Genomic DNA, 280,605 nt, shown 5'->3' on the forward strand with positions numbered 1-280,605 from the left:
GGAAATCTTAACAACAACTAAATGTAAATAATGGAAATGTCGGGAGAGATGAGATTTTTGAAAATATATCGCGAAACGTATCTCGTGAGAGACAATAGAGAAGTAATTAGAAACTAATCAAATAATCGTCTCGCGAGATTAAAATCACTCGTGAGACACGATATTCTTGTCTCGTCGTGGATCTGAAACTTTACAAACGCAACCAGGTAACTTTCTGCCAAGTAATATCAGAACACAGCCCACGGGAATTCAGAAACATCGACTTGAAATATCAGAAGACGAGGGAGGAGCGACGTGCTTCCATCCCTTTGAATTCCCAAAATCTCGTGGGTCAAATGGAGCCGTCAAAGCTACCCGTGGGATTAAATTGGAGCGAATGGAATGAGCGTATGAACGTCACCTCCTAAAACTATTAGCGAGCGAAAACCGATTTACCTCCGTCCTGCACGAATGGTCGAAAAAAAGGGTGCGCATGGCAAAAGACAGGGGCGCGTATAAAAATTCCTTGGCGTTCGTGCCGTTTGATTTCAGGAAACTCGAATATGAATTTCCCCGGCGCAATGGGACTCTACGCGAATACGAACGGAATAGGATAGCGGCTACATCAAAGTCGCGGTTGACTCCGGCCGTTATTCCTGCATCTACCGCTGCACGCACCGCTCCTCGACCAATTCTACGTTCGTAGAAGCAGTATCCCGTTTATCACGCAATAAAAAAAAGCAGGAAGGAAAGAGGAGAAACTGAATCACAGCGGAATACCGTAGCAGTAATAACAGCAACACGCGGCTTTGCTTATCGCGGAACGACGCTGGCCACGTTTCAAACGCGAAATTTCAGACGGCGCTGGGCATCATTGTTCCTCGCGGCCGCGGGAACACTGCTTTATCCACGCGCCTCGTAAAAAAGTCCGCCTTATCGAAATCTGCGCGAATGTCGCCGTGGTAAATGGAAAATTCGGCGGAGGATTTATGGCCCGGCTCGGGGTCATCATTTCCGCGGTCTGTTAGACACAACGAAACATTTAGGAGATGTTGCTGGCCGTCCTGCATCCGACGAGGATCGTCAACATTTGTTATACGTCCTGCTTTCCACCCCGTTAACGATGTAACGCGAGATTCGCCGCGATCCCCGCGAGCAGACAGGTCGACGGGAGTTTCGAAAATATTCGCGGGGCAAAGTGAGCGAACGTGGAACGAGCGGTACCGTTGTTTTCTGTTTTTCTAAGTGGAGAATTAAAAGTATTACAAGTTACGTTGGAAAATGAGAAAGACTAAATTGATAGTCCTGGGCAGAGTTGGGAAATAAATAAAGAAAAAAGTATTTAAATAACAGATCGAATAAAAGTTAGTTTAACTTTAGATTATTCGACAAATAAAATTATTTACTTCTTCGAGGAGAATTTATTATACTATTTATACCATAGCAATGATAATGGTAATCGCAATGGTAAAGTTAAAGTTAAAGGTGAAGTCGTAGTCGCAGTCGAGTCGAAGTTAAAGTTAAAGTTAAAGTTGCAGTTGAAAAATGTTTACTCAACGCTGAAGTTGAAACTCTCGAAGAATAAAAAGAATGAACTTTATTTGATTCATCACGAATCATTTTTTGTAACTTTTATTCGTTATTATAATTTTTATTTAAATAAAAACTTTGCCCCTCTCTGGTCCAAGGTGAAAAGAGACAGCTCCTTCTTTCCAAAATACTGTGATCTTTCTCTGGCATAATTTCTCTGGCGATCTTGTCAAAGCACCGATCTCTCAGCGCACGATGAATCGACGGGCCTTCAGTTAACGAAGTTTCGGAGTCACAAAGGAGCCCCAATTTTCCGCCACCGAGAACCCCACTTGCCTCACTGACTCCTTTTATTTATACGATCCAATTCAGCTGGCGAGTTCTAATCACAGGAATTAATTGCAAACAAAGTTATAAACACGAGTTTGGCAACCTTCGAGCTTTACGATCCTCCCCGGCTTTGTGCCGTTCCGCATTCACTATGAAGAAACCTTTCGGTCTTCCTCCTTTCAATGGCGAATCGCAACTCTATGCAACATCCCCTCCAACACTGTTTCAAGTGCACCAGTTGCTCACTTTCTTAAATGCAATGCTCGCTACTTCGCCTCGGGGTTACAAGACTTTAGTAAATTTATTTAAACGCTCTCCGCAAAGATTACATACGATCCTTGCTCCAACAACTTCGAGCAAAGGCCATTTATCCGTTATTAACCGGAAAATGGTATTTTCGATAACACCATACCGATCCAAGCGTGAACACACAAATGTTTAACCCTTCCCCCTGCAGTTCCAAGCAATGAGGCGTACCTAAGAGGACTTCCACTCGCGTAATAACATTGCGCAATTTTCTTACGTAATACTTATCGCGTAACCGCGTTCCACAAAAACTCCATAGAAATCCTCCGCTACGAAATAAAAACAGACGCAGGAATATTCTTCAATTTCAAGACGATCCAATTTGGTTTCCCTCCGCAGACCAATTTCCCTGGAACATCCATCAAACGAATTAAGTTGATTTGCATACTCCACATTAATGAATCCCGCTTTTAAAAGCCAAGGAAAAAAAAACGTTGTTAATATAACACGTAATTTCGTTTCTACGGCCCTACACCATAGTAAGCTCTTTTTTTTCTCCTCCTCCAATCTCTGCCTCGTCATCAATATTCATGGAAACCTGACGCAGGCACAGTGGAAAATCCATTAATCAACTCGTCGGAAAATTCGGCGGGACTGGCGAAAGTAATTGCGGAGGCCAAGTGGACTCATAATCGCGATGCTCGCGGTTAGCCCGCGAACGTCCGTTCCGCCGTGTTTCAATTAACGGTTAGATGAGGGGAATAATCTCGTTAAGGTGGGCCCACGCACGTAACAGATCGACGAGGGTGGTAATTTGTGACCTCTCAGCTGCGTTTGTAACATTATCACGTTATCGCCGCTTGGCCAGCTGGCACGCAACTGCCATGGGAACTCAACCGGCGTCCCATGCCTTGGAGTTGGGTTCCGCGATTAAGCTTGGAGGAAAAAGGAGGGATGGATAGCAACTGTCGGGAATACTGTTAATTCCCTGCTCACTCTGACAAATGCTGGCCCTGTTGCTGGAATTCGAGTAGGTAAGGGTGCTGATTTTATATTGCGCTGCAAAAATAGATTGGTGGAGGAAACAGGGTGTACCTTTCAAGCTTTGGATGCTAGTTTGTCGTTAAAATATAAAATAGGGTTATTTTTATGATATTTTTTTTAGTAGAAAAAATGTTATGTTTAAAAATCAAGACAACTTTTTGTGTGTAAATTAAACTGTATTCTCTTCGAAGAGAAATTTGATATTTTAAGAAATTTTTCCACAGCAGCCCTTTTACCAAAAGTATCTCAGAGATTTTTCTTCTTTGTTAACAAAAGAAGATGAAAACTTAGGGCGAAAATCACATGCTTGACTTTGAATATCAGCTTTGACAGGTATTTGATTATATATTTAAGAATACTTGTCGAGTAACCTCTCAGATATTTTTGGTATCTACTATAAATGATGTAACTATGAACAGGCCTTGGGAGAAGGGGCTGAAATGGCATCATTTCTTAAGATACCAAATTTCTTTTTGAAGAGAATATAGTTTTAATTTATGCACGAAAAGGCATGTATCTTGATTTTTATATATAACGTTTTTTATATGAAAATAAAATTCATAAAAATAACCCTATTTTCCGATCTTTCAAATGTACGTAACCCCTTAAAAAAAAAAGTAATTTACTTGGCTCCGGTGTTTTTTCCTAGGTTCATTAGTGGACATCTGAGCTATGGTCAAGAAGGAGACTGCCACAGTATGATATTCTATCGTCAATAAACTTCTTCAATTACCTTCGACACTTCTTGCGTCACAAACTATAATAATATGTGCACCATATCCTATTCTTAACCCAGCTTTACGATGTTAATTTAATATAACAGTGGCGCAACGCGCGAGGATCAATTTCAGCATCCATGCACCGCCATGTACCGCGATACAAATGTAAATACATAATTAAGAATTCAGTTATGTATGAACACGTGGTGAAATCTGTGCGTGCTGATTACTACATTCATGTATTATATTTGAATAAATTGGGTTTTTCATACCAAACGAGAGCACGGTTTTTCGAAGTTCCTTTAATCCGAATGTTTGCTATACCTGTTAAGGTACTATCAATCTGATATTAAGCAAGCTACTAGATTAATATTATAACCCTTTATCCGAACAGAGACGAACAGGAAAGGGTGTAGCAGCGAGCGATTCACTCTGCATTCGTTTCCGACTGCGCGTCGTAAAACTCCTCAACTTTGCTCGCAAACCGACTTCCCGTTTTCATGACAGCCAGTCCCCTCCTCCGGGGGGACAAACGCGTGAATTTCGCGACTTCCAAGCGGCTCGTAACACTCCATTACAACTTCCTTCCGCGTCCGCGTTACCAAATGGAAATTAAAATTAAATTAAAACAAGCCCCGTAGCCCGGGGTAATTGTGGCCGGAGTTCGAGCATCGGCCAGACCTTTTCTTCTCTTCTCTCTTTTTTTTTTGTTATTAATCCCTTGACGACGTAACGTGCCACTAAAAACCGCCGCTGCGTTGCCCCTTCTCGGCGAGTTTCGTTTGTAATTAATCTGTTTACGGGCCGCTCGCAAAGTTTCTGGAGCCGCGGGAACGTTGCGAATGCTACGAGCTCCGATTCGACCCTTGGGGCCGGTAATTTTTGCTGATTTATCGGGGTCGGAATTAAAAGCGCGCATTTCAATGGGAGTTTGCTTGTCCCCGAGCAATGTGGACTACTTAGCTGGGTGCATTTAATACACCGTAGGCTTCGCGGACGGTGGTATAGTATTGTTAGGGTGGGAACAATGGGGGATCGAATTAATCGAACGTGGTCGATTTTAATTGAAAAATGAAGCGCTATGAGGGTAATTGAAACTCGAGAAATTCACGGCGCGGCGTGCTCCTTCCCTTTGTTTCTATTCAACCGTGCCCGATATTTTCAGAGGGTGGATGAAAAACCTTAATTAATGTTTTAATTTGGATGAGGGAGTCGCTTCGAATATGTTCCTGTGCGCTCTGTTTGCCCAGTTCTAGGTGTATACGTTACGTCAAATGGACGGAATGAACGTCATAGAGATCGATGCTCTGCAATAATCACAGAATGACGGTAACAGTCGTCGATATTAATGTGCTTTGCTGACCATCAAACCGCTTAAATGGGACACCAAATGACCACCATTCGCTTAAATGGGACAAAGCTTGGTAAACTGTGTTTCAGGGGAGGTAAACGATGGATCTAACATCCAATATAGATTTTTGTTACGTGATTCTACAGCCACGATTTAGAATGGGACACGTTCAAAGGGCTATTGGCAATTAGAATTAAAGTTGAATGCAGATATTTCTACTTAGCGCTTTCTTGGGCTTCTTTTTATTTTATTAAATTAGAATTATATTTTGCAATACCTATCTTTCATTCCGTAGGATGGTGAAGAGGCTAGGCCTAGCTATAGCTATTTAATAACGTAATGTATTTGGGCATAATGCCTCGCCTCTGTATAATATGTCAGACCATGATATTAAAAAAGTAAAAGATAAAATAAACGAAAATCAAATAAAGACTAAACTAAACTAAAACTGATACTAAAAGTAAAACAAATTAAAATTAATAGTAATAGTAAAAGTAACAAAGTAATTTAGGTTGCAAAACTTCCTCGATTCGCAGCTACACGTATCTCAAGTCGATAGAAGATGTAATCGAACTCGAGGCAAGTGTTTCTTAAACAGTTTCCTCGATAATAGGTATTTTCTTTCGTGGAATCCTGTAAAGTGCCTCTCCAGTAATGCAGTATTCGATGAAATTGATCCACAAACCAAAAAATCACGAAATAAAGTGAATCCTAGCACACAAATCAACGCACACGTCTTATCACTTCCGCGGTTAAGAACTCGCTAAGCGAAGTCAATGTTCTCCGTTGTTTTGATATTGCTCGAGCTCGATTATTTCTCCACCAAGTGAAACATCATATTGCCACTAACTCAACCCACATTTTTTACGAGCATTTACTTACTTAACAGCACCTATTCACTGGCATATATTTTTAAGTAATCATTATTGCGAAAATTGGAACAATCATTTCAGAGTATACGTTCGTCACTCACACAACGATTACCAGGGTCCATAAAAAGCGTCTGGATCCCAGAGATCACGATCTAGAGGGAATCATTTTCCGCGGCTCAAGAAAGGGACCAGATGTCCGAAGATGGAAACTTCTTCAAGCACGAAGATGGATACTCTTCAGGCGAAGAGCTTTCCGCCTCGAATCTCTCGCAGCTAGACTCTGGGAATTCTTTTCAAGAGTTGCCGACCCACAAAAACGAGGATTTATCGCTTGTTTCTCTTGCGATCGAAGGGATCATTAAAAGGTGACCTCGCGAAGTGAGGAATCGCTGCGCAGAGACTGTCGAATAGTCGACTATAAATTCCTTTCTTGGGCGGAGAATCGGAAAGAGGGCAGCACAAAACTCGAGAGTCTTTCTTGCCGGGCTTTGTGATCTTTAAACGGGATAAGACGGATTGAAATGGAACGCGGGAGGTCCTTCATCTCTTAGTTCGTTAAACCTTTGATAGGATCAGTCAAACTAGACATAAACCTCCTAACCAAAAATCTACGCCATTCAATATATTCCCTAAAAATAATTATTAATCTGCTGCCAAATATACTCTAATTTATTTACCGATCTCTTCCTCAGTCAGTCGACTCGAAAACCTCTGAACTCACACTGCTCGACATTCAGTGGAACACGCGTAACGCGTTTCCCTCCCGTGACGTTTGATTCCCGTTTTTCAAGCCCTGGGACGCAACAAGAAAGTTAACTGGGGTAATAATAAGTTACGCGCAGGTGGTAAAGTTACGCCCGCGGGATAGAAGTGCTCAGCACTCGAGTACAGAATTGCTGGTACCGCGGGAACAGGCGCCATCGAGAACGACCTTCCTTTCCAATGTTTCGTTCGAAATTTCGCTAGGGTTGTCGTTGCGGATAGGTGCTTGAAACTTTTCTTGCATCCCTGAAACCTGTAACGAACCCCCTCACATGTCTCACGGAACACACCCGGTGCTTCAACCAATTTCTGCGCGCTCCTTCCTGACAAATTCCAGGGACGAACAAACTCTGAGCAGCTGTAGCTGAGCGAACAACAGGGATTGCGATTTTGTCTATTTTTTTAACCGCTTCTTTCGAGCCATTGAGGTAGTTTATGTACGTGATTATCTAGCGGTTTGTGTTTAGATAACAGTGGTAGCATAATTGACAATATATTACCATTCATCAAGCGAGATGGCAATGGCAATTAGAGGAACGCGTTCCTGAAGGCTGCGTTCTCGAATTTCAATCAGTGCAGGGTTTGTGAAACGTGCCGCGAAATCGAACGGCGCACGATCGACCTGCGCCCATAGGAGCTAGATATTTAATTCGCCGAGATCGATGATTAATACCCGTTGATCCATGATTCCGTCCCTGGCCTCGGTATAATGACACGCCGAGCGCTCTCGTCACCGATCGTTCGACCACCGAGCACAGCCACCGGTACCCAAGGGTGTCGCGTGACACGAATGCAGGAGGGTGGCTTCATTTTCCGTCCACGTATTTGGAGGACGCGGGGGACCTGTGCAGGGATCGCTTAAAAGTTAATGGCCGTCGTAAGGACCGCAAAAAGCGTTAATAAAACCACCCGCGTTTACGTCTGGTCACTGGGGACTTGGGTGCACGGAGACCCCGGTCCCTTTATTCTCCCGTCGAAGTCACTCGACGGTGAAAAATGTACCGAGATTGGGGGAATCGAGCTGTAGGAGCGTGGTGTTCGGAAATATTTAATATCCTAATAAACATGCACCCTGAAGAAATATATCATGGGTGGAATAAACAAAGAGTGTGAATTTCATCGATTTACTTTCACGGCACGTGTAATGGTAAAATGAAGATTGAGCTTTTTATGATTATGTCACACATTCCACTGGGATATTTATTTTCCTTTTTATTGCCAGATGAATAATGTTAGTTTCGTGGATTTCTAGACTTTTTAAGGTTTGAAGTTTTAGTTGTTTAATTTTTTAGAAAATATGGGGAGTACAGGTAGAGATTTTAGAGAAATATTAAAACGCTTTCTTTGTATTACTGAAGACAAGTGATGGGGTTTGGGTAAGAGATATTAAAGGGTGGTGTATTCGTGCAGATCCTATTGAAATTGGTTCATCGTTATGCTGCCCACGGTGGATCTGGAATTATTCAGCAGAGTGTAGATTCGTATCGTGTAGGTACATTTTATTGTCCAAAGGGTCCGCAAGTTTCTCAACATTTTGCAATTAAATTGCTTCGTTCTTGGAGCACTGGCGGGACGCCTCCACCCTTGAGTTATTTATTAGTTTTTAGTGTAAATTAGAAGAGAAACAATTCGGTCTGGAGGGGTCTACAATTTCCTGGTGCATTTTGGGAGAATATAAACAACAGCCAGGATAAATGCTTCAGGCTATTTCTACGAGATACCTTGAGAAAATGCTTAAAGTAGAACGCCTTGTCGTTTGGTTCGTGATGTTTGGCAGATCGTTGGCTGGCAACAGTTAATGCAGAGACATTAATTGTCTCAGGAACGAAAAAGCTTGGCCGTAGTTCAAATTGTTGACGGTTTACAAGTAAAACCCGTAATGGTGTGATTATTTCGCTGTCAGTTGTAGGAACAATGAGCGCTTAAATACCTTTCACTACTCTATCTCTGGCCCTTTTGGGAACAGCGTTCCTTGGGAACTAAAAGGCTCAAGATTAACACGTTTCCGCTTAGCAGCTCCCTTGAAGTAACATATTCTTCCCTCGTATATTTTCACCCTCCTTAAATATCTCACAAGTTAACACGTTTCCTCCCTGTGCTTACAAATATATTCTACGTCGGGCCAAGTGATACAGTAGAAAGACCTACGATTTTTCAGACAGACCTCCTGAAAATGTTTATTCGCAGCTATAAACAAAATCGTACTGTAGCACTAGTGTTCTATTATATATTATCTTAAATTATAAACTTGCAATAATTTCTATCCCTCAGTAAAGTATTACTTACTCAGTAAAGTACCGCTTAAAAACATTCAATTACTGTGAAAATGAGTTATTGACTAAAAATATTATACAAATGTAATATTAAGCACACAGTATTCTGACCCAATTTACCTTTACCATCTTCATTTTCTTAAATCATCCAGGATCCTGATACCTCAATCCGTTTCAGTGATACATGTCAACGAAAGGTGAAACGTATGCACACGCATTTAAATAAAGAAGAAAAAGAATGAATTGTTCGGTTGCTGAATCCGAAGTACCACTACAGTGTGAACGTGGAAAAATCCTTATCAACGCTCGTCACACAATTACTCACTGAATATTTTCAAAAATGTCACAAAGACATAGCTGTAGCTAGACAGTAAACCAGCAAGCAACTCGTTGCATCGTTATTCCAGTGTCCTCCATTCCCAGATGCACTGTTGCTTTTCGCAGAATTAGTTCCTCGCCAGAGGCAAAGTTAATGTGGCCGTGCATGGAAATGAGCGCTGCTTTAATCAAAACTTTCCGCTTATCGAAAAACGGGCGGATTTTGGGCGGCTGACACGCGGGCAGTAATTCTAGCAAATTCTCAGCTTCTCGTTGAACTGTGAGTTTTTCAACGATGTATATATATATACAGAACCGATTTCAAACACTCGTGAATCATTGTCAACCCCTGTGCTCCCCGTTACCCCCGAAAAAATTGCTGGAAATTAAATTCCCATGCAATTATACCTGCTAACTATAATTAATTAAGATTGTCGCGCGACGATTGTTCACAGAATCGCAGTTGAGCGATCTTTGAGACCGAAAAGAAAGGAGGCGGAGGGAGATTGGAAAATGAAATTAAAAGGGGATCGAGGAGAGAGTCGCGACGTGGAATTTCTTCGAAGACGGAATCTGGACGAATCGTCCCCTGTTTTGTCGAGGCAGCACAAAGGATTTTTTTCCCTATCCCTCTTGGCGAAACAACGAGATGCAAACTCGAAGTTGGAGGAAATTCTCTGCTCCCTCGGAATCCCTTCAAGAATTTTTATTTCCGGTTCGAAGATGCGTGCTCTAAATTGGAGCTGGGAGTTGGAACGAGGCAATTGTTTAAAATGCATAGAAGCTTCACGACCCCATTTGACGTTTCGTTGTTAAGGTTGTAATATCTTGTTGTGCCCTTCAAGTGCCCTTTCCTTGGTGATTCGAGCAGATTCCGTGTCCCTAAATTATTAACATTCTTATGCTACAAATTAGTGCGATGCTAGCTGGTTTACTTTTACCTAGTTATTAATTATCGGTACCCTGCAGATATTAAGGAACGCCTGGTAATTAAATAGTTGATAAATGTTCCAGGTTCATGTAATTAAACTCAGCGAAATTCTGCACGTCAGTTAATCAGCACTCATCTAAACAGAAATTTTTAAACCAATAAAGCAGACTGAACCGCGCATCGCGCTTCTCAGAGATGTTCTCAGAGCATACACATGTAATGATATAATTGCTGAACGGCAATGTGCACTGATCTCCTTCGCGCAAAAGGGGAAACTTCCTAACGAGCTGCTACTCCAAATTTAGCACGGCCGAGACGGGAGCATGTTTCATCCCTTCAAAGCAGTTAATACGCTTCCCTTTCCCGGTCCTCTCGCAACGTGCACGACGCTGTTATTTGGAAGGAATGAGGCGTGAATGGCAGGCGAAATTGAACAAGAAATTACGCGAAAATGTGGTGAACACCGAATACCAGAATTATGTATGTAACGGTGACGCTAAATATTTATAACATTTACCACCACAGCCTCTGGATGATGTGAATTGCAAGCTTTTAATGTAAAATTATATGTTCCATAATTAACACCACGATCCTTCATTGCAAAGTAAAATGTTACAAAAGAAAACGAGATCGCAAGTAGTGCAGCCGTGGATTTGGTCAGACAGCGTCCTTCAATATTGTCAGGAAAATTACTAAGGGAGGGTAAAAGCCCTTTCGTCCATCCAAATCGGCATATATGTTTTCGCTAATGAACGGTTTTAAGGGGTGTTCCACTCCACAAATTTCGCCTACCGAAGTTGCCAGAAGTTACTCCACCACAAATATTGATTTATGTTCGAATAAATCAACTAAAATTTTACCCTTACAAAATTCTTCACCAAAATATACGCCACTTAAAATTCAAAATGCTTCGTCCTCAGAATATTCCTTCCCACAAACAAAACCATACTTTCCCGCGAGAAAGCGCTGGTACCAAGCACCGCGTGATCGCGATTACTGCTTCAGTTCCAAAACCAATCGCGCAGCACTCCCCCCGAATTGAAATACTGGGTCGCGGAGCGCTAGCAACAGAATGAACGATAAGGGAAACAAATTCAAATCGAGAGAGCACCGCCTATAAATCCACCGCGGAATTTCCCCTGCGCTGGCGGAATTAAGTAGCTCGCATAAATTCCATCCCCGCCATTGCGCCGCGAAAAAAAAGCGAGCGGGGCGAGGGGAATGATGAAAATAAATCTGAAACACGAAGCCGTAGCTCTGTGATCGATTCCCCGTTTAATTATACGGAAAATTATGCCTCGTCTGCCTCGGAGTCGGGGTGGCAAGGGTAGAGGAAGGATTGTCGGGAGAGGGAGGAAAAATTGCACGTACCCCGAGCGGTCTGAATTAATGGCCGACCTGGCGGTGACTTCGCGGCTGTGCCCCGATAAAAACAATCAAGCGCCACCACGGAAGTGATTTTATTAGAAATTGATTTATCCGAGCGTTGCGTTCGAATTCCACGGCACGAGGTGGCGTACCCTGCAGGGGAAAATGTAAATCGAAATTCTCGTGACGGCGCAACCAGCCGGTCGTGGGATTTCCAAGTGCTCCGCGATTGGGGTGGCTGGGTTCGTGTGACTAGTGGCTGCAACGGGGGGTGTCGAACAAATCGAGGGACTACTGGAACGCACTTAGGGGAAGTTTGTTGCCTTGCGTGGGAGGGTTAATGAACCTAGTTGGAATGTTTGACGAGTGCGTTTGTGTGTGCGTGGGTGAAGTGTGTGCGATTGATTGCGAGCGAGATGTGGGAGTTTATGCAGTTTAGTGGTTGGATAGAGAGAGTTCTGACGGGGGTAAGGATTAGCGTCGAAGTCTTTGGATTACATTTTAAAATACTTACTATTTTTTTTGGAGACTTTAGATATTGAAACTGATACTGCTGTTCTTATTGCGTTTAAATGAGAAGATTTCTTTTTTGGGTTTGAAAGATGTATAGTGAAGGTGTGTGAGCTTTTGATGAGGAATGAGTGAGCATATCAATGTATGTTTGTGTCTGGAATTTTGACAGTTTTGAAGCTAACAAATAAAGAGTACCGCGTAAATAAATATCTGCTTCAGTTGTATTTATGTAGTATTTGAGAAATATCGTTCAAGTGCACCTGGACACTTTACTGTCTTCGACCAAGATGCTTGCTCGAGGGTCAAGTGTCTGCAGAATTCTACAGCAAGTGACTAACGACTGTTCTATTAACAGAGAACACCCTGGTCCAGCAGATACACTGTACTGTCCATATTTACCATCCACTTAATAACCATTTACATTAAAATCCTCCAAACCCTTCCCCCTTTCCTTACCCTAGTTCAAGATCGTTTACGTAAAAGACAAGTGCCTGTGAAGTTCCGAAGCTGGCAAGTGACCAGAATTTCGAGGACAATGAAGATTGCGTTGTAGAAAATGAATTATCCCATCTGCGTTTATTTATATTCAATGAATCTTCACGTCAAAATCTGCTAGAATTCTTCCATTACCCTTATCCAAAATCATTCCTCCCTCGACTATTAAGAATACACCAATTTCTGAATAATTTCCACCCCTGTGTGTCTTGGTGGAAGTAAACTGGCGATGCGATTTTCTACAAGGATTTAACGGAGCGTGGACAATCATTGAAATACGAAGTACATCAGGCGAAACGGTGGAAAAAATAATTACATCCAGGCGACTGTCCATGGCTGCGCGATCCGCGAGTCAAGTTCAATTTTCCCGCGTTCCAGCACGATCTTAACCTCGTTTCCGGCGGATTTACGACGAGTCGCGAAATTATTCCGCGAAGGCCGCTGCAGGGAACGGCTGGGGGCCAGTGTCTTCATTGTTTCGCCTGGTATTCATGCACAGACCGATTTACTCAGGAAATAATGCGCGCCAAGCAATTCGTGGAAACGGAGGCGCCGTTTCAGCGCTCTGGAAGGAACCACTCTGCGACCGTCAAGCTTCCGCTTGAAATATGAAGTGCCGTCGGCTTCGCGTGCATTTCAACATCGCTTTGAATATAAACGAACTAAGGCAAGCCAGACGAATAATAAAAACGATGCTTCAATTGAAGATTCAGGGCGGAAGCTTCGCGACCCTGAACTTCGAAGATCCCTGACACTGAGCTGTCAAAAGCAAAAGTTTCTTTGCACGGACGACTCCAAAATCGAAGCTGCCTATCCGCAAGCTTCTAAAGCCAAACTTCGTGGCCCTGAAATTTAAAAATTCCCGCCCCCCAGTTTTCAGAATTCACGACTTTAAGGAAGCAGAAATGTAGCTCGGAGACCTCAAGTCGGGGAAGCCTTATTACCCTGCGCGACACGTCGACGAGTAAAAAGGAAACGTAGCAAGTTTCAAAACAATTCAGAGAAAGAATAGCGCGTCGGCAAAGCATGAACCACACTCGCGTGGAATTTCACTCCAGACAAAATATCGCCTGCAACTTTGCTCCAAGCGAGTTACAACCAGCAAAAACGCGTCACTGTATTCTACGTAGACCCAAAGTCATTTGCATTTTAAGTGTCCGCGGATAATGGTGACAGGCATGGATTAAACATGTGTCCCTTAAAAAGCAACCCTCCCCCTGGCCGCGAAAAATCTACCGAGTCGAGTGCGTTCCCGTTTGCTGACGATGGCTGCCACAAGAAACAGGCGACTGGCCGCGATTCAACAAACCGCAGAGGGAACACGCGGAGGAGCATCGTTCTACCGAGTCCATATTTGCATAATGTCCCCTGCACGGCCTTCGCCTCCTCGCCCTTCGATTTTCCATGTACGACATTCGCCATCCGGAAACCCTAGGCTACGTGTACACGCCCAGCGGCGTTCTGCCGGCTTCGATGCAAACTTTTCCTTTCCTGTCGCGCCACTGTTCATCTGAAATTCTAATTCAACGCCGCTGCGATTTATTTCATGGACAGGTTGGCTCGTAAATGATCCGCCGTCTTTCCTGCTCACGCGTAACCGCGGTACTCCAAATTTCCTTAGCGGAGAGTGATCTTCTGATGGAAATTCTGCTTTGTATACGACGCCAGGCACTTGGTCATGGAATTTATTCACTTGCTTGTCACGCACGCGGTGCGAGTAATGTTCGCTTCTTTTTATGTTTACGCTGCTTTCCTCGGCGTTGAATATTTGCTGCGGTGTACTGTTTTCTACTTTGTCATAGTTTAGTGCAACTGGACTGGGATAAAAATAATTGGATTAATTGAATTAGTGGAGGGTAATTGAATTTGTAAAATTATGTTTAATAGGAATTGAGTATTATTTAATGGTTTGTTAAATATATTTTGATTAATTCATTTGTAAAATTGTAGTTAATTTGGGCAGTGGATCATTTGGAACAATCCACCAACCCACAAATGGTTCATCAAACTGAAGCTGCGTATGTATAAAGTAAGACGCCGTTTAATTTTTCTGCTTCAGATCACCTGGAAGATAAATATCGTGCACACCAGCGGACGACAATTTTTGCGCCGCATTATGATCACGCATAACTTTTACATTTATTATTGAAAATTAATAAGAAAAAAACTGCAACTTCTTCGCAGATGCATAAAAGCATGGTTCGAATTTCAGATGAATCGAATCGCTAGTTTGTTAAGAAATAAATCCCAAATTTTGCTATGTTTTTAGCCGAAAAAACAGGATTCCCCCTTAAAAGGCGGTGAGTTGCACAAGCTTTCCGCGGTATCGTAAGGACGTCTGGTTTTTCTATGCTGCTCTCGGTTTACTGAGGAAGCCAGTTGATTTATCTGATCATTCGCTTTGCGCTCGACGGCATCGCAATGAAGATCTTCCCTTGCTCCTCTTTCGGTCTTCATTTAGCTGCAATCGGCACACCCTTTTACCTTTTACCACCGTGGATTCTGATAATCAGCCACCGTGGTCACGTTCGAGATCCTTGGAAATGATTTTTCAAAAAGGGGTCTCTTGAATTTCGAACAGTTAACTTCGCAGTTCCCTCGACGAGGGCATTTGAATTTTATACAGCTGCGATAGAATGTCGTTCCACGGGCAAATATTTGTCATCGATGCGCCTCGATAAAAGGCGAAAGAAGATAAGGAAGGTTGAAAACCCCGAGGAATTCCAATGAATTTTTCCGATGCGTGAAGCAGATTGCCATTATTTATCCAAATCAAGTATCGTTTCTCGTTGCACCAGCGTCAACGTCTGCCACAATGGGGTGACCCTTATTCAGCATGGTTCCATTTCGTAAAAAAATAGTCCCTGAAAAAGTTTATTGCAATCGAATAAAAGGAAAGGTTGCCGACCAGCTCCTAAACTTTAGAATTCCTCAATGTTTTTCTACTATTTAAAGAATTTCTCAAAAATGGTAAACCCCATCGAAATTTTGTACAAATAATATTAAAAGATCATTCAATTTCCTACAATTCCTGCAGATATAATTTTTTCCTATTTCCAACCATTTTTTAGATAATAGCGTTTAAATATAGAGAGGTTCGCACTACGCGCTTAATAACAATAACGCCATAAAAATGTACAAACATCTTCGAATTCATTCTCCTCGAAATTTTGGCTCCACTATTTTAAATCGAGTGAATTACACGCCAGCTTCTATATAATTCCTCTTGATACTCGATTTTTGCCAACCCATTTTCACTGATCAAAGACTCCCATTCGAAATAAAATTCGATATCCGTGCCCCGGTCTTTCTGGCCCATCAATCCCAATTCCTCGCGATACGTCGAATAACCTGAGCGCCTCTGAATGACAGATTGTTAATTCCACCCACCCTCTGTTTGTCAACCACGCGGAAAGGTGGCGCGAATCCATGTGCAAAGCCTACGATAACGTAAACAATGAAAGCAGTAGCTACCCGTGTCGCTCTGATTATATTGCGGCACGTAATCGCGAAAGTTGCACGATACATCGCTTCCACTTTAAATAACAACGAATTTCCGGGTCAGCCAATTCGCGACGCGTCCCTTCATGCATCATTCATTGCTCTGGAATGAATCGATAAATTTCAGAGAACCGGGATTAAAGAGCAGCCATATAAATGCCCCACCGCATCGCGAATTCAATTCCTCGTTGATCGTTCCAGCGCAAAAAGACCAAAATGTTTCGGTCGGCAGCTCGGTACACCTTCGTTATACGGGGATCAGATGTGGCTCCGCTATGGATTATGTTTAACTTTAATCTCCGTGCGTCGCGCTCGCGCATCGATTCCACTAATGAAAATTCGTGTCACATACACGCGGCGATCTTTCATCCTTCCGTACGAAGCCGTCTGTTTGCGCAAACTTCCTGTTTGCTCGCGCATCAACGGGACGGATAGGTTCGATTAACCGTTGTTTAATTACGTCGGGTAGCAAGTGAACTGGAATTAAAACGGGAACTGTAAATCGATCGATATACAGGTTTTTCCACGGACATATCCAAACAAGCGCAGTTTGCCTAGCTTATCCCGCTTCAGCCTGCAGCCTTGAAGCGCTGTTGAATCTTCCGCGCGCATGCATTGCAACGTGCCATTTTTACTTCTATCGGATGCCTGCGCACGGAGACCACGCGAGCGGCCGCGCAAATTACTAATACAACTTCCATGGATACTTAACGGTGTTTCAAGAAATATTCATTACCCAATCGTAAGTGAAAGGATCGCGTGTCGTTCCGCTATGTCCCTCAGGTTGGCTGACCACTGCATTCGCACTGTTTGCTTGGGTGTTTAATTATTTAATAGGGAGCAGCGGCGGATTTCAGGGGAAAGGCCCAGGTGGCAAACGTTCTGGGACACTCTGTATACGTAACAGAATTGAAGTGTCCTTGTAGAAAACACAGTCAGTGCCAGAAATCCAATTTTCGAGGTGAGAGAAAGCACTTTCCTGATTTTAAATTATATACGAAATTTGATTTGTTCCGACTGCTAATATGCTTAAGTATACGGTAACACAACTCCCATCTTTTAGCACTGTTGGTAACTTATTTACAAAAGGAAATTGTAGTAAAATTCCTCGATCAATATTTTTTTTTTATTTTGGCACTCAGGGTGCTTTCTACAAGGACTCTTCAATTACAAATAAATTTACGCGCGTGTGGTATGGAAATTATGGGAAATAAAAAAGAATATAGTGTTTGGATGAAATCATAATTTTTTTTAGAAGATGTTAAATCCGCCACTGAGAAGGAGACTTTACCGAATGTTGACAGTAGAAATCCTTGAATTAAACTAACGTTCCGTGACTCCCACGATAGATACACTGAATATTTCCCGAGACTTCTCGAGTTCATAGTGTAGTTGCTAATACAAACAGGACCTAGAATTTCTCTAGTTACTACGATAGACACACTACCCTTTAAAGCTCACAGAGGACGTGGAACTTCTGTGTGAATAAAACATAGAGGATACAGGCATTTTCGGTAAGATACGAAGACACATTGAACTTGGAATAGTTCCGAGATGGATACAGAATATTATGCCACGAAAGTTTCGCGGCAGGCTTGTCAAGTAGATATCTAAAGTTCCCCTAATAAATCGTCGGCTGATGTTGAAAAGAGGCGCGGGATTTATTAGCCGCATCGAGAGCCCCATAAATCGTACTTTCCACCAATTAATGAACGCCGGGAGAACAAATCGCTCCATCATCGCCGATCCACGCGATAAACATTGAAATATCTCTGTCAATTAATCTCCGCGATGTGGATTCGAACGTCAGACACCGAAAATCATGGCAGTTCATTTTAAGGCTCAGTGGCCGCATCGATTTTCCGCTGTGTACACCGGTCCCGGTAAATCGCGCCCGCGGAAAAGTTGCGCTCAACAAATTCGAGGAGTTTACGATGCGAAGTGCGAGATAAACCGGCGCGCAGACGCTCCGCAGAAACTTTCAGCCCGAGGATGTGCATTATCGGCTACGCAGCTAACGTAACATCGCGGCTATCTGGATTATTTACAGTGCTTTAGTACCACCATAATGGCGGCGGCTTACGATAAAGGTTAATGTGTATCTATCCGCGCGGACAGCGCAAATAATTAATAAAGCACGACTGCCTGGAGAGTTAATTAGAATTTACGAGAACGTTTGCCTCGAGGAGCAGCCTGCTTATTGTTAGTATCGTTGTAAGATAAATTGGAGTGGTAGATGCTTGTTGAACTAGAAGGAATAAGAAGGAATAAATATAATTTTTTATAGTAATAATATAGTATAATATTCTTAGTAATAATATAGCAGTATATCATACTGTTTTCTATTCCTATTAGACATAATTTTTCCTTCTCTTTCTATGAACGTCAGAATTCCTTACAAGAGTAATTGTCTTCACATTTAAAATGCAATTCAGTTAATTGCAAAATAGAAAGGCAAACAGTGGAGATTCTCTTCTGAATGTTACACTGTGTTTCGAACGAGGGCAAGTTGGATAAAGTTTCATTTTCTCGACGTGAGAGCTGAAAACCTGCCACTGGGCATTTTTATACATTTTAGTAGTTTCATTAATACAGACAGTTTGCACAGCTTTATTACTGCTGTAATGCGCAGCTGTCCGACGAATTATATGAATGTTTGTTAAGCCAGAGGTTATTTCGGGTACTTCGTTCCGTTTCAGTGTATACTCACGTCTTTTGGAGAGAACATTCGAGAGCGAGCAATGATTCGCCAGAGCCGAGGGTAGATTACGTGGGAATCGTTCAATGGAATTATTAATGCAGCAGCGGCATTCTTTTCAGGGTAAAGGAAAAAAGCTACCGTAATTAACACCTACGATTAATGAGCCTGGTTAAAATTGCCAAAAGAACGTTCTACAGCTTGCTTTCCATACGCTTGGAGAATCAATAAAACGTAATCTTAATTAATTAGTACAGAAGAGTCTGGTCTAATTAACGAGAGGGGTCTGTTATTGATAATCTTGAATGCAAATTGGAAATAAATTACGGTTCAAGGATGTTCGTCTTTGACTTACACGTGATATGTAAATTTGGATTAGTAGCTGCTTTAATCTTGGATTAATGGAGTATTTGAATGTGGATCACTTGACATTCGTGAATTAGAGTCTCTAAATTATCATGGATCTTTAAATTTGTCTTGCAGAGTGCTTGTGAGTCCTGCAAATAATGCGTGTACATGTCGGGACATATATTGTTAAGTTGGAAGATGTAATTATTCTACCTTCGTTCTTTATGAGAATTACAATAACGCGCAGTTCTACGTGATAATTAATAGGATGAGAAACCGCCGATGTTGCGGCGTGTAAGATCTAATCGTGTCTAATCAACGACTGGTCTCACGATGCCACAGGTTGGAATCACAAGAGCTCACTTTGGTCAATTAATTCGACGCGTAAACTGTACATTTCCACAATATGAAAGGACATGCAACTTATACTTAAAACGTACATTTGCGAACTGGTAATCAAGTTCTAGAGCGGTGTTGGTTTGACGCTGTGGTGATCGCTTGCAAGAAAACGAAGAGTTTTCCGTTCCTGGAACGCGACTTAAAAGTGGTGTCTTAAAAGTTTGAATAGTCATCAAGGGAGTTGGCGAGGGTTGAATCAGAGCGAGAACAATCAAGTCCCTTCCGCTTGTCGGGATCCGGTTATAAACATAGGTACACGTGACGCGAAATTTGGGCCTTAACGTAGTGATCACGCTGGGGCAATGAAACGTGCATATGGTTGTTATCCTAATCCCTTGAAATTCTTCCAACTGGATGCGCTAATAGCCACCCTCCGTGCAGCGCCCGATCTACGTCATCCGCTGCTCTAGACAAAAATGATTTGTGCTGGCTTTTATATTTAATTATAATAAATAATGTCATTTTTCACAGCGAGTGATTTTTTTTAACGTATTTGTTGAATAAGAAAGCGTTTTGTTTTATAATAAATTTAGTAATTGTATGGGTGATTTAAAAACAATTTATAAGTTTGATACTAAATTAAAAAATGTATTGCCTACTTTTCAACCGCTTTTTTAAAAAGTTTTACTTTTTTATTGACTTTAATTTTCTCTGCCTACCAATTTTGCCACCCCCCAATTTGCTGCTCTAGACAGTTGCCCTGCTTGCGCCCCCTAGATCGGGCCCTGACTACGTGGGCTTACAATTGAGTTTTTGACAAAAGTCTAAAGTTTATGAACGAGGACCGGCAAACCATGTGTCCGCCAGATGACGAACGCTGTTTGTACAAGAAAAATCGTTTAAAAACACTGACAATCGATTGAGCAATAAACCTTGCTACTCTCAGCAGCCGATTAAAATCTCTGTAATGAGAGGCTTACGTCACAACTGGGTACATATGGAAACCACAGCTGTCTGCGTTTGTGAACGGAAATAGAGAGACCGAGGTATCTGATTACTGTAATTGCCCAATGTCATCGTTAATTTATAATAACTAGCTCCACCATGGTTGTTCAAACAACCATGATGGTGCTTTAATCTGAACGATGTAATAAGCTTAACGAAAGGCACGAACCAGTTTTGTTTGTGTAAATTTTTCACCAATGCTGCACGATCATTCTGTGGTTGATATAAATTATAAAAGGCGCTTTATTGTTTTGTATTAATCGTTTCGTTACAGAGATATTCACAATTATCGCGGGGAATGAATTTCAATCACGGATCTGTGCTGGACACGCAATCGTGAAATAAACAGTTATTCTCGCGGCATATAAATGAATAAATTGGAAACACGCGCGACCAATGCCTGCGGCTTCAGTCATTGAAAATGAACAGTCGTGACAGTGATAGCATTTTATCGCTATTACGACGCTCCCTATCACTGTCCTTCTATTTTACAACTGTGCCCGTTTTTTTTCCAGAACACTTTTATGTATTTGCAATTGCAACGATAGATAAAACGAAGTCGAGAGCCAGCGAAGCACATTGCACGAAGCAGTTGTACTATCAAATTCCTCTAACTCAAATACTTCGTCCTACGCTTAAAAATCTGTCTCCGATGGCTCCGAAGCTGACTGAAAACTCGAAACATGATTTAAGAAGGGGACCTTGTGTAATTTTTCCAATAAATCGAATTTTTTGGGGGGCTTAATTTATAGTATGTCATGTGGAAAACGCGTTCATAAAACGTCCGGCCGAAATTCAAACCCCGAAGGCCTTTACGGACTATTTTTGTGCGCGGCAAGAGAGAAAACATTGAACGCGTTTTTCTCGGAAACACTTTCCTCACATTGACAAAACACGGTGTAGACGATAGCTGAAAAACTATGCAACCACTTAAGCTGCGCTTGTGCACACATATAATTTATTTTTGCCAACTTTTTTCCATAAACAGAGTGAAAAATGCTTTTGAAATTCGCAATTTCTTGGGTACCACCGCTTAAGAGCTCATTATTTACTCAATTCTGCACTGTTTTCTTCTGCCAAAGCTACATCCACAGCGTAATTTCATACGCAGCAAGAAACTGCCTGGCTTTTTCGTTGCAGTTGAGTGCAACGGACGCCAGAAGCTAGACCGATTTGCAACTCCGGCGACGAGACCACCGTGGAATCTGCTAATTACTCCATAAACAGCTGCAATTAATCTCAAAACAAAAATTAATTTCATTTCTCAACACGTACACAAACATATCACAAAAGTTTTGAAAAATATTCGTTGCATTGGCTCTTTGAAAAAAAATTCCAAACTTGTCGCTTTTTTATGCGTTTTACACAAGGTTCCCTCCTTAAGATAATTACTACCAACTGTTCTCTAATTACATCCCCAAGAATGAGGACCGTTTCACAGAAGACTCTTCTGCAGATCGCCACTGGTATTTTAAAATATATTCCTTTAACAAAAACATAATCCAAAATACCAATCATGAGCCGTAGAATTATTTCCCGTGAGAAGGTCCCAAGAGAAGCACCAAAAAGGACAAATCCAACAAATTCAGTTGCTCCCATAATTCTACTTCTAACAGTAAACCCCAATTCGCAATTATTTTTCCAAATATTAACAAGATTCACAGGCTTTCTCCACGCTTTCACCCACAATGCAGTAGCTACTCGTTCGGTGGAAACAGCTCGTTGCGATTGATGTCGCTTTACAAAGGATAACATAAAGTACCTCGATCCCAATCCTCGACTGCACGCAATCCTCTTAAGAGCAGCTTCCGTTGTGCTCCGTGAAAAGGGCAGCTGAAATCGCGCACCCTGGGGTCAATATCGAGGTGTAACAATCGAACATGTCCTGGAATACCGGATAGCCGTTCTTCGGCTCGATAAGCATCGAAATCCCTACTCAAATGCCTGCATCCGATACATCGTGCAGTCGCCCGCTCGAACGAGAGAAAAGATGCTGGTGGGGCAGAATACGACGGTTTGACCGCGGGATTTCGTGTTCGATTCAGTGTTATTTCATTCGTCGCGCTCGTACAAACGATCCCGTCGATCGGCCACAGGGAGGAAAAGGATGGAACCTCGTATTCGGGCTGCAGCGTGAAAGTCTAGCATCTCGGATGCCCTCATCAAACGGAGGTGAGAACGAGATGGGGCGGAGATTTTCGAACAGAGACCACGTGTTCGCGTGTCAGCGTTTTTAGAGATTCTTTGCAGCGAAACGAGACGAAGATCGAGTGTTCTTGCTTAAAATTACTTGAGCTCCGATTGGGGCCTTTTCACGTGACACTTCTGTGGGCGAGGGTTGGTATTTTGGATATATGGTAGCTCAGGAATTATAGGAAATATGTGAAGATATCACGACTACCAGTTATCAGCGAGAAAAATGGCCTCAGGGATTTTAAACAATTACTACATCGCAGTAACTCGCATCTACTGTTTTCTAGGGCTTCGTGATACAGGGTGTAATTTGTCTCAAAGTGCAGGATTATTTATTGGAACCAACCAAGTGTGTGACATCTAGAGAGATTAAATAAAAGAATATCGATTAATATTCCATCAAATCCACCAAATGAATTTCCAACTATAAATTCCAATATTCTCTGATTATTCCGAGTGGAATGTTGAAATTGAAGCGGAGTTTGAGAATTTAGCAGAGTACTTCGAACTACCTGAACGTCCACATCTACCTGTCACGTGCATTCTTCCGATAAAACATTTAATATCGTGCTAATGCGTGGGACAATCACTTTGCTGTTTGCCTTTACATCTACCACCAAGTCACGTATGTATGAGACCGTGCCCACACGAAGCCAAACTATTATCTGTTATTACCTCAATTATCCTTCGATCGCGAGTCCTCAACGTTCCTTTACAACACTTGTCGTTAGAGTTTCCTCGTTACTCCACGATTGCGTGCTGATTAGAAGGCAGAATCGGTGTCAACTGTCTTCGAGCCTGCCTCACACTTGGAAACTGATACATGTTTCGATCGAGCAACGTTCTCGCGAACGTCCAGGCTCGTTCCTCGCCGCGATCCCGCTATGACGCTGGTTCTATTCTCCACGGGGAAATTATTGAAAAACTGGCATCGTTCAGAGTGAGATGAATTCGCCGCTCGGGAAATATTCTACCGAGGAAATTTCATCCGGACGGAGTACTGTCCCTGGGCCGACGTTTCGGTATTTGTTTGTAATTTTCCGATCGATCTACCCGCGCCGCTGGGAGCGCGCGGACAAAAATTGCCCCTCGTAAATTGCAGAATATCACGCAGCGGCCGCTCGAGGACGAGCTGCTCCAGCAATTATTGTTGCTGGGGAAGCTCCCCGGATAATTAACGGGTGTGAAGCAGGTCGAAGCGAAGGCAATTAACTGAACGATTCGTTGACTTCGCGTTTGAAAGTGGTCGATAGTCGTTGAGGAAGTAACGAGGAGAAATGAGAAATTTTGTTGGAAGGTGGTTGCGATAAATTACGCTGATCGCAAGAATTGGTCGCTGGGAATCCGAAACTGGGAATGATTAAGTTTTGAGGAATTCAGGACATTCCCGGTACGTAAATCTTCATTTGCTAGTGATTAAAATATACGAAATTCGAGAACTGTGCGGTTTTGAATTAAAACATAAATTTGACGCAGTTGCAATTGTGGATAAAACATGTTTCTGGAAAACCTGTTTAAATTAGTTTGAAAATGTTACGAGGTAGAGCCGTGTGTGGGTAGGAATATTATTGGGCTCGAAGCAAAGTGACTTTTAAGGATATCTGACTCGAGTTCGTGCGAATTTACACAGTGAAAATTATGCAATCTATCGTGAACTAGAATATTTCTATACCTCATTGGAAAATATGAAATATTATATCTTTGGGCTGTAAACTATTCTGAGAAAGAAGATCGCACAAATAATGAATGCTTAGACATTCCCAATAGAGCAAAATTTAAAACAGTGATCCCAAAACTTTTAATACAAGATATAAGCATATGTCAACACCTCAAAAGTTAAATAAAAATCTCAAAAACCGAAAAATTTGTTAAACGAAGATTGCATAGCTCTTACTAATTACGCCGACTGAAATAAAGCTTCAATAAAAGTTCGTATCCTACAATGTAGAAGAGCAAGTAGTTTCAGTCAACCACTTAGACCCTCCACAAAATCAATCACAATTTATTTACCTCTTACATGCAATAGAAACGCACGAAGTTAATTTTTCGTTGCAAGTACCAAGCAAAGATAGAATATACCACTGTCCCAGAGGAAATGACTAAAACTTCGAGTTCCTTCGTGTCTCTCATAACATTCTGTCCATATCGTCACCCTATCCTCGAAACTGTACCATCCACGCTGAAACAAGCACAATAGCTATGCAAATGCGTGAAAACGTAGCATGGAAATTGCATCACAGACGGTAATTTACGAAACTCTGGTGTGTACCTCCGGGAGGGTTCCTCCTCCAGAACGCAGGTTGTAATCGAATCATGGACAAAGTTTCCAATAAACGGCGAATAGCTCCTCTGTTTTCCCCGGGATACATATCAGGTTATGTTAATTCCTCCTGCTCCTCGCACCGCGCGTCTCTGCCCTCGTGAGTAGAATCGACCTGTCCATCGTCGCGCGCAATCAGATGCCCATTTTGCCCGCCTCCATATCTGAAACAGACCTCTAGATGTTGATAGTTAGACAAAGGTAATTAGACGAGCTCCTGTCAATGGTGATTTTCCAACGGCGCTTCTGACTCATCCGTGGAAGATTACCGAGCTTCGGGAGCTTGTTTCTTATATTTAAAACTGGTTGCACATTAGGCAAAGGGATCAATACGTCATGCGTCGAATAATGTTAACCGGAGTTAAAAGAAATAACTTTATTTGTCGAATAATCTAAAGTTACTTTTATTCGACCCGTTATTTAAATTACTTTTAGTTAGTTAATGCCCAACTCCGAGGTAGCGTTTGGTGTAGGCTGAACAAGTTACTTCGCTTCTATAAATTCTTAAACACGCAGAAGGCGTTTCTGGAGTAAACGACATAGTTACAAGGTTAAGCACCTCTGGCTTTCAATAAGTTATTAGAGCAGAAGCGTTCACTCATTCCTTGCATTAATTGATCAGCTTCTCAGCCTCTATAATTGCAGCACTCGTTCTCGGAGACTCTGAACTTACACCACATGGGTACTAATTTATTTAACAAACCAGTATAAAACAGTTCTGACACTCTGCAGTGGCAATCTTTTCCGATGAGGTCAGCACTTTTAATAATCCTTCCACATTTGTAGAAACAAACTACACCTGAATCAACGCCACTTTCGAAACCCCCTTTACGAGGCGAATCCTCTTTTTTACTGCCAAGTGCGATTAAGAAACAGTTGCATCACGGGGCAACGTTAAAGCACGCACCTGCAAATACATACAGCGAACTCGAGGAATTGTCAAGTGAAACGAGTTCCACGGATAAAGTGGAAGCACGTGAATCGAAGATCATCATCTTTTCCCGGCGCGTTTAAACGCTATTAGCGCTGTCTGGCGAACGCCTGGCTTACGCATACGATTCGCGGTAACCGGTTACGACACCTTAATTGCGCGATCGAGTGCCAGTCGGGCGGTGTTTCTTTTTTGCTTATCGCGGGGCGTGTGCTAGCGGAATTGAAAATGTATCGGGTTCGACCGGACCTCCGTGAAAGGAGCAAGGATACCAACCCTCAAGGACGACTTATTCGCGCGTGCTGGAACAATCGCGCTCCGCGATAACAATCGGACGCTGTCGATCCGATGATATATGCTCAGACCCGACGCGGATCGATATTATCTAACGCCAAACATTCGTTTCCTCTTAACGAGAAACTGCTCCGCGAAGGTCCCTTGCGTTCTCCATATTTGCTTCCTTCCATTCTGTAATTATATAATTCAGACATTACTCTGTACTTTAATGCCTCGATGTTTTAGTTTCACAGTTGGGAAGCTATTGGTAGAGGTTTAATTGAGAATGAGCAGTGATTTGTCCTGAGAAAACTACACGTTTTCATTCACTTCTGATTTATATTTATTCAATTTTGTTATTCGTATTTTATGGTAGTCGGTTAGTTATTAGATGGAACGGAGAGCTTTCAGTTTACTTAGTTGTATTGTAGAATTAGCTGATTACTTTTGGGTGCTGTATTTATTTCACTTGGGAATCAAGTGCAAGTAGAATGGGACAACTTTGGTCAGACGCGCCGCGCGACGTAGAATTAGTTACACTGCTGGCTTGAATTTGTATTAATCTGAATATTTAGTGACTGTAGAGGAAGACAGATTGTGTTGCACAACATCTAATAAATTTCAGACTGTTTTTGCGTTGGTTTGCCTTGAAATCGGCAGTCAAATCACGCGTAGTATTAGAAACGCTCAGGTATCGATATAAGCATACATATTCAAGAGCTTCGATGTCGTAATACCGTAACGCGTACATTCCTTTCTGTGATATTTATCTTGAAGTTTCCGCGTTGAGGAATAACAGAATTCGATGTCTTCTACAGTAGCTTTGCAATCAATGAATATTAAATTCCAAACGCACAGGAACACGGTCCTCTATAATTTTAGCAAACGCTAAAAACACTGTAACTCCCAAGGTGGCGCAAAATAATTTAGAAACTGCACTCAATAGTAATTGTAAAAATTACTCCTTGCTCGAGTTATTTCCGTGAGCAATTAATTTCAAGTTAATTCATTGGAAGCAACCGCGGGAAATGGGGCAACGAAGTTAAAAACCCAATAGACACTGTGCACATTAAAAATTACTTACAAAGTGCCTGCGGAGACCAGACACATACATTATTCTCCACCAAGTTAACGTAACTTCTCTCCGGCTGGCGGTTGTTTTACACGTTTCGCACTTCTTGCAAGAATCCTCGTTTCTCTTCTACCGGGCATCTTGCATTTTTCAATGTACACCAGCAGGATGTACTTTTAACATTCCTTTCGCGGCTCCCTTCATCAATCACCAAAGAAAAGGCAGTACTTAATCGAACCAATTACGCCCACAAATTGGATCCACGCAAACTTTCACGATCATTCCCACAAACATTGTCAAACAGGCTAATATTAATTTTCGACGATAGATCCGTGCACTGTACACAGTTTCACACGAGTTGTTTAATATCCCAGAACCCACTAATCAAAACACTCGCAAAACACAGTGAAAGACACTGTCAAACCAGACTGCCATGTGCTAGATTGCACTCGTTGGTAGGCAACACGCAACACGCGGCCATTCACCAATGATGAATTCGTTAGCTCGTCATTCCCAGCGGAAGTCCTCGAGTGTACTGACCTTCCTTCGGCGAACGAGGCTCGACCACGTTAGTCCCCATCGATGAAACGCAAATAGACCAGTTATCCGCAGGTTAAACCCGCCGTGCCGCGCGGCACCGTGTCATTATTGGTGCATAATGGGACGCTAAGAGAATTATTGGTCGTTAAAATTTACCTCGGTCAAAGCATTGGCGACGATTGAATCGCCTTGACGCGTATAAATCACTGCGACGTCAAACGCGAATTCACTGGCACCGCGTTATCGGATCATCCCCGATCACGCTGAACAGCTAATTACGAGTCATGATCGTTATCAGTGCCCACAGCCCTCTTCCACGCTGCTTGACAGTTTCATGAAAATTCGGGGACGCGCAGGCGCGGGCGATTTTAACGGGCAGCTGGAGTAATTAGGAATTTGAGGTGTCGAGTCTAAGCAACAGGTGTATATGAATCAAATGTGAATCATGTATTCAAAAGTATGCGACACGATTCGAAACAGGTGGTGATAGACTTTCTAGAGGCTCGCGTTTTGGGGACAGGGGATTCGGAAGATGAATATTGTTTCTTTAATCTGCGATGGATCTTAAGTACTTCGACTAAGAAAAGATTAGTATCTTCAGCTGTGGCACACTCAGTATTTAATCTTGGGGCAGCCGATTTGAACGGGTGAAAATATTATTAATGCAGAGTCAATAAAATTCATTGGGTGATTATAAAAATTCATTTAAAGAATGAAATCCAGTTTTCTTTTCTTTTTACAAAACCCCTTCTTTGGGGGTGCCTGGACCCCTTGGGCCTCTCTGAGTGCGCCACTGATCTTCAGCATAATTTGTATAGCCTGTGATATCTAATAAAGTTACAAAGTTAAAAAGAAAATATTATCTCTTAAAACGAGTAAGCTCTGCCAACACTACCTTAAGCATGCACTGCAGGATACTCAACGCAAGAATGGACACCAGTTCCGTCTAAATCACCAATTATGAAACCAGCTTCGCCTCACGAGTCGTCCCGATACTTGTTCCCAACTTTCCAAGGACCGTCGACGGATCGTTAACTTGTCGTTCTTCAAAGGCTGCTGGAGTAACTGCTGAAGGGCCATTTGCCAGGGGAAGTTTCCTGTACGAAGTGGTATCGCGGAAATATTTCAGTCGAGGGGCAGATAAGTTTCGTCATTTTCCTCTCCGCGCGGAGCCTCCTCTAAAGACCTGTGTTTCCACGTGTCGACGGTGTCAGTCAATACGCAGGAGTGCCTCGTGAATACCAGAGGGTCGACCGCCGTTGCCAGTTTAATTCGTGCGAAGACTCGCGAAGTCGGATAGATCATGACGGTGGAGAAAATGGACAAAACGGGACAATTCGTCAAAGTGCGAACAGAGGCGACCGGTTTCAAGTCGTCTGAACGATGGAGGATCACGAGGAACGTTCTGGTGATCGGTGTGGCGTTCATGGTGAATTTCACGGCGTTCATGGGCGCCACCAATCTGCAGAGCTCCATCAACGCGGACCAATCGCTGGGTACCTTTACACTGGCTTCGATTTATGGGAGCTTGATATTCAGCAACATCTTTTTCCCAACTTTGATCATAAGGTAAGTAGTCCTCTGAATATTGTGTCGTGGAGTTTTTCTTTTAATCGTTTTTCAATTTAATCTGAAAATTGGTAAAATTTTGCGCACAACTTGCTTCTCAAAAAATCAAAGAGATTTGGTATGCTTCTCTGTTCTTCATTGCGAAAGGAGCGCATTACAAATCTTCTCGAGTTAACGACGTTATTCCCCATAAAGACGAACGTGTCCGTCGGAAATACTGGCGGGAATATCTTGGAGGAGCCGGGGAATTTTATTATACGACGCTGGATCAACTAAATGCCAGCATTTCTTTATGAAACCAGCTACGGTCATACCCGTGGCAATAAACTTTATTATTGAAGCTTATTATCCGTGAAATTTTCACCTTGGCTCGAAAACGCTGTCTACTCCCAGCTCCATTCCCGGTAGACGTTCCGCGATGCGCGCCAAAACTGGGAATGTTACTACCCAGACGCCCCTTCTGTTGGGTAATTCGAACCTTTGCAGAGCAATCGTAAAAAGAGGTGAAAGTTTATACGTGTGCAAGAGACCTGGCAGAAATATCGTGACAAGTTATATTATATCTTTACTGCTATCTTTCTACAATTTACCTTTCACGTTTAATCGCTAAATTTAAAAAAAAAAAATCGTGATACATAAAATAAAATATGAAATTAAATTGCATTGTGCACGGTACTTGAATAAGACTACTTAGCACTACTTTTGACCAAAAGAAATTTTCTGCTAAGTGAAAACATAATGAAGAATTATATTATCAAATAAAGAGTTATTTAAGTAAAAATTTGCCACGAGAAACTTCGACCATGTGGTCGCGCGGAGAAAGAAGCAAACCTTCGTTACAGAAATAATTGGTATACTAATTACAAGTGCAGAGTGGCAACTGACAGAATTTTGATCGACGTCTGCTCTGCAGTTAATCACATCTGAAACTCACAAACAGGGATCTACTTTTATCACCGCCTAATAACGAGAAACTTTATATACTCCACGGCAGACATTTAAATATACCTATTCTGTTTTGCTGAATACAGTGTTTTGTACTACAATGGGCAATAGCGCTCGTTTCATTTCACGAAACGTTGCAACGTCATGAACACCGTGCAGTATGAATGAATAGGAACAGGTTGCACCGTGACCAAGCTACTACCAGAAGCCAACAGTAAAAGCGATCTTATCTGACGTTTTACCATTGCAGCTGGCTGGGTTGTAAATGGACGATATCCCTGTCCATCTTGACTTACGTGCCTTTTATGGCAGCTCAGTTCTACCCGAAATTCTACACGATGATACCCGCTGGCTTGATGGTTGGCATTGGCGCTGGGCCCCTCTGGTGCGCCAAGTGCACTTATTTAACAGTTGCAGCGGAAGCATACTCCACCCTCTCGGACGTAGCCGCGGATATCCTCGTGACGAGATTTTTCGGGGTCTTCTTCATGTTCTACCAGATGGCCCAGGTCTGGGGGAATCTCATATCCTCGGCAGGTGAGTGTATTCATGCTGCTCTTCGCTCGTAAAGAAGCGCTCCCCAAATCGAGCTCAGCCGAGTTCACCATTTGCATGTTTGAAAGTCCCCAAAGCGATGAGAAAAAAATCGCGCGATATCCAATTTGCGAAGGCGGCTTCTATTCAAGGATATCCGGAAACAAAGGAGTACTATCTGTTTCCAGAGTCGAGATTTTCAGGGAACGATCTCACCCTTAGTGTCTGAGTTCGAGTTTCTTTAATTAAAGTAAATACGAGACGCTTCTGTGTAAGTGGCTCGCGGTAATTTCATCCCCCGAGCACGTATCCGGGAAAATTGAAATTAAAACGAAATCCTAGAGCGTTGCTTCCCGCGGCGAGATAAAATTTCCTCGGCAGTGCCATCTGTAGCTGGACGTAACGACATTTCACCGAAGGAACTTCATTCGAATCGGAGGGGAATCACCGGTGACTCCAAAGCAGTCCATTCAATGTACTTTCCTTCAGTGCCCTGCTGCTATTCTTTTACAGAAAAACAAGTGCAAACAGCTCTGTTATTCCCTGTTTGCCTTTAAAGTCGTCGTAGCGCGTGCTTCCCGACACAGCCAACCTGACTCTCCATCTTCTACATAAAAGCTCTGATTACGATGCAATTTACAAAGAGATAGAAACAATGCCGGGAGAGTTTCGTTTCAGATTAAAAACGAAACCGTGGCTCGGGTTCTGTCATCGCAGGGGATGATTAAATTGCGTCAGGAATGACGGAGGGGAACGTAGCCGGTCGGCGCTTCGTTTTCTCAGAAATTGAAGAATCTGCAGCGCGACGTTTTAACGCGAAAATTAATTAATTAACCGAGACCGAGGCTCTCGATCTTATTTCGTCGCTGAATGAACGCGCGTACCAGGCTGCAAACCACGAAAGCGATACGCCACGCTCGTATTGCATAATTCCTACTTAGCTCGTGACATTTCTACGCGCGCGATAAAACCATTTATTCAAAGACGATTGAAACGCCGAGGAAAGCGAAGCAACGCTGGCTGTGGATTACCTCGGGCTTCCGTTCCAGCGATATGTGCAAATTAGCTCGCGTAAATTTTATTCAGTTCGTTGTTTAATTTGTGTAATTGAAAGGAACGCTTCCGAAAATTGTTTAAGTGGACAAATATTGCTCTTTGGGTTTTATTATTTATTTATTTATTTATTTTAGTGTTTTTTTGTTTATTTTTATTTTTTTATTATACTTCTTGAGAGTAAAATTGAAGGGGGTGGGAACTTGTCATTACTATATTATTTAGGTCAGTGTTTCCCAAGCTTCTTTGACACGCCACCCTCTTTTATAATATTTAAATAACCTGCGACACCCCCTCTCGTGTAAGGTAAGCTAAATATTTCCTTCCTTTCATTTATGAAAAGTCAGTGTTGCTTTATTAATAGAATATGGCAGTGTAACCGTATTAACCCTCGGTTGTCACACCTACTTTTTCGAGCGTCGTTGTCGCACTGGGTCAATTTGACCCTGTCAGTTTTCAACCAGTTGTTATTTAAAAACTATTTGTTAAATTAAGTCTCAAAAATTCTGAGATAAAGTTTGAACATTGCAGAATATATGACCATCGTAGAAAGTCGACTTTTAAAGTGTCATCATGCTTAAAAATAATTTGAAGCAATAAGAGTTCCGACAAAAAGTTTTTTTGCTTAAAAAAATTGCAGTGTCAATTTGACCTAGTGTGACAACCGAGGGTTAAAATGAATAAGCGTCAACTAAAAATAACTGCGACCCACAGGCTGGGAATCACTGATTTAGGTATTCTGTACAAGTCCCCAAAATTCCCGATATTTCCAACGACAAGAATCTCTCTGACTCGTGGAGCTATCAGATTAGATACTCTATAGTTCTCTACGTTCAATAAACTAGTTCGAGTAAACGCAATGCCATGCAGTATTGAATCATTCGAAGCCCGCTAATCTTTCATAGCCGAAAAAGGGAAGAAATAAATGATTGACCGCGTAAAGGTACCGGAATACATCGTATCCCACGGCGAGGAGTTTCTTTTAAAGATCCCGTATCGGTGTACTTCTGGTCTGGTCTCACGAGACGAGCCTCGAGTTTATTCATGAGACTTCCAGGTCAATCCCCAGGACTGGAGGATCGGAAACTTTTAACGTTTCCTCGATACAGTAGCACGCGAAATCGCGGGGCACTGGGCATTGTCATGCTAAGTAGAAAAGTAAAGACGGTGATTGGGGGACGAAATCACCAGCTACGGTTTATAAAGTTTCGAAGTTCCCGCGATTCCTGGCGAATCGTTACCTCGGGAACACAATAGAAATCGGATCGGTAATTTCTATTGTTGGGGAATTGAAGTTGCGGCGCGAAAAGCATCTGCTAGGCTCGTTTCAATCGAGATCCTACTCTGTCCGAACAATTACTTTAAACAATTTTACTACTGAAACCGTCGATGGATTCTCTTCGTTTAATTTTCACAGTTAAAATCTTAAGGTTATTTCCAAGCTACAGTTTGGAATTATTATAAAAAAAAAGGGTAGACACGCGGAGAATCATATTTTCAAATGGTGTAGAAGGAAAGGGATTGTCTTATTGGAATGCTCGATAACAGTTCTACAAATTGAGCTACTCGAATCGTTGATAGATCCTTTGCTCAAGATTCTATGATCCGAAAGTAGCTACTCCCAACTGAGAATTGAAGTAAGCTTGAAGGGAAGCACAAGGAAAAACGGAGAATTTAAAATCTGTGTGGTGAAAAGAACCAGTACAAAGAAGATTATTGAATTGGATTGCTGATCTTCAGCTTCCTCGATGGCGATCCTACCAGTAGAGTCAATCAAATCGTCAAATTCCTAGCCCCTAATCCTAACCTTTGAGAATTACAATGATCCACAAAATTTCACCCCTATTTTCACCAAAAGAGAAAATCTAGAAATTAAAGGCATCTAATATAAAACTAATGAGTTAGTTTTATAATATTACTTATTTTTAAAAATAATTTATTTAGTTTAATAATACAATTATTAATTAAAAAAATATATATTTTTTAAAAACTCCTTTGTTTCACGACACGTCTACTTATTACCCAAAATCCTCAGCTGTTAAAAATAAAGAACGAGTGGAATAGTAAAATTTGAGAAGTCTGATCTCTAGATCCATTCCTCAATCAGATCCACTAAACGAATTATGAAAGACAAACTGTTATTACTGTTCCCATTTCTCTGAAGCCGTCTGAAGATAATTTACTATAATTCGGGATACCTTCCCCGTTCACTTTTGCAGTTCTATCCTACGGGCTGGATGCAGTGCCAGCGAACACAACACTGAACAGTAGCGTGGTGGCGGAAGTGTGCGGTGCCAACTTCTGCGGGGCGACTTCCGGCGACGCTGAAAGCCCGAAATTAGAGCGACCGCCGGAGGAAAGGATTCATCTGATCTCCGGCATTTATTTGTGCTGCATGATAGTCGCCTCCTTAATTGTCGCGTTCGGGGTCGATTCACTTTCGAGGTAACGATCTAGTACTGGTTATTCCATGCGATAAGAATGATTGCCCAGCAATTTCCTTATACGTGCAAGTTCTAAAGCAGGACAAAATTCTAGCCAGCCGGAACCTTAACTGGACTCCTCTATTTACACAAGTTACGCAAACTCGTATTAATCTGATGTGAAATTATACCATATTTATTATTTTTTATTTTCGTCCCTATTTCTCCAATTTAACACACAGGGTGGTGAAAAGCCGAGGCCCAGCTAGATCTATTATTAGGCCTAACCTCCGTATAGTGAAGGAGTCTAAGCAGAATATTGAATATTAATCTCAAACTAAATACTAAAATTAAATCTAATAACTAAAACTAAAAGCTAGTGGCTGGAACTTATTGAAAGCTAAGCCACGACTACGTCTGCTATTCCCTCTATTTAAATTTTCCATTAAAAAAATTCATTTCATTTTCAACACACGTTAGATAGTATCGCGTGGAAGTTTTATTCGGAGTACCGCTGCGATCACAGGTAAATAGTTTGAGGCGAACGGATACGCGTGCGTCATTCGATATACGATTCCCTTGAAAATTCGCGTTATGAAAATCAGTCCCATCAGAGAAATATCGGAAACCGATAGCCGGCGTCGCGTATGAAATTTCAGTGTACCGAAACGCCTGGGTAAATACAATATGTCGGCTTTTCCGATCGGTGGAAAAAAAAAAGAAGAGAATGTTCAAACGGCTAAGTCGAGTTATATGAATGTCAGGGGAAGTCGGTGCGCTCTGCGATTGAATAGCAATTGGGGCGATACGCATGGTGCGTCATGAATCGCCAGCGTGCATAGATCACGAATTGAGAATTGATGGCACATCGGGACATGACAGGGATATACTATTGCGTCCGTTTAAATAATTGCTACCGATAAGCGGTGAGATTCGTCGAAGCAAATGCACGCTTAGGGAGACGTCTCTCTCAGTTGAAAATTCATGTTGGATTAATACGCGATTGCGCGTGGACGACAGCAGAAAGAAATGTTGTACGAATGCACATAATTCTGGGCTTATCTCTGGATGTACGGGTGATTAAGAAAAATGCGCGCAGTGCACGCTATTGCGTGTTCTGACCTGACCTGGTGATATTAATTTTCCGTCTCGCAAATTTCTGTATCGTCAGCAATGCATGAAACTATTAAGAATTCTGTAATAGAAGGGGGCTAATATTAGCTCGTGTTAATTTAATAGCGAACTAATGAAGAGGTGGAGAGTTTACGTAGGAAAATAGTGGTCGTGCACAAAACGGCACATCGATTGCACGCGGATTTCATGTAGCATTCTTTTTTCATTCGCGATACAGATTTATATCCAACAGTGATGGACATGCAATTGCAGATCAAGTTTCATTGTTCGAAGTATGCTGAGTCGGGAGAAATGCTGGAAATAATCTCTCTTCAAATGAAATATTTGATGCGTTCCGTCTAACTGTATAAAATTCGAGCAATAAAACCAACATACCTACCCTTAATTAATTAATTGAAATATGACGTGCTGGCTTTTCAATCTGCTCTGAATACACTCCAGGTACAACCAAGGTAGATCAGGCTCAGCGACAGGGCTGACCGGGTTGAAGTTGCTGGCTGTGACGTTGAAACTGTTGAAGGAGAAGAGCCAGCTGCTCATACTGCCGATAATAATGTTCATTGGCGGAGAGCAAGCCTTCTTGTTTGCCGACTACAATGCTGTAAGCGCGCTTCTCTTCACTTTTACGTCTGGCGTAGTTCGCTTCACAGGCCGATCGATTCCTTTCAGTCGTTCGTGTCCTGTGCATGGGGAATCAGCAACATCGGTTACGTGATGATCTGTTTCGGCGTCACGAACGCCATAGCAGCGTTAGGTGCAGGATCCATCATGAAGCTGACGGGGAGGAAGCCCCTAATGGCATTCGCCTTTTGCCTGCACATGGGTATCTTAATTTTCCTGCTGCGCTGGAAACCGACACCTGAGCAGAACTCCATGTTCTTCGTGATGTCTGGTTTATGGGGCCTCTGCGACGCTATGTGGCTGGTGCAAGTTAATGGTAAGTACTATGCAGCATCAGGGCTTTAAATCATCGATCATAATCCATCTTCGGAGAGTGTTGGCAGTCTGCAGTGTCTTCTTTGCATCTTTGTGTTGTTCAGAATATCTTGGTAATGTAAAATTTGAGAATTTAGCCGAAGTTTGTCGGATATTGAAGCTACTCTTCCCACAAAGTGTACCACTGGCAAGGTAAGCACGAGGAAACAGCGCCCGTGGCAAATTTCGTTGTTATTGTTTGCTAAACACGATGCGATGTTAATTTGCAGTGCAGGCGTCAAATTTAGAATTGCAAAGTGAATGCAATTTTGAATATTTTATTATCTGCCAGTACAGAGACTCCCTTGCTACCGCAGTATCACCAACCACAACCCTTGTATTGATCAGCAGATAGTAACATGACGAAGATTTCCACCCTGCCAACTGCAGGAACTTGTATTCCACATTGATTTCAAGGTTCATTCACGTGCGTTTGAATAACCACAGACGGTGGAATAACTCTTCCATGTGTTGTTCAGAACAGCATCGATAGTATCAGCCATGGGTAATCGGCAGCTGTCCAATTGTCATTTTCAAAATTTCCACCATTAATCAGATAGAATAACAATCCTTGTCATCTTAAGAAAGGGGTGGAAGATCCTTTGGTGCCTGATTACAAATTGGCATTTACAAACATATCCCTTAAAAGGATTATTGACTTTATCTTTAGCTTTTAAAATTTATAGATCATGGATAAAGATCATCAATTTAACTGAATGAAAGTTTCTTCCACTTCCGAGTGACCCAGTATGACTTAATTCAAGCAACTAAACGTCACAGAACTTAGAACTTGGATTTCGTTTGATGAGACACTTCAGAATAGATGAAAGTGATCGAATAAGACGTCTCGATAACTTGTATGCATTTAAGCGACCTTTCTCCTTCACCTAGCCACAACAGACCGACTAATTTTACCAAACCAGGCCTTATCATCCCCTCCTCAGGTGTGTTTACCTTCCAGCGTGCCCTCTGGTCGTCCGTATGGAGATTCGTCTACCTGCTTTCCAAACCTCCCTAACGACGCGTAATAAATCACCCCCAAAGTAATTCTGTCATCCACCAATATTATCACTGTCTGCACTTTCAGCTCTGTCAGGGATACTATTCCCAGGAAAAGAGGAGGCAGCGTTCTCCAACTTCCGGCTGTGGGAGTCCACGGGATCTGTGATCACGTACGCGTACAGCCCTTACCTCTGCACGCACACAAAGCTGTACGTTTTGATGGGGATCCTCTGCCTCGGAATGGTTGGCTATGGTCTCATCGAATGGTCTGGGAAAGCTGAGAGAAGGGTGCCAGATCCCAAGCCCGATTTCGAGCTGGTCGCGAACGGCGATGCGAATGATACTACGAAGCTTTGAGACGACGAGGACGAGAGTGTCGATCCTCTTGAATGCTCTTCGAGGAATATTACGATGAAGCAACTGTATGATCTCTTGTGACGACGCTGTTGTCGATAAATCTCGTTTACGTAAGACAGTGATTTGAATGTGGAAATATTTCTTTCAAGCTTCTGCGTTCATTTTAGTACAGGGAGTCCCAAAAAGCTGTGCAGATAGATATGACGAATCCTTTTTGCAGAAATTGAATACAGGTGTTCCCCATTGGTAAATCCTTTTCAAATTTTAACGCAATCCGCAGGATGTTAGTGATAACTTTCCTCGAAGCGAGATGAACCAAGAATAAAGTCGACTTCTCAATGACCGTTCTCGGAATCGAAGAACTTGATGTGGGATCGTGTAAATAATATATAATTGCGCTATACATTGAAATCATACATAAATTAGACGCATATAAAATCATATATGTACAGAGAATGAGCTTGGAGATCGCAGTCGGGACCTGAAGGTATGATCGTTTGTGATTTGTACCACAATATATGTTTTTATTTTATTCTTGTGGACACCTACTAGATTTTACACAGGTAGTTCGCTTAACCGCTAAGATTTCATCTCCGTTCTCCTTTTTAAATACGTAGTTTAATGTTACATCGTGTCGTCTAGGTGCTAACATTCAAGCTAAAAGCTACGGCTGCTTAATTTAATTGTATACTTATGTGCTTAATTGCCTTTGACTGGTACGTGTGTATGTCTCTGTGTACGTGTGTGATGCATGTACTTATGTACGTATAACGTTAACGCGCGCCCCACTCTCGGTACGTTTCTCGTACGCCGGTCGTTTCTTGTGCTGCCACGATCAATTGCCTCCCGTCAATCGAAGGCGCTGGTAAATCATCGATCATCGCGCTGGATGGTCACTCGCGCGCCCCGCCTCCCACAATCGATCCTTCGTGCATTCAAAGTGTTCATAAAAAAAAAAGAAGAAGAAGAAGAAGAAAAAGAAAACGATCAACGACGTGGAACCAATTGACCCTGCATCCCGATCGAGATTGCTCGGACTGTATTGTGATCGTGTGCTAGCTTAACCCTCGTTATTTACAATTCAAGTTTTCAGCAGTTCAGTTATATACTTTATAAAACGTAGTAGGAACTTTGGTTTCGCTGGGCAATGTTTCAGGAGCAGTTTCCTCTCGTTCGATCTCGAATTTCAGCCACGTGGTTCAACTTGTCTTCCATTATTTTTTTTAGCTTCGATTTTGTTTCGTTCGTGGTTTTCGTTTTCTAGAGACATCTCTCCCACGTCTCTCGTGGTTATTTTTCCCAACCCCACCTCGTTACTTTGGACAGCCTGGACTAGCAAATGGTTCGGCCGGAAACTGCTATAAAACATTCGCCCGTGGATCTATCTTCCTTAGAAATATGACACTCACGAATACAATTCACGTTTGGTTTTTTTTTTTTTTGTTTTAATACTCATGTTAATATTTCCGTAAATGGCCTATTTGAATATCAATTTCACGAAGAAAATACACATGATTCGTAAACTTCTCTCTATCGTTTTGCCCCCGTCATCCCCGCCGTGCCATTCCTCCCCGCCCCTCTCGTATAACAAAATTTAATAACCGGAATATCTCTGTACAAACGTGGTCGCTCTCTCTCCGTTCACTCTATCGCTCTATCAAAAAGGACAGCCTACCCAACCCCCCTTAATCAAAATTTTGAATTTTGAACCGTTCCCCGCTCAACCCCCAACCCCCGAACCCCCTCAACCGTATACCATTCCTCCGTTTTCGCCCCAGTATAATACAACAACGTTTCTATGCATCCTCCCTCTGTCTCACGCAGCCCTCCTCCCTTTCGTGTGTTTCGTTAGGAACAAGATCACTTTGCTCGTACCGTATCGTTACCTTAAAGAGTTAAAAGTACCTTAGCGTACGCGTTTACCCTTAGAAATTTATTTTTTCGTTAGCCATGTAAATCTTCCTCGCCCGCGTAATCCGTCGTCCAGCTACCTCGTAGCCATACGATATTAAAATTACCATCGGCTTCCCCCGTTTTAATAATATTACAGCCCCTAGGTGTCTCCTTAATGTATGTACACGCTAACCCTTGCCACTCCTAGCTACGCTTCGGTAAGGATGATCTGGTGGTTAATAATAATCGTGTAGTGAATAGCCCATTACAACGGGGAGGGTAGTATCGGAGTACATTCCTTTATGCACAATCATACGCGCTATAGTCGGGGCAAGGTTCGCTTGGCTGCCCGAGGCCGTTCGCAGAAGCTACCCCCGCCACAGCGCTCAGCTATCCCCACCGCGCGTCGCCGCGTCACGTGGCGCTGCTCGAGGGAGGGGGCGTCGTGCGCGCACACGACCGAGAACGAGCGGAGCGGCCAAGAGCAGTCGATGAACTTTGCCTGCGACCATGATCGTTAACTGGTGTCGAGATATTTTAAGAAACTGTCGTACCATTTATGTGATGGGTGTCGCCTAGAGTATCGTTTATTACAGAAGAAGGAAAAATCCGAGAGAATGTCGGTCGCGCCCTATTTAAACGACTATTTTAAACCTCCGGTTACATACGTGAAAGAAAGAAGCAGCTTCGTTCAAGCGGAACACATTCAAAGAAATGCCGTTATTCGCTATCGACGATTAGATCCCTTCGGGCCAGTACTATTCACCGACGAAGCATTCCTCTGGATGCGTGATGAACATGGAATTTGTCCGTGGAAATCGTGGAAACTCGTTCCTGGTCGCCTCGCGTTCCGTCCGCTCGCAGCTCCTTCGACCGCGTCCTCGAGAGCATCTGGTGTCAATCCATTTAACCAGTATCGCGCTGAACTAACATCGCCCAATGTTCCAGCAAACGGTGAATTTGCAATCGAACCAGTATCATTATCGTTGCGCGACCTCTCGCGGCCGTCGCATCGGGATGCGCGCACCAGCACGCATTCGTTACGCGGAATTTATATCGGCGATCTCTGCCTCGAGCCTCTACAAGTCGGTCTCCTCCGGAAGCGACGGCTACGAGGCAGATTTAAGAGAATTCTCTGCGGAATCGGCGCTGACCGTAGTCCAGTGCTTGGGACACCACGCTCCGAACAACCTGTCGATCTCCGAAGTACAGAAAAGATGATCCCGACACGTCTGAGTCGGCGAAACTCGGCGCTAGCTTCGAGTTCGTTCGTCTACTAGCTGGAAGAGCAATCGAATTTCTATGGACGATTCGGTTGCGCATTCCCTTGGACAGACGGAACGCGTCGCAGCTCGGCCATGATTCAATTACCAGCGGGCAAGTGGATCGAACATTTAGGAACAAAAGATGCGAAAAACGTTTAATACGTATACCTCGTTATATGGCAGATTATTTTACGGACTAGTGTTGCAGAAACTTCGAACCGCCATTTAACGTCCCTATCGTCCTGGTCCGGATAGAATTTTTGGATCGTCAGGAAGGATCGTTACGATCGATCGTAATATACTTTCAAACACGTTATTGCGTTAATTTACTCCCTATAGATTTAGCTTCTTTTCATTGTATACCTCTGATTTTTCATCGCCCCCTATGCCTGCCTTCTTTCCCTCGTTTCTCGTCGGTCTCTAAAATACACGCGTAATTTACAGAGCGAGCACACCCAGAGAACAATATGGTTGAAACAGTTTTAAACGAAGCCTCGCAAGAAGACTTTCGGCCTCGAGCTTCGAACAGAAATTAGGTGGACGATCGTTATAAACGATATCGGCGGTACTGTAAAATATCTCCGTTGCTATTTCGCGGACAACTGAATTGTATCGTTGTATGTGGTATTGTGACTGTGAAATGGTACTGTTGGTTGCTGTTGTTCTCGTTGCTTCAACTATGTTCTTTTCTGTGTGCAGACGGGACCACTGTCCCTCCTCTTTAATTCCTTAGTTCCGGATCGATTCTCGTTCGAGGAGCGTCACACCCTTCGGGACCGCGACGCTCCTCGACACGATCCTCGTTTTGTGCTTCGTCCAATCGCTCCTCGGACGATTCTCAGTAGCTGGAAGCTTTCTCAATTGTTTTACGAACTAGTGTTATCTGTGCGGTTACTTGCGGAATTACTTAGCCTACATAGTCGAGCCGGGCCGTCAGTTGATAATTCTCGTTTGATTAGTTGTCCCCGCGCACGCATTACAGCCGCGAGGATAATCCAATTCGAATGTTGAATCTCGTCATAAGTTCCTTCAAAAGCCCGCGAGAATTTTAAACTTCAGTTTTATCGTCAGCCGGCAATGCTTCGCGCACCATCCGTCGGGATGCGGTTACCGTTGTTTGGTATTCTATCGATCGCTGGCAAAGAACGAGGCCAGTGTTGACGACAGTCGATACAGCTTTCAAGCCTCGATTCCGAAGGCGATACGCGATTATCAACGCTGGACAGCTCGGCTCCTGTACATCACATATTCGTAGATTAAAATTATTTACAGATAGGTCTCGTATACGCCTGCAATCACAATGATCTTTACATCGACCGCCTGCTTTTAAAGATTCAAGCCGGCGAGAGGCCTGGATCTTTAGAGCGTCGATTAGTCGAAGTGTATCAATAACGCGACACTGAGATTCAGCTTTTCTTCCCCAGGGGGTGAATCCCGTCGACGTCGAATTCGTCGGTTCCACCCCTCTTTTTTTACAGCCAAGGAGAGATCGACGAAAGAACGTCATCCTACGCGAATGGAAATCTCGCGGGGTCCTTTCGCGCAGCGTAAGTTCGAGTCCTTAAAGCTTCTTTACTGGTCGAAGAAGGATGGTGGGAAAATGCTGTGCCTTTATACGATGCCCTTCGTCATCATTCTGGAAGTGTTCTTCAGAGCTTGCCTCTTGTTGCAGAACCAGATCCTTATCACCTCTCTGTCGTATCCGAGACGGTGCGCTAAAGCCGTGATGTCGTTACCTGAAAGCGAACAGAATTGTTGAGAACTACGAAGCTGGGAACAGAGTTCGGCATTATCTGAATAAAAAATTATTTAAATAACGTATCGAATAAAAGATACTTGATCTTTATCCGTCGTTGAATAAAGACAAGCCGGGTTATCTTCACTCGATGAGTAACGAATTAAATTTTTATCCTTTATTCGAACACAAATTTTTATTTAAAATAAATATCTATCCATTTCTGGCTGGGAACTACGAGCGCGGGGTGTAATATTTTTGCAAATGTAAAACGGTGGTTAAACGGATGAGAAATTTACCATTAGGGTGAGTGTTTCTACCGAAGTGAGCGTTCAGCAGCTCCAGAGCCTGCGGAGTGAACGAAGTTCGTCGTTTTCGCTTCTTGCTCGGCTCCACGCCGATGAAATCCGTCAGATGATTCACCCCGCTCTTGTACCTGCAATCAGACACACTGTTTTCGCTCAGGTTCACCCGAAACTCACCCGTCCCATAGTTATAGTGTTTTTAAAAAGTTTACAATTAATTTAGACAGTGGAGCAGAGGGTTTTCTTTTTCCAAATCTCATCACTTAACAGTATTAAACGCCGCTCCTTTGACACAAAAAGAGAAAGAAGAGAAGGAGAAAGGTGACAAAAATGACAGCATCTAACGACTTCATCGCGGCAACGAAGTTCCCATCTCACGCCGCGTGCAAATACGTCGATCGCGCTGTAATCAAATATTAACGCGAAACACGCCCGCTCGTCTGTTGGCTGGGCAAACTTTCTCCGCGTGGAAGCGCGGCGAGACCGGAAGGGGCATCGTAAACAGAAGAGTTGGAGGTCGCGTGGCATTCGTCTGGGCGAGCTAGCTGACCAATTGCACTCGTCTCACCCTCGACCGTACCGCGGAAAATGAGACACAGAAAGGGAGCACCGTTTACGAGGCGATTAATTCCCCTGACCGATCGACGCGTCTTTGTTCGGCGAACTTTCTCGAACGGCGACGCAGGAGCGCGGCGGTGTATCGCGAGCGTCGACGGGCGCAAATGAAATTAGCGATCGAAGCGTCGCGCGCCGCTTCGAAAAAACATCGCGACCGTAAACAGGAGAACTTCCGCCGGGGATCGCGGGTAAACGAGCCGGAGTGGCGTGGGGGTTGGAGGACCGCGGGGGTCTGGGCGGGCGCAGGGGGAGGGGTCGACGACGAGGGGGCGAGTTGGTAGATGCCGCTGTGGGATTTATGTTTTTAATTTAACTCCGTATGACCAACTGTCGAGCCCCGCCGAAAAAAGTGCAGGCCGAGCCATTAGCATCGCGCGGTGATATTTCGTCGAATCCGCGAAAACAATATGCTAATGGAGAACCCGGGCGAGCGCGAAGAACCGTTGCGTCTGTCCGAGCGGCGGGGGTTGAACCCGCGCGAGGATGGAAGAAGGGTGGGTGGAACGATCCGTTCTCGCGATCGAAGATTGGCGTCGGCGTTACTCCAAGTGTTCAACATTAACGGGAGGCTTGTTGAAGGGGTGGTTTCTTGTGGTTATTATTACATTTCTACGGGGATGTTGTTGTACGGCTTTTTTTTTGGTCTGTTCCTGTGTGTTGTTCGAAGGGAATTGATAATTGGGAACTTAATTAACTGTGGGGACGGTAGGGAGGAGGAAGCTGCGGGGGTAGTTTAGTGAATTGACAAAAGAAGCAGCCCTTTGATGCTGCTGTGCTGTGATTCGTTGCAATTATTTTTCTTCCTTGGGAATCCATTGAGTTTTAATAGTAAGAGTGAAGTGTGATTAATAGTGAAATGATAATAAATGGTATAATTGTTTCTGTGGAGCTATTAGAACACGAATTCAAGCTTCAAAGTTACAATGGATCAAAGGGAAGTGAATGAAACCACTGAAGCTGCGTCAGTGATGTCAAAGCGATTTGGAATATTATAAATTCTTCTTGCGAATCGATCGCGATGCAAATGCCGGGCATTTAAAGGGATCAAAGCCCAAGGAAAGGTGGCGGCCAGAGGTCTCCAGAGGGGATGAAGACACGAGTGAGGAAGGAAACGAAGTTATACGTGCGCCAGATGCTACGAAAGCGATTATAAATATCGTAATTGCTTCACTTGAGCCAATTTACCACGGGCTGCACTTTCAATAATCTTAATAAACCTCCCGGTGAAAAAGGAAACGCTATTATCGCGCGTAGGTCGCGTAGCAGGTGAGAAAAGCTGGAGGATGGGGGCGAAGAAAGGGGAGACGGGGCGAAACGCGTCGAGGGTTCGCTCGAGCACGTATTCAGGCATAGGTGAGAAGCCAAACGAAAGGAGAGAAGGGGACAGAAGCACGGCTAACGACGAATAAGGACGCCGCTAAACGTGTTCGTGAGGTTTAATCCGCGAGGTTTTGCGCGGCGAAAAGGCAATTCGAGAGATCGGGGGTAGAAGTGAAGAAGAGGGAAATTAAACGTCGCGGTGAAAAAGAAGAAGCCTGCCTCTGATGTTTCAGAGCACAATGCAACTTGCACTCTGTCAAAGAAACCTACATGCAGTCTATAAAACACGAGGGTCTCGATGATTCTATCACTCTGCAGGCATTGAATTGCTCTTCGATTAAAATTAGAGATATTTTGAAGAAACGATAATTTTAAGTATTTTAATCGAAAATAATTTCAAGTATTTTTTTGCGAATTAATTACATTCAGATGAATACAAATTGTGGCTATTACTTTTGGATAATGTTTATTAATACTATAAACCGTAAATTTTTTTTTTGATAATTTGATTTTTTGTGGTTTTGCCCTAATTGCGAGAAACCCGGAGTTTGGATCGACTTAAAATTTTTACAGGATATTAAAAATATATTTCTTTTTGGAATGTAGCTCAGCATAAAGTGTAAAAGCTCTAATTTCCGAAATATAAAAAAAACAGCTATCTGTTCACCCAGAAAATCGACAGTTATCTTATAAATCGCTTTCTCCTAGTCGCTATTTTAATAACTTCGGCTCAATTCTTCTTTCAGAGGTCCCCTCCAAAATTACAGAAACGTATTCCAAGGAAACCGTTTTATCATTATTTTAAAACTCAATATCCGGGCTAAACCAAAGACACTTTTTCTAAACCACTGTATAATCAACCTCATGTGGCACCATTCGTAAAATACATATATAGACAATAATAATAATTTTGTACTCCACGTGATAGTAATAAATATTTCGTAAAAGGTAAAGTCTGTGCTTGCTTTCATCTCCATGCAATTAATTCGCAGAAAATACTTGATTTTCGAGCGATTCGACTGCCTAGTCCCAATAAAACGTACAAAAATTATTCTTGCTGTTACGTTAATAAATTGACCCTCCTCTTACAAAGAGAGAGGTAGGTTAACTCGTGTAGAAAAATTAATAATTGCGCCGGTGCAAAATGAATAAATATAGCATTATGTCACGCACACTGCTTGCTGTGGGTGACACGTGTGAATTTCCCTTCAATCATACTTAAACAAGCAGGGTGCATTCCTGGGTGAGAAGTGACCCAGTTAGCAGGTTAAAAACGAATAGTTTAAATATCTGTAGCCGCTCCATTACACAATACCAGCGGCTTAGGCGTCATTGTGGTGTCCAAAGAGTCCTGCCACGCTTCTAACCCATGACTAATCGCAAGTTAAAAGGGACAGACGACTATCTCTATAATAGCGACGTGCGCGACATGCCAGAAGCCGGCGATAATGATTCATATGTAAATAATAATTCTCCCACTGACAGTGCAGCAATAGGCAAATCAATTTACTATGCAAGGGGCTAAGAACCGAACTGGACTAGCCACGCAGAAAGTGGGCTTAGTCACTGCACCAACTCGTTTCGTCACACCATTAGCAGCTATTTCCCTGCAGCCCCCCGAAGTCAGGGAAATAAATCAGCCGATCAAGCGGCTATCAAAACTCCAGTTACACGCGAGTGACTTTTACGCAAAGCCAGATAAAAACCCGTGGGAATTCTGGGGCGAGTGGGATCGGTGGAAAGTTGAAACTGTTGAAGGAGCTGCTGATGGGGTGACGAAGAGTCGGGCAAAGCGAAAACTAAAATACCAGAGGCAAGGAGGAGAAGAAGTCCGAGGAAGATTCAGACGAAGAAGAAGGGAGTAAAAGGGATGGACGGGGCAGCGAAGAGGAAGCAGAGGGATTCCTGGCATGGGTTTACGAGGGATTCACGAGTATTAGCGTCCGCGTGTGGGTGCGGGAGCGGAGGTAAGAAGAGGGGAACAGCAGAAGGAGGAGAAGAAACGACAGGAATCGTGGGCAAAGCAGCGAGCGGAGATGGCGGGTGGCTGGGGGCGAGCAGGTGGTAGGGGGGCAGAGCAGGCAGGAGGGGTACATCAGAAACCTGATTTTAATTAGTCCACAGTTTAATTACTCGGCAGATAAATCGTGCACGTGCACCGCATAAACTAGCCGCTTTCATTTTTCCCGGACACGGCCGGCACGGTCGCGCTTAGCTCTACGCCGCGAGAATGCGGGATGGGTCATTGTTGCCGGCTCCCCGCGCGCCCTTCAAAAGAGAAATGACCGTGCTCAACCGTCATCGAGTCGACTGGATAATAGTTAGCCAGGTTACGTGGCTGATCTGGCTTAGATCGCCTCGTAATAGTTCTATGCTCGACGCTTCTCAGGGCGCGGGGGCAATTGATGACGAATGGAGAGAGGGTGCGGTGGAATCGATCGGCGGTTCGCGTTTCGAAAATGCACTTTATCTTCAACTCGCTGACCGTCGATGGAAGGTGTTCGTGTTAAGTATCTCTTACGTGTGCACGTCGATTGGATTTCAACGCGACTGCTCCACATTTCCTACCTTACATTCAGATCTACTCGTTGTTTCGAATACTCTTCGCATTTTTTAATCTACGAACTTGCGCGCACACGAATACACCAATATATAAGTCATTGAGAGCAACAACGGGCTAACCCACATTGAAAAAAAAATAAAGTTTAATATTTTATGCGATTAGCATTTTTACTAACTCAATTCGGCAAAAAATCTGGGTTCCACATCGGAAGAATTCTAAAGTGAAGCGTACTATCCCAGTATTTATCAACCTTCTTCTAAGGTAAGGTGAATTTAATAGGGCAAAGAAAACACATTAAAAATAGGTATTTCAGAATGTAATTCTTAATCAATAATTAAAATAAATAAGTGCTGAAAATCGCTAACTAAAAATAACAGTGACGACCCCTTCGCGAAAACACTTAGCGACCCACAGGTTGGGAGTCACTGTACTACCCTACCGCACAAGTAATCTCATAAAATATTACCACGTACCATTTGAATTTAGTGACCCTTCAATTCCACTACTTTATCCGGAAACTCAGTTTTATTTGATAAAAAGAACGAGACCGCAAAAGGATGAAGACTCCCGCTGCCCCGACTGAACTCGTTATCAAGGCGCGAATCATTTAAACGCGAAAGTGCGGGGCGCAATAAAATCACCGCCGATGACGCGCGGCTCCGAAGGGAAGGTGTTAATGCAACAGTCAACAAATCATTTTGTTCGCTTTCGGAAAATCTGTTGATGCTACGCCGCGGGAATGCGGAATGGGTCATTGTTGGCCGGCTCGGCCGCGGAAAGAGAAATGACCGCGTGCTCCTGTCATCGAATCATCCGGTTCACGGTCGGGATACACGCTGCGTGCACGTCGATACACTACCCTACATACACGCACGCGACGCGTGCCCGCGTGTTTTTTCCATACACAGTCGCGGGCTTTCCGCGCTTTTGCTGGCAATAAAACGGCCACCGCGGGGTGAAATCGAAACCATAAACCGTGTTAGATATCGCCGACTCGTAAAACATCGACGGATCGACGCTCTTAGATCGCGCTACCAATTAAACGGGGATCGTTACGCGGCAAATATAAATCCGCGGGCGTAAGCAACTAGGGATCGGCGCGATAAATACAAATTTACACTCCTTTTATTAAAGGAAATAGCGCTGCGGATGGTACGTGGGTTTTACGAGGGGATCGGGCAGGAGGGGGAGGAAGATTTAACCTAGATTCGAAAGAGAGGAGTTGCGTTCAATCAATGGAGATATTGGGTCACTTCCAAGATACTTAGAAGGCTAGCTGTAATACTAAAATATGGTATTTCATGCTGGAGCGATTGTTATATTAATGCACGTGTAATCTATCGACTTCAAACTAAGGTAGATAGGGGAATATTTTTTTTTATTATTCATCACTTCTAATAGTTGGCAAAAGTTGCCTTTAATGATGTTATTTAAGCTGTCGAAATCTGAACTTCAACAATAACTGTTCTAAGGTGCCGATTTAAGTCGCTTAAAAATTATTATTTTTATTGACCTTATGAACTTTATTTTATCATACGATAGCACTTCTTTTTATCCTACCCGACTGCTATCCAAGAACTGAAGAAAGCTACTACGACGAAGGAGTGACGATACATTCTATATTGTATATACAAATGAAAACGCAAATGTTTAATTTAAACTAAGCGTTCTGTTGCTTTGTTGGACGCATGAGAGACTAAGTTAGTAGCAGGTACGCTAGAGGCCTGGACAGTGAGCGTGTTAAGATTATAAAAAAAAAATTAGCACGGAACAAAACTTCAAAAACATGTTTGCGAAAACAAAAATTTATTTAATACTTCAAAGTTCTTGCGACACCTCAAACTTTTTGTCGGACAGAATCTAGCTTTTGCGGGTTTAATCTGAATCGCTGGGGCAAGTTCTCTTCACCATTACAAAAAAATTACACATTTTTTACTTTTTCGTTCCACGGACAAAAGACTTTTGGAATGACCCAAAATCTCTCACAATTCCCTGATACTACCTCCCTGCTTTTCGCGAAAACTTCTAAACAAACGAGAACCCATAGAAGCTTGCAATTGCATGATAATGCAGCAGCTGCTGTTTTATTCACGAAAATCAGCTGATGCATGAATACTTAATACCACACAGCGTCCGATTCATCCTGCCGTCATCTGCCGTGATACTTAGCTCGAATCCTGTTCAATTAACCCCCATTCCATCCCAACGCAGCAGTCCTATCAAACTCTTTCCCACCCACACTGTCTCAAGCCTCCGATACTCGAACAGCGTAAATTCTACTTTTACAAACAGTCGAGGCATTAACTAAACATAGCGGTAGAGGAGCCAGTAACAGCTCCCGCAAGCGAGCCGATAAATCGGGACGCGCGTATCGTTCGTTATGAGCCGGCCTGTATCAGCCAGCCGAGGCTAAGGATGTATCAAAGTTTGAGTTTCGCTAATTACAGATCCTGATACAGCGTTCGCGGTAAAATCACCGATGCCTGGTGTGCGCGCGTACGTGCAGCGAGCAGAGCCGGCACAGTCTCGGGAGGAGGAAGCCGATAGGCGACTTCTTTCGCGACACGAATGAAACCCGACGGTACCTGCGGCAACGGCGCGAGCACGACTGCCGCGATCCCGTTAACGGTTTCCCCCATTCTAATTAACATTCCACGTATTTATTAGACGCGGATCTGCAATTAATCAGGTGGATTCAATTAGCGAATTACCAATTAGCACGCACGCGTTCACACGCTCTCGGACACCGCTTCAGAGATCCTGTTGGACGATTGCGGGAATAATCGTGTAGCGCGGGACGCGCCGATAAAACGCCAATCCCGGACGCGATCGGGGCGGGCTAGAAGGATTTTCGGTTGTCATCCTACCGCTGCAACGCTTCCTGTACTTAGGAATCAAAGGGACGTGGAGTTTCTAGCTAGCTGGCTAGGATCTCCTCGCGTGAAACATTCTTGTAGCTTATGTAAGTAACAGGAGTTTGCAGGGGCGAATTTGTATATACAGTGGGCCATAAAAGTATTCGGACGTCCTTTAAAACAGAGTAACTTTTTTAACTTTGGTCCAAACGACTTGAGTATTTTTGCGAAGCTAGAAGGATTAGTTTCGTAGGTGGCGGGTTTCGTCGTTTTGGAAAAGATTGCAATTGCTCGGAATAGCGCAGAAAATAGGGAAGGTCGGTTTTTCAATTTTTTTGTCCGAGCGTGTAAGGAAAATTAAACATCCCCAATTGCAGATTTAAGTAAGTAAGCAGAGTAGGCTGTAGCCTAGGGTGGCAAACTTTCGGGGGCGGCAAATTTTGGGCGATAGAAATTGAAAGATGTTTAAACACAAAGGCTTGAGGTAATTTTAAAAAACAATTCATTTTCTTTTCAGGTAGCAAATTAGTAATAATTCATATCTAAGTTGTCACGTTGAAATGATTTCCAAGTTGTCTCAACTCTTTTAAATTAAAATATTTGACAATCAGAATCCGCCCCTAGCGGTTTGGATAGGATTGAGGAAGGTAGAAAAAATATTGAATTGGTCTGAGATAGCAGTTGTCAGGCGCAACGAGTAAAAGATATTTCGATTGAATATTGTTATAAACTGAAAAATATATTTCGCTGGACTACTTTACTATTACGCGTAGCTCCTTATAAAGGATGTGTCTGGTTTTTGTGTACTTGTCTCCGGGGGTTGGACTGTTTAGATTTTAAAAATTGAGATAGTGGAAGTAAGACTCACTTCTCTTCGGCCTCCTTCATCCACCTCTCGAGGACCGGCTTTATTTTCTGCGCGCTCTTTGGCGTGATGTCCAGCTTTTCGAATCTAGAGCCAACAACAACTTATGATTCTTGTTCTTCGATCTCACTGATCGCTAGAAAGAAAAGACTTTCGCACCAAAAACGTAAAGACAAGCCCAAAGGTAATTCTGAAATTGTACATTCGCATTTCGGATCAGCGAATTTCGTTCAAACGCGCAGCTGCTACTCGCAGCGTTGTTATAATATAATCTTCGTATACTTTTCAGTAGACTGTCCGCAGAGAAACTCAGTAAAGTTCGTCTTTACGTTCTCGTTCGACTAAAGGAGCACTAAGAGGCATGCATTGACTCAAAAACAGGACATTGACAATGCGTGCATGCTTAAAGGTTCTGGTGATGCCGTGTGTATGATGTTGCCAACGCGCTTCGGAAGCTAACACTCGCCGCAAGTGAGCAAATCGTATCCACCGAGGAATAAATCGATCGCCGAGACGAACGTGTGAAAGAGACACCAGACGGACGTCGTGCACACGATGTTCTCGTGTTCTCGCGCGTTGGCGACATCATGCCCAAGTTTGCCAATGCCCTGGCTCGAAGAAATAGCTCGTCAATCAATCGAAAGTGCTCCTTTCGCATCTCTTTTTTTTTTCCAAAAAAACGGAGTTAGGAATTAGTGAGAGTGCTCGCAGCTATACCCAAATATGGCCCGCGGCTGTTAAGTCCCGCAACACCGTCAAGCGTTTTGGCCGTTTCACGGGGACGATAGACGAGGAGGCGACCGAGGGTTGGGTCAACAGACGTTGGTTGGAAAAACGATGGAAGATGTAAAGAGAATCGAATGGCAGAGAATTCAGGAACGGATTATTGACTGGTGACGTTCGATTTAATACTGGGTCTTGACTAACTACCTCCCTCGTCACAACGAATTCTACACACCGACGACCAAAACTGTTCGGATTGCGCATGCTTGGGTATAACCGCTATGCTTCCAGAGGATTTTTTTTTTAAACGTTTTAGATCTTTAGGTAAATTAAGTAGCGTGAGGGGTGAACGTACGTAGCTTGCTGCTGAGAGGCAATCTGCGAGGCAGCGTACATCTGGGTAGCCAGGGCACTGGGGAACAATCACCAATGCTTAAATTAGTCTTTACGATAATAATTCTAGGATGTAGAAACAGCGTCTCTACTTGCCACCGGCGTTACCACGGTGGTTCCTTCCGTTCTATCCAAACTATCGTTCTAGCTCAGTGTTACCATTCGCGAACAAGCGCCCAGTCGTCTGCGACACGTGAATTAGGTATGTACGTTGCTTCAGGAACCATCGTGGCAGGCTAAGTTACACATTTCTCGTACAGTCCAAGCGCGTAAAAATTCAGTGACGTTTTGTCAGACTCTATTCTCGAACAGTGCTACTTCTCCGCCAGACCAAGGGTACGCGACAAGAGTGCTAACGGGGGTAGCTATTAGATAGCTAGCTCTGTCGCGATCAGGGTAGAAGAAGAGGGCCTGGCCCTACGTTTAAGAAACATTCGACGAAACGTCCTCGATCTCGACTTCCCCGGACAAGAGCACCGATTCGCTTCGAAATCCGTTTCCATGCCACATCCAGTGACCTGGCACACTGTCGTATCCGTAGCCTATGTCGTTTTCACTTCATTTCTCATCAGCGACGTCCGTTTCGACAGATTGTGAGTGAGAGAGAAACACCAAGCGCCAAACACTCACCTGCATATGGCACTTTGGCTATAGGCTGGACCCTCCGTCACGCTCAGGGACTGACCCACCTGGGTCTGCGTGAGGCCCAGCGACAGTCTACAGACCTTAAACACCTTCGAGAACTCCTTCATCTCGTCCAGATTGATGCCATCCACTATGTTGTTCGTGGCCTCGTTGATGGTCGGCTGATCTGCAATTAAAGTTGCGGAATTTCTCGCTTGTCTTTCGCGCAACTTCGAAAAGACCAGGGGCACGATCGATTCTGCGGGCCCGGTATTCTTGGTAGACGCTTCGCCTCGTGGTAGAATTTTGTATCGAGGCTTCGTGTAACTATAGACTTTCGTATTTTAGCTAGCTGTATCTTGAACTTTCAGCTCGGGGCAGTGATGGTTTAAAACTATTCGTGCCAGGACACAAAGAACTATAAAGTCCACCGACAACTATAAAGCTATCATCTAATTTTTATGAGAAATAAATCTAATTTTCAAAAAATATGTAAGTGGCGAAAGGTGCAATTAAAATTCCTGCGAAACAATTTTGAATGTTATCGGTTCCATTTTAGCGTTTAAGGAACTATGAGCTGCGAAGTGAAGATTCTAAAAGGGCCGATGCTGCCGAGCATTCTGCAATGATACCTTCCCATTGAGGCTAGCTTGAGAGTAATTCGGCCGATTTATTTTGAGGAGAATTGGACAGTTTCGGTGGGAGTTTCAATCGATTAATCGGAACGTTTCGAAGTTCTGGGCGAGAAGCTGCCTAATGACATCGGGCGGCTTCGTTAAAGCAGCTTGAGCTACACCGATTTCTCTCGTAAATCTGTCACCCCGAATGTACACGCACGCAATAGAGGTGCCCACATGCCCCGCAATCTCGACCAGTTCGCCGGGTTTCTGCGCCGTGCAATAAACTGCAAATCCTTCTTCCGCGGCACGCTGTTTCTGCGATCATTAATTTCCGATCGAACGCGAGCGCGCGCGCGCGCGCGTAGTTCCCCCCACGACCGGGCAAAAACGCGATGCTACTTGGCTTTCTCGCGTGTGTCGCTGTCAAAGCGGTCCGAGGAACGCACGAATATTTCCTCCGTTTGAAAGAGAGCGAACTATGCATCACGACGGAAGGAACCATAAATTGCTGGGATACTTGCGGACGACTGTATCTTCGGTACGATTAGGTATCTCCACTATCCTCGATGCATCGCCAGAAATTTCCACTCGCAGTTGGAATTAGTGATTAGAAATCGGCGAGATTTTAAGGGTACGTTCGGTCGATATAGTTCCCCGAAGAAAACGCGATTTATTTCAAGAGTTAGCTATAATTCATGAAACGTGATAAATTTCCCTAAATAATCCACATCACTGTCAGCTTCCTCCGAATTCGCGCGCAATTCTTAACACGACCAGGGCGGTGAAATAAAATTCTTCTCTGAGTTTTCTTTAAACGCACAAATGGCCATGGATCTGTTGGTTGCTTCAGTTCAACAGCTCGAGCGATTATTCTATAGGTACAAGTAGGGACGACGAGTGTCAGTCTAAGGAACGATCGTGAATTATTAAACTTATTGTCTGCTGGCTGGAGGTAACATACACTGTCAGTATCTTTATGGCTTCCCAGAAGGCAGTAAGGAACGATCTAATACACCGTAATGAGCAGAGCATTGTACGATATCCTATTAAGATTATTAAGCGCTCCGCGGCGCGGCCAGATCCTCGAACATTATTATTTATCGGCTTTGACCGCGCATTAAACGTTAAATCGGCAAAGGAAGTGATTCGAGGCGGCGAGGCAGCAGAATGGGCCAAAATTATAATGTAGATTATGGAAATCCATACAACTGAATACCATTACCGAGCAAACTACACGCGCATCGCTCGAGAAAATTTGAACAAGTTGCTTCAGGGATAAGCGTGCTTTATCTACCTAATTCGTCCAGTGGATGTAAAAAGACTGAGCCTTTTTTTCCAGAGAATTGCGAGACCATGGGCCAGTCACCTCGCTTTAACCGCCTACTGTCTCAGTCGTATCGGCGCGGGAGCGCGATTTCTAAGAAACAGAAATGATCTTACTATGCGAATCGTTGAGCAGGTCGTCCTCCTCCTGCTTGGGACTGTGCAGGCTGCTGGGCGATGATTTTAGACCAGCTCCGCTCGGCCCGTGCGTCGTCGTGATGGTGATTTCCCCGTTACTAGCTGCCAGTCGGTTCAGGGCCGAGGCCGCGGATACCACGGACTCGTTCAAAGGCGACGATTGCTCGAGCTTCTCTCTGTGATGCTTCTCCGTCGGCTGTGAGGGACAGGGACGGTAGTAACGGATTAGTAGCACAACCAACGAACGACAATGCCCCTCTTCCACGCCAATTATGCACTTAATAATGAGGCTGCCGGGGTCTCGGATCGAGACACTTTAGAGTCTAATTAGTGGAAGAAACGCCGCCGCCGCCGCGGAATACTTTCTTAACGAGATTGCTTGCTATCGGGAATTATTCTGGTTGTTCCGCCGATCTTGCGCGCCGGTTAAGCCCTTCCACCTTCGAAGGGGACCGCGGCTTTGCTCGTACATCGTCCGCGAGAGTCGTTTGTATTGTTACAGAGCGCGCTCGGGCAGGAGGGATGGTATCCTGGCCACCATCGGAGAGGATATCGAGCCGGGGTGAGTGTTAGTTATTGACGAAATCGGGGGCGAATGAAGATTCCTCCGGGGAAAAGTATTCTGGAACGGGGCTGGCCCGTCCGTGGATTCGCGGATAATAATTGGGGCAAACGAGCGAGATGTCGGCGGATTGATTGTTCCTCGTGAATGCGGTTTGTCGAAGGGAATCGAGGGTAGATCTGGAAGACCTACTACCGTTACGCGTGCGCGCGTGAAATGAGGCTCCCGGAGAGGAATGCTTCTGGCGAAGATTATTAAAATATTCAGGTGTACCCTTGCCCTGTGCGGGCCGCGAAGTAAATTCTGTTCTTATTTGACGGGGATATAATAAAACCAGTCAGACAGAAATTGATCAAACTTTCATGCGACGTCGCGCGTAAAAATCTTGACCGGGAACGATCCACGAATTGCGTATTCGGGGCTGATTAAATTACACAGGCCGCGCATTAATAGGATTTACCGTCGATATGGAAGTCATAATCCAATTACAGCGAAGGCGAAGTTGTATTTCACGTGCTCTTCAAAAGTCCCTTGGACGGGCACGGTTAAGCCAGAAAAGGCGTAAATTATTCCGTCCTGTAATCAGCGGTTTACGTACCGTGTAGTGATTCATGTGAGAGCCGTGTCGATGGCTGTGTTGCTGAGGCGACGTCGTCAGGAGTGGTTGCTGGGAGGCCTGAGCGGCCTGTACCGCCTGTGCCTGGGCTGCCTGCGCGGCTTGGAGCAGTTGCTGAGGCTGCAGCGCGTTCAGAAGCTGCTGGCTGGCGGAGCTGTTGCTTAGCAGGTGGGGCAGGGCGGCGGGATTCAATCCTAACCCTGACGCCAAGCTGGGACTTGTTGGAACTGTTGCACGAAAACGAGACACTTGGTCTGCTTGAGGTGAAAACGAAAACGTAGCTTTGAAATCAAAAGTGCGATCTACAGGCGCCGCGAGCAAAACCGAAGTGGCTGGTTACCGGGAAAGTTGGTGGAGTCAAGGAGGCTTAGAACCCTCGTCTCTCCTTTTTCCCAACTTTCCAAGCCTTTTCAATTTTACTCGCGGCGTCCATAGTGTTGATGGTATATTAATCTTAAACAAAAAACATCTCAAAGATGGGCTACATCGCACCTGCAAAGTCGCCGTTGCTGGTCGGCGTGCTGAGCATATTCTGTGGCTGGGCGATGGATTGAAGGTTTGCCAGAGTGGTGGAGACCACTTGACCGTTGCTCAGCGCCAGGTTCACCATCTGATTGTTCGTGACGTGGCTGACGGGAATAGTTAGGATGGTCTGTGTGGCGATCCCTGATAGAAGGGCGAAGAAGAATGTTAATCCCCGGGCGGCAAGTAATAGCGACGTAACGAAACAGAGATGGTAACGAGCGGGGACAGGGGGAGGCTGATAATTCTATCCCCGCGGGTCCCAGCTACGAACGTGTCTCGAATCAATAGATACTTCATTTCCATTATGAGCGTAGCCCACGCGTCGTTGATCCGGGAAGGGTAGTAAAGTTATCAGAGTCTCATAGAGGGATTATTAGGCAACCCATAGGGCAGGTAACCTCGCAGGCCAGCGTAGTTGGCAAACTATTATCGTCATCTTAATAGTGGGTACAGGTACTGGCACTGGACTAGGCTGCGAGAAGGACGCCTAATCATACTTAGAATAGTTTCGGGATTACCTCCAGCTCCGCTAATCTGATTACCCTGTACACGCGCTTAATATGATTACTGATCATGAGTACGTACCCGTGTTGGTATCTATAGCTAAGCTAAGCAAATCCTGTATTCCGAACAGCCATAAAAGTTTCCCGTTCTGAGGTAAGGTCAACCGGCAATCCGATTAACGTTTAGTTTAAGCGACATTTGACGATAATATTCCGCGGCCCCCGATTCTTTTATATCGCCCGCGGATGTCCTGCCTCGCGCGATGACTTTTCGCGAGCGCGCCCATGAAATCCCATTCGTGGGTCGCGTAAACTATTACATCTCTTCTGCTCTGGAGAACGAGGTCCGTTTCAATTAAAGCTGACGCGATGAATCGTTTTTTGCGCCTAACGTTTTTAGGACCAACGTACGCCGTGGTATATTTCCGTCGCTCATTGGCTCCAACTGAAAGGATTCGCGCGCTGACCCGAGTCTTTTTCAGGACTCCCCGATGCACCCACGGAAATAGTCCCCATCCGGTAATCTCCCGAGAGCTTATTCTTAAGGAGGCTTCTAAAACACAGGCCGATGCATTATTTCCGTTGCCAGCGATTCGACTCCTCGCGACCCGCTGAAAGGCATGAAATATTCAGACACTATTGCTTTCAATCGTGCCCCGATTGCAAAATTATTCACAGTGGATTCGCTGCCCTGTCCTCCGTGTGTTACGGTTTTACGTGGCTGCGAAGGTTCGTCCATTCTCGATTTAACCGGTCGCGAACTGGTGCAAAAGTTCAGTACGTCGGAGAGGCACCATCAGCCCGGGCCATATATTTAAACGTTTCCTATAGTCTACATAATTAAGCTGCCCTCTATCCGGAATATCAACAGTGAATGCCTCTTAAATAAGCCCGGCCGATCAATCAGTCGGCTGCTCGATATAATCGGCCGCCTCGACACTTTCTTCGCGGCCCGACGTCTATCAGGAACCAATCGAGCGTCAGTCAGTTAGCATCGATTGAGCCGAAAAGCAGAGCAAACATTATTTGCCACCACGTAACTCGTCATCCCACCACGACTGGTCCATATCCACGAACTTCAATCCACTTAGGCGGACTCCCAAAGTTCTCCTTACCCCCGCCAACCCCTCCCGCCACCCGGCGTCCCTTCTACCGCCGCGGTCCCATCACCGCGCGTCTCTATCTCTCTCCCCCTTCCTCCCAATTGCCAGAATAGGAACCCAACTTGGTAGAAACGAAGTTAGCGCGAACCGCAATCGATATAATAGCGGCCGAATCCGCGGAGCTGTGATGTCCAGCCAGAGAGTACGAGGGTTAGGGCGGGAGGGGGCCGGCCAGAGGGGGGGCGAGCGAGGGAGGGGTTATTCGTGGGTCTGGAAAGGGGTAGTGAGACGTTAATTATACATTGAAATTAGTTGCAGAGTTTGCCCTCTGCTCGCCAGGCTAGTCTAGGACCACTAAGTATGGACGACGGGCGAGAGCCTTACCCCGAGCTGGTCAGAGATAGTCGATATTATATTATATATCGGCACATCTTGATTGCACAACATTATGCGCCGGCACATCGTGCAGATTTCACGACGAGAGACCACTCGGACTGATTTACGGCCAAATCCGACCCCTAGAATTCGAAGGGTTGGAGACTTCTTGCCGGTGCATTGATAGCCACCTTCCTCCTGTACCATTTGTCTCTCTGTCGTTTAATTAAATTGCCCTCGTAAGGCTTCGCGATCGGAATGCTTTCGAGGATGTCCACGGTACGTGCGACTTCATTTGAATTTTACTCGCAGCTAGGATTCCGTTGCTGTATTTAAAGATTCGAACGTTACAGCCGCTCGAAAGGGAGCACTGTCGATCTACGTTGCGAACGGGATTTCAATGGGTGTCGATTAATGGTGATTTTGATAGTTGAAAGGGAATGAGTGCAGATGGAAGAGAAGAAACAGAAGGCTTACCTTGCGACGTAGGGATAAGAAGCTGAGCCCCTTGAATGCCTTGAACCAATTGACCGGACGTTAGGATGAATTGAGGCATCGCGACCGGTTGCGGCTGAGATAACAGCTGAGGTAATGTCGCCATTGGCGCCGAACTTGGTGGAAGGAGATGAGGCGCAGCTGTCGTACTCGAGGCTGTCGGTACCGTGCCACCTGAACATCCAAATTTCCGGGTTTCAAGTCGCATCTTTCAGGAATAGATCGTGCAACTGTCACAACTGCAAGCCTTTTAGGAGACTGTACGCTAGGCGAAGCATTCGACGCCGAGCAGAGATATTTAATCAGAGGGAAGAAACGGGAGGCCTGAATGGCGATGTTAAAGGGGAGTGTCAAGTTTTGCATCATTCCGTCAGCCTACTTATGACACGCATTTCCATTTGAATTGACAATTGGGAAGACCTACCGGATGAGCTGACAGTGAGATTCAGGGGCGTGTTGATGAGCTGATTGTTAGTCAGCCCCGCTGTCATTCCTTGGAGACCTGCGGCCAGCGACGCGACTTGCGGAAGGTTTTGTATATTCGCCAGGTTCTGGAGATTCTGCAGGGTCACCATGCTAGCCACTGGCGGAACAAAAGAAAACGGGAGGTCAATAGATGTATCATTCATCGGTAACTGGGTGCTTTAAGTGCTGGTGTAATTAGCACGACATTAACTGGCACGTTTCATCGTGAAAATTGTAGATGAACTAGGTGGTACGGAGATTTTAGATCACATAAATGATTTTCTAATGAAATCTGCTGATTTTATACAGCAGAGAATTAATATTTTGAAGGAACGGTAATTCGGAACTCCAAAGCTATAATTTAATACTTATTTCTTAAAGAAAACCTGGCTTGAGGAATTAAGGAGTTAAAATGGTAAACCATGTAAGTGCTAAAGAAGTGAAAAACTTTTTTTACTGGAAAACTATGCAAATGCCATGCTGAATACGGTGATAAATGCTGTAAGTACTAAAATAATATATTTCAGTATCTAGGACTGTCGTAAGATAGAGCTAAGATCATAAATAGCAACATCGATATGGTTAAAAAGAAAATCAATTAAAATCAATTGTGTTTGAGCAAATTGATGCCTGTATTCCCTTTGATGTATTTTTTTAATACCATCAATTCATGCAGAATCTTAATATATAAAGCAGGAAGTGTTTGTGTGTTTGTCTGTCGCCTAGAAACTTTCGAATGGCAAACTCTGGGGTCACAAAATGTGCCCCAGCTCATTATGCCTAGCTAATCCAGATGAATGCAACTATTTTCACCAAGAAAATAAATAAATAAAAATTTCTTTCTTATAACATCAGAATCTAAATTTTGTAGGAAGCCGAGTAGTTAAGCTAAATAGTACAGCTAGTCCCACTCACTTGTCCCATTAAGATGAGCTGCCACAGCCGCCCGTTTCGCCTGATGCAGATTTTCAGGTGAAGGACTGCGTCGCCTCTTCCGCGAATTCTTCAGCTCATCGATCATCATCTGATGCTCGTGGAGCATCCCGGTGGTGGCCGCAGGTTCAGGACTCCCAACGCTACTCCTGTCACTGTCCTGTAACAAATACGCGTTCGAATTCGTAAACCAGCTCTGAAATTCAGGGTGGCAGTAATTAAAAGCCGATATAGATGTCGCGTTGCTTGCCCCTCTTTCAAGCTCTGAACCCGTAGAATCCTGCACAATGCCACGCGATAAAAAAAATTTAAATCCACAACATTACCAAAGCTTAAGAGACTATCAGTGCTCGAAACGCCGATTCGTACATCATCAACAAAGATGATCGTACTTTAATCGACTATAGGCGAATTTTTGTCACCGAAAATTCTGAAACAACTGCAGGCGATAATAATGATCAATTTGAAAAGTACCTTAAAGAAGTTAGGTACATTGAAAAATCTAATTAAGCGCAGAATCTCTCTTACATGTCTCCGAAGGAACTACGAGCCATGAAGTAGACCGTTTCTCAGCTGATGGTATAACGTGGACGTAATCGAAGAATTACACTTGATTCTCGAACATGTGGAGTCGAAACGCTTTCAGTGAGATGGAGAAGAATGAAGCACTGGATACAGTGCTCGCAATTCTCACTACGGTGATCGCACACTGTCGTAGCACCTAATAAGACGAGAACACCACTGACTGTCACACTGCGGCACTGGCCCGTTGTCGAAAGGACGCGTGTAGTACCGTCGTCAGCGAAAGTTCGTTTGATACTGCTACGGCAGTACCGACTGTTTCGCGAAGGTCAGGTAAACCCCCAGCCCCCACCAAAAGTTTCGACTTTCAACCTGTTTAAGGACTTCCGCGAACAAAGCCACTGGACCCAACCTACCCCAAGAGGGCTTCGATAAACGTACCAACTTTCGATGATACTCGACGCGCTTTGAGACACGTCTACGTTTTAAAATTATCCGTCCACGCGCAATGATATAGAATTAATTACCGAGAACGCCACTTCTGGATCCTGTACCGCTTCCTTTTGGAGAGCACGCGGAACAGTGGAATTTATCGAGCGAAGAGGGAGAACTGTAAGATAGACTGCTCATCCGGTCTCTCCGCGTTCAAATTGATCGCCCGCAATTTGGAGCAGGGACAGATCGAAATTTCGATCAACCTTTACCGATTCCCACCTTTTCTACGTTCGTATTAATTCCCGGCCGCACAAAGCCTCGTTTCGGTACACTAATCCGGCATTCTAAGCGACTCCATGGTCCGTTCGAATACGTCGCCCGTGACGCGTCTCTTTCCAGCCATTAAAAAATAGAGGGTGCGCGCAAGTCCCTCTATCTCTCTCTCGCCCTCGCTCTTTTTTTTTTTGTCTTTACCCGACCGAAATCAATCGAACGGGCACGCAAAGGTTTTAGCACAGGCTCGCAACCATTCTCGCCAAAATGCTCAATTATACGCGGCCGGTTCGTTAACGTAGCCCGCGCTTTTTATTGCGGCGGTACGTTTAACGCTGAAAATTGATTAATAATCATTCACGGTCCAACTGGCCGACGTTAAAATGCTTCGCTACGAAATAATGGCGGGTAGACACCGTCGCCCTCCCCCTCACCACCTCCACCCCACCGGAGGGTGAGCAGGGAGGGGAAAAAACGCGAGGGAGGTGTGGAACAATGAAACCGCGCGCGACAAATCATCGGCGAATATAGAAAAATCAGCGGTCGAGCCCGCGGAAAATACTTCCGTCCCATCGCTGCCGGGGCTAATAAAGCTTCCGGCTTCTCGATCGAGCGCGCTTATAATATTCTATGACGCCCGCCCGCGTCCTTTATGCCGGCCGATTCTTTCCCGAAACGAGGCTCGTTAACGAAATCCGCGATAACAGGGATACCGGGCGAAACGGCGCGGCGCTGTTCGAAAAACTGCCGCGATATTATGTGGGCATAAATAATTTGCACGCGGGATTTCTCTATTGTACGGTCGGCGGTGCTCACCCGAATTAACGGGAGCGCGTAGGCGTGCGGGTTCAATTAGCGCGATCCGCTATGTATCGGCAATTGTGTTACTCAATGCGATTTTTTTTACCGCGCCGGTGATTACGAGGATCTGTAAAGGCTCGCATCGTCGACGCTTCTCGAATGGAAGGGGGAATAAATTGTGCAGTTTTGCGGCGTTTGGCATGTAGGTGTACCGCGCGCGATGAGATTGCGGATTGGAGAGCGCCGAGGTTTCGGGTGTTGCTGAGTTGAGGAAGCCTGGGACGCGAGGAAGCAGGATGTCTTGTCTGAAGATGTTCACACGTTATCCAGGAGAATTTGAATATTGCTGCATGTGTAATTATTGGGATTCTTCATTAAAATTTATCGAAGGGAAGAATGCAAGGGCACCATATTTGTTACTGAATTGAAAGAATTGGATTTATTTCTGTTTTATAGGGTTAATGGTATGTATATCGACTGGTTAGAACATTTTATATTATTCAAATGACCTGCAACCCCCCAATTAAGCTAAGGTAAATTTAATAAGGTAAAGGAAACATATTAAAAATAGGGTATTGCGGAATATAATTATAACTTAATAATATTTAAAAAAAAAAAAACAAGAAACTGTGGCGAACCCCCAGGAAACACAGGTTGGGAATCACTATGTTAGAATAACTCAACAAAATAACTAAACAGATTAAGGGTAGATTCTCGTCTAACAGCGCCAAAAGTAACTGATATTTAAGAATTCTTTTTAGCACCTATCACAGTCAACTGGGTGCAAAAGAAATAGAAGTTTCTTAAAATTAGTTTACGCTGGGATTGGTCCACTTTAAAGAAAATAATTGAAAAATTCAACGAGTTATAGAGTTTGAAAGAAGAAGTAAGCTTTTTCCTTAGACAAACTTTCCATATTATTCTTTATATCGACGGAAAAAGTATTATAAATAAAAATTAAAATTAAAATTTTAGTTCCGGTATCAGCGTAAATTATTTAACTTTAAGATAATTTCCTCCTTTTTGCAATCAGATGACTGGCACAGGTGTTACACCTGGCACCAACATCGTTGGAGAGATTACCACGGTTCCACAATAACTAACAAATAAAAACGATAGAATAAAAAAAATTCTACAAGTTTAAAGATACCTCATTATATCCCAAAAGAGATTACTACGATATTAACAATATTTTTTAAAAAAGAAATTCATAAATTTCGGAGGCTGTTACACAAAAAGCCCCCCTTAAGGCATCGAAATCAATGTAAAAGTCATGCATAAATTTCACCCAGAAAGTTCATCCAAAGTTCAACAACAGTCGGAAAATAGAACGCCCAAGGGTCAGGTAGGCGACTTTTATAACCAATCCGACAGGATGCATTAAAAGAACAATGTAGGTCACATTTACCCCACTCTACTCGTATAATAGGGTTGTTAAATAAAATGGTATCCTAACGGTCCTAAATTTGAAAGCTATTTACCTATGCAAATACTCTGATATCCTTCTGTTAAACTTTGTAGGTACCATGTTCACGTCGATGTCGAGAAATATGCATTCCATAATTATGTTGACATTTCTCCGCAAACAATGATAGAACAAATAAAAGGACACTCGGCCGAATTTAACGTTAATGTGTGCCGTGACTGACGCGTCTCCCTGAATATTAATTGCCCTCTCCTAGAGATTGCTGCAAAATTCCTGCAAATCAGCAGCGAATTAGGTCCGCGAACAAATGCGGCGCACCGCGACTCGAAATCCCATTTTACAACGCCTGACCTGCAACAAAATAATTCCTGACCTACCCTCATCACGCGGGACGATTATTGCACCAAGGAACACCCAGCTAATTTCACCATCCGCCCTTATTCAAACAAAATCCCCCGTTAATTGTCAGACGTGCCCCCTCGTGAAATCGAACCAGTGCCAATAATTACGCGGCCGCTAATTGCCGGATATTTTCCTTGGTTCGTCCGAACAGCGGGAGTCGCGTCCCCGCTAATAGTCAGACATGATGCGAACGGGCTGCGAGCAACTTAACCGGCGCGGAATACTCCCTAAATGCAATGTCGTTAATTATGCATCGAAAAACACGGGCCTGAAGGGAAATCGCGAAGGAGCCCGGGCGGTGTAACGGTATAATCGGCAGCCCCCTCCGTTCGATTCCCGCGCTCGCGAGAAAAACGTAAAGCGAACGGGAACGAGCGCGCGGAAAAAAAAGCGGCATGTATTAATCATTCGTCCCGGTATAGCCGCGCTTTCGTGCCGGCGCGATATATAATTCATGCATATTTACGGGGAATGCCGGAGGAATAATTAACGAACGGCAGCGCATTAAGGCGCGCCCTGCGCCGCGTCTGTATGTGCGTGCACGCGCGACCCCCCGCGCGTGTGTGTGCACGCCCGCGTACCCGCACGTACGGTTCGGCTTCTTAGAAGACAATCTAAATTATAATAAATCGATGGCGTACGTATACGATGCTTTAACGCCGCCGGTTTCCCTGTGTGTATATATATATATGTGTATATATATATCGACGGGCGGGCGGTTGTACGAAGTAATGTCGCCCCTTTGCATAATGGCATGGAAATATGCCGGAACGTGTATCGCCATAGTTGGATACAGATTAAGCGTGTTAGAGCTTCGACACCACGGCTAATTCGCGAAAAAGGAGTCCCCTAGGTGGCCCCGGCGCATGAATAAATCCGCGCGGCAAGGTTCACGGCTAACCGAGACGAGCAACTTGGCCCTGCGTCGGGATGATTTCCACCCTGACGAAATTATTTCCCCGAGTTTCGCGGGGGGACTCGCGGCGCTGGCTCCGTTTAGCGACGCCCGCGACGGCCAGGCGGACTTGCTCCCGAGGACGGCTGCCTGCACGGCAAACTTTCCCTCGGAACTGTAGGGTAAGCGGTCCGGTATGGGCGTGAATTGGAATTTGAATAGACGGTAGGAAAAATTCCATCGATTCGAAGTGTCGATTTCCAGTGGAAACGAGGGACACGCGAGAATATTGCGGAGGGACAGAAAAATAACGAGCGTCAGCGGAACCACCGGAAAGGTGGAAGTTATCGAATGATTCGAACGCGTTCGGCCATTTTTCTACATAAAAGAGGGAAATGTCCGTCCCTCTCCCCCGCGCCCTGTTTCCCGCGCGCTATAATTTCGAATTTTCCACGGAGTCGTACAATGGAGGGCGCGCGCGCGCGCGCGCTGCGGCCGCCATTGGTCCGGGGCATTTCATTGCATAAAAAATAGATAAAGCCCGGTCGATAGGTAACGAACGAAAATAGGAGGCGCAGGAGCCACGGTGGTAGTTCAATTTTTTTTTCCACGCAAATTCGTAAACGGCTATACCGACGGTATGGCCGCCACCCCCATATTAAATGGACGAGGCGAGGGGGATTAGTTGAATGCACAGGCCCGGCCATTTTGCTTGTAAAAGTGCGGCCCGATATATATGTAGTAAGCCATAGAAACGTATGTTTACTGGCTTTCGGCATTTCGCATAAATTAATCAGCCGGCCAGCCCCCATCCCTTTGTGCAAATACCCGTGTCGTTCGATGTTCTCCACGGTCCGCGACACAAACACGTCGCTTTTCTTCTGGGGGGCCGTATTCTGTCGGGCTTGGATGATTTTGGCTGACGAAAAGGGAGGAATGTTGCTCTAAATCCGGGTTTTAGTAAGTTACAAGCGAAAGTGGAATGTGGAACTTGGACAGTTAAATGAGTAGCAGTGATGGCATTATTATACGTGAAGGGTAAGGGGAAAAAGAGCGATTCTGCGATGTATTTTCTGGTGGCAACTGGGGCCCTAGGACTGTCAAATCGCAAAGGGGTATGAAATAGAAATCTTAATATATGAAGCTGAAAGTGTTTGCGTGTTTATCTGTTGCCTAAAAAGCTAATCCAGATGAATGTGCCTATTTAAAAAAATAAATAAATAAATTTTTTTTTATAAAATCAGAATCTAAATTTTTGGGCGAAGCCGAGTAGTAAAGCTATTGTCCACATTCATAAGACAACGTGATTTTGTGTAATGGGTAAAAACAGGGAATGTCCACCGTCCACTGGAACAAACTAAGGAATATCCCAGTCTTCATACTTGCGCTATGTATTTCTGATTAGTGTAAGCTTGCACTACGTCAGGAACCCCCGGACGTCACTGTGTACACTTGCTTTGATAATAATAGAAGTGGACGTTTATTTTGTTACAGTATTCTGCAGTGTTCCACTTAAAAGATATTAAAACAATGCAAAACAATTATCTTTTTGCTGAGTTATTTTCTGATGCCTAATTAGAGTATAAATTGTTCATGTTATAAACAATACACTTAAGATCATTGAAGCTTGTCTCTTTACTGATGGACTACAGTGTTAAAACTTGATTTTCTCAATGAAACTGTTTTATGATATTCCTTGCTTTTTCCCCTTACCCTTCGTGGCGATAAAGCGTGTATAAATGTGTTTAAAGCTAGACTGTGCTTGTAATTGGTAACCTTTGATTTCAGACGAGTAGAACGTCGATCATATCAAAGATATTTAATCGAAATATGGGTGACCCGCAAGCGTAATTCAAGTGCATTAGAATTAATAAAATCCACCTGAAACAGTTCGTTAAATTCCCGAAACGAAAACTACCACCTCGCGTGCATAATTCACGTCGTCCTCTCATTTACTTCGTTACCGTTTCTAATTGTTGTCCATCCGTTCCCGTATTTTGGCAGGAATTTGCGATTTCGTTAACAAGTTCCCTCCTCATTCTAATTACCCCGAAATAAACTACTCGCGTCAAGTATCCCTGCACGCCGACACACTGTGGTGTGAAAAAAAAGTTCGCTGAATTTCGGGTACGAGTCTGCCGCGGCCAAATAATTATTTCAAGTGACCCTATGTACTCCTACAATCTATGTACGCGATACTCGATTCCTATCAACTTTACAAACCATAATTTTTTTAATAAATACATATCACTCGTGCTTGGAAAACAATTTAAAAACATTCCACAATCTCAATAACTCAAATCACTAAACGTGCGAGTGGGGCGATACCATTAAAAGTACAAACCCCCAAATGTATTTTTTACCACTCACTAAATGCCTCAAAAATTTTATCATTTCACCCTCCTCTGCGACACCGCATCCTCGCTGCATTATAATAAAACGTTGCTGAGAAACTATACAAACTACATCCAGAAGCTCCTAACACTCAAAACACAAGTGCTCCACCCTCTTCATCCCCCTTCGCAAACCCGCCGCGCTTCTTCCACCCGCAGCACAACAAGCAGCCCCGACTTACAACCCCCATCGACAGGGCAATCGAGCCGTCGAGGATCGACGTCGACAGCCGTCCGAGCGAGATGATAACGATTTAAATTTCGCGGGGAAGGATCGCCGGTTGCACGGTTCCTAGCAGTAAAAAATCGTTAGCCTGCCCTCACGGGCCATCTCGCTAATGCGAAAAACCGTGCTGCATCGTTCTCTCTGGTCGGGAGGGACCGGGATCGGATCAGGGGGCGGGGGGAGGGAGGGTTGGACGAGCACGCAGGGTGGCGCGATGGGTAAAAAAAAAAAAAAAAAGAGAGAAGAAAAAAGACCGCGCGAGCGGAAAAAAAGGGTGGCGTTGCGAGCAACTGCGGGGTGGCGGGCAGGCAAGGGGTTGGGGGGTGGGGGTGTTGGTGGTGGTGGCAGGATTGGGATACACGGTCGTTGGAAATGCAACAATAAACATTACTTATCGGCGCGGGAGCCTTTAACAATGCGGATACGACGAGAAGCGGCTCGCGGGGCCCGGCGCAAAAGCGCAAGTTTTTTGCAATAAAGTCATTTCGAGGCGTTTGAGTTATGGGTAATTCGTGCGGGAACGCGCGCGAGCAAGCGGGGTCGAGCGCGCAACGGCCAGCACCGCCGCCGCGGGTCCCGGCTCCATTGATTAGTATTAATGACTTAGCTGCACTCATTTCGCCCGAATAAAAGTAATTGGATTTGGCTTCGACCCCGCGGACCAGCGCCAGCGGTGCCTGGCGTCGGCGGCGTCGACGGCGTCGCCGACGAGTGGCGGCGTCGGCGCAACGAAAACGGCGGCCCCAGCGGTGTAAAAATACATTAATATCTGTTTGCGCTTAATAAACGATAGCCGCGCTGACTTCAGACTAATGGCCGTATTCCGGAATCGGTAATACGCGTTTTTATGTTTCTTTCTATACAACGGCCGCCACACGTCCGGACCGGTTTCCACCCACGCTTTATATTCCCGCCTATCTTTCGTTTCGATCGATTCTTTTCCACCCCCCCCCCTCCCTCCTCCGTCCCACTCGCCCCCACCCCCACCCACCCGCGGCCTATCCGCGATTTAAAAGGTTTCCACGGGCTTTTTTTCGGTTTTTCGTGTCGACGCCGCGATAAGAATTTTCTGCGTCGAGTTCGACTTGACCCGTTAATGGATTTCCGTCGAGAGAAGGAGAGGGGTTGTTTAATGTCGAGATCAATGGAATACACGATCTGCTGCTCGGAGTCGGTTCGAGTGGGCGATCTTGTTCGGTGCTCGTTAATTCTTTGTCAGTCGAATGTGAAGTAGGGGGTGAAAAAGTTCTTGCGGGATTCTTATAAAATTATATAGGGTAATTCCGGGTTAGATGGCCTTGGGGGTGAGATGGCTCGATTACATTTATGTTCTAGAACATTCCGATTTTCAGTTGTTTCTAGTGGTACATTGCGCGTCGCTCACACGCCGCATTAATCGTGCTTTCTGTTTGCTTTCAACTGTGGAATCAAGTAAGTTATTTGTAATGTAAAGATTGGCTATTCTCGAAAATTTTCTACGGGTTCTTTAAATGATTATTTACTGACATTTTGCGAAAAAGTAATGAATTTTTTTAATGCAGTGCGTTAATATAATATTTAGGGGTTATATTTACGTTCTTATGATGAACTATTGTCGTAGCATTATTGAAAAAACAAGTGTGTCAGCGCTTCTCGTCTCTCGGGTTAGTTGGCCCATCATAAAATCATGCATAATAGCTACTTAGTAAATGGTTTTGTTGAACATGCCAACGGAATGCAAACGAAGATATAATCAGAAGTTATTATTTAAGAAAAATAAATAATTGTTCGTCTTATTAACCCCATAACATGTATTTTTCATATGGCATAGACTGCAATTTTATTTTATTTTTTCTTAAATGTATGCTTATTTTTTTAATTCAATTTTATATTATTCATCTAAATGCATTTCCTCCTGCAAATATATTTTTGTCCTTTATAAAACTCCTAAATTCACGGTGCACTGATTGTTTTTAAAAAAAAATGGGCTATCTCTCCCCGACTTACCCTAATTCGAATTGGCTGATTCACTAAATGGACGATGGGCATCGAGCCTAGTTCAATTTCGAAGGGACGTCGGCTGCATTAAATGAACTGGGACACCTTGTATAATTACCCCCGAGAGCGTGCGGTACAATTATCAGATCCTATCGCCCCGGCAAATCCCGAAATTTAATATTACCTCGTTATTATCCGTTGCGAATAAGTCGACAATAATCCACGGTTAACCCTGCGAACGCGCCGCGACTCGGTGGCGAGAAAAACAAACTGGCCGCGGAGTCAGCGGGGCAGGAAGGAGGGAGGGAAAGAGGAACAAACGAAAGTCCGAGGATGCCAGAAACCTTGGCAACAAAAGAGCGAGAGAACGGAGGGAAACGAAAGGGAGGAAAAAAACAGGGAGGAATCCCCATTAACAAAGTCCGTATCACGACGTAACAGACCCACCAAGACACTTTTAACTCACCGCGTACCCCGTCACGAATACTCCATTGATCGGGATTAAGGATTATCCGTGGCCATCCAGAGCGGCGCGGCGCGAGGAAACGATGAATTTCCTCGACGACCGGGGGTATCCTAACGGGGACGTGCTCCACGGGGGTTGCAATTATCACGTGGTCATTGCGAACCGTTGTTATCGGGAGTAGGGGAGCACGTGTGGGAAGGACGAGGACGCCGGCTCGGCGGGCAGGCGAGGGCGAGAGAGACGGGCGAACGGGAGAGAGCCGACCCCTCGGCACAGGCTGCTTTGTCTGTAAGTGTAATTAGTCCAGGGTGGGGTTTCTCCAGTGTGGAACAGAGAGCGAGAGACAGACCGGGGCAGGAAGAGGGGCGGAGGGGGCGCTGACGGAGGAAAAGGGTGGTTCATCCTGGCCTCCCTTGCCGCACCGGAGTGCCCCACCACCGCCTTATTTATATGCAAATGAGCTTCATTTCGCGATATTAATGTTCCACCCGAGTCGGCCTGGCCTGGGCGCGAAAGGGTGCGCAGGATACGCGGAAAAGGGTTCGTCCTGGTCCGTATATGTTTACGACCGTTCTGTTCGCCAGCGCGACGCGCGATTTGCTCTGCTGGAAATTACGGCGTCGATGGTCGGGAAGGCTGAGCTGCGGGGGTGTGAGGCTCGGAATCGAAACTGGGGGAAGAGATTCACGATGGACCTGAGGATTCGATGAATAGGTACTATTTTCTGGGAGCTATTATTCCCGAGCGATTTGACGCAAGGTGCATCCAGAAAAATTAACAACGAGGGAGGGAGAACTAGTGTAACTCGTAGAGAAGCAGCTGAAATAACAATTCGCGTAGAAACCGGTAGGGAGAAAGGATGTTGTAGTTGCAGGGAGCAAAAGAACGGTGCGCTTGGGATAATTGCAAACGAGAAAAAAGAGTGTTCCCGCAACATATCCGCCGATAGGCAATATCGCGTTACCTCAGAGGCGTCTCGAAAACTGGATAGTGCGGGGCCACCAAGAATCCGTAATTTTCACTCGAGAACTTCCCTTAATCTGCGCCGCTATCTAGCCAGAACGGCCCCTTATCAGGGACGTCCGATCCGGTTATGGTAATCGCGCGGGGCGAGCGAAGCCGCGGCGGAATCGAAATTCCGGTTCTTCGCGAAATCGAAAACTGGAGGACACGGCCGCGGTGTTTTCCAGACACTAGTAGCCGCGCGCAGATAATGACCGATTTATCGTAACGAGCAGGAGCATGGCGTCGGGCAGACAGACCCCCGTCAAGCCTCCACCGGGTTAAATTAACAACAGACAAGCCACTTGAAACATTACCGAGGCTTCCTAGCGGAGCGAGCCGAGGGTGGGCCCCTGCTACCTTGCTCAACATAAATTAGGGCCGATAGAAAGGGTAGATTGCAGAATGTTGAGTGTATAACGACCGACGCTCTGTCGGTGGCTTATGTCTCGAGCATCCGCGGCTCGCGTCTTACTCTTGCGGCACACGCGAGCCCGAAAAATCTCCCCTGCCGCACGCCACTGCATTCTAATGCAAGCGGGGCGAATCGCGTTTCGGGGCTGCGAGCCACCAAGGCAATTGGAAATGTCAGCGACGATCGCTGACAGGGAATCGATAAACCGTCGACGAGCCTCACAAATTGGGAACGCTCGATCCCTTGCGCAAGAATCAGGCGAGGGGGTGAAATAGATTTTATTTTCCCTACCTATGTGTTAAGGAGTGAAAACCAGCGAGCTTTCCATTGCAAATTATAGTAAGCAAATGGGAAGGTTAATTGATGCGCTGATTTATAATTTTGCGCGAGAATCGAGTGAGAAGGGGTTGCAGAGGGATGCGTCAGTCAAGATGTAACAAAGCGGTCGCACGCTCCATGCATTTCCAAGCTGGATCTTCTCAGAAACAGAACCACGCACTGAAATATTATTATTCTACATTATCGACTTATACTCTTGTACACTTTCCCTTCGTCTATCCTCCCCTCCCAGCAAGGATTACAGGGCACCCCCGCAGTACTGAATTCTGATAACGAGAATTAAATACAAGGGATCGAGTTTCTCTTTTTCCGAGAGTAATTACGGGCTCATTCTAATTATAATTTGTAAAATTCAACGGAATATCTTTCCGTCTCGGTGGGTACTTGAGCGCGATATGGAAATCGCCCGGCGAAACTTTATGTCAACGCGGCCGAGTATCAGTTTTATTAAAATGATTATAAAAGCAGCGTTATTAACGCGGGAATTTATGAATATTTTAAAGAGCTAGGCAAGGAGATAAGACGATCGTTTCGTTTCCTTTCCTCTTTTTGTGCACTCTTTTTCGCTCGCCCCTCCTTCGCTCGGCGCGCCTTAAATTTTAAATTCCGGTTATCGCGCACGAAAATCGTCATGGTGAGTGACGTTACGAGGTGGCCGTGTGCGCCTAGGAAAAGTGAGCGGGCGGGTGGCGCGAGTGAAAGGAGGGGGTGGAAGGATGAAGGGGGCAATGGGGGGAGGGAGAATCGTTACCAGTAACGACTCCTCCGTAGGTAATGTTTCCCCGAGTCCCTTCGAAAAGCTTAATTACGGCGAGTCAGCGAAATAATTCGAAATAGGAGTAAACGTTTGTGCCGGGGCGGTATTTGCATTTAATGGATATTAAAATGAATGACCATCGCTCATTACGAATGCCGCGGGGCGTCCGTGGTAAAATCGTGGGTAATGAAGTCGCGGGGGCTGAATCTTACTTGTAAATGGATCCTTCATTATATCCAGATATCGTTTCCTCGGCTACGCGTTCTAACGACTATTCGGACACGACGGCTCGAGAATATCGTAAGAATCCCTTGCCCGCGACGATAATGCACGGCGGCGTTGCCGTCGTCATCTACTCTGTAATTGCGCTTTGTATAACTGTTACCCGCGAAACGGTGTTTGCTGGTCTGATTGAGGGAGAATCGGAACGAAGTTGGTCCAACTTCTCCGGGCTCCGCTTCCACCGTCGCACAGTGCGGAAATTTTGCGATTTTATGGCCAAAACTACATAAATGAAATTTTTGAATTTTACAAATTTAATACAATTGTCGATTGAAGAACTACATACATTTTCGTGGTCAAAATCTGAAAACTTATTTTTAATATATAAAATTCGACACTTTTAGGTTCTAATATATGAGAAATTAAATTATCCGAAAAGCAGCACTTAGAAAACTTACGAACGATGAAGATTTTTTTATTATTTTCATTCATACACTTTTTTCTTTGTTAGAGCATGCCTCTGATACAGTGCAGCAGTGCATTGCAGAGGGGTTATCGCTTCTGACGACATACAAACATACATAATACAAACAATCAAACAGAGGATCGAAGCTGAATGAAATCGTTTAAAAAAGAATAAAAAGGTTTGTAATGTATAACATGTGAACCAATTTCGGTCACAGTTATGTTGTATGTTAGACAAGACACACTGGATCGTGTTTAAAAAATGCATATAATTATAAGATTAGCAACTATTAACAATTAATAATTGCATTTATAGAATCAAGATAGTCCAATGTAAAATAGGAATGAAAATCATTGCAGGATATTATGGGATTGATAACTATTTTATGTATTGAAAATTGATTCTTGTATGAAAAGGTTATTTCTAAAACACTGCTTTAAAAATTGTATAAATTACGTATTAAAAACCGAAACATAATTATTTTGAGGACAAACAGATATCATACGCACCACCAGGAGTTGAATTCATGCCTTGAAATTATTTTCAGTTTATTAATTATTTTAAATTATTTTGTTCCTTTAGATATAAAAACACTGTATAAAAACTTTAGACAATAGATTCTTATATTTAGAGATAGCTTAAGTGAGTCAAAGATCATAAATCACGAAAATTCAACATATAATGGCCGTATTTTAATTCATACATTTACATTTATATTTGAGAATTTGTTTTTAGTGTTCACAGAGGCTCAGACAGTGTCTGTTTCCTGTTGTCAGGGTACAATCTACTAATTTTACTTAATTATACGTCAGATGGTGCACAATGCTACATTTTCTCAGTTCCTATTTTTCTTAATGAAAAACCTAAATATATATCCCTAAATATAGATCAATTGTGCTCACATCCTGCTGGATTTTATTTTTTATAAAAGGGAATAAATTGAGATGGTAAGAAGATCATATTTTCATAGTCGAAAAATAAGCTCCACCCTAGTGGTCAGACATCGAACGATAATTGTGACGCTTGATATTAAATAATAAAACCCGAGCTACGTGGATCTTCTTTAACCACAAAAGTATACTTGAGTTGAAGTGTTAGCCTGACCCATCTGATGATCGATCCTCCCCTACGACCCCCCATCACCTCCTAATCGCTCTCTAAATCAATCTCAATCTACTTAACATATTCACTCCGCGAAGACGAAAGCATCGCTAATGGAAAGTACTGGCGAGCCCACAACAAGCTGGAATAATTACACGCATCACTCACGCGCTAGCCCAACAGCCTCATTACGCGGGCATCCTCGATCAGTCCGCCCGTAAGACACCGAATATTCTTCGGGACGGACATCTTAATGCCCGCGAGTCGTAAACACCGCGGACGTGACGTAAATCTATTCGCAGCCTCGTTGTTTAGCTCGGTCTTTGCTGGCGCGGGGGTGGCCGAGGGCGAAAGAGGTAAGGGGCGGCGAGAGCGGAGCGCGCTGCCACGCGGAGGGAGCGAGAGAAAGGACGAGGCGAATGGGGGGTGGTTGGGCGAGAGAATCGGAGGTGGGTCGACCGATGTATGAATATACATGACCTTACCACCAACCCTTACACCGCAACGGGGCTCTGCTTACATTATTGTATATCTAATTCCGCGGATGGTTCTCAAAATTCGCCGTTACCCGTGGCGCCCAAGCGACGACGGCGCCCGCCGCAGGTCACGCGGCCAATTGAGAATCACTGCCCGGCGCGCGACATTATGCAGGCAGTCTACATATTATACATTCGGACTGGGATTCAATTAAGTTTGGTTAGACCACCCTCCCCCGTCGTCCTTCCTGCACCCCCTGGCCCAACCAGGCCTCTCTCTCTCCATTCAACTTCGCGCACTACCTCCGCCGCTTCCTTTCTCTCTTCCTGCGCGCCCCCTGGTCCCCTTACCCTCCTCTCTTTCCGTCGCGGCACGTAGAGGTGTTCCGAATCGTGTCCCGCTGAGACGATTCGTTCCGCGGTTTTCGAAACGTTCCGGCCTCGTCTCGTTTGAATTACTGTGGTCTGCCGCGCTCGATAGGCGGCCGCGGCCTCGAACGGAGGCACGGTGGACGGCCAGGGAACCGCGGTACCTCGATTTGATCGGTTCGCTGATTTTTGAACACCGGCGGACCTGATGCGACGATTAAAACGGGGAACCGCGGGGAATTAAAATCGTATCGATCTACTTGAAATTTTCGGGCCTCTGATGCCTTCTGTGCGGTGCGGCTCAACTGCACGCGCGATATATGCGGAGTAAATACTGCTCGTTTCTCAATCTACTGTGGCCTAGTAGTTGTACTTCTATTTCCGAGCTCACTGAAAATTCAGCGAGTATTTTAGCGACTTCAAGATCGCTGTGTCCATTCTTGTTCGAAGCTCCAAGTTTGTCTATTTCTTCTTCGGTAGAAAGCTTCGCACTCCCCATATGGGCAGGGTAAAAAGGAGAATGCTTGTGTAAATTGGCAGAATAGGGTGTAGAAGCAAACCTTTGCCGGGGTTCAATTAGTCGCTGCGTAGTAAAATTTCTAATAAGGGTATTGGCTCTGAGCTTAGGAATATTCTTTAGCATATGTTCAAATATCGTTAAGGGCGGTGGGGGACTCGAACAGCACTCGGCAATAGCTGAAATAATAACCGTCGACCAGCTGGTTCGTTTTCATGTCACAGTCCCCGCAACATAGACGTGTTTGACGTTCGACAGGCATAACGAGCCCTGATAATAAGGTTAATTGAAATACGTCAAATGTAAGCTGGCATTGGATGTATCTGGGCGAGTTCTGTTGGGAGTATAGCATGGATAAACATGTCCCAAACTACTCGAGAAAAATGTGTATTGAATTAAAACATATGGGAGCATTATACCTTCCCTTGGTCCATTTGAACAACAATGACTTCGAAAAGAAAATTCAACCCCCTGGACGTTATCCTGGACGCCATAGAAAAAATCAATCGAGAAATAGCAACTGGAACAGGAACTAGGAACCCCTAGCTGCACAAAGGCTCCAAATTTCGAAATACAATGCACCTAACACAAATCGCTAAAAAACACCCCTAGAATATACTCATCCACCTTGACCATAAAGGTTTCCGGAACCTCCAGCGTACCCTACGCCACAGATCTACAGGGAAAATCTAGCGAATTTACGGCCAAAACCACAAAAATAAATTTTTCAATTCGACAAAATAAATGCAAATGTCAATTGAAGAACTAATATGAGTATCAAATGCCACCAATTTTACTGTTAAATATTTTAATACACAGATAGTATAGACTCGCAAATGTTTATGTTCATGCGAGGTTAGACCGATCGCAAAAAATTAATCCTGATTTTCAAGTTGCTTCAAACACTTATATTGTCTTATCCAAAGATCTGAAAATAATTTCAAGGCATGAATTCAACTCCTGGTGGTGCGTATGATATCTGTTTGTCCTCAAAATAATTATGTTTCGGTTTTTAATACGTAAATTATACAATTTTTAAAGTAGTGTTTTAGAAATAACCTTCTCATATAATAATCAATTTTCAATACATAAAATAGTTATCAATCCCATAATATACACCAATGATTTTCATTCCTATTTTACGTTGGACTATCTTGATTCTATAAATGCAATTATTAATTGCTAATAGTTGCTAATCTTGTAATTATATGCATTTGTTTAAACACGATCCAGTGTGTCTTGTCTAACATACGACATAACTGTGACCGAGACTGGTTCACACGTTATACATTACAAACCTTATTATTTTTTAAACGATTTTATTCAGCTTCGATCCTCTGTTTGATGTTTTGTATTATGTATGTTTGTTTGTCGTCAGAGGCGAGTACCCTTCTGTTATGCCCTGCTGCACTGTAGCAGAGGCATGCTCTAACAAAGAAAAAAGTGTATAAATGTAAATAATAAAAAAATCTGTATCGTTCGTAATTTTTCTAAGTGCTGTTTTTCGGATAATTTAGTTTCTCATATATTAGAACTTAAAAGTGCCGAATTTTTTATAACAAAAATAAATTTTGAAGTTTCGACCACGAAAATGGACACAGTTCTTCAATTGACATTTGTATTAAATTTGTAAAATTCAAAAATTTAATTTCTGTACTTTTGGCCATAAAATCGCAAAATGTCCCCACTGTGCGGTCGTGGAAAAAAGTCCTTACCGCTCCCGCGCCCGGTCTACCCTTGCCGTCGTTTACTCGCGCGCGGTACAGCTGGATAGGTAATTAGTGAGGGCCACGTGGTGCAGCCCACGACATAAACGCGCGTGACGCGGACGTATCGGTCGGATGCGTGAGTGCGTGTGCTCGAGGAGGGGTGGCGATAGACAGACACCGGCTCGAAAGGGGTTGCGACGACGGGGCGACGGAGTTAAGAGGAGGAGGAGCGGGGGGATTGACGAGGAGAGCGACGAGGAAGACGCGCGGAACGGCAAGAGGGAGGGAAGACGACGTTGACGGGCAGACTGCAAGAGGGGGGTGGCGTTGCAATAATGACAGAAAATTGCGAGCCTCCAGGTTCCGCGGCGCAGCACCGACACTTAATTCAATTCAATTGCGATACAGTTCAATAATTCGATTAATTAAAAAATATCGCAGGGTCGCTCAGTTGCTTTCGTCCGCGTCGTCGTACGTGGAGCCCGCGTCGATTGATTCCCTTTTCCCCGTCCGCCATCGAGGAGACGTCGAGCGAAGCCCTCTTCTGCTTCCGTTCGCGAAACAGCCAACCCTTCCTCACACCCCCTCACCCTCCCCCTCGACGTGATCACGCGGGGGGACGGAGCTGAGAGCCCCTGACTAAAAAGCGGCGTGTGTATCGACGAGGGTAATAGCTGATAGGTGAAACGTGCCACTCGATGTTCCCGCATCATCTGTGATTACTTGATTATGAGCATCGAGTGAGCAATGTTTTCTGCAACCTACTGCAGCAGGGGCGGCAGAGGGACTCGCGAAACGTCCCAATGCGCACTTGCCAGCTTATTGGGCGACCTTTGAATCTTCTCATCCCTCTCCCGGCTCCCAGCGATCCCGTCCTCCACCTACGGCCCCGTCCCACGCCCTCGTCACGGCTCGGGGATGCGAGCTGCACTTGACTTTTAAAAACCCTATTAACCAACGGTAATAGAGAAATCGTGCTTTCACAGACTGTTTCGCAGCCAAGGGAACGAGGAAAGGGTCCCTGTCCCAGGCTGCTCTTCCGCCCCCACCGATCAAGGGCTCCTTCTCTGTTCCAACGCTCTCTGCTTTCTTTCTGTTATTCTTCGATCCATTCTTCGCTGGCTTTCTCGCCCCTTTACATATTCCCCGGTGAATTTATCACTGATGTACCGATTTCCATTGTGGTTTCAGTAATTAAAAGGTTCGGGTTCGTGGTAAGTCGCTGCAAATTCTCTGCCAGGTGCTTCGAAGGTTTAAAAAGTGGACCCTGTGTTTACCGTTTCTGGAGCAGATCAGGGCTAGATTTGGAAGGGTTAGAGTCCCTAGGGTTTAGGGTTAGACTAAGAGCAGCAAATTTCTTCGTGCAAATAGGCTCATATTATTTTAGCATCGTTTATTTATTTTTTGTTAATTATATTCAGGTGAGAATGTAATAATGATGTATTATTATTATTATTATTATTATTGTTATTGTTATTATTATTATTATTGTTGTTATTATTATTATTGTTATTATTATTATTATTATTATTATTTTTATTATAATGTATCTCGTACAGTATTTGCTATTCAGGATCCTTGATTTCGTGTACAGATGACTTCGACGATGGGATGTTATTCCCCGCAATGTTTTGCAAGAAATAGCCATCTCACCCAGGGTATTTATGAGAAACGCGAATAGCTTTATTTCATATTCAGCTTTACGGATTCCTGGTATGCGTGCTTTATCAAAAACGGACGCTGTTTCCCTTCCGAATGGTTCAGGAAAGCCAAAAAGGAGCCTCCACTTCTGTCCCGCTGAAAAATAGCTCGCGGTCGAGGGCGTCCTTCTCCTCAGGAGCATTTCAGGATATTATAATCCCGCGGCGGTGTCGTAATCATAATAACAACGCGTTAATTAAACCCGCTGATTTATGCGCCTTTCATATTGTAATTGCCCGCCGAACTCGAGTCGAGACGCGTAAAAGCGAGCAGAGCCACGGGTCTGGGGCGATCTCTTGCCCGTGGAGCTGAGATAATGCGAACGAATTAATGAGTCAAGGCGCAATTAATATCGACCATTTACGCCCGCGGTCTTTCAATACCGCCTTGCTGCTCCGGTTTTTAACGCCCCCCCATGAAAAGTCGTGAATTATCGGCCCAAGAATTCCAAAGACTCGCGTTAAACGTTCACTTCCCATTCGTGTTTTGTGTATAGTCCAAAGAAGAATTAGGAAAATGAAACGTTTTCTTACTCGCATTGAAACCACCGCGTCTGAATAGAAATACATGTTTCTAAAACATGTTTGCCGTGTGTGCAACAACAGTAAGCCTTTTTGCGAGATTCTTGCGAAGGAGTAAAGGTTTAAGAGACACCATGGACGTTTTTAGCAGAGCAATAGAGAATCGCGAGGAAACTATCATCAAAAGACTGTAAAATATTAAAATATAACAGAAGTGTCTCGTGCAAGTACTGACTCAACTACCGCTCCCACAAAACAAAGTCCCAATTACTGTCAAACACTTTCCTCACCCCGTCCCAAGGTTCGCCACTCCGCCATACGTATACAGAGGCTGCAGGAAATCAGCAGAGACGTAACTCGAAGCCGGAGGTAGGATGGAGAGGGACTCTTCCCGCGAATACAATTCATTATGATTTAACGGTAGCAAGAAAGCGTACAGCAGGCGGCGGCAAATCGCTTATTTACACCGTGAACGGTGTAATACGCTCGCCGGAGGCCATATTTAGTTTACCATCCCGCGGGTATAATGTCTTTTTAGGTACGTTAATTAACAGTATTCATTTTGCACAAAGGTTTCTAATTACGTACTGTACGCTGCCATAGACTTAGTGCCGCCTCGGAAATGTTATGTCCCTGGGTCTCCGCCGCCTACGTAAAACGGGGGTGGGCCGAGGGTGGCCCGAAGGTGGTGACGTCCGAATGCGGAATTAAGGCTGGAAATCTGCCGCGTCAGGGGGCTGATGACACCCCGCGCGCCACTGGGATACGGCACAGACGAAAGGAGCAACGGCGGACGGGAGCAGCTCGCGGAAGAGAATCGAAAGCGGTCGAGCGTGGCGTGTCGGGTCAATACTTGTCCGGCCGCCGCAGTTAGCAGTCGCATTAATTAATTATAATTAAGTTTTAGTTGACGCGACTGTGGAGCGGCGCGCGAGCGCGGGGTAAGCAAGGCAGGTAGCTACGCGACTCGCATTTTGAGCATTACCGATATTATGCAGATTTCACCCCCGCCCCAGCCATCGTCGTCTTCAACCGGCGCTCCTGGTCTTTCTCCCTTTCCCCGGCGCCCCTCCGCCGCGATCCATCCGCCTCCGCTCGTCTCCTCCAGGACACGCTCGCTCCTCATGCCACTTGCCAAGCGACTCGGAGAATGAATTATTTACTTATTTACGGTACGTAAACGGAAACTCTGTAGCGCCTCCTGCGACCCGTTTATAACGGGGCGGGAATTAAGATCGCGAGCCCTGGACGGGTGAACGGAGGGTGCTTTAGGATCGCTGGACAGTGGGATATCTGGGGGAATCGGGACGACAGCTAGTTGGGGGGTCGTTCAGATTAGTCGAGTTACTTGGTTTCAAGTAACTTCACAACTATTTTACCTATGTGAAACTGTTATTCACTTGACTTGAAATATCCTTTCAAGTTCCTTTCAAGTTTCAAGCGAAGTAGAGAGTGTTTCAACCAGGGGTGGGCAAAAATTTAAAAGAAATTATTGTCGAATGAACAAATCAACTTTATTCTTCAAATAATCTAAAGTTAAAGTAACTTTTATTTTATCCGTTTTTTAAATATTTTTTTATTTAATCAACGCAAAACTCTGCTTTCCACTTCTACTTGCCTTGAAATACAGCTTGAATAGTATGAAGGTACGTACCAGGGTGAACTTGAAGTCACTTGAAGTAAGCTGACTGCCTATTGCTTTTGAAAAGTCAGGTTGCGATCATGAAACAATGACTCAGAATAGATGGAGTAATGACAAGATTTCTAAATTCTTAGAAATGTATGAGAAATATGATATATTTGCGAATAACGAAGGAGACCACCTCCTTTTACGTCATTTTAGATAGCTACTCGATTTAAATAATCTTAAAAGTAACTTAAAGGCAAATGGCACTACTGAACACAAACTTGAAGTCAAGTTACCTGAATAATGGGAACGAGGCTCGAGTGTGCCGAACAAGCACTTTCGAGATTCATTTGTTTTCAGCACATTTCAAAAATGGACCCCAGGTAGGTGACACAGATTTAGGAATACGAGCTTGCGGGAGATATTCACGAACTGAAGAAGCATTCTTCGGATCGATGACTTTGGTGATTCTTACCAGATGGAATAGCGGCTCAAAGGTTCGCTAAGGTTGGCTGCCGAGAGAGGCAAGAATGTTATAAGCCGAGCACTTCCGTCTCCTTTGAATGGTTTTGGCAAGGGGTTACTAAAACGACGCGAAGCGTAGCCGCCGAGCGGCAGCAAGTGCACGTCGTCGTAAGAAGCTGTTAATCTTCGGTAATAAACTGTATTTTCATTATAATACGGCATGAATATGCAACGGCGATAATGGCCTTAATATCCCGGCATGCATCTTCCTGTGCTTTACGAGCTGAGCCTCCTCTGCCGGAATTTGAGGCGCACTCACAGTGGATTTTGCGACGACATTACTGCCGAGGCTGCCACTGTGTCTTCAACCGGCTCTCCTCTCCTTAGCGCGGCGGGATTCGCGGCTCCTTGGTGGACGTTTTGCGACACCGAACGGATGGCAACGTCCCCCCTGTCCAGAGGGACGATCCATCGCTGACCGCGGCAACGAAGCTGGTTATTTAGACTCGCTCACAATGCGGCAATAATTTCGTGCCACTACGTTATTCCGCCGTGCCGGGAGAGCCTGAAATACTTTGCTCAGCAATAAAGGAATTCTGTTTTTCCCGTGCATTCTGCTCCCTTTGTTCCGCCGAGGACCTAATATCCAGGCTGAATTATTGCTGCACGTATTTCTGCAGGGATGTAAAGTATGCAAGAGTTGATAATCCGATACCTTCAGCTGGGGTCTCGATATATTTCTGTCGCCGAATTCGAGATGGATCTAATTCCAAACCTGGCGATATCTCTGTAGCAGCTTTCGATATTTAGATTCAGATAATTTAGCGGTTGGAATCCTCTCGCGAGTCTTTGATTAGCATCTTGGATTCCGAAGTGGCTGGGGTCACGGGATTCCCTGTTAATTGGCGGAGGTGGGAAAAGTCAGCGCGAGGAATTCCAATTCGTTTCCCATTTAAGAGTCTCTCTTTTACCTCGACACCATGAACATCCGCGATCACGATCCTAAATTTCGAGCTGCTGAAGAAAACAGCTGCTCCTAGCCGTTACGTACACGGAGAGGAGCGTTCGATCGGGAGTTCGGGGGCTTGTAATGGGCGCGATACATTCCGTATCGCCGTTAATGCGGGGCAACTTAATGTAAGCAGCGAGCGAAGGAATAATAGTGGCCTAGCCTACGGACATTCATTTATCTTAGTTTATTGCCAACTGCGAGGAAACAAACACCGCTGGAATACGCAACGACGCGCCATTAACCTCCCAGTCGGTCGGCGGAGTCTGGTCTGAGCTTAACGGTTTGTCCCTGTACTTTTATTCAGCCGACTTTCTTTCTGCTTAATAATGACGCGATGATGTATGATCATTTGTACCGCCAGTGCTTTCCCAACTAGCTCTGAACGAACCTTTCGCTGATGCTGTTGCAAGAGCACGTCGGTCGCAGTTGCAACTCGCAAGGGAAGATCGGTTACGGGACATACCGATTTTTTTTTTAAAACTGAGCAGGTTTGTAGGGGACCTCAATAGTGTAGTAGGCTCGCGTCGCGACACACACAGCGTTGCCGGACAAGCGCAGCGAGGCACAGCGTTGCCACAAAAGTGTTGCTAGGCACAGCGTTGCCACAAAAGTGTTGCTAGGCACAGCGTTGCCACAAAAGTGTTGCTAGGCACAGCGTTGCCACAAAAGTGTTGCTAGGCGGTTGGCCGGGGAACTGCGCGGCCGAGGCAGTCTGCATCGAGCCAAGTAGTGAGACACATTACATTTACAACTTAATTGTAACGAACTCAAGAATATATATCTATCACATTATTAACCCAAGAATAGAAGTCTCAATTTTCGGTTCTTCATGGTGAAAACACCTCTTAAAGGTTAACGTTTGATTTCCTACTTTCCCGTATATCTTGGAAACTGTAGCAGATATAAAAAAATTATTACAATGAAAACTTAACGGCTTTTTATGCTCCATAAAACTGTGTACTCAATTTATTTAAAATTTGTATTTAAACAGTAAAATGTGCCCCACCGTTCCACTCTTAACTGTATCCAACCACAAGGAATTCCAATTACTACTTAACCATCCTCAAATTTAAAATCAAATTGCTCAGCATCCACGAGCCGACCTCCACAGATTAATCAAGACTCGTGTCACAGCCTCGCCACGTACTCCTGCCCGTTAAACGGCAAATAATCGAGCAAACGAGCCCCCGTCCTATGAAACGGGTAGAATGGCGGAAGATAGAGGCGGAAAAAAGCGCGACATCGCCACGCGGAGCCGAGACGAAATCGAACACCGATCGGATGAACCGTGAGGGTAATTAGCGTCCATCGTCGTGCGCAACGAGCGTTGTTCCCGGGCCCGAAACAAATTAGACCGTTGCGCGTCGCACGAGCGAATAAATTTAGGGAATGTTTCGCTGCGAACGGTGGAGGAAGGGAGAAGAAACGGGGGGGGGGTGGAGGAGGGGTTGAATCAAAATAGGGCAGAGAAAAATCGGGGCCAGGGAGGGGGGAAAAATGTTTCTGGCACGGGATATAATGTACGCATTGCACACGACTATAATGAGATTTTACAGTGCAATTCACATAAAGCATTGGAAACAACAAAAGCTTCGGGGCGAGAAGGGACGGGTGGACGGGGGGGCGGTAGCGCGATAAAAATGCCCGCGTCTAAACACATTATTTCTACCCGCAGCCGAGCTTTCCACTCTCTCCCCGGCAGCAGATCGCGATCTCTGAATGCAGACTGTTACCCTTTTCCACCCACCTCGAGGCCACTTCTCCGCTTTTTCAACACACACCCCTCGCCGGGGCGAGATCGGGATCGCAGGACGTGTAAAGCGCGTCTCATTAATGGTGCTTCGCGCGTCGCTTTCTTTGACGAACCCCGTCGAGTTTATTACCTCTCAAACGTGCCAGCGGAACGAAATGCCGCGGCGCAGGCATTTTCGATTATGAGACGGTTAAACGGTGATAATTATGCGTGCGCCCTGGAAAACGCGGGGGCGGGATCAAAGGAATGTTAACCCACTCACGTGTACACGTGAGCCACGCTTTTCTCGCGCGGCAGTTTCGGATATTTTGTTTACAATTAGTTTTACTGGTTACCCACTTTATTTAGTGTGATTTTGGTGCTTCTGGTTGCCGCAGACTGACTTCGTTAAATGTTTTGTAGTAGTGAAGGTTGAAGGTGTGTGTTAGGAATGTGTGGCAGTGATTTGATTGTGAGATATCTTGCTTTGATAATAATTAAGTTACTTTTTTCCGAAGAGTCAAGTGCTTCTTGATCAATTTTCTCAAATAAACTTATTCAGTGTCTACTATTATCCTTATTCACATGCTCGAATGAGCTTTTAAGTGCTCTCAGTGACACAAAAATGAACACGAATGGCACAAAATTTTTACGAAATCAATTTACTAGCACAGTGGAATTATTAGAAACCATTAGAAACCACTTAAAAGGGCATTAAATAAAGTACTAAATAAACAGTTTTCAAATTTTTGTATCATAATTAAGTTAACAGAAATGAAAAAATAAATAAATAAACGTTAAAAATATAATATTATACAACATTAAAAAGGGATAACTTTATCCTATTTTTTGGCGCAAAATTCATTCCGATATCTTTTACAGTTCAAAAGATATATACCAATGTTCAGGCGGGCCGCAGGTCAGCGGCTGACGGGCCAAATGCGGCCCGCGGGCCGCCGGTTGCTCATCACTGTACTAGCACGTCGCACGAATAAATCGACGAGCACGATTGTCGAGTATCGCTACAGACTTCGATCTACTCGAACACGTAATTAGCCAATGTAAATGGGATAAAGGAGACCTGGTCGGCGAACGGATTTGAATTTTTGGAAAAAATCACGATGCTCCTGGATGGGTATGCTTGGACAAACAAGTGCCTAACTCTGTCTACCTGTTTTTTCACCGAACCATTTCCGGACCTTCGACTCTGAATACCCTTTGAACGTTGTCCAATAGGGAGCGGAACGCTTGAAAGCGAACGAACGAAGGGGGAGGGTGCAGAGGGGGAGGCGCGACAGAGAGCGGATGAGAAAGGGAGAAAGGAAGAAAGGGAAGGGTCGCGAGCGGCTGGGTGACGGGGAAAAAGAGACAGATAAAGAGAGATAAAACAAAAAGGAGGACAAAAGGGGAAAAAAGAAAAAAGATATCGGAGGGTGCGTTTTGTCGCGCCGCCGATAAATTTTGAATGCACCCGCCGGGTAGAATTAGTAGGCTGTTGGGGTAATGATCAAAAAAATTATAAACAAAAGATTCCACGGATGGCGAGCCTTTTTCGTGGATCAGCGAGGCAAGCGGAGAGAACGCTTGCGAAAAAGCTTTGACGGTGGTTCCCCCCGCCCAAGCAGGCTCTCATTGGTGCCCAAACCTACGGCGCACTATATTTAAAAATCGGCGCGGTCTCCCGGAAACTTCCTCCACAAAGGGAAGGGGCCAACCGTTTACGTGGAGTTTATTAAAATCGACTGCCCGCGCATATAAACGGTCAAACGAAAATGGACAAGATTTCGGCTGGAGATCACTGACGGATCCGCTCACCGCCGAGGCCTCGAAAGCCATTCTGAAATTTATATTGCACGTGGGTGGAACGCATCGAGTGTGACGTTCACATATTCGCAATAACTGAATCAATGCCTCCCGTGCACGAACTTCTTGAGTGGATAGAGGCTTTCAAAAACTGGCTGGCTGGGTGCGAATGCCAATTTAACTTGATATTTCATACACCTTCTGCAGCTACCTAGCTCAAATATATTTCTCTACTTGCTCGCATCTGAGAGCTCTTTATCGTACAAGCATAAAATAAACCACTTGAATACATCAATACACGAAACTCATAAGGATTAATAAAAGTTCGGTTCAATTTTTTCTACCCAATAGGAAAGCCGCCAGCCTTTCGACAAATCACCAAGCCTATGTTCAGTTGACGACAGCTTATAACTCTGAAAGTTGTAAACACCTTAACTCATCCTCCACGATTTTAAACAGCCAAAGGATGAATAAAATTATATACAAAGCACCAATATCGTATCTTTCGTCGTCGCCCAGAAAAAGAATCATGAAATCGGTTGAAAAACCAGCCGTCTAAACCCTCTTACCCTCTTACCCCCCCAAAACAACAAAAACACAGGAACCTAAAATTCTTCTATTCCCTACCACCAACCTTATCTGCAGAAGCGCGTCATCGAGCAGACACTTCCAAGCCCCCTTTCCACAGATTAACTCAACATCCCCTGACCCATCGATCCGCCCGAAACACCGTCACCAAAACACCATCCCAATTTTTCTCCAGAACAAGCAGAACAAAAAAATCCATCAACAACCCCTATTCCCCCGCGAATCTGTCACACACCCTTTAGCCAGTATCGCGTCGCTGTAGGACGAAGCTGACGCGCTCGCTCGCACGATCATCCCCTACACGCTTCTACGCGACGCAGGGTGGCGGGGGCGGGAGGGGGGGGGGGGTTGGCGGTACACAGAAAACCGCGCGTATGGACACGCATACAGAGGATGTCGCCCGGACGAGCGTAGGCGGGCGAGTCGGGGGCGATTCGGCTACTAACAAACCCAATAAAAATAATGCACTTTCGCGCATTTGCAAATGAACGTTGTCATTTTATTTCGACGGGTACGAGTCGCGCGGCGCGCAGGGGCTGCCAGCGGCTCCCTGCCGCTGATAATAATTATGGATATTGAGAATGGTTATCGCTGACGGGTCGCGTATTAATGCCCGTGGCCGCTCGCACGGCCGATAAACTAATTTTCCGTGGCCGTGTCTACGAACGAGTCACGGGTCTAATTTTTTCCCTCGCCCTGCCCCGTCGCCAAAACACAACCCCCCCCCGCCTGGACGGGTAAATTGAGCGAGTCCTGGGTCGCCGAGGGCCTCAGCGGCTCGGAAATTAGTTCATTAACGGCGACATCGTTAACGGGGATCCTTGGACAGCCGTGCATCGCGCTCGCTACGGTCTGATAGAGACTGTCTTATTCCCTGGCTATGGCAGACGAATCTGACCGATTTCTGAGAGCGCTGGAAAGCATTCTTGGGTTTTCAATGTGTCTACTTTAGGAAAGCATTCACGTGGAAAGAAGAAAGGCGCGTCGAATAGTCGTCGGGGATGTGTGCCCTGAATTCTGAATGAAGTGATTACGGTTTTATATGGAATATGAATCTCTGGTGCCAGTAAATGATAAGTAAGTACAGAGTACGCAGATGCTCTTATCTAAATCCTGTTTAATCCACAATCACAGGATAACAGTGGCATTCATGTTCCTTACAAGTTTTCAGACCCCGTTACACAAGTTCGCTAAACTAGCTAAGTCTCGTCTTGTCTAATCTGCTATCAGGATGTTAAGTGGTCATAAAGCCAGTGGTTACATCGCTCAGATGGGATCTATCGGCATCGTTTCGCGTCCCCATCCCGTAAAATCGCCTCTTTTAACGGACACTCGGCAAGGGTGAATCAGTGGCGGGCGCATAACGCGTAATTACTGTTCATCGAGCGATGCAGGCAACGTTTATGTCGCAGCCGTGTAACGTCCGGTTATACACGGTCCTCGATACTCGTCATTTACGGCGGTGTCGCGGTGGACGCGATACGCGCGTGTGTATTTACAAATCGACGCCGCATTAGGGATATTGCTTAACAATAGCGACACGTCGAGGCACCGAGCAGCTGTTATTTCGAGCCGCTTTATCGCCGCGACTTGCGATTGCGAAATTGCTGAGCGCGGGTTAGAAACGCCGCGGAACAAAGACCCATCCATCGATCCCGTGGTGCGCGGAACAATGTGGCAGTCGTGAGAACTCACGTTCCAATCAAGGAGCTCGCATATGGACCCGATATTGTATTAAGTCTCCGCAACTTGCAGCCTAAAGGTATGCTTTCCTAAACGCGTCTGAACGCAGAGTCGAGGAATTCAAAGTCGATTTTCACGAGAATGAAGCGCGATATCAAAAAAAGTTGCTGTTCCTTTTTTACTTATAATAAATAAATACGTCGAGAAAAAGGAGTAAATTTTTTTGATATTGCGCTCCGTTTTCGAGAAAATCGACTTTGAATTTCTTAACGTTGCGTCCAGTCGCGTGTAGGAAAAGCTACCTTATGAAATTTATAAATTTCGATTCTTTCGCGAACCATCGCCCCTTGCGAGTTTCCCTCCAGCGGCAGCTCAAAAATTCATCCGATCCTGTCTTATTAATCTCTTTCCCGGAGCCCAGTAAGTGACCGTGCACAAAGTGGCGCGGAACTCGCGTTTGTATTCTGTAATTAATTAACGGGCGGCTCACAGTCGGCCCGGAGAAAATAACTTTGTATGGACATCGTTTTAATTAAACTCGCTGCCGTGTGCCTGTGACGCAAGGAGAAAGAAAGGCTCGCGTAATTTCTGACACGTTCTTTGCGACGCCTTCCGCGGACGCGTTCCAATAGATGGGGAATAACTCGAAATCCTGTAATTAGAAAAGCCAAACGCATTCTGATAACAATAAGGCGGGAGCGCGGCGAGGAGCGCGCAAACGCACCGTTTCGCGCCGTTTCCCGCCTCGTTACGCCGACGCTTTACGGCTCCCTCATTACTTTTCACCGGCAAAGTAATTCCGCGTAGAATTAATACTATTAAAACTATCGCCCGCGCGTGCACTTTGCCCGCCTCTGTGCTCCCTTTGCCGTTAGATTTTTAACGGGTGTCCCATTGTGGCCGCCGAGCTTGCCCTTTGAGCGATTCAATTGCCGCGCGCGATTTTTAAAAAAATGCCCCTCAAAGTCCCTGCATGCACCGCGTTGCGAGACGTGGGTGTAAAATATGCGCGTTATTATGCTTATTATGATGTTTGCGGTAAAGACGCGGCGTGGCGAATGAAAATACTCTGAGATTTAAGGTAAATTCTGTGTGCTGGCCACGATTGAATTCTTCGAGAGATGCTGTGACGCAACCAGTGGGAGGCCACGGGGCCCTCGTACCCTCCAAAAAAAAAGGAGATTAATATAACCATAACTGAGGTTATTCAAGAGCTTTGTAAAAAGAAAAAATAAATTTATTTTATTTATTATATAAATTTTATAATCACCTAATGAATTATATTGAATTCGCATTGAAAGTATTTTTATCCATTCAACTCAGCTCAGGTAGATCGAGCTACGATTGTATTCAATAAGTTATGATATAATAAGGCTCTGATCCAATCAACTGTATCTGCGACGTAGCCAACAAGTTTAATCGGTCATTTGATCTCTTTGCCATATCTTCTTCCACACTCAAACGTCGACCGAGTATTTGAAATATTATATTATCAGATGATTCAGTTTTGCCCTTTTTCTTGCTTTTGTTGATCTCATTTTGTGCACAGCGAAATCTGTTTTATTGTTTTACACTTTTCGTACACTATAGTGAATCCTCCTTCCCCGTTTACGAAATAAATAAGAATAATAATAATTTCCAGGACTGATCTACAGAACGCACCCCTATAGTGCGAAGAATTTCTCAAACACCCTGTGCGAATTCTAGTCTCGCAAAACCAGCGCCACTAATTATTAATACAATTCGCTATCAGAGTAGGAAAATTAAGGGCGTCGAGAGATTAAGGAAGCCACGAAGCGAGCGCTAAAAACGCGCGGCAAACCGTGGTCACTTTTTCCACTGTTGTGCATCTAATTAATGTCGATCGTCATGCAGCGGCGCGACGCGAAGGACTGCGGGAAAACGTTGTTTCGCCTTAATATCGCGGAAACGATCACGGTGGCACAATGACATTCGAGGCTGTAACCAGCTCATAACGTCGGCGGCGGCTCGCCGCTGGCCGCGATAATAACATTAAGCTTTATTTAGGTGAAACTCAACTTTAAAAACGTGACTCGCGGTAATTATGCGAGAGTGAAACAATGCCTCGGCGCAGCCTGGCCTCGCATGATATACGTCTGCGGGGGTTTTTGCAAGACAAAGGCGTTTTATATCGCGCTGCAACTTGCGCGCGGTTTTTAGCCCTCTCCCCGCCGCCGCCCACTTGCATGCACGTCACAGGAAGTTTATGCACTTCACGCCTCCGTAGTACGTTTGAAAATTGCCTTACAGACGTTCAAGCGTTGGCTTTTTCTTTAAATTTCGTGCATCGAAATCTTAAAAATTGTCTGCCTTCTCTTCGGGGGGTTAATGGTTTGTGTAAGCGGGCAGGGTGGGTGGAGAGTTCATTCTGACGTGGTTGCATATTATACTATTTCACACGGAAGCTAATGGTCTTTTAATTAAAAATATAAACCCTATCACTTACAGTGGGGGATAAAAGTATTCGAGCACCCTTTAAAACAGAATAACTTTTTTAAACTTAGTCCAAAAAACTTGAGTTTTTTTTGAGAAGCTAGAAGGATTAGTTTACTAGGTTAGGTGTTTTGTCGTTTAAAAAAAAAACTCAAGTCGTTTGGACCAATTTTAAAAAAGTTTCTCTGTTTTAAAGGGTGTCCCAATACTTTTGTCCCCCGCTCTATTTCGCCTATATTTCGAGGAACTTAATTATACAAACAGAAGAATCTTCTTTCTATCAAATCCCTAAGCATTGAACTGTGAAGCCTGTCGTCAAATTCCTGATTTCCTGATTCCTAAATTCAGCTCTGGTGACTATTAATGGCCACGAAATTAGAAGACCGCCGAGGCTCTAACAAAGATGTGCTTAGAGCGATGGGACTGTTCGGTGGTTGAAGGAGCAGAGGCTGCAGAGACAGCAACACGTGCTCGACGACACTGACGTCGACGGTAAATCGAGAAATTAATTACTAAAGTTGCAAAAAACGGCGATGGGAGGGGGCGGGTCGATAGGTGATACAACTTCATTAAATTCACGATCGATGAGAAGTCCTGGGCGCGCGGCGCGGGCAAAAAGTCAAGCTATTATCCCGCCGAAAACGGCGTATTGATAAAACCCGCGCCGCGATCACGGCCGACCGGACAAACACAATGATACTAGCGACCGAACTTTTTTCCACCCCTTCGTGCCGCTCGTCCTCGCTACCCCTTGCCCATACCCTGCGAAACCCCTGATGTAAAAGTCGGCATAATAAGCGATGAGCGTCCAAAGGATCGAAGGATGGATTAACTGACGGCGCCATTGATGGAACAACGTAATGCATACGTGATGTTTAATTAATCAATTAATAAGAGCATTATTGTTGTGCTTAATTAAAAATAATGAATCTCTCTGTGGCGCGGTGGACGGGCTCGTGGGAGGAACCAGAGTCGACGGCACCCGCGCATGTATCAATCGCATCTGAAAGCTGACGCGGGTATGGATGAGCCACGGTTATATCTGCGCTCTTGTCGACACTGTAAATATTTGTTTTTTTCATCTTGTTCCAACGCCGCCATACCTCGACTCGGCCCCTTCGTTTGATACCACTCCGAGCGCAAATGTTCGTAATAACTCCATTGTTTGGAGACAAGCATTGATGTGCATTCTTCGGATGGAAGATCTTCTTTGGAGCACGTGGTGCTAGGAATTAGCGATGACATTAGCTTCTTTGACAAGAGCAGGTAGCTGATGGGAAGCTACTACTCAGTCCCCATCAAAGAAAAAGATAAAATCTGTTAGAAATACGGACAAAACTGATTCCACGAAGAAAATTTGTATTAAGCAAAATAGTGACAGTAATATGAATGTAATATTTTTCGCGGAAAGCCAAAGCATTGTACATTATACTACATATTTTATTTTGTTATGTTTTATACTCAAACATTGAATAAAATATTATTTATGTTAAAATTCCACATGTGTGTTCATTTTCGCTTCTTACTGTATATTTTATAATTTCCATTTTAAGCTTCAGTTTATAAAATAAAAAAATATATATATATATTCCAGAATCTCCATGGGAAACCCATAAATTGGGCCATCCTATTGCAGGTTTCTCAGTTTCTCGTAAAACTCCGTGCGATTCGCAGTAGGCTGGCTGCTCCCACCGGCAAAGTGTTAATAAACGCAGGACACCGTTGGAATGCAGAAAAAAGAACCGCCCGGATCCAGAGAAGCGAGTGCACGCGTGTCCCCAGAGTTCCGCGGCTGAGGACTACGCAGGACTCCCAGAAATCCAGCCGTTTTTTTACGGATTATCCTGGCCAACGCTGGTGCACGTCGGGGCGGTTGGAAAAAAAGCGCGGCAGCGGCGCGAAATCAGCGCGGCCGCCGCCACTTTTCGACTCTGGTATGCAAATCGCGGCGTGACGCGGCGACGATTACGCTCGGTTTTGGCGCGCGGCGGGCCGCGAGCGCGTGCAGCAAACCGTCGTCGTCGAAAAAAAGGAGCGGAAAGGAGACAAAAAAGGCGGTTTGGCCGTGGTGGCCTGCCAGGCCCGAAGGGAGGAGGCGGTTCGGCGCGGAAAAAAAGTCGCGAATGTTGTAAAAATCCGGGAGCGCCAATCGGGCGCATTGTGTCCAGCCGGTGAACAATACCGACGGCGTTCTGGTGACTGGCGCATTTCCCCGCGAATTGGCCGGTATTGTTGGATTTTTCAAATTGTATTTTCAGCTTACGCAGGGACAAAAATTGCCTGTCGGCGACGAGTCCTTTCGGGGGGTCCCTTCGCTGCCGTCCACCCTCCCTCATCCCCCCACTTTTGTCGCCGAGTTTTGTTTCTGCGATCCTCTCGTGCGCGAAAACTTCGAAGCTCGGAAAATCGAAATGCAGTGCGCGAACGTCGATTAAATTTACACTGGGCAAAGCTGCTGTCTTCTTGGACAATAACGCAGACCAGACTCTGTAACATTGCTTCACGGTGGGCTGCACGTCGTGTTTCAAGCTATTGGGATTTTTGCACGCTGCTGTTGACTGTGATACGGAAGTTTGGGGTAATTTTTTGTGGATATAGTACACAGAGGTATTTTATATAATTGTTTTAACATCAAGCTGTAAAAGCTCAAGAACACTAAAATCTATGTTAAGTATTACGAGCCTGCAAGACTTCGCGGACATCGTTTCAAACACTATTTAAACGCCCACCCTGTAAATCATTCGCATTGTCTTCCACTTACTGTAACACGAATCTCTGAATAACCTCTGTAATTTCCTGCTTGAAGGATCTCCGTCTGCTTCTTTCGCGCAGTCATTTGGCTATCAGTGGTACAACCCCGAAGCAAGGAAGCGGTAGCCTCGCGCTTGGCCGAGGCACAGTCGGGTAGGAGAAGAAGGGAAAAAGACGGAGCACCGTTTCCTGTTTACGCGAGGCGGTAGCGGTTCCGCGGGCACGTAAAAAGCCCGGCAAGAAACCCGCCGCTCGTCCGCTTGAATGACAATCAAACGCTACAACAGGCGCGCGCCCCCCGCGCCCGCCACCCCCGATACAAGGAGTCGCGGTACAGCCGCTTGTCTGCACCGGGCATTCCTAGAACAGTAATCTTATTAAATTTACATATTAATCAACGGATTTTAATTATCCCCAACCCCCCGCCGAGAGGGAGAGGAGGCTCGCCGAAGGAGCGGGCGGCCAGAGTGGAGGGCAGCGGAGGAGAAGAGTGGTTGCAAAAGAGAGACGACTGCAGACAGGGGACGGTAAAGGAGAAACGATAAGGGGTTGTGCGCGACGGCGGGATAGAGAGAGCCGGACGGGGGTGAAAGAGCAAGAAACTGTCAGTGAAAGGTGGAGAGAGCACGGCGGAGAGTTAGAGGCAGCGTCGAAAAGAGACAGCTCAAGTGAGACAGAGGGGGCGGGGGGGTTTTCGGGAGAGAGGAAGAGAGACAACTCCACCCTTGTGCGGCGGTGGCGGTAGCGGTGGCGGAGACCGAGCCAGCTCTCGTAATTTACATTAATCCAATAATTGCATGGAGGTTTCCTAATTAGAAATTCAAATGAGGTGGTGGCAGGCAGGCACAGCCAGGCAGGGCTACCAACTCAGCAGTGGGAGAACACCATCGCCAACGGAGCAAAGTCCGTGCACATCGGGCGATCGTACGTCGACTGGCCCCGGCCTAACACGAGTTCGGGCGATGGGCGTTAAAAGCTACCGGAATTCTCGAAATTCGGATCCGATGGTTCTGTTACGTATACCCAGCCACCGCTAATGCCCGGCCCCGCAGACGCTGGAACATACCTAAGCCTCGCCTTTTAATCATCCTCTCGCCCCCTATCCGGCATAAAACATGACTCCTGATCTATCTAACTTTATTTGGGATCAAATGAAACCAGCGATGGAGGGAACGGTATTTGTCTCGCGGTGGAGCATTTAGGAGGGAGCTGATAGAACACTGTGGTGGGTGGAGAATTATATATAATTCTTTTACTAGATGAATTTTTGATAACACTTTGATGGGCGGAGGAAGATTAAGATTATGAGAGTGTTGTGCATCGAATATAATTGGGCTTTTGGATAACTCTCTATGAGAGGAATTAAATGGCACTTTCAATATACCTTGAACGAAGTATATAAAGTTTGCAATTTCGATACCCATTGACAAATATAGAGGTCCGTGTGATTTCAGGACGAATGTGGTACCGTTCGATTCTTTTTGACCGGAGTTTCACAAAGGACACGCTATTCACCATGTCCCTATAGACAGATCGCTGTCGTTTCAATCACAGGGGGTGTTAACTAGCTTCCTGTTATTTTCTTTTTCAACGTCAGTGGCATAAGCTGACGCTAGCAGGATTGAAATATGTGGCTTTAAATATTCATTTATTTAATTTTCCCGTGAAAGAACCGAAAGGGGTGACCGAAGATTCGGTCGAACCGTCGGGCGGCCGCAATTTCAGCGCAATATAACGTTGTCCATTGGTAGGTCCCGGTGCGTGTGGTCCTTTTGTTGTCTCCAGAGGGATCCCTCGGCAAACCTAACACGTCCCTAATATCGTCACAGGTTCGTCCCTCGGCCTCAGCCAGGGCATATCATGGCACACGGTCGAACCGTCCCTGATAGTCCCAACGTGGCCGATTAGCGAAGGTGTCAACCTGTGAGTGCGCGACGCGTGCATATCATTCGCACGAGCTGCCGCTTATCTCTTCGACCGTTCCCCGGCACCAATCTCCAGCTGCTTTATCGTTTTCTCCCCGTGGAAATGAATTCGCGGGAAGAAACCACGGTCGATAGCGATACATCGAAAACATTCGAGGACACGCGTTTACCCGACGCGATCCTAATCTGTGCTTGATTGTAAAATGTGACGTTCCGCGGGCGTAATAGCGGCGTATCACTTTTACGAGCGAGTAACCCTCCTTCGATGGAACGAACGGCCGTCCAGAAAGCCTTCGTAACTTTATTCACCGTGAGTCCGTGATAAAGGAATCCCTTGGGGCAGTGGTTCTCACGCCGAGATTCAGACAACTACTTCACGACTTCGTTCGCAGATGTACTTCAGTAGACTATCCAGATTCTTATCCAAGGGTCTTTAGAGGTTTAATCATAGGGTGAGGAAGCTGTTGATGCCTTCTGGCAAGGGAACCACGAAGAACAAGGCAGAAATTGCGTGAAATCTATAAAAATTTAATCCCTAAACCAGAGATGGGCAAAAATTTTACTTAAGTAAAAAATTCGCACAACGAATAAAAGTTAAAAAAATTATTCTTCACGTGTGGAATGAAGTTAACCCCTTTTAACAGTTTCCATTTGCCATCTCACTTTCTGACCCCGAATTTCGACCAGCTAACTTGCTTCTTGTTAAAGACACGTTGAAACGCAACGGTTACCCTAGAGAGATGGTCTCTGCGATTATCCGTGCGCGGATTTTTGAGATACATCATCCGTTACTAGCGGAGAAACTTTTTTTTCATTTACGCAATGCCCAACTCTGCCTTAAACTTCACGAAAGATAGTATCAAAAGACACGACTCGTTCCGTTACAAACCGCTGATCACTTAAACCTCATGGTTCCAATCTTCTAACATACAAACTTTTCTCCGCTACAGATTCTGTTAGCTAGTTCCCCGAAACTTCGTTCCACGAGGAGGATAAAATTTCCGTTTAAAGCAAATCAGAAAGGAAGATCCACATCCCTGGCTGCGTTCTTTCAAGATCCCAGGCCGCAGACCTCGGGCAAGAGGCCTGAAGTCGCCGCACTGATTCCGGGTCACCGAAGAGATCATCGTCTATTCCCATTGCGACAGGTCAGCCGAGTTTCGTCGAAGGAACTCCACGTGCAATTATGATAATGGCGGCCGTAGTCGAGGCACCTAACCCGTGCTAACTCCGTACGTTAGTTCTGGTAGTTCTGATATCGTCTGTGTTTAAACAGCCAGCCGGGTGCTGCGGCAACCGTCGTCGTGGAACGAGGGGAGGGTTCAGAATAGCGAAGGTAACGGGAAGACGGAGAGGGGAGGGGGGGAGAGAACAAGGAAAGGGGGGAGGCGGATGAACACGAAGAGGGGGTAAGCTTGGGTGGCGGGGGTACGAGGCTACGACGGCAAATCTACATAATATAACCAACTATTGTTCAAATAGACGGCGCTCTGCAGATTCAATTACCATTGTGATACAATTAATGTTGGGAATTTCATCAATTCGAGTGCCGGGCACGGCTTTTACATATGCATAGGAGAATCGAACGTAGCGCGGATCTCTAGCGCGAAGAAAGTCGGCGACAAATATTATTCAGCCTGGCTTGATATCTAATCAGCTGGCCGGGCTCGAGGATCGTCCACGGGGCCGTGGACATTGGCGGACCGGGCATATCGCGTGTACAGGGTGCGATCGGAATCGGTTACAAGGAAGACCACCAATTAAGAAGGCAGCAATTTTTATCTGCTCATCGAAGTTCAGTTGGACCAACAGCTTTTCTTCGATGATAGTGGCATTAATGACTGTGCTAGAATCTTGGAAGCCCGGCTGATTGCGAGCAAGCAGAAAGCGAAGTGAAAAATCGAAGGAACCAAAGGCACCCTTATCCTTCGAGTGCATCTTGAACGGAGAATCTCCAGCCGCGGTTCCTAGCGATGCAAATCAGCCCTAGCGATAATCGACCCGTATGCACCGTCGTCGATGATACCCGGCAATTATCGTTCCGCCACACATCGGCATATTCGACGCCGAAATCATGATCAAGGTCTACCCCCATCGTTATTACGCAAAAATGATAACGGCGCGTTATTCAATTAGATTATTTTCATGGGACGCGTAGTAATTTCGTTGCGTGCGACGGGCAAAGCGGGCGGAAAAAGGGTGGACAGAGGGGGGAGGCGGTAGGTGGGTCGAGGGGGTGAGGGTTTGAGTGAATTGGCGAGCTGGGCGCCGGAGGCGGGGCGATGTAGGCGCCACATCATTGCTGGACGTTAATCGCTGATATCGTTGCCTGAATTAAGTGGTATATCGAGAGCTTTTAGAATTAATCGTAAACCGACCGCGTCCCGAAAACAGATCGTCCGTATCACGGGGCTGATTTCCAGGACAGCCGCTGAGAGCCACTGGCTCGCGTGCTGGGATCCATATAAATTCTAATTCCGCAATCACCGGTATCCAAGATAGTTCTAGGCCGATCCTAGCCCCGCTAATTCCAACAACCCCCTTCCCCGAGCGGCGCGGGCGAGAAGCAGCCCTACCTTCTTATATTTGCCCGACAGTTTATAATAGCCATAATCAACGGTTATATACCAATCCCACGATAATAATCATCGTGGCTGAAACTTTCACCCCGCGGGCCCACCGTGTGTGAACTACCCGCGTCTCGTGCGGCTAATGCGCCTGCACGCGCGTCCTCACCTAACTTCTTTCGGGCGATTATATTTCCTTTCGACGGGGCGCCAAGAAAGAGGAGTACGCACACGGCCGCTCGGCGTCCGCAAAAAAAAAACTCCGGGGACGTGGAAACCGCAGGTTAATAACTCCGCGAACTATCGATCCTCCCTTCAGTCCAAATGTCTTACTCTGTCTCTAAACTCGTCGCGCAATCTGCGAATCATTAAATGCAATTAAGGCCGTCGGGCGAACAGCGAAACTACGAGACGATCGGCAGACGTCGAAGAGTGCTCCGAGCATTAGAAAAAAGTTTCGCGCATAAGAAGTTATAGGGAGATCGTCTGCACGACTAAATGCTCGTACGTACGAGTTTGCCTGTCCTGGGGGGTTGGGGTAGGAAGGGAGGACCTTGAATTATCGAAAATAGGATGGATCGATTCGAGTCGAAGCCAGCCAAGTTTACTAGACACTTCGGTGGGGACGGAGGGAGCAATTTTCATCCTGCCCCCGTCGTCCCTGGCCCCCGTTGGCCTCCTAGAATAATCGATCGTATAATTATCGTGATGTACCTGCTAATGCCGCGAAAATCAGCCCCTCGCAACGTCCGCCGTGCCGTGCAGACGGCGGGTTAAGCGTCGGTAGTAGGAGCACATGGTAATTATATCACCGACTAATGGATATAGTTAATTGCTAATTATGAGGCCTGCCGAATGATCGATAGTACCGTGAGGCATCGCGGCACCCACACGATCGTTGGTTGCAAACGACAGGGAAGGGCCGGGGGGATTACCAAGAGTGTCATTCTGGCCTACGTTCTCCGCCACCCTAAGCCAACCTCGTGCTCGTTCTGTCTCTCTCTCTCTCTCTCCCTCCCCATCTCTCCCTCTCTCCCTCTGTAAATTAGACTACGCTCGCCAGTGATCAATAATTGGAATTGATAAACGATCTGACGGTATTCGGGAATTCTAAGGGATTGAGGTATGTCGCGACTGTTGGCGGCATCCACGATGTTTTAGCTGTTCGTTTCCTACTGGGGGTATCTGTTCCTTTGCATGGTAGCTAGTTGATAGGTGCTTGCTGTTCCATATACCGCAATCCTTTCACCGATCGCTGAGAAAATTTAAATACCCGAAAATTGTGCTATTGAATTTCTGTCGCACTTTCCTAAACCCTCGCTGGTACTAGAGATTCCCTTGTAACGCCTTGCAAGATTTCTGAGCCAACTCAGTCTGCCACAAGTCCAATCTCAGTTCAATCTCATTCAGCCCGAACAGTTTCAATTCCTTTAACAGAGCTGTTCTTGTTTCATGCAACTACAAAACGTTTGCTACTCAGCTAGAATCTCTGCCTAATGGGAATCAGAAGACTGCTGTGATTCCTGAGAAAAATAAACGAACCTGTCACTCGACAAGGAAAGGTGCAGAGAGTTCGTCAAACGACTGGAGGATCGCAGTCCTCTGTATTTCCATGGTCATCGACGTTGTTCCCAGGAACCGTGCGATGATTGGGATCTCGTGCTGGGAGGAATTAAAAAGGCGACCCGCGAAGTCTGCGCGCTAAAGGTGAACGTTACCCTTTCGGGCTCGTGTCCCGCGGGATCGCGTGCGCACACGCCGCCTCTGCGAGTTGCCGCCTGCCAGGTGGAAAACCTAGTCAAAGAGCGGGAATAATGTTAGCCTGCATCCGAGGGAAGGAACTTTATTAGATCGCGTCGGCGGCGACGTAAAGTGTCGCGCGAGTCTTCGCTTTCACGCCTCGAAATCCGACGGAAAACGGCGACGCAGCGGCGCCTGGGATGAGAGACGAAACTGCCACGGGGCGCGAAAGGTGTCGAGGGCGGGCTGAAATTCCAACAGCCCTGCCAAAAATCAAAGAGATGGAGATTAACTCGCGCTAGGCAACGCTGGGATTAGCTAATGCGATTCCAAGCCGCGACAGCCGACGATAATTAGTTTCTTTCCCGGTGCCTGGGTTTAAAACGTGTTTACCGAATGACGCTGAACAATATCGGGCGTGAAAACTTGCAGGGTTTGTTAGAGTAAAATCAATTGATGTTTGGTACAGGTGGATGTGCCAGAAAAGTAGTATCATAAAACTGTCTAATATTGTCACGAGCGAATAGATTGTGTATTGTTTAAATAATGGGTTGTAAACTAAAATGCGGAGGAACGATGTCATCTCTATCCTTTATGTTCCTCGGGTTTCTATATTTAATCGTTAGCGATCACTTCCTCCTGCTAAATCGAATATTTTCTAAGAAGAAGACTGGAGAGGCAGACTGAATTACGCACACACGATCGTTTAACTAAAGTAAGATCAAATGGAATTTTGAACGTCTGGCTCTGATAAAGATCAGATTATTACAATACTATAACTGCCACGCGTAGCTGTGCAATGAAAGCCACCAGCGAGTTAATTCGCCTCGTATCCGTCGTCGCCTTGAACGCCGAAGGAAAATTGATTCGACATTGATAGTCACGTTTCGCAGCCTTGACGATGATAATGGAGAAACCTCGGTACCGATTAACCTTTTTCTTTACGAACTCTATTGACCAGTGCCTACTTATGGCCATCGTCTTGGCTGATCGTCGGGCGCTCAGAGCGCAGCGAGAATAATCGTCTTAGCAGAGAACCGCGAGAGCGGTGCTAGTATCGCTGGAACATCTAGAATTACGCTCATTAACACCGAGGCATCTGCTAATGATCTTACTTGGCTCCGGATTGTGTAACTCAAGGACTGCACGGAAATCGGTCGCCGTGTATAATAAGCCTCCTCTCTACAATGTTATTCCTTACACGAATTACGACGTACTTGAGCTCCTCTAACCCAACATAGCCGTCATTATGAATTAAATACTCTTTGATGACGAGCGGGCAATTACCCTCCTTCAATTTCAATTTCCTGGCATCTTATCTCTCTGCTTCTTACTTCCTACTTCTACTTCGTCGCTGATGGCTAGTCTCCAGCAAGAGTGACAGAGTCTACTTGCTCTGGCGATGATTCGATTCGGATCTCTTGCTTCGTTAGCAGGATTAGGCTCCTAGGTCTATGCGGTGAACTCGGTGCACTCTTCTAAACCATCGAATGTGTCACTCAGCGATGGTCAGACGAAATCTTAAAGATTGCTGCAACTAATTTCAGCTGACCGTGGATAATGGAACCAGCACGAGCCCCCTACTACGATCAGCTCATCTTCCAAGCTGGGACAAAAGTAGCCGCGATCTCCTTGATGGTGTCGGTCAACTTGAACTTGCGGTTCAACGAATGAAGACGCCATTATTAGAGGAAATGTCAAGTGTGTCGGAACATTCTGCGCGGATTAACGCACTCCCATGCATCTCCATTGCGCCGATTGGCGGCGTTCGTCGTCGTCATCGCAGAGTCCGTCCGCGAGATTGACCGGACTTACCAGTGTAATAAGAATTTATTCCCTCTCCCTCCTCGACGCACGACAAGTGGATCCTCTTAACATGTGTTCAGCGGTCGTCCGCACTTGATGACTTCTGGGAAGCGTCCCCACGGCGGCTGACTTGGACGTTACCAAGGAAAACGTCAGCACATAATTACCGCACGACCGAGATGGCCGACACAGCCACAATAGAGACGGCGAGGGCCTGCACCCAGTTGTAATTCGATCCCCGCTCAACACACGATCCGTCGATCGCCAGGTAACGTCCATGATACTTCCAGCCAGCGAATTGCGCGATCCAGGTTCAAGGATTTCGAGTTCTCGATGGGGTATCAAGTTCAACTATCTGTGCGACTGTGTTGTTCAATTGTTGAGTGGACACTTGGTTCTTTAAACGATGGGATCTTCGCAGTGTGTACGCGTCTTGCAATGTACGGTAGACCCTACGCGAATCCTGTCTTACGAACAGACATCTGAAGCGGACGTTTAAACCTCGACACACCGAAGAATTCGCCAAAGGGTTTCTTCTCCCTGTAGGCCACCCATCTGTCGAATTCCCCGCCATACGCAGGGGATCTTCGCGAGCTCCCTCGTTCTCCCACGATCCATCGATAGAGACGCGTGACGTAACAGCGGTGTGCCAAGCGGTGGAAAGCAGAAACGTTGAGCAAAGCTGCAGCCAAGAAGGGTGGAAGAGGACGAGAGGCGAGTCGGAGTGGCAGCGGGAATAAAAAAAGAGCAACGACCAGAGGTAGCTCGACACTTCGCGCAGGACCGCGGCCACGGTCGGTTTAATTAAGTTGCGCGGGCTGGTAGAAGTTTCGTCGGGTTTGTTTCGAGGCGGTAGAGATGGCAGTGTACAGCGACACAAATAAATTCTCCCGGAATGGCATTGTCTTTGAGGTCGACACATTTGCGGAATAATACTCGATAACTCGGCAGGGCCGAGGAGAAGTTATATTAGGACGGCTTAATTAACCCCCTACCGTACCCCACCGCCTCCCCACCAATTCTATCACCCCACTTCCTGCACCCGTCTATCCCTCGCCCTCTTTCTCTGTCCCTTCCGCGGAGCCTGGCTGGCGCGTAACTGCGAACCCTTTTCCATCGGTGATACAGGGTGCTCCCAAAGTGTTTGATCAAACTTTAACTGCGTATTTGAGCAATTGTACTGATGAAAGAACGCTACGTAAACGCGGGCCAGCGAGTGCTTTGTTTCCGACCCCGTGCCTTTTTGCACCCTGACTGCAACGTCAGTCGTAGGCTACCGACAGGAGTGAGCCCTAATTGGCCCATATCAGTCGACCCGGGATAATAACACGGGGTGCCTTTTTTCGTCAGGGTTTCCAATTCTAATCTCTAATAAGCAATGCTGACAATCGAAAGTGTTTTATAAGAATAATCTGTAATAAATCTCTGTCAAACAAGATACCCCACAAACGTCACAACTCCCAATATAAAGAACCCGGGAAGAGGTCAGCTTTTAGGACTCCACTGGCGACACATTTCTTCGTCGGTACAATTAGCGAAGTTTAATCAAACACTCGAGGAACACCCTGTACGGACGTCTGCTTCGACTCATTACGGATTCCTTATTACGGGAATAGATTAACGGATTAAATCTTAACCGACGACAGACGGGGGTGGGCCGAGCGGGTGGAGTAAGGAGGGAAAGAGAGAGAAGCTCGGCGCCTTTTATAGTTCGCGTCGAAGCGGCGCTCTCTGCTCTGTCATTGGTTTTCTACGACTACGAAAACGGGTCAATAATCGCCTCGTAAAGAATCCCATTATCCGCGCCGCGGCGACAACCATCTCCCTCGGATCATTTGCAATCGTTAACATTCCCTTAGCGCCGAACGCGGGCGGACGTTTACCGTACACCTTTCCTCTATCCGCCTTCGAGAGTGCTCGTCGAGGAACGGGGGAAAAACTTTCTCCCCCTCTGGAAGATCTTGGCGTACCGTTAACGCTTCGCACGTTCCAGCGGAACCGCGGTTTCTCCTGCGCGTTTATCGCCGCCGGTATGCACAGTATGCGATTTTGCAAAGAAAATCGAACGGTACAGCGTGTCCAGCTGGTTTCGAAGCGGCGGGGAAGAGCAGGGGAGGCGGCGTGGGAAGAGAAAAGGACACTGCTGAAATTGATTAACCCTCGAGGTACAGCCGAACCAGGTCACCTGCTCGCGATAGGAATCTTGTTACTCCAACAGCTTCGGATCACTTTAAGGCTCTTCTTACGAATGCAATTCTAAGCGTAACAAATTTCGAGACGCATACCAGCCTAAAAACTACGCAAACTTCTGTGTACAGTGGATATAGAACTATAATCATTGTCTCGAGGACTGAATGAACACACTTTAGTTTTCCACTCGTCACAAGTGCCTTTAATTGATCTGACACGCGAACACAGAATCTCTGGTTCCTGAAGCTGTTTCGGAGTCGAGACGAGGGTGAAACGAGCCTAGGATTAGAAGCTCCCCCGCTGATTACATAACAGAATTTGAAGAAACGTTTGAGAAGAGAGAGCGGAGGCTGACGCGTCCAGAGGAGGGTGTTAATCGTCACGTAAGGGAAATTAATACGTCCCAGGGAAAATGGAAGGACGCCCGATCGAACGTAACAGTTTCTCAATCGCGGTGATCCCACCACCGCCCACCTCCCCCTCCCCCCCGTTGACCTGCTAAAGTCGGATCAGTAATACGGAACACTATTTATTCCCGAAGTTTCCGAAGGCTCGGGTGAGCCGAAAGCAGCTCACTTCGAGGTAATTACGAGGATTCGCCGTCTTTCTCGGCTGGCGGCGGCGCGGCGGGCTTCGCCGTCTCTCTTTCATCGCCTGCGCAAAGTATACCGCCGTCTCGCTCCCGCCCGCCGATTCTATCGGGCATAATTACCTTTCGCTGTCCCTCTCGGATAATCATTGTAACACCTAAGCACCCTACCTAACCTACCGGAGCCTAGCCAGCGTTTCCAGCGTTATTCGCCATCGATCGACCGCCCTGACGACGATTTCCGTGCTACGACGTGGTCATTGCTGCCGTACGACTACATCGTTTCGCTAACGATTACAGTGTCACTCGGCCAGGCCAGGATTATCGGTATTCCGAGGCGTCGGGCGACGAAACCGACGCCGCTCCTGCACAGATACGGCATTCCCGGGTTTTTTTTTCCGGCCCCTTCGGCGAGGATTACGCCGCTGCTTTATGCGTTCCGGGTGTTCCGATTTTGGAGACTTGGATTTCCAGTTGGATCTTTGATTGGGGACTGCGTTCAGGGTAGTTAGAGAATTGGTAGAAGCTGAATGTGTGGGAGAGGTGACGAACTTATTGGATATGTCTACACGAGGCGATGACGTTCTCTCATACGAGAAGCTCGAAGAGATGACTGGGGATGTTCGAGATTGGGGGTGGTGATAGGATTTAAAGTTTCGTCAGGTATCAAAGTAGCTGTTTGATAGAAAGAAACGTTCGTCACGTCGTTGACAAGTCAGCTATTGGAAATAAGACGCGGTCTTCGAGGAGTGAATAAATAGGAAGAATCATTTCAAAGTGTTCCGCAAGGGTTGAATATTGTTATTTCTACGTCTGAAAGCACATCTGTATCGATCAAATGATTAGGGTAGGTCGTTCCCCTCTTGGAAGGACCTGGGGCTACCGAGAATATTAATTCTGCCATTGTTTGTCGAATACACAGCGCTTTTCAATGTTGTTACGGACTCTTACGTAAAGGCTTGCGTAACGTCAGCTTTTCGCAGGGGAGGGGGCGAAAGAAATTAAAGGTTCCTTTGAGCTGGGGCGAGTGTACCGAGAGTTCAGCGTTAAGCAACAATTAACGCGCTCCGGACACGCTTTTGAGAACTCCTTGGGACCATTGCGCCGGAGCGCGACGCGGAGGCACGATAATGCAACGGCAACGTTTTGACCCAGTGCGTAGGGGAACGATAAACGATCGGCCGGCGCAGGATCGATGACTTTTCGCCGCGCGGATCGATCCCGGGCGAAGTTTTATCGATCCCTATTCAATGAGGATACGCGCAGCACGCGCGACGCATTAAATCATTGAAATTTATGCATCCCCGTGCCCGCTACGCGCGGGTATCTTTCACTTTTCATTACGGGATCATTTGTCATGCGTCCGTAGATCCCTTATCACTCGGCGATCATAAACAACCGAGGCATAAATTTCAACTTTCGCGCATAACCTGACGGCGAGGCATCGACCGGGGGCCGCAGAATTTATTACTTCAACGTCCATCGATCGACATACGTTTGCCCTGGATCGCGGGCTCCTGCGTGGCCCTCCTTACGCGCGCGGCTCCGTCGTCCTCGATCTTCCGATCCCTGAATGCTCAACGACGATCCTGGCACGGGTGATGAGTGGCATCGCGCTGCAGATCTCTGTGGCTGAGTGAAGGCGCGCTTGGGAGATCTACGCGGGCCAAGTTTTATGCGTCTGAGCGCCGCGATGCGTGGAGATCCTGAGAAATGTGGTCTTAAGCGCGTTCTAAATGATGATTGCGGTAAAAAAGAAGGAACACTGGAATATTATTTCTTTGGAAGATATGGTATCCAGCAGAGTGGTGAATGCGTGGAAATAATTTCGTTACTAGAGCTTCTACGCTGTAATATATAATATGCAGCTCTAGATGATATAGAGCTCATCTAAAACCATAGAGCTCTAGATCAAATAGAGCTCATTTAGAGCTACATAACTTTAAATAATATGGAGCTAAATCGCTCTACATCATCTGATATAGATCGGTGCATCATACTTTCACCTTACTCCTCTAAACCTCCCAATAATTAAGTTCAAGGGTTCAGAAAGCGAGTAGAAATTGAGCAACTGTTGATCTCTGTCTGCGTGTACCCAAAAATTCAAGAATCCTCAAACTTCCTCAAGTTTTTGAGCATTTGAAAATTCTCTTCCCACCCCCAGTCTAGATCGAACCGTAGGCAAAGGCACGCGAATCCATCATTTACGAATTCGTGATGTCCCAGAAATGGCGCGGCCTCGGCGAGCGTCGTTTCACAAAAGGATTTAATTCTCCGCAGACGAATCAGCGCCACGGCGTTCGTTCACCCCGTGCCGCATAATTATGTGTCTATGCTTTATGGCAACGATGTAACGAACGCGCGGGTGTGCTTTCAGACGCTGCAAATTAAAGTTGAGAAAGTGCGCGATCTACGCGAGTGAGCAGTCATCGCGGGTAGCGCGCGCGCGCGCGCGTTAATTAAAGCTCATTGTAATAAAGAGCACTTTTTATTCACTTTGCCTCGTTCAGCCAGCTAGCCGGTCAGGCTACCGACCGCGATATTTTTATGTTTAATTATATTAGGTTTCACGAGCGCCGAAGAGCGTCCTGCGAGCGCGTAAAACGTCCCCTCTATCGGTCCCCAAGTTTGAAACTTTAATTGTCAACCAGTACTGGTGTTTTATCTGACTATAAACACCGACGCTTGCGACGATGCTCCCCTTCGATGGAATCAGGAGACGATCGTCGTCGACTCCGTTCGTCTTCATTAGCGGCCTGTAGTGAGGATCATTACGGTTGCATTTGGAAACGTGTTTACGCGATCGACTTCTTGCAGAAAGTAAGTGTCACAGTTGGTTGGGTCACTTTGAAGAATAAGGGGGAATCGATTTTGTTTCGCATGATTGTGGCACGAAGGCGTTGGGAAGTCGAAGATTTCTGGGTTGGAAAGAGAATGCTACGAAATGGTATGAGATTGCGATCTGACGGTGAGTCTGACCGAGAACGGCTGAATCTACTTGAACGTTGCGGACTGATTCTGAAGAATATCGAGGCAGTACCTACTTTAATTATTTCGACTGAAGCGATAGACAGAGCATCTTGTATTACAGTGATTCCCAATTATTTGTAGTTGACGATTTTTAGCACTTATTTATTTTAATATGGTTACATTGCCATGTTCCATTAATGATGTAACACTGATTTTTGTTAAATGAAAGGCAGGAAATATTTACCTTATCTTATATTGGGAAATACTGGTCTATGTTTACACTAGGTACATTTGTGAATATTGAATAGGTGGAAACAAGTAACATTGTAATTATCGTATACGATTTCATTGAAAATAATAAAAATAACATTAAAATCGCTGTGAGTAATAATCTCTCTGAAAAATGGAGTCCAGTACTGCACCTCTATCTTCCAATTAAGCAACTTTTATGCGAACAATATTTCTTTCCTAAATAAATAATTTGGTACGATTACATGCCTGCACTTAAACTGGACATACCGTATACATAATCCTGTACCTACGAATCTTCGTGCACACAGGCGCAAATTCTAATCATTCTAATCAATTCTGATCCCTGAATGACACGACGAGGCTATATTGGCACCTTCTAGCCCAGAGCACCGTGTCCAGTGATTAAAATCAAGCCCCAGCCCAGTTTGTTCGCCTGTCCCCCGCCCGCGAAACGAAGCGGCCGAATTTTTGCATCGAAAAAGGATAACTCACGCTCGTATCAAGATTCGAACGGTCCAGGTGCAGCTGCGTTGTAAGCTGCGGATCTCTCCCCTCTCTCTCGCCCTGCCTGAGCCTCTCGCTCGCTCCTGGCACCGGGAGATATCAATTAGCACTACGTCCTGGGGAATTAATCTCGGGAATTAATATCGCGACGTTGCCAATTAATTTTCGTTAATTTCGAATCAGCAGTTTCCAGAGCAGCGCCACTGCGGCCCCCTAACACAAATCCTCTATCGCTCGGCCTGGCTGCGCGAGAGAGCGAGCGAGGGCGGACAGGGACAGCGGGACCTGGGCAGCAAGTAAGACGAGGAGGCAACGGGAGAGACACGCACGGCGGGACGAGGACGGAGATTCAAAGGGGCGAGAGCGCGAGAGAGACGGGGACCCAGTAGCGACGCTGTGTAGACACTTCTACGAAAGTTTCGCGAACAAGCGGGTGGCTCGTCGACCGTTTCTTGCCGCTCGCCCCGGTTGCAAGAGTTGCGTAGCGTTTATCAAAACACACATTTAATTATACCGCGCTCTGCCGCCGGCGTCGAAAGTAGTTGCGCGGCTCACTTTCAAAACTCCCGCCGGTCAGACACTTCTCGGAACTATCCAGCACTCGTTCGCCGGCGCGTTGCGCAATATCCCGCGAAGTGGATTGGCCTGCACCCGTGTTGCTACAATTTGCGCGGCAATGCCTGTGCGTGATCGATGCTGGTGACATCGTTATTGGGAAATCGATGTTTGGGTGAAAGATTGGGGTGGGATCAAGTGAAGTTCTCTTCAACCGTTTCAGATGAAGGTGGGTGGTTTAACCACTAAGTTCAGGGGGCTCCTCCGATCTTTGAAAAGGGCTCGAATTTGGGGATGATCTTTTTGGGGGATGTTTGTAAGTAGAGAACAGGGGAAAAGGGAACTCTTTACGAGAATATTTTCTCTATCTGATCAACGTACTTACAACTCAAACAGATCTACTAGCATCTACTTTAGGTACCTGTAATATTCCAGAAGTGATGTAGCACTCGCTATTCAACAGCTGAATGAATGTTTACCACGTTAATCAGTGGCGGATTTGAGGAAAAAGGCCCAGGTAGCAAACGTTCCGAGGGGCCCATTTTTCGGGAAAATGAAGAGGTAGTTTACTAAAAACAGGCTAACAATAAGTGTAGTAGTACAAGCAAAATGTAGCGTTTGGATAGAATCATAAGTTCTTTTGAAGATGCGGCCCTAATGTGGGCCTTCTCGGCAGGGACCCAGGCCCGTTAAATCCGCCACTGACCTTAATGCATGGGCCTCATTTAATCACGAATGTTATTCAAAGCTTGCCACCAGTCACGATATCACAAGGCTAACGTAACCCAGATAATTCCCTACGCACCAAAGAAACCCCCCCCTACAATCTTACACAAGCCTCGAAAAAGGGCATCACCCCCATCGTCAGAAAATCCATCCACCAACCGAATCTCTTTTCCCCAAACCAATTACTCCCAACTGTCCACCAGCTCGGGACCATTTTTCCCGAAGCCCACAAAAAGGGGTCGCCATGTTTCACAGTGACAAAACGCTCGGTTCCCAAAAAAAAAAAAAAAAAAAAAAAAAAACAGCCGCGAATGAAAACATTAAGCACACGATATCCGACGAAATATTACCCGGCGGCCGCGTCGCTGGCAGTCCTTCATTTACAAATTGAACGAATAACAATGAATCACCTTTATTCCGCAAAAATGGGAAGCGAGCGTACCTGCGACCGCCCAAAAACCAATATACATTAAAGTGCCTTCGATAATTTCGCGCGGGGAAGGGATCACGGTCGAAATACATGAAAAATATTTGCATAAAGATCACCCGCGGCCATGAAAAACGGCTGTCCTTTGGTGGCCCATCTCCCCCTGCCGCGGCCCCCTGTCCACCGACGATGGACGACGAAATTTCGTTGGCCAGGGCGAAAGCTTCGGGAAACAGGCTGGAATTGCGTGTTTCTTGCGCGTCGCGGAGGGTCGCCGTGGACGGTTTCGTTTGCGTTTATCAAAACACACATTTAATTATTCCGCGCATCGCCGTGGGCGCCGAAAGTGGATACGCCGCGGCGGTCGCTTATTCTGCGCTTAATTCACACCTGGACCCGTGACGGAGCGACTAGAGCCGCTTAAATTAAAGCGACGGATAATAAAAGCGTTAGCTCGTTGGAGGCCCGGGTTCAGCGGATCTCTTCCTCCTCGTTTTTTCCCCCCGCCCCCGCCCTCGTTTTCTTTCTGTTCTCTCTTCCTCCCGCGCTTGTTCCACCCCCGCGCTTTCTTCTTCCCCCCTTTTTTTTTATTCGCTTCCGCCGCGTACGGGGCAACTTGCGCGTCGCTGCAACTTGCCTTTTGTTTTCCGCGGCGCGGCGCCGAGGTTTTAAAACACAGGAATGCGACCGCGTGCACGCGGGTCCGGGGGAGCCGCCCGCGGTTTGGCGAAAACTGTGTCATTACGCGACGGTGTCCGTTAATTGGGGGGAAAGTGGGGGAGGCCGTTGCGACGAAACGTGGCTGATTTGTGGGGGCGAGTGAGTTTTGGGTGGCGCTGTTGCGAAATATTTAGACGCTGGCTCTTTGACGAATGTTTATGGACGGTTTTGCGAATGGGAATAAAATTCTGTGACTTGTAAGTGAAGTTGAAATATTGGATGACGACACTCGTTTGCTGCTGGAGTGCAAAGTACGCAAAATTGCGCAGATTTTATTTTCCTAATCATGACGAATTGAAGAGTCCTCGTAGAAAACACTGTAAGTGCTAAAAATCAAATTCGATGCTAGAGTATTACCAGTGGCACGTAAATTTTATATTTTTAATTTCCCACTTACAGTGTTTTCTACAAGGACTGTTCTATTATAATATACAGAAAATAAATATTTACACTTATGTGACAAGAAGAACTTATGGTTTAGTATTGTGATTTTTAGCTAAGCTTCCTAATGCTCTATAAAAATCGAACGCATCCTTGTTACGCCTCTAATTACTAGAAGAGGAAATATGTATTACAACGGCGTGTGCTTTTCCCTGAAAAAAAAAACAAGTATTGATCCTAATAGCAGAGGTGTAAAGTGGTAGCCAAACGTCAAGTAGACGACATGGGGCCAGGTTTTGCGAGCATGTTGCACGCGACTTATCCAGACGACGTATTTAAATTCAGGCGAACTTTGGAGCGGTAAGTTCGCCCGTGGCTGGGACCGGGCTGTATTGAAAAGCTAATTCTCGGCGTACAATCGACTCGTCTCGGCGCGGGGCAAACTTTGTGAATGTGTCTCATTAACTGGCTGCGACAAGCGTGCGCACGCGTAAATTCGCGCGAACCGAGACGCGTGTGCGTGTTAAAGCGTTTCACTCGGTGTAACCACCGCGTAATCTCCTCCATGGTCGCGTATTCCCCGCGCGTATTTCAATTTAAAGTCACGCATCGGGTGACCTTTCCCAGCTTCTGCAAAACCGCCGTGCAAATTGCTTTATCTCCTCCTCATCGATCCGCTCTGCTTAAATATGCCGAAGTTTACCGAGCGGTGTAATCGGCGAGAGTGTCTTTGCGGTTAAAATAGAGAACCGTATCGAAGCTTCTTCGAACCAAGGGCATAGAAATTCTTTAAATTCGCGCAGGTACTTGCTGTAAGAATTTTTATAAAATTTAGAGAGTGGCATCAGCTGAATTTGATACTACGTTTCGGCAAGACCAAGAATTACCATTTAGTGTATCAAGAATTTAGCGATCGTCCCCGTTTTATTTCTCAAAGAAGGGACACTCGAAGGCAGCAGGTTTTCAAGCATCCCCGTACAATTATTCAGGAAGCATCCCGTCGAAGGAAACAACGCGTATTTAGCCGTGAATTCTAATTAACAAGCGAAAATGCGATCGAAGAGAGGAGCAGATCGCCAGGAGGGTGGCTTCGATTAGCCTGGGACTCTCGTTACTAAATTCAAAACAATAAGGGTTCAAAGAGAGAGAGAGGGGGGGATAGAAAGCTCGTCTGGTGAATTCCACCCGCGCCTGGTAATGGAACTTCTGCCGCTTTTATAAAACGGCCGGTCGGGCTTTCTTAAATAATGAGATACATTTAATCAGAGGATTAATGAACGCCGAAGAAGTGGAATGAATTATGAATGATATTTATTCGTCGAGCACCGAGGCGACTTGGGAAATGATAATGCGGATCTTCGTCACGATCGTAACAATAATAACAACAGCGGCAGCAACAACGGGAACCGGAGGGTGTAAGGGGGGGGTGGGGGGGTGGAAAACTGTCTAAAGAACGACGATAATAAAGATGGTGGAATGTGGTAGGGACAATAAGAAACGTGTTCGGTAAAGCCAGACTCGGAGCAAGGGAGCGAGGAGGGTTGAAGGAGGGTGGTGGAACTTCGTCTCTCGCCTCTATTTGCATAAAATCGTCGTAGTCGACGCCTTCGAAGATAATGAAATGAAACTAAACAAATAACGCGGATGCTAAACATTAATTACATTCGCCCGTGGAGAGGAAGCGTGGCAAGGGTTTCGGGGAAATTAAGAGGCGCAGGGCGAGGGGGCGAAGCAGGGAGAACAGAGAGGAGGGACGCGGTCGAAAACGTTCGAAGGGTGGATCCTCGACGGGGTGGCGAATTAAGAAATCGTTTAAGAAGTTTAAATCGGGCACGCTACCAGAAAGAAAGGGTTGGACCGCCCACTTTGCCAAAGATACTACTGCATTTTAAGTAACGATCCTCGCGAAGCTACCCTTCGGCTTCACCCTTCGTGCTACGATTTACAATCGTGTTCATAAATTCTGATCGGTAAATTAGATTTGCCTGTAGGCTACGGCTTTGCAATTCTTGTCGCAGTTCTAACGAACTTCACTTTCGTCTAATATGTATCAGGTCCTAATTACTTCTATTTCTAACTTAATTAAACATCGTATGTTATATCAGTATATATTACTCGAGATCGGTATTATTATATTATGAACACATAGATAGATATATTATAAAGACATCGTATAAATATTGCAATAATTCTACTAATATAATAAACGCGAAAGTGTGTTTGGGTGTTTGTTACTCAATCACGTCGGAACTACGCAACGGATCTTTATGGTGGTTTGTATACACGTAGTCGAGGGCCAGGAATAATATATAGGATATTTTTGTATCCCGATTTTTTGAACATATTTATATGGCCACTCTCTATAACCCTGCGGAAAATATAGGCTACCATGAAATTTATACATCACACCCTTTCCCCTTTGTTTCACCCTCTTGACACTCTGTGACAATCAAAGTTGTACTCGGGCTACGCCGAGTACTTTTAACTAGTACAATAAAAGTTGCAAAGGTATTACTATATTAAATGATAGCCATACAGTTATAGATGGGTCTCCTTTGTCTCCTGGCAACCAATATTTTTAGACCCAGTCTGCCACTGATCCCTACCACCTGTCACTTAAACAATTATAAAACTATAATTGCTCACGTCTAAGAAATGAGATCCAGTTCGCAAATGATTAAAGAAACCCTCGACTTCCTCTAGCTCAAGGAACTAAGTACCTAGTACGTATGTACATACATTAGTGAATAACTTCGCCGGTCTTCAGTCCCCAGAATCTAATACTCGGCTAAAATACCACACAGTGATACATGATCGAAGAAGAACGACCAGTGCGATGGAATCGGGCGATGGTTCCGCTGGTTGCTTTCGAAGTCTCTATGGATGCCTCGCGGACCCGCTCTGTCCGAACTAAATCGACTGAAAAGTATGCGGGAAGAGTCTGCGCGCCGGAGATCACCGTTGCAATTCTGTAAACGATAAACCGCAGAGATGCACACGCTCGCGTCTCCGAAGATGCGGCGGGGGAGGAGGGACGAGTTATGCGATGCGCAGATCCGCACGTACGGATGTATGATAGCCACTGACCGTTGCATTTCGTTGGGTATGCATTTACGAGCATGTTGGACCTCTTTCGCGGAGACATTGATGGACAAGCGCAGCTTATATGGCCACTCCGAGAGAGGCTGGTCGTGGCCGTTTACATATTTATGTTATGACTCCGCTTCACTCGACTTAATTGACGGAATTGCCATAAATTTGCGAATATCGCGTGGAAGAGGCCTGGGCAGCGAAGGAGACGAAGACGATGGACGAACGTGGGGCCACCTATGTGTACGTAATATATTTATACGTACGGTCCCGTTCACGTGCAGGCCGCCGTACGTGTGTGCATGCGCATCTGGGATCGGAACGAATTCCAATGAATACCGATTAGGAGAGTCACGGAACGTCGTTTCGTATCCCGGGGACACGGTGGGAATTCCGAAAGACGGGGCTGTAATTGACGGAATTCCTGTTGGTTTTGAGAACGTCCAGCTTTTACCGTGATCGATACCGCCGTTCTCTGTTCTAATAGCGAATCGTTTTCGAGTTCCTTCCGAGTTCCCGGGGTCCCCGAGCGGGACGCAAGAAACCTCGGCGAGGATGGCGTCGTTCGGATGTTCCGTGCGGTCATACCTAGGAGTTTTGCTGGTTTCTTTGGCCTTTTGACAATCCGGACATGGAACGTGAGAAACGGGGTTGGAACGGGACGCGAAGAAGATTCTTAATACAATCGTCCAAGGGAAATGGAATGGCAATACCTACGCTATGGTAAGGAGACATTCTCATTTAAATTTTTCAGGAAATCGATTTTTTGTTCTAAGTATATCTGTAGCATAGTATCTGAAAAATACTCATTGTCAGTAAAAGTTATACTTTCATATATTCATAAGTCATATCCTTGAATAACGAATAAATAAAGGCTATAAAGTTTCTTTACTGCGAGTGGTATACTTTTCCAAAAAAAAATCTAAAAATCGCAGCAGCGTTTTTACACCTGTTGACAATTACTAGGCATTCCCGAAACCTTCAACACTTTATACACCTCTGAATACTATTCTCACAAAAAAGTTGTACATTTCATTAAACGTTCACCTTCCTCAAGTTTCTTAACAACAACGCTCCACGTTCCACCACAAAATGAAACTCTTCCCATCAAGTTCCCGTACCAAACCTGAAATTTGCGTTTTCCATAACATACACGCCACAGTCGCCAGGTTGTCAAAATACCCCCCACTAATTTATACATCCCTGTAATACACTGTATCCCAGCTGAGTCTAGCTTCCCAGCAAGAAAAGAGGCGGCTAGGGTCACGGGTCAGACTGAAATTGCGCGCGGGAAGAGTTACGGTGGTTGAACGTAACCAATCGAACCGAAGAGTCCGCGAGATCCTAGCGTTTATGCGATTCGTCATTGTGCAACGGTTACTTAGCCACTGGCACTGAGTAGCATTCCGCTGTATACCGATTAAGAGAGCCTGGGGAACGTCGCCCGGTATCCGATCCTCCAGCGACTCGATGGGAATTCGAAAAAGTCCCCGTCGCCGGTTTATCGCGGAGGTTTAGCGGGATCTGCCCGCGGAATAACTCACGTGTACACGCGGGATCTGCCTCTGTGCGTCCGGGGGTATGGGATCCGTAGGGCCAAGCGTTTCCTCTTTAATTGAATCGTATCTACATATCTGGATGGCTCCATCCGTCTGTACCGTAGGAGCTTCAGTAACGAAGGCGGGCGCGGCTCTCAAAAAATGGATCTATGCCAAAGCGCGTCCATCTTCGCGTAATTGCGCTTTTAAATTTACTCAACGCCTCCTCCCGCACCCACTTGCCGCCCGTCACGTTACACGCTCGGTGTTTCCAATTTCGTCCCGTGCTTTTTATTAAAAACACCGCTGCTTTGGGTTATTGTTAATCATCCCTGACGCCGCGGCGAATAAAACGCGCGGTAAATTCTGCCGTTTCGTCGGCGCATTTTTGTAATTACTCCTGGCCCTGCGAGCTTTGGGCGCTCCGCTCATGACTGCGGACATGTCTGAAGGAAGCAATCCCGTTAATGATCTGCGATTATGTCGCGAGTCGCCGGCTGCGATTTAATTGTAATCGCGTATGTAATGATCTAGGTATAGTCGGATTATCGTTTGCGAGATGGTGAACCGTGGTCGGGATTTTCTGGTACCATGCACACGCTGCGATGTGATTAATCGTCGAAAGAAATACCTAAGTAGGTGTAATGTCTGTTTGAAATTGTGCTTTCCTTTGGGACAAGATGAAATATTTGAAATAAAGATTTTTTGTTTAGGATAGATACTAATTACTTATTATATTATATTATATTTCTGTTGGACTTGAACAGGTCTTCAGTTGAATACCATAAAAATGAAGTAACTTTCAGTATATAATTCCCACACACCCCTAAGGAAGGAGCCTTGTAAAAAGAAAAGAAAATTTGATTTTAGTCTTTCAATAAATTTTTATAATCGCAATGAATTTTATCGAATTTGCATTAAAAATATTTTATTAAATCCTGAGTGCGCCAGTGGCCACATCCTTACAGTGCAGTTCTCTGGAAGTGGGTGTGGCCCCGTCGTACCGAATTTATAAATCCACAGAATCTTCTCAAAGTTTCTTGCAAGTCTCTTTCCTCTTCTCAGGCTGCGCAGTCAGAATTCCGTTGGAAATATTTTAAGCAGAAAGTGAAGCTCCTTTCGTGAGAAAGGGCCGTCAAAGGTTCATCATTCTATTATACTTGGAGTCAGAGAACGATAACGTCCCTCATCCGCCAAACGATCGCACGAGGTACGTCGACGTCAGAACACCAGACGTTTCCGTGTAAAAATGAGGGAACCGGGCAGCACGTGGCTGGATGGCCTCTGCGAAGACGCGATAGTGACGTTTCCCGAATGATGTAGACGGGCATAAAGTGGACAAACTGGGGCGATTTGTCTGCTTTCCCGCGGGCTTGCACTCGGCGATGCTGGGGCGCCGAGGGGGCAGAGCGCGAGGGAACGGGCACTGGTTTATTTCCAGGGATAATCCAAACAAATGTACTCGGTGGCTCGCGAGTAAATAACATGCAAATGCCGTAATGCTGGTTGACCGATGGCTTCACTCGTCTCCAGTCTCGGACGTGCCTCGCGGAACACCGTGCTCCTACGGCGCTGGCATCCTCCGAGGAAAAAAAGGGTTTAATGTCGGCGGTGGAGGATCTATAGAGCCCTGAACGCGTGACTGGGGGGCTTTTCATATCGATAGAATGTACCCCGGGTTTGTTATCTTTACTCGGTAGTATATTATTATTTAATGCACCATTATACAATGCAAACTCTGGGGGTAGACACAGACTCCTAAGAGAAAGCTTACTTGGAAGACGTGCTGTTATGCAAGAATCAATTCTCGCGTGGTCCATAATGCTCCTTGCAGTTTCGTTTCGAAAAATTCTTGAAGGAAGGACCTACGATTAGTCACCACGCGGAGACACTTTGAAAGTGTTGCCGAAGTAGTTGAAAATTTAATAAAAAAAAAGTATCTTGTCGGTTGCTCTTGTGAACCTGCAGGAAACATTCTCTGCGACTATTACCTATCGAGCTATAGTACAGTTTCCATTGCGCTAATCCTTTAAAATGACAAAGAGTTCGTATTAAAGTTAATACACTGTTCACATAAAAGTATCCGGGTTAATTAAAACGTGTAAGCGAACGAGTACATCGCGAAATGAACTTTTTCATTCGCAGAGGGAAGCGATGTCAGGGGGTGAACATAAATATTATAAATTTTCTCTCGAATATAATATTCTCTCTTTTTTTTTTTGCGACTCCGTACTGGAACATCGAAAAAGACTGATAATTTAATGGGCTGCGCGCGAATCGCGCGCGCGCGCCTGTCCACCTGTTTGCCTATTCGTATTATGTAGAAAAGCAGCATCGATTTTTCTGAAAATTTTTATTCATTTCATAATGGGACTTTTATCTCGCGAACGCGCGACAACTCGTGTTCCTGTGCTCGCTGGCAATTAACAAAAGAAACGCGGCGCCGAACGAATTTGTATTTTCAATTCCGCGGCCCGTAAGTCGCGCTCGTAGCGCACTATGTCTTCATTAATTACCGCCGTTCGTTTGTATTACGCTTCGCGTTTTATATGATTGTTCGCGATGCCTCTGGTCGACGATACTGGCAAGCTCATTCCACTTTCAACCCTTATTGGACGACATTAATTAAATATCCAAAATTCGAACTCAAGTGTTAATAGAATTATCAGTGCCGGAGGTCGCTTGCTAAATTATATAAGCTGAGAAGCAAACTGTATGAAATTAATTAGAACCAACAAAGGAACATATCGAAGTGATAATCGCCGATTTTTATGCGACCTTGGTAGCAAGTAGTTCTTACAAAAATATTTCACACGAATTTCTTTTTAGCGGCTGACATTCCACGTTGAACAGGTGGAAACGGTCCTCGCAGTTGAAGGTGAGAAATATGTTCATAAATATTAGCTAACGCAAGGTTTGATAAGTTGCACAGGGAATCAATGGCTAATCTTTTCGCACGGTGCAACGCCCACTATCGCGAAAGCCCTCGTATCCCCCAGACATCGTCGAAAACGATGCTGTCCGCATAATTTCGGAAGTCTTTCGAGCATTAACAATTGTCCCGATCACACGGAGGGATGCGCAACGTAGTTTCCAGCTCCTGGGCGATTCTCATTCGACTCTAACGGGGGTTGAACAGATAACCTGGTTTCGAAAGGGGCAGCAGATGGGGTGTTGGCCAGTGGCTATCTCAGACTTCCCTCATCTTGTGCCGTTCTGCAACCCCCGTGCCCGCCCCAGCCCCACCCCGCCCCTTACGACGAGAGCTACCCTGCTTTATCCGCCCGCTCGCCATCCACCCCCATAGTTTCCTGGGAGATCGATTGTTATGCATAGCCTGTATTTGCCCGGCCAGCTCTGTAACTGGCCCCAGAGTCTGGAAACTCGGGGTGAGAGTCTGCAAGAAGCCACCCCGGCCGACTCGACCGATTGACCATCGTCCAGAAGGGACCATGGCCGAGACGCTCTCGAAAAAAGCAATTTCGAATGGACAGGCAAATTAGACGGGCCGTAGTTTTAAGGTTTCGGGAGGATACGCCCGGGTTGATCGATACTTGGACAGAGGAGATCGTGCTCGTTTCCTAGTGGACGAGTCTGGCTTGGCCGAATTCAGTAATTACTTCACGCATGGACGTTCGAAGTTCTTGCGCAACGAACGAGTGAGAATCGAAGGCGTTGCTGCAGCTTTTGAAGATACATTTTTAGGGTATCTGGGTTTCAGTAATATATTTTGGGGGTGGGTTTGGTGTTTGTTTACTGTGAGAGGAAGATGAGCTTTTCATTGCTTGACGTATTGAGGTTTTAATTAGTAGATTAGAAAAGGAGATAACGGTAGATGAAGAAATCGTTGGAGCAAGCTCCTGCGCTATGGTTTGAGGGTCCAGGTGGCTGACATGGGCGTAGAGACCACTGTCCCTTCCAGGATGTTTATTCTTGCGTAGACCAGCCTGTACCAAGCAAACAACGAAATGCAAATCGAGATTATTCCGTGCCGCGCTAGCTGTTAACCAGAATTATTCGAGTCTTAATGATAGTTTAGGTAGCAGCCTGATCTAAGGGATTAGACTGTGAATATTGCGGGGGCTAATGAACACCTGGGAATTAGCTTCGCATTTAAACTTTCGGGAGGAAAGAATCTATTGACCTGTTACTGCGAGTTCACTTTATTCCGTATCTTTTGGTGTCGCTTGGAAACCTCGACCGGTCGGATCACGGAATTAGGTACTTGCAGGATGAATCTGTCGATGACCTGAACAGCTCAGTCTCCGAAACAGTTGCCTGGAAACTGAAGGATTCTAATTGAATAATCCAATTAGAATCATTCTTCCTTCGCTTCCAAGTTATTTCGCGACTTTTAAGTGGACACTGATGACAGGGATATCTGGCTAGTCGAATTGGAGGGCGTCAGTCGTTCGAGATGATATAGATTAAAGTGAATGAATGTGTGAACGTCCTGGGCTGCTCCATTGAAAGATCCGACATGTGGTAAATCAGATATTCAAGATTATTTATCTTCTGCCATTGAGGTGATCAACTCGTTTCTATCAAAAGCACTCGCTGTGCACGTTTCTACGTGTGAGAGTGAGTAGTAAGAAGAGCATATGAAGGGTAAGGGGAAAGAGGGAATGTCACAAAACAGCTTTATCGAGAAAATTAAATTTTAATAATTTAGTCCATCGGTAAAGAAATGAGGTTCAACGAATTTACTTTTCTTATATAATTTTCGTCTTAAATAATTTCCTGTTTTACCTTGACAACGCAGGCTCATGCTGAGACAAAGAGTGACAATCCTTTTTTTGTTCCAGTGCAGAGTGGACATTTCCTTTTTCTAACCAGTATACCACATCTTCAACGTTATCTTACGGAGGCATTTGCACTTTATAAACGTTATGTGAGTCGACAGTTCTGTAGTCCCAATTGTCGCCAACAAAACATTCTATAAATCGCAAAATCACGAAAAATAGACATTCCCGATTTTCCCCTTACGTTGAACAAGTTCATAGGAAATTTTTAAAATATATTTAGCACTATCCTACACTAAATTCGTCCCATTTTCCACCACCCCAATTCAATACCATTAAAAGGTTACCATCAAAGACATTTCCCAGAGTATTCCCGAACGGAGGAAAGAATCCCAGCAAAACGGCGAAGCCACTTCGAAGCGGATATCCCAGAAGATTCCATCGAGCCCCGTCGGACGGTCATAATCACTGGACAAGTCTCCATTGGGCCGAGCCGCGCCGCAGACATCCGCTCGGGCACGGGAAGGGGTTGCGAAGCCACGATATGAGATATAGAGGTGTTGCGCGGACAATAGATACGGAATGCGGTTAACCGAAGAAAGCTGAAACGGGGAGGAAGTGGATAAACCGAGAAACAATAAAGTGGAATGGCTGGGCACGGGAGTAAATGGGTAACGACGTTTGAATCGACGGGGTTGGGCCACCCGAGGGAGCCGACGGTGTCGTCCTCGGTGAAAGTGTTCGCTCGGATTCCTTTTTTCCACCCCCTAGCCGAGCCAGCCACGCTCAAGTTTGCCGATGGACCGTTTAACCTTCCTTTCTGTCCCACCCCCGACTCACTTGCTTGCATGTGTCAGCGTACGTGCAGGCGCACGGACACGCGGACAGACGTTGTACGAAGGTCCCGCGTGCCCCGAGGCGTTTATGTGTTCATAAAACTCGAAGGATCGCTTTGAGTCGCCGAGGAACGCGCTCCGGCTGCCTCGTAGGAGCAGCGATACGACCTGGGATCACAGAGGTGGAGGGTGAAAGGTGGGACGTGGCGGAAAGGAAGTGGAAGAGAGCTTGGTGGCGCACGATGCCTGTGTAGGAGGGTGCTAAGGGGGTGGCGAGAGAGCGAACGAGGGTGTTTTTCCACCACCAGTTGCTCGCGGCATCCGCAAACCCCTCTCGATCCTGATGGTACAGAACGAGACGCACAGAGGGGAAGACGGAGCCAGAGAACTGTTCAGACCATAAAAGTCTGAAACTCGCTTCCACCGTCCGCTTCCTGTTCCTCTCTTCAACGTTCGGCCTCCTCGACCTCGATACACAGCCAGGGGGGGCTTCGAGGGCGTAACGAGGAACGCCCGCGGACACGAGAAAAAAGTCCCTGCCACGGTTTAACGCATCGGCGTAACGACCGTGAAGGAGAATCCGACGATGCTCGCTGATGGAATTTAGATTAATGGAGGCTGAGCTGGGCCCAGCCGAGTGTATGCTCGTCGAAAATTCTTCACGACGCGAGCGACGGATTGATTTCTCGACACCTGTCGCTTTGTATCCTCCCGCTTCTCGCGTCGGCTACTGCCGCGTGCGAGATGTACTCGGCTGAGAAAAGTGGCGCGGGATGAGAGGGTAAAAGACTTTATGGGAACGCAATTGTAGCTACTGAGTTTTCAAGAAGCTAGATTTTGTTTAGTAGAATGTTTATGTTTTACAATTATACTTAAAATTATGGCACATGACCAAGCAGTGACGCGCGCGGGATTTAATTTTAGGGGAGCCGAGTTGAAGAAATAAAAATATTTTTAATAGAAATTCAATAGAACTATTTAAGTGAATATAAAGATTTATTTAAAGAAGAAAATTCAGTTTTTTTTTCTTTTTTATGCAAGAAATATTGAAAAATGCGACTAAAAGCTCCACCAATTCTGGAAATGAAATGGCAAGGGAAACGCGACGATCGAAAGCATCCCCCTGTTTCGCGATTTAACACTAAACCCAGTTGCTCCGTGACAGGAGCAAATACCTTCACAATTTTCCCTTGCGCAACAGAACGGGGAGGAGTGAATGGAGGGTGGCCCGTGCGAGAGGGGTTTCGGTTAGCCGTTGTCAACGCGTAATCGTAAACCGATAAAAAGCGAGCGCGAAGATTTCGAAGAAACTCGTCGAGGGTGGTAGTTTTTTTTCAGCCACCAGTTGCTGCCAGCAGAAAACCCCACTCGAATCGACGCCGCATTACCGTAAAAGTCTGAAGCTCTCGGTTACCGCCGTTGCTTCCGTCCTCTTCTTTTTCCCTTTTCCGACCGTCCCCCTACCCCCTTCGCGCTCGCTCGCCCCCATCGCGGCCTCAGACTCTCTTCGAGCACGAAACTGGGTTAGAGAGAATAAAACGGGAAATACCAGCGAGCGGCCGATTGCAAGGAGGGGAAACAGAAGCACCGTTGATTCCGTGATCCCGCGCGATTTCGTACGTTCAGATCGTCGACAGAAGTTGCGCAAAAGCACGGAAGCTCGGCTTTGTTAGCTGGGGAAATGGTTCAAGGTCGGGCAATTGAAGGCTGCTTACATCGATGCCAAACCACGTTGCGGAATTCCTTCTCGCTTTTCCAAATGGACCACGCGTTGCAGCATACACAGTGCTTTCTGCCATCTGAATATACGTAATTACAGATGTTAATTTCATAGTGAGAAATAATAAAGAAAGTTTGTCATAAAGTTATTCGATTGCGTGCCACCGAAAGCTCGACAGTGAAGAGTGTAGAGCCTCGTAGTCTAGTTCAAGGTAGATATTTTGACTCCCTAGTTGTAAAGGGGTAGTTTGTACTCGTATTAGTCCATTTTGATTTCACTTTATAGCAGAAACGAATATATTTCTAATTCTCTATTCAGAATCTGAGATTCTACACAGGAGGAGTAAACAATTATCGAAATCATCGATTGGGCATTGCGTGGTCGAACATAGAAGCATTTTACGCCCTGCTAGGTAGTCAGGACGAACTTATTGCTGTGCCTGATAAAAAGTCGACTCCTCAGGCGTGCCCCAAGCGAAACAGTTTCATGGAAAACGTTCAGCTTCCGGCGGTTTCAGGTTTAAACTTGACGAGATAAGATGTCTGAATATATTCAAAGCGCGGCTCCCACTGAGGCTGCCAGGCTTGTATTTATTTCGAGCCGGTCGCGCCTTGGCAGAAAATTAATTCCCTCAATTATGCCGTTTTTAGCGTATACCGCTTAAGAAACATCTACTCGCGATCCGCGAGTAGAGTCGTGCATTATGCTTGGCCGGAGGCGACGCGCACCCTACAGCAGTCTCTGCTTACATTAGCCACCCTTATGCAAATTAATACGAAACAAAGTACACCGATGCGATCCTTCAACCCTTCGCCATGGAAAAGATATACTGTTGTCCCTCGTCTAGACTCTGTGCTCAAGGCTTTACGTGGGCTGCCATCGCAACCCGCCGAAATTATAACACTTTGAGTATCATGTACCCATAGTACTGATTTCCGTGCAAAAGTCCATCTGCTTTATTTGTGTGTTCCTCTGTTCAATCAGTGATTACCTAATTATCTCTTAGAACCTGGAATTCTTTGAGGATTTAAATTTACATACGTCTGAATTGTTGCATTTCAGAAATAATAGAAGTTCTCTGGAAGCTTGATGGAACATTTTAGAGGAGTGGTATTAAAGAATAACATTGCTGTAGTGAATTCTGGGTGTTTGTTTTTTTTTTTTTTTGAGTTTTCATAGCAGAGGTGGCGGGCTCGAGTCCTCATCGATGGTGGAAAGCTCGCAGCAGGTGGAAAAAGCCAATTGCAACAGACATTAGGTGGAGTAGGTAGCGGAGAAGGTAGCCCGACGGTGGTAGAATGAGGGATGGGCCGAGTGTCCAGGTTGGAGGGTCGTTTATTGATCTCTCAAGTCCGAACCTCGCCTCGTGTACAAGAGGGACCTAACCCCATCCCATTCGCCCTCGTGACTGGCCACAACCACCCCAGCGGCCGCACGCCGAGACACTGGACACAACGACTCCCTCCTCGGCCTCTCCTTCCACCTTATTCCACCCTCTTGGGGAAATAGGTTCCCAACCAGAACCCTTTGCTCGTTGCAGTGAAACGTCGAGCTGCTGGATATATTCACAGAAGATCGAGCGAAAAATTGACACACTTTCTGACACACTTAATCATCAGAATTCCAATCGACGGTAATCGCTATCTGATCAACCACTGACTACCCTCGAAGAACAACATAAACAGATGGACTTAGCGGTGACAATCCCCCTCTTTTTTCCTCCAACTATCCTGCTCGTTGGAGCTGATAGACTCGTGAGCCGTCGACTATTCTAATAGGAATCCCATCGTCGTCACAGCGACGGGACAATGGAGAGAGATGTTCCCGCTTGAGAACCGTCCACTTAGCCGAAGGGTTGCTAGTTGCAGATAACTTATTCCAGCTTCGCCGGCTGCCCACTCACCCTCCGACGGGAACCCTCTCGCGCAGATCTTGGGCTGGCGAGCAAGCGGTCATCTTGTCTGCCGGTCCCTCGTAATATGGATCGTGCTCTGCGCGAGCCATTTCCACGAGGTCTTAACAACACCGTCGGTACAGGTTGTCGATAAATCGAGAGCCGTCTAGCCCCGTCTGACACGCCTCTGCAAAGAGACGTCCGACACCTGCTTCGAATCTGCTCGCTGACCAGCTTCGGACAGTTGCAGGCGGATGTTTTTCCGCGGCCGGGCTTACCGGCAGCCGCTGGAAAGTCGAGGAAACAGCGGGTGCACTCGAGGAACCAACGGCGCGAGATGATTCGTTGAAAGGGGGATGATTCTTTGACGCGTGTTAAGGGCGAAGAGCGGGCCGCCGCGCCGTCCCTCTTGGCCGATACAATGCGAAGTACCGAGAGGGATTTCCGAAGAAAAGACACGTAACGCTCGACGTTTGAACATCGATTGACCTTTCAGCCAACTGTTCCGTTCGTTACTCGAGGCCTTTGGGTATGAACGGGGTTGTAAGGGGAGCGGAGTCAATGGAGTCGCAAGTTGACGTCTCCGGGACTGCTCTGGGGGTGGAAGCTTTGGTGGTTGCTGTGTTTTATTCGAGGTGCAATAGCTTTATATTTCGTGGGTGGAATTGGTACAATCTGCTTCAAGTAATGACTATTGCAAGTGGTGGTTAGCTGAATCATTTCGTACAAGGACTTATTTACCTTTTTTTTTTCATTTGAGAATAGATTCAATTTTGCCCCTCTTATCTGTTATTTGAGTAAAACTTGCAGTAATTTAATTTCACCCCACATTTTCATCCCTCTACCAAATAAAACAACTTGCTCGTCCGATAGATAAGCTTAGACTCATCAAATGTATCTAAATATCGTCTTTCAATGAAACGTTTTACTAAAGCAGAAAAGGATTCATTTTTTAAAATCACAAAGAGTGCACAGGGCTTTGAAAAAAAAAGGGAATATCGTTACCTAACGTGCAACAATGCTTTGGATGGACGCAATCGTCCCTTCTGATCCTTTGACACGCTCGATAGCATATCGCGAGCCACATCGCGGATAGCGGCGCTCTCATTCATCAGGAACGATTCGTCGGTCCGGCTACGAAATGAAAAACGCGAGGGGGAGGAGAATAGGAGAAGAAGAAGCAAGCGAAGTGGTGGAAGCGGTGGAGAGGAGAGAAGTTCGCACGCAAGAAAGTTCTTTGATAATTCTGCAATCTCATTCCCCGGTTCATTTACTTTCTGTCCCCCACCTGTCTACACCTAGTTAACCGGGCCGGGAGTTTTGCATCCCCGCTTCTAATAATAGCTATCGCTTCATACATTTTCATGGCATTACAAAATCGGAACAAATAGAGTGTACACGCGGCAATTACGAATGCATTATGCAATATAAATATTGATGCTTCCTGCAAAAACGAAACGCCGAACGAGGCGAACGGAATGCAAAGGAACCGCGAGGAGAAAGCAAGGGGATCCCAACGATAACGTCTCTCGATGGGTTTCGATCTTTCCCCTGGCCCCGCTGTGCGTTATTATACATTTCCCTGGGACGTGTCGCGAAAAAGCAATTTCATTCGACTGCCTCCGATCGCTAACGGCATTTATTTATTCGCCTATATTGAGAGGAGCATGGGACGTCCGTGTTCGACAGTCGAAGACATTCGTTACGAAGCTTCGGCGGATAAATATTAAATGTTCCTTACGGGGAGCTAAGGTTTACGGCGCATCAGAGCTAATCGCGAACTGTCGCTCACCGGTAAATTAGTCTTGTCTCGAATTAATTTAATATCCGCGTCTGGCATTTATTGAGCTCTATCAAATTCTGAGAGGCAGAAAGTATATGCATTATTTCACAGTGGATTCGATTCATTTAGCGAGGGTCTTATTAGTGCGGTTTACAGTGACGATTTAAAAGTGGCAAGGGATGAATGAGAATTCGGTGATACGTACAGGAAATAGATATTCTATCTCCACCGTGTCATAACATCTCATCAAAGTTTTACTGCACGATCCTGTGAGATTCAATTTATACATATTTCCGCATGCATGTGCGAAGGGGAAAAGTTATTTGGAAATTATCGATCATCAAAATGGTAAGCAATATTTTGCCGCTCAGAACATCCTCCCTCTCTATGAATCATACCTAAACATTTTCACCTTTAAATCGAGTGAGTTTACATATCTATCTAAGAACGTTTGAAGATGCATCGCCACAGATTTGCAAAATAGAATCCACAGACAAATTACCAAGGTAGTCAAATAGAATAGGAATAATCCTAACTTAATATTACCCCCGCTATAATTTCATGTCAGAAACAAAAGCCCTAAGAGCCCGAAATAAACCACAGAATCCTCCCCAATCCTATTACACCATTTTTTCAAAACTCCACACTATCATCTTCAACAAATGATTCAAAAACACATCTTCCTCCACCGCCACCCAACCAATTTCCAAGCTCCCTATCCACCTGCAAGCGTTTCCCACCTTCCTTCTTTCCCCATTCATGATCTCGTTCGGATTGATAAAGACCACGCGATCGACGCTCGCGGCGCGAAGAGGTCGCTCGGGTGGAGTTTGCAGCGAGGCAGTCGCATACGCGCGAACGTCAGCATCATCGCGGCTTGCAATTCGACGCGGACATCCTCGGTAAGTGTGCGTGGCGCACACGGCTCGGGGAAAGCGTGTGTGGCTGCGCGCGAGCCAGAGGCCAATAAAACTTAACTCCTAATTAAGAAGCGTGAAGGATGAATCTATTATCCGCGGGGGCCTTGCCAACGCAAATACGCCGGCAGTAATGTCGCCGTTGGTACAAACATACCCACGGACAGGGCCTGGCATACGTGTTCATTAGGCGTATTTGCTGTTTAGCATTTCAAATTCGGCAAGAGAGAGCGCCAGCGCGATACAGAAGCCACCGCGCGTCAGTGAACCGCGGCTGCCGCCCCGCAGCCCAGCCAGCCCTCCCCCTTTTGGCAATCAAATATTTTAATTCAATCGTTCTGCTAATGATCCGTCTTACATTCGGTACGTGGGTGCCTCAGCCCGCTATCGCGCCCGGTCCTACCTCTCAATTCGTGCCTGGGCCCAATCGGTGACTTAATTATGTGCAATCCGGCGGAACGATGCGCGGATTCTTGCGCACGGTGTCTGATGTCTGATCAACGGTATCGCCACTGTTTATCCGCTACAAGCTTGGGAATTACATTGAAAAGGGGAGGTGGAGAGGTTTTTGGATGAAACGGGGTTTGATGAGTGTGAATTCCTGAGGATTGAATATTGGGATCTAAGAGATCACTTTTTAAAGTGAAGTCTTGGGGAGAAATAGTTTTGAAGAAGCTGACTGCAACCTTTTCCCACCCGCGACGCCACCAGCGCATGTGCCACTTGCCACCGGTGTTTTAGGTGTATTTAAATTGTATTAATTTACTTCTTAATTTCTATTTCTATACTAAGTGCATGTATCTATGATTATTACTAGCTATTATTAATTCAGCAGATATAAAAAATAAATTTGCATCTTTTAGGTTAGAAAGACGTAAAATCTGACAAAAGAAGAAAAAGATATTAGAAGTAAACTTTACAATAAAAAAATTTCAAACATTCTATAATATTTTATGATTTTCTACTTTTGTTGCCATTTTAATTTTGCAATCAACTGTCAGCAAAGGTACATGAGCTAGTGGCGCCCTCTGCCCAGCTTCCCCGTTTGTGATGTATTCGTTTCTGAGGGTGCGCTTGAAATTCTAGCTGTGTTTCATTGAAGAAGGGTGATGGCAGGGAAATTTGGTAGCTGCTTTGCATCCACCTGCAATTTTGAGTATCACTGAAGTTAGAACCGGTCGTAAACGCGCGAAGTTCTCGTTTGTGCGAAACCACCGTCGTAAAAGAACAGTGGTGTGACGAAACGGGGGCTCGGATCCTTCTCAATCGCGATCTTAATAACGCCCACGCACCGCAGAGTGGAACGAGTAGTTTTAATTTGCGGATGACGATGAAATCTCGGACTTAATTGTGTCTTCCCGTCCCTCGAGGGCCGCGGGCGTTTCATCGGCTCGTTTAAATAAATTTTCACGGGTAGCAGGGATCACGGGGCGCTCGAATTTAATCGCCGGAACCGTAAATATTCCGTTAATGCGTTTTATCTGAACGTACGTCTGGCCAATTGCGATCGGCCGTGCGTGCGCCGGGCGATTTTCAGGACGAACCTGCGGGGGCGGCGGGGCCGGAGAAGGGCAAGGAGGATATTTTAATTCAATCGCCCTATTAATGACTCGCTTTATATTCAGTACGTGGGTGTCCATCTTTCGCGCTCGCATTACTCTCAGTGTGTCTTTTAATTCCGATCATCGGCTGGCCGTGTATATCATCGATTTAATTATTCCTCCTTCTCCGCGATGTAGCGACCAGATTTCTAACGATCTTACACCGATTACATTCATCATTTAAATACTACCCAGAATAAGATTTCAAAAGTCGAGTTGTCTACAAGAAAAGATACAAATCTGAAAATCTAAAATACAAAAATTGCAAGCGAAAGTTTAATTAGACAACTCTAAAGCAGTGGCGCACTCAGAGGAGGAATAAGGGATCGCGGCATCCCCAAAGAAGTGGCTTTGTAAAAAAAAGAAAACTAGATTTTATTCTTTAAATAAATTTTTATAATCACCTACTGAATTTTTTTGAATTTGCATTAAACTCAGCTCCCCAAGATTGAATCCTGCGTGCGCCACTGCTCTAAAGAACACGAACTTCACAGAAGAAGTGAAACGATTTTCAACCCCCATTTGAAAAGTTCCCTCCACCTTCGTACCCTCACCTACCACACTAAAAAATCACTCCATCGTACCTGAAATGCACCGCAGGCCCACTTGCCAGGATCACTAAAGCTTTCCGAGGATCATGTCTCAGGATAGCAGCTTCAAAGAAAGCCAGCTGCTTACGCGGCTAGCCCGACGATCCTCCCCCAACCCCCTCCCCTTTAGTGGACGCAATTCTTGGCTCTAATTTGTATTTAATTAACCGAGTTTCGTGGCAGGCCGTCTCTCCCTCAGCCAGGAGCGAGTTCGGTCGGTTTGGTCTGCGCGTTGGGGTTCATTAGGTTATTGAAACCTTAGACAATGTAACTAGTGGCTGCCGGGTACAGTGCTCCAGGGGCTTCGTAATGCCCACTGCCTCGAGTACGCCTCGCCGCGACATTTTCCATCTCTCCAGCCACTCCCCCGATGGAGTCTACGACCGGGTGTCCCCACGACCGTCGCAACGATCTGCTGAACGCCCCGCGGCCTGGCTACGTCCACGGGACGCGCGAGTTTATATGCTAATAAGCCACATTAATTAAACGGGCCCGCGCGTATGTCCAGCAGCTACGGCCGCCGCCACCTTCCCGGCCGTACCCACGCTCCCTCTAATTCTTCCTCGAAGCGGAGGAAAAACCCCGCCTGGCTGTCCACGGTAAGCGACAGGGGCTGTTTAGGAAGTTGAGAGCGATCCACCGCGACGACGGTAGTCTTGAGGGAAACGGCCCTTCTACCTGGAGCATCTGGCGCATTCTGGCCGCGGTGGAAACAGGGCACTGATTGACGCAGCGATGGACAAGTTGGTCGCATGGATGCATAATTAAGGACCCGAGCGACGAGTAACGGGGCTGGTCGTGTGTAAGTTCTGAGCGGTCGCGTTTCGCCCGTGATGGCACGATTAATCTGTAATATTCCCTGTTTGAAAAGTGCGCTGTTGGGAGGGGACGAAGCGCGACGGAATGTAGATCGAATGCAGATAGACGTGGGCTCGGAACGAGCCGTGTGACGGTGCTGGCCAGTGGCAGTGACAGGCTCGATAACGGTCGAGGTTTACATTCTTGCTGGCGCGCGAGCCGATCCTTATCTGACGATCAAAATAAGGGATCAACTGTGGAGAGGCAACTTTGTTTCGCGGAAGCCCCGGACTATCGAGTCAGCGGGACGTTCGCTAATAATGGTATCTAACTCTGGGCACATCCCTCAAGGGTGCATTTTCGTGTAACCTCTTCGAAAATTTAGGATTATTTTAAGAAAATTGTAAAAAGTATTATAAGATGGTACAAATATTTTTTGTATTGCTTTTTCTCTGATGGAATCTTGAATAAATAGCTACAACTCTGACGGTGATAAAAAAGACGGTGTAGATAAAAACAAAAGAATTAATGGACGGATTTCAAAAATTCTTTCCAGATTCTTTTCGTAAATGAACTCGCTATCGTATTACCAAGCTCCATAAGTTTTGGTCCACTCAGTTTGATTTTATTTAGCATACAAAATTACCGGTTTCAGGGCACTGCTATTAAAACATGTACCAATCATCGAATTTTCATTATCCTGCAACCCCAAACCCAGGGTGCAACCAGCTACTGCCCAAGTATCGAGCAGTATTGACCGTTCGTCCACAGAATCGTGACAAGGATTGATAGATGGAGCATCGTATTGGTCGCTGAAGAGTTACACAGACGTACCCTCGACATACTCACTGTTTCCTCTGATACGAGGCTTAACAGGGTCCAGGCATAAGAAAGAAGATCACGCTCGTTCGGCCGATAAGCGTCGAAATCGGTAGAGCCGAGGAAACGTCAGAGGCTACCCGCATGTAGGCCTGGGTCGAGACGTCAGACGGCTATGCGGGCCGGCGAGAGTATTTATTTAGGAATCATTCGCGTTTTTCCAGGTCCGCGGGCGAAAACAAGGCGGACAGGGCCGGCTGGCGTAGGGAGCCAGGGAAGGTAGGAGGAGGCGAGCCATCTCGGCCCCGGGGAGAGCATACGGCGCCGTCTGCTTCTTTTTCATTTTCCTGGCCAAAATTTAATTTGGAACGCGTCCAGTTGCACCTTTCCGGCCGCTTGACTGGCACGAGAGGAGACGAAGCCCCGGAAGATCACACGAAAAATGTTACGTGCTTCCGTACGCGACGGAGAGCAGATCCAGCGACGGCCGCGAATTAGGAATTTTACTAACTCGGATAGTCGCATTTAATTTTAAGCCGGAAACCATACGAGTCATTACTGTCTCCATTTTCGGTGCGTATATTAAATTACAGGCCGACGGTAGGAGGTGGAGGAGGATCGCGAGGCGATTCGACGGAACAGGGGGAGAACGCACCCAGCAGACGTATTACGGAAGCGACCGGATGCACTCGAGGATTAGCCAAAGTCGTCCTGGCCGCGCTGGATAATATGTACGTATCCTGGTAGGCGGGCATGCTCGCGGAACTCGAACAATCGGGAACTCGTTTCAATGCTCCGGCCCCAGCAAGCTCAGGAATTTTTTAAATGCTCCCTGTTATCCCTGCGCCATCAATCCTCAGGGGCTGCGGATGGCTCTTTTCTGACGTAACTGGCGAGACCTGCGTGTACGATCAGTCACACGTGACTGTACACTCTGCGCGTGATATTCATCGTAAACGATATATCATTACACAGTAGCGGAGAAGAGGGTGCAGCAAAGGGGACGATTATTTTTGTGGGAAGTCTTGTTCTATGAATTTAAATATTGTGCAGGTAATTTAAGTGGTTTCTGAAGAAATTCAGCGGGCGAGGGCGTAGATGCTTCTCTGTTTCGTTGTTGTGCGAAGGAAAGGGAGGTGTGTATGATAAGAGGATGCTAGGAGAGGAGCGTTGTAAGCGGAACATTACATATTTCTGAAGTTACATACGTATGGAATGTGTTCCGTGGTTACTTAGCTACGTCTGTAGTCCTTTTTCCCATGCTCATCCCTTTTCTCCTCCCTACCACGGCGCATATTTAAATATAACTTCCCTCATGAGAGCCCGCACAAGAGCTGAAGCGCTCGAGAAATTAATGAAAGAGTGCGGTGCGCGCTGGTGCCGTGGTCGCTCTCCTCTCTCCTCTCCCGCATCACGGCCAATAATTTATTTGACTTTCAGTGTGCGTGACATCATCATGGACGCATTAACCGCGCTTACGGTGTAACGCGATAATAAACATTAAGCACGCTTCCACCGTCAGCAAAGTCAACAGTTGAATTAGTTTCCTGTTCGCTTAACCCCTTCGTATCGTTCGCCTCTTGACGAGTGAAAAATTACGGTTAACCGGTGATCTCATTTTCCACGCTAATGCTCTCGAGGACGCGAGTTTCAATTAAATTCACCGGCGAAACGTTCATTTCGTGAATTATTTTACACACCAACCTTTCAGGAATAAGGGTGACAGAGGAAGACTAATGGTATCAACATTGTGGATATTGAACCTAGGTCTCCTAGACCCTAGGAGGATTCTAAAAAAACTCTAGGAGGGTTCTAAGAAAACCCCTGATCTTCTAGGCCCTAGGGAGATTCTAAAAAAAAACCTGGGAGGTTTCCAAAAAACCCTAGGAGGATTCTAAGATAAACCTAGGTCTTCTAGACCCTAGGAGGCTTCTAAGAAGACTTTAGTTCCTCTAGACCCTAGGAAGATTCTAAAAAAAAACAAGGGAGGTTTACAAAAAACCCTAGGAGGATTCTAAGATAACCCTAGGCCTTCTAGACCCTTGGAGGCTTCTAAGAAGACTTTAGATCCTCTACTTTTCTTATTGTTAAATCACCAGTCCTGCAACACAATCTCAAACTACATACACACCACACTTTGAGGGAGAAGTGAATAGCATTCGCGACCCATCAGTATCCCAAATTCCAGCTCAGAACACCGAAGAAGGGCACAGGTGAGAAGTCAGCGGAGCATTAAGACGTTCCACGGAGCTATTCTCGGAAGACAGTCGGTCACCGCATGCAAAGCACGCGTGATCGTCGCGTCTCATCGCGCCGGAGGACTTAATTACAAGGGTTACTCTTCCGGTGGCACTCTAAGAGCGGCGATGATCGTATCTGACGAGATCATGGGCAATTATTAATTTATAAGCGGCGGTGTGAGCCCGGCTCGGATTCGAGCCGAGAACCCCCGTTAATTAGGTTCTTCAATCGGCAGTTATTGTTTCGTGGCGGCCCTAATTTGGCAGGCTGCAGCTGCCACTGCGAGTGGAGGCGCTAATTAAAACACCTAATTGTGGCCATTAACGCGAAATGCGACGTAGCGATGCGTTGCCTGCTACGCGGTTCACACCGATCCACGCTCGGTTATGCCCGCGCTTTAAACTGCGCTATAAATACGATCTAATTAGCATTTCTCGGTGTCTCGATTGAAATTAAGCGGCTCGCGGGCCAACAGAAACGGAAAAAGAGAAGTGACAGGGATAAGAGAGACGGAGGCTGTCGCCTGTTAAGCTGCAGTCATCAATTGCCTCCGCGTTCGTATGCTTAACGGCCACTTAAACCCCGAAGCCGTATACCTTGGCTCGTAATTTATAAAAAGGGGGGAAAAAAAGGGAAAACCCTTTAACAATAACGTTATTATACTGCGTGACTGTTTGCACCGGTTGGGCATGATTCGTTCAGGTCGGTCTGGTAACGTTTGTTTTGCGCTGACGAGCTTCCAGATCCGCCTAGAAGATAATTTTAATTATAATGCACGTTATGTGCAACGTTATATTTTAATGCCTAGATGAAAGCACGAAGGGCTGGCGGGTTGCTTGCGGGAGAATTTTACGGAGGAAAGTCGGCAGGTGTATCCATCTCCCTTAGCTAAATGTTTTCTCTGAAACAACCGTTCCTTGTAAAGTACAGAACTTTTCCTGCATCACCTGAACTCTGCGTCGTCCGCACGCTGTGCTATCTTGGTCCCCGTGTTATCATAGTCTTTGTGCTACCGAATCTCATTCCTCCGACGGAGGAATAACTTCTTAAACCTTTGAGGTACACTTTCATCCTCATCGCTGCACAGAAATCGCTAGAAACTCAATGCGTTTCCATAATAACCGTGAAAACCCAAAATCAATGGTGTTGCAGAATTCACGATATTCAGCTATTTAAGGGGGCAGCTTTAATTACTGATAATGTGGAAATGAGGACGAAAGGAAATTGGTGTCTCGTGACGCAAATAACTCTCGAGTTTCCCGCGGCCATCAAAGGGATCGCACAAATCACTGTCGTTTTACCAGGCATCATTAAATCTCCTGGACGACGCGGCGGCTGCAACCGAATGTTTTTCCGGTTGCGCACCGTATTTCCCAGCCGAGACCCGAAACTTCGTCTTCCGCGTAAACCGCGAAACCGCTCGATTCGATCCGACTATGGGCCATTCACATGCACGCGGCCTGCCGCCAGTGAGCGCGGTGCATTTATAAGATCGCATTTCGAAATCAAAGGCTAGCGAGTGGCAGGAAGAGACTACTTAATTTTACTCCGCTAAAAGAATTTCCTCGTAGCGAGCTGAAGGATAAAACGCGATAATTGCGCGGTTTAAAGGCGGCGTCAATCGTACGTCAATTACATTCGTAAAAGCATTAGAAAGCGAAGTGGACCTGCAACTTTCCCGACTTTCATTCCATCATTCACATACGGCGACCGAGGATTTGCGTCGGCGTATGAGTCACTTGAAACTAGACTCTGCTCCTGCAAATTATTTTCCGAAAATACTTGGTCGAAATCGAAAGAGGAGTTACGCAGAATCAAGTCGCAACTTTTACCCTTCAACTTCACTTTCCTTTATTAATAAAGCAAGTGCAATAATAGAAGCAGAGATGGGCAACAATTTAATGTAAATAAAAATTTCAAATAACGAATAAAAGTTAAAAGATTTATCGTCGAGTGAAAAGTTAAGTTTAAAGTGTCTTTTAATTGATCCGTTATTTAAATTCTGTTTTATTTAGTTACTCTGAGTAACTTACTCCACAATTCTGACTAATAGGAGTAATCCATCTACTTCAAATGCAACAATTTACTATAAAAATTTCTACCTTCAACTTCACAACAAACTCTTATACTCTCGTTTAAACTTAATTCCACTTCAAAATAGTCCACGTCAAAAGACATTCGCACCCATAAATATTCCAAATGCAGGGTAGTACTATTCACAATTTTTATTTAGCCACTAAACCTCGACAAACACGATCTGACGATATCAAACATCACCCACCATGCTTCATCTCACATCCAACACACCATTAAATTCAACTTCACTCCTCGAAACGATCTTCAAACATCTTCCAACAACAGACGCCGCTTCTACCGTCTCAGATCAATCCACTAGCCCACTTTTCCTCCTCATCGCTCGTCCCCGGAATCAGCATCCCGTGACGCCACGGGATTCTAATTATCCCGCAGCGGGAGCACGATTATTCGCAGGCCGTTTGGACACGGCTTATTCATAGAAACGTCGCGGTATCGGGCGTGGCATGCTAGCCGCGTCCAGTACACGTTCCGCATGCTCGTGTACCGCCCCGGTCCCAGGAGCGAGAGGCAACAACCACCGAGTGTCAAGTCGCTGGCAACACAATGACGTTATAATGACTAATGATCATATCATTTAATTAACATCGCGCCTAACTAGCCCAGGCTTCATTAGCCTGCCGCGGCCTTAGACGGACGCGTACAACGCCACGCTTATTATGTATCTATCGGCCCGGCGATTGTCCGCGGCGCGTGTTAAAGCCGACACGGTTCCTCGGCGGCGCTGAATTTCCACGCTTGCACGCCTGTACCCTGTGCGCCACGAAACGATCATCGTTACAGGGCCACGATGAAAATCGGGAAACTATCCATCGATCGACCGGCGTCTGGATCACCTTCCAGAGTGACAGCGACGGTGGGTGGACTGTGTTTGCAGAGGTGGGTCGCGAGTCTCTGATGGTTATCCAGGATGCGTTTGGATTTTTTAATCTTGTTGGAAGGTGGATCATTTGCGGAGGCACGTGTGGTTCAACTGCAGATATTTCGGATGAATTGGTAGGTTGTGAGGGGCTGATTGAATGTTTCTGGTTGCTGACGCAGGGTTGTGATTTTAAATAGATTTCCGGGTGGTATAAATGGAGTAGTTAAAGCAGATGTAGCTTCAGGGAAATTCTTAAATTTCTCTCAGAATACCAGAAGAGAACATTCCTGATAGTAATTTCATGGGTTTTTTAATGATTAAAAACAAACTGTGGCTTTTAAAAAAATACATCTGTATTATAAACACTATAACGAGCCAAGTTTCATTTAAATCGGTTCAGTAGTTTTTGAAATATCATTGGCACCGATTTGAAAAACATAATTTCGAGACAACAGCGTTTAAAGTTTAAGCTACAGATTAAAGTGAGATAATTTCGTTTTTGGAACTTACAGAAAATCGTCGATTCCGGGGCCGTAGAATTCACCTGCCTTTGGCGTTGCAGAAAAATCGATTCTTTTCGACCATTTGAAGTGTACGTAACCCCTTAATGGTGTAAATGTCCAAGTGTTTTATCAAACCCTCTTCGTGCTTCACTTTTAATCATACATTGAACAGACGACCGTCTTCAAGGCTACGCGCAACGCGCGACATTATATAAATAATTCGTTACTGTTCGCGGATAGCGATACTTTCCCCGTGCAATTTACAGGCGAGTTGTAAATCACCGATAAGATCAAAGATTGAGCATCATTACCGGGAGTTCATTACCAGCCATCATACGTACTAATTACGTGCCAAAATTTTACCGATCGCTGCCTCGACAAGCCCTCCTTAATCGGAATAATGAAAGGACCATCAGGATGGTCGCCTTCCGGCTCCGCAGAAGCGATCATTCCAGTCGGGTGTCGTAAACATCTGCGCAACCTCTTCGGTCATTATAATTCTCGTATTAATTAAAACGCAGCGACCGTCTCGCCTCTTAACAGACTTCGCCCCTTTTTTCCTCTCGCCGTCCAGGATTTATGATCGCCAATCACCGCTCTTATTCTCCTTGTTTCGCGGGATCGCGCCTGGTCACCCATAAACGTTGCCGAGGAATCGGCCTTATCTGCGAATCCCCCGTGTACGGTTGCACGCGAGACTCCATCGATCTCTCTCGCTGGGTCTCCCCTCCCCCCCGTCCGAACCCCTCCGTGAAAGGAGAACGAAGGGATTCGTCTCTGCGCCCCATAAATCATGCATCAGCATATAATTAAACCCCGCGTGTAATTAATAACTCATTTACGCTGAATAATTACGCTCCTTGGACGCGACGGAGAACACGACGCGGGCCCATGCCGGTCCCTCTCCGCGCCCGGCGGATCGGGGGATCGATACGCCACGGGATTTATGCCGTACGTGGCTAAACACGAAAAGTCACTAGTCAGAATCAAAAGTCAATGCATATGTAATGGGACGCGCGGCGCTCTAGCCGACCGATCGCCGGCAGCGATATGCTAACGCGCGAGCCGCGTTACCTGTTTACTTATGATTATACCGCAATTATTGGATTTATCGACTACCGTTTCGAAGCTCCTGATTTATTTCAACATTAATCACGTTAATGATGCGCCGGCTAGGCAGCCTTCGACCCCCTCCAGCCCCTCCCCTTCCTCCTGCCCCTCTCCCGGACAGCCAGCTACCCCCGTCGAGCGTGCTGGGCGCGATCACCCAGGCCAAACAGGAAATGAGCATTTCGATCAAGATCGATCGTCACAATTACCGACGATTGCTGCCAGACCAGCGACGGCGTCAGTCGCGACGCGCGCTCGCGACGCGTTTAACTTCGCTAATGAGCCGCGTAACCTTAACCCACTCTGTCTCTATCTGCTCGTCGGCTCATCACCAGCGCGTTCAGTTCCAGCCTGGATCGGTGGCCGATTTTTCCCTGGTTACTTAAGATCGTGCTTCAGTCGCTGAGCTCGGGGGTGCGGTGATAAGGGATGGTGGGTGAAATGAACGGGGGACTGAGAACGGTGGAGTTTTGTGGTCTGACGTGTGAATCATTAAAGATGGATCTTTTACTATTGTAGGAGTGAATATCGGGAGCGGTTAAATAAAAGAGACGTATCGTTCGGCTGGTTAGCAACAACTGATTTTATTTTGCGAGTCGGCTACGATCGAGGCCCACCTCGATCGTCCTCTGTTTCCAGCCAGACGCCTCAGGGCGAACGCCATGTCGGTTGGCGCGCTTTACGAATGGTTCTATAATTCTATTCTTACACTATTGGTTTGTTATTAATTCTGTGGTTGGTAAATTTCTATCTGAGGATTTTGATGAATAATCTGGCAATTTAGGGGTTGGAATATATTCTGTCTATGGTTTTGTTTTTCGCTGCTGCAACGAGTATGAGTCGGTACGAGAAGATAGATTGAGAGGGTGGAATAAAACTTGTCTGTACGAAGCTTCGTTTTGGGAAAAATCGGTAGTGAAGAAGCGGGGCACGTGTGCTCTTAATTAACACTTGATTTTATCGAGGCAATAGTTCGTAGAACAAAATTACATTTCGTTGGTGGAGTTGGTACTAGAAACCACTTACAATCGAAGGGAAAACATGTTCAAGCATTTAACGGGTTAGAAATTCGTATCCATTCGCAGAAAGTTCAGGCATTCGCAATTTGCTAATATTCTCGTATCAAAAAGCTCATCAATTAAAGAGGTGAAATAGAGTGAAATTCAAAAACAACACTGATCTCTGCGCACGTTTCTGGGAAAAGCTCGAGAGGGTCTCGTACAAGCATCTACCACACACAGGTTATGCGGCACCCGCACATTTTAATGCTCGATTTCCCTCGAAAACGAACGGGGAATCGTACCTACCCTATATTGTTCAACCTACTTTACAGTTACACCATTTATCCCAGCCGGATCTACGTACCAAATTTTATTCTTATTCAGTTCACAACTGCCTGGACGAACAGGACCGGATTCATCGGTAGGTAGAACAAATAAGAGCACGCTCGGACTTTGGCCACGAGTTCCAATTTTTTCGGAAAGCCACGGAGATGAAAATATCGACCCAATGGACAGCCTTCACCCATTTCTCATCGTTTCGCCTTGACACGAAACTTTCGTTGCAATTTATAAATCCTTCTTTGAAGCGAAGCGATCCCGCCTTTATTAGATATCGAGCCAAGCGCGGACGATACACAAAAACGATGGTAACGGCATAATCGAGGGTCGATTAATATTCATACGTTGCCCGCGGTCCTGTAAATCGGGATTCTTTGCCCTGGATAACGCTGCCCGATCGCATCTAAAGCGTCAATTTAAGATAATTGACAAATTATCCGCTCATACATCCGCGAAGAAACCAACACCCATATCTGGTCCGCTTAATTGCTCCGTGAATTGCTCGAAATCTTCGATTCGCAGCTCCTTTTATTAACGCTCGCCCCTAAGTGTACGTTCCCCGGTCCCGTTCATCAAGCTGCCACGATCAATCACCTTCTTCATCATTTATCACCTAATTAGCGATCGATATGCATAGGCAGCCGATAAGCAGGGCGCAGGGAAATTCGGATTCGACCGTAAAACACGCGGGCCCGACGTAATCGTAGCCACGATCGGCGGTATCGCCGCGATCAATGTATTAATTAACTAATTTCGGATTAGAACACCGAAATCTATTTAACGCAGTCGATATATCGGCCTGCACGCCGTCAGATACCCGTGCGCGCAGCGCGGAAGGATAGAAAGTGAGTGGGGCGACGGAGGGGTACAGGGGGGGCTGCTGGGTAGCCTGAAAGGGCGGAAATCGGTGGGAGGGCAACCGGGATGATGTTACATCATCAATCAGCTGGCAAACATCAACTCAACACTCGCACCCCGCCTGGTATGTCCTAACCTGTAGCCAAATATATGCGCCGATAATATCGTCGCGGCATTGCTACATCATGTCCGGCTGTAATTAATTATCTAATTCTTAATCGACGGTGCGCCGGCCACGCTCGACAAAGATCTGGGAAAGATTTATAACGGGACCGATTTCAACGGAGCATTGAAATTCCCTTCCTTATTTTAATTTAGCGGTGTTACTTTTTCATGGATACATTAATCGCGAACTTAATGATTCTCTGTGGCGTTAATTAACGGTCGTGTTTTGTGTTTCGCGGCTCTTCAAGTCGCTTGGAAATTGGGAAAATAAAACTTAAGGACTGAGGTTGTCTTTCATTGAGGTTGAAAAAAATTTGAGGGAAGTGTGGTTCTTGAAAAATCATAAAGGGGTTGCAGTGACTCTGTCTGTCATAGACAGGTGGACATTAGTCTGCAGAATTGGAGTGAGTTCCAAATTAAAAAAAAAATCTTTTCCTCGGAAAATATTCTACGCGCCACTGGCAATACTACAGTATATTAGGATTTGATTTTTAGCACTTACAGTGTTTAATACAAGGACTCTTCAATCATGTAAAGTGATGAAGAAATGCTAACTAACACCTGGTACCAGGAATTCACATTTTACGTTCAACCCACCCTACTTTTTAACCCCCGCGATCTGGCATCTTTGAATTAGAAAATACCAGCGACATCCGCTACCATTCCAAGTAGCACCCCATATTTTTGCCAATACCATTCAGCAGGTTTCATTAAAAGAACCACGTGCAGAGTATCCATGGAACTGAAACTCTTTTCACCCAGGTTGGATTCATCGGTGTTTAGCCCTGCGGGGGCAGCGAGGGGTGGTTGACGTTGGGGCACAGAGTCGGCGAGGGAGGGAGGGTGTGTAGGTGGTGGCCACCTACGATAATCTACCCCCGTGGCCCCCATAATGCGCATCCCTCCGGCCGCAATAATGATGATTTATTTCAGAGCTAAAAATTGCGCGAACGCCGAGGCATGAGTAATGTTCCGATGTGGCCCCACCCTCTTGCACCGGGCCAGCCAGCTTTTTTATCCGCGCAAACGTTATGAATTCCATTGACCCGTTCGGCGTGTGGTAGGGGTCCGGCAGCGTCGAGGGCTGGTCCTCCAGATAATGGCGGATCCCTATTTATTTATCCGAGCATGCGAGCAGACACGACTGATCGTCTTCCATTCATCCAAGAGCTTTTTGATTCCACAGATGTCAGGGTGGGAGGCTTTAACCGCAGCCTCGGGAATCGTTGCGGATACGTGCGACGAACCGAGGCGCAGGGGGTCAAGAGAGAGTCATGGATATGTATTTCGGACGTTCCGGCTTGATAATTGTGGCGATCGGTTATGTTTTGTGCGCCTCCGCGGTTCCGTCGTGGATATCGATGTTTCCCGACCGCGACATCGCGAAGAACCGAACGCACACGTCGATGAGCTTCCTGTATGTCGTCAAGCGTTGATTCGTTCCACTGGAAATTAAGTTATCGTCGCAATTCGAAGATAGTACACTGTTTCAAAAGATATCGGAAGCTAGCAAAGTTTACCAATAAGAAATCCTCTTCTGCATAATTGATATGCAATCTTCCAGCGCACATGAAAAGACTATCGTTACGCGACGGCAATTCATCGTCGATTCACGGCGCTCACGGAAAATTCCCGCGAACTAAGCCGCCCAATAAAAATGCGCAATCGATAGCAATTATCCCGGGCAAGGCAGCGCGAGGAATCAAAACATTATGAACGCACAAAACGATTGTTCGAACGTCAGCGTCGCTCGGTCGTGAGTGGAACGAAAGAGAGCGAGAGAGAGGCAGGGAGAGCTCGGACTGGGGTGGAGGAGGAAACATAGGGGGTGATATCGGCAGTCGCAGGGCGGGTTGGAAGCCGACGACGCAGCAAACAGCATCGAGATGCACAAAAATCGGTCCTTTCAGCTTAAAATTACGGTTGTCGCGTGGGTGGCGGAATAGCTGATGGGGTGGTATTGTACGGGGGTGGCGTGTAGACGGGCAGAGAGACCCGGCCGTACAGAGGGGGGAGGGCCGTAACGGGAGGGTAGAAGAGCAAAAGGTAGGGAGAGGGTGGGCCAGAGGGGGTGGTGTGTGTCCCGGAAAAAAATCCATACAATCCGATCAGGACAATGTATTCGTGTGAAACGCTCGATTGTCTGGGTGTTCACGTGTGTTCGGACATTGATACGGAAGCCAGATCTGAGCGTGCACTGATAAATGTGAAAAAATCCCCCATTTTTAAAACCAGCGACGCCTGCCGGCGCGTGATGCTGCTGCGTGAACGTGTGGGCGAACGTGTGTTGCGCGAAGAATCAGCCCTCGCTGTGCCTCCTCCACCACCTCCTCCACCTCCGTCCACCTCCGCCTCATCCTCCTCGCGCGCCCTCTCTTTCGCCCGCTCCTCCACTCGATAACCCTCTCGCTCCCGCGGGCTCCCGATCCACCCTGTTTTTTTCCCTTCCCGCACTCGCGTTTTCTCTCTGTCGCCCGTCGCCACCGCCCCCCCTTTTCGACGAGCGGGTATTGTCGAAACAACGAGAGCGGCTTTGTCCTTTGGTCCCCGCTGTAAAATCCTGGGCGTATTTTAAATTCGCGGCATTTTATCGCATTCGCTATTTATCGACGGGCTGCACGTCGTCCAAAGGACGTCCTTCTCTCCCCCATCCGCCCTCCCCCGTCCCACCCTCTGCGCCAGATAAAACACCAGTGCCAGCGGGATGTACGGCGCGATATCGCCTGGCGATCATCGCCTGCATGATCTTTGTTGTTTAGGCTTCCGGAATTGTTGGTTTGTTGCGCGCGGTGACGTTGGCTGAACCACCGATTTCGAAGATCCCGCCGCTTCCTATCAGTCCTCCTCCTCATCGCGCCACTTTTACCCCGTTCCACGTCGATTTAATTGGACGATTCCTCCCTCTCTCCAGCGCTCACACCCCTTCGCAGCTTTTCATCCTATTCTTTCGCTCGTTTAATTATCCCGCGTCGCCTCACCCCGCGATAAATTTATCGCCCAAGAAAAGGAAGGCTCGCGAGTCTCCTGCAGGGCGGGCCCACCTCCTTCATTGGCCAGTTTCGAGTTGCAAGATTCTGTAACGGGCTTCATCGAAGATAACTTAAGCAGATGCAAAGAATGGGTTTAATTAGTAACAGGCACGAGTGGCCAGCCTCCGCGGGAATAAAATATTCATGTAATTATGATGGTGTAATAAATTTTTATAAGAAGCTGTAAAACGACCGGCGCACAGTGGGAAAAAATCGGTGCGTCACCGGCCAAAAATCTATAACTTTTGAACGGATGAAGATAAAGTAATAATTCTTTTTGCTTTAATGAAGTTGATGTGTCCTTTATTAGTTAGATAGCGTTACGTTACTTGTATTAAGTAATACTTAACTACATTAACTAGTCCATCGTTGAAAATTAATATTTAAAGTATCGTCATGTTTAAAAAAATTTTTAAAGAAAAAGTTCCTGAAATTTTTTTTGCTCAAAAAAAATTTACAAAAAAATTACTACTACATGGCACTAGTAGTACCATTTTAAATGATGCCTCAAAGATATCATACCTTAAAATCAAATTTTGGGTCATTTTGACCCAGTCTGACAACCGAGGGTTAATACAGGTAACATAATATTATTTAAGTAATGAAGGACACATCAACTTCATTAAAGCAAAAAAGAATTATTACTTTATCTTCATCCGTTCAAAAGTTATAGATTTTTGGCCGCTGACGCACCGATTTTTTCCCACTGCGCGGCGCTGAAAATGGGGGTTGCAACTGCTGAAGGAGGGGCGCGAGGATAGAGGCTCGTAATTAGTTATGCAACGTCGGTGAAAGTAATTGGGCCGCGCGGCATTAAGACTAAATTAATATATATTCTTCGAATATCTCCTCTCGTTTCCTTTTCCTCTCTCATTATTCGCCCGAGTCGCGATGTTTCGTTTCGCTTGCCTTCCACCCGCCGACCAATTACACTTGCCCCCCGTAAATTGCGCGCCGCCATTCACGCGGCGATAATTATACTACGTAAAAAGAAATACTACACTCGCGATACAAAAGTGTGTTAAAAGCGTACAATTTTGACTTATGACCGCCGTTAATTCATCGTCCGCGGGCAATATTCCCGCGAATTTAATCGATCCGTTGCTTCGAGCGCTGAATCGATGGACCAGGCTCGATCCTTCCCTGCACTCAACTAGGCTGTTACAAAAATTCATTTAACACAAACAAATACTAATTCCTCAAAACCTCCAAACTCTTATCGTTCCAACTTCTTTATACAGCCATTTAACGGGTGGTTGACGAGCAGTTGCCTTGTGGGCTTCCCAGAGCCCCATCTTAAAAAAACTTATAATTTTATTCAAACACTATAATTTATTTTTCAGCACATTGTCCGAAAAATTTGGGCCCCTCGGAACGTTTTCCGCCTGTGCTATTTTCCCTAAATCCACCGCTGCCTTTATCACAAATCAGTCCCTCAGCACTGGGCCGTATGCACAAAAATAAGGAAATGCTTGAAAGAAACAAGTATAAGTAACAGCAAATACTAGATTTCGTATGCATAATCTTCCACTGGTACTTGATACTAAACGATGGGAAATTTTAAGTAAATACTACTGGTGTTTACTTACAAGGGAACACCGCGAACTCACACTCACCGATTGGAACGCAACTTTGTGGGTTTTAGAGTGACTCAAGACAAGAACATGGGTATGTTTCATTCGGGCCTTACCGCCCTTTAAGTGCGTGAAAACTAAGCTCAAAGTCAAATAGGCACTTCCACTTTTTCCCGTATAACTCGTAAAGTACAACAGAAGGAAAAAAATGTTTCAAACAAAAGTTTAATGGTGCAATAAGCGCTACAAACTTCCATTAACAAAATTTTTGAAAAACCTTTTTTTCTTAAAACAAAAATTTTACTTCACGTTATTTACAATGCCACGAGTAAACCGCTCTAAATACTTGTGGTCTCGCACAGGAACGTTACACGTGTGTACAGTCTAAAGCTATACCTATACAGCACGGAAAATTGAATTTTGTCTGCCAATTGCTCTTTTGACTTTTTCCACTTCATTTGTATTTTTTGGAAATTTAATCCAGTTTTGGCGTTTGGTACAGATTTTGCGGGCAACTTCAGTTGCTGTTCGACTAACTGTACCTGCTCTGATGAACACCCGTATCCTCACCAATGCCTACTTGCAAACCGGGATCAGCTATGTATCTAAAAAATACCTCCTTCCGTGAAAGACCGCCACCTCTGGTTTCGTTCGCGATATCTAAAAATGTATCCGCCAGGTAGTTCACGTGGTGTTCTTCGAATCTAAACATGGCACGGTACTCTCAGATATGGTTTCATCGACTTTTGTAAACCTTGGTGGCACGAATTTGCATGAACAACGCGACGATTCCGATTGAGCAGACACTTTAAGACAGACGACTGGCAGACTTAAGATAACACTAGCATTTACTTGCAGTTTTCAGTAAGTACTATGTGTTATGCATACGTATTTACTGAAAAATTAGTAAAAACTATTTCTAATAAATACTTCACCCTTTATTGCATACGGAACTGAGTATTTGCTTGAAAAATCACTAGTAAAAGCTTGTGCTTGCTTTTATGCATACGGTCCACTGTCTACTGGCTCGTACTTAAAATCATCCCCCAATTTCTCCCCACTCCAGCCCCTTCGGGACGAACGTGGACCCGCGTCGCCAGAACACAGGCCGGACGAAAGTGTTCCACCGTCACTTCCTTCCTGACCGTGCCGTCAGCAGGTACCATTCTAAATGGGATAACGACGCGTTCCAGATTTCGCTATACGATTCCCGAGCACGAGACTATGCCGCAGCCAGTTTCTAGTATTGCTCTGTAGAACAGCATAGACCTGCGGGGGGGAGCGGTGGAGGGGAAGGCAGGGGGGCGTCGAATACGATCAAGAGTGGGAGGAGGGAGGAGTGGGTGTTGGGGTATAACGCAAGGGGTGAAGATGAGGACACGAATAGTCGGATTCGTTGATAGCGAGTAGGTGTACGTTCGGCTACCAATCAAGCGGCCCCGAAACCTCATCGGTTTTTTCCTCCTGTTCGATCCCCCTTCCGCCCCCTTTTTCCACCCGCTCCCGAACCGATCGTCCGTCGAGCCCTCTCCCCGCCCGCCCCACCCTTCGTCCTACCGCCCTCTCTCTCTCGCTCCCGACGTCGCTATTCCTCTCGTTCTATCGCTCCCACCTGCCTCTCCGTCTGACCTACGGCCGCCTCGTCCTCCGCGGGTACACCCAACCCAGCCGCGCACCGACCCCCATACCCCGGCAATGTTCCATTTTTTCGCCCGGCTATCCCGCAACTCGAACTCGCGATGCAATTATAATCCAGCTTTATGAAAAAAGAGGAAGGGAAAAAAATGCATCGCAAATGTGATTGAGCACCGATACGGTGGTGAGATTGGTCGACGGTGGGGGGCGTGTGGGTGGCCAGGCGAGTCGGAGGCAGAGAGCCGCGGAACCGCGATATGTACAGGTGCCCGGGGTGGGCCGGGGCGAGGAGGAGGCCAGGGGACGCCGAGAGGCGTGCTATATAGGGGTTGGAGGGGGTTGAGGGATTGGTCAAAGCGCTTGGTTGCCGGTGCTGATAAAAAATTACACCCGAAAAAAGTATCGCCGTCACCCCTCTCCCCCAATGCTCGCCCCCTGGGTTACTCGTCCGACCTCTCCCTTCGACCCGCCGATCCCACCTCGCCGGGCCCTCCCTCTTTTTCTATCGTTCCGCGTGTCCCTGTCCCTCTCGCCCTCTGTTTCTCTTCACCCTTTGCCCTCTGAACGGCTCCACGGCTCGACAAGCCAGCCAAACCTCGGGTATACATTATTCCTGCCGGCCAACCCCTTCGGACGGCGGCGGAACACTGAAAATTGTTCGGAAACAAATTCGACTCTGCCCACCCGCCGCTCCGACCCTCGTAGACGTGCTTCATACGCGACCGTGTGAAACGACGCCCCACAGTGGGCCGGATTTAAAATTTGGCGCCTTTTAGATCTTTCTTTTAAGATATCGGAATAAAATTTGCGCCAAAAAATAGAAAAAAATTATTACTTTCTAATGATGTATAATTTAATATTTTTTACATTTATTTATTTATTTATTTCTCAATTTTTTTAACTTATTTGTGATAGGAAAAAATTAATTCTGTTTATTTGGTGCCTTATTTAATGCCCTTTTCAGTAGTTTAAATGGAATGTTCGGTAAACTTTTCGTTTCCAAGTTATAAGTAAAAGTCGAATAATATATGAATGCAGCCAAATATCGTTTTGTTTAAGTTAAAGACAAATTTTTGCCCTATACATCATCTTCTATTAGTAATTAATGATGTGTTGAAAAATAATTCTGAATATATTGCGAAAATTTCCGATATTTTTTAAAAATATATGGCAAAGAATATTTTTCAAGTCCCAACTTTCTATTTTTCAACACATCATCTACATTAATTACTAATAGAAGATGATGTTTAGCGCAAAAAATTTGTCTATAATTTAAACAAAACCATATTTGGCTGCATTCATTTATTATTCGACTTTTGCTTATAACTTAGAAACGAAATAAGACACCAAATAAACAGAATTAATTTTTTTCCTATCACAAATAAGTTAAAAAAATTGAAAAATAAATAAATAAATGCAAAAAAATATTAAATTATACATCATTAAAAAGGAATAATTTTTTCCTATTCCTTGGCGCGAATTTTATTGCGATATCTTAAAGAAAAGACCCAAAAGGCGCCAAATTTTAAATCCGGCCCACTGTGCTCCCGTCTGATTGGAGTCCTGTTTGTCCAGCGAACAACAGCCGAACGCTGTTCGCGCGCACGTTCGCCGCGAACGAGAGGTCTTGATCGATCCTCGGACGGGGCTTGTCCGCCGATGGGGCACCGATGGGGTTTGCGCGGAACGCGCGGCTTCCGGTGGCATCATTTAGCGGTTCATTTGACGCACCGCGCGCGATTATCGCCGCCGCCGCTAATGGTCGCGCGTCGCAACAATTCGAGCTGGGCAAATTAAAATGATGTAGAATATTGCCTGCTGGCACTGTGGCTCCGTGTACGTGGCATTCATTCTGTTCGGGGATGATTGAAATTTTTATTTTAAAGTACAGACTGGTTCGATTGATGTACCAGGACTTTGGTCGTGTGCTGTACGTATCAATGGAATGAAAACATATTTCTCATTAATATGGTTAATCTCGTCTGTTTTTATAAATACCTACTACATGACCGAGAAGTCCTGGGCCTTCGTTCAATCACACTGCGAAGTGGGGTCTAAGTGTTTCCTAGTAGTGAACGAATGTGTTTCAAAGCTCCGCGCGAAGGAGAGCAATCAGGGTAGCAAAGGGCAACCGTGAAAGTTGAACGGTAAAAGGTTTACAGGATATGTCGTATGAATTTTTAAACGAATCGCCACGGCCAGCGCCGCGGGGACGTGATTTCGTGCCAAATTCGGTTCCAATCGGTCGGACGACGTGGTCGCAATCCCATTCGCAATTTTCTGCCCGCGTGCCGGCATTAGCCGCGCGATTGATACCGCTGATTCAAATTTGTCTCCTTCTGAAAAAATTATGAAAGTTGCAAGCCGCTGTCATTCGATCTATTAACTGACAACAGCCGCGGCATTATCCTGCCGCTGCTATGCAAATTCCTATCGAACCATCGACGGAGGAAGGTTTATTTAATTTCGCGTCAATTTCTACCTTCGCCCTCTGTAAATCAACATTAAATCAGCATATAAGAAATGTTTACGGATTTCTCGAATTTTCTGAATAATTCGCCGCTGAAAAATAATGTCACAGCCAGACTTACGCTGGAACTTCGCTGCTTCGAGTCTCCGCTTAAGTTCTGGCATGAGATTTCCGATCGACTTGCAAAGCTTCGGGCGCCTGCAACTTCGCGTCATCCGATCGGTCGATTTTAATTCCGCACGCTGATATCATCGTGTGCCATTAGACTCGTCGTTCGTTAAAATTTTATTCCCTCATAAAAAATAACAACGACACTCGAACACTTTTCGAATTAAATTTAATTATATCACTGGCTGCGTTAATATCAGCCGGTGCCGAACGCGCGGACGCCGATGGAAAATACGATGCAGATAAAGTCATTAAACGGGACTAATATGATTAAAAATTTTTGCAAAAAAGTTGCCTGCCAGTCTGGCTCGTAACCGAGATTGCGAGCCATAATATATTGTGCAATATTTTCGCAGTGGTACCGTGCATTATCTCGAGCTGTTTCATTTACTAATTAGTAACGCGATATCATGAGCGGTTTTTACAGACCCAAATGAGAAAGGAAATGAGTACTCGCCGGTTCCAAGACCGTTGCAGTGCTTTCCGTTACGAACGCGCAATTATCGTGGCCGAGGGAATTTTTCTTCGTTCGAACGAAAATTGAAGCAGAACAGCGAAGTCTTCTTATTAAAATAAGCTTCAAACTTTTTTTTTAAACGTAACTTTTTAAATATAACACACGAGTCACGCGAAGTGTCCCGTGTAAAAGGACAGTAAGGGGCAGCGGATCGGAATGCCAAAAAATCGCGGGCAAGATAACGAAACGCATAGCGGGCGCGTAGCGCAACAATAAACGATTAAATTTAGCGCGTCGGGCGTCCCGCGGGCAATACGGAGCAGTGATTAAATGCAACAAGTAAAATTCGATCCTCTATGAGGTGAGCTGTACGGCTAATTGGAGCGTGGTAAATAAATTATGTTCACTTGTAATGCGGTGGGATTATGTGGCGACTGATTACGGTTATTTTCGCGCTCGCGCGGCTTACACAGAAAGCGAGAACGCGGTTAAGGTGTGTAACGTTACGCCACCGACGCCGATCTTCCGGCCAATTATATTTTACCTCATTACATCACCGGCCGCCCCGATTACTCGTAATAATTTTTAAGCGAAACGGCCGGCCGCTGCTTATCTATTACGTAACGCGGCAATTTGTTGCAGCGAAACAGCCGCCTGGCGTGCGAAGCAGCGCTGCTCCTAATTCAATTATAAAAAGGTTAAATTATTGCGTGTAAATCAAACATCTGGCCGCGATGGACGCGGGCGCCGCTTCCAGGAAGTTTTGTTTATTCCAGGAACGCCGTAGGGGGCTTCGATTACACGTGAGATTATAATCGGGGCCCCCGCGAGTTGCGTGGACGTAATTACTCGTAACGAATGTAACTAGGAACGCCGCGTTAACGCCTCTTTACGATGTATATCGTCTTTAAATTTTGCAACATTACGGCGCGACGTGCACCCGCAGGACTTGAAATTCTTGAAAGGCGGGATATCTGGCGCGTACATCTTGGACGCTGTGTATGCAGAATGTTTGATTGAGTCATGTTGCGAAGAATTAGACTCGGAAATGTATCAAGAGATTATAGCGCCTGCTTCGTGGAGGGAGAATGATTGCATGCCTCGTGATGCTGAATATTAATCGTGTATCATGGAATTTTCATTCAATTTTTGCATAGTCTCGAGCTGTTATTAATGTCAGTAATGTTTGTTCGAAGTAAGTTCTTCAGTGATTAATAAATCGAAAGCTGCGGGAGAGCGAAGATTGGGCGCGTCTGATCACGGACGCTCCAATTCCACTTAGCAGTGAAGCCACTTTGAACATTCCCGCTTCAATTGCAAGTGTTATCAGTTTGCTTTAGTAATACAATTTTTAGTATTATTGTAACGATTATTCTGCGTGGCGAATAATCTTTTAACCCTGAGACTATTTTTAAAATGTTTTTCTGTGAAGATATGTTCTTTACAATCGCTGTAGAATATGTCTGACGATAGACGGTCCAGCTCCCCTTACGACCCATTCCCTTTAGTTACCTTTTCTCCTACACTTCAATCATATATTCAAAGCAACTGAACCCTTCGTGGTCACACGAGGTGTGTCGCACCCCAGAATATGTATTTGCCAATATGTCTGTGAATTTGGAGACCATACAGTTTAAAAATATGGTGAATTCTGAAAAATCTGCCTTTCTCAACAACTTTTCTTTCCACATTCAAATAAACATCGCACTTATTCCAATCTTATTCCTACAAAATCTAATCAAGAAGCTCCATAATCGCTGACAACTGATTTCAGAAAAGCCGCCGAATGCATCCCGAAGCTACCGAAAATGATAAAAAAGACCTCCAAGATCCACCGTAGAAATTGTGTCCTCCCGTAGAACCGCGAGAGAGAATGGAAAACAGAAGCATTCCATTCGAGGATGCTCGCGCGTCATACCCGCGCTCAAATTGAAAAGCTCATTAAAGTGAACGCGCGCGTTTCTCGGAACGCCCGTCTAATTCGTGGCGGCCGAACAAAAGCAACAGCCGATCGTACGCGCGAGATCCTAATCGGCGTGTTGCGTGAACGTAATTTCGCATTACGAATGCAGCCGTCGGCTGACCCTAGAGCGGCCGCCTGTGACATAACTTATAAAACCGTATCGGAGAGAAGCGGTTAAGTGTCCGCCTCGCCTCTGCCGCTCCCCGCCGCCGCAGAACCGTTGCTTATTTTTATTTGTTGCCTGGACTATTGCGTAAGCGTGCGCGACAGCACGCGGAGAGAAACGTCACGCCGCTTTATTCTTACGTCCTTGTCCGTTCGGCTCGCCGCGAGACGGCTCGCTGCGTTTCCGTAAATTAGCTGGACTAATCCGTCGAACTGAACGGGCTGCAGCTGCGACGGTGGATGGGGCAGAAGCGGGCGCGGGCACAGAGAAACAGAGCCACTAATTTTTGAATATTTCACACACTGGCCGACGATAAAAATCGATGTTAGCCTCGTTACCGCGCGGTTCCCTGCGCACGCTGCTCTATCACGCGTTAATTGCTTTTTTCATTATACTTAAAAAGAAGGCGGTCATTATTTTCGCTCTTCTGTCGTTCATTCTTCTCTCTGTCTCTCTCGGGCGCTGGTTTTTTTGCCGGAGAGTAGTGAAATTTATGAAATTTCTGTCGGCCTGAATCGGCCGTGCAAAAATCACCGGCCGTGATAGAGAATATCGTGGGTTAGCGAGTTACAGATGAGTATTATTTAGTAAATGTGAACTTGGGGCTGAGTTCGAGGGTGGCTTCGATTATGGTCCGGGTTGAATTAAAGATTCGAACTGCGACGAACCGGGGAAGCTAGGAAATTTTGTGAGCTCTGTTGAAGGAATCGAAAGTAGTAGAGAGGGTGATAACGTAGACTGAGGTTTGAGAAAATGCGAGATAGTAGCAAGGATGACGATTACAGATATTTCTTTGTAAGTAAATCAGATCATTACTCACTGAACACGATCTTTCAACTTGCGTCTGACTTATCGTCTTCTTTTCTACTTCAAATCCTTAAAAATCGTCCCTATCTTTCCATCCAAAGCAATACCAATTCTCCATTCTGTCTGGGCCCAATTCTCAACTCCCTTTAGTATCGCAGTACTTCAATCCCAACGCCCTAACCGATATAAATTTCCACGAAGTACCTCCGTCGCCTCTTACCCCATTCCGAGACGTTCGAACGCGAAATGGCCCTAAAAATCGAAACGAACTTGCCGCCTAACCCAATAAGGTGTCGCGAAATGTGCAAATCGCCGTTGGGCAACGCTAAGTGCACGAACACAGGCGTGCGCGAGCGGCCGCGTAGATTTATTCCTTGTGTCGGAGGTTGGCGGCCGGAGCAGCCAGAAGGGCTCACTGTAATTGTAATAATTGTTATTATTCGGTGTATAATTAACGCCGCGGCCCGAGCTACCGCGGGGGTCTCGAACGAAAAGTTTAAGCATGGTGCCCGGCGGCCATTTGCATAATTAATTAAAGAAGGAGCCGAGTTTTCAACAGATCTTCGTGCCGCGCCTTCTCGCCGACAGAGGCGGGAGGGAGTCTTCGAGATCCGCTCCTTCCTCATCCTCCGAAGCTAGACGGATTTAACAGACGGGATCCAGCTTCAGCCGGGAGGATTCTTATTTTTTTCCCCCTCAGGAAACGGACAGCGTCGACCTTACTCCCTTTTCCAGCCACCCCTTTCGCGCCATCCCCTCGACGACCGGTATCCCCCACCGTCGACGCGACATCGCTCAACCTATGCCCCGTCTAATCGTATATTTTTCCATTGATTCCGCCACTGCTCGTATCAGGGTCGAGGGGTGGCCGCCGGGAGGGGCGAGATGTGGACGCCGAGGAGGGGAGGGAAGGGCCGGAGAGACGAGGGGGCAAATGTAATTAATTATCCCGGTAATGACTCTGACTGATGAGCGGCCGGACAAGTCCAGCCAGGTCGAAATAGCGTAGAAGTGGTGACGGCCTCGAACTACCACCTCGACTTATTTGCTCCTCTCCCTTTTTTACCCTTTTCTTCTCACTCGACCCGTTGCACTTCCAGGGATACCGGTTTCTAACAGTGCTCCACTGTGCGTTCAATTTAGAAACGATACACTGTTCGTGATGCAATCCTGTTTCCACGTCCCGTTCAATTCTTCGACGTCCTTAATGGCAGTCGCAGAAACCTCATTAATTCTCAACGGATACGCGTAGCAAATTACTCTTCCCACGTTGTACAACTGTTTTTCTCTCGCGGAATTATCATTTGCATACGGCGAATGTAAACCTGGTGCTAGGATTTTGAACGATAGCTCGAGTATCGGTGGAGATACAGCGATAGATCGATTGCGAATCGGTTGGGCGATTCGATCTTGGAAGCAAAGGAAACGGGCAAGTTGTCTAGCCCATCGATCGAACGTGTTCAAGGGCCGTTCATACCTGTTCCTGAACCGCCGCCGCGTAGAGACAACGAGAGTCACGGAGAGGGGCTGTGCATGACAAGGTAGATTTATTTTTTTCACACCCCACGCCGCCAGGACTCGCCAGGGGCTGGACGAGGTGTTTTAATATTTTAATAGGACGCCGGAATGGCCGGTTTCGTGACTTGGCGTTTTATAATGATATTCTCCCCGCGTTTCGTTCGCCGTGGCAGGAGAAAATCAACGGCTCGGAATAACCCATTTCGTTGGCAACTCGTTCTATTCTCCTAAAATAACAACAGCGACCCTTTGCACCCGTCCGAGTGATCGGTGGCAAGTTGTTCCACGGCCGGGCGTTGTTCTACCTTTTACAAGAACGTCATCGGCGTGCTCCGCGCGGACGATTATAAATTTCCATTCGAGCAAACGGGCATCTCCCGACCGAGGCGAACCGATGATTGGTGTGCAACGAGGCCCCGAGTATCTGACGAGTCACGCGATTAAACTCGCGTTTCGGTCGAGTCGATATTTTCAATATCTTAATGCGCCTTCGCGTCCGATTGCCGCGCGATGGCTGATAGCCAATCTTTCGTCGAATTTCCAACGAACTCGGTTCAAGATTAAGCTGAAGATGAGGGTAGAGTCGATGGTAACAAGCAGCGTTGTTTCGGCGCGAGTTGAGAGTTCGAGAAGGAATGGTTACAAGTAAGAGTAGAATCGATTGTTACGTTAAATTCGATTAATGACAGTCTAGAATGTTTCTCCTCGATCGTTTTCACGGCTGAAGCAATCTGCAACGCGGGAAGATTGTATCGCCGCCTGGACAGACGATCCGAGCTGAGTCATTCCACATCATCGTTACCGTTCTTCTTTTGCACTCATCCACGGACACCTTTCCATCTCTCATTTCCCCGTTTCAATCAATCGCCGAGTCCAATTTCATTTCTTCCATTATCATCTCGCTGTGAATTCGATTGAGACGGGACAGCTAAGATCTAATTACCTTCCGTCGAATTAACTGCACGTCCGCTGGCTATTAGCGCTTCGCAATTCGGGAAACAATCTTTACCAACGCCATTATGAATACCACGGCGATTCAGAGACAGCTCCGCTCGGGTCGCAACCAAATGATCGAATAAAATATAAATCAGAAGGTCGGTAGTTTGCCTGAAATAGTTAGAATCTCACAAGCTTCACGACTTAATTCCCCCAATTCTCCAACCCTCCTCGAACCATTACCCCTTAACGTCTCCCGACCACACTCAAGCCCCCAGAGCGTGCCTTATCTACAAATCGCGCAATTTCTTCAACGCACGAGGGGATCAATTAAAGTTTCGTTGCAGTGTTCAAAGTGGCGTTTGAAAGCGCGTGCACGCATTCCGAACGCGACCCATCTCGGCTGCCAAGGAAACGATGGAAAACCGCCCGCATCATACGCACTGCTTTAATTGTGAGAAACCGTTTCCATCCCGCCCGAGCGTAGGAAGTGTGAAAAAAAGTTGATGCGCCGGAGCGAAAGGTGATCCCTCTCAGCGAGAGATCGAAGCGCGGCGCCCGACGATCTCGCGGATATTTCCCCTCGGGCTACAGTTCGAGATTGATGCGTTGGGTAAACAGCGAAGGCGCGTCCTCGTTTGTGCCAGCGGACACGACGGCTCGCAATTAATTGCAGGTAGGATCGTTAATGCCGCCTAATTTCGCGGAAGGACAGAAACGGCGTTCGGGGGCCGAGGATCACGATTCGTTAGCGAGCTGGCAATTTTTTTCGACGCTCGCCTGCCCGTCCTGTCACCGTGTATTCGGAAATATAACTGGATTTACGTCGCTCTATTATCTCTATCGCGAGGCTGCGCCCCGAAACTCCCCTTCGCCCCTCCGCGCCCTCTTCTGGCCGCGTCTCTAACGGTGGCGCGGGGAGCAAAAATTCGCCAGCCCCAGCGAAATTTCCGATTCGATTTTTACATCGACAACGAAACGAGGGACGAAGGGGCCCGGCGGCCGGGGGAAAAAAAGCGGCAACAAATTACGATTTATAATGCACAAGATAAAACGAATTAAAAGCCCGGTGGCGCGGGAAAAAATGCAGTCGCGCGACGTTGCAATGGAACACCAAAGCGAGTGGCGGCGGGGCGGTTTGGGCGAATTTTTTCGTATAATGCGTGTACAATATTGCTCGTAATTATTCGAAGGATGGCCGGGATCGATAATACAATTTTTTTTTCCCCGGCGATTTTGAAAGCACGGGGGCGCGTGGTGGTGACTGAAAGTGGGGAAAAAGGTTGTGGCCGGGGCGTGGAGTGTGTGTGTGTGTGTGTTTGAAAATGCGAGGAAGTTTGTTAATTTCAAGGGGAGGATATAATATTCGGCTTGAATTTTCTGTTTTCCGTTTCGCTGGATAAATAAAGAGAACTTTCGGCGAGGCATCCGCTTGTATATGCGTATTATAATCACGGAGATCTACGCACCGATTTAATTGATTCTGTATCATGTGTAATATCAAATTCAAGTAACAATCTTTCAGGAAAATTCTAGCGAAATACAAATTACACTGTTTCGTAATCTATACTCTTCGGAACATCGTTCTTCTCGTCACGTTTCAACGTTACGGATCCAATTTGTAGAATTTGTACTTTGGACAGTAATTATAATGAAAGATTTGATATTTTTGTAAGGGACACCAATGTGTTTAAGGGTGAAATGTTTAGAGTTCTGGGCTAGGTGGTTTATTATCTCGTGTGCCATACTGTATTGTGTTTTTTTTGTTATTTAAACAATGGAGTCTATCCGTAAATGGGAATAAATAAATTAATACATAATTTCCACCTCCTCAAAAATCAACGACTGTTCGACTTTCTTGTATTAAAATTCTCCCCTACCAGAACCTCTTGTATTACCCAACAAACCACCCCGCTTGGAGCGCACAGTGGGAAAAAATCGGTGCGTCAGCGGCCAAAAATCTATAACTTTTGAACGGATGAAGATAAAGTAATAATTCTTTTTGCTTTAATGAAGTTGATGTGTCCTTCATTACTTAAATAATATTACGTTACTTATATTAACCCTCGGTTGTCACACAGGTTCAAAATGACCCAAAATTTGAATATTAAATAGAAATAATGTAAGTAATGTTATTGTATTAGTTAATGTAATTAAGTATTACTTAATATAAGTAACGTAATGACACATCAACTTCATTAAAGCAAGAACAATTATTACTTTACCTTCATCCGTTCAAAAGTTATAGATTTTTGGCCAGTGACGCACCGATTTTGTCCCACTGTGCGGCGCATGTCCTCCTTCGACTAATCGCGATCAACATCGCGAATCTCCTGGACGCGACGTCGAACCGTGCGAAACTCCAGCCCGGCGATAGTACGAGGAACGAAAATGAGCAACGCCGAAACAGCCGTCGGTCCGACCGACGAAGAAAGAGCCGAAAGAGAGCGGCGGAAAAATTTCGAGTCGCCGTTCGGATAGGCGGTGTTCGATTGAAGCCAAATCACGAAAAAAAGAGGATGTGGTGGGGGCGAAAAAAAGAAAGAAACGAGGAGAAAAGGGAATCGTCGACTGGGTGGGTGTACAGGGTCGAAGGGGGGAGTGCGCGAAGGGGTGAATTCGAAGAGCGGTCAGCGGATAGAGCGCGGCGTGTCGGGACAGAGAGGGAAAGAAGGTGGGCAGAGGGGGCGAGGGCAACCTTTTATAATCCGGCAAAATGCGAAACGCGCGCGCCATTTTAATCGAAATAGGTTTTTGCCCCGAAAAAAAAGCTCGTATTTAGAGAGAACGAAATGAGTTCACCTCCGGCTCGATGAAAGACCGATAAGCATAGCTGATTTATACGAGGGACGACCAAGCCGAACCGAGACCGCCCGCTCGTCCATTCGCTGGAACCGGAGGCATCACCCTCGCCATACGAGATGCCGTCCCGCGTTTACCCTCGGATATATACGATTTCGTGTTATCCCTGCCTTGCCCCCCTGCCGCCATTTCTCTCCGCGTCGGAAAGTGTACACAGTGCCTGGGTAAATGAGTACATTGGGTGGATCTGAAAACTGAAAGGTTGTTAGAGGGTGTGTACGGTAGTATTTAGATCATTTCATCTTCCCATCAGAATGACAGTTGCCTCGAAGGATGCGTCGATGCACTTGGAAAATGGAACCGCAATGAGGTTGCAGTGGAATTGCGTATTTTTATATTAGGGGGAGGTGTCACCATGGACGCAGGAAAATCACAGATTTTCTTTACCATTTTTTTTCTTTTAAATAATGAACTCGATAGAAAATCTGGTTAATGGCATTTGTTATACATCTTTCGAAGATGGAATCTTGTTTTGTTATTCAACAAAAAGGCGGTGTTGGAGCCGCTACGCGGTGCGTTCTCCAAAAATAGAAATAAAAACTTATGAACTCAATAACTACTACTTATCGTGTGAAAATATATATTTTTCGATTAATTCCCTTTTTAATGTTAAGTCGAAGCAATACTTTTACAAAGATTTTTTTTCTAATTTACTTGAAGTTGTTAAAGATGGAACTGCACCCCTCTTGCTGTAAGATCCTCAATTGGAGCTTTTGTGATCCAATTGCATCTTACGCAGTTGTGCATTTAGCAGCGAAGATAACATTTCCCGGCAATGATTTTTTAGAGTCACCGTGTACAGGATTTCACGTTATTCCTTCAGCTGCAGCCATTTTTCTGCACGTCTGAAAGCGTACACCGGACGCGCGCGCGTGTACGTGTGCACGGCGTTTAAAAAGCGAAAAAGGGAGAAAAAACGCAGCCGCGCGTCCCCGTGCATTCCAATCTATAGAGAGGTTAATAATATCGAAAATATTGCTCTCCATCGGTAATTTAAATAAAAATACGCTTTTTCGCGGGGCAGGTCGCGAAGGGGTCTGGGCTGACGCGAGAACGCCGCTCGCTGGGAAAAGCACGGAATTAGAGGGGCAGCAATTTCTGAGCCGGAATCAACACTTATTATGCTCGCGTCTATGGCGCCTGATAAACGGAAACAGAGAGGGAATATCGTGCTCGAGCTTCATCTGCGATCATAACGACCGATTATTTTTCATACGCTCTTTTGGCGTGTCCCGATCGATCAGGGTATCGGCGCGTGTCTGCTGACAGATTTTAAACGATACTACGCTGAGGACACCAGTATGGGTTGTTAGAGTAATGTTTGAAGACCGGGGGTTATAGAATATTTTATTTCTGCACGTGCAACTATTCACACGTGGACAAGAATATTGTGAGTGTAGATTCTAATTAGGAAGAGCAGGCTTTCCTAATTAGAATCTACACTCACAATATTCTTGCCCACGTGTGAATAGCAAGGGAGGTTTCAAGGATATAGGATAAATCCATCTGAGTAATCGACTGGGAATTACACCAAATTTAAGAAATCAATCAAGAAATGTCTACAGTTCCCTATTTAAGACCATCCAAGGAATTCTTAACTCCAAAACTACCGACTATTAATGTATACCTATTTCTACCAGACCAGTCAAAATGTCTGATTATTTATAAAATACGTTATTCAAGGAAAATAAAGCCTTATTCATATTTTTTTTAATTTTTATATCGTAAAAAATATATACATACTTATACTACTTAGAAATACATCTTTTTCACACTTATAAATGGTAAATTTATTATGAAATTTACAACCAGTTTCGACTGCTTTGTTAGTTCCAGTGTTAGGCACAGACATTCACTCATCCAGAATACGTATGCAATTCCATTCTCCTCTACAGACTTAGAAAAAATCAGAGGTATATAAGCTGGAGGTGATGCAAAACAAGTGCCACAGAATCGTCGCCACAATTCTTTTTCAACGCGTGTGAACGAGTCTACTGTGTGCAAGTACATATGTCGAGGGATGAACGGAGGCGAGAGGTGATTTTCAATTTTGTTCGACAGTCAGAAGAACGAGTGCCCGTCGTCCGGCAACTTTCAAACCAGCTGGTTATCCGAGAGTCGTCTATGCAAACAGATGAGCGTTGATTTCGTCGCTCGCGCCGTTGAACCCAGGAGCACTCGTTCGCCGAGTGCCGGAGAACAGGGGAAGGAGAGGGTGAATCGTAGAATTCCACGGGAACGATACGACGAAAAGGAAATCCGACGTTCATTTCGCGGCCCACTTCCTCAAGAACCTGATTCCATTACTTTGTATCAACTGCCTGTAAACCTGCTCCCGCGAGCAACTTACGTAAGCAGACAGTGGGGAAAGAAACCATGAAAGAACGCGAAAAGTAATGCTCATATCTGTATCAGGAAGTTGGATTATAATTATGAGACTGACTCACAAGGGCAAATCCCTCAATTCAGGAACTCCAAAAAACATGGAACTTTGGGAATATGTTGAAGATATATAGGTATATATTACGCAATTTTGTTGGCCGCTCAAATTCACTTCCAGGGGGTGAAGTTAGCCCCTGAAAACCCGGCTATTTTCCGATTTTACGTTATAAGTTATAACTCATAAACTGCAGGAGATAGAAAAAAGTTTTCAGACTAAAGTTACTTCTTTTAATTAGAACAAACATTTGGTAATTTACAGTTCGCGAGTTATAACACAAAATTGGAAAGTAGCCCGATTTTTAAGGCTCACTTTCACCTCCTTACAGTAAATTTGGGCAGCAAACAAAAATTGCGTAATACATACCTGTATATCCTCTACATATCCCCAAAGATTCATAATTTTTGGAATCTCCGATTTGGAGATCTTCCCTTGTCAGCCACCACTTTCTTTATAAACACCTCTCCGATTACTACAAAAGAACAGTTCCTCCACAGAAAAAATATTAAAAACACCCCTAGACCCAGTAGCTTAAATAGAAAAGTGATCAAACGTCGATTCATCGAGCAGTTAATTCACATCTATAAATTCATTTCCTGCGGTCCCACTATTCGAGGATGCCAGACCGAATGAAAGAAATTGCGACGAATGGCGTTAATTCTCCTCTACGGCCTTGGAGGGAGGATCGATCTTCGCCGTGATCCCCTCGAAGGGCGCGAAAATAATAACCGCCTGCCAGCGGTGTGTTCCATCCCCCTGGGTCGAGTGTAAGTTTGGTCAGTCTGGCCGTTTTGTTTCACGTCCAACTGATTTTCCCGTGGCACCGGCGCGGTTACTCATTTAAAAAAGGGGGGTGCCGAACGAGACCCGTCCGAGGGACAAAAGAGACAACGGCGTGCTCCGGCGTTACGCGTATTTTTATCGGGGTTCCACACTCGCGGCGGCCGATTAAATATGCGCGCGAATTTACCGTGCGGATTGTTCAAGGAATTTCGAGCGCAACACCCCGTGTCCCTGCCAGCTCGGGCGTTCGATATGTGCGAGAAAGGACCACCCCCTCGTGCGTCCGATCAGAGCGAGGGGGAGGAAAAAAAAAATGGTATAAATTGTTTGGTCACGAGGGAATGACGAAGGGGCAGGGCGGAGCGAAGAGGCGGAAGACGAGAAAAAGGAATGAGATTACAGGGTGAAAAAGTGTAACGACGCGGGGCTGAAAGCGCAGAATGCAGGACAGTCGGACGTGTGACTTTTCACGGTGCGGGAGAGCCAGCCGTTTGGAACTCCTCTTGTCGCCCGTTTCGCCCGAAATAATTGATGCTAGTTACGAAACGAGTTGCAAAATGGCGTGATTTAAAGTTACGATACGACTCGGTGGCCGGGGCACGATTACGCGTGCGATTTCTTTCGCCGACCGTCTCGAGTAGAACGCTGAAAACAACGGCGTCACGGTTTCGCGCCCGAAATCGCTAATGGGAAAAGTGAAGATCCCTCGGCGTTCTATCGTGGAGGATACGCGAGACTTCAACTGACGGAAGTCGCCAGGAAAGTTGGGAATATATGCAGAATTAGAGGCGCAGAATTTTAGAGGGGAATGACCATGGTGATTATTTTGAAACGAGCAACTTTCGACAGGAACGACATCCTCGTTGCGGCTGAGGCACGCAATGCAAATCGGGATCACACTTTCAAGAGTCCCAAGCATTCACCGTTGAATGGCAGCGACTTGAACTTGGCCGCCAAGTTAAATGTTTTCTTCTTGTTGGAACGGCGCCTTCGCCGTCGAGAGGGAAAGCTCGACCGACTATTTCTAGCGTCGCGACGCTCCTTTCTTCCTGCGTCTCGACGCCGTCGGCACGGCGACCAGTCGAGTCACTGGGTTAAACGTGCCATCGTTCAGCCAGTATTATTCCAGCTAGATTTGCTTCGATCCACCCTCGCTACGCGCGCTAATATTCCATTCATAAATGGCCACGGAAATAACCGTGGCGTGCGGCTATCGAGGCGAGTAATGAAAATGATACTGAACAGACGATTTCACAGTGTAGAACATAGTTTGCCAAATTCAAATTGGGGAACTTAGTGTCAATTTAATTAAATATACTTAAATCCTAAGTGAAAAACTCTGAGATAAAGTCAAGAGTAAAAGAAAAACTAGTATGTTAAGTGTTTTAACTTTACAAGGAAAGTCCAGCAACTCGAAGATTAAAAAAAAATCTGAAACTTTGGAGAAATGTAGCTCAAGTGATGCTAATAACGTAACTCCTTCTTGATTCGACAATAAAACAGTCCTAAGAGTGAAAACACCCCCTCGACAAAAATGTAAGTTTTCATATTATTGTGAATATCTGCAAAACCGTAAAAGATATCGAAAAAAAGTCGAATTCAAAGTTTTATGACCTTCGATATCCTACAACATGGTGATAAAAAATTGTTGAAGAAAGTAAGTGGGGGATAAGTTTGGAGAAAAAAGTTTTTCTCAAATTCTTTATCGCCGCTTTATATGACATAAAAAGCCACAGAACTTTGAATTTAACTCCCTTTTGATATCTTTAACAGTTTCGGAAGGTACGTCTACACGACGACACTGTTGGACCTACAACCTGAGAAATTCATCTTTACATAATAAAAAATATCCTCCATATTAATCTCCAATGCAATTTCCAACATTTTTTTATTACACCCCATAAAACGTCCCTAGGGTTACTTTATCCACATCGGTCCCCGTGATTCAAAGATCCTCAGCTCGAGCAGGGCTGCAGCCGCTGCCCGGCCTGCACCATTGCAATTGACGGCTATCGCTAATTTTGGCAGTGTGGTCTACGAATTTGCAGTCAGTCGCCACGATGGCGAGTGGCTGCTGGCGACAATAATGAACGGCCGGCGACTGTATCGCGACGCAATCTGCACATACTTAACGGAGGAAAATGCATATTCATAACCGGGTCCGTAGGCGCAACCGCGTGTGCGCGTTCTGCGCGACGCGCGGAATTTCGCCTTCCTCTTTCTCCATTAGCGCTAAACATAACGCGGACGCGGACGCCATCTTATCAAGAAATAATAACGAGGGCACGCATGCCGGAATACCGCGATCGATGGTGTAATTCTCCTCTGCTGTCAGTCTGATGCTTAATTCGCGAGACGGAGACTTTCGACGACGGTTCGTTGAGTTCGAGTGGGCAAACGTTGCTTCTGTTGGCGAATTTTTGGAGGCTCCTTGTAGAGAAACGAAAGCGGAAGAGGCTCGCGTGGAGGATTTTATTGTTTCAGTTATTTCATGACTTCTATTCTACCGGAGGCGGATTTGGAGATTAGACACCCCTAGGTTGCCGCTCTTTCCGGCGAAATATCATCAAATATTTTAATTTCAACGATTAAATAGTTTAAATTAAAAGGAAATCAATATGTCAACTCACATATGAGTTATTGCTAATTCGCTTTACGAAAAAGAAGTGATTTTTTTTTAAATTGTCTCAAATCTATGTGTTTAAACCTCTTCCAATTTCTTTGGCTCAAAATTTGTCGCTCGTTAAATTTTTCCGCCCCCAAATTTGCGCTTCCCGAAATTTTCCATCCCCAAATTTGCGCTTCCCGAAATTTTCCATCCCCAAATTTGCGCTCCCGAAAATTTTACATCCCCAAATTTGCGCTCCCGAAAATTTGCCGACCTAATAATTTTGCGCTCCCCAACAGCTATACACAAATCCGCCCATATTACATTTCTGATTCTTAATTATAAATGTATACTCTTGAAAAATTAATTTCTAATGCAATACATCCACAAATCTGGAGTCATCTACGTTCAACATCGAGCACAGTAAGAAGAAACGAAAGGGACGGAATTTCTCGTCCGTGGCTGCCTCATTGTCAGTAGGAAATGGAAGGCGTCGCTTATGAAGTGCCAAAATTCAAAAGGGTGGCGTTACTTGATTCCAAACGGTTGCCCTCGGTGTTGTCGTTCCCTTCTGCGCGGAGTAACCCTTCCGCGAGCACGATCCCTGAGAGAGCGAAGTAAATGGGAGGGCAAAAGAGGAGGCGCGGAAAGAGGTAGAGGAGCGTGTGCTCGCAGTCCTCTTGTTTGTAATTATTCATGAACAAAGGCCCTGATAATTGCGCTGCTTGATTGCACACTCGTGTACCGATGAGCGGCAAAGACTTCTGCAACGTATGGAAATGAACGGCCGTGTGTTTTTATTGTCGCCCCGTGTGCTCCTCTTTCGGAATAATTCGAGAAACCCGCCCGAGGGTCCCTCCGACCTGTTACAGGCCCCTCCGAACACGGGTTATAGACGAAATCCGTTTTCCTTTTGCTTTCTCCTCTGACGGCGGATATCGCTACGCGAATCGTATTTCATAACGGCGACCGTATTAATAAATTAGCAGGAAGTATTTACACGCGCGTTTCAATCCACTTTCATTTCTATGATTCCTTTCCTTTTTTTTAGAAAGCGCACCGAGCCGCTGGAATTCCCCGGCTATTCGTTCAGCATGTACAATCGTTCCACTTGCAGACGAACAGGACGCGCGCTGTAACGAACAAAACAAAAATTCGAATGCACAGGACGCTTTGGTACAAGCGTAAGCGATTGGCAGAACTCTGCCTGAGTGAATTACATTCTGTATAAGAGAAGTGTGGGCACATTGAATTATTGTAGTTTGCGCTCCACCGATGTGCTATTCCAGAATCTTGCAAAATAATTCACAGGAGTGCACAAGCGAAGAATAAATCCACACTTTGTCACCCTCTGCGGGGCCTGGTTAAGACCTTTAGAGGCCCAAAGCAGTGGAAAGATTTTTCTTAGGCATTTCCGACGATTTTACTAAAAAGTGTTTCTAGCAAACGCTAGATTTTAAAATTCAAAAAATTTCTCTCCGCTTATTTCGCTCATTGTTTAATCCAGCACTGGCTCTCTAAATATACCTAAATCCTCAAAACAGTAGCACACGAAGACAGTGAATTCCCCAAACCCTGAACACCTACTCAACAGAAAATCAACTGCAAACGAAATGAAAGTACTATCCACTGAATTGCGCGCTCATTGAATGATGCAAACGACATACACACCGAAAGAGATTCAGTCGAAAGGGTTGTCCTCGTCAGCACGGCATACCGATTTCTGTATTTGCATCCTCCCCTCGGACCGCAGCCTGGCAGAAAGCGATCGTAGTCATTCGATCGCGATCCGAAGCCGATGACATCGCCCTCGGCATAAGTATCCGCGCACGTGCTCTAATTACTTGGAGCAATTTGCGAGCCTTTTGTCGCTGGTGACGGTGGCCGCCCATCGTGTCTACGCTGACGGTGGAAGCGGCAGGGATGTGTGAATGGGGGTGCGAGTTGGACGTTGGCATGGAAATCTTTCCGGCGGCCACGGATGAAAAACGCACGCTCGATTCGAGATAAGTAGTTTAGTTGTACGCGTGTCGCCGCAGAACGGTGCGGTGCTCAGGAAGCGCGAGTGCACGAGAAAAGAAGAATGCTCGAGACTCGTCAGCGAGACACGCGAAAGAGACCGAGGGAGGACACGGGAGAAAAAGCGCGAGAGAGAGAGAGAGGGGAAAGGGAGCGGGGTATCGCGTTAAGGGGGCCGTCAGCGGGGGTTGGAGACGTCGAGGAGGGTCGTCGTGACGCTCACCCTCTCGTTCTGCAAACAATGCTCCATATCGTCTCCATAATGAACGTGGGTACAGGGACATGCATGCTCGTCCCCTTGCAGTCCTAGTAATAATGAGCACGCAGATTATGCGTGGTGATTGGTGCTCGATATACCTACCCTCCGGAAGGGAAGGAGGAAGAACGCCGGGGGTACGACAAGATCCTCGATAGATACAAACGAGTGCGCACCTCGTGCGACCGGCTCAAAGACGGTCGTTTTGAATTTAATCGATCGTCAGGTTCGACTGTCTCTAGGGGTTTATTCCTCGGGACGGCGGGGAAACGACTCCATGGCGCTTCTGACGAATGACACGACGCAGAGCGCTTCGCGTTCGCCTTCAACGAGGGAGGAATCGAATTCTTTCAGAGCCGGAACATTGGTTCTACGAGGACAGATGTTAAGCTTAACTACCCCGGAATACATGCGTCAGTTTCAATCGGGATTTCCTTCGGAGCCGTGAAAAATGCATCGCCACAGGGGTGGATACGGAGTCGCGATATTTCAAGGCACTTCGTTGCACCCCGGAAATTCCGGGCGCGCTTGAAAAGCAATTTCAACTTTAATTACCGTGACTGCATCAACGAAGAATCTCGATCGCGAAGATACGTGCATGATTATCGGCATAATTCAAATTGGTTCCGCGGAGTTACGGGCACGACGTTCACGGATACGTGGGCCAGAGCGTGTGGGAGGGGCGGCGGGGAGGGGGTGGGCCGAAAATCGAATTGGTACATACAGATTGCAAGCGGAATACAGATCCAACACCAGCGTGAATGCACCAATTAGAGTATCGAAGGATTCCACCGCTACCCGCCGAAACTCCAGAGATTCCTGAAGGACCTCGACGAAGGTATTTGTCCAGCATCGTGCTTGCGGTGTTCGTTCGAGTAACGATTCGATTCGAGGGACTACGAGTTCGTATCCGTCCCGGCTGTATTGTCTGTTACGCCTGTTTACACATCTGACCCGGATTTTCAGTGCCGGAAGTTCGTCCACGCTCTCTATTTAGATGCAATCGAACTCGATTAAGGATGTCGGAATTAACTTCGCGTCCACGTCTACCACGGGCAACGGAACACGTCGGCCGGTGGAAATTTAAATTTCGATCGGCTGGGATAATTGGGCGAACGCGCTTTAACGGTTGTCCATTGAAAATGTACAGATACAGAAGCTGATAATCGATATTCCCGTTCGCGTCCTGACGATTCCATCAGCCCCGATTTTTCCCTGAAATTTTCATAGGCTCGGGGATAATCGCCACTTCGAAATCGGGGTGTCACGTTCCTGACATTCAATTTCTACCGTCACAAATCTCCAGGCTGCAGAGTGGTGTCAACCTAACAATTCTCAGCTTGTACATTTTCTGAACATACAATTCCGATCCTATCTACCCTGAACCTAGTATGCCTATACTTTCCTATCTTTATTGCCGTCCTTTCACTTTCACACTCGACGCTTTCCTCTCATGGATCTTCTCTACCATCCATCACTTAGTAAAATCCTTATACCTATTAAGAATCTCAAATCACCCATTCAATTCTCCATAACAAACTTTCGCCACCCCAATCTCTCCGAATTATGACGAAAAGGGCTTTGAAAGCACGAGCCACCAAGATCGTCCGAGCCTTTCCTCCCTAAAAAAAAGAACGCACTCGCTCGCCAAACCGCGACAGCCAAGCGGAACAATGGCAACGGGCGCGGCGACGGCGGAAAGCGACCAGCGTTTCTCAGGGAATAATTTACGGGGTGGAAAAAGAGCAACGGGCTGGGGTGACGAGCCATCAGAAAGTCACGCGTCTCTATTCACGCGACCGCGGCGATTTCTCGAAATATAAATTCCGGGCTCGCTTTACGCACGCCATTTGCCCGCCCGCGCCTCCTCCGCGGCGCGAGACGCCGCTTAAACAACCGGGCGCTGTGGTGCAGGGCGGCGTTTTTTTTCGCATTATAAATTCTCTGCTCCGGACAGCAGTCAGCCTGCCCACCCCCGGCGGACCTCTTCGAACCCTGGCCACCCTCTCGCCCTCGCTGATGCTTTTGCTCGCGACACATGGACACCCACGCGCGCTCGCATTCGATACGCTCAACTCGACGCGTCACTGCCAAGGGTGTTCTACTTGGCTCTGTGTTCGGCTACCCTTATCGAGGCGCGGTCTCCTCAGCGGGCGCGTAGAGACTGGGGTGTTTGGGAAGTATTAGTGGAGACTTAAGTGGGTGGCTGATTTCGTGACAGGGAACAGAGGTGGTGACGAGTATGGTTTCCGGGCTTTTTTAGGTGAATAGAAGGGGGTTTGTAAGAAGAGAAGAAAGCTTTATTCTTTAAATAAATTTGTATAATCACGTAATGAATTTCATTGAATTTGCATTAATAATATTTTTAGCCGTTCAACTCGGCTCCTCCAAGATTAAATCCTGTGTACGCCACCCTGGTGTGAGGGTAGGTGTTCTGATTGTATTTAGCGCCTCCTCCTCAAGATCACATCGTAGTACCTCTACTCTATGCCAGTATCGTCATATTTTTAACATAAAATAAAATAAAACACGCATGCGGCATCGGCCGCGATCCTCATTCTCTTTCTTTGTGCCGAAAGAGTCACACGTAAGTCGATGCCGCATGCGTGTTTTATTTTATTTTATGTTAAAAATGTGACGATACTGGCATAGAGTATGGGTACTACGATGTGATCTTGAGCAGGAGGCGCTTATACAATTTTAATAGAACTTAACTTGGTAAGTTTGTTCAATTATACAATTATAGTTTACGCTATCTCTGCGTAAACGTATGGGATTGGAGACACCCTGGTACAAATGAGAGAGTATTTGTTCCGCGTGGGAGGATTCTGAACAATCCTGATCACTCATTGTAGAACTTAATGACACTTCCTACAGTCGACGTAAAGAGGCCCAAACGAATTTTTCTAATAAGGTACCTAATCTAATTGGACGAAGTCCCGTATAATTTTCCACGCAAGGAGTAATTGGATAACTCTTGCTGCTCAGCCAAATCTGATCCACCCAAGGTCCATCGAACGGAAAGCGTTTCGAAGAATCACCCCCGCTCGCATAACATCGCCACAGCAACGCATAATGAGCCGACCAATCTAGGGGCGGCGAAATTTCGACCGAAGGGACGCCGAGCTTCGAAGGGGTGAATGCAATACCTTCGTCGCATGCACGTCCACGCAGCTCCGTTAATAATATACGCAGGAAATCTGATTATTTGTCTGCTCCGCCGTTTTAATTTTCAACGATTTTTTCCCCCAGCCCCGGAGCCGTCCGCGACGCGCCCCTCTGTACGTGGCCGCGCGCGCGTTGCCAGTCCAATGTTTTTACGCGGGGTGAGGTCCGATTGGTCGGGCGGCCTGCTCGCCAAGTGGGGTGGGAAATGAAAGGCTGGCCACTCTTCGTCGTATACGCGAGATCTCGTACGGGCTACACACGTGGTCGAGTCTGGAGCGTGTGCTCCTCGATGGAGAGACGGACAGAGAGAGGCAGAGAGAGAGATCGTTGAGGAGAGGGAGGCCCGCGAAGGCACGATACGCGCGAACGAGTGTTTGCTGGTAAAACAAACGCGTTTTCGTGCCCCCTTCGTCGGCCAGCACGCGCTTAATCCCGCGCTCCGTTCTTGAGCAGTCACGAGACCTCTCCGCGACACACGCTGGTGCCTCGATTCGGGATAGACAAGGCAGAGGTTACCTCGGAGTGCTTCTAGGGGAACCGGTCTTTGTTCGAAGTTACCAGAATCGCTCGGCAAGGGCATGAATTCGATACGCTCCCCTCTACCGTTGCACGAAATTAATTAAAACGGGCGATCTTTCGTGTTTTGCACGGCCAGAACGGAAATATTATCGAATATTTGTGCAAGACGGAGGTCGATCATTTTTTCCGTCGTTAATTGAAAAATCGTGCAAACGCTGCCGCCCCCACTCCGCGGTTCGAAATTTTTTCCAATCGACCCCCGCTCGCCCTCCCCCTCTCACCCTCCCCCTCTAGCCTTCCCGCAGCCATTGGCCGGGGCTCTTCCTGTCGAAAAGCGACGAACAATAGGGAACGGTGACCGAAGGTATTTCGATTCGACACGGCCAGACGCTTGCGAGCGGCCTGTCGGCAGCACATCGCGAGAACGCGCGCGGCCTTTCGCATTTTCACCACAGTCGCGCGCTCGCGCTAGCCCGCCGCCGTGCGCGCGCGCGCCCGAGAGAACTCGATATTCCGACAAACACCGATTGGAAATGTTAAAAGATCGAAAGAATTTTAATGAAAACCCCCGACCACCGCCAGCCCCGGCCGAACGTGCCTTTTAATAGTTCATCCGCGTTCGTTTTTTTCCTTTTTCCACCCACCCCCCTCGCGGCCGCCCCTTCCCGTCCTCTCGTTTACCCCCTTCCTATTTTCTCCCTTTTTTTTTATTCGCTGCGTTTCGGTTCGCGAGCGGTCCGCTGCGGCCGGACACAGAAAATATATATCTGTTGAAAAAGTAAAGCGACCGCCGTACGTTCGCCACCATTCCGGATGGACGGGCAGACGGGCGAGCGCAGGGGTGGCTCGACTGCTTGCACCGAAAAAAAAACGGGAGAGAGCAACAGAGAGAAGGAGAGACCGGTGGAAGGGAGCAGGAATTATCTTTCCTCGTGCATGTTTATTTTTCGCGTGATTACAAACGAAGTTAATCTGAATCGAACGAAATTAATTTTATTGTCCGTCAGGGGTGGAGAAAGAGCCCCTCCGCAGGGGCTGTCCCCGCGCGCCGATCTTCCACTTTTGCTGGAGGACAGCGATTGCGACGCTGATCGCGCATGGCTGGCGTACGTATCCTCTATCGGGGACATTTCTCGTGACGAGAGGGACTTAACAGACGTGCAATTCGCCGGAATTATTACCGAGAAGTCGCGTGAATGGCGGCAGAATTAAAATCGGAATGAAAGTCGAGGCGGCCCGCGGAAGGGGGCAACGGTATCTCGGTGACGCGACGTCGTATTAAGTGGTTTATAATCGATAATTGGCAATTAAAAGTGCGCTCGCTACCCCCGGGGCCCGGCGATATTAAAATGGCCCAACCAGGGAATGAAAGCAGCCGCGTTTTGCATCCTGGTCGATGGACAATGATTGCTTAGAGCTATCCCCGGCTATCAATGGGATATCAACAAGTATTTCAGCTGTTAATGGGGGATAGGCAGCGTTTCCTATGTTTTGTGTCAATGATATAAGTTGGATTGATATTAATCGATAGCGGGGATCACGGGCGATCATCGATAACGTCATCGTTACCAAAAGCCATCCGCGATCATCGAGCAGCCGCGACCGCAATAAATATTCAGTGTCACGAAGAATGACAATCAATTAACGAACGGACGCGAGTATACAAATACTACGAGAACGCGCGTCCGGCTGTTGACAAAGAAATTATTATTTTCGATTGGTAACACGAGCCGGTGAACGATGACCCGAGTCATCGAGAAAGTGATGAACTCGAATTCCAGCCTGATTACTCACGCGCGCTCCATTAACTCGAATTTCGTGCGAACCAATCGACCGTGCTAGTCATCACGCTCTCTGCAATCACCCTTTCGGAATGGCAAGTTCTTCCGCGATTATCAGATCCGTGATTCCAGCGATTACCGTGCGCCCGGTGGTTCGTCACAGGAAACGCACGCTTTTCCGCGTTGACCTTTTCCTAAATGATCGCCTACATATTCGATGAACCACGTCATTGGATCCTCGTAATCCAATTATGTGATTATAATCGAACGAACGGAGGGAGGATCTACGCGTTACTCGGCAAAATGTGCCGGTTCTGCTTCTGGAATAAAATATGTAGGTGTGCTTACGGATGTTTCAGTCGAAACTATTAACCATCCGTGGTCACATCTTCTTACAATCACAAATTGGTCACTTGGAGCCCACTGCACCCCACAAATATAAATTTTAATTTGATGGTAGTTGGAAAATAGTTGAGGGAGAAAAATTTTTTTGGTAAAATTCGTTAAGTTTCTAAATTTTAATATTAAGTTCTAAAAATTCTTAAAGGCGCGACATTTGAACTCGAAAATTGCCTGGCGCGGGATACACCCCGTGTGACTAAACTCAGGGTTAACTCAATCTCTTGCAACTACCCCTACAGCACACTTCGATTGCAGGAATGTTGCACGACCGTTGCAGTACATTGCAATGGTGCTGTTTGGTTGCATATTGTATTGTAATATTACTGCAACATTCTTGAAACATTGCCGTGAAATATTGCAATGGACACGTTTGTGCAATGTTTCGGGAATATTCCGCACACATTGCCGTGCAACGTTGCACTCGTAACCTATGAGCGCCGTTTCAGAAACGAATCCGCAATGAATACGGAATAACGCGGAACGATCCTGAAATCTCGGCACGCAGAATACAGTCTAAGATTCCACGGGCTACCACCGAAGGAATATATGCGAACGTGGACAATATCTGATATAAGTAATTAGTACAATTACTTAATTAACACTATAGAGTTTAGACAAATTCATAAACTATATACAGCGACAAACGATATTTGTAAGAAAGTATTACATGTTCCAATTACTGTCAGTGTCCCTAGAATTGTCACTTAATTTATTATACCTAATAAAAACGTTCCGCATTGTCGAGTGCAAATATGTAAGGGTAGCCATCATGTCTACCCTTTTGATCATAAAACGTTTCATTGAGGAATAAAGGAAAAAGTGTGAATAAAAATAGGTTTCCTTTTTAACTATTTTATTCTTTTAAATCTCTGCGATATTTCTCGACTCGTAGTGTTAGCAATTATTATCGCTCTAATCGAATTTTTCGAAAATCCATCGAATTTATGCTCTGTCCGCGATCGATAATTTCATCTACACCAACCGAATATTTCCGTAGCCCGAGATGAACAGCAATTATTAAACATCGTACTAAGTAATCGAATATAACCTCCAAAAATACAGTGCCCAAAATACTCATCCCCCATTCCCCCACTCGTAATTAAATCCGTTCCTCCAGCAAGCGCCGGAACATATCAGTATCCCCGAAGAGAGATCGTATCATCACCGTGACAAGAAGCTTGCCTACAACCCCGCAGCTGGCGAACGTATTTGCGCGGGGTGTTAGGCACAGTGCGTGCACGTGCTGCACCGTTTAACCCAAATCGCGAGAACGCCGCGTATAAATCATTAGGCATTAAGCGCGCTAATTACGACTGTCTCTAAACAGCCACATTAACGGCCACCCAGCTAAACCATCCCCGTTGTTCCACGAAGACGGAACGAATCTCGTCCGCCGTCGAGCGATCCCTAACCACTTCGCGGAACAGAAATTCTTCCTCCCGAATTAAAATCCTCGCCAAGGAGATTGATAAATCCGCGAGGGTCCGTTACGGCGGCTAAACGGTCCAAGTTAATAATCAGGAATTACGCGGGGCCAGTGTGGAACACGGGGCGCTAGGGTGAGACGCGAGAGCAGATTGCGTTTCATACGGTAGCCCTCAAACGGACGACCAAGCCACCGGGCGTATCCATATATGCGCATACATTAAAAGCGCTGGCCGTGTTACCGCTGGTGTGTTCCTCTGACAGGGCGCGGGGGCCGGAGGGGCGCTTCTTTCCAGGGGTAATGCCGTGCGGTGAATCATTATTTATTTTTGTGTTTCACGCTGTCGAGTGGCCCGCGACTGGGGGAGCTGCTCCACGGAGCCGCGCAACAGAAACAGAGATACCGGCCGGCCAACCCCCTCGCGCGGCGGCGAGGTAGCCGGCCAGATATGGAAAAGGAGAGAAAGCCCGCAACAAACGCGGAGGGAGGAGCGCGCGGAGGCTGACGCCGGCTGACAGACGGAGACAGGGGGCGAAAGGGGCGTAGGGCGAGAAGCGGGAGGCAGGGGGTGGATTGAAGTCGGTGGGAAGAGGATGCTTCGGCGAGCGTCGCTCGAGTAATTATTACGGATTTTCCGGATCTAATTCTCCGGACGGTAACACGACACAATTCACTCACGCAGATTGCGCACGAGAGGATGTAAATTCCTGTCAGTCGGACGGTCCATTTCATCTCCTCTTTTTCGTCGGCTCCTAACCGACACCGAGGTCGGCGCTGGACGATTATTCGGTTTTCCACTTTCTCTACGCTCCCATTCTACCCCCTTCGGCCTCTCTCTCTCTCCTCCTCTTTTTCACCGCTCGGCTCTTTCGTGCTCCGTTGCGCCCCTACCCTCACCACCCCACCGGCCACCCTTCCTGCGCCCCCGATCGTTTCACTCTCCACCCTGTTCTCGGCTTTTAACCGCGATTACGGGGATCCTCGAGTAGGCCTCTCGAGATCGAAGTAAAGGTGATCCGTGTTTCCTCGTCCGTTGATTTCCTTCGTGCTTTCGAATCCAAGGTTACCGCGCCTCGCCCCTTTCCGATCCCCTCTATATTACCCGAATTTCCACTTAATAGAATTTCGGGCTTCATCAACGGCCCTTTTTTCCTTTAATCGCTCCACCCCCCCGGTCCGCGCTAACCCTTTTCATTCCGACTATTCCGCCGCGCCGTTCTGGTCCTTTCAAGCCGAAATGAAAGAGATCCCGCGGCAGGCTTTCCCGAACAACGCTCCTCCGTGTATCAGTTACTGTGATTCTTCAATTGTTACATCCTTCCCATTCGTTCCGCTACCACGAGGGCTGCTGGAGTTGATGAAGATGCGAACTGGAAGTGGTGAATGTTACGTGGGATGGGGTGGTTTTAGGCGTTTGTGTTTAGATTATGAATTGTTCGATTCAATTGCGGAGATGGTTGCTTCTGTATGTTAAGGGCACAGGTGTTGCAAATGTAGTTTCGTTGGTGAATAGAAGGCTCTTGCTCGTGATTTCAAGGATCGAGTCTTTTGTCATTAAGGGATATTATACCGAGAAGTATCCTAAGTTGTAGTTTCTGAAAGAAGTATTCTCCAAGCCACTAATTGTGACTCTATTCGCTGAAGACTCTTCTTGTACGCTCGCCGTTGCTTAATTTCCTCTTCAAGAGCTCGCGGTGTGTACCTTTCTCGAACGACGGTTTCATCGAAAACCATCTGTCTAAGCCGTAGAAACGGAACATAGCGAGTAAGTATACGCTGCCACTTGATCTATCATTAAGAATACCGAGAACAGCTAATCACCAGTTGGGCCAATTTCTCCGACCCCTGCCACTCTCTTCGTCGGTGGCTTGAAGACGATCGTTTCTGATCTAGAAAGACTCGCCCCGTGCACTTAAAATTCCACACGTCGCTTTTTCCATCCTCGATCGCAGCACGTTTACGTCTAATCTCGAATTTCACTCGGACCAGCCTCTCGCCGAGGCGCAAGTCGACCTAGAAAGCACTTGGGTGCGATACGTGTTCGAGATACTTGTATAAGATACTTGAACAAGTATATTTCGCGTATTCCTAATATTCAGAATATTAGAAAGGAACTGAGTAGCACTAATGCACCGAAGAGAAGTCCAACAAAATTCAACATTAAAGGAAAGACTTCGAATTTTTTAAATTAAGGGTAAGGGGAAAGACAAGGAATGTCCATTTATCGATAGTTCGTGATTTATAGTTTTGATAATAATAGAAATGAAAATTTCTTATTTTGTTTCAGCATGCTATATGTTCGAACTTGAAAAAATATTAAAGTAATGTAAAACAATTATTATTTCGTTGCTTATTTGTTTCTGATGCCTAATTAGGGTATAAGTTTCATGCTACGAAGCAAGCAGATGAATTCCTTGAACCTTGTTCCTTTACTGGTGGACTAAAGTATTAAAACATAATTTTCTCGATAAAACTGTTTTGTGACATTCCCTGTTTCTTCCCTTACTCTTCAAATACTCTCCACTTGTTATATGATGCTCAAGTGATCATTCTATCCTCAACAAGCCACACGTCTCCTTCTACTGCTCTATTTTCAAAACTCTACTTCTAACTTCAAAGTCACACTGACACCATTCCCCCATAACGATCTTCGTATCCCCTCACAAGTAGAATGAATTTCCCAGAGCAAACCCTGCAGCCCTCTAGAATAAGGAAGCAGTGACTGAAGTATGGCACAGTTTTAAATTCCCCGTTCCAAATGCCGCTTTCCCTCCAACTGCATCCCGTCAGTGGTCAGGTGGAGAAGAATAGCACCAGCAGCCAGCGTTTCGCGCGATAACTCGCGTGACGCCTAATTAAGCGCCCTCCCCTCGAAATATCATATTCAGCTGGCTAGAACGATCTAGATATCATCCGCCGTGTCACTGTGCAGGGACTCGCGCACACAGTGACGAACGGACGTGGGGTCGAACGTGTGAGTGGTCATTAAGGATGCCGGGGGCCACTAATCGTCATCAGAGACGTATTCACCGACGACTCGGTACGCAGAAAATATAAAATTGCCCCGCGCGGCGGTCAATAGGCATAATGATTATTTTCCGCGCTATAATGAGCCCCAGTCACTCCCACCGCGCGCTCGTGGATTACGACTGCGCGTTCGAGGGGTAATAAAGGATCCAGGTCAATAGCGATGTAATGAGGTATCTGGACATCATCGCCAAGGTTCCCCCGAGCGCTCGACATTCTGCAGCTTCGTCCGTTGAGACAAACGTTTCAAGACGATCCTATTTGTCTGAATCGCGATGCACTGGCCATATCACTGCAATTAAAACACTTCCATTTGTATCGAGTCCCTTAGTCACCTGTTACAAACCGTTATTCCATTCCTTGCATCATCAACTTTGATTCATATGCCAGAAAGAGACGTCCTACGTCAGATCGACCTGAGTTCAGCCGAATTTTAATGCAGTACATAGGCACAATGTTCGTAGCAATATTTTTTTTATAATTTCCTTTGTGATTGTATCTACATACTTTCTAGAATATTTACAAATAGTATTTCGTAGCTTGATAACAATTATTTCTGCCAAGATAATGAGCTACAATACACATTTTCGCAATAAATAGATTTTGCAATAATTGTTACTATTAATCTCTGTATTACTCCAATAGAAGGAACCTGAATATTTACAAAAGGCATAGACAAGAAGATTAAAGGCGGAGCTGCACTGTTGGTAAGCCTAACCGCGAACCATAAACTAAACTAAAATAGGAACAAGAAGGCAAAGATTAGAAAAAGTAAGAATAAAGAAGTAAAGTAATCTTAACTTAATATTTTTAAATAACTTAAAGTAATATTAGCTTGAGACTTTAAGCTAAACACGAGAAAAGAAAAAAGTAAAAAAATAAAATACGAACTAAGGGTAAATGCACATGATACATATTTTCCTAGTGCTTATAACATGAGATATAAGTGATAACGTGTTTATTCGAGTGACGCAATAAATTTGATACTTCCACTACTGCATCTGCGAAATTATACCTATTACAATTAACCCAATAAAGGCTGTGCTAACTGACCTGGCAGTGTGTTCTTTCCCTGCGCCCATTACTGGATAAGTAGGGTAATTGATAGGTGTAGCGCAAGAGCCTGCCAGCCTGTTCGTACGAAAATTTCTACCACGACCTGGAGGAATTAAAAAATCCAGTTGTACGTCATCGGAGGTCCGGATAAAACGCCCCTCTGTGCCAGACGCATTCACCGCCCCGTCGAATTTTTCCAGGGGTTCGATCGCGAGCCGTCCACCAGCGATTTCACTTGCGCATATTCATTAACGGCGCGGAGGGGGGAGATAATTTATTTGGCCGGGGATAAAAATATTTTTCAGGGTAAAAAGTGCGCGCTGGGTGGCGCTGGGTGGCGCCGGGAGTCCGCGGTACACGCGTGACGGGAATTTCCGCGAGTCTGGGTAATTATGAGAATGCGTGTATTTAATATCGCGCCGGATTAATTCGATTCGACCAGAGTAGAGCCCGCGCGCTTTCAAAGAATACGCGTGATCGTTGCTGGCTTCCCGTCTCGCTCCTTCTGTGCCGCTGTCCCTCTCCCGGTTTCTCGTTTCTGTTTTATTCGACTCTTTTGTTTCCAATCCTCCCGGGGGAGGGGGGGGGGAGAGGCACACGGAGGCGGGGAGAAATTAAATTCGACATCGGGAGCGGTTTTATGCGGGCGAATTAAGGCGGGCGAAGCTAGCGCGGCATAAAAATAGCATCATAAACGCCACCGTATTTCGAGCCGCTTCCGGCCAGCCGATTCAACGGCCGCGCGGCGAAACGAGAAAGTCGAAATGCGTGCCGCGGATCGATCGAAATTCACCTCTCGCGCTGGTACTCGCGCGATTATGTTAATTAATTTTTAAGCGCGACCCGGGAGCCCGCGTTGCTCGAGAACCCTCGCCGTGTATCGTGAACGCAGCTGGCCCGGATGAAATATCGCCGGAGTAATTAACATTCGCGCAAACATTGATGATGAAATAAGAGACGTGTTTGATAAAGAGTCAAAGTGACGTTTTAGTGACTTCGATAAGCTGCAATTTTTGGTCCAAAGTTTCCCTTAGTTCTGCTTGGTAAACTGTACAAGAAAGAATGGTAAATGTTTCAGAGAAGTGTCGCGTGTCTTCAACGGAGTAAGCGCGTGCATTTGCGTCACTTTGTTTTAAGAAATGAGAGCGTGCACACCCTGGAGGGCTAAGGGATGATATGTCGTTTGTGACGAAAAGGATTCCTGCAAACTACAGAAGGAACGTGTCAACGGTTTTCCCTGTAATTTTGAGGAAACGGCTCGTAACAGCTCATGCGATTCTCTGTGGTTACTGGGAATTCAACACTTGCTCGGTCTTCAAGCAAAATAAGCTTACTTTAATCTACTATCGAGAAGAAGACTGTATTCTCCTTTCGTTATTTTTTCATTTCTCTGTATTCTAAAGGGTTTCCCATCTATGCTAATAATAAAAATAATAATAATAATAATAATAATAATATTAAGAAGAAGAAGAAGAAGAAAAAGAAAAAGAGGAAGAAGAAGAAGAAGAAAAAGATAAAGCAGAAGAAGTAGGAGAAAGATTCTCTATTCATCTCATTTTAAATATTTTCTACACGCTAGATTAATAAGGTCACCATCGAATATCCGCCAGTTATCACTTCTTCGCAGCGGATCTCACGAAGCAATTATCCCAGATCGTGAAAACACAACGGGCAGCGAATTCGAAGGCGGCGACTCAAGGATTTGATGTCTCAGCGAGTTCTAACGATCCCGCGGAATTCGTATAACGAAATTTCCGCGGGCGCGCGAAGTGTTCCCGCGGAATTAGCCGCGATTAAGTAACAGGGGACGTCATTCCGTATAATTTACTCGCATAATGCCGACTGGCGCAAATTGAATCGTTAGGACTAACCGCATCGAAATAAATGGCGAGGTCGCAATTTAATAAGGACCAGTCACCATCTTCCGGTGATTAATTCTTGCTAAAAAGTTCCAGCAACTTTACAGACTCCTTTCTCATGGATCCTAACTTCTCAGAGTCATTCTCACCGACCGCCAGCCATCCCCTCGTCCACCGTGGGGGAGGGGGACGAAGTAAACTTTCGACCTAACCCACCCCCGGCGAACTTTCTTTCCCGTAAAACAGCCGGCAACGACATCGCTGTATCTAAGACCATCGACACCTAATGTATTTAATTTCCAATTAGCCGCGGCATAATTCGATCGATATCTCGGTGGGCATCGAATCCTGGCACGACCTCTTCATTCACCTCGTCCCTCGTCCACCCTTTCCCTCTTTCCCGTCGAAATGGTACTCCAGCGAAGGGGAATGTAAGTGAAATTTTCTGTAAGGGTGAATTCCTGATGAGAGGGATAATTTCTAGGTCTAGGTAATTACTGTAGGTATTATTATTTTATGTAGTTTGTTGGTGGAGAAAGGAATATGAAAATATGGGAGAGGATTTTCTTTCTGCGATGTTAAGTTTCTGGCTTTTAGTTTAGCGTTTGTACGTGGAGTAGTAGATGTTAGTCTTGAGGTAATTGAAAGAATCATGCGAGTTCATTTCACTTGAGTTGGAATAACACTCGGCGAGGGGTTAGAGAGGTATTTTATAATATAACGTAGGCTGCAGAACTGTTGTCGTCAAATAGACGCCTCATTTCCCTCGAGGGTGGCAGAGGCTGGGCTCAGATTGAAATAAGTTGCCAACAACTTGGGCAATTATGGCTGTAATTGCGATATACATTATGCTAATGTTGCGTGTTCCCGTTGCCAGTCTTTAGTCGTAAACTTTCGGTGGAAGGGGAAAGAACTTTGGAAAATAGCATTTTACCAACAATATATCTATCTTCCACTTTCCCAGATTCATCGCACTACTATAAACCGTCGCGTTTTTTAATCGCGATACTCTTAACCCGCTTACTCCGTCTTTGCTGAATGATAATCTACCTATTGATCATTGGCATTCAATAGTGCAAAGGAGGTACAAAGTGCTTGACCAACGCAAAGTAGATAACTACACTCGTGAATATTGAATTAGTTCAAGAACCACTACCGTATACTTCAAACTTAGAAATACAAACTTCATTCACCGATCGAGCTCATAGAAATCGACAAGGAACCCCTGTTAATCGTTTCAGCGGCATGCAATCATTTCAATTTACCAGAATATACAAACATATGAGTGCAAATATTCTCATATCATGAAAATCCAACATGTGGTTCGATTCGAATATATCGCACGAATTAATCCCTTTTACTAAAACTACAAACGGTACAAACAGTGTGTACTTAAGCTTTTATCAAAATGAGTGGTGGATAGTTTGCGCACCCGCTAGTAAAAGACTTCCCCAAAATTGTCACTATCTCACGAGAAAAGAAACCACCTTCCAGATCCCCTTGAATCAAAGAGTTCCGTAGCAAGGACACTTTCATCCCCTTTTAACGAATCCTTACGTCCACTTAACATCGTGCTCAGCATTCTGACACGTTCTTGCGCGTCGCTTAATGTTTCATTCCGCTCCGCGAGCGGGAAGGTTTAATAAAATACTCGGGATGAAAAACGAGAATCGTAAAGCTCGAGTCCCAAGGCCTTTCGATATTTTTTTTTTTTTCGGTATAGGGTGCCAGCGGGGGTGGGATACAAGTTATTACGCGACGCTTGGCTCAGACCCGTTTGAAATCCCCGAAGCCATTAAAATAGAAATGGGAAACTCGGCCCTCCCAATTTCAGCATAATATTGTGATTACGATATGCAGAGACGCTTATATGTATATCCGGGCGAGCACGGACGAATGCCCCTTGCCCAGTGTACGACCAATATCAGTATCGCCCTTCTCCACGTTCCCCATATACATTTATTCCAGCATAATCGACCTCTCACGTCATTATTCCTCCAACGCCTAAATGTATATTTTAATAATACAATTACTTTCCAGACCACGAGCCATCCCCTTCTGCTTTACTCTGCCAAGTAGACAGTAGGTACTCTTCATCCTCTTCGAACCCTGCTCTTCCTCTTCCATTTCTTCATCCGACAAATTTATGAATTTATAAATTGCACGTCTTTTTTTCCTGAACGTCGAAAGTTACTCAATGATTCCCTGGATGTCCAATGTTCATCTGGATCCTCCAGACTGTATAAGATTCTACTGGGAGCAGTGGCAATTATTTTCGCATGTATTCCCTTCACCGATCTATGTCAAATCACACCGATCTTGCTCTCCATATACTCCAAGCGGAGGACACGTCGGTGGGAATTCAATTCACCTCTAAGTATATACCTAAGCTAACTTCTTGTTTCAGCGCATTGTCTACGCACCACCACCAACCAATTCAGAAGGAGACAATAGAAAAAGCATTAATCATTGCGCAACCAAGGCCACTCGCGCGCCGAGTGTCTACTCAGCCTTTGTTTTCTAAGATAACATCAAAGACTCCCTCCCCTGCGTTATCAAAAGACACGCATACATTGGCGCCTCTCCCACCGAACCACCGCTATCTTCAGTGGCGATTTTTAACGCGATTCGCGGCCGAGCGAGGGGGTAGGGTAGGCGTCAGTTGGTCAACGGGAACGGGACTTGGAAAAAAACCCGCGAACACGCAGAAAAGGGAACTCTATCGCGGCACTTCCGCGGCATCACCATAAATCCCAAGTGTATGGGCTACGTAGGTCGTATTCGCTGGTGAGATAGTGCTACGAGTGGAGAATGTATCAAAATCAGGCGCGAGGTTGCTTTATGGACGGGAACGCTCGTAAATACGCACTTCTGGTACTCCGACTCGGGGCTGCGGAACGCTCGGGACTCCAGAGAAACTGCCTCGGATAGGTTGGGCGATAGAGAAAGGGCCACGAAATAGCTTCTACGGGATGCTAATAAAAGATAGAACCGGCTAGATAGAGACTACCGGCCGCGATACCGTCTCGCCCCTACCCCTCTCGCTCCCATTGTTTCACGCGGATCGTCGTCGTCTTGCGGCCAACGTCACGGAAGGAATAGGAGCTGATTGCTCGAGCCTCGTGGGCAGGAATCATTCAAGAAAGCACGGGCAGCGTTTCCCGGTAGGGAACGGGTGCGTTTGGAGTGACTGCAGATAGCCGATGGCAAGGGTAATTGTGGGGCTGGAGTTCGACGGGGAAAGGAGCGTTTGGTATCCATGAGTCAAACTGATCTGTAAGTTCTGAAAGAGGGTGTACCTGTGGGAAAGACACGAGAATCTTTGTGCATGGGAAATCATCTTGCAGAGCCCCGGAGTACAATTCGAGTGAAGGGTACGTTAACGATTCCCTGAAACGTTTCCTCCAGCGTTTCCCACCCGATTCAACCATAGAATTCCCTTACGAGCGCTAGAAACAGTTATGCCCTCGCTGTAAAGTGCTGATCGATATCGAGCGATCGAGGTCCTGTTTTGCGTTCTACTAGTCCACTTCTTTCTACACTTGCAATTTAATAAATGACCATGCAGCAAAAGAGACCCTCGGGCGCTCGAATAATAATGTCACTAATCCTCAGCTGGCGCAAGTGTCGCTTACTCGCGTTCATCTAAAGTAATCTAAATGGGAATTATATTACTAAAATTCGACGCCGTGGAAGTGGCGAAACAAAGGTAAAAGAACGCGGTCGGAAGTGGCCGTCGAGCACGAAACAGTCGGCTTGTCACAAGGACAGGGACAGGCGGCATGAAAGCAGGGAGCAAGGTGTTAGTCCGCACGGAATTTCCTACGCTTGATGCCGGATACGAGGCTTAATTGCACCGCCACACAATGTAAATATTCCGCGTCAGTTAACCACCGTCCACCTACGTACACGCACGCGTGGTACGCGGCCGTGTGAATGAAACCGACCGCCTCTGTCATCTACGGGTAATGCCAGTGCGTCATCGTTCGCCACCGCGTTATCGTCCACAATGAATCCTTGCAAACCGGCCTTTTTATACCCCTCACCCCCTCCGGGCGTATCTGAGCAAACAGCGTAATATAGATGATTGCGCCGTTCGCCGATGACGCACGCTAAAAACGCCATGATTTAGGGCCCACGCGGCCAGATAAGCCCACCATGAGCGGCAAGATCCGAATGCTGCATATTTCACGCGGCGTTGAACGCCATAAGTTAACTGTCCCGTCGAATCGCGCTGCGCTAATGAATTACCTGTATGCTTTGCGGTTATAGATTGGCTAGAATTCGGTTAGACTTTGAATAGATACAGAAGCTCCATGGAACATCCAGGCGATTATAAATGACCAGATTGGGGGTTCTTATTTTAGCCGTTTTAGATGAGGAGAAGTTGGATATTGAATCGCGCGCTGTAAGGTCGAAGGTGAGATTTTAACCAGAAGTTACTTTAGGAGTTAGCAGTTAGAAATATTCGAATCAACACGGATTGGGAACCACCGGGCCACGAATTTCTCTTTTCCTTCCGCGATATACCGATAGGGAAGCGCAAACAGTGTGCACGGTGACCCAGCCGAAGGAAGTTCCTAATCCCTGTGGCCGGCTAACGTTCAAACCCACGGCGAGCTCGCCGAGCAGATAGTTACACCTCCGTGCGGAGATACAGGTAATGCCTGTTTACAGATATCGGGGCAAACATTAATACGAAGTAGCTTCCGCGCGCACACTGGAGGATTATGTTATTCTTAGGTACAGGAACGACCCCCGACTTTCTAACGAAACACCACAGTTCGTTGTTCCAAGTGGAGACAACCAGGGAAGACAATTTAAAAAGCTGTCTGGCATGATACTGGTGTATTCTACTTCTTCCAAGCACTCGCATAATCAATGAATCTTCCTTTCGTGTCTACAATTACAGTCATGGACTTAAGGGTAGTTGTTTCTGTCGAAAATGAAGCATTTCTTTCGCCTTTAATGACAGAGAAATAAATTGAATCTTAGATTTGTTCTTTGACATAATGTTTATTAACATCATAAGCATTGAAAAAAACATGTTTGTGTAGTCGAAAATATGCATTATATACGACACTACAAGAACAAGTCTCAGCTTCAATTTATTTCTTTGTAATTAATTGTAATAGAAATGCTTCGTTTTCAACAAGAGCTACTGCCTAAGACCTTTAAGAAAATAGATTTTTTATACATTGAAGAGTCTAATTTTAGACACTCTACTTGTGTCAATGATTTGTCAGACATTAATGATTCCTCAAGCGTCTCTGATTTCTCAGACATGAATCTTCGCCAAAATAAAAAGAATACTGTACTATCCGAAGACGGTGATAAAGAGGACTTTATTTGAGAGTAGTTGGCAATCAACGTACCAATTTCTTACTCGCGAGTTTGAACCCTTTCGGGCGGGGTTGAAGACCAGAGATGAAGGATCGGTGCTTGCGGTCATCAAGGTGGAAAACGGGCTGGGTGGTGGCGTGGCACACACGTACAGTATCATCCCTTTCAACCCCGTACTTAGGGTGACCATCTCATTTATATAGTAAAACAGAGTCGCGCAATGGTGAAGCCGGGACCGGAGTTGAGTTTGTTTGTCGAGCAAACGTTTGCCGACGACACCGCCGGACACTGGTGCCTAGCTAGCTCTGGTCCTTGCTACAAGTCTGTCCGAACCACTGAAGGCAGGTCCAGAGGGTGGGCGGCAGAAGGAGGGAGGGATTTAATACCATCTCCCAGGATGAACAGTGGTGGTCAAATAACTTCGCCAAGTGATTCCCTGCGACGGTATTAATGTGTCCAGTCCCTTCGGGCTTCTGCTTCATCTCGAAATGTCGATAATCTAAAGGCGTCGCCCCCTCCAGCGTCATCAGATCCCCCGCGCGAAAATTATTCCCCTGTATCGCTCGTCCGTCTGCCCGAAAACTTCAAGTCCCGTTCGTTCATCAATCCTTCTTTAGACGAGACTGCGCCGGTTACGTTCGTTTAATTAAGCCGCTTCGATTACACGGCCCAATAAAGGTGCAAGAATTAAATTTGCCGTGGAAAACGTCCACAGTCACCAGTCGCAATTAGTATTAATTGAAAATTCCCATCGACCTCGCGAGAGGGAGGTTGGCGAGTCTGACGTGAACCTCCCTTCGAAGAAACAAACAGCTTGTCCGGACCTGGCAATGAGAAGGCATCGCAAACGAAGATTAAACGCGAATGACGCCGACGATTTCAAGATTCCATTCGTCTTCCTCTAAGATCTAAACATCAAGGTCGTAAATCCATCAATAAATCCCTGCGCCCTCCGCGGCGGTGACCACATTTGCTTAGGGATAAGAAGCAAAGACAAGCACAGAAGGAGAGGGGGAGGGTGGAGGTGTAAGTCTGTAGGGCAGTGAGGAATGGCTCGGTCTAGCGAGCCTTTAGCCCCGGCTTAGCATGTACTGGAAACACCATCCCCTATCCTTCGTGTCGGGGCCAAGTTATACCCGCAAACAGTCGTACATTAGTGCCTGCAGGAGTCCTGCAGGATTTATAAGGGGCGCCCGCGGGCGCACAGGAGGCTATGCGGCCGTCTCTCGATGGTTAAAACTAGAAGAGACGGAGGGATGGGGTCGAGAGATCGCCTGTGTGCAAGTATCGCAAGTGGGTGAGCGAGGGACGGGCTGAGAGAGAGAGGGAGAGGGGGGCGAAGGTGAGACGCGAGAGTGAGTCCAATCGAAGTGGAAGGACTAAGGGGAGGGCCAACCTGCCGAGGGTGATCCCCAGCTCTCAGTTCCCTGGAATACGAGAATATTTACGTGTGCATCTGATGCACTGGTCAGTTTATGCTACGTTGAGCTTCCCTCTTGCTACCTCCGCTCAGTCTGAATTTCTCCCCAATTTACAGGGGTGAACGCAAACACTGCTCCGGTTAGAAACGAAAGGCTACGCTCGACTCCGGTTCGACGTCACTGTCGATAGTGATCGCCTGCTGTGTTTGAATTTTGAATCGAGGCGATTTGTATAACGTGGCGAGTGCGGGGATCGCCATCGATACCATTCATTATGGGAGTGGATAACGCATCGTTGGGGGGATTATCGTGCTGGACCACGAATTCGTTCCCAACTCGGCGAAACTGCTGCTCGTTGCCCAGGTTTAACGAGCAATTGGCAGGCAGTAGGAACGGGCTAAACATCAGGGACGAGGTTGAACTCGGGGAGTCTCTAAGAGTTCAGTTCGGTACGTGAGCACGTCGCCAGAGGGTTGGATCGGCCGCGGAAACAAGATGGGGGCTCGGTCAAGGGGGTTGGTCAGGTTGAAGGGAGGTCGACCGGCGTGGGTGGTGGTAGCCAGTGGTCAGCACACTTGGCCGACCCTACTTCGCTAACTAGTTTAATGATATATGTTGAGCTACAAGCGCCTTGATTAATCGTTAACTAATGTTGGACCTCGTAGTGCACCACCACCACCACTATCGCCGGCCAGCAACACCGTGCCACGACGGCGGAAGGGCGGAAAGGGGTGGTGGCTATGACGAGGAATAGAGGAAGGAAGAAGGTATACGCCACCGCAGCACAGAGTCCTTACCCCCTTCGTCGAATCCACAGGACCCAAACTCGAACGTGGCCAAACAGAAATCTAATCTCACTCAGCGTATAATTTGATTTACGACTCGCGGCCGTTTGGCCTAAAGGGCGGGTAGCGGTGGAAAAAAGAATGGAGAAGGCTGCAGGCCGGTCGAAAGAAGGGAACCAAGTCACCGATATGCAATTTGGTGGAGTGTCCATTCGTCCTTGGGGATAAGAGGGAAGGGGCTGAGCGAGGGCGGGGGGTATGGTCGTACGCAAATTTACGTCTCGCGAGAGACGTCCCAAAACCCCTTCAGCCTTCCTCGAATTGAATTAACTCGGCGTCTTCCCCCAGCTCTATTCCTGAGCTCCGCACGTGGAACATTGGTCATCCCTAATTCGCTTATGGCCCTCGATCAATTAAGTCGTCGGCCATTCGCGCAAATCCCGGTGACCCTTGCAGGCGTCGCCTGCTGGTGGACGAAGACATCGCGTTGCTTTGCACGGGGCTGCACGAAACGCGATTCCACTCTCCAACGGCCCTAATTGTTGCTGGGAGGGACGATGAGGCTCCGTTACTTTCACATTTACGACTACAACGAACTGCAACATGGTCAGCCCGGGGCAAACCCTTCCCTCTATCTGCCTCAAGTGCTCACGCTGTCCCTAAAAATCTTCTCGATAATCCTCGCCCTTTATTATACGAGATATCGAAGCAAACGAAGGCCAACAGATATGTACCGTGATTAGAGCGATCTGAAACACTGTGTCCTGGTCAGTGGTGGGTCGGTATTTTACGCCGCGTCGCAAATGCATTTACGGCATGTCGCAAATGTACATGTTGTTTTTAAGCCGATTTCATACGTGTCATTTATCGCAAATGTCGTAAATAGAAATATTCATTATTTTAAGGTTTCGACGATTAAAGTGTTGGAAAAATATAGTTCTTTCTGACTCGCTTGTTGGTTGCATGCGAATACTGTAGAATGCATCGATTACGTCGAAAACTACGTATAATCGCCAGTTTCCTAACCCCAAAAAAGTATTCAAAAGCGTGGTGTTAATTATTGTTTTGTACTTGTTTAGATAATAACTAATAAAAAATGCATCATGAAAGGTAAAGTAATTAGAAATAAATGTGCGATAATAAATCAAATTTATTTAAATTGAAAATTATGTAAATAAAAATATCTGTTTCAGAAAAAATGAAATTGATCAATTATTATCAAATTTCTTTTTTGGATGCAATATCCCTTTCAGTGTGGTGGAATCAAGCCACTATAAAGCTTTTGTGCATGCACTAAATAAGAACTATGTAGTTCTATCAAGAAAAAAATTAAGTACAACACTTTTAAATGTACGATATGAACAATTATACAATTCTATTGCACAAAATGAACAGCAAGGTGCTGTACTTCTTTTCCTAAAAATAGTCTTTTTATTAATATAATTTTTAATTTAAACAAATTATATTTATTATTCTATATTGGGAAACTTAGTGGAGACGTGGCTTAGATTTCAGCCCTCCTCGTGGTAAGTTGGCAAACTATCGAAAGTAGGTCCGGATCCCATCAAACATTCCGAATAAGTATTCATTAATCGAATAAGTAAAAATTTAGTGTTCAAACAAATTTAAAAACACTCGTTTTTCTCAATGCATTTCTTTTACTCTAACCTTTCGATATCCATTTTTCGTCAGTGTAACTTAATTTAATTTAATTTTTTAATCAGAATTATAATTATTAATAAATTGGCACTTCTTCGTAACCTATACGAAAATGTTTTAGAGGGTAGTTATTTTCATTCCAGATATACGACATTTATGACACGTGTCTTGTATAAAATAGAAAATTCGTGTGTTTACCCACCACTGGTCCTGGCGGAGTGAACATCGTACGCCATAGCGGACGTATCGAACGCGGGACGAAGACGCCCGTACCGGAAAGGAAGAGGCATCCCAGGAACGCGTCGCAGCAGCTAGATCGTATTCGATTAATGCGCTGAACGTCGATCATAATGCGGGACTGGCGCACGAGTATGGCGAACGTATCGCGCGGCTTTGGACGGCGAGTGCTGCGAAGGGGGAGTGCCAGAGGGGGTGGCTCAGGGATGCAAGACACCGTGAAATTACCAGCAGAGTCTCCCATCCCCGTGGGGGTGGCTGGGTGGAACGGACTCTGTCCACTCCGCGCCCTTGGACCACCGTCCAGCCGGGTATTTGTCTTGTCTCCTTGTTTATGAGATTCAACATTGTTATTTGGCACCGCACCGGAGAGTTCTAGGTACCATGTGACCGCTAGTTTCCGCCGAGTTTCCTACTTTAAAAGGCTCTGTGTCGTGGTGTGCGATTGCGCCGTGACTTATCCGCGGTTCTTCCTGTTACACGCTTGTCTTTAATCAAGCCGACATAAGAGTCCACGAATTTCGCCGGCACCTCCAACGGGGCAGTCTAAACTTCCTTGAGCACCTAACATAGTGCGATGGAGAAGTAACAAGATCGTGATATTGCAAGGGGTTGCGAAAGGTATATCGGCAGAAGAGTTAATCGTTATTGGGAGTAAGTAGAAAATTCAAATTCGTTAGTTTCTAAGTAGAAACTGAATTTTTTCAGTCCACGTAATTATAATAAAATGTGAACCGAAAATTATATGAGGCTCGAGATATTATTATTATTATTTTTTTCTTATTCTTATAATTCTTTTTATTCTTATTATTCTTATTAATCTTATTATTCTTATTATTCTTATTATTCTTATTATTCTTATTATTCTTATTATTCTTATTATTCTTATTATTCTTATTATTCTTATTATTCTTATTATTCTTATTATTCTTATTATTCTTATTATTCTTATTATTCTTATGATTCTTATTATTCTTATTATTCTTATTATTCTTATTATTCTTATTATTCTTATTATTCTTATTATTCTTATTATTCTTATGATTCTTATTATTCTTATTATTCTTATTACTCTTATTATTCTTATTATTCTTATTACTCTTATTATTCTTATTATTCTTATTATTCTTATTATTCTTATTATTCTTATTATTCTTATTATTCTTATTATTCCTATTATTCCTATTATTCTTATTATTCTTATAGTTGTTATCAAAGAGAAACCCTTTAGAATACATATAATGAAATGTAGAACATAACAAGGCAAAATGGTACAAAAAGGTACAGTCTGAGAAATTTAAACTCTTAAACGCTCCAACTCAGGTGTCAAACGACCGGCAAATCGACTGTGCAATCAATTTCGGAAGCTACTGAGAGGGAGACTATACCAGCGACGAATTATCACCCGCAAAAACGCGTATAATCGCTGCGTTTAAATTACTAATAATGACCCCCGCACCGTGCACAGTTTCTACGTGGCGTTATCGTTAGGTCGGTCTTCGCATTTTCAATTAAATATATCTGCCGCAATCACGGCACCTTATCGTGAGCGTAATACGTTCTCGATTGCGCGGCGAACATCGAACTGGTTCGGACAATGGTGCCATATACGGTCGCAATGGCGAATTGCAATCACGTTTCCCGCGGTGCTTAGCGTTCCTCCTCGCAAGATACTGTTTTAAATCAGTCGAGATAATGTTATCCGGCTTATGTTCCGCCTAATCGTCGAATTATCTCGACTACCTCCCGGGCTAAGCCCTGCCCGAATGAGCTTCTTTTCCCTCCGCAGATGTACGCGCGGGAATTAGAATAAACAAACGTGACCGCGATAAAAGGCGCCGATAACAGCGAGATCTAAAGCACAAAAAGCCAGCGCAAAGAGTGCGGAGTAAATAAACAGATGCAACTAATTCGGCAAGCTTGCGATCCATACGCTCCAACCAGATTCTCACGGCGATGTTGCGTGGCTATATGGACTCGTAATTGATTGGTCGCTCGAAGCGCATCGTCGGCCACATCCGAAGGGGGGAGGCCGGTTTTAATAAGCATTTTCCAAGTGGATTCTTAGAATCTCGTTAAGAAACGATCTGCGCCCAAGTATGTGTGCACGAAGCCCACGAACACACGCCCAGCTGATTATACTAAATTAGGTGCCTACATCCGTGGAGACCGCACTATGTGTAATCCACGCAAAGTGGCGGAAAATCCTGTTGTCAGATGCTTAACTGCGACACGACAGAGCTGATTGGGTGTAATCGCTGCTTACTTTTACGCAAAGTTCACTGGGAAACATCAGCGCATCTACCACACGCCAACAATTGTGCAACGGGCTGTCGCGCATCTATCTTTCATCTCTAACTCCGCGTTACACAATCGTCAAACACCCGACTGTGCGATCTCCTCGTTTCCTCGACAGGAGCCGCTCGGAGGAGCCCGGACGTAACAGTCTCCGTCGAAGCGGAGTCCGCGGGTAATCGAATCGGTTGGGATCGTATTATTCCAGGAGCGCAAACGCGATAATCGTGGTCGGCTGCGGAGACGCGTGGTAAAGAACGGTCCCTCGGACCGGCCACGGGGCGCGAGTCGTCAGGTGGAGATTGAACGAGTGACACACACCGTGAGCAAATTTCCGGGGATCGGCGCGCCGAGAGGCGTCGCCCTCAAAGAGCGTCGGCAATTAATTTTACAAGGGCGCAAAAAGGATGCAAAAAGCCGGAGGGTGGTGACTCGGCCCGCGACCGAGCGCGGCGGAGTCGGCAGCCGGGGTGCTCCTCGCGACGATGGGTTTTTATCTGCGCGAGTTGTCAGGCCAACGAGTTCTGCCTCGTTGCCTGGCCACTGGCGTATAATGTCCACCGTCAATATAAGCTGTCGGATGCTTTTTCCTAAATTGACAGATTTTCAATTTAATCAAGTTCCAATCTAATGGAAAAATGCCCGATCTATCGGGATGTACGTTCGCCGGGCGAATGTGTACATACCGGCGTGTATATGGCTGGGCGAGTCGGAATGTACGGCAAACGCGGAGGGGCCAGATTGAAATAATACTTTTATGTTTAATCGCAATCGAGGAGCCCCGCTCCAGCGATTGTGCGGAGCCGCACGCCGATCTCCGAGATTAATCTATTGATAAACATTCCATCACTCCGCGAATAGCAAGCGGGAGAAATAGACGAGCCGTCCGTGCGACGGGATATCGCCCTTCCCTTCCGCCACCGCTCTCTCCCTCGCGCCCGCCGCACCCTCCCCCCCTTTTCACCCAGCCACCCTTTCCCACGCACCCAATGTTTCTCTGTCTCTCGATCTGTCGATTCTTTTTTGTTCCCCAGGTTTTCGTCGACGTCGCTCGCTGCCTGCCTTGCTTTTTGCGAACGGCGCTTGTCCAACGAACAACCCCCGAACCACCCACCCGGCCGCCCCGTTTTTTTTCTATTAGCTGAGTAAACTTTCCACGGAGTGGCAAGTGTGATTGTGCGTCATAAAATCGGAGATTTTCCAATCCATAAAGCGACGTGTGCACGTTACGCTCCAGATGCTTTATGAATTTCCGAGTTCGCCGATTGCCGCCGAAGGAATTGATTTCTGATCGTCCGGGGAGTGGTTCGGTGTTTTCGAGGAATGGTACCATATATTTCTGGGCGATGATAATTCTACTCGTGTAGTGGAATATAGCTGTGAATTGATTGTTCCAGAAAATTACCAGCATACTTTCAGTCGAGTCGCTGTATCTCAGACTCTATACGTAAGGGCGCGTTAGGATACAGAGCAATAGCTTCTGTGGGAGCCAAACAGTTGAAAGAACAGCACCACTTCGCTCCGTTTTGTGACTTTCTGGATTTATAGATTATAAAAGGTAAATTGAGCTTATGACAACATTTAACTGTAGTGTAGAGAATCGTATTTAAAATATACTTCTAAGTGAATTTTCGTTTAATGCTTTGGATAATAAGAAAGTAGAAGTATTGAGGAACAATGCAGCGAAAATATTTTGCCATATTAATCACGCTTCCTTTTAAAGCTAACCGGAGGACAAGCGACGAAAACTGACATCATGATCTCAGTTTTCAACTCAATTTTCAGCAAATATCGACCAGCTTGTCTGAATCCTCATAAAATTCTAAGCATATTAGGGTTATTCATATAAAATAAATAATATCAGTATTAGTTTTAAAAGCCTTTTTATGTTAGGTCGACCGATTTCCCCGGACTTACTCTACCATAAAAAAATACTATTCTTCATCTTCCTGCTTAACCTCCAATCAAGTTCAAGCCACCAAATGTCACTAGAATATCCCCGAACCGAAGCCATTCCTTTGCAACGAACCTCGACGATGTTCTCCAACATTCCTCCACTTTAACTCCCCATTTCTTCAAAAACCACGAAACACCATAGACTCTCGCGAAATAATCTAGCACGGACCATGCCGGAGCCTTGGCCCAGAGCACCGGCTATCGCAGTAATTGTGAAACTCGATCGAAACCCGATTGACTCGGTGAAACGAACCACCGAGGTAATGAGATCCGAACGGCACCGGTTTGCTGCGCTGGCACCCCTCGTTTGCCTTCAATCACTTTCTTGACAGATGCATTTACGGTCCAGCCTCGTGACCGTCAAGGTGGAATGCGCCTTAAGGCCCTCCGCGTAGCCACCCGGCTGCCTATCGATCCATCGAACGCTCCCAAGAATCCACGTCGAAGTCTATGCATTGCGAGCGGTGCGGTCGAGTGGCTTACATGCGCGGCTGAGCTGGTTCTTTTTTTTTCTCTCTTTCTCCCTGGCAGGGCGCAGGGGATTGTTCCCGGGGCAGAAGTCCTCGTGCGCTCCGCGTCGAGATCATCTCGAGGATCGCTGGAATATTCGTGACGGTGCATCTATCCGCTGTTTAACGGCATTCTGACTCGCGGATACGTATCGACGATCGACGCCGGCCGAATTGCCGCAGTTCTTGCCAGCGTCAAAGGCACTCGATGCATCGCGCGCGTATTTATACCCCGGGGGTTGTTCAGCGCGCACCCTCGTCGGCGGGCTCACGAGTGGGCTAGAAATTGGATTTCGCGGGGATAGTTGCGCTAGACAGATCCTGACGGATACATTTCGGCGACAGTTTGCGCGACGTCGAGTGTCTTCTTTTCGCGTTTCCAGATACGTGCTAGGTATTAAGTGAAAAAGGAGCTGCAGCTCCAATTGGCTTTCAGACACTGTGGATGTTCTTGTCGGGTAGTATCTGGTAGAATAAAAATGTATGAGAGGATCTTCCGATGACGGTAATCCTGATGCATGAGTCTAATTGGTAGGAAGTACGATGAAAATATTCCATCGTGCTAGTAGATCGTCACTAACAACAGAGTGGTGTAGATTCTACGTCCTTTTGAGAATCTTGATGAAGATATACAGCAAGTGGGAGGAAGAACGAGGTTTTTAACGATCATGAAAGAACCGTGACTGATAGTGGTGAATAGATTTGTGGGATTATGTGTCCGATTCTTAGCGAGTTTTATGTCTTCTAATTGTATATGGTTCTTCGAGTCTTTTTCATGTGGAGCCTCGTTTAGTCATGAACGGCCTCGTGTCTTTTACAGAATCCTTGGAGGACCGTGTCTTCGTATTTACGTACAGTTATTAGCGTTGCTGAATACCCATTATTCTCGCGCGAAGAAGATATTCCGCAATTAAGAGGAACGGCTAATGGCATTGAGGGGGATCGTTAAGAATGCGCCGCTCAAAGGTCTAATAATTTATGATCATTGGATAGAAGAGTTCGAGCGATTGGAATTCTATGTAGGCAAACTTTTCTTATGTACGTCACGAGTTGGTTCACAATAGCTCAGGCCATTTCAGTGGAATGAAGTGTAGTAGATTTCCTGTTACCTCAATGACCTGCTTATCTGAAGTCTCCGATACCTAAACGCTATGGTATTTAAACGCTCTGATGTCTCAACGCTCTGATATCCCAACGCTCTAATATCTCAAAGCTCAGATATCTCAAAGCTCAGATATCTCAACACTCAGATATCTCAACGCTCAGATATCTCAACTTTCAGATATCTCAACACCCTGATATCTCAACGCTGTAATATCTCAACGTTCTGATATCTCAACGCTTTTATATCTCAACGTTCTGATATCTCAACGCTTTTATATCTCAACGTTCTGATATCTCAACGCTTTAATATCTCAACGCTCTGATATTTCAACGCTTCAATCTCTCAACGCTCTGACATCCCAACGCTCTAATATCTCAAAGCTCAGATATCTCAAAGCTCAGATATCTCAACACTCAGATATCTCAACGCTCAGATATCTCAACTTTCAGATATCTCAACACCCTGATATCTCAACGCTTTAATATCTCAACGTTCTGATATCTCAACGCTTTTATATCTCAACGTTCTGATATCTCAACGCTTTAATATCTCAACGCTCTGATATTTCAACGCTTCAATCTCTCAACGCTCTGATATCCGAATACTCCGATATCCCAAAGCTCTGATATCTCAACGCTCAGACATCTCAACGCTCAGATATCTGAATGCTCCGATATCCCAAAGCTCTGATATCTCAACGCTCAGACATCTCAACGCTCAGATATCTGAATGCTCCGATATCCCAAAGCTCTGATATCTCAACGCTCAGACATCTCAACGCTCAGATATCTTAACGCCCGGATATTTCAACGCTCAGACCTCTCAAAGGTCAAACGTCTCAACGCTCTGTAAACTCTCAACGTCGCCAGAAATTCCTGAAATCCGAACGAACCAAGAACCAGTCCCCGACTACTCAAACACCAACGAAGCATACGAACATGGAGAAAAGATGAGCGCTAAGCAGCTTTGACATGTTAATACCGATAAATAAGAAGATCGTCGCCCGTGCATGGACGAACGCAATTTCTCCTCAAGCCCTTCATATTTCACCGGCCACCGCGCGCGAAAGCGCCGACATTATTATGTATGCTGTACCCCTGTTAAGCAGAGGCATTTCTTTTTCCACGGGCCAGAGTACCGCGATACATCCTAGTTCTTTTGCGCGTAAATTGCATGCTCCCTCTCCTCAGACTCGGCGGGCACGGGCATTAAGTCCACGCGTGGAGTCCAGGATGGATCCTGTGTGTTTGCTGAGGGGATAATAGTGTAATGGATGGACAGGGACTGCGGACTAACGCGGATGAGACTGCTGTTTTCGAGACTCTAGTCTGAGGCTGACGCCGCCGTCGCCTCGGCCCTCCTCTAGCACACTATTATTCTCTTTTGCTGGCTAATTGGCATCATTGTTGCACGCATTGTTCAACGACGAATTGTCCGTTCTTTGGCGAGCGAATCAACAGCTGGTCCGCGCAAAAGTGCTTTTGTCGAACCTCAATAACACACGAGGCGTGCGCGCAACATGAATGCGCCGGCGATTAGAGATTACAGCGACATTAAGGCTGTTCCGCCGGTAACTGTACCTGGCTGCTTCGTCCTATTATTTCAATAGAATTTCGGAAAAACTCGGCGTGCCCAGTCTGTGCTCCGGCCATGACAAATTCGAGGGTAAATTCTCGTAAACAGGGGCAGTGTTGTTCTTCAGGAATTTGGTAGCCATGGCAGAGCTGAAGGATTTAATATATTTCAGCAGGAATAAGAGGCGAAGTTATCGAGAACCAAGAGAAGCTACGAAGTCTGAAGAATCTGAAGTTTCAGGTGGTACTGACCGCGCTAAAGTGCGAAGAAGCAATGCCACCGCATAAAGACAGGTGACTCGCAACTGTAACTCTTTGTAATCTAAAACGAAGGGGGAAGCCTCAAAGTTACGGTCGGCAGTGCGCGTTGATTGTTCTGTGCCTACAATCAGAGCGCACGAAAGGGAATGTTCTACGCCCAGATCTCGAAACAAATACAAAAACCAGCCACGCAATGATCGATCGATGCAACCAACAGAAGATTAAAGTCTCCAATTGTGATACGCGGAACAGCGGCAACGAAATCGTGATTAACGCGGCTGGACCCCCACCCAACGCCCATGATAATTCCTCCTTTACGATCCGAGCGAAAGATTCCGCCAGCAGGTCCCCCATAAATATTAATTCCGCGCGTTCCACTCAAGTGACGCTGCCGCGCGAAATAAAATCTCGAGCGGGCTCGCGGGCCGTGTAGCCGGCTCGGCCGACCTCGCTTTCCCGATTAGGGATCATAATAAACAATTACCAGACGCAGTAAATAAGTGTCCGGCGGGAAAGCCGTTGCGAGAGATCAAAGGCGATCCAGCAAGTCGATCTTCTGATACAGATTGCGGGCTGATAAACGATCGACGCGGGCGATTCGCTGGTGGGGGCCGGGTTGCAAACTGTGATTAGACTTTACTCTGTAGCTGGAACGCGGAAGTCTTTCGCGCTAACGCGCTTAGGCAAATGTCGTGCTCGCGCGAGCTGGCATAGGTGGCTGCGGGCCCGTTAGAAACTTTGACATTCTACCCGTACGATTTTCCCACGATTCTCCATCTCCTAACGGGAGCAACCTTTTCTGGCAGTTTCTGGCAATAAGCTCCGTGGCTCCCCTGGTCGCTTAATGCATGAACGGACACGCGCCATGTATGGAGATTAGATTGGCGCTGCTCGCCTGTTCTCGATAACGCCTTTGTCACATTTTTCGTTTAGCGAGGCCGCCGATACCAGACGTAGAAAGCGCTCGTAATCGTGTAAACTCCCGTGATTTATGATCCCCACATTTTCCTAGCTGGGTCGTGTTTGATAGTGTGTAGAATTAAGTGGAGCCAGGAACGAGAGTCGATAGACTTGATGAATATAGTAAATGAGAAACTCGTGTCTCTGTTGCGTCTTCGGGTGGACACCTCGGATGGCGGTTCGAAGGCAGATTTTCTGCTGGATCCAAGTCGCGCGTTGTGTAATACTCGAAGAAAGAACGAGGACCCGTGCATTGACCCCATCAGCCACATGGAAGTCGTTCGACACGCTTTGTTTTGTACGTTAATCGTATACAGGTCAGAGAGACCATTGGCCGATTTAGGTTGGGACGCGGCGCGGCAGATACTTAAGCAGACAATTGGTTGTCATTGACACACAAAACCGTTAGTAACGACTGTGACGATCGCTTCGTCGTAGAGGGTCTGTCTTATTAATCATCGCGGACGGTCCACGGATCTCGCCGAGGATCCTGCGCGTATTATTTCGTGCGGCTCTTAATGCGGGTCGTCAAACTGATCAAGCTAATGCGGACGGGTATGAAGAAGGAACCCTGGGGAATGCTGTAGCCAGAAGAAATCAGTAAACGCCTTCACTGCTCGAAATAGTTGGGAGATTGCCTGGTCAACTGAGATCGTATCGATCCTCCGAAGGCCACTTATATCGAGCAAGTTAGAAGAAAGCATCATCTCATTCATCTTTTCGTTTCATCACCTTGTTGTTACTCGGAGAAAATTATTACAAGCTATCTCTTACACTTTGAGACTCTGGCTACAGCTTCCCGATTGAAACGAGCTGAGGCTCTACTGCCTAGAAAATTTGACAACGCTTAACAAGGTTTGCGAGCTGAGCGTCGAACGACATCTCCTCGAGGGACTAGCAGATAATTAATCGTCGCAACTAATCAACATTCCGCCTAAGGATAAGGCGACTGTTCCCGCCTGATTAGGTACAAGTCCTAATCGATCAACGGGCAATGGTTCATAGAGATTCATGGACTCACCTCGCTCTTCAGATTCAATGGGACGTCGCACGGAGCGTCCAACTCGGCTTCCGGTTTCATCTGATGAGACAGCATGCTGTAGCTGTGCTTGGGCGGTACGGCGGTCGCCAACATGTTGGGATGCTGCAGATGCTGAAGACGAGGCTGGAGATGGGGCTGGTGGTGATAAGGCGGCGACAATTGGGTGTTCAGAGTGCGAAGATCAGCTGGCGGGGAAGCGGGCGCAGCGGTACTGCTCTGTTCCTCCTCGGCCAAACCCTCCGCCATGTCAGGCTTGCATCCCGGGGACTCGTAATCTGTGAATCGACCAAAACTCTCTGAGGACCGATCTAATAGTTGGAATCGCTGCGCGCTCGCTCGCCAGCCTCACGCCATTCCATAATGCTTGGGACATAATTTGTGTAATTGGTCGCGGGACGACGTCCAACGTCGGCTGACGCGATGACACTTCGATATTACCAACAGTTTTGCGGTGGAACGTAGATTAAACAATGGGTTCTTTGAGTGCTTTCTTATGCTGGCTAATTTGAAGAAAAGACTCGGGAACAAAGGCTAGGGTACTTCAATATCCATCGAATTGAAGGGAATTGGGGAACAACTTTAATGGTAGGGATGCAGGATCTACTGATTTGTGAAGATTGACGTCCAAAAGAGGGGTTAAAGAGTTTAAGAGTACACAGAACTTTATAATATATTGGACAAATTCAACGGCAGTAATTCTTCCAAATGCAAATGCCCAAACAGAAGATACCTCCGCGATGTAACTCATTGTCAGTTGAAATGGCGATTAGATTCGAGGTTTGGCAGACGATCTAGCATGCAGGCATTACAATTGGTGGCTGTTAGCCAAAGACACTCTACAGCCCCCAACCCTTTTCCTGACTCCTAAAAGACATCATACTACTGCTAGGTCCACCCAGAATCTCCTAAATCATTCACATCCAGGGGTTGAAACGGTTCCGAGAATAACTGTTTTAAACCGTTATATATCGGTTCTGACTGAAACAGTTATGAAGAACCGATATTCTAAATAACTGTTATAAGGAACCGAAATTTCTAGCTATACCGATTTCGGTTACGGTTCTGCAGAACCGATATTATATCGGTTCCGTAACGCTTATATATCGGTTTTATAACAGTAATGTATCCTATGTGTTAGGCATCAGGTATGCGTAGTACGTTCCAAAATATTTACGATCAATGTCACATTTGTTTACTGGAAATTCGATTTGTTTATGTCTTTTTATCGCTGGGCCTCGCTATCTAGTGTCTCTCTTTTCAAAACTCCATCAATGCAGGAAAAGCCGAAATGAAAGACAGCATTTGTAAATTAAGTATTGAAAAGAGAAAAATAATTAATATAAAATTAGTAGTAAGTTTGTACATATTAGGAAAGTTATTGCTGTTAGTGTTAGCAATACTTTAAATTAAGTGTCAAATTAATATTAGTCGTAGTGCACAATAGGTATTAGTGATATTTAAATTAGAAGATTATAGTTAGAAGTTGCTCTGCAAAAATTTTGGTACCGATGTATACACAATTTATACTTTATTTAAATTTTTAAACACTTAAGAGGGCACCCCACATTAATAAGGGTTTAACTTAAACGTAACTTAAAAAAAAAATTATTTCAAACTACTTTTGAGAATCAATTTATTCTTCACAGATTTATTATTTAATCATAATTTTAACGGCGCTTACGAATGGTTGAGGCGAGCCCAGCTCATAGCGAGGGTTTACTGTATAACCGATATATAACCGTTACAGAACCGATATAATATCGGTTCTGTAGAACCGGAACCGAAACCGATATAGGCCAGAACCGTTTTCACTCGTAACTGTTTCAAGATTATTTCGGTTCTCATAACTGTTTCGAGAACCGAAACCGATATCATAACTGTTTTCAACCCCTGTTCACGTCCCCATATATTACCCATCCGACACCAACACACTCCTGTGCCACGATCAAACTTCCACCACCATCCCCAGGCAAAGAAGAACGATGCAGCTCGATCGACAGGACGTCAAACTCGGGGCAGCCGAGCCAGGGACTTGAAAGGGCGCAGCGACACGCATAAACGCGATACTAATTAAACGCGGGATCTCCCGCCAGCCGTATCGAAGCGTAGTGCGTGCAGCTGTTAAGAATGCAGACAGTGGAAATTGGAAGGAGGCCCGTTCATCTTCCGACTTCAAAGCAAAAACATTTGCTCGGGGAGGCGTCGAGGAGGAGGGCGCGAAAGGGGGATGGTGGAATCCAGCGCCGCTGCGCTTCGAGAATAAAATGGCCCGCCACCTAACAGACACCTCGCATTTATCTGGCTAATTATTTTTAATCTAACCGGGCCGTTAGTAAGAATTCAAGGGCAATGAAATCACCGTCTCCCAGAAAGAGCACCGGCGATCATCTCTTCCTCCCCCCTTTCACCGGCCCCGTTTGCCCACGACTTTCGCCGAAGGATACATCGTCGAAGCCCCGCGTCTTCGTGTACTTGCTGAACGCAACTAACAACATCTGCTTCTATTTTTGCGCTGGCCCGAGTCCAGCGGTTCAGTTTTTTAAAAGCGGTGCGCCTATGACGAACGGCTGGATGGATCATCGAGCGGAAGCCCGGGGTGGTAGAGAGAGACGAGCCGGTTATTCTGGACAAATTATTGTCAAAGGGCGAGAGCGCGCCTTCTGCCCACCGGCAGCTACTTTGTTCCTCATAAAAGGCGTTTTATATAATGGCCGTCGCGGCAAATATTTCTCGGCCGGGTTTTTTAAAAACGGCGGACGCCGGTGGCAAAGGTGGCGGGCTCGAAGGGGGCCCCCGAGCGGGATGGCCGCCTGAATCGCGGCCAGACACACGTTCACGGCTCTGAACACAGGGTCTTAACGCGACGTTACACGGCACGTAACACGTAATTGCCGTGGTTCTGTGTCGCGGTGCTTGGGTTGCGTCACTCGCGACCATTTCTCAGAGTATTGATTAAGGAGGACGTGATTCGAGAACTGTTTTCTTCAAGAGTTGACGGGGGGAATCTTTTGCGGGTTAGGTCTGGGGCTCGGGAGATTGCGACGAGAGATTTTCTTCATAAATTTCACTTGAAGAGTTTTAGCGTGACGTGATTTATGATTTAGCATTTGTGTGATAGTAGCTTAGCGGTAGAATCGTTATGGTACCCACAGCTCTGATAAGTGATTGGGTAGAAGGAGAGGTATGTGTTTTGAAAAATTCTAGTTCAAATGCCTGCGAGTGATAAAAATGGGAAATTGTCGATATCGAGCGTTGGAATCACTGTGCGCCAGAAGCAAGGATCTTCTGGGTCGAAAATTCTCCACAGGAATGGTACCTACTAACAAGGGAACTTCACGCATCTGCACCCACCGCTTGGAACGCAACTTTATGGGTTTATAAAGTGACTCAAGACAAGAACAACGATGTGTTTCATTCGTCGATATGAAAACTAACCTCAAACTCAAATAGGCACTCTCACTCTTTCGCGTACAACTCCTAAAGTACAAGAGGCAGAGGAAAATGTTTCAAACAAAAGTTTAATGGTACAATAAGAGCTGCAAACCAGCGTGAACGAAATTTTGGAAAAAAATATTTATGTTAGGTATATTTTTTTTTTAAGCTCTTTTCAAAATTTTGATAACGCAGGTTTATAGCGCTTATTGTACCATTAAACTTCTGTTTGAAACATTTTCTTCTGTCTCTTGTACTTTAGGAGTTATACGTGAATATGGGAGGGCCTATTTGACTTTGAGGTTAGTTTTCACACGCTTAAAGGGCTCAGAAAGTTGCGTTCCAATCAGTGAACGCGGGTTCGCGGTGTTCCCTTGTAAGGCAGCATACAGTGAATGCTGGATGTTTTCGCGTGGAAGAAAGCAAATTACTCCCGTCTTAAACGATCCCCTCGTTTCGAAAGGATCCCCTGTTGACGATGGTCAGTCGGAGCTCTCCGACTTGCCTGACTTTTTCCCCACTCGCGGTCGTTAATTTCCGTTGGAATCATATTAATCGCTCTAGGGCTGCGTCCGTGAAATTACTAGACGCTTTAACCACCGGCTGTCCGATCCGAATTCGTCCGTAACGATTATTATATCGCGACCTGAGGTATAATGCCGGGTATTCCGAAAGCTGGCCAATTAGTATCGTCGATTTGGATGGTTTAATGAGAGTGCGGTTTCATTAGCGTATCGCGTCGGCCTCTCGATCCCGTGATACGTGAAACGTGAAGGAGAGTCCTTCCAGCGGGACGAAGAAATCGGCAATGATTATAACCGCGGCCGTTCAAGTGTCATTGAGCCTTAATATTTGAAAATTGTTACCTTCGCCGCGGCCAGGCCTACGAGAGGCGTTGCGCTCCTGCCCCGGTTTAGAAGAGGATTAATCACCGACGAATCCCAAAACTCCTCCGCCACCATTACCGCTGCATGTTCCTTTCTGGATAATTATACGTCCAATTGGAGAATATCTAGACGACTGGTTAAGCTACTATCAGCGGCGATGGGAATTGGGAATGTAAACGAGAAAAATTGAAATCATCAGCTTCTCAATAAGCAAGTTGGTAATTATTTAGTTTTCGAGATATTCTCAAGAAACTGTGATCGGTAGTTGGTTCGGGTTGGATGGTTGAGCAACCTCCTGGGAGGGGTGGCGCCACCTTTTATGAGATTTAAGACAAAAAATGTGTAAATCTCCCAAATGTTGACGGCCCGCTAAACCATATAGCCAGAACCATCTACCGTTCTGTTGCGAATATCGACTTTGCGGCTTTGCGAAAACTGAAGCCGAGCGTCGACAACATGCATAGGAAAAAGTTGTTCGGAATCATACCCCCGACCACATATTCGAAGGTCATCGAAATCCGTGAGTACTACCCTTATGTAAGTAATTACCAGCAAACCGAACTTCAACAGGGTGGGTGCATACTACGTCGTAATCCACTGATAAAATTTCGTCAATGCCCGCCAAGATGATGCTTCTTGACAGTCTACCGAGCTGTACTCGTAACAGAGGTCCGTCCACCGGTCAATTTTCACAGCGCACAAGTTGACTGGTCTATCCTGCTGATCGGGCAACAACGAGGATCGTCTGCTTTCACTGGGTGCATCCTGGCATGTCTCCTCGAGCGATAATTGCCGACGGGATCACCCGGTGAAAGTCCACGTAATCGAATATGCAATTAAAAACACCGGGACCATTGATACGAGGATCGCTCGAGTGTCTAGGGAGGCAATTAAAACGCGTGCATTATGCGACGAGCCGTCACGAGCCCGATCCGAGTTTCCCACCCCTCCCGACCCCTGATCAGACGTTTAACCACTGAAAGCCACCCTCGGGGCGACTTGGTCGCGACTCCCGGTGTGTCCCTCGACTTCCAACCCCCACCCGGGTGCTCGCCAGGGTCCTCTTCCTTTTTCGATATTTCTGGTCCTCGCTCCGGGGCTGGTATCGTGTTTTCGCATTATCATCCTGCTGGCCTATCCTGCCGGGCCGACAGGAGGGTACCGAGCGATCGAGGGACGAAAAGGATGACCAGGGAGCGGGAGGGAGGCATCGCAGCGTCAGCGACGCCGGCAGCAGCAGCGTACAATTAAGGGGGTTGATTGATGTTAATTCAAAGGGTAATTAAGAATGTTGCGCATAAAAATCCGGTAATTTATGGTCATTGGGGATAATTATATGTTGACCAGCTTGTAATTGCAAGCGCTTCGTGGCCTACAACACGTATAAGCGTCCAGGGAATTGCGGGTAGCTCCTTCGACTGGCCCTACCTTGCTTGTGTACGCGCGAGCCTCTCCACCATCAACTGGCTTCTTCCCCGGGATCGAGTGTGCGTGTGTAGGTGGGTGGGTGGAATATACGGTCTCAGATCGCAGCTTATTATAGAGGCTAGTAGATAAGGTGGGTTTAGAAACAACCGTGCGCCTCTGGCCAGCAGCTAGTTCCTACATAGTCTTAGCCTGCCTCCCTCGGCCCGTCTCTGTCTTTTGTTTCTGTCCCGCAGTACCTCTGTCTCGGTCCCGCTCGACGCTCCAGGCAACACCGAAGTGCGTGTAAACCGCCCAAAGTCCGGGGCCGACGATTTATGAGGGCGATTCGCAGCCGCCAAGACTGCGGCGGTTTTAGAATTTTAGGCTCGGTCCAATTCGCCGCGAAAACGCGCTCCGTTTCTGGCCGACCAGCCTGCTCCTGCGTCGCCGTGCCCGCCGACGAACACTATAAATAACCGGACGCGGATAATCGCCATATGGCCGCGCATGCCGCGAGAACTACCCGCCTCAGACGCTGGCACGCTTTACGCGCCGATTCGATTTCCTGGTGTACCGTGTCGCGATGGTAGAAACTCGTTAATAGCTCTGTTTCTACGACGTTTAGCAGAGATGTGGGTGCTAGCAGCGACTCAGATTGGGAGAGGGGCTTTGGGAGATGGAAGGAGGAGCAGGAAATGGTAAGTAATTTTGAAGGTGTTGCGAGATGGGTAGGAGGGACACGTCGATGAGTTTGTTTGGAGAATGGGGACTCGTGGGGCCGGTGAACTGGGAAAGAATTGTAGTATTTCAATAGTGTTAGGTTGTTGCAAATGGAATGGCCGTTTCTGATTTTTTAATTTAAACTTTTATGAGACAAACCTAATACGTACTTCATCAATCAAAATAGTCACCATCGACTTTAATACACTTTTCCCAACGCGAAATAAGTGCAGCAATGCCTTTCTGAAAGAAATCCAGAGTACGAGAGGCAATAAATTCAGCGAATGCAGTGTTTACATCCATTTCTTCTCGTCACAAGTAATTAGTCTATGTAATAGGCTTTTATTATTATGACGAGAAAACAAAGAAGATTTTGTTGTTTTCAGTAAGTTCATGTGGGACCCATTTGTCCAGCTTTTTTACTTTTCCCATGGCCTGTAGATGTCGGGAAACAGTTGAATAGTGAATATTCGTTCTCACTGCAATTTCCCGGACAGTTAGGCGTGAATCCTCTTCAACCATGTCTTTCAAAATAGTGTTTTCGATAGCTGTTGGCTTATGGCTGCGAGGCATATTTTCGAGGTCTGTATCACCAGAACGAAATTTTTCGAACCAACGCCTAGTGGTCCGATCACTTGCAGTACCATTGCCGAATGCAGTAATTATATTCCGCGTTGCCTTAGCCGCACCGTGACCAAGTTTGAACTCATACAAGTAAATTATTCGAATTTCCTTCTTTTCCATGATCAGTTAAATCGGTTTTTAATTACGTATACTGCGCAATATAACAGAAATTATACACGCCACATCACGTGTGAGACATGTACTTTTCAAATGATACAAATACAACGCCATCTGCTCGGAACAGAGTTAAGCTACAAAGCCGAGAAGTTTAAATTGTAGAAAACGGCCATTTCATTTGCAACAACCTAATAGATCACGTGGAAGATGATGTAAAAGTTGGACCTTGGAAAATTAGATGAGGATTGACCTGAGGAAGGGTTGACAGTGTTTAGTGGAGGCGTTTGTATAGCCTTCTAATCAAAATCATGACATGTTCTGCAGAAATTGAATAGTACTTTTGGTGTTGCTTCATGAAGATATCCAGTTTGCGTATCATTGTATGAGATAGAGAAATAGGAATGCAGAGATCCTTAGACAGGGAGAAAGAGTGGTGCTCGAATCGTTAGACGAAGGGGCAAGGTCGTCCACGAGGGGTTGGAAGGAAAGGAAAAGGCGCAAGGGGAAGGGTGAAAGCGCAAGAAGGCAGCGATAACCCTCGTACTTGAAACACGGCCAATAAAATGATCGCAGCGGGACCAGTTGGCAACCGCCCATCGCGACATTGTCCTTGCAGAGTCCTCTTTTCACGATCCCGTAATCAATCGAGCGGGCTAATGGCAGCGCATAATCGCGGCTTTGTGGCGCCTGCACCGCGCTTGTAAATGCTAAAGAGACTGTGAGCGGAAAAAAGGCGTGAAGCGCAGACTTGAACCGAGTCGGATCGCTGGAATCAAGGGTGACAAGAACCGCTGCGAAATTCGTGCGAGCTCGTTCTTTCCGACTTCTATGCGATCAGAATTGCCCTCGTCCCTCTTCTCAACATGGACAGTCGGAGCAGATGACTTATTAGAATTACAAGAAAATCCTCAAACATGTCTAACTCCTAATGACAATTATTCAAGAATTTCTAGAACAACTGCACTTTAGAAACTTAGGAACCCTACTACCACTAATTCCTCGAGCAGAAAGTATTGACTCACACCACTCCCATTTCAAGAAACTACTTAACTCACTCGTTAGATATTCAACCTTTCCATTTCCTTTCGTGAACCAGTAACATTCAACCCCCCCAACCCTCTTATCACACCCTCGCACGCCCACGAAGCCCACTGGCACCTCGTTCGACAACGTCAGAAGAGCGAAAGGACTCACTCCTTGCGCCGCTCCTATTAATGGCTCAGAATGGCCCGAGCCAGCAACGATTCGGTTAAACGTCGTCGCCAGTTGCCGAGGCAAGTTGCTGCCCCCGGGGGAGAGGGTCGCGGCGGTATCGAAGTGATTCGAATTAATCTTTAACGCGCGTACGTACGTAAGCGCGCCGGCTAAGTGCCGGCCGAGGTAATGGTCGTTTCGTGCGATACCATTCCGTCAGAAATCCGAGGGGCTTTGTCCCGAGTCACGAAACGCAAGGATTAAACTGAACAGCGACCCGTTAATGCGGCTGTGTGAACGCCACGCCGAGGATACACGACCGCCGCGGACGGGTGTGCGTGAACGCAACCTGGACCTTCGATCGCCGCGAGTGTCCATAAATCGGCAGCGAAAGGGGGATCCGAATCGGCATCCCTGCGCTGTCCAAGATGCCTTGATTGGGCTGCACACTCTGTTTATCGCGGGTACCGAGAATTCGAGAATTGGGTGCTACTTTAGGCTGCTGAAAATTGAAACGTCGAGTGTTCAGTCTTCAGCCTGGGTACGCGATTGACGATAATTGCTGGGGATTTTCTTGGTGTTGGGAGAGGATGCTGGACGTTGGAGGCTAGGAATATAATTCTGAGAGATACTGTGACGTTCTTGGTGGGCTTCGTGGTAGCTGTGCAGTGGTGGATTAGATGGAAGGTAAGGTTCTAAGACTTGGGTACACGTGTTTGATTTTGGCGCTGTCTTAGGGTACCAAAGGGAGAAGATATAAGAGTTTTAGCAGAAAATATTCTGCTACTCGTGCGATAATTGCTTTTTATTAAATTGGGTATCCATTGACGAACCTACTTAATAAAACACACCATCAACAGAGTTCATGAAAAACAACGAGCAGGGTGGTTTGCACTGAAATAATCCCATGGAAGGGAGGGGCGGGGAGGGCGCGGCAGCATTAAACTGGTATCAAAATTTGCCGCTGACGATGGAAAATATTATACGGTAGGCGAGCGCTCGGCGATCCTCAGAGGCGCAGGAAGAATATTTCATGTTTTACGGCGCCAGCGTCGTTGGGGTTGCGCCGGACAAAAAAAGTGTCAGCCCGCCGGCTAAATCAGAGCCGTGGAGTGCATTAAACTCCGAATTACCACAAATAGAACTTTAACCGCACATGCCCATTATAATGGTACCCCCTGCTGAAGATGTATTTACGTACTAAACCGCCTTCGCGGCTCACGCTGAGTCGTTGGAATTAACATCTGGCCCAAAAACGCGCTGGTCGGTTCATTGGACCCTTTTTCTCTCCCCCCCATGTAACGGGATTAACCGTCCTGTTTGCAGGGTACCTCGCACTTATCAATCGAGCGTGCCAGAAAATGTCCAAATCTGAGTCACAAAATTGCTCCCTCAACCTAACGGTTACGTCTGCTCGAAGCACGAGTACACTTCTGTCGCTGGCTTCTTTCAAACGTGAATGGTAATCCACGGACGAGTGGATACAGTGCACCAACTTGCACAGTATGGAACTGGAATCTTTAACAAAATACGTCACGTCTAGCGCGGACCATATTTCCCCTTCTCCTAGTAATAAATACAAGCTACTTTAACCAGAGAAGGAGTAGCGAAAGGGTAATGGATTCGCTCGAAATCCCTCAGCGTGACAGTGGCAAAAATGAAATACCAGAGGAGCAACTGATGAAACAAAGATACGGGGAGAAATAAAGAACCACGAGGGACAGGAGTACAAGTGGACCACCAGCTACCTCACAAAACGGTCCAGTTATCCCAGCGCGGAGGGGCAGAAGGAGGAAGAGACAGAGACTGAGGAGGGAGTCATAAAATATGTGCGGAGCATCGGGGCCATCCTCGGAGGAATTTAAATTCTTCCCGGGACCCTTCTGGCCGACAATCGCGCGCGAAGAAGTCCTCAATAGGGCGACGAGGCACGGAAATCTGCCGAGTGCTTTTACACGCAAATTAGGTCTATTAGGAGCATCGGGCGTACAAAAACACTCGTGCCGGAGCATCACTCTGTGTCCCCCGACGCAGCGCGAGCCTGCCCGCCCCGTTACGCACGTGCGTGCTTCTTTATGAATTATTAGAATTAATGACACCGCACGCATCGCCTCGCGCTACAGGGCGTCACGTCGTCCAATTGCGAGTAGGAGCGGGGACCAGGCTCAAAGGAAGAAAGACTTGGAGCGATAAAGGGTTCCCGCTACGGCAAAGGCTGCTCCACGGACGCTAATTCTCAAGTATAAAACTGCGCCGCGTTCCGTGCGCCGTTTCAACGCGAGTGTCTACGTTCCAAACCGGAAGCTTGAATGAAATGTGACTAGGGACGATGTCGGGCTACCGTTCATTCAATGCATTCAAGGAATGATGGTGCAAAGAATGGGTAGGGGACTTGGCATTCAGGGGAACTGAGTTTTGTGAGGTTCGATTTCGGTGGACTGGAATCTACTGGCAATTATCAGGGTGAAGTATTGGCACTTTGAGAAGTGTTTCGAGGCAATAGGAGAGTTGATAGTTTATTTAAAAATGTGTGAAATCAGTCGAGGCACGGGAAACCATTTACAGAACATAGAAACGAAAAGGAAGAGGGTATCTTTAAGTAGGTAAGAGGAAAGTGGAGCTTTTAGACGAGAATATTGATTGATCAGACGCAAAGGGACGCGTGTGTCGTTGATTAAATACGCGATATCGCGCGGAGCATCGGGTGGGAAACACTCGATTCACATTTGACGCTCGGAAGACGGTGGCGTAACTTGCTTAGGCGGCAGTGATTCGTGAGTCGATAATCGATGGAGGGCGGCGGATGGAAAATAGAGAAGCAAGGCTACAAAGCGAGCTGGAAGTGGGTAAGTTGTCGAGCGAAATGTTATCGCGCGCCGGATCGTCGGCAGGGGTTGAATCGGGTAAGAGGGAGCCTGAATGGGGCTGCAAACGGGGGTTGACGAGCCGAGGGAAAAGGAGAACAGAGGCAGAGGATAAACGCGGAAGAACGGGGAGAAATGTGCAAGGATTTAAGAAGGGGAAGGCATCGATTACTTTCCTTGACCTCGACAATATCCACGTTTCCTCCTCTGTGGCTTACGAACACTGGCGAAGCACATGTTATGTGTCCCTTGTCAGCTACTGACTCAATAAAAAGAAGACGCTTGCGCGCAGCTATAGTAACACAAGGATACCGTCTTCCCTCTTCCCTTAAATGGGGACTGAAAGAAAATTTGGAAACCTGCTTGTCTTATGGCAATTTTTAAATACAAAAGTACTAATTATTAATCTTTCTATCAGAATGAAAAAAGTCTAAAAGTTCCTATTCTGAGATTTGTAAAACTTCATAAGGCTATGTGTCAAAGGAAACTTTCAGCAGAGTTTTTAAACAGAGAAACATGACTTACAATTAGACTTAACAGAGTAAATTCGATAGGGTGTTACGTCGAAGTTGCTGAAGAAGAAGCTGCATTCACAGATGTTCTGCATGATAACTACTATTTTTTAATTTTGAAAACTACACTGCAAGATTGAAAGTACTCATAATCCTCACAGAACACGTTTCGGAGGCCTACCACCCTCATTTGAATACACTACATCCATCCCCACATCTGGTACCCAATCCACCAACAAAACACAAGTACACCGGGATTTCTCTCCGGAAGTATCTTTAATTCTAAGGCCTATTGGGTTTCTCCAAATTCCCGTCACCTAAACGCCAACTTACGCGGAACGAAAAGGATCGCAGGACGGATAAGAAGAGCTCAACAGCTTCCCCGTTTTCTTTCCCGCCAGCGGCTGTCCCAGCGATATCGCGAGTCGAGTGCTTCCTTTGGGATTTTCCGCCTTCGACTCTCCATCAACCGCCACTTTCCTCCTCTCTGTCTCCCTTCCGCTCTCGCGTCGAGTGAAACGGCCACTCTCCCTCCTCCGACCACCCCTCCAACCCTCCCTCTTTCGTCCACTCGCCCATGGTCCCGAGGCGGCAAGCAAAGAACTCTTTCCTACTAACCTCCGGGTTGCTCGCACTGATTTTCTACCCTCTGCACCCTTCCCGTCCACCCGCCTGCCCCCGCACACCCCCTCGCCCGCCACCTCCTCCAGCTATCCGCCCTCAACCCCCGCGGCGTCACTCGTAGTCACGCTGCCAACACGTGCTCCTGTTTACCTCTCCAATCACATGGTCCAGTACGGTGGGACCGGTGGCCAGCCTGGCTTCAATGACGGTGTCATTTCATCGAAAATATATCCGGGATGCGTGCGCGCCGCCTGGTTAATTGGATTCATGACGAGTGCGCGCGCGATACGCTGCGTGGCCGCGTTCGAAAGCGGTTTTTGACACAGCCGATAGGTGTTGTTTCTTTCGGGGAGGATGCAGTTATTTTTCAGGGGGTGGGGGTGTGATGATTGAATTCGAGTGGAGGCGGGATGGGTACTGTAATTTGGGAAATTCTGTGTGGTGTTGCATGTTTCGGATCCCTCTAGGGAGGAACTGTTTTTAATTCTTTTTGAAGATTGTGGGGGTTGGTAGAAATTGATGATCGATATTGAAGTGACGATACTTAGGGTGTTTGATAAAATGAGTATGGTAGTTTCAGCTACTTGGCAGAAGGAATTGGCGATAATGCATTGCAGGGACTTGGATTTTATACTGTATGAAGGGTTTGGTATTTCAAAACGTGTTTTAGCTTCTGTAGGGATGTAGACTCTCTTATAAGTAATTCTTGGTTTTGATAGAATCACTGAATCTAGATATTACTGCCTGATCTACATATAAAGAACCTACAGAATCATCTATTGGTTTTTCCAAAATTCTTTGCAAAGCAGTGCTACTTGTTTGACGCTACGCATCACAGTAATAAGCAATAAAAATTTAAATCATCATATTCCTCTACTCTTTTATAACTACCCTTAAACCCAGAATGTACATAGCATACTGACATCACTATGACTGACTATCACTATCAATATATTCCTTATTCCTAAATGTTGATACTTTATTCCTTGCCATTCAAACATTCCCTTAGTCATCCCCGCATGTTTCATTATTCAATCGCCATAACAACCAGCATTTCACGAGTTATTCTCAGAGATACCCCTCTACCAATTCCCTGCCACTATGTGCCTACAAGAAATATGATCCAAGCACAAACTGTTGTCTCTCCCCCCGTCGACAGAATCGATCCCCGGGTATCGTGTAAACGAAGGTTAAGAACCCCTCCGCGGCCCCGTAGCGTTTACCTGCTCAACCTATCCTTCAATTAGCATTTTCAGGTCACACACGGCGCAGAAACACGTACACACGATCATGCATAATTATCACTCTAATTATTGGAACGCAGCTAAGTAACCGCGGGGAATTATCGCCAGGCTTCGCAGCGAGCTGCGCAGAACCCGACGTCGGTTTCAATCCCTCGCTAGCCGACATTCCCGCGTGGCCTGGCCCCGGAGTAACTTTCTTAATTACTGAGATTAACTTAATGGTATCGGAGCAACGATTATCGCTCGCGAGCCTCGCAATTGCCGGCCAGGATATAAATACACGTTGGAGTTTTGAGTCAGAGTTTTGACAGAGACATTTTAACGCCTCGCCGATAAACCCTGGCCTCGTCTGAGAGAAAACCTCAAGACACGATAAAATCAAACAATTTCACCGACATTTCAATGACCCGTTCGGGTCACTACGAAAATCTCTCGCTCACAGAAACCATTCTCATTCTCCAATTCCACCTGCTATTTTTCCTAATTTCACATCCATCCAAGCGTAAAAGATATATTCAACCGATACTGGCTCTGTCTTATAATTAGGGACGAGTAAAGTGACGAATTGACACTCACCAAAGTTGACCTGTAGCTGATGTACGTGGGACGTCGTCCTGGCGTAGGTTCTGCCGACAGTTCTGATTTATCTCGCACGTTGCCACCTGCTCGATCGAACCGAGTCTCGATCCCCAGGTACCAGAGCGATCGTGGTCCTCTCAGCTGGCGCAAGTCGACCGCCTCTCCGTCCCTCGGTCCCCGCACCTTTCTCCACGTGTCTCTCTCTCTCTCTCTCTTCGCCCTTTCACGAAGCCCCGGTAATCTTCCGACAACCAGCGGCGACGAGCAGCCTCGATGGCGGCGGTGGACCGACGTCGACGGACAAACGATTCACAAATACATCGGCCGCCGGTGACATCAGCCTACTTAATTACGGCTGGTAATTGCGAGTAATTAGGAGCGATTAAGAAGCAAACAGTTAATTGCTCGCGGGGCTCGATAGTGCGTCGGGGCCGATTCCTCGATCGTTCCCTCGTGCCGTGCACCCGGAAGCGCGGTGCAAAACGGTCCCGCGAAAAGCAGCGGGCTGCCAAGATAAGGTCCGCTGCGAACGGAGCTCAGCGCGGAGTCGTCGCGACAATGGAGCGGCTTCGACGTCCGCCCGTTCACCTTCGAGATAACGCACGCGGGACGGGCAACGGGGAGGGAGCCTTCTTTTAATGCGATTTTAATTATTCTATTTGTCAGCGGGCTGCGCGCACGGAGCGTGGTTATCGCGCAATTTCACGTCGGAGAGCACACAACGGCGTCGGTCACGTGCGTGTCGTAATTACCCCCGGCCACTCGCTGGCGATAATTAGGAGTGTATTATTGTCCGAGTCCTTGTATGATCGCCTGCTGCTTGTATCGCGAGTAGTAGGTCGTCGCTGGCGGGCTGGCCTGCTCCTTTCTTGCCGAACGCTCTTCGCGTTGATCAATCTTCCGCGGAACGTCTACGTTTTATTGCCGTGCAATTAACTCGGCACCACCTGTCCCGAGCACCTGCCACGTTTAATGCCTCCCGCACGTGGCCCCCGCGGCAATATATTTTCGGGCGGACACGTGCACGCGCTACCCTGCAACGCACCAGAAGTCCGACGATCAAGCGTCTCGGAGCGACGCGAGTAGCTAAATGTCCGGCGATAATGTCACTGGTCAGACGCGACGCGCGGGCACAGTAGTCTATGGCGCGGAGCGGTCAGACGGCACTCCGTGCGCACTTATTCCACTGGATGGCCCCAAGTGTCGATCGCCCAGCCGCCAGGGAACAGTGTCAGTGGTCTAGGGAAGTGTCGCGAACGCGGCTTTCTCGAGTCCACGTGACGAAGCAGGCCGGCGCACGCACCTCTACGCTCTGATTCCCTGATCACTGTTGAACCACACACTCGCTGGCGGATCACAAACACCGTCTTCGATACTTCCAAGCGTCTTCTGCTTGCTGGCCACTCGGACGGTCCTATCGGTCTGCCAGCGGTGTCCGTTCCTTGTCCCGATTGCCTCCAATTCTCTCTGCGGACCGCTCGAACGAGACTGACGCGCCCCAGGGATGACGGCTGAGGATGATCCAAGGACAATCGATTGGCTCGGCTGGCTGCTGGATCACCGCTGCGAGGACCCGTGACCTCGTGTCGCTTGGCAGCGTGGTGTGCACGTTGCGCGGTCGAAGCTCGGCGCGAAAACTTGGACCTGAATCCTGACGGTCCGCAGTCTGGCTGCGTAGTGGTCCCGGTGTTGAGTCGAGGGAAGGCGACCCGCCGGTGGATTCTCTCCCGCCTAGTTGCCAGCCAATGCTAGGCTCTGCTGGAAGGGGAAACGGGGGCGGTGCTGGAGGCGGTGCCGATGCGCGGAGGTGGTCCGCGAGTTACTCCGCGAGATCCCCGTTGTTATGATTGTTATGAGTGTCCGAGCTGCCCTCCTGCGAGGCTGCTTTTGGGGGTGGAAACGCGCGCGCTGAGAGGGACCCAGCGCGCCTCTGCCCCCCTTTTTCCATCCAGGTCCTCTCTCCCTCGCCCTGTAATAGAACCAGCACGAGAGCCCGAACGAGCTCGTAACCGTGATGCAAATCAGCCCGACGGGGCTGAAGAGTACTTCGCCGGGGACGCCTCGGGAGGAGCGAGTCCCGCGAGCCGCCGATCTTCCCTCGGAAGGACACCGGGGCCGGTCCACGGCACTCCGCGATGTGATTTTAAGGGCTGATCAAGCGATCCAGAGGCTCAACCTCGCGCTTCGTTTCTGGCCACGCGAATCGGTAAGTAGGGGGGTGGGAGGACGGTTGATGGTTCCGGACCGATTGCTGCCACTTTTCTTGTTGGACCGCAGCGAGTGGTTTCCTCCAGGTGCTTACGACCTTTGGCCCTGCAAGGAAGATCCAGTGTGTGGGAATGCTGAAGGCGGGGCTTGCGTAGGGAGTGAATTTTGTATTCAGCCTAGTTTTATAGGCGTTGTTTTGTAGCGATAGGGGACGAGTTTCCAGTAGCATGACGGCTGCATGTGTTCAGTTCTTGGTACCAGTAGGTAACGATACGAGGGATGTTTTTAAGTATGAATCATAGGGGTTGTCTTGACTCTTCATATCTGCCATAGCAGTTCCTAATTTTAGGGAAGGGTGACGTTACTTTAAAAGTCATCAAATATTTCTCCCACCGATTTCCACCCTAAACGTAGTCATTATCGTTTGTTTTATAGAAAAGCACCCTGGGAACCAGAGTACTTCAATTGCGTGTATAAACTGTTTAGAATGTTATGCTTGTGTAGGTTAGAATTGGCAACAGAGGGTGGACGTTTGTACGAACGTAGGGGTGTGTGTTTGAGGACAGTCCACATACCGCGAAAGTACATATTTTATTCAACCTACAAATAGCTTTTAGAGGTAATAGACCCAAAGTTATGAAGGCTTGGGGAGTTTTTTGTGAATCTCAAAGAAGTCTGAGGTGAGCGTTTCAGTGCGTGTGGGAGTAGATAGTAATATTTACATTCATACAGCCTCTCATTGGTATCTACTCATCGTCTACCCTGCATTTTGTGTCAAGTCCACCGCGTTATTCATCCACCTCGTCCAAAATCTTCTAATAATATCCCTCTAATTTAGGTCTTCCACTTCCGAGGAAGAAAATAACTGATCCACTTACCGAATCAAGATGCACCCCAAAATCTTTCATTTATTCACCAACTACACTCCCATTCGAACACTTGAGGTCGCCAAAGAACTCTTCCTACCCCATGCTCGGTATTCAAACACGAATCCCAAATATTTGGTCGCTGATGAAGACATCCAGATCAATCCGTCGACTTCCAGCAATCCCCACTGCAATAACCAACGATTTCTCCCAAATTGTCGATATTACCCACGTTTCTTAAGTATACACCCTATCAATTGCAAGTCACAGATGCACTCCAATTACCCACGTGTCCGGTGAGCCCGCTCAGTAGGCTGCCGGTCATTAATTTTGATGAATCGTTGCGCACAGAAGTCGGAGTTCGTCGACGTTGATCCACTGTCTCATTTATCTTCAGGGGCGCGATGGACCCCCGACTGGTAATTGCAACGGTACGCGCCGATAGCACGCCATTTTCGTTTCGTTCTGTCAGGGAATTCGATCGGCACGACGACAACGTTCCCTGAGTATTACCCTGAACGACAGGTAAGACGTATGGTTCCGTTTCGTGGCGTTACAGCTGAAGTGACAGGTGCGCCTTCCTCGCGAAATTATGCACTTTGCGATACTTCTGCGCGGCCCGCGAGCACCTTTATATTCCTTCGGGGTAACCGGCTCAACGGGGGAATAAAAGCGACGGCTCGGTGTGACCGGCACGAAGGGAAATGGACAATTTCCTCGCGAGCGATATGAAAAATACGAACCGAATCGTCTCGTTACCCTTTCCCGCGGTTTCGACGGATGGAATAACGCGCGGGCTTGGAGTTTCATCGTACGCGGAGAACGAGCCAAGTCCGGGAGATATACGCGCCGCAATACATATTAAAATGCGTCAATCTGCTCGGCGAATCTAAAGCATTACCGCCTCCATAGCATGTAAATCTTTCGGAATTTTTTTTCGCGGCGCGGCACGAAGTGGCTGGCTCGGTTCGCGGCGGAATACATTACCAGGATGGTTTTTGCATCTTATCTTTGACTCTGTACATGCCCCGCATACTTAGATGTTAATTATTTCCGCCCGCGAGGGAACCGCGGACCCTGGTCCCCAAAGTCACTAATTTCCAGCGCGAACTTCTGCGCGCGGCTGTTTAAGCGGTCAGATGTTTACGGCGGATCTTGCCGCGCGAACGGGCGCGAAAATATTCCGAAACAGTGAATTCCCCGTAAATATCACTGCGTGTTTCGTCACGGCCGGCAGGGAGCGTTTATTAAGTCCAAATTTTACCCCTTTCGAGCGACGAGCCACCCTCGTCGGCGCCGCTATTACTGTCCGCACCCTCGGTGTTTTAATGTTCTCCCCTCAATTTCTCCAGCATCGACCTCGACAATATTCTGCCGTGATTCGAGCCCTTGGAGGCGCGTCCTCGGATATATTCAGTTCGGTTGGAACCTCGGTCGAAGACGCTGCCTTGTTTATGGTTCCTCTGACGAGCGACCGCCATCGTCGTCACGCTAGCTGACAGTAAATTATCGTACTCATTTACGCGCCTCCGCTTCCTCCAACGGCGTTCTTATCGATCCCCCGCAACGGCGAAACGTTGATTAGGGTCTGCAGACACTAATGAAGAGCTTCTGATTTGATCACCGTAAAAACTTCCATTTACAATGTGATCGCGTGTCCTCGTTTCTGTAGGTTTGTAAATGCATGGACGTGGAACAGTGGGCGATTCGCCTGTGATGTCTTAATCACGATGTTTCCTCAGCAACTGATATAAATCTTGTGGGTTAGCTTCGTATTCTGTAGCAAACTGTTGGAACCCTTTAATACTCGGCGTTTTATTCAATTCAGCTCCATTCAGCATCCTTCACAAATGCTGCAACGAGTTTCAGTTGAACAGTTTCATATATGATTTAGTTATACTACTTGGTACCCGTTTCCTAAGGGTTGAATTCGCCCCACGTCTCCTGCATCATACCGGTACCTTCAATTACCTCCATTTCTCTCCTCGATGCTGTAAATTCTCCAAGTATCCAACGAGAAGATATTCTTAACCTCGCTGCAAAGCTGACCTCGGGATGAACTCGCTACACTTAGCACTCAACAATTTCTGACAAACATTCCTTTCAGACCCACTAGACAGAGCGCAAAAGATCGCCAGACTAATGACCCAATTCCCTAAAGAAAGCGATGCAGAACGTGGCAGATGATCCGCTTGCTGGCCGTCGCTCGGAAAGCCTGGTGACATTGACGAAAGAAAGGACGGATCTTTCGCCACGAAATATACGAGGAAATGAATGAATCCGGTTGTCCTTCTTCCTCTCGAGGGTCCACGTGCTTTTCACATATAACTCGGCCCCTCGCCTCCTCCTCTCGGTGGAGGTAGGAGGTGTAGCCAGCTGGTGGTTGAAGTTGTAGGAGTCGGCAGGATGTGGGTCTCTACTCTCTCCCCGTGTTCCTTCCATCCCTCTTCCGCTCCAGGCTTTCCCTCGCTCGCGCCTGACCACTCCACTCTCGTCCTTCTTCCGCCGATACTTGCTCTCCCCTTTTAACCACACGGCCTGACAGCGTACCCTCCGTTTCCCTCGCTCTCCTTTTGCCGCACATGCCGACTCACCCTCCGCTCCGGGGGGGTGCTCCGTCTTTCTCCCCCGTCCCACCGGATCGATTAAAACTACAAAGTGTTGCCTCTCCATCCGTTGGTACGTTCATTCGTGGTCGACTACATTGCTCCGGCACTCTCCTGACGGCACTGGGTTACCAACTCTTTCCCAGCTCCATCTCCCTTTTCTCTCCTCTCGCGCGCCCCGTCCCGCATACCTGCCTCCTTTCACCTTCCTCCTTTTTTCTCCTCCCCCGTCGTCCTTTTATCGGAGGATCTCCGTATTCATGGGCGTCCGCTCCGCTTCCTGATAATCTCCGCGTAAAACTTCACCGTCCCGACGGGATTGCCTTCGCGCGCGCCACCGCTTGGGACCATTCTCCGCTTTCCCAGTCACGTGCCGCCGCTAACTTTCGTCTCTGGACCTGTGTTGTGGCCAGAATGTCGTCTTTTATATTTGGAGGGTGTAAGTCCCCGACGACACAATGTCACGCTCCGTGCGGCTTTTTTGGGCCACACGAGTTCACTACTTGATGGTGATTGAGTTGTGGAAGGTTAGTGGTGAAATCAAACACAGAATACTTATAAATTATATATTGAAACCAGAATACTTGAAACTTGTTGTCGTGCAGAATTGGTTGTGCTGGCGTTATAAGTGTTACACGAAGTGATTGTAATGCCTCAAAAGGCTGTATGCTATTTTGTCGATGCTGACAGTGAAAAGGTTTGCTTTGATCTGAATTGAAAACTGTCCTCTGAGGCGCTACGAAGACCAGGGAACCCTTGCGGGGGTATGCCTTAACCAGGAGTTGGTATAAACTATCGGCTATTGGTTGAAACTGATGTGGCTTGAACGATGAGAAACGAAAGGTAAACGTAATCTCGACTCACAAGGAGAGTACTTTAGATGTCCGCCTCCGATCATTTTGATTTTTGGATATGTTATAGAGGACCGAAAAATAAGAAATACGTGTTTTTTTATTTTTCCCCGTTTTCATATTTGGGGGGTGAAAACTGCGTTCAAAGTTAGGGTTGAAAAATCATTTTTGTGGAATATCTCGAGAACTATTACAGATAGGGGAATAGTGTCAATGTCTGATTTATCCGTATTTTCGGTTCGGCTGTGAAGTATAAGAAAATAAATTTCCATGAAAATAGATGGAAATTTACAAGAATTATTAACAAAAAATAACAATTTTTTATGTATTATTTAAACAAATGGACTTTTTGAAAATCTGCTGAGTCAGTCATATTTCGCATTCAAAGACTCAAAATTCGTCGATTGACACTATTCCCCTATCTCTAATAGTTCTCGAGATATTCCACAAAAATGATTTTTCAACCCTAACTTTGAACGCAGTTTTCACCCCCCGAATATGAAAACGGGGAAAAATAAAAAAACACGTGTTTCTTATTTTTCGGTCCTCTATAACATATCCAAAAATCAAAATGATCGGAGGCGGACCCCTAAACTACTCTCCTTGTCAGTCTAAGAGCCCCTATTCTACGACGCCGGCTGTAAATTACCGGGCCCAAACTGTTAGGCCGGACGGACAGACCAAATGTCTGCCACGTGCGGATTGACAACGCACAGGACACGCTTGGAGTTACAAAGATACCATCGGAACGCTCAACAACCTGTCCTCCAGCTGGGTGCTAATCATCTTCGGTGGCATTCTTCCTTTCCTTCGCTGGAATGCGGACGGTTGACGGGTCTCCGGTCAAAGGACTCGTGACAAGGGTTGTTGGGTCGTTGGAGGATGAGTGTTTTGTAAATATTGCGCCCCCCGAGGCTGTTGCCTTCTCTAGGTGGTTCTGGGTTTGCTTTCTCTTTGGCTGGAGCTTGGCACGTCTTAAATGCACTTCGACTTCGTAGCAATGAGACCAGCGCCCCTGCCTGTGCTTCTCCTTAATTATTCCCTCAAGAAAAATCCTTGCTGACATGCCCGCAGCGCTCGAAAATCCACTTCTCGCCTGCTCGCGTCATTAACCGCAAAGTTAAATTACGTATCGAGTGCCGGGGCATCGAGTTCTTGAGGAACTTTCCTACGCGAGGGCAGGGAACTTGCTCGAATTCCAGCGCAGCCCCAGCAGCTCGGGGTGAAGCGCGCTCGAGCCTCAATCACTCAATCCCGCCAGCAACATAGTTCCAAACGGCCGGCCCTTTTAATTCCCTCGCCAGGTCGAGGATCTTTTCTCGCATAGTAGTCAGCCACGGAAGATTAGTGGTATTGGGTGAAAGGCTGAGTGGTGAGGCGCGATTATATCCCCGGGCCCGTCAGGTTCCCTTCCCCTTTCACTCGTTTCAAGTCGCAGCCACGCGGCTAATAACAGAGCCAGCGAAAGCCAAGCAGTCTTTACGAGCATCTTCCCAGAAGTGTAAACCCCCGGACCCGCGCTCCGGAGCTTCGTTTTCGTGGTCCTCCCCCCCCCCCCCCCCCCCGTCCCTTCGTACACGCGGCTTCCCGGCCGATCCGCAAGGGGCTAATTAATACGAGAGCGACGATGCCGCGCTCGCGTGATCCTGCGGCAAGTGTCGATGCACGGGGCCCGATGAAAAGCGAGAAAACAATGAGAAGAGCAGCCCGCCGGAGAATAGACGGCTGAAAGGAGAGCGAAGCCCCCTTTGACGGGGCTAATGACAGAGGCGCGCGAGGGGTGTACAAATATCTGTATCGCAACATTGTTCCTTTCTTCCACGTGTCGTTTCCTCCGCTCGGAAGACATATGGGGGCCCGGCGACGATCCCGTCAAATAGAAGAGACGAGAGGGAAACAAGAGCACCGCGAGAAACGAAATAACCTTTCGGAGTCGCGTGATCGCGTTTACTGGAGCAGCACGTTCGAAAGTCCGTTTCTTCGAGGGGTATTCAAGGTGAGGGGGGAGGAGACGGGGAGGGAGCAGGTGCCTGACGAAGGTAATACCTGAGGATGAACATTGTCGTGTTCGGGGAAGTGTACACGAAACAAAGTGATCTAAGGGAGGATCCCTTTTGTATCAACTTCCCATTGATCGATAATCTACCGCATCATTGTTGAGATAATAACCGCTTCGCGGCGTTCGCTGACGCGGTGCTACGCTCGGCACGGGCACTGTTTTGTACTTCGCCGGAAGAAGCAACAATGCTGCCATTTCGCGGTGTACATTGTGGCGCGGGCTCTTTTCTTGCGTTTTGCGACGTTGGTGCAACAATACTGCTGGATGGAAAAAAAAAGATGTTGCGCGGAAGCGAGAAAATGTTGCTTGAACGACGGGAGACGGATGCGGGAAAGGGGCGGTGGCTCGTTCGCATCGAACGATTGTATCTTTAAGGGGGTATATCACCTTGTAGGCCTAAAACATTTGGTAAATTTAAAATTTATTTTCGCAGGTAATTGTACTGTTTATTAGTAATAGATACACAGTAATATATACCTACATATTATAATATAAACAGGTATACGTATGAAAATTTAAAAAAATGATCGTCGTAATCGACTCGATAACAAACGATTAAACAATTGTATTAGGAACCATTTAAGAGGGCATTAAATAAAGTAACAAATAAACAGTTTTCAAAATTTTATCATAATTATGTTAACAGGAATGAAAGAAAAATTAAATAAACATAAAAAACATGAAATTATACAACATTAAAAAGGGATAATTTTATCCCATTTTTTGGCGCAAAATTCATTCCGATATCTTTTACAGTTCAAAAGATATACACCAATGTTCAGGAGGGCTGCAGGTCAGCGGCTGGCAGGCCAAAGGCGGCCCGCGGGTTGCTTATCACTTCTACGCTAACAATTGTCTCCATTTCCTTCAGTCGATGCCATTTTGTCGAGCACATTCTTTCACCAGAAGCCTGTCCGCCGTCCGTTTCAAATACAAATCACCCTGTTCCTCTGTTTCTTCGCGAAAATGTAGCAAAACGATGAGCAATGCCAGTGCCGCGACAGTTACCGTCCCCCTTCCCGCCTTTTACGACCGAGTAATATACTATCTTTTCTTATGTCGTTGTTTATTACAGAATTTATGCCCCGATAATAAAAGAGACCTCGTCCCTTCCGGCGTTTAGATTCGTTAGCGACGGGCTCGCGAGCCATCCTCACCAACATCGCCCGCTTATGCTGCGTTTAAACGAAACCGCTTCTTCTTATATCCCCCGCAATTAACAATTATTATCGCCATCCAGCGCCCCAAGATTTACGATTCCGATTCCACGGATGTGTTCCACGGGACCGTCACCAGCAACGCCTCCATGCACAAAAGTGCTGGAAGTATGTTCAGAATTTGCACAGCCGAAACGAGCCAAGATTCAACTTGGATATAGCCTAAACGTGACACCGTGTCTCGCGAAACGAACTTGATATTTCACCCGCATCTCCGTGGCCCCCGTAAAGATTGCGCCTCGTATCGCAGGACGACGGTTCCCGCCGTGATCCGGTAACAAGAAGCGCCTCGCATCTCTTGTTTGAATGGCTCACAGAACGAGTCTCTCTTGCCTTTGTATTTAAGCAGCGTCCTCGCCACTCTTGGGCTCCAGTAATTCCTCCCAGGGGTCCCTCATCATCTCTTCGCGAAGCGATGTGCGATGACATGGAAAGCTGGGGAGCTTGGGTAACATAACATTGTCAAAATGGCACCCCTTTAAAGAAAACCCTCCGAATCGAAACTTCCGATCGTTTCGAAGCTCCATCGCCAGTATTGGTCCCTGAACTTCAGAGTCTGAACGAACAATTCCAGCGGGAATCGATGCAATTCCCTGAGTTCGACGTCTTAAACAGGTGTCAATTATGGCCAAAGTTAGGCCACCTATTGTGCGTCATTTCTCACTCGAATTGGTTTTGTACTTTTCATTCTCCGTTTTCTTTCTATTGCTAGGTGTTTTCTCACGGGTCCTCGTGGCTTCCAAGAATGGAAAGCTTCGTAGAGTGGATTCGCGAATGGCACGGGACAATAGTTGCCAGTTGTAGGAAGACGTGTCGGCTTATGCCTTCGCACCATCTCAGGACAATATTTAGCCTCGCTCCCCTGCCCGGTAGCTTCGATCATTAAACGTGCGTATATAGCCTCATAATATTGCAATCCACGGCCATAATTTACGTCGTTTTATAGTTCAAACTGCAACCTACGTAGGCAGCTAGGCGTACGGGCCTTTAGAACGTGCTATTCCCGTTCAAGTTGTACTGGGTGATCATAAAGTTCGCCGACTGTTTCCCTCCACGGTGCCAGGCGAACCTCGACCCCCTAAGCGTTCCACGCTGCTTCCATTTCGGGATTTAACGCGATAACCACGCTCAGAGAATTATCCAGGTTGCAGAATTATCCTTATCCGACATGATTATCTGAATGTTAGAGCGATTGTTAAGGAAAATCTTTGTAGATCTTCTAACTCTGTTGCGCATTTAGTTGATTTCTTCAGCCACTCATTATACTCTTTCAAGCACTCAGTGAGGAAGCGGTTAAGAATTCTCGTTAACTTCTATTTAATCTCATTGTATTTTTTTTTCCTTTATTTCCTTTATTTCGTGCGTTTTTGTGTTTCTGCTTTCATCTATTATTCCTCTATTGGTTTTCTCTATTCTCTATGTACCAAAGGATTTTCCTGTATATATAAATAAATAAAAATGCTATTGTTTGAATAATCTTGAGAATATGCCACTTCAGTTTTTCAGTTTCTCTGGAATTGTACTTTCTTTAATTTGCAAATGCTTCTTCTTGGTATTTCAGATGGAGACACTGTATCTTTATATGAAGAACTTACACTTCTTAACAACCAGCTGTTCAGGATGTAACTATCATCCTTGTATGTCTATTACCACACCTTCTACCCTTTATCATAACTCCAGTAGCCATGTTTGAGCTTACAATTCTCCAAAATTGTGTACAGTTTCAAGTGCTGAATATCCTCCTGATCCTGAGCGTTGAAATCACTTAAACAGGCCATTTCTTAATTCTTTCCAACAATGTGAACACCAACAAATGTATCTATTAGAAGCAACCGTGGTTTCAACGTCAATACTTCACCCCTTCGTCAAAGATTCTTTTACCCCACTTCATTCCTTCTTCTTTCAAACAATACCACGAAGACTGATCTCAGCAGAAACTGAAATAGCTTTCAAGACCACCGGTTTATATCCACTGGAGTCGTTACTGGGACTTTGTGCCCCTCGAATTGAGATATACTGTTTTATAGGGAATCATCTGAGCGCGGGGGGCTCTTTCATGAAGTTACCACCGGGGGAACGTTAGCTCTGAAAGCGGTTGCTTCTCGTGCACCTTCAGCTTAACCGTTGCTCCCCTGGCCGGGACCGTGAGAGTAAGCTATTACTGAAATTACTCACGCTCGCAAATCAAAATTCGCCGTTTTCTTTGAGGCGGGTATGCGCGTCCATCGTTGCATTGTTACGATTTATTGCCGGCTAAACGCCAAGATTCCGCAAAAGGAACGACGCGCTCGCGATTCAGGGCCATTGGCTCCGGCAAGGCAAACAAGTGCGAAGGTAATCGGGGAAAGGAATGATAATTAGCCCGCTACTCGCCAAATCGTTGCTTCCACAAAGGGAACAGTGCTACTCCAAATAAACATCAAATAATAATCCACGTCGCAGGAACTATTAAGAAAATCTCACCATTACAGAAATTTTTCAAGATCTTCAAAATATTGTAGGTTATCTGATCCCTATTAAAAAGTACATACGTAATTGCAAAATATGATGTTGTATCCACGTGTTCCATTTCCGAATTGGAGTGTCACGAATCGAGACGTTCCCACTGGACTTTGTAAGTTCCTCCGAGCCTACACGACCAAACGAAATCGTCGTAATTTCGCCTTCAGCTCTGTTTTACTCGATGCATCGGGCTGCGAAGATTGGGGTCCGGGCGAGCCAAAGCGGCTGACCTAATTTACATACATATAAAGCGCATTCGATGTGTTTTAGGGGCCGTAAATCGACGCAGCTACGCGAATCGTTAAACCCTTCCTTGCCGCAACACCCCGGCGAACGCGTGTAGGACAGAACTATGGACGTGTATGGATGGATATAACGCACGCGCGAATACATATTCAGATACTTCGTCTTCTTCTGGTCGTCCCGTGCCCTCTCGCATGGGCTGGTTTATACGCGCGCCGGCTTCCTTTGCTTTAAATGGCTGCTATGTGGGCACAACGAAGCTTCGAATTGGGGTTGCCCACTGCAGCACTGGAACCACTTTCTCGGCAGAATTTTGAACCGTTCACAGAAATTTCTTGCAGGGAAGTTGGCAGGCGACTGCACAACCACCAAGTGGCTTGCAATTGCTACAATTGGATAAGTGTTTCACACTTTGATACTGGAATTTTTCACTCAGTTTGCAACACTGTCGAATGGAGCTCAAGTGGAAGGTATGCAAGCATGGAATCTTGGATTGTGGTCGGTTTCGTTGAAGATTTAATCAAGAGGGGCAGAACAAAAGTGTAGGTAATACGATATTAAGGGGCTGTGTACGTTGAGCTGGGGTGAAAGTGCATGAGTTTGGGAATTTTTTTAGGGGTTTTAATTTCCAAATTTCTCCCAATTTTTTTAATTTCAAAAGATAAATGATTTTTGACAGTTTATAGTTAAATGAATTTTTTCTACGCAAAATTTTGATCTGTAATTGTGCATACCAAATTAATTAAACAAAATCTGAGAAATGGCCCGTCAGCCCATAATGGCAACACTATTTTACAAGAATATTATTTTATTTTTCAGATCCATCGATGCTTAAAGGAGATATCATTCTGACCATTTTTCTGCAGCAATTATTTCGTGAACTTTATGGACTAATAAATCATGTGTAATAAATATTTTGTTTTATTTCTTTTAATAAAACCCTTAAAAAAATTCAAACACCTGGATAATCATTCATTTTCGCCACAGTTAAATGGATGTAACCCCTTAACTTGGAGAAGAATAAAAGTACAGTCACAGTCTATTAAAACTGAAGATGGAATATTGTTCAAGTATCTAGAGACTCGGATCTACTTCATCACCTCTTGAATTCTAAATCTAAACGCAGTTTACACACACCAACCACAACTTCATCCCCTACATACACCCAAACGTAATGAAGTAAAAATACAGCGAGAAGGCTCCCACGTCTGTGTTGCTCCTCGGGACCATAAAACGTCCCCTCGCTGTGCAAGCTCCAAAAACTCACCGCGAACATGCACCCGCCGAATCCTGCACCCTCTCACCCGCTCCCCGTGGCACACTCGCGATTTTTCTAATTGCAGGTAATTAATTTTTACGAGTACACCGTAAACCATGGTAGACAGGTGTTTCCCGAGGGCGATGCGAGGCATTTGAAGTAGCCTGGCCATCTTGAGCGGGTGAGGGACGGTGGTTGGTAGCCGGCGGTCGGTTTCGGGTAGTGGTAACAATGATTGCAGCGTCGGTGTCGGTGGTGGTGCCGATAAAGTTAAAGCCACTGGCGAACGATGCCAGGGGCCGCGTAATGACAACGCAGCGCGTCGTAAACGCGTTTATGTCCAGAGTTGCATTATAGTAATATCTGCCAGCACCCAGCGGATGCTCGCTACCTCTTCGACGTTACCATGGCCAACCGTCCTGCGACTGGCCCCTGCTTCCTTTCCCCGGAACGTCTGCTTCTGGCCATCATTCTATCACTCCCAGAGACTTCGATGAACTCTGACTCTTTTCGACTCGGTCTTCCTGTTGCCACGACAGGTGAATCATCAGTTCGTTGCTTCAGCTAATGGACCCCTCATCCTGGCCAGGTCTGGGAGGCTGTATCACTTGCGAAATCTTGGACACTTGACTTTCAACACTTGAGTTGTCTCTTTGTGGTAATCGATCCTCAAGCACAGTGTTCCAAGGGAAGTTATCTCTTCTTTATTGAACTGAGGGATAAAGAAGCTTGGCAGAGATCCAGGTGTGATTCATGTCACAAAAAGAATTTTTTCTTTATAAAATCAGAATCAATGATATTTCTCAAAAGTAGAACAACTGTCTAAGAGACACCCATCCTTTTAAAGACCATCCTCACTCCAAACATCGAGCAGGGAACCAAAGTAACTCATTCCTCCGTATTCCCGAAATTTCGCGCAACGAAGTCCCCAGGGGAATTCGAGCCTGACAAAAAGGCGTGTCCATAGGCATAGACGAGGAGGGAGCAGTTTGAAGAAGAGTGTAAGGGCGATGTAGCGACCGAAGGGACCAGTCGAAGTGGGAGGGAGAGGTAGGGCGAGGACCAACGACGAGATGGCAGAGTTGTAAAGTCCTGCGCGTGACACCGGGTTATGTTATGTTCACCACGCTTGTGTTGGCCGATCCCACGAACGCCCGCCTCGTGGACGCTGGTTTATACGTTGGTATACATGGTTAGGTGGCACGCGGTATTGCTCGTACACTGCGTTTATGGCGCATAACCGGGGCCGGCCGCTCGCACAGATTATTTTGGCTTGATCAATTTGATAACTCCCGTACGGTTATGCCCGCCTTGCTGATTACGTGCGCGCGACAGGGCTTGAAGAGTTAACCTTTATCGCGGTCACGGTGTCCTTCCGACGATCGACTTGCAGTTTGCATCGATTATGCTTGGATCACTTCGGAATAGCTGACCCAATGGCGAGTCTTTGGTAGTGATGGGATTAGCCTCGTTGATTCTGTTTCCTGGAGCCGTTCGAAGCTACTATGTAATTCACTTCATCAGGATCGAAATTGGTGATGGTGGCGAATGATCTAGAAGTGATTGGGATGAGTAGGTGGACCTAGGAATCTTCTGATAGTCAGTGCTTGAATTTTTAATCAGCTTGAGTGTGAGAATTTGAAACTTTGAGAGCTTGAGATGACTGTGGGTTTGGGAGAAGGTTATGAGTTAGACTTTAGTCAGCAGGTGTTAGGCCGGAACCTCTTCCTTCCGGGTGTTCCGAGGATTCTGCACCTTGCTCGGCCTTAATTGAGTCATAATAGGGAGTACGTCTTCGTGCACCTTTTATGCTGATCGATATCGACGTAATGGTCCCTCGCTAGCGATACACGAGCCAAAAAGATGGCCCTTTATGAAGGTATAAATTTACCTGAAGCGCATTTTAATACAGATTCTTTGGAGAATTGATACTTTAACTCCAGTGTCTCGCTTTAACATCGCCATAAACAAGAATATTAAAGCTCCTGATGTTATTTACGAGAAATAACCTGTCACGTACTGGCAACAACGTGGATGAAACTGTCTTGATTAAAGGCTTACCGTCAGGAATAAATGCAGCAGGCGAAATAATTAGAGCAGCACCTTGAATACGGTTGTTGCCGAATACCACATCAAGAAAGACTTACAAGGCTACAATTTCTAACAATTACTCCGCAAAATTTGGGTGAAAATTCAAACTACCTTCTTCAACTAGAACTAACAGTTTCAAAATAACTCGAAGACAATAACACACGAATTCACGTAACCACTCCTGTAGCCACACTCACTTCCATCCGAGGTTTCATCTACATTTTACAAATCACCCGAAGCAGTATTCCTTTCAGCCATAACATTCGGCTGACTCCCCCGAATGATCGCGGAATCCCCCGATTGTTCCGCTGCAAGACACAGCGCAGTAAACTTGCCACACAGGCAGCAAAAGCCTAAAAGGGATGATGGGGTGCGGCGAGATGGGGAGGGGAAGATCTGAGGCGTGTATAATCGCGGTCAATTTGACTTGCGCGTAATTTCAGCGAAAGTTTCGACAGGCGTGCAGGTCCGAAGGGACAGTAAAGTTAAGAGGGGCCCAGCCGCGAATGAGGGACGTGTCGGATAATTATGCGCGCTGCCTCGTTTCGGAAGGCCGTTCGGGCATTTTTACGAGGGATGAAGTCGGCCCCACGAGGTCATAACTTAGCCACGAATACGGGACTATCTGTTACGACCTGATGGCTCTCAAGATGCAGTACCTTTAACCTCTTCGAAAGCGGGCAGATATTGGCATAAATTAGGTTAACCGCACGGTTTACTCCTTCCGGGAAGTTGGCAGAAGCACGGGAACGTTTAGCCCGCCGGGGCATTTTTCATGGCGCGCCTCAGCTTCGGGGGCATAATTTTTTATCGCGATGCATAATTGCCGGCTTCCTCTCGAATTAAATTGTCGTTTTCTATGGCCCGTTGCAACAAAGTTTCGGGACGAAAAAGAAGGCGCCTCCGAGGGAGCAAGAAGCGCGAGGGGCCGCGCGCAGTATTTTCGAGTCTTAATGCTGGGTCTGTCAGAAACTTCTGTTCCTTCTCCTTTTTTCGATACTCCGCCATAACGCGCGGCTCTTAAAGAACTTTCCCCGGGAATACTCGGGGTCCCTACTTAGAATTCCTTGAATATGTAGTGGACAAGAGCTTATGAATAATTAAGGAACGTATCACTTTCGGACAAGACCGCGGTGGACTGAACAGAATCGATGCCAAAGTTTTCCATCGCGAAGTGATCACCTTCCCCTCGCAATCTATGAGAAATAACACCACTACCCTTTACAAATTAATAATTCAAAATAACTCGCGTGACGAATGAAAATCGTCGCAGGAGGTGACGAAGTGTTTACAGGTAACCGAGATTAAGACATAAAGAATGAAAATATCTTCTCACCTTCCTGACAGCTTCAATAATTGGACGTACGCCGGCCAGAAACTTTTACGGATACCTAGAGGGGTCGAAAACGATTATGATCCGGGGATAACGATCCAGTAAAAAAAAAAAAACGGGAAAAAAACAGCGCGCACGCGAAACGCACAGTGACTTACGCGCAAATGGACGGCGAAGAAAAATGGTCCGGACCATGTTTCATCTGGCGCACACGTTTATCGTCCGCGCACTGTAAAATTTACACCGTCTCACTTCCGAAACGAGTGGCCCCGCCGTTGCATAAACGCGAGCAACATTTTATTTTATACAGCCCTTGGTCCGCGGCCGGGCAATAGTAAAATATTAGTTATTGCTGATTTTGCGAGCGCCTAATAAAATTCTTCGTAAAATAAAATCGCCCGCCTCTGCCGTGGCGGACCTCGCACCCGCCCGTGTGCGTGTACGCGCTACGATTCGCAGTTAATAAATTTTTCCTACGCAGTTTTGGGCGTTCCTCGGATATTTGTTGTTCACCGTGCATCGGCGGAACGATGTTACTGGGGACGTAATGTTGCACAGTGGAGGTATGGAGTGCCAATACAAAATCGGGTCAGCGAAGACGATGACTCGAAAGTGATCGCGAAATGGATAGTGGAATTGGAAGATTTTAGTTTGGTCTTCCTAATTGTGATAAAAGGAAGTAGTAGTAAAATTTCCAGACTGCAACAAGGATACATAAAAATATCTCCATAATTCTGTATATTAATAATATTGCGAGTCACCACTGTGGCAAGATCTCGCGAATATTGAAGCCTGCCACCGATCTGAGAAGTTATTTGAATACAGGGGATTCAGTACGACTCTGCACAGACCCGGCTCTGAGAAAGTTCCCTTCCCTGCTGACAAACGCTCATCCATCTCGCGAAACACCCCGGACGACAGAAACTGAAATTCATAGGGGCCTAGAAAAGCAGCCAGTTCCAAGTAATAAGCTTCTAATTACCTCTTCCTCCAATTAGACTCACTTAAGGGGCATTCTCTTCGTAACGTGCAATGGTTACCCGTAAGTAGCGGCCGAGCACGTGTGCAGCCAGAGTCCGTTACCATTAATAACGGGCAGCTCGATCTAATTCCATCAATTAAATGCTTTGCTGATAATTATTCCGTCGTCGATGTCGCCGTTCCCCCGGCCAGCCACCATGACGGTTTGGAACCGCGGAGAACGCCAACGGCTATGTTCGATCGCAGACGAGGGGTATTATATGACATTAGTAAACCTTTCTGTGCCCTATAAAAATATGCTCCGGCCCCCGCGGGCTAGGTGACAGCACCGAGTGGTCGACGGAAAATTTTTCAAAAACACACGCCTCTCTACGACGTGCACCACACACACACACACACACACACACACACACACACATATATATATATTTTTTTTTTCGGCGCATTTACGTCCGTTACGCGAACGTATTTATTTTTTCCCCCCGGAATCTATCGTTTTTAACCGGAGCACCCCGGGAAAAAAGCACGCGCGCAACATTTTCGAAGCGCGCCGGTGCCTTTCAGTGCTTCACCGCCGTCGCCGCCGTGACGACCTAGGGAAGCATTTCATTGCGTTCGATACGATGGTAAAAAACGCCCAGGGATCGGACAGTAAAAAATGTAACTGGTAATTTAGTTAGCCGTTGCGAACTGGACGGCGCTGGGGCGCTTGGGTGTTGGTGGACAGTAATAGGGCGTATCTCGTATCTGTCCGGGGCTGACGGGTTTTTATGGGTTTGCGATGCGCGGATTCATCATTCGATATATTACGGGCCAGCGTCCGGCTACCTCTGATGTCACCGCGTTAACCTAACGACCCTTCAAGGCAGGATTTTAGGATTTTCAAACGGCCGGCGACAGGTGAGCTGGGAGGCCCCTATTGTTCCGGGTATCTTCTGCAATCTGATACCTACGCTCAATGGTTGCAATACCGCAAAGTTGCAGGGTAATGGATATTTAGGAAGCTGAGGGTTTTTTAGAAGCCTTAAAGGGTTGCGCGCAGTCAGGAGGTAGAAAAAGAATGATTCTTTTGGAATTTATTATAGAAAGTACATGCATACGTTTATGCAAAGATTTTTGTATTCAGATCAGGGACACTTTAACAGGTTATTATATTATGTTTTGTAATAAAAGTATTTAGTTATTGCATAATAACAACAGATTTCCCAGAAGCTGCTTTTAGAAATTCGTTTCGTGGTAACCAACATTATTCGGAACTGGATTATTTAAAATAAAAAAAAACGAAGAAGATTTAGTTAGTACAATAGTTTATCTAGTCTTTAATCTTCCGTTTCATAAAATATTAATCCACGAAAAATAACTGATGTTAAAGTGAAATGATCGATTTTCGTAGAAAAAAGCACACCTCTTTCATACATACATAAAATAAAAACTAGGCATTGGAAAAACAAATGCTTCGATTAAAGACTAAATTTGAATGTCTAGAAGAAACCTAGAAAGTTTAAGAAAGATTGGTGGAACGGTTTTTGAGAAATCGTGGTCACCGCAATCGGAAAACCCATTTCGGGGAATCAGTTGTAATTTTGCAATAAATAAATACTTTTACACCAAAGCGTAATATAATAACCTGTAAAAGTGTCCCTCATCTGAACTGAAAAACATTTGCATAGAAATATGCATGTAAACTTCCTGAAATAAATTCCCAAAGAATTGTTCTTCTTCTACATCCTGACTGCGAATAACCCCAAGGTGGTTCTGGTTTCTCCTGTTTGAGGAGGTTAGGTACTCGCAACACATCAGTTCTTCAGCAGTGGTAGACAACACCCTCTGGTCTCCTAGTCTGTTAATAAAATTTCACAGAGCTCCGTGAAACCTGATATCCATTTTCCAAATACCATCGAAACCCCGACCCTTCCATTCAGTACCTCTGAAAGCCCGAAAATTCGGATGTCCCCGCTGTCTTCGACCAAGTCACCGCGCGGAACTCGCGAAAACAAGCGAGCCCCTCGATCTTCCCAAGGGCGTATGTTTCGAAAAGTCGTGAATTAGCGGAACGGAGAGCATCTAATGGATGGTGACCGAGCGACTTCCACAAATTCCTAGGCATCGAGATTTATCGCCGAGCCGGGTGCGGGGGAGGGTGTCCGCTACACCGCGTCGTTCCGCGAGGATATACATTTTTGAAATGGCAAACGGGCATGACGATGAACGGCCACCGTACCCAGCAGCATCTATTCTACCCGGCCGCGGGGTACTCAGGATTCGCTACTAACGATTAGTCCGGCGCAGATACGTGTTTTCGTCAAGTACGGGGGAGGAAAAAAAAAAAAATATTTGATCAGCCCCGCGCGCGCGCTCTCGGGGAGGGCTCTCGATATCCAATTCAGTTGATATTCAAGTGGTGCGCGTGTTTCTACATTTTGATTTCTATGTAACAGCGCGGCGTACGCGCCCCCGAAACCCCTGGCCCCTCCCGCGATGCCTCCTCGCGGTAGCCGGCTGTGTATTTGCAGTCTGGAAAGACAACAAATATTGTTTCGAAACCGTTTATTCCCATCAGCAGCGGAATTCCATCCGCGACGTTGTAGCGACAGAGGAAGCGAAAAAAATAAAACAGAACGTAGAAAGAGGTAATCGTCGACTCGAAATGTCGTCCGCCAGCCCCCGCCGCCCCAGCCTCTGTTGGAAGCCTTTCCGGCGGTGATCTGCACGGTACATCCGGTATCTGCGATTCGCTAATCGCCGCGTGACACAGTGGGGAAGTTTTGCGATTTTACGGCCAAAACTACAAAAATAAATCTCTGAATTCGACAAAATAAATGCAAATGTCAATTGAAGAACTAATATGAGCATCAAATGCCTCCAATTTTACTGTTAAATGTTTCAATACAATGCTCGTGTAGACTCTCAAATATTTATGTTCATGCGAGGTTAGAACGATCGCAAAGAATTAATCTAGATTTTCGAGTTACTTAAAATATTTATATGTATTATCCAAAGTTCCGAAAATAATTTGAAGGCATGGATTCAATTCCTGATGGTGCATAAGATATATTTTTGTCCTCAAAATAATTATGTTTCGGTTTTTAATAAGCAATTTATACAATTTTTAAAGTAGTGTTTTAGAAATAACCTTTTCATATAAGAATCAATTTTCAATACATAGAATACTTATAAATCCCATAATATCCTTCAATGATTTTTATTCCTATTTTACGTTGAACTATTTTGATTCTATAAATGCAATTATTAATTGCTAATAGTTGCTAATCTTGTAATTATATGCATTTTTTTAAACACGATCCAGTGTGTCTTGTATAGCATACAACAAAACTGTGTAGAAACGGCAAAATTATTTGTTGCATTATATCCTTGGTACATGATGCCCACTACTGTACACAAAATTTTAATTCATGGTCCCCGCATAATTGAAAATTCTGTCCTTCAAATTGTAGAGCTTTCGGAGGAAGCTGAAGAAGCACGGAATAAGGATATTAAAAAGTACCGACAAAATTTCTCGAAAATGCTCAAGGGAAAAAACTATGGAGGATGTTTTCAATTGGCTTCTATTATCGCCAAATCTACTAATTAGTAATTTAAGAATACTTTCCGATAAAAAATTAAAAAGCTTGTCACCAGAAGCGATAAACCTTCTTCTATGCCCCGCTGCACTGTAGCAGAGGCATGCTCTGACAAAGAAAAAAGCGATTCCAACTGGGAGTACTAGTTTTAAGAACATATAATTTCATAGGCTTAAGTGTACAAATATAAATAATAAAAAATCTTTATCGTTCGTAATTTTTGTAAGTGCTGTTTTTCGGATAATTTATTTCCTCATATATCAGAACGTAAAACTGCCGAATTTTATACATTAAAAATAAATTTTCAGGTTTTCACCACGAAAATGGATATAGTTGTTCAATTGACATTTGCATTAATTTTGTCAAATTCAAAAATTTCATTCTTGTGGTTTTGGCCATAAAATCGCCAAATTTCCCCACTGTGCGTGACAAGATAAGCTTTCGGCGAGCTGGTGCCAAACTTTCCTCGTAACGGGGCAGAAGGGGACGGCGGGGTGGTCGGAAGGGCAGGGAGGGGTGGCGGAAGGGAAGCGCGCGCGCAAGGCAGAAGCTTTCGTTTGCCAGCGAGGAGAGGAGCGCGATTGTCAGGAAGAGTCGCATGGAAATCCGATGCGCCGGTGCATCGACGATGCAATTCAGACGGGTGGGTAACCACCCCCTTTTTTCATCCCCCTCCCCGTCTACCGAGCGCCTCTTTCGCATCGGGCATCCCCTCATTCACTCCCTCCGGCCACGTCCACGCTCCACCCTCTCTCTCTCTCTCTATCCTCCTGCCCACCCGCCACCCCCTTTCGCGCCACCCCTCCTCCCTCATGAACGCGTATGCTCGAGCGCGCGCGAAAGTGTGCCAAAAACCCTTTTGTAGCGATCGGAAGAATGGGACGCATTGTTTGCTCACTTGTGAATCGGCTCTAATGGCAAAAGTATGTGAAATCATTGTGAATCGAGATTACATACGCGAAAACAACGCCGGGGGCTACGTCCTACGTGGTCGTCGCGGCTGTCTACGTCCGCGCGTACGTGTCCACGCGTCCACGTCCACCAGCATCGCTGGCTGCTACACACCGTCGCCTGTTACGTGTGCTCGCGTGCACCGCGGCCTCTCTCCCCCGCCCCTCGCTGGTCCCTTTCGCCCTCTCCGTCCCACACATCCACGCACACGCGTGAAAAAAAGCCGCCGCGCGCGCGCGAGCGAGCAGGCGAGCCAGCGGGCAAACGGTTCGACGCTGCCATGCCGGGAGGACGCAGATATTTTTTTTACGTGCAACGAGAGAGAGTGCAGGGAGAGACATGCATTCGACTGGCCAGGGCGGAGGGAAACGGTGATGCTGGTGGTAGGGGGCCCGGCGGGGGGTGGCGTGGGTGGTCCACCCTTTGCCGTCGATTTTTCGGGGCTTTTTTTTACGGGCGACGGCCCTCGCTTGCCTGGATGAACGAACACGGGGAGGAACATCAATAATCTACAATCAAACTGCAGATAAAGCTACGATCGCCCTTTTGTGAACGTTTCAATAAGAACCGACGTGACGAACAACTTCCTGCCGATGGACGCGTCTGCCCTTATGTGCCGCTTGTCTTCCCCCGGCCCGCGGACGTCGCCGTCCACGCCTCGTAGCCCAGTTTTCGAAATTAAACGGGCGAGCTTCGGCGGCGTCGGCGCCTAGGAGCGGGGAAAGTAAGCGCGCAACGTCCCGCGTAGGCATCCAATAGTTATGAAGCGCGACTTTAAAAATGGAGGAAGTTACGAGGCAGCGTGACAAAGTGCATTATTTATTATTTAGCCGCGGTGCAAAGTAAATTTGGATGAATGATGCACGGAGGTTTTTACGACGAATCCTCTCTGCCCCTGCTGCGTGCCGCGCTACCAGTTACCAGCATGAAATAATTACACGGAACAATTAGTAATGGCCCGGCAATTTTTACAACCGAAGGGAAAACGGTCGCGTTTACGCTCCGCGGATAAATCTTCTTGAACGTTGTCCCCATTTCGAAACTGATCGAGCATTTTTCGAGGGAGCTGCGCCGCTGGGTACACCGAGAAGAATTTCGGGGATGCGGGACATCGAGAGGCGGTCGGTGAATCTTTCAAAGCCTATTTCAAGAAGGAAGCAGTAAATAAATAATCGCATTCAGCCGATACGCTGTTAAGTATAGTAGAGCAACTGCTGTTTCTCCTGTTTCTATTCACCCTCGATAAACAATCGCGGCACTACAAAATGCGGCGTAAGAATTCAACGATTTACTAAGAAAAAAGCAAGGAAGCTGTGTCAGGTCCTCAACAGATCCGCTATCATTACACGAGATCGGGGTTAATCGTAAAAAGCTTGAAGGTTTCTTGATATACAGCAGGAGTACCGAATGGACCTTACTGCGACAATGGACCAGCAAAAGACGTGACACTTTTATCGAGCCGTATATCGGAATGTAAATTTAGTTTGCAGCACGATGCCCAGGGGCGATATATTTTCGTTTACGACCGATTTTAGTAGTGATATTCTTGCACTTAACGTCGCAGCGTGCAGCCAGCTCTTCTCCGAACAGCTCATGTGCATTGGCAAAGCATTTGCTTGTTCGCAAACGAAAATCTTCCGCGCGAATAAAACTGAAGATAGCGTGAAAATTCCTAGTAAATTCTTTGCTTAAAAACGGTATACCTCGTGCCCACCCCACGAGTGGCTACAACGACTTACAACTATTGGACCCGAGAAATTATTCACAGACTTAATTCTTCCCGCGATACAGGTAGTGGAGAACCTCGGCGCACAGTGGGAAAAATCGGTACGTCAGCGGCCAAAAATCTATAACTTTTGAGCGGTTGAAGATAAAGTAATAATTCTTTTTGCTTTAATGAAGTTGATGTGTCCTTCATTACTTAAATAATATTAAGTTATTTATATTAAACCTCGATTGTCACACTGCGTCAAAATTACCCAAAATTTGACTTTAAGGTATAATATCTTTGAGGCATCATTGAAAATGGTACTACTGGAGCCATGTAGTAGTAATTTCGTGTATCCTCTACAGGCAGAGACGCTCCCCCAGTGATTTTTTTAGGCAAAAATTTTTTCAGGAACTTTTTCTTTCAAAATTTCTTTAAACATGATGATTCTTTAAATATTAATTGTCCACGATGGACATATATGCTATGAGATGATAATTTCTGGCATATCTATTTCTAAAGTGGATAAATTTTGGTTTTTGAATATTAAATAGAAATAATGTAAGTAATGTTATTGTATTAGTTAATGTAATTAAGTGTTACTTAATATAAGTAACGTAACGCTATCTAACTAAGGAAGGACACATCAACTTCATTAAAGCAAAAAGAATTATTACTTTATCTTCATCCGTTCAAAAGTTATAGATTTTTGCCCGGTAACGCACCGATTTTTTCCCACTGTGCGGCGGGTCCACTTAAACAAAGCGCGTATACCGCTTATTCTTTCCGCGAAATTCACCGTTGCGTTAAAAAGTATTTCTCGGCACGAGTTGGGCGTTAAGGATCAAGAATACAACAGTGGTTGAAGCAACACTGTGCCCCAGCCTGAGTGGTATTACTCTCCTTAATTTACATGGTTAATGTGGTTAAACACGGCGCAAGATATTTAATTTCGCCCAAGGAAAACTTTATACTATTCTCCTGGCCAGTCGTTTTTCATCCCCTTACGTAACGCGGCGGAGTAAATGAGCCGTGGTGTTTAGCCGCTTCTTTTATTCGGGGATCTCTGCAGCCAGTTTATGCAAACGCCTTTATCTCGCGATTATTCCCCGTTCGAAAATAGCCGTGGTTAAAAAGTCAACGCCCGGAGGGGGGTAGCGATAATATTTACCCGTTTCTGGATATACTGCAATTACACGCGTAACGAACGAACGCGATAATCGAACGGAACCGCGGCGGATAAGATTTTGCTTTAAAAGAGCAGAGGGGGAGCGAAGGAATCGCGTAGTCATTTTGTCCCCAGCGCGCATCGTTGCGGATTAAATGGCCCGTGCAGCATAGTCGGCCGTGTTTCCATTAAGGCCTTTCGCGCGATTGCGACCGATCCGGGCTGAACAGCACGAATTTACAATAAGAAGGTCCCTGCTCAGGTGGCGACTGGTCAGAGAAAGGATCCACCAAGCCGCGAGTTGGCTGTAATGAGGAGGACACTGGAATCTTATCGTCTGCAGCCGTGGATCCGAATAGAAACCTCGTCGGCTAATTATCGAGGTGTACGAGCCTCCGTTAAAGTCGATCAAATGGAAGAATAGAAGCAGAGAGTTCAAAATGAATTGCAGATAAATAAAAGCACAGAGTTGGTCGGAAGAAGTTGCAGAGATGAGTGATCGGTAACTAAAAGATCATCACTTGGCAAAAAGAAACCACTTCACTTTATAATACCCAAAGAATAGCACTGCTGATATAACAGGATAGTCAATTTCAAACTTTCGAACACCATTACAAACCAACTGCAGACTGGAAAAGGGAACTTAGGGATCCCCTTCACCAGAGATTACAAAAAAAAACCGACGCTTCAAATAGACAGATCATCATTATTTAAGGCACAAGGGAAGAGCTTCTTTCTAAAGGCTTCCAAGAACCATCCTCCTCCGATTGATTGTCACTCAAGGAAGAAGCAAGCGTCCAGGTCAAAGGTCGTCGAGGCACCGTCGACGCCGGGGGGAAATATCGAACTGTCGTTTGGGAATCGACCGTCGCGGTACACCCTTGTTAAGGGCGGCGTTTAACGACACGCGTCTTGCCTCAAAAAGGAACTAACCGCGGCCCAATACGCTCGTCTTTCCCTTTGTTCCGTGGCGGCGCGATTCGGAATTTGCACAGTGCCGCCCCCGCAATCTCGAAAGTTCGAGATCCTTTTACGCCTCCCTCCCCTTCTCTCTGCCCCTTTGCCCCCCAGCGCGACCGGTTCGCCGCCCTTCGGGGTCGAGCTCTTTGCAAATAATGTATAGGAATTGCGAGGCTCATCTACATAAGTAATACCGCGTTAAGGAAAGCACCAAAGGCGTCTCGAAAGGTGGTAGTGGATGCCGGCTGAAACGAAGAGGAAGAGGAGGAAGAAAGTGGCGGATGGGGTCGCCGGGAGGGGCACCGAGGTGGGGAGGGGGAGGGCAAAGGGTTCCTCGCATTAATTGTGCCGTGGAGAGATAAGGAACACAATGTTTGTTAACTTCCACGAGATGTATAAGACGACTAAAGCGATCCGCTTTGTGGCGGCTCGTTTTCCTCTGTTGAAATGCGGGGGGTGATACGGAGGGGAACAAAGAAGAGATTAACGGACGATCGATAATTATTATGCGAATTTCTTGCCCAGGATCCCGGGACCCCTCCACGCGCTCCTCATTTATCGCCGTATCGACCTTTAATTGCGAGTCGCGTTGCTTGGTTATTAATCGGAAGAATTCACGAAGTCGCTGGCGCTCGGCCCCCTCGTGTCTCGACTCTGAATTTTAAATTTAGGAACCGGTACTTTAGGGTGGTTTGTGCGAAGTGTCTGTGGGAAATAATGATCACGTGGAATTCTGCGTGTTGGTGTCACTAAGGCGACATTAGTGGACTGAACAGGGAAGCCTGAAAAATGGCCCTTTACGTGTAATTTTCTCGTAAATGTTAGCAGCTAAAATAACGGTTACGCTTATTGTAGATATAGACCTATCATCTCGCACAAGTTTCATTGAAGTCGGTGAGGTCCATATGTAAGGCTTCCCTTGTGAGAAGTTGAAGACGCGTTAGAGTGACTTCACCTTTCAGTAGAGTAAACTATCAGATTAAAGCGATTTAATTATAATACGTAAACTGTCGACGACTGGAAAAGAATCTTCAGCGTTAACGCCCCACGAGGCAATTCCCTTTGAGCTAATAATAATCGCATTTAGAAGAAATTAATATTTAAAGCAGAAGGAGCCAGTTTCCTCCCCTGCTCGCAGGGCGCCCCTCGTAACTCAATTATCGATCAATCAATTCGCAATTCTACCGTTCTCCCCGAATGAAGAAGTCAACGAGGCCCGCTAGAACACGAGAACATACTTCTGTACACGACGACCCCTTAATTTCCCCGCTTTATAATCACGCGACAGCGTCTCGTCGTAAAGTCACGCGAAATTGGCCAGCTTTCGAGGGAAAAACTCTTTGTGAAATCGTCACGCCCGTGAATCATCGTCCTCCATCTCTGCTGTCACGCTGTTAACCGAGCGACGATGATGCCTCGTGTTAAGGGGTTGCTAAAGAGAGCAGAGAGAAGAGGGGGGTTGGCTGACAGGGGGATGTCGAGAGGCAGCGGGTGAGGCAAGGGGTGGCCAGATAGAGAAGGATAGGGACTGTACCCCCTATTTATATTCCGGCTCACCCTCCTCATCAACGGCGTTCATCTTTCCTATTAAAGTAGTAATTTAGCAGGAAATTAAGCTACGCACTCGCTCCACGCGGCGTGGCACTTGCTTCGCTCTACAACCTCCACCCCTCGTCCTCTTCGTTTCTTCCTCTTTTTCCCCCGTGGACGGTTGGCTTTAGTCGATCGCCGACGTTCTGTTTCCAGTTTCCCAGCCTGTCATCTCGCTTCCTACTTTCCCTATCACTCTCCCTTTTCGTTACCCCTTTGAATCGCTTGCCTTCGCCATCTAACTACTCTTGTCTCCTGCTCTGCCTCATTTTCTGCTGTTTGTAATATCAGATGATCATCTTTGCACACCGAAGATCCCTCTCCTCCTGTACTTAATCTTGCGATCTGATGGATTATTGTCTTCGATTATTAAGTTGGTGCATTTTGCCTAGGGGAGTTTGAATAAAAATATTTTTGCCTTTTAACTACTTTATTTATTCTATTTCTTTTCAGTTTCCGTGACATTTCCCGAGTCGTAGACATTAACAAAGGAGCTTTTACGATCATTTAGAATTTGGAAGTTAAACTTTGCTTGTCGGTTCCACTAGCGTTGGCAACGAGGACTTGAAGAGGAATATTTCACACCACTTGGAGAAATTAAACTTACGTTTACTCCCTTTTATCTAAAACTGGATATATTTCTGCCCTGTGAAACGGTGACTTAGCATTCCGCAAGAATCGCAGGGTCGTCGATCATGTCCATCAAAGGTGACGATCATCTGTGCAATATACCTACTAGGTGTGACACTAATGATAGGTGTCGAGGTATCAGCATCCTGTACCGCGTCCCAGGAACCGAGACCCCTGAATGGTCGGCGGAAACGTTTAAACCGACGATACGGGCAGTGGACAAGTGTTTCTCGAACGCGGGAGAACTGCCTCGATCTCAGACAATTTTCCAGGTACCTGCATGCTGGTAAGTATACCTTGATGACGCGTACTTGCATCGCATTATAAGCGCGACAGGCGAGACGTGTTGAGGTCTACATCCACGCCCCTAGAACACCTTCCCTTGTTTATTAATAGTCGATGGAAGACGGCGATAGCTAGCTGCAGCTGGCGAAATAAGAGGCTAACAGACTCCGTTGGATAATAAATCAACCGCCATTGGAATACTCACGAATCGGAAGTTTCAAGAGGGACGTGTTGGATCTAGGCCTTCTAGGGTCACTGACGACTCAGGCCCAGAAATGCAAGATGCTCTGATAGTTGTGGATAATTCGAGTACAGCTGGGGAACGACGCGCAACGCTCTCGAATCATTGTTTCTGGAATACTCGTGGAACAACGAGCCGGCGGCGCCGTGGCTTTCGAACAAAAAACCGCAGCCTCGAGGCGCAGCTGGAAATTTTTTAATCGGCCCGCACTACAATTCTAGAATTCCGTATTGATCGTTCATTATCGTTGTGGGAATAAACGATGGCTAGCACACGGCCGGCCGTAAAGAATATTTTAATTGCCGCTCGACTCGTGAATTTCCGTGCTCATATTCGACGTTCGACTGATTTAAGCCGCGCTTGCAGAGGGGTTGCTAGCATTCAGTGAGACAAAGAACAAAGAAGCGTGTAGGGAGGGCCGTAGGAGGGGGGTTGGGAACTCGGGTGGATGCACAGGGTGGGTTGATCCTCGTATGAAGGGCTGTCAAAAACCTAATGAGAGGTGTGACTGCACATGTTCGCCGGCCTCTCCCGTGATTACTCAGATTTTTCACAGAAATTAAAATTCAAAGACGTGACTCATCTGGCCGTATAAACTGAAAAGTACTTCGTAACGGCAGCTCTCAGTACTGTTCAGCCTCTGCTGTAAATATACAATCACTATTTCCTTGCTCCACGAACGTTCGAAATTTTTCAGAAAATATAATTTCCCATTTTCCACTTTGGAAGCATTAATTTATCTCGTTTCACGACCAGAAAAATATTCCTTGAGACGAAATAAAATAATAAAGGCGCGCAGAAGTTGCAGTGATCCCGAAAAATCAAACGGTGGTTTGGCTCCTAAGAAAGGAACCCATGAGCATTCACACGGGTGCAGGATCATGACCCGTGGAGCCATGGAAAAGTCATATTGGTAGTCTGGATCCACGAAATCGCCGGTCCCATTTTAAATCACAGCACGCCACGCGCTGTGGGGTGTAGTCAGAAGACACGGGCGCAAAGGAAGAGTGGGGAAAGAGAAAGGGGGGTTCACCCCATAAAACAATGCTCCCACATCTGTCAGCCTCTTCTACTTCCTCTCCCCTGGTAGCCGCCCCTTCAAGTCCCTAATTATACCGCCCCCCTCGCCCCTTTACCACCCCATCATCCCCCGAGCCGCCCTCCTGTGCGTCTGCATTATGCGTCTGGACCACTTGGGCACGCACGGGGCGAAGGGGAGATGCCCTTGTAAAACGAGAGCGAACGACGGTCAAGACGCGCGAATCTAAACTTTTTTCATGACATTTGCAAAGCCCGCCGCGGCGACCCTGCGACGAGAACGAGAAAAAGGGAGACGACGGCCGTAAAGATGCCCTCGAGACAGCGTCCGAGGGTGGGGGCGTCCAAAAAACTCAGACAATAGGGAAAACGAGCGGCGGAATTATTAGTTGTATATAATCATACTATATAGGCGAAAATTTAAATTTGAATTTTCAGTTGGCCTGGGGGTGAGATAGTTGTCTTTTGAGTAACCAAACACAACTGTAAAAAAAAATTGTCTGCAGGTTCCTTTTTCTCCTAAAAATGATTATGTATATGATTACATGATTATATGATCATTTTTAGGAGAAAAAGGAACCTGCAGACATGAGTATTTTTCCAAATTTTTTTACAATTGTGTTTGAAGTTGTCCACCCCTCATTGGAGGGCATAAAACCACTGATGTCTCATCATAAAATAATTTGTGTCTATGGTTTTTTAGTTTTTTTTTTTAACATTTTTTACACTTTTCAAGTCTCTCAAATACGTGTTTAAACGATTGCGGGTAGTTTACCCTCCAATAAGGGTGACTGACGACAAGAACATCGTGCATACAGTAAATTATGACGCAAATAAAATTTATATGAAGTTTTACTCAACACAATTTTGTACCCCGTATGAACTTTGGAGGGGTTGTTTCACCCCCTAAACATTTAAGCAGGCCAAAATAAAAAGACACGTATTTCTTCTTTTTCGGTCCTCTAAAACATATCCAAAAACCAAAGCAATCGGACACCTGGAAACCTCTCCTTGTCAGTGAAGAAATGAATCGAAAAATGTGAAGTTTCCTCGCAGGGGTGGTACTTTTGAAAAAATCGAGTTTGAACGTTGAAGGGGTGCGCGTGCACTTGGTCGTAATAGGAAAATGGAAGTGGTGACGTATTCGCGGGAATTTAGCGACTTAAGTGAATGAAATCGAAAGTGGCGAGGTACATTAGAAGAGAAAGAATCGAAATGTATTTGTGACGTATCCTCGTTCACCGTTCTAAGGGGTTGAATATTACGAATTCATCGTGGTGCCGTATCGCGCAAGATGGCAACGCTTAGGCGTAGAATTACAAATCGATTGAATCGAAGGGGGTTCCCCCGCGGCTCCGCGCGCAGAAATTAACATCGTGTTTTTAATGCCGGGGATAATTGTAAGGGTGGAATTATACGAGGGCTGAGCTGGTCCGGGTCCGTTGCGTAGTGACAGAGGCTCTCACCCTAGCCCGTTCTTTCAATAATCAATGAGGTCTCGTTCACGGCAAATAGAAATTAACATAACGAGCGCGTATCGCGGAAGTCCGTCCAGTCTAAATATTTGCGAGAAGTATCGAGCGCGGCGCTTGTCGAGAGCGAGTCGAGTCCCACTCGAGCGATTACACGCATTGTAAAAGTCAACGCATTCGTGAAAATAAAATCCGATCGACCAATTGCCGCTGGAATGACTCTCTCCCTCGATCCTCGCGATCTTGAATTTCGCAGCAATCTTTTTTTCCTCTCCGCTCCGTCCATTCCTTCTGTTCGTATTGGCCCCGCGTGGCGTACGTACGTTTCACCCCTTTCCGAAGCACCACTGTCGTATTCTAAGGTGACTCACGACCACTCAGCGGTTCAACTGCGCGTGAACCCTCGATTCAACAGCTCGACCGTGCTCGTTACGTGAACCGCGAAAATCGCTTCCGCCATTGTAAGCTCGATCCATCCGCCGATGGATCACCGCCGTTTGATAAGTCCGATTCGATGACTTTCTTCCCGCCCGTGCGGGATCGTGCCTCGTCTGCGAACATTTTTCCGGGGTTGCCTCGCTTTTTTTCCTCTCTCTCTCTCTCTCTCTCTCGCTCGCTCTTTTCTTTTTTTTTCGATAACCGTACAACACCCACATACACACACACACACACACACACAACAGTTTCTGTTTTCCCACCCTCATCCACTGCTCCTCCTCCCGCCCCCTTTTTTCCCTGTACCCAAACGATAACAACGCGACGCAGCGTTCCTCGACGTAGTATTTTACCCCGAATTAATCTGCAATTTTATTTACTACGGATCTCCGAAAATAACGATTTTTTTCTGGCGTTCGAATGAACGCGGCTATAAATATCTGGTGACATTACTCGGATGATCCCGAACCAGCGCTAGGTAGTAGCAGATCTATCGAAAAGGATTATTATGGAATCCAGCTGCGACAGGTAGAGAGAGGGAGAGAGAGAGAGAGAGAGAGAGAGGGAGAGAGAGACATATACAGACAGAGAGAGAGAGAGCTAGAAAGGGTTGAGGAGTGGGAGTGGAGGGCAGAAACGGAGAAAAAAATCCATACCCGCCGCGGAGGGGCAATCGAATTCGTAATAATAACAAACGGAGTCTAAAGTGTTCGGGTTTTCGGTCTCTATACCGCGCGGAAACTGCGACAGTCAATGTAAGCCGCGCTGTACTCGTACATTCGTTAGGTTGCGGGTTTCAGATTAAGGGGTATGGGCGTAAAAAGAGGGAGGCGGGGGTGCAGGGCGGGACGGAAGGGGGTAGGGCCAGGGGTTGAGGACGAGGGGGGGGGGCGGTAGCAAATGTAAAAATATTGCTGAATCGGTGCAGATAACGGTTTCATATGGGGGCTCTCTCTGCTCTCTCTGCCTAAACCCTTCCCCGTGCCCCGCCGCGCCCTCACCCTCGCGGGCTGATACGGTGCGGGACTTGCTTTGAAAAAAATGTATCTCGACTCCGGGCGTAGTGATACGAAAACGTTTTGCATTTCAGCGAGCACGATGGGGCGCGAGAGCCTGCACTCGTTTCGCCCGGTAACGAATCAAACGAATAACTTTCGACGCGCGAATCGCCCCGCGAAATTACCGCGGTTCCGCGCGATACGTTCGTATAATACAGGTGGAAAAAAAAGCGACCCCCCCCCCCCCTCCCCCTGGCAAGAGCGGCAGGTAGTGCTGCGCGGCATCGCGAGCGATTGTAATCTAGCCGGCCGATTCTTATCGATCCGCGGCCAGCAAGATTCCGCCGCGCGGATCGCCGCCGAATTTCTCGCCTCCCCCGTCGCGCAATTTTAATATTTACCCGTAAACGAACCGCGGCCGTCCATCTACCGTCCGTCCCCTCCCTAAACACCGCGATTCGAATAAATTAAATATTATTCGTTACCAGGCCTCGGTGCTCCTCGACGACCGGAACGCCAGCCGCGATTAAAAACCTCTCCAGATTTTAATCGAAGAAAAATATTCCTATCAATTGAACCGGCGCGGCTCGATCGATCGATAACGAAAAATATTTTCCCTCCGCCTTTCAGACCGTGCGCGGTTTCGAATTTATTCCACCCATCCCTTCGACGCTCCGCGAGGAAACCGACCCCATTTTCGCATTCAACCTCCGCACCTTCGTGGGATGGATTTATTGGCATTCCGATGTATAAGTTTACGTGTTGCACCTTACACTTGCAAATTGTTTAAAAAATTTATCCTGTATTTGTGCCTTTTTTGGCAGCTTTTGGTGACACTTGAACTCGTGAAAGTGCAAATCCACGACGAACCAAAAATATCGTGTCTCGCATGCGACTTTAATCTCATGAGACAATTATTTCATTATTTTGTTATATTTAATTTATTTCGTCATTAGTTTCATGAAACTAGAGATGGGGAATTTTTTGATTTAATAAAATTTCTTATAATGCATAAAAATTAAAAAAATTACTCGTCATGTGTCCAATAAAGTTAACTCGAGTTAACGAACGAATGATGAATAATTTTTTTCACTTCTATTCATTATTCGAATTTTTTTAAATAACAATTTTTCCTAACTCTGCATGAAGCTCTCCGCACAGACTCTCATGAAGTAAGTTTCGTGATATATTTTAAAAAATTTCATCTCTCGCGACTGTTTCCATTATTTACACGTAGTTGTTGCTGTTTCTTGTCTGATGATGGAAAAGTCTTATGTAAAATCTCATCGTAATCTCATGTATGTAGGAAGTTTCGAGGCGCCGTTGACGAATTTGAAAATAATCTGAGAGGATGAAACGTAACATGGCGGATGAAATTCGAAGAAGGCGGATCGATCGAACTGCATGTTAAAAACAACGCAAGCACGTTCACCCCGGGGGGAAAAGCATTAAAATGAGAATTGATGGACTGCAGTATCCCAGCTAGTGAAATAATCTGGAAAGTTATGGGCCTCGTAATTTACCGTGGCCTTACTTAAATTCATAATGAGACGCATTTAAAGCAGCTGCCGGTAATCACGGCGATTAAAACGTCCTTAAGCGCGCAGCGAAACAAATTGTGCTCGCTTGAGAAACAAAAATCTGCCCCCCCCCCCCTTACGGGGCAAGTGTTACGGGCGATTTTGAATCGATGCAGTTTCTGAAACACGAACGTTCGTTCTCGGCAAATTACCAAGATCGTTAGACGATTATACGTCTAGCCTGCTAAGAAGCGCAATTGCAAGTTAGCTATGGTTCGCGATGAACACGTTTAATCCTGAGTTACCAGTTGTATGGGCGCCTCGCGTGCTTCATCCTGAAGATGCGATGTGATTAACTAATTTGCAAAAAGTTGCTCCAACTGTTACCTTCGAATCAGTTAAAAAACCTCGTTAGTTTGACACGAATGGTACGAAATCTATGCCAGTCGATTAAAATTTGAATAAATATTACTGATGAGAAAGAAACCTGTACGATTGGTTATCGATTCATAAATGCTTCATAGAAATTTCATAAGAGTTACATGAAATTTATATTGTGCACTGTAGATAGGAATATATTTTTTCCTTTTGAAGTAGTAAAACACAGGAAATATGTAAGGGGTCGTACTTCAATCACGTAAGGATTTTTTAGAGTTGGAGGGAATCATTAATTTTTTAACCTAATTTTCAATGTAAGTAGCCTAAAAAAGAGGTTTCATCGCGCACACGAAACTGAGTGAAATAAATTACATAAACCTTTAAAAGAATTTTAATAACAGAAAAAATGCAATGTGAAAAATATTACGTAAGGAAGAGGGGGGATATAAAATCTCACAAATTCTTATACTTGGGGAGGGCGTGGGTAAGGAATCGCCCAAATTACCCTTACGTAATTTAAGAACGTCTCCTAATAACCATGTAAGAAAGTTATCTGTCCACGGTGACCACAATTTTCGTGTTGCCGAATTTTCTTATGACCGATTCCGTCTTACCGAAATAATACAGGAGAGTTACTGAACGTCTGAAGATCTGCAATCTTGGCCTTACGAATTCTGTGACCCTGCGATTCCAGTACATGGTTTTAACATAGCCAAACAACTTTTGTGAAATTTCCAATTTAGGATTAGCCGCGGTACACGAATTTGCCAGGACGCAAGGACGGGTATCGAGACACTTGTGGAAATTGATTACCGCTTTCGATCGAACCCGTATCAAATTCAACAAATATAATTGCAGTAAAAACGAAGCTTTACCGGCGTGACACGTTCCCCAACGGTTCCCGACAATTATTTCTCCATCCATTTCCTATCGCCGCAACCACGATATTCTCGAGGAATCCGATATATTCAATTAACGTTATACCGCACTTCCACTTGCGGGATACGCCGCCGCCGCCGCGTTTCATGCTAGGAAAGAGTAATTCTTTTCCGGGGACATCACGTTTTTTGCACGAGAAACGTTTATGAGGTCAATATGCGGTTGCGGTCGCTTATGATTTTAATTCGACCGGTACACGGTCCTTCGCGGATCTCAATCTTCGTCCGACCGAAACTGGATAACGATTTTTCAACGAGTTACGGGTGTCAGTCGACGCTGGGAAGGTGTCCCGTCGAAAAATTACCACGATTCAATTTCCCTCGCCCAGCGGAACATGATTCGAGCAAATAGAAGCGAAACTAATCTAACGCGTGCGCTTCTAATCATGGATACAAAATTTGATAGCATCATTGATCCTCAATTTCTATTCTACAAAGAAAAATTGTAAATGAATCCAAAAAAATCTTTACGATCTCACTCGTTAATTCTCAAGGGGACAAGAAAAGGCTAATGGTCCTCTAAGTTTTGTCATAATCCCATCACCAACAGTACCCACTCTGATCCCAACAAATATTCCAGGAGCAGAAGCACCGACACGACATGAAGCCAAATTCCAGCGTCGATATCGCTGCCGATCGCGTGACACCCCTCATTACCCTCCCCGATTCGGAAACGCGACGAGGTGGCAGGCGGGCGGGGGCAGGTGGCTTCGAAAAAAAGCATTTTTTTCGCCCCGACGAAAATTCCTTACGCCGATAAATCACGATTATTTGACCGAGGCTTCCCCGGGCCGGGCAGTATATTTTACTTACAAAGTCACACGTTGGATCACGCGCGCACTTTTTCCCCCAGCCGCTGGGTATTACATTTTTAAATGGTTTTTACGTTTTGAATAGCAATGGGGGGGTTTCGCCATACCTTTACGTGGCTGTGCGCTTTCTCCTCCACCCACCTCCCCCGAATATATAGCAACTACCCGCGTGGCCTAGTCCCACCCTTCCTTTCATCCACGGCTCCTCGCGACGCCACCCCCGTACGCCTATCCGCGGCGAAACGGGTGCGAGAGAGGGGTGGTCGATGTCAGGTTTTTCGCGGTCTCGTGCACGATATCGTTTGTGTCAGACGGGCGCCGACCTCATTTGCGAGGCTTTCGTCGGAACTTCGCGGCCAAGAATTATAATTAAGATCCTGCACCGTGGCGCTCTCTCGGCCTTACCCACCCCCGCGCTCCCCCAACGCCTCTTCCCGGCTCCTCGCCACCAGTGGCAGCCACCTTCCGTGATATTACATTCCATTCCGAGCTGGATCAATCCTCTAATGGCCGGAAGTTTAATTTGTGCGCCTTGCTACAAAATAATCGCTGCTAAAGCCGGGCCATTATTTACAGGTTCTATTCTTACACGGACTCGTCGATGCTGTCGATACCCGGACGAATCTTCACGTCCGCTCCGCTGTCTAGCGATGCGAGCTAGAGATGGTCTGTTATTTTTATTTACGAATGCGCTCTGGATCAATCTTTAGGGAGAATGCGCTTCGTGGAAGCGTATGGAGATTGGGAATCTTTTGGACGTGCGAGGGATGATTCTTTCGCTGTAACGTCCAGTTTATTATTCGTCATTAACGAGCTTCAGAGGAGCCTTCGAACCATCAGTTTATTCGTGTAACCTGGGCCAACGTGGCAGTGCCTATTGATCGCTAACTTTATTCCAACTCAGCTAATGGAACCGGGGACGTAATTCGGCTATGTGACATAATGTTAACCAAGCATGCGTGTCTTATTGAGTCCAGTGTTTCGGGGGATATGCCGGTAATGAACCGTAATTACGTAAGCCCTAAATATTGCTTTAATTATATATCTCAACAGTCCGAGAGAGGCTTTCAGGATCCGCGTCATGCTAGGCTGACTTTATCGATTGGCCCCGCGTCATTAGTATCTTCTGTAACGCGCTATCAAAGTGATTCTTTCCCCTTCTAACTAACCGGATTACCGTAATTTATTAACGGGCTAACAATGCCCGAGCTTTGTGAATTCCGCTGCCGGTCAGCCGTAGCTTGATTCGCGGTGCGCCTGTTTGTTCTTCATTTTTGGAAACACGGGCTCATTTGTTCGATCTCCGGTTGTGTGCCTACGATCTGTTTACTGAGTTTACTCCATCTGTTCAGCCCGAAAATACCATGTTTTTATATTTATCCGGGGCGCCATATTTTTACTGTGTTCTGCACATTGGGTCAGTGAATTCAGTTGCTCAAGCTGTTACAAGTGTTATTCAGCTATTTAAGATCATTCAAACTTCAGAGGGTAGTCATTACTTGGAGACAGTTCCATGTACTGTACAATTTTCTTTAGCAAAATACTAGCTAAAATAATTAATTAATTTAGTTCAATATATTCCATAAATTAAGACAAATTAATCTGTATCAAGTCCCAAAGATTGCTAAAAATATATATCATGTATACAAAAGTATATCGAGAATAGGAAACAGTGTTCCAAGAGCTAGCATTAATCATTCCTTAAAAAACAACGAACAATTCTAACACACTGCGAGATAAACTTGCTCGAGACTGTAGAATTTCAAACAGTGAATTTCAATGAGCATAAAACTTCTCCAAGAGTTGAAAGGATCATCGATGGACTGTACCAGGATGATTTACAAATTCCCAGAGAGTTGCGTGAAGAATAGCAGTGACCTGTCTGTGGGAGCGTAACGTCATCCCATTTAATGGACAATGCCAATGATTCAAGCCGCCGCCGACAACACGTGCTTACGAGAATCAGATTCACGTTCATCATCAGATACCCGAAATAACAATCTCGGGGCACGTACATGCGTGTCCCTGCCTCTCGATGCATATACGACAATCCGTGTAAGTGGCATATTACCAAACCCAATAGTCGCGCCTGACTCCCGTTCAATAATTAAGTCGGCTCGTGTTACGTAACGTACCTACGCTGTATAATCGTATCTACGATTGAGAGCCGTTCGTGTGTAATTCGATATGATTATTCATTGGGACAGGTGAATGCGACGGTAATTCCGCGGTGATTAAAATAATCGGCACCCGTGACCGTGCGCCGGCGTCGCGTTTCTGTTAGCCCGCTGATAATAAACGCTTTCACCCGTCGACACCGTCGCGGAATTTCGTGCCGAAACGTTGCCCCTCGAAACGAATATCTTTTCGATAAGTGGCGGAATGAATTTGGTCGGCGGGGATGATGTCTTGTTAAAAGCTCCAACTTCGCGCGGCACCTACATTACGTGATAATCGTGGCGAGTTGTTCTGCAGATGTGAAGTTTTTTAAATTCTATTTCTGGTAATTCGTTTCGAGTATAATTTAATGATCTCTGCTGGCTGAAGAAGGTATTTTTTTTACGAATTCTGTACTCTTCTTAATCTTAATTAGAGTTATATTAATATAATCAAAACTGAAGTAGTTCAAGAGCTTTGTAAAAAGAAAAAAATTGTATTTTACTCTTTAAATAAATTTGAAAATCTTCTAATGAGTTTTATTGAGTATGCATGGAAAATATTTTTATTCGTTCAACTCGGCTCCCCCAAGATTAAGTCTTGAGTGCGCTACTGGTCTAAGGAGTGTGGTATCCTAGTTTCTGAGTCATTGAACTTGGCATACCCACTCGATAAGGATGTTTTAAATATTGGAGTGATATATTAAGCTCACGTTACTCAAAAAATCCTGTGCATATCCGCGGTCAGTTCAGTAATGAATCTGGATTCTTGTTTAGATCTAGATCAAGCTCTATGCAGTGTGAATCTATGCTGAGTTAGTGAAAATACACATTTTCACAAGTGTTCACATTTTTGGGATGTCCACTCATCAGAGAAGAATTTAGTGCCTTTCTTAAATGATACTTAAAATGTGGCTATTCTTATAAATGGAGAAATTGACTTTCATGAGTAGCAATAGCACAGAAAAATTATAGAGTTCTCGAAGTGATTGGATTAGCAAATTCTGAGAAATACTGTTCCACCCTTACTAACTGCTTTAATGATTTTAATAAATTTAATTGCAGAATATGTGAAGGGAAATGTTATGCAGAAGCGAGATCATCAAGCTACCAAGGTTCTACAATAAATACTGGACATTGTACTTTCAGTTCATAAATTTAATGCTTCTGCGTTCCTACATTTGCCACTGAATATCTCCGAATGCTTCGTCCGGGAATAATAATTATTACGCTGTTTAATCGTAAGGCAGTTGTTAGCCCAACCGAAAACAGTAATACAGACATTCTCCGCATTATGCTAATGCCTGAATCCATCCGGCCGAGTTTATCGCCGGATCGGGACGATCTCGGCAATTTTCGGAGCCAGAGTTTACGACGCCACGGGCGGTTGCGTGGGAGGTGAATAGTGATCTCAGATATCAATGATGCATCGTGTGTGACATACCGAAAATTCATAAATTTTGCTGATTAAACGTCAGTCGTGTATCATAGCTAACGTTTGTCCCCGTTCAAACTTAACACCGCAACATATTCACTCTCACGATAATCTCATTACACGAACTCGCGCTTTATCTTACACAAACTCTGCTATTTTTTATGAAGCATCTATACAACTTTTTTCGCCACAATTTGGTTTACATATTTATCCATGTCTCAGAAATATTTACAAATTTTATTAGAGAGAAATAATTAAAATTTGCGGCAGTGCAATTCGCTAAAAAAAAGACTTCCCATGGTTGCCGAAATTCCGGCTATTCTGCTTATCTAAAATAAAAAACTAAAATGATTCTTAATTAGGACGAGTTTGACTTTTCCCCGCGTTTTTAATTCGTGTAAGGTACGAAAAACATCGGTAGTCAAACTTCAAAGTGGTGCAATTTTTTAATTGTCAATTTTTTCTTTCATTCCGCTGCCGGCAATAGCCAAACTCGTCTTACACTAGGATACCCCTTAAGAAAATACGCTGTAACCTGAAAAACACCCCTCCGCGTAACGAGCAGAAAGTGTCGATTAACGAAAGTCACTCGAAAATATGAAATAAAGATTTCCCATCCAAACCATTTGCATAATTCGACCACCCGAATCACCCACGCTCCCTCCCCTCTCTACTCCCGCAATTCAGTTGACGGAAGCTGGCGGAACGCGACAGAAAATAAAAGCGCAGCGCACGAAGCAGACGACAACGCGCCCCAACCCCCGAAAGAGTGGCCCCCAGCCCTCGCCTCCCCCAGATCCATCGTTCACGATCTCGTTCGCCGACCGCGATCAGCCCTCGCCAGAAACGAAGTGGAAGGTAAGCCAGGGGGTGCGGTGGCTCGCGGAAGAGTTAGAGAAAACGCGTTCCTCCTGTCGTAATTCGATAAACGAGTGCGTCGATGGTCGTCGGAGGGGTTGGAAGCCAGGCAGCGGCAGCCAGACCTGGCAGGCAATTGGCATCGATACTTTCGATAGGTCGACGCGTGCATCGAGTCAGATCCGGTTCGTTTCCCCGAGTGCTCTACGATGCTACGGTTCGACGGAGGATAAGAGGAAAAGGGAATGGCATCGACGTAAAGAGAGCAAGCTGCGTAGATGGGCGAGAGAATTAGGGGGAGCAGAAAGAGGGGGGAGGGGGCAGCTAGGAGGGAACGAGTCGCGAGAGGCGCAGGTTGAGAGAGGGGGGGGGGGGCAGAAGGTTAGCTACTGTAATTAGTGAGAACGTATCGTAATTAGAGAAAATGCCACGTTTAATTGCTAATTGAGTTTCTGGCTGATGCGAGATCTAATTTTAATCACCTAATTACGTGACTACAGGCTGCGGGCTACGGACAGCCACCACCCTCTGCCTCCTGCGAATGTGCATGGCTACCGTGTGCCGTTCTGTGGGCGTATAAGTACTCGTCTAGTCGAATTGTAACGGGTGATACGCTGCCCTGTGCCGGTTAAACAGCGGAACATTTCGCGGAACGCGACCGGAAGCCTTGCGGCTCGTCTCATAAACCCCTCCCTATCGAAGGAGCCGTACACGTTCCTGCCAGGGAACCTTGGACACCACAGGGGAACCTGCCTGTGCTGAATTGTTATTCTTGGTTGCTTCAAACAGTCATCGCGTCGAATGCTAGCTCGCTGTTTAAGTGCCATTTTAAATTTCATCTGTGAAATGAAAATTTAGGCAACTCTTTTCTATTTTCTTTTCAGTAGCTAGCTCTATATACGACATTTTATATCCAGGCTGTAGGGGACTGTGGAAGTTTGAAGTTTAATGCGTAGGTCGTTGATTTGAGTAGAATATGAATGATCGTGGTGGATTAGCTGACCCCTTTCTGTAACGAGACACACGGTATACGGGCTCGTAACTTCCAGCCACCTTCGTTCGTACATGTACGCGCAGGTTTGAAGCGAACACAGGGAAATGCGGTTAGAAATTACATGGCTGCCGCTTATATACAGAGCGTGGAGCGTGGAACACGGGGCTCTTATTAACGCGTGTATTAGCTATGCCGACTCACCCTTCTAATCTATATCCAACCGTGTGCCACGCGATTATTGGTTTCACGCGAGGACGGCTATCTACATTATGCCTACAGGGTGACGCTAATTTTGGAAATGCGCGTGTTTCTAATCTGCGAATCCGAGCCACGATTATAAATAGAGTAGTACGCCGCTGGCCCCAGCGATCGTCGTTGCAGGATCCTGCTGATCAGCCGTAGATTATTTCGATCGATTGCGTACCGATCGATTTCCTCTCATTTCAATATCTCTTTCTCGCGAAACGTATTTGGGAGCTGTAAGCTAAAGGAGCCAAAATTCAAATCTACTGTCAAATTTAATCTCCTCCGATTCAGATCGCGAGATAAACACTGGAAATTCCAACAGCATCAGCGAAAACATCGCATTTTATTCGACATAAAACGAATCGATAGCTTCGAGATATAATTAAGTGGCCAGCGGTGCTCGACGGGAGTAATCAACTTAAATTCCCCACATTGTCATCTCTGAAAAACACCGAAATTCTAGTTTACCTTGAAAGCCTCCACTTACCCTCAAACGTTCCCCAGTAATGACATTGAAAAATCGTGTTAGGGACGATGAAAGGGAGGGCGCAAGACACCGGCTCGTTCGCCGCTCCTGCTCCCCGCTTTTTGTTTCATTTGCAATGAAAATAACGTCATTATCGTGGCGGAGCTGATAAAAGAATCTAAAAACCCGGTGACGTTTAATGTCCCCTAATAAAATTCCACCCGTCGAATCTTATTAGCGAACGATGCTCCGGGGACGAATATTTCTCCGCGTAGACGGCGAACGCGCCGGTTTTGAAACGGACCAGCGGCCGAAGGGGATCGGCCAAGCTGGACGCGATCCGATGTCCCGCGATTCGGTTGGCGTGCATCAAAAGGAGGCGCACAAAGGAACGAACGGTCGTATGGAGTGCGGTGGTCGGTGGCCTTAGACGTTTACTAATTTAAGCTTAACCCCGCGCCCACTCGACCCCGGCAACGTCGAAGTCGCTTTTTAATGCCGGTCAAGCAGTAGTCGGCGGCACACAAAGCACGAGGCAAGTGAGCCTGCCGGAAACAAGGGCCGGTAATTAAAAATGTCAAAGTAACGGGAGTCTAAGAACCCCCCGAGTATCAGGGCGCGTTGGCTGGAGTGGCCATTCGACCGCGGTGCACCCTCTCGCGATACGCCTATAATCACCGGAGACGAAGCGGCGATTTCGAAGATCGATAAAGCCGCGGACGCGAGGGTCAAGTTCCCACGACGCGATGTAATCGCGAAGTCAGCGCGGCTAACTTTCGACGCTGTTGGTCGTCGAAAAAAAAAAGGGCAGGGAAAAGTGCACGAGGGGTGTAAAACGCGAGACACGAGGCGAACTTCTAGGCTGGCGTGAATTCGCCGCGGTGAACTGTGGACAGTCTGCTGAAGTTTTGTGTGCTGTGCTTTGTTGTCACTTGGAGTTCTTGGTGATAGATGGGGGGTAATCGATAGGTAGGTACTATTGGTAATGGATCGACGAGTGGTTTTGCGGACAGCGAAGACTCTTTTGTAGACGCACCTTCTTGAATATTTGAAATGACTTCGATTGGTCCCCTAAAATTCGCCACTTTATTGGATATTTACAAAGTTGGTTGTTCGCATGGGGATCCGCAGGTGAAGAGGGTAAAAGGGGCAGTGGCCTCCCTCCTGGCTTTTAGGAAAAAATCGCTTATTTTTCCAACTGTAATTTTATTAAGTTTATACTAAAAAAGTAAACATTTTTAAATTTCTGTTTTAAATATTGAATTAAATTGGCGCTACAAACTGGGTTCAAAAAAGCAAGAGGGCTGCTCCACTCGCACAGGGTCATCGCCAGGGTTGCTTTTTCATTACTAAATTTTTCTTTACTGTCACTCCAAAGTTGACCCACCCCCTCTGGAAAAAAGTCTGCTGACGCCCTTGGTTATTCGTATAACACCACCAGAATGCAGCAGCCTAACTGAAATAATAAGAAGGTGAAGAGCAGATGTTCGCAAGAATCTCATCACCAATCTACTTCTTCGAGAAACCACGTGCAACATCCAATGATCGTCTGCACCCCTACGATCTCACTGTTCAAAGGCAAAGAAAAAATACAAGAAATCGTAGTTTCCTGATCCAGCAGACACGCTACGTACTCCACGTCTCCAGCTCTCTCTTTCTCTGCCTCAGTCAGTCTCACCTCCCCCCGTTGGCCAGCGATCTGCCCCTCGTCCGGCCCCCTCCCCCGCGTCTCTCCGTCCCGTTCTCTCGAAGTGAATGTAAAAACAAAAAAGTGGGACGCCTTATTGTGCGCCGGTGAGACTGCGACTCAAAGGCTTAGAGCTTTGTACGTAGAAGCTGTGCCTATGTGCAGGGCGCAGCAGGAAGGGTGGCGGGAGGGGACGCGCGAAAGGGGCGACGGTAACTACCCCGTGCACGGACCGCCGTGTACGTGCACCCTCGTCAAAGAAGTGGGGGAGAAAAATACACCTAGCTACCTCGTTCATTTTTATCCCCTAAAGCAATTTCAGCATTGTTTTAAAATAGTACTTAGCAGGGTCATTGTATTATGCATGCGCCCTCGGTCTAGTGGGCTGCGCCAGTGTGTGAGAACACTTGATTCCTCGCGCACGTGAGCCTCGCCCATTGTTAACTCAGGAGAAGCAGCCGGATGAGGAGGAGGGTGTGCTGGAGGAAAAGGAGCTCGGACGTGGGGGAGCAATGTTGGAGAGGGTAACAGAAGGGATTTTCTCGGGCAAGATTTTTTAACAGCGCTTACACCTCGACCATGAAACGCATCGGTGCTGCCATCTCAGGCCGATCGATCCCCTGATCGATGTCCTGAGCTTTTGACAACTGGTCTTAAAGTTTCGGCTTTCTCAAGCGCGGGTCGCGTTAGAGGGATGATTTTGAATTTGAATTAGCAAATGAATTTGTAAACTGTCCGTTACCGAGGGAGGGAATTCGCGATACAGTGATTGGTAACCTGATATCCAAATTAGGATTTAGAATTAGAAAGAGCATCGAATGGGGGATTAACAGTTCCGAGGTAGAGATAGACTGTAAGCTGAAAGGAATTCTGCCTGAATCCTTGTTGGGCAATGAGCAATGCAAGAATAATTCCGTCTTTCTCCGAGGACAACAATTCTTCGCTTCGAAGAAGTCGTAAGATGGAACGAAAGAAGTAAAAATGGAAAGAAATCCAATAATCATCCGATCTTAATAAACAGAAGTTGATCAACAACTTCAACTACTGAGAAAGTAGATATAATTTCACCCTCCAGTCCCATTCGTTAAAACTTCCGATTTTAATAATTTCTCGAGGTCTGTCAGGTAAGAAAGCACATTTCAATTCGTTTCAAGTACTGCATGTAAACATTTCTGTTCGATGTAATTAATCTTTCAATAAAATATTATGCCTCGTCCTCTACACCACGCAAATTTTTCATATTTTAAAAAACAAACGTATTCTACGTCGAATGAAATGAAAGTTTAGGGGAAGAGTTCTGTATGGCTGAGGGATGCACGTTTGCATAGCTGCACGCGTTGCACGGATAACGATTATGCTCCTGATTTTGAGACGTACCCCCTGGCAGTGCCGCAACCGTGTTCGGTTAAGTATGAAGTCGAGTGCGATTACTATTGTTTCGGGCCTGGCAGTCGAGCGCCCCGACTGCCTACCGGGTAAAGCAATATTGCATTCGAAAGAGAGCGTACACTCGCCAAGTGTGACGCCCGCGGTAAGGTTTTGAGGGCCCTTCCGCAAGATAAAGGCTTGCATATACTTACTGAGTACATATACTCGTCCAGATTCTTCTCTACTCAGCTTGCGAAATTTTGTCCGACGAATAATAAGATCCCCAGCGGTCCTCCTTGGTAGTCCTCCATCTGGAACAAACCATTCCTGCAAATTACTACCTTTTCAGTAAACTTCTATCGGTGGAATCGTTCACACTTGCAACAAGAAATTTCAGATTTCAGGATGAAGATGATTCAGCTTCTGAAATGAAAAGAGGGATAAGTCAAGAAGGGCAACAGAGAAATAGAAACACGTGACAAATTTCTCCTTATCACTTACTGAACGTTAACAAACTTTAAGGATAAAGTGCAGACATAAGTATGATTATATATTCTAGACAGAAGACAAAGAATTTCAAAATGCCACGTGGACGTCATACCATTGATGAATCAAAGAAGATCCCAACTCATGTAACCAAAAGTCACCCCGAAAGGGGTCCTAAAATTTCCCCAATCAATTCACAGAAATTTACCCAGTTCGGTGAATGAAAAGTTTCTTAACATGTCCCTTGGCCGCACGAGAGGAAAGAGGCTTATAGGACACGATGCACATCGCGGAGACAGTGACAATTGCAGATCCACGACTTTAAGTACACGGCCGTGGGCCGCGTGGCCAAAGGCGCTGCAACGGCCCTCTCGTGTTCATTGTTCATAGTCAGCGTCCTCTCCTACCCCTCGGCTCGGTTGTCGACCACCCCGCAGAGCGGCGGATCCCACCCTCGCCAACCAGCCGTGCCTCTCGCTCCCGTCTCATCTTGTGCCAGCCTAGTGACTTCATGAGGGTCTCATTTTCATTAAGAATTAAAGTTGAAGTCCGCGGCAGGAAAAAAGTTTCCATTCGCCTTTCTCATGCAAATGAGATCGCGCTATCTCGCGCCGCGAAACTATCCCAACCCCTCCCCGCCCCCAAGGCTAATGCAGAAACCGCGGGGAGATCCGCGGCAACGACCGTGAGATAAAAAAAACTTTCCCTCCGCAGGATCCACGACGGTGCCTTGAATCATTAACGAATCACCGCTCGCGAGGACCCGCCTAATTTCGGGGATTAACCGTGGAAATTAATTAGGTCGACCCCCCCCCCCCCATCCACCCCTCGCTCCTGAAGGAACTTTGACACTGCCGTTGCCAAAATATCGGGGACGATCGATGTGAAAATCTAAAGTCGTACTGCAGGTTCGCAGACGGCACATTTTGCCGGTCAGAGGACGCGGTTCAGGTAAGACTAACTTGTAAGTAGCGCTTCTGATTTCTTGAGAAAATATATTTTACCCTGTATTTCTCGAGAATTCTCTAAAAATTTATTGATAATAGCATAGATCCTTAAATTCAATTCGATTTTGTTGCAAGTGGATATTTAAATAATCGAGCACGAATTTCTTAAATAAACATATCCTATGTAATAATGTTTTCTTTAAATAATTAAAGAAGGACAATAAATTTCGCAATTTCTCGAGAAATGAGGAATCAGAAGCTTTGCTTTTTCTCGAGGAATTCTTGAAAACGAATTCTCGAGAAGGAGCACTAGGTAAGGCACAGCAGATTCTGCATGGCGACGAATGCGCATTCTAATCTCATTCTATTAGATTCCTTTTAATAACGTGTAAGCGGACAATGGAGCAGCGAATGCTTCTGTCGAAAGGATCGATAAGGGCAGAAGGATGCACGGATACTATACATACGATGAATGGAACGGCAGCCACGAAGAATCTATTATTTAATGAAACCTGAAAACGCTAACAGGTCAGCGTAGAGTTGATTGACGGCATTAAGCGGCGAGAATTAATTGCTGCACACGGCGGGGAACGTGATACCGGGGCTGGAACGGCAAGGAAACAATCGAACAGAAATCAGATTCACCTGGAACGCGCGCGGTATCGCGGCGTTTCTCACTTGGGCGTCGTCTGTGTAACGTCGATAGCCGCGATAATTAAGCGGCTGCTCTAATGAATCCCTATTCGCATGACTAATTTGCGCGATAAACTGACTAAATAATAATCCGCGATATTTCTCCCCTAGGAAAAGCGCGGTGGATCGGATGCACCCGCGCTCGCGATATATGCGTGCATCGACGGGGGCATATTGTCGAAGGGTTTCTATAGAGTAGGCAATGTAATTTGACTGGTCAACGTGCCCGATAATGCGTTTCGAATTAATTTCTTTTTAATCCATTACGCCATCAACGAGCCTCCACTAGCTTTACCGCCTGTCAGAAAAATCTGCTCTATCCCCGTGCCGGATGTTTGATGAATTATGGACGCGAGCGTTAAATGCTAATTGAATTTATAGGCTCGTTCAGATAAGTACCTATACCTTGCAGGAACTCGCGAATATAAATTCCGCGTAATTCTACTCGCAGATCACACCATCTTGCGAGTTCTATTTTCCACCGCTGTCCAATATTTTTCAATCGTCCCTGAGCAAAATAATTACACTGGGTTCATCAACGAGAACGCAACAAAAAAAAAAAGAGGTAGAAGCGAAAAAAAGACCGTAAAATATCGAACGAAACGTTCCTCGTCAATTCCATCTCTGAAGAACGAAAAACTATCTATCCCCGGTGCATCATATCGATAACATTCGTTATTACTCTTTTTGACATTTCATTTCCATCCCCCTCGCGCGCCGTCCCGTTTCCTCCATCGCGGCTAAGCACATAACACTCGCGACTCGCGCCAAAAGACATCGCTCGCCCGCGCGGCGCCAGCGGGACGGGGATGCGAGTCAAAAATGCTGGATCGAGTGCATGACGCGAGCAAAAGTCATTTCGGCGCGCTGCCGTTTATTTATATTTCACAAATCGCTTTCAAAAAGAGCGCAATACTTTGGGATTAACGGGCCCCGGCGGGAAGAGGGAGGAAAATACCGCACAGGGAATCACCTATGAGTCGCGTCGCGAGTGAAAAAATTCGGAAATATTATTAAAAGCCGCTGAACCACCCCCGCCCCGATCTGCTTCAGGTATGTACTGCGATAGCCTGAGTTATCGTCATTCGACAGCTCGTGCGCAAACACATTTTGGCCATTTTGCTTGCGTAGAAAGTCTTCTAATGATGTTAACAGTTTAGGTTACTAATGTTTATGTAAAGCTGGAGCATTCGCTTGAAGCGCCAGTGCGAAAGATTTGAAATGAGTTTATAAAGTTAAAGTATTGCACGCAGGGCCGGGTCAAAACCTTCAGAGCCCCTAAGCATTCAAAAGATTTTGAGGTCCCTTATACAGGGTGATCACTTCAACAGAATGTACGATTTCTTATTATTCTCATTTTCGATAATTTAACTAAGAAGTGTTTCTAACAAAAGTTAGATATCAAAATTCAGAAAAATTCTGCGGTGCCCCATTTCTCCCGATGGCTTAAGCACGAGCTTATTTTGCTTATTGGTTAATCCAACCCTTCCTCGTGACCTTAAACTTAAGAATATTTTCTAATGGACTTTGGGTGGACATGTTTGGGTCGCGTTAATTATACGAGATATGAAGCCTCGAAAAGGGAAGAAACGTGACAATCTGTCGCGCCAGTGATGCCAAAAACTGGCACTTCGCGCGGCTTCCGTGGATTTTTCGGTCACGTTTGCCTGATTGCAATCAGCCTCCTCGTCGATCTTGCAAATAGACGTTGTATCAGTGAGTGTACTGAATTAACGGCACCCTGCTCCGTTTTCGGGCCTATTGTAGTAGAGATGAAGTATTTAACGCAGCGTTTTGTGTACCTGCTGAACAGTGGCGCAATCAGTATTTAATCTTGCGAGGAGCCGAGTTGAACGGACAAAAATATTTGTCACGCAAATTCAATAAAATTGCATTAGGTGACTACAAAAATTTATTTAAACAATAAAATTCAGTTTTTCCTTTTTACAAAGCTTTTGAATTACTTCAGTCGTGCTTCCATTAATATTCTAGATTTTGTTTTTCGAGAGGAGGTGTGGATAACTGCCATCAATATCGAAGGAAGATCAACGAGATACACTCCTCGAAAGATATCTCTGCGGCTCCCCTGGCGAGCGTATAAATGTCTCAGGGGATTGTTAATCAAAGGTGCTCGTATTTAGGGGCAGCAGGGAAGGCCAGCATCGACTGCTTCTTACAGAAGGGGGCAGCGATCTACATTCATATAAAATATTTCTCCGAGCAGAAGAAACCGACGATAATAGTATTCATTAGTGGGCTAAACTGCAGGTAAACGGTCGTGCATCGGTATCGTAACGGGCACGTCGTTACGGCCGAAAGTGTTGCAACCGAAAGGAGATACAGAACTGGTTCTGACATCTTTGGTGGTTCATTACAGAGCGCCTGGCGGACGGGCAAAAAGCGGTCGGAGAAGTGCAGCCAGAGCCCCAGCCGCATTATTATCATTAATTATATGCGCATTACGGCCGCGACTGTCCGTAACAGTGTTGCAGTTATTAGCTCGCCGCGTAAACCGGCAATGCCAGGCGAAGCGGGCCCCGGCTTTCTGATACCTGCGTGCACGATCCCTCCGCGGGTCATCGGCGAAAAGAAGAAACAGAGCGGGAGAAAAATGCGGCGCAGGCTCCTCGTGCCTGGCCGGCGTGAATCCCTTGGCGTGGGTCTTTTTTCGAAGGTCGGTCGAAACGGGCCGTCCGAGGCCGTGGTTTAATGTAATGCTATAAAACCGGCATAATTTAGTAATGAACGGCCACTTTGCACAAATGGCTTCGTGCATCACGGGCAAACCAAAGAAGTCCCTTTGGACGAGCGAGCGAGCGCGTGATAGGATAATAGTAATGTGCTTAATGGTAAATGGAGGCATTCAAGAGGCCGAGATTCAGATGGCACTCATAATGGCCGGCTGAACCGGCGTATCACCCCTAATAAGTACAAGTGGCACAAAATAGCTGTAATCACTTGACATCGTGGATCGTAAGATTATCCTTCTTCCCCACTGCGAAGACACCGCTCGATCGCTGCGTTTGTCGCGTCGCGAGCGAGGGTATGCAATGGATTTATAGTATTCCATTGGTGGCGGGGTAAGAATCGTCGTTCCTTGGCAGGTGGAGGATGCACACTGTGGCTGGCAGTCGATCACTTGGGAAAACAGCGAGAAACGCGAGTCCGGTCGTCTTCAGGCAATTGGTGGAGGTGTCTGTTACATCTCAGAGACTGGTGGATGTATTTTGTAAAAGGATGTGTTCTATGCTTGAGGATTCTGTTCAATTTTAATTAAGTGATACTGGGGGCTCTAATCTAGGCACTGTTATGAGCTGTCTATTTATATTTGCAATGAGTTGCTGGGTGAAAAATTATTTAGATCCGCTCCGCAGAGTGGATACGTCATCAATTCCACCTCATTATACCAGCGAAACTTTCCATCGAGTATTTAGAAAACAAACCGCGGTAAGAGTGGGGAACGACACGTTCCCTGTTCGGTTGTGTAAGTACGCCGATCGTGTGAAAGAGGCTGTGAAACGAAACTCGTACGAGTGTTCCCTTTGACCAAGGAAAACTCGATAGGCGTGAACGGAAAGGGCAAGCAGGTGGTTGGTTATTTTCCTTCGCTTCTGCGGCCGTGGGGTTATCGTCGGAAAGGATCGCTGCGCGGCGGGGGTGGCAAGGTCATGGTAATGGACCGTACGGGAATCACGGACTAATAATAATCCAGGTCGCGTCGCACTATCGGCTGTAATTCAAAGCAAATTTAACGCGCGGCGTATCGCAATTGCGGACAAACCGTATATAGAGCGGGAAGCATAACTCACCGTGGGTTTGTTTGCATTATCTGCCGCGCTCAAATACCCATATTTATCTCATCTCTCGTGACACCCTGATGGGAGATCGTTATTTTATTGACACCTCGAGCCACGCGAATATTAAATAACCAACGATGCATAGCCGCGTATAACGCACACTTGCCATTGCTATAGAAACCTTTAACTCCCCCCGTAATTTATACACCGAAAGGTTCTTACAAAGCTCCACCGTTCCGATCGTTTCCCGTAATAGAAGGATCATGGTGGAGGACAATACCTACCCAGGCGGTGGTCCTGCGATTTTTCTGATCGGGGTGTATCAACGTGGCCGATGAATTATCGGTAAAACAGTCGGCATAATATCAGCCGGCATTAATCCCAGTAATGGCGACGCGGGGTAATTATTAATTTATACGACGCCTAGGAAAACGATTCGTGACGCCGGGGCATTTGTCACCAGCTCAAATCCTCCTCCTCCTTCCAACCCCCCGTTTCATCCCTCGCATAAGGGATATACTTTGCTTCCTTCCCCAGTTAGCTGTCCAGCCCACCCAGTTAACAAAGCCCCGACCAACCCCCTTTAAGGGCATATCCGTATGCCCCGTGATCGATGAAACGATTTCAATTAACAAAATGCGCCACGTCGATGACCACTGGCCGGTCTCTCATTTCGGCCGAGCGTTTTCGGAATTCGCCGAAAAATATGCTCGCACTCAAGGTTAATGGGCCGGATGAATGAGGCAGTTTCACGCGACGGAAATCGCGCGCCGGAAAATATCAGCGGCCAAGCATCGCGCCGCGTCATTCCGCGACCATTCGGCGCTGGATGGTGTTTATTTTCCAGCCACGGGGGTGGATGCCTTGGAGCGTTCCCAGTTTATTGTGAATTTATTCAGGATTGTTATCGACGCACGTGCATGTATCGTGCAGTATTACTTCCGTGAAGACAGTAGTTTTACATGGTCGCACTGTCTCGATGGTCAAGCTGTTAAGTTTAATTTTTTTGATTGGTTGAAAAATTATAAAATAGCAACACTTTGAAGCGAAAATCTCAATTTCGCGTGTAAAAAAATGGACATTTATTTGCGCGTAGCTAAGTCAGGTAAAAATTAAAATGTCGAAAAAATTGAACGTCAGCTGATAGACAACTTAGTTTTATTTAATGTTCTACTGTTAAAATTTTGTTTCAGAAACCTGTTCATGAGAATTTACGTACCCCTCCCAACCACTGTATTTGTTTTTAAAGAAAACGTAAAAAAATAATTGTATATATTATTCAAAGATGTCTCTATCATTATTGAAAATTTTTAATCGAAGTGTTTTTGTCACTTAGAAATAAATTCCCAAAGGTATGTGTGACATAATAAATGGCCAAGGTGGTCTAATCCCTTAAGTGGTGTGTGGATACTAAAACGTTCGATTAAGTGGTACCGTAACATTTGCATCTTTTGAAGGAACACTACAACTTTCTGCTGAAGCATACCTCGTCATCCCCGACACCTTTTGAAGCTACTCAAGTGGATCGATCGAAATAGGACACCCTCCACAATCCTACGATTGAAACTTAATGAAGAACTCAATCATCACGCTCTACGCTGTCGAGAAGAAAGGAAGATGAGAAAGGCCTCCAGAAGCCCCAAATATATTGCCAAAAATGTGACCAGGAATTGACGCGAAGTGTACAATTAATTATAGTAATGAATTTATTTACCACGCGACGAGGGTCCACCAAAAATACGGACTTCTATACGAGCTGACCAAAATGTCATTCGCGTGACACGATATTTCTGTCTCTCTATTCCCGGCGAATTTTTAAACATTTCCCTTGGACGTCCCAGGTGGAACATCGCGAAATCATTCTCCACTTTCGCGGCCGGCAATTCCATTAACATTCGTTGTAATACCCGCCGCGGAATTTCATAAGCGATGCCTTGGTCGATGCAAAAGTTGTTAGTCTTTCCGCTCGCGGCACGGCATCGCGGCGGAGCGCGCTCCTCGCGTGCGCCGCGGGACCGCGGGAATAATTCAATAATCCCTGAACACTTTTATTCCGCACTCGGATTTAATAAACCGGCAAAATAGATTTTATTATTTGCAATCACCATTGCGGCCCCGCTCTCGTTAGCCGGTTTTAATCTCGGTCGCCGCGAATTCTCGCGCTGAGGATGCCGCGTAACGACATTAACATGGCACTTGGTACTTACAACGAGGCAGCGTTTATTCCCGTCTCGGGCTTGCCTTTAATCGATACCGCATTCCGTTACGCGAGATTCCAGGGAAATCAGGAGAACAGTTTGGTCTCTTTTCAGTTTTCCGCCGGAGCAGGAGCAGCTGAACTGTGGTTCAGAAGTTTTTAGAAGTCTTTGATTAAATTTGGAGTGGAAGAATTAAGTATTCTAGGGGGCTAGGGTTTTGGTGAACGGTAGGGAAGATCACGCGTACTCTGTATTTTCGTAGCGCTGGAGTACCAAGTATGTAGGACTCTCAAAAGAAGGTTTGACGACAACTTCAGAATATTGAATGGGGTTGCTGATAAATTCGTACGTATGCATGGTGCGTTTACTAATCCAAAGACGAATTTAGACTTTATAGTTTGGATATACATCGCGGATGATTCATCCATAATGAATGTGAAAAAATGTTTAAAAATCCATAGTTAATTCATCAAAAGTAGAGGCTGGCTCTACTTTGTTCACTTTGGATGAAATACAGATGAAATAATCTTTACACCTTTCACTGTGGGTGAATCATCAGGGATACACATCCAAAGTAAAAATTAAAAATTCGTCTTTACACCTTTTACTGTGGATGAATCATTCGCGATGCACATCCAAAGTGTAAAGTCTAAATTTTCTGTAAACTACCACTGCTTAAAATAATACAATTTTATCAAAGTGTACACGTTGCAAGATGCAGAGGAGTACGATTGACTCGAGTGACTAAAGTGAAGCAACAGAGCGCCAGAATACAAGGGAAGGGGGAACGTCTATGGTCAGGCACACTCTACAGACCAGCACGACTGGAACTCCAGTTCCCTCTTCCTACAGATACGTTGTCCCAAAAATTCCTTCAATCAACATTTATTAGAATTTTATAAATGTTTCCGAAATTAAAAAGTTAATAACAAAACATTGATTCACTACGATATAGGAAAATCTGCGCGTTTACGACTTTTTATCGACACTCAAACAATATAGATCTAAACCAACATTAACATTACCCCATAGTATAGGACGAAAGATATTAATAAACAAACAAATTTTTTTATTTATTTTTTACGTACTGGAAGCTAGATCTTACTCCTAAAGAAACAACAGACTGCGATAAGAGATTTTCTAAGCGTGGGTAGACCACTGCCGGGTTAACACGTGCGTTTATTTGCCCCTTTAAGAAAAAACGAAAATCCAGCGAAAGAATGGGGTCATAAAAAGCCAGAGTATCGTCATCATAAATTCCCCGGCTACAACAAGTGAAAATGATTTCGAGGTGAAACAGACCCGAACGAAACAGCGGCGTAACGCGCGCCCCGATATATGGGTCAGCGAGGTATCCAGCGCGAGCATCATCGAACACCGCTCGCGTGTCGGCGGTAATCATTTTAATACAACAATGTAGAAACAACGCGCGATGCACGGGGCGATAACGCCGCCGCGTTTCCGTTCCGGGGTATCAACAGTTGCCACCTTCCGGTCCCTAATCCCCTCAGCCGCAAGCCAAACCCCGTCCCACCAAAGCCTCCCGACACACCACCGAAAAGCGATCTTAAAAGGCTTTCCCGTCAAAGACCGCCGGAGCAGGTTGGCAGCAGGCGTTCGCCGAAATTGGAAAGCAATCGCTTAATTATCCGGTGTCCCATAAAAAAAAAAGGGTGAGACCGGGCACGGAGCGGGAAGGTCGGAGGAGGGTTCGGAGAGAAAGAGAGTCGACCGGACCAACGGCGGGAAAAAGCGTACGTATGATCGCTTCATATCGCCTACAAAGTGAGTCTCTGCGTTCTTATGGTTATTTATCGAGCCCGCCGACCCCCGGAAAAGCCGACAGGAACGTTCGCCGCGACAAAGGAAGCGAAATAAAAAAAATAAAACAACACCGAGGCATCACGTATGTGTGGCGTGCGGGGCGTCGCCATTTCTGATTGAATCCAGGCTTCGAGCTTATATTTTGTCATCCATTGGCGCCGTTGGGAGCGTGAGTGCAGGCTAAAAGAGTCGAAACCGGTGACGAGGGGGCGCAGATTGGGACGCAGGTGGAGAGAGCCGTGAGGGAGTGGGTGTATAGGTGGTCTAGGGGTGGCGGCCTCTACGAATCGGGCTAGGGGCGAGGCAGCAGAGAGGGACGAAGGGAGGGGGGGCTGTTTGCCAACGCGAATTTTAAAATCACGAATTTTTAAAAAGTACCCCGCGGCCAGATTCTCTTCGCTAACGTGGTTACGTAGTCTCGATGCGCGTGCACGTGTACACGCGCGGGAAGGGTGGCCCGCGAGCGTGTGCGTGCCGGCAGGAGGGCGCGAGCGCGCCGTCGCTACGCCACTATACGCGTTTATCCTACATATCTATAAATGCATTCGGTTATACCGGGGCCTCTGGAACCGAAAAAAACTCGATTTTTTCCCTTTCCCGCCGGTCGTTTTCTTTGATTTCGCGTCCCCTTTGTCGCCACACCAACTCCTGAATAAACGCCGCAAAACGCCAGGCCGAACGCTCCGGTGCGCCCTTCGGGCCGCGCGACCGGCGCCCGCGGTTTTTGGGCTGAACGGAAACAATCGTGATTCCCTGAGTTTCACCTAACAAAAAAGGCGATATTGGGTCATCTTTTCTTCGATTGATTTTCAGCTTCCTTGCCCTTTACTATTTTTCAGAGTTCATCCTCTACACATTTCTGAGGTCTAATGTTAAAATTGGGACTGCGTCACACAGAGGAGGGGCCAAGGGGCCCTGGCACCTGAAAGAAGGAGCTTTGTAAAAATATATAAGGAAACTGGATTTTATTCTTGAATTTCCTTGAATTTGAATTAAAAATATTTTTATCCATGTGCCACTGATGTCATCAACCATCATAGTCTACCTCTGTCAATACTTCTTATCCCAATCCTTTCACTGAAATAATCTTGACGTCAGAGTTGATAGAAAAATTGTCTGACCATAGATAGACCATTTTCCCTTACAATTCTTCCTTTTACATCCTTCCCTTATAACAGCTTCAACAAGTTATACAGCTGAAAAGGTCAAAATGTAGCATTGCCTTAAGAATATTTAAATAACATCTTGCTGGTATATTGCAGAAAACCTTCTCGTACAATAAAATCAAAACGCGTCACGTTATTCGATTCCTTTTATTATCATAACAGCAATCAACGTCAGCAACTTCAAAAGGATTCAAAATAACAACTCACCGTTACAAATCGACGAACTCTTCAGCCCGCTGCCCAACGAATATTAATTATCTCGCGTTACACGTTATTGTTTAAAATGTTAATCGCAACGACGTTTTATCATGGCCGCGACCGCGCACCGTAAAAAGGTTGTCCCTCTATATTCTCAAAAATAATTACTGTTTACCAAGTAATTATGGCGGCTCTGCTGGCGGCCGTATCCGTGTGGACGCGTGCACGCGCGGCCGCGTTATTATGTGTGTAAGTACAGACGAAATACCAGGGGAAACGAGAGACTGCGTGGATATTTAGCAACAGGCGCTTCAGCGAAATACGCTTCGCGGGCTTCCACTTTATTCACGAGACAGCTCTATTTTTTATTCGCAAATAAATGTGTCCCCCTAAAAATAATATTTAACGTTCGCGTAATGTGGGAGCCGCCGGGACGCGGGCGCGAGGAGCGTATATTTTGACAACGTTGTACCGCCGCGCAATGTTTTTGTTCCCTTCGAGCAACATGGACGCGCGCTGAACTTTGTATCCCCGGCGAGGAGAGGAAATGATTAAAAAGCTCACGGACTATTTACGTTTCCTACTGTCGTCGTCGAAATGAAAAATTCAAAGGGAATCAACACGCTTTAATTAAATTCTGTTTAACACCGCCGTCCTGTTAATTATTCCGCATTAATGTTTCAATTCCCAAATACAGCCAAGTTTGTCCGTTTAGTGCGATACGTGGGCGTGCACGAAATGCTTCTCACAGAGCATTGCCCTTAATTGTAGAGCAACTTTGGCAACATTCGCTTCTTTCATTATAAAGAAGGTAGGTATTATTGTACGACAGACCCCACATAAATATACTATTTAACTCTCGATATAAAAATCCTACTGAATAGTGAATTACTTACTACCGAATAAAGCTTCTGCAATTTTTTTCTGCTTAGTTTATTACAGCAGAAGTATTCCATTTTACACGAAGCATTCAAGAACTTCTGCCCCTCCACTGAACAAGCCATACATCTGCATAGCATTTATCGGAACGGCAACGGATACCTCCCTTGCGCAAGGTGGCAACTTTACGAGACTGTAATTTGCAAGAAATTTTCTCGAGGCAGGTGATAAAGCAGTCTCGGAGCTGCAGTAGCTGAACCCTTCATTCGCTATCTATCCTAAATCCTATGGGTCGACCTTAAATGACATAAGGCTTTGGGGGTGGTCGCGAATCTCTTACGTCTCTTACAAGGAGGAGAGGCACAGGTAGCGTCTTACGTAATACTTACTGAAACTGAGTTAAATGAATTACATAAACTTTTAAAAGAATTTTAATAACAGAAAAATGTAATGTAAAAAATATTACGTACAGAAGGAAGAGGAGAGGGTTGGAATATAAAATCTTACAAATTCTTATACCGGGGAAGGGAGGAGGTAAAAAATCGCCAAAATTACCCTTACGTAATTTAAGAACGGCCTCCTGCACCTACCTACATTTTTCGCTACCACCTCCCCAAAGAAAACTCTCCCCACGTCAATCTCGTTCGACCTCCTTAATCATCCAAATATCCAAACCGAAGAACGGAACTGAACCCGAGGCCACATAATGGTCCCTACTCGAGCACACGAGAGGCGTGAATGGGAAAGAAGCTAGGAAGATTCTCATGTATGGCGAATGCACATATTCCTGCATAAATACATTATAGGCCGCGGTGTCGGGCGCGTTTCCATCGCGCGGATCTGAAAAGGTGCGAGAAAAACGGCGGAGCGAAAGGCTGAGCATAAAAATGCCTACGGGGTTACTTTGAATTTTACATCAGCCAGGGCGGTCAACATTTAAATGAGCCGATCGATCGATATTACGCCGGGATATGAGGCGAAGTAGCTGAAGATGCAGCTGGTCAGCCGTAGGGTCCGAAGGGAGGGCGAAGGAAGGCCTTCAAGGGGTCGCGAAATGAGACGTTCTCGAATTCGCAAGGGTCCCTTCGAAAGGAACATCAAACCCTACCATTGGCCTTTCTCGAGGAATCGTGCTGCCCTCCCACTTATTAGTGGTGCTGGACGAAATGCTCGAGTTCTATTACGGAGGGACGACAGCTTCGTTAAAGGAAGGCTTCCAGACAATTCCAGCTGCGTTTATGTGTGGCCACGATCATCTCTGTAGCATCTACATTGATTCTCAAAGACCCTGGCTGACGTTCAGTTCGATTGCTGTCCGGGAACTTTAGTCGAGCGTAAATTTCTGCTAAATTATAGAGCGTGCTCGCGGGAGAAATTAGAGCGATTTGGCCATCGGCTGCTCGATGCTTGGAGAAATTGATTCGCGGTATAATTTTCATTCGAATTAACCACGTTTCGAAAATGTTGCTTTGTTTAATTATTTCCGTGTTCGGTCATCCAATGGGCGTCTACTTAGTTAAGTAGAACTTCAGTCTGACGTTTTCGCTGAGTTCGTGGTCAATTATCGTCACTGATAGTTTAAAAGAAAATCTGAAAAGTGCATCGGAGCTAGCGAAAATTCGAAACAATTCTACTTGGAATCAGAATATATTCTAAACTTGTGCAAAGGGTAGAACAGTCAACCCACCCAAGGAATTGCTATCCGGACGTTAAATATTTATCCTCCGTGGCCCGGTGTTTGTCGAATTGATTAGGCAGAAATATGGCGGGATGAGTCGATCGCAGGCCCGACTTCCCGCTGACGTCTTTTACCGCGTTACCTGCAAACACGGGTCAGAAGGAGGAGCGGCGACGGAACATCGGCCAGGGCGACACAAAAGCTCACAAAGTCTCGGGACGCTGTCGGGCTTTCCAATAATCTCCGGCTGAAAACGCGATTTATACGAAACGGTAAACTTAATAACGCAATTTCGCGAGGGCAGACCGTGCTGACGGCGAGCACGGCCAAGCAATTTAAATAAACAAATTATAAATATTCGCCCGGCCGCGAAACCGTCTCAGCATGAATAATCATTACGTCGTAGATGGGAGGCAAGGCGCAGGCGATTCGATTGATTAAATTTTTAATAATTCATTTGCATTCGACCGCATACCTTCCGTCCCCCGTACTGGCCCCGCCGACGACTCTCGGCCCCCCTTTAATGTATTTTTAAATTACATTTTTAATTGACGCAACAAATGAATTATCGATTGTTTCGCCACGATACGGTTCAGAGGTGGGGTTATTACTAATGCGCCGTGGCCCTGTTATACGACTCTTATTAAATACAACGGCCAAGGCGGCGCGAAAGTGTCTCGGAAATTAGCATGAAAATTGCATCCCCATTACAGTGATCTACTGTAGATAATGAGCGCAGGATTGTCTGAGCAATTGAAGAAGGGTAGAAAAACTGGATCGTCTTATTCTGTATCCTCGAGGTTTTAAAGAGCTTGTGATTGATAAATTCAGTGATTTGTGGAGAATTCTGCCAGGACCCCTAATGTCCTCTCAGCAGTTTTATCCTCAGAAGACTAGTTCCAGTTTTACCCTGCTGGAGTAACGAGCAAAGTTACACTTAGTTAACGTTACTCAGTTGATTGCCTTTCCAATCGGCACGATGTTTGCAATCAGCTAGGTTTGATTAGGTTGGTTACAAACCCCCGGTCGATCCTGCGTACACGACCCGAAACGTGTAAAACTTCTCTTTTCCCTCGGCAGAGTTTTTCCGAAATTCAAAAGGAATTCTGTTTGGAATGGAGGAGACTACATAATCATTATAGGTACCCGAATTAAAATATTTCGAGCGTAAAATTTGTATTTAATTTAACAGTGACATGTAACAGTTTATATTTGTCGAACGTCAATGAATAAATACGATACTTCAAAGACCCGTTTGTATCACATTCGACATACAGTTCCCTGGTAATTCGCGAAAAGTATCGATGCGTTTCAACTCTTTTTCGAAATGCATCTATTTTCGACCATTCTAATAACAGCGCAATTTTGCGAACACTTCTTTATTTAATTTCCTCAAGCCTATTCTGAAACCATTTTCAACGCACTCACAATCCACTTGATTTAATCCTGAAATATTAAGCAATTACTCCTTGAATTTTAATTAGCACTTTCAGACAAAATACTTTCAGAAATCTTAACTACCATTTCGAACACGTTCACTCTGCGGAATCAGCGATGGTTCGTAGCAGGCTGAAGAAGATAGAGAATATATGAAGGATAAGGGGAAAAACCCAGAATGTCCATTTTTCGAGATTTTGGGATTTATGGAATATTTTGTTCGTAGCAACTGGGACTATAGAACTGTCGAATAGCCTCAAATGCCCCTGTAAGATAACGTTAAAGATTTGGTATACTGGTTGAAAACAGGAAATGTCCACTCTGCACTGGAAAACTAGAAATTATTTACGAAGAAACTGATATAAGGAAATTAAATTCATTGAACCTTGTTTCTTTAATGGTGGACTGAAGTATTAAAACTTAACGTTCTCGATAAAACTGTTTTGTGGCGTTCCCTGTTTTTCCCCTCACCCTTCATATTATGGCCATTTCACGCGAGGCACTTGCACAACTGGTAGCTAATTTTTCAGATATTTCAGACACAAACAACACTAGTATCAAACAGACACACGCCCATAGTAAATGTAATATGACCATTTGAACGTGTCAGAAACACCAATGGTGAGACCCAAATGTACCTCCCATGAAAGGGCCCTTACGGTACTTAAGGGGGTATACCCGTTTGAACCCTCGGAAAATGTATACATTTTGTGGATTTTTTTACAAGCCAACGGTTTGATGCAGATTTCCCGTTTTTTAACTATGTTTACATAGTATTATGAACTACTTATAAAAAAAGTTTCAGTTAAAAAACTATTGTTTTTCGGAAGTTACGGATACATGTCCGAAAGTCTCTCGATTTTAGACGGCTAAACGGTGGCCCTAAAAACTCGCGCTACGTTCAACCAATTTACTTCAAATTTTGCATGCAGAATCATAATAAGATTCCACATCGTCCAACGAAGGCGATTTTGAAAATTTTGAAAAATAAAGAAATGGTGAGAGATCAAAGGTAAAGTTAAATTTTTCTAAGAGAAAAATCCACCTTTTTGCTTTATAAATAATAAACGGGGAATCGAAATAAAAAAAGCCTTCGTTGGACGATGCGGAATCTTATTATGATTCTGCATGCAAAATTTGAAGTAAATTGGTTGAACGTAGCGCGAGTTTTTAGGGCCACCGTTTAGCCGTCTAAAATCGAGAGACTTTCGGACATGTATCCGTAACTTCCGAAAAACAATAGTTTTTTAACTGAAACTTTTTTTATAAGTAGTTCATAATACTATGTAAACATAGTTAAAAAACGGGAAATCTGCATCAAACCGTTGACTTGTAAAAAAATCCACAAAATGTATACATTTTCCGAGGGTTCAAACGGGTATACCCCCTTAAGCTACAATAGTATCTGACCAGGAAAGTCTCTACCATCGACACTGTAATTCAGTTTGAATCCCGCGATCCAACGAGGCTCAATGGAATGCAACATTTGATAGAGTCCAGCATGCAAACCAGGGAGAGAAAGTCATCCGTTTCAGAAACGTTCATCGAGCCGAAACGAAGTCAACGGGATATATAAACGCACGGATCGGGACATCGGAGGGGGGAGGGGGTCGAAATCCGAATCTCATAACTTCCGGTCGGCCGGCGGTCGACTCAATATTCAAGATGACCGGGTGGACGGGACGGATGTGACGTCACGCTTCGTCGCCGCCTCAAGCCATATTAGATCGAGGAGTTTCATATTGCCGCGCGCTGCTTCGAGATCTCTCGTGCGCCGGAAGTTTATCTATGCTTCAGTTCGTCTCGTAATAATGTCTATTCGGGGACGTGGTCGCCTCAAGCGGCCGCGCTCGTCGCGATCGTGTCGTTAACGACAACGAAGGAATTCATCGTCGCTGGTCACTTCCTTACGGAGATCCAGCTGGGTTCCAGGGATCGAATATTTAAGCATCCTCGGGGGCCACCAAATATGGGAACGGCGCTTAACGAGATCAACATCGAGGAGAATGTAGACCTGGACTGATAATCTGCTCTGTACGCGGAAGAGAGGTTCGGATGGGCGTTATTTCGCATCGATATAGCGATGGACAGATGAGAGGAACGCGGATCACGCGACTATGGAATTTTTTGGCTACTTTTGGGCAATTCTCAATGTAGCACTAGCTAATCCCTTGCAAACCTCGGGAAGACCAAAGAGAACTTTGTCAGTTTTGAAACAGTACAGTGGTAGTTGTATTTACTCTGCGTGGAGCTACACTACCAATCGACACATTGATAATGGAGCAGAGGTAGAATGGAAAGGCAATGTCAGAGTTCGAAGATGCTGAAGCAGAACTATAGCCTGTCAGAAGTCAAAGAATATCCATTTCAACAGGTCACATCGCCTGGGATCACTTTACCAATAATAAAAACGCAACCATGTAGGTGGCATTCTTCGAAATCGACGTATTCTGAAGAACAGCGTCAGTAAATCTCACGAGAGGTTGACCACAACCGCACCCCAAGCCAGGGACTTTGAAACCACTGGGTCTGTCAGAAGCCTAGGATGACCAAAGACCCCCGGAGCAACCGATCGTTCAGGTGACGACGAGAAAAAAGGATTGCAGTAGCATCATCAGGATAACTGGTCACCCACGTAGGCACATACCTCGTACGTAAACCGAGGGGTGAAGAGAAGGAGGTGGAGGAGGAGGGTTAGCCGTGGTATTTGGGGAAACGGGACTCGGGTAACACAAGCGCTCGAGGAGGGGGACAGCAGAGCGAGAATCACGAGGATATCCAGGGAATCTCTTTTTGTTTGTCGGGCAGCGCGTCATCTCGGCGGTGGGAACGGGCCCCGGCACCGGTTTTAAATTCCTTTTGAGTCCTTTACGCGGGTGTTGCGGGGCAGCACGGCACGACAGAGCATCGACAGGGTAGTCGTAGGAACAACGAGCGACAGAGAAGGCAGACAGTGCCGGAAAGGGGAAGGAGCAGCCGCGGTGTAGAGAGGCTGCCAGGGGACGGATGAAGGGGGTGGGAGGGTGCGGGTGTGTGCGCGAGTGCGCACTCGAAAAAAAAATCATTTGCACGGTAATTCGAAGCCTGGATTTCAGTCGATAAAAGGATGCACACACGCCGCGGCGCATACAGAGGGAAGAAACAAATGAACAAATTCGCGTTTCAGAATAATGCCCGGCAATCCCATCTACCCGCCTCTCTCGCAGCTCGCCCACCGACCGCCCGCCCTCTCCGCTCGCCCCCCTCGCGGCCGTGGGCCACCGCGTACCCCCGTGTACCCCGGCCGCACCACCTACCAACGTCCTACAGCCTCACCCGCCTCACCACTGTCGATGCGCCGTGGCACCCACTCCTCCGGCACACACCGCTACCCGCGCAACCCCACAACCCTACTTTTTTCATTCCGTCCTATCAATTGATCAGGTTTTAAATTTCCGCGTCCATCCGAGCCGCGCCTCCACCTCTTCCTCCTCCGCCTCCTCCGGCCTCTGCCTCCTCCTACTGTGTGCAGCGTGCTCCTCCACGCACACACACGCACACACAGGCACAGACGGGCGCACACACACCATCCCTCCTCGGTGTCCTCTTCCACCGCTCGTCCACGTCCCGCTGCCCTCCCCCTCCCCCCTCTGATCCGATCCTCGCTCGCCTGTCCCTCTCCTCTCTGTTTAATTAAAAGGACACATTAAATTATTTTTTCAATTGAACCCCCCATTGTTACTCGCAGACTGCTGATTCTATCCAATCGTTCTCCCTCTTCCTCCCTCTGCCTTCGCTCGGTGCCTCTTTCGCCACCGCCACCTACCCTCCCCCCCACCCAATCGCGCCTTTCCCTCCGCGACGTCTCGCTCGCACGTCGGTCCGACCGATCGTCCGCTCCACTCTTTCTCGCGATTTTTTTTCCGCGTTAGAAGCTTTGTCGGAACACGCGTGCGCGATGACATAAGTGTACATATGTAACTGTTGCCACGGCTATGTGTGCACGCGTCAGCGTGTGCCGCACAGTGCGTACGCACCTATTACCTGCGTGCGCTTGTGTGGGCCGTATGTGCGAGCTGTTGTGCGCGCGAAATATGTTTTATGTACCGTTGCTCCGTGTATAGATATTTCGTCTTTACCCGGGTTCTCCCTCCCCGAGTGCACGGAGGAGCGCGAGCGCGCTTTCCTATTAATTGGGAAATACCGAAATGCGCGGAATATCGAGCACCTTGATGGCCAGCGTGCCCCTCCGCAACGTTCCAGCCGGAGGACGAAGAGGTGCACGGCGAGGAAGAGTAGTGGGGCACGTTTCGGGGGGAGGGTGGTGGACAGGGGGGTGTTGGTGTGGGTGTGGCGACGATTTTTTCGACGACAGGCCTCCACCGCTCCGGCCGTTCTCGTTAAACGAATTCGACGGCTTTCGCGAGATTGGGAATGAGAGCTGCGCTCCGGCTGCGAGATATTTGGGTTACTTCGAATTTTACCCATGTGAAAAAGGTGATTAGAGGACCGACCGACGATTGTTCCCGTTGCCGAATGTTCATTAGGAGAAGCTTGGCGAACGTTCGACGCGCGAGCCTCCTCTGGGAAGCTGGGGCGCTTCCCTGCCCGCGAAATCGCGACGCGAAATCCTCTGGAACGTGAAGAATACAGAGCACGAGTGCCATGAACTCCGAGCAATGATTGGTTATCGGGCTCGAATTATTTTCAGAGATAGTAACCCTTCGTTTCACACGTCGTGGTAACTAGTCACTATACATGTAGTCATAAATCTTGAGAATTTTATAAAGAAATTCTGTGTAGGGGAGACCGGGGTAGTTGTTACATTTTTCAGGTTTTTTTATTTTTTTTGCATTCCATATTCAATACTATCAATGACTCTCAGTTAAAGTACGTTCTTTCCTCTACCGATGACCGCTATCGCATGCAATTAAATGAAAACCATGACTTTTAAACAAGCCATTTTGAAGGTCGAGACATGTTGTATCAACGTGCCCCGAGTAGGGGCTAGCTGTTACACAATACGGGGCAAGTTGTTACAGGATTAAATTTTACGAAACGAGGCTTATTATGAGTAATATAATTATGGTTTCTTGGACAAGAGTAAATTTATTAATGGTAAGAATCTATTACAATAAATATACAATAAACAATCTATTTTAAAAATAATAAAAAGCTACTGAAATCAGTTGCACTAATTATCGTCGTCCGTTTCATACAGGGACACGTGTCTATTATTTGTGGTGGTTTTATGTCCTATCTGCCTTTTCTTTACTCTATGTTTTTTTCTTTTTATGTCATCAGTTTCCTTTTTAAAACTTTTTAAAAAAATCTTTTTAGGTTTTAGCGGGAAGCTACTACAGTGACTCGTGGTAACTAAAGGGTTAAATTAATAAATTAATTACTAAATAGAATGTAACAACATGCCCCTTTCGCTCTGTAAAAACATGCCCCTTTTCGTATGTAACAACAAGCCCCTTGTCTTGCGTAACAACTTGCCCCGGTTGACACCAAAAGCTATAAGTTCATACCAGTTTGGTGTATTCTTATGTTCATGGTACGAATCTGTAGCTAAAGGAACACTGATTCAAACGTGGTAATATTAATTTACATACATTTATCTGTTTGTTCTGTAGAAAGAGAAAAGTTACTATTAGTACTGAAAACACAAAAAAACTGTAATAAAGTGACAACGCGTGAACCGACTACAAACAAACAACATACACAACTGTGTATGGTTGAAACACATCAGCCACTTCATCGTCGAAGTG

General features: G+C 46.1%; 2 protein-coding genes and 1 long non-coding RNA gene across 13 annotated transcripts; 1 reads left to right on the plus strand and 2 right to left on the minus strand.

Annotated features, from left to right (window-relative positions):
* Positions 1–1,659: 1,659 nt before the first annotated feature.
* LOC143374941 (uncharacterized) lies at positions 1,660–27,646 on the minus strand. The gene is made up of 3 exons (XR_013086767.1): positions 27,427–27,646; positions 24,850–25,312; positions 1,660–2,494 (listed from the first exon to the last, which is right to left on the minus strand). It is a non-coding gene; the product is annotated as an uncharacterized LOC143374941 (long non-coding RNA).
* On the plus strand, positions 22,644–39,473 carry LOC143374940 (UNC93-like protein). 6 transcript variants are annotated; one of them, XM_076823517.1, is made up of 8 exons: positions 22,644–22,794; positions 28,868–29,082; positions 29,180–29,523; positions 30,719–31,005; positions 34,275–34,500; positions 36,054–36,213; positions 36,282–36,549; positions 37,675–39,473. In XM_076823517.1, the coding sequence occupies exons 3-8, from the start codon at positions 29,258–29,260 to the stop codon at positions 37,944–37,946; spliced, it is 1,479 nt and encodes a 492-aa protein (XP_076679632.1). In that variant the 5' UTR covers positions 22,644–22,794; positions 28,868–29,082; positions 29,180–29,257; the 3' UTR covers positions 37,947–39,473. The 6 variants fall into 6 exon arrangements, with proteins under 6 accessions (XP_076679632.1, XP_076679628.1, XP_076679629.1 ...); XM_076823513.1 differs by having other exon boundaries at positions 28,868–29,523; XM_076823514.1 differs by having other exon boundaries at positions 22,656–22,794; positions 28,856–29,523.
* A 218-nt stretch (positions 39,474–39,691) lies between these two features.
* Positions 39,692–215,143, minus strand: Pdm3 (POU-domain protein pdm3). Of its 6 annotated transcripts, none has more exons than XM_076823506.1 (13): positions 213,420–215,143; positions 199,198–199,493; positions 60,746–60,923; positions 59,790–59,948; positions 59,348–59,539; positions 56,857–57,030; positions 56,347–56,621; positions 55,166–55,382; positions 53,112–53,292; positions 52,444–52,500; positions 51,369–51,452; positions 43,139–43,290; positions 39,692–42,840 (listed from the first exon to the last, which is right to left on the minus strand). In XM_076823506.1, exons 2-13 carry the CDS (start codon positions 199,462–199,464, stop codon positions 42,716–42,718), a joined length of 2,061 nt encoding a protein of 686 aa, XP_076679621.1. In that variant the 5' UTR covers positions 199,465–199,493; positions 213,420–215,143; the 3' UTR covers positions 39,692–42,715. The 6 variants fall into 6 exon arrangements, with proteins under 6 accessions (XP_076679621.1, XP_076679624.1, XP_076679622.1 ...); XM_076823509.1 differs by having other exon boundaries at positions 56,347–56,591; positions 213,420–215,142; XM_076823507.1 differs by having other exon boundaries at positions 56,347–56,618; positions 213,420–215,142.
* Between the last annotated feature and the right edge of the window lie 65,462 nt (positions 215,144–280,605).

This window comes from Andrena cerasifolii, chromosome 11 (assembly GCF_050908995.1).
Source record: "Andrena cerasifolii isolate SP2316 chromosome 11, iyAndCera1_principal, whole genome shotgun sequence".
Taxonomy (NCBI): Eukaryota; Metazoa; Arthropoda; class Insecta; order Hymenoptera; family Andrenidae; genus Andrena; species Andrena cerasifolii.

Coding starts and splice junctions, on each gene's coding strand:
- Pdm3 (XM_076823506.1), bottom strand. CDS start 199,464: ATGGCGGAGGGTTTGGCCGAGGAGGAACAGAGCAGTACCGCTGCGCCC. Junction 59,540..59,789: donor TCTCACTGTCAGCTCATCCG/GTAGGTCTTCCC, acceptor TTGGATGTTCAG/GTGGCACGGTACCGACAGCC. Junction 42,841..43,138: donor TAGAAACACTCACCCTAATG/GTAAATTTCTCA, acceptor GTTCGCTTTCAG/GTAACGACATCACGGCTTTA.
- LOC143374940 (XM_076823513.1), top strand. CDS start 29,258: ATGACGGTGGAGAAAATGGACAAAACGGGACAATTCGTCAAAGTGCGA. Junction 29,524..30,718: donor TTCCCAACTTTGATCATAAG/GTAAGTAGTCCT, acceptor TTACCATTGCAG/CTGGCTGGGTTGTAAATGGA. Junction 34,501..36,053: donor GGGGTCGATTCACTTTCGAG/GTAACGATCTAG, acceptor AATACACTCCAG/GTACAACCAAGGTAGATCAG.